Genomic DNA, 235,483 nt, shown 5'->3' with positions numbered 1-235,483 from the left:
GTGCGCCACAACTGCTGAGCCTGTGCTCTGGGGCCTGCGAGCCACGGCTACTGGGCCCACGTGCTGCAACTACTGAAGCCCACATGCCTAGAGCCCGTGCTCCGCAACAGGAGAGGCCACCGCAGTGAGAGGCCCGCGCGCCGCAATTGAGTAGCCCCAGCTCGATGCAACTAGAGAAAGCCAGTGCACAGCAACGAGGACCCGACGCAGCCAAAAATAAATAAATAAATAAATAAAATTTATTTTTAAAAAAAAAGTCTCTGCTCACCCACCTTCCTATTAATAATCTATAAGTGTATTAAGGACCTTAAGCCAAGAGTGAGAAAAGTTCATTTATCCAAAAGTTGCTACACTGGCTCTAATAATTTGGTGAAAATAACTTTATAACCAAGCCCTTGATTTCTCTTCAAAAAGCTAAGGGGAAATGCTAAGTACTAAACAATCCAGCAAAGTGATTGCCTTTTCAGACAGTCTGCTGGCGTCTGAGTACCACTCACCCACCCTACATATTACTCTGTGCCTTGACCTCTTCATATGTAAAATGGAGATAATAATCACAATAGCTACTGTACTCAAAGCTTAATACATACAGGCCCTTGTGATGGTGCCTGGAGCATAACACACACTCAATACAAGTTAGCTATCATTACGCAAATTCAGCATATTTCATAATATTTATGGTAATGATTAACTGTTACTTACTCCTCTCATACTGTGTGCCAGGCACAGGGCTGAGAGTTATAGACATAGCATGATTTAGTCCTCAAGACAATGCCATAAGGTAGGTATTATACCCATTTTATGGGTATGAAAATGGGGAGGGAGTCAGAGAAGTCCACAGCTGGTGGATGGCAGAGGAGGGCTGGAACCCAGGTGCATCTGAACTCAGAATGCTTTGTCATCACAAGGTAAAGATGATTCAACTACAGTCCTGCATACTGGCCTGAGTGTGAGAAGGCTCTGAAGTCAGCATGTCCAACATCAATTATTATAGCATTCCCAAGTCTCCACTATCATCAAAGATTATATTTAACTTCTACCTGTGGTATCACTCATCTGGAAAACTCCTCTTCATCCTTCAAAACCTTACTCAGATGTTTCTGGCTCTATACAGCCTTCCTTGTCCATCCCCACCCTTCAACGAATGTATGTTTTCCATTCCTGAACTATTTCTGCTTCTTTTACCTATTTCTGCTTCTTTTATATATTTCAAAGTGCTGCAACACCAAGTGACTTGCTGTTTGTCTCCCCCATTAGGCTGTGAACTCCTCCATCCAGGCACCTATGATTTATTTTAATTATTTGGGAATTAGAATTTATTTCAGTTCTCTGGGAATTAGCATAATCCACATCAGTGGTTCTCTGCGGGGGCAATTTTGCTCCCCAGGGGACAGCTGGAAATCTGGAGACATTTTTGGTTGTCACGATTGGAGGTGGGAACATGCTACTGTCATCTCATGGGTGGAAGCCAGGGATGCTGCTAAAGTGCATAGGATACAGTGCATAGGATGTACCCTCCACAGCAAAGAATTATCCAGCCCCAAATGTCAATGGTGCCAAGGTCAACACACCCTAGTCTACCTAGTAGTTCTCAATTAAGCATCACTGATGCTCTTGACTAAAGAGTTTACTGTACTCCGTACATCATGGCTCAGGGCCTGCTGCAAACTGTGCTTCAGACCTCAAATATTTGTTTGCACCTCTGTGGGAGGATTATATCTCCATTCCCGATGCCATGCTTTGCCTTTCCGCTTTGGCCAATGGGATGAGAGATGTCTCAGATGTTCTCCCTGCCTCACCCATAACACTTGCCTATCACTCTAATGCACTCCAGCTGACTTCCAACTGCCAGTGTCTGTGTATCTTTGCCTGAGGGCTTTCTCAGAAGCTAAAAGGCTACTCTGCCCCCATACAGGTCAGAAGTGCTGGGGAATTAAATGCCCCTGCCAGGAGCAGCCCTCAACCAGTGACTGGCAGGTTTGAATGTGTAAATACACCTGCTCCCTCATTCCTGGAGAGGATGACAGGACACATGATTCCAAGGATAACAGGACATGTGATTTGTCCTGTCTCCACAGACTTCCCCATGGGTTAAACTGGAGCTGCCCACAGTGGTAGCAGGCCTGATAACCTACCCTCTCTTGGCTGCCCTTCCACTTCCCCCTTTCCTACTGGTATTTCCTGCACCTCCCAAATAAACTACTTGTGCTGGAATCCTTGTCCTGGAATCTGCTCTTAGGTACCCGAACCAACACAGAATAGAAATAACACATGTCTCTTCCCAGGAGAAGCATCAAGAACCTTCACATGATTCTGTCATTGCTCTTATTCCCTCTGCTACAACAATGGCATGACCCAGCTAAGGGTTGCATCTTCAGCCTGGGTCCCACATGGAGGAGACATGGTGGATACTTGCAGTTGGCCTGCAACCAACATGTAAAGACAAAAGAAACAAACTTCCGTGGTTGTAAGACACAGACATTTGGGAGTTGTTGTTACTGAAGCATAACCTGGTGAAATCTGACTAATATGGGGCTTATCACTCCTGGAGGGACCTTCCTAACTGATGCTATTCTAGAAGACCTGGGCTACTTACCTCCCAAATGATGCTCGTCTAAGGGCAAAATCATACAGCAGAGCCTTGAGGTTGGAGATGATTATTTACTTTCTTCCCTTTGTGGAGTTTCCTGTAACTCATGGTTCCTCATGCAGTGCTGGGAACCGGTGAGCACCTAGAGAGGAGGACTGAACCCTGAGCCATCTGGGTTTTACCACGAACCAGTTCAGGCCTGGTGACTATTTTGGGAAAAGAGACTAAGATGAGGCACTTGGCCTAGAAACGGATGAAGGCACTAGTCACACTACGGCTCTCTGCCTGGGTGACCTTGGGGGAAACCCCTTCCTCATCTGGAGCCTCCCATTTGTAACCTGGGGTCTGACCCTAAGAGCTGAGGTCCACCGCCAGCACTCAGCCTCTGTGGTTCGCTGAAGACCAAAACCAACCTTATTTTCTTCATCCCCTGCTTGATCCACCAGCCCTTAGAACAAGCTAAAATCAGACCCAAAATTTCAAGGGAAAGACTGTCGCATACAGTAACAACAGCTCATTTCTTTTCCTTTGTTCCGAGATGGAAAGAGAGCGTGGCAGCCTCCCTTCCCTCTGTCCTTAACATTCATTTAAATATGAACCCTGTGCAACCCATCAGGCTGAAACCTACTCATGATGTATCACAGGATTTCTCATGCTTGAGTCACTCACATCGGCCTTTGCTATTTTTGCCATATCTGAATACCACCTCTACTAGTACTGACTTAATAATATTTAGCACTGATGGATTCTTTGTACTTAAATACATGTATCTTCAGAGGGAATATTACATGACTACTGTCAATGAAAAACCAGTAACACTTGTCATAAACAGAAGGTAGGCGTGAAAACAAATGTGACAACAAACATCTTTATTGAATTCTACCTGGATGTTTGCTGAAGCCTTGGCCTCCTGCTCTCCTGGTTTAAAAGGGAAGTTGAAAGGTTTTAGGACAGTGATAAAGGCCTGGCAGCACCTAACCAAGGTTTTAACTTTGTCCTAATCAGAAAGATTGGAAGATATTTGAAAAGGGAGTAATTTTCTCACCACGGGATGCAATGTTCCTTAATTTGCCACCAGTGAACAATCATCTCGTGTGTCCTCTAAAATCGTCTTTCATTTCATTGAGCATCTGTTTCACGCTTTGAGTAAAGCTGTATCATTGCCTTGGATCCTTACCTCATGTGGTTTCATTATTAACAGCACAGGTTTGAGTCCTGCTCTACCACTTCTTAGCTGTGCAATTTTGGCAAAGTTGCTAAACCTCTCTGGGTTTCTTTTTCCTCATCTGCAAAATGGGGATAATCATAGTCCCTGCTTCGTAATGTGAAGACCTTCGAAAAATGCTTGGCCCACAGTCAGGCTCACTAAATTATGCCTGTCATCATTATCTATTATTGTTCACTCTGTATGGTAGGTATTTTGATGCCCATTCTACAGATGAAGAAAGGAAGGCCCAGTTGAGTAATCTGTCAAGGTCACACAGCCTCACTTTTCCCACTCTTGTAAGCAACTGCCTGAAAGAGCAACCAGGATTTTTATTTTATTTTTCCTAACTCCGCAAGCTTGCTTGGTTGCCTCCCACTAAAATACAGAGGGCATTGATTCCTGGACATAAGCAGTAGGGAGCAGATTCAGGCCCAATTTGTGATGCGCCTGCCTCGCCTTTGGCCCCCAAAGTGCGCCAACGTGTCCTGGGGTTTATCATTTCATGCAGGACAGCACGTGAGGGCAGAGATCTCATCTAAAACCACTGGAGACACATCGTTTGTGTGGAGCCCTGTTACTTCTTGTGATGGGGGTGAGTGTGGACGAGGCTGTCACACCTGTGCCTTTTTGTTTTTAATATTCCATTTCTACATTTCTCACCTGATTTTACTTCGACTCTACTTCAGATCACCACTTGCAGAGAACACTTTAAAATGACAGAGAAGCACAAGTCTGGAAGAGAGAGAGCGTACGACACATGTCACTTGCCTTCCCTCCCCATACCCCTCTCTGGTCTTAAAGCACAAACAGCAAGTCCTGCTCTGGAGTTGACAGTGTGAAGGCAGCAGAAATAACACATCCCGGAGTGGATTTTTCTTCCCCACCGCCTTCCCAGAGACTAGGGGCTCTGAAGACTAAAGTAATACCCAGGGGATGGGTCTTTTGTCATGGAACTCAAGGCATTGGTGGGGGGTGGAGTGAGTCAGACACTCTTTTAACTTAAAAATTATTAGTTATATTTCAGCATCACCTGTGTTGTAGATGCTCCATCCACAGAATCTGTTTACAAGGCTCCAGGTTCCTTATCAGCAGCCTTGCACCTCCCTGCCTCTCCCAAACTGAAGCAAAACAAATGTGCAGAGAATGAATGGAAACCCAGGCTGAAGGCTGGAAATAAAGACACGGGGCCTTGGGGATAAAGGAGGTACATGGTCTGTAGGACTGTGGGAAAGGGTACCCGGGGTGTTCTTGACCCACCACAGGGCCACACCCAGAGTGCACCCCAAAAGTCCCTGGCTGAGGTTGGGAGTCCCAGGACAAGTGGAACAGTCCAGAAAAAGCCACTCTGCATCCCCATTGCCTGCTGGATTCTGTCTGCCTTGGATTTGATCACTTGATTCTGAAGCAAAGGACAGTCTGGACATTCTCAGGAAGCCCCCCAAGGGGCTTGGCCGGCCAGCAGCTGAAGGACACTTAGTGCTGTGGCTATGGACACCCCAGGTTGCCCATGGGCATTCGTGGGAAGCAGGAGGGGGGAAGTTCTGGATGGAAACTTATGTTCTTTCATTTATGAAAATGGCTTTGTGGATATTTGTCAAAGCACTGTCCCTAACTCTAGATCCCTCACACCTACCAGAGCATGATACAGCCATATCTAAGGGCCTGAAAGGGGCTTGGCATTTCCATATCAGGATGTGACACATTTATTCTGAATTTTCCTGGACTGCCTTCTATGCCACCCATTGCAGGATGGTATGGTAGTAACTCAAATACATAACTAATGCTAACAAAAATCCAAATATGATAAGTATCCAGAGCTAGAAAAGTAAGAAACAGTTCATATAAGAATAAAGTAATGAGCTCATCTGGTTGTGGAAATCAAGGATCGCTAGGGGAAATGATGGGGGAGTGGTGACGGTAGAACATTCCACTGTCCCTTCCTACTTCCCTTTGGTGGTGGTCCACCTGTACTCCAGGCAGAGCTAAGCCTCCTCAAGGAAGGAGCCGAGACTGCCCTTAGATAACTGCATGAGTTACCCGGGCTTTCAAGTGAACAAGGATGATGCTGGCGTGGGGGTACCTATGCCCCGCCAGCCACGAGAGAAGCAGCCTGGGGTCTCCACAACCAGCAGCCCGACAGACAGGATTATAAGTTGGAAGAGAAGCGCAAAGAACAGAGGGGCTGTTAGAAGGTACCCCTGTGCTTTAGTGGGGGGCAGCGGGACTCTTCCACATGCAGCGGAGAGTGAAGAGAAGGGCTGGGCAGGGGGACGGGGACCAAGCAGGGGGATGGGGACCAAGCAGGGTGAGGTGAGATCTCTTTCCATTCCATCTGAGCGGCTGTCTCACTTGAGGCAGATGGCAGAGGGGAGAAACTACGGGCAAGAAGAGGCCTCAGTGCTGAGTCTTCCTTCCCGGCATTTTAGTGGCCAGTTAAGAGATTCCATAACCTCCCAGACCAAGAACAGAATGCGCTGTCTCTGTTGAGTAGTGAAGGGGAAGAAGAGATGGCCAGAGTGGATGGAAGATGTGAACCTTTGCCCTCTCTATCTGACAGCCTGTGAGGGCTCAGAGAACCAGAAAGGGGGGGGCAGCCCCTCTCCCATCAGCAGGGTGAGTGTTGAGCTCTTTCCTTACCAGGCGATGGAATGAGTTGACTCACCCGTATTGACTCTCATCCTGCCCCTTTAGGCCTGGTGGCCACCCTGAGCGAGAACGACCTTGCCTCCTCCATCCTGAGCAAGTCCCCTCCACCAGCCCATCAGGGACGCTTCCAGTACGGCTCCCATCCCCTTGCTTCCCATCATTCCATTCACCTCCTGTCTATGGCCTCCCCTTACCACCTGGATATGGCACCAACTCCGCCAGACCCACATTCACTCCCTTCCTGCTGACCTGGAGAAGTATCTACCATGGTTCGGCTGGGCCCTCAGGACCTCATCCCTCAATCACAGTGGATTTTTCTCTTCCCCTCGCCGGCCCTTGCGTATGACTTTGGTGGCCAACGGCTACTGAGTCACAGTCTACATCTGCGGAGCAAAGTAAAGCTGACTGCTCCCTGAAAAGCTGATTTTGAACCTGTGGCCTCATTTTCCTTGGTACCAGCAGATGAGGGAATATGGCAACAATGCCTCGAAACCTTTGCCAAGGCAGACTATGACCTCATTTAACATCTTTAGGAGGAGGCAGTGAGGCTCAAGGCAACACCTTTGTACTTTTAATTCTTTATCGAACAGTCAGAAGTGCCACTGGCTGAATTAATGTGCTGGAGTTCTTGCTTATCAACAGATACTCAAGCAACCATCACCTAGGAGACAGAAATGCAGAGTCTCAGGCCCCGCCCAGCCCTGAGGAATGAGAAACTGCATCTCTAACGGAATCCCCAGGTGATCCTTAAACCCTCTGAGGTTTAAGAAGCATCACTCTACCTGATCTTGAAACTCATTTGACTAGGCTGCGGGTCTAAAATTTGTTTAATTTGAAGAAAACAAAAACGGAACACAATAAGAGCAGCCTGAGAGCCATGAAACCACCAATCTGCATGGGAAGTTTAGGAAGGAGACCTGGGGTCTGGCCCACAATCCGACTCCCCCTTCAGCCCTTGGTGCCTTTGCCACTGTCGGCAGCTCCCCAAGGTGTGGGCACAGTGTAGGCAGGGAGAAGGGCGAGCAAAGAAGCGACTTGGCGAGAAGGCAGGGAGGGAATGGAGAGGGCAAGAGAAGGAAGCGTGCCTGGGAGGAGTAATGATGAGGTTACCCTCCCCCCGCCCCTCCCCCCATCACCCCTCCAGGCAGCCACGCCTTGCTCCCTGCTGGCTTTTCTCTTAGGATTGGATGCTTCTTTCATTCATGTTCAGCTGGACTTAGAATCTCATCATTTCATACAGAGCCTCCAGCAGCAGCTCGTACCACCCAGCTGATGGCTTCGCTCCGTTACTATTCTCTGTGGTTTCATCCTATATGTTAGCCTCATCTCCCCTGCTTCCGTGCTTCTGGAGCCCACATTAAAACCCTCTGAGCTAGATTATCAACTTTTCTACTTCTTGGAGTATCATCTCCCAAGTGCACACTCCATACAACTTGAGATATTTATTCTCAAGTCCTCAAGTACTATTGCAAACTAATTCTCAATAACCAGGAAGGACCTAGCCCAGGACCAGCCACAAATATGAGTAAGATGTTGTACGTGGCCTCGAGAAATTCCCGCTAATAAAAATAATTAGGATCAACACTTTCTGAGCTTCCTTAAAATTTACTTTGTGAGGTAGATACCCTTAGTAGCTCCATTTTACAGATGAGGAAACTGAGGCACAGAGGATTGCAGTAACCTGCCTGAGCTCATTTGGCACGTGGCAGTTGGGATGCAAACCCAGGCAGTCCGGCTGGAGCATCTGGACTCTGCCCACTACGCCTCCCTGCTTTACAGCACGGTCAGAGATTCAGGTCTGTGTACAACCCAGGGGGCAGACTTTCAGAAGCACCGGGATCCACCAAAGCAGGGCCTGAGCCGGATCTCGGGCATGGAGAAGGCCTCCTCTCAGACACGGTGTCTGGAACAGAGCCTGAGGCAACACGAGGGGCCTCCAGTCACTGGATGAGGAAAAGGGCTTCCTGGGACCAGGGAACAAAACGCTGGCTGGCTCCTGCCCCCTGTCCCTTCTACAGCTGTCCTTTTGCACTCCCCTCTCCTTGAATACCTTCTTTCAGACCTCGAGGACCATGGCCAAGTGCTGCTGTTTCCATAACAGGGTGGAGTCCCTTCACGAGTTGGGCAAACCCAGCAGGGGCACCAGTCACAAGGACCTGCCTCAGTCTGTGCCACACGACAGGTCCCAGGGGCTGAGCCTGGGGACAGGAAGCAACTGGTCCAGGGCAGGCATGAGGCCAGCTGTGGGTGAGGGGAAGAAGGCAGAAACAGGGCCAGAGAAGCAGAACCAAACGTCGGAGGTACAGGTGAAACTACATGGAAAAGGAGCAAAGACACTAGAAACTGAGTAGATCAGAAACAGATAGAGGACTGCAGGCTGGGCTGTATCAAGGTGAAGGGCTGTGGGTGAGCCCATCTGCTGGTAGAGGGGAGGTTGCGGGACTAATACAGCATGGCCTGGGGGTACACTGGTCTGGGAACTGGGCAAGGTGTCCGTTGCTCATGGTGCAGAGTGCCAGGTCAATGATTGATAAACCCTAGAAACTGCAACCCAGAATTGTATAAACCATGAGCCAGAGGAAACAGAAGTCAGATCACGGGATTAATAATAGTTAAAGTTTACTGAACTTTAACCCTAAGCCAGGCACATTGATAAGTGCTTTATATAAGTTATCTTATTTAACCCTCAGAGAAAGCCCCTGAGACTCCATGTGGCAAAGAGCGAAGTGAATGAAAACGTGGGCTCCAAGGTGGGGTTTGAATCCTGACTCCTCCACCTCTTAGCTCTGTGATCTTGGGCAAGCTACTTAAACTCTCTGTTTCTCAGTTTCCTCATCTGTAAAATGGGAGCATGTTAGTAGTTATGTCATACAGTTGTGACAGTAGAGGTAACATATAAAGCTGTGCATCACAAGGAATAAAGCCTCAGTCAATTTCACTGTAATAATTGTTGCTATCATTAGCCCCTTTCAGAGACAAAGAAACTGAAGCACAGAGATCTAAGTAATGTTAAAGTGATGGGGCTGGGAATTAAACCCAGCCAATGTTTCCAGGGAAGTGGGGTGTGTAACCATCATGCCTTGCTGCCTCACATCAAGTCAGAGGAACAAGGTGAAGAGATGGGGCCAAGGTGAGAGGCCCAGGAGAATGCAGAACAGAAGAACGGAAAGCAGAGCAGAGAAAGGGGCCCTGGAGAGAGTTCCAAGCAGGTCCCAGGGCTGCTGGCACAGGTTAAGGGTGGGGGACTGCAGGCTGGGCTGTATCAAGGTGAAGGGCTGTGGGTGAGCCCATCTGCTGGTAGGGGAGAGGTTGTGGGACTAATACAGCATGGCCAGGGGGTACACTGGCCTGGGAACTGGGCAAGGTAGGGGATGCGACAAGTACATTCTAAGAGCTGAGCACCGCCAGGAGGCCCTGGAGACCGAACCTCTATATGGTCCTGGCAGCCAAGATTCAATCCTCCCGTTGAAATGGGTTTTCTACATGGGACCTGAGGCCCATGTCCAAAAACCCCAGGGCTTTGCTGCAAAGTCATCACTCTGGCCAGAACCACACCTGAATTTGCAGACCTGAGAAGTGACACCAGGACATCACTAGGCCTGAACTTCCATGGGGTGGGGCTGCAGAGGGCAGCAGTGGTAGCAGCTAAGACATGCTGAGTGACGGCTACGTGCAAGGGACTGTCTGATGCACCTTGTACTTTAACTCAATCTTCACCATAATCCAAAGAAGTCATTTCTATCCCCATTTTGTAGTTGAAGACACTAGGCACAGAGAGGTCAAGTAACATTCATAAGGTCACACAGTAGGTAAGTCATAGAGCCAGGAACAAAACCCAGGGTCTCTGGCTCCAGAGTCCATACTCTTAACCTCTAGGCTCTCGAATACCCCCACCAGGCTAGCCTCAGAAGCAACTAGATTTATTAGGCCTTGAAGCATTCATTTGCAACTGGTTTCTCGGCCTGGGTAGTCAAGTGTATATAGAGCAGCCAACTAAAAAACTAGAAATGGAGAAATTATTAGATAATTCCAACTTGAATGGCATTCTACAAAATAACTGATCAGTCCTCTTCAAAAGTGTCAAAGTCGTAAAAGACAAGGAAACTGTCACAGACGGGAAGAGACAGGGCAGCTAAATGCAACGTGGGATCCTGGATCGGATCCCAGAACGGAGAGAGGACCTTCTTGGAAAAACTGGGGAAATCCAAATGAGTTGTAATAGCATTGGAGCAAGGTTGACTTCTTAGTTTTAATCAATATTCTGTGGTTATGTAAAATGTTACCATTACAGGAAGCTGAGTGAGGGGCATACGGGAACTCTCCATATTATTTTTACAGTTCTTCTTTAAGTCTAAAATTATCTAAAACTTTTCTAGAATTTGGTGTTGAAAAAACAAAAAAATACAAATGACAAAAGGGTCAAAACCACTGACATTCTCGGTTTATAAACTAATGTGTTTATCTTTGTAATTGTAATCAAACTACATTGTTTCCTCCTATGTATGTGAATAAGTACTTATCTTGATTTGACATTAAATCTGTTAAAAATTGTAAACGACAATGAGAAAAAAAGCTGGCAATGATTAGGTTTAGAAACCTGTATCTTCTTCAGAAAAACACATCACTTCAGTTTTAAATGTATAGAAATACTGAATCACAATGTTGTACACCAGGAGCTAACGTAGTGCTGTAGGTCAATTATACTTCAACAAACAAACAAACAATCTCACAGAAAAAGAGATCAGGTTTGCGTTTAGCAGAGGTGGGGATTGGGGGAGGGGGAACTGGATGAAGGCAGTCAAAAGGCACAAATTTCCAGTTATAAGATAAATAAGTGCTAGGGATATGATGTACAACATGATGAATATAATAACGCTGCTCTACATTATATATGAAAGTTGTTAAGAAAGTCAATGCTAAGAGCTCTCATCACCAGGAAAAACTTTTTTTTTTAAAAAAAAACCATGATTATTTATTTATTTATTTATTTATTTATTTACGGCTGTGTTGGGTCTTCGTTTCTGTGCGAGGGCTTTCTCTAGTTACGGCGAGTGGGGGCCACTCTTCATCGCAGTGCGCCGGCCTCTCACTATCGCGGCCTCTCTTGTTGCGGAGCACAGGCTCCAGACGCGCAGGCTCAGTAATTGTGGCTCACGGGCCTAGTTGCTCCGTGTCATGTGGGATCTTCCCAGACCAGGGCTCGAACCCTGTCCCCTGCATTGGCAGGCAGACTCTCAACCACTGCGCCACCAGGGAAGCCCCAGGAAAAACTTTTTTTCTATTTCTTTTATTTTGTATCCATAGGAGATGATGGATGATCACTAAATTTACTCTGATCATCACTTCATGAGGTACGTCATTCAACTCATTACGCTGGACACCTTAAACTTATACAATGTTGCATCTTAATTATAGCTCAATAAAACCGGAAGAGCAAAAAGAACGGATCGCTTACACGTGCTTCAAGATGTGACAGTATCATCTTTCCCTCTCAGATTCCCACTCTCAGTGCTGCTATTCAACAAATCTATTCAATACCCACAGGTAGATGGCCGCTGCCCAGGAAAGGCCTGGATCCCTTGGAGGTTGAAGGACCACTTTGTAGGCACGGGTTTGACACGCACAAGGAGGAATGGGCAAGCCAGAGAGAACCAAGTCTTCATGAGGGTCAAGGTGGCTGGCATCCGGCGGCCAGAGGGGTGAAGGAAAAACAGATGCGCGGCTCCCTGTAACTATGTACAGGGCACTGAGGTAAACGCTCTGCCTGCATTAGCTCATTTAATCCTCTCTACAGCCCTAGGAGGAAGGAACCATTGTTATCATTCCCAATTCACTCAACAGGAAATTGAGGATTAGCGAGGTTAAACAGCTTCTCAAGGTCACACAGCAAGTCAAGAGCAGAGAAGGGATATAGCATGAAAACCATGTTGTCATGAGAGACTGTAGGCTTCCCTTTCTTTGTTGACTTTCTTATTTCAGCCAAAATTGGACTGGCTCTCTCTATCAAATCATCCTCTGGTTTGTCCTCAACTCAGAGAGTGAGATGCAAAGTGAGCCAGATGAATATCACAGAACACACACTATGTACCAGCTGCTCTACATCCATCGTTCCATTTGATCGTCACCAAAGAGGAGTGATTATCAACTCCATATTCAAATGAAGTAACTGGGGCTCAGAAAAGTTACCAGACAGCTGAGTGGCCACACCAGAATTTTTTAAGCCCGGATCTTCCTGATGGCCAAAGCCCATGCTCTCTCCATTCATTCTATTTCCAAGGCAGAGTCACGAGGTGAAAAAAAATAAAGTAGCTAAGAATAAATGAACCTCCTCTCAAGCCCCTGAAAAGTAACCCTAAAAGATAGGCCTGAATAGGCATATTCATGCAGATTTTGCCATTGTCCTTGATTTTGCCTGTCACATTGATCAAATCCAGATTATTCAGACCCTGAACAATTAGAGTAGTTTTTGTTTGTCTGTTTTGCTTTGTTTGTTTGTTTTGCTTGTTATCTTTTGTTTGGGGCCTACATCTCTTATTTTAGACACCTCCATGACTCAAGCTATCTAGAAAATTGCAAATACCCCTCTCCTGCATTCCAATGTGAGTTTTTCTTTAAGAAACTCAGATTCACAACCCATTTCACAAAACAGGCAATTCTAAATGAAAACGCTTGCACATGGCAAATGGGACCAGCCTTACACTTGGAAGTTCCTTTAGCAGTTTCAGCCAGAATAAAGCCACACCGAACCAGACAAGCTCCCCTAAACGCAGGCCCAGCCCTTTGGTTTCAAACTTGGAAACAGGATCAGCAATACCACTGTCTCCTACTTCACAAGTGCATTCGCAGTGTAGGACTCCACGTTTCGAAAGGAAAAGCAGTACATGAATTTAGGAAAGGACAGAATCCCCAGATTCTAAAACACAGGCACAGTGGAAGTGGCCCGATGCCTTTGTACTGTAGGACTCTGGGGACCGATTATTCTGAAACGTTGTCTGGGTGATGAAACACAAGACACTCAGGGGACCCTACCTCCTGGGAAGACAACAGTCTTAGAGCAGCTCGTGGCTACATATTATACATCTTTCCACAAAGGCAGAGGAAGAGCTAGAAAAGAATGTTAACGACTAATCTGAAGCAGTTTAAAATTGTCATAAACCTGAACTGATTTGTCAAAATCTTCATTTCTGAAAACACTCACCCTTTCCGTTCACATCAGCAATTTGTGTCTTTATGAGCAACTCTAAAAGTTCACTGCTCTTCTTATTCAAACTTATAACACGTGGCTCTCTTCAGTTAAACTCTATTAAAAGTCAAATCTGTATGGATACAGTTAAAAGTTGGCAATTACTTGGCCGTCTTGGAAAGGGCGTGTAGGCATCCTGGCTAACTTTAGCTCTGAAAGGAGAAGGAGAAGATGGAGGGATAAACCTGAAACCCCATTGTTTGTGGAGTAAATGCATTAAAATTTGTGACACACAGACCAGTGTCTGGCATAAAGGAAGTGCTTTAGAAATGTTAGCTCTTGTTCCTGCTACGATCGTCATTACTCACATTGTTATTGGGCTGCACAGATTCACAAAACTATCAGAAACCTTCACCACATTTAGGCAATTCAATTTAAATAAGCAATGCAGATTTTTAAAAGAAGGCAGACATGAAATCCTGAATGAGCAAACTCCCACCCACAAAGAGCAAAGCACCCCTGCCTCTGACACATGCCTTGGGAGAGACCACCTAGCGATTCAGGAGCTTAGAAGCCTCTACTCGAGGCTTGAGAAGATGCCAAGGACTTTCCATGAGAATCAGTCCAGAGAGAGACATTTGATCGCATTTCCCAATGAGAAGCATATGTCCGGGGTACATACGCTTCCTCCGCTCACATATGGAGGGAAACAATGCTAAGTACATTCTGTCCCAAGAACTTACTCATGCTTACCCTACAAGGCTGAACTTTTTAATTTAAATCCCAGCATCCTGCCATAAACCAGCCAACTGAAAGGCTGCTCTGAGAACAACTTCTGGGCAATCTATTAATCGCGTGGCAATTCCCAACAGCTAAAACAAAGGTTCAATGTAGTCCAGACATCCGTAGAGTTAGTAAAAAGCTGTGTTTTTTTCTCCTTTCCATGATCATCACTCGTGACGTCTATTAGATTCCATTTAGGCACCAACAACAAAAGACATTACTTGAATGCTTCCACTGGGTTCAGGTTCATTACCTTAAAGAGGATGTCTGATTCTTCCAGGAAATCTATAAAAGGTCAGATCTGTAATGACTCACATATTTTCATAACCCACCTGATTTTATCATTTAATCCCTTGGCCAGGTTTCAAAAAACCCCAGTACTCACTGATTTGATCAGACAAACAACACTAGGCAGCTTCCCAAACCATGTGATGCCAATACTCTTAGCTCCTCAATCCCACAAGATGGGACACCTCCTTGAAACAGGAAAACCTCAATTCCCTGGATGGATCAACTCCACCTAAGAATTTCACAGAAAGGGGATTGGTTTTTGCTTTGCCTTTGGAAAATAACCCAGGTTGTGGCCCAGGTCGTTTGTGAGCACTAACCTTCTCCGAATATGGTCCTCGGGTCTCTTCATGGACACATACGTGAGAGTTATTCTAGGTGACCTCTGGTTAAAGAGTTTTATTTTAAATGCCAGCTAATCTTTGCTGCTCCCTGGACTGGTCTGATCTCTTGACACATCTTAGTTCAGGTCTACAGCGAGCTGCAAAATGACAGCATGAACTAGTTTGGTGTTTCTCTTTCCCTTTCCTCCAGTCAATTCTGTTCCGTCAATAACCCCTTTTTCTTCCTCTGCATAAGCAGCAGTATAGGTGAGCCAAAACTGAAGATAAAGAGTGAAGAATAGAGCTGAGGGAGCCAATGGCTGCCTTTCCAGTGACAGCACTAAGGCATTTAGGGAGGCTGGATGCAGCAGCGCCTGCGCACGCCTCGGCCTCACTGTTTGTTTTGAGCGCCGCTGGGTATTTTTAGAATCTGTAGGGAGAAGTTAAGCCGCGCAAGGTGGCTGTTATGCCACTAATGACACCCTGAGCTTAAAGAAGCAGGATGCACACAGCGACTGCCAAAGTTTCAGGTGAAAGGAAGCCACAGCTGACTTAGAAATCACACATACGTGGAACTAGAGGTGGAAAAGGGAGAAAACATTCTTCGTAAATTAAGTATTGCAGAGCTCAGGTGTATGCCACATAATCATGAGATTTTTTAGGAGTTTGTAGTAGCCAGACATACTCCTTTTTCTTCCTTCCTTCCTTCTTCCCCTTTTCTTTTTTTTTTTTTTTTTTTTTTCCTTTCTTTTTGCTCTTCCACCCCTTTCCATCTGCTCCTAGAAGTGAACCCAGTGATCCAGACCTGGCCAATCAGACAACCTTTCCTGCAATGGTCAGACCAGGAATAGGTGTGACTGATAGTCTAGCTAATGAGACTGTTCCCTGGGTCTTTTCCTGGAAGCATCAGGAAAGAGGCACTTTTTATGGCTGAGATCATCAATGGTGAGGCTGCTATAAGCCCTGAACTGCCGGAAGCCATCAGTGCCTGAAACGAGACAACCCAGGAATGCCCAGCCAAGAGGTGGGAGGGAACAGGAGGACCCTCATGGTGTCTGTACCCTTGGCCCTGCTCTGTCTGCAGCCCACTGACTGCTTAGACATCCCGGTGACCTGAACAATAAAGCTCCCCCTTTTCTCCCTTTGAGTTGGGGTTCTACCAAGAACACCCAAAAGAAGCTTAATGCAGGGTTATCTCTAAATGTAGATTTCTAAAAACACCAGAGGAATGTTGAAGTACAAGCCATAAGCCTATCCACTTATGCCCACCCGGCTTTCTAAGATACAAGCCCTGTCAACAAAGGCCTCCTAACTGCCCTCATTTACCCCAGAAAGCAGATGGGAAATTCCAAGCTGATCCTACTTCGTACTTCCGGGAAAAAAAAGTGTAACGGTCATTTCCCACAGATATCACATGGCATCCTTTCATTTGTTGTCATCCCCAGAAAAGCAAACTTCCCTGATGGTTTTCATGCCCCCAAAACTGTGTGTGAGTGCTGACCTCCGATCACACAGTCCTCTCCACTGAGTGATGCTGCTGATAATGAAGATAATGATGATGAACTTGCAGTAGTCTAGTGCCCTGCACAAAGCAACCAGCCAACAGCCGTTAGACTTTTACTTACATGATCTGGTTAAATCCCCAGGACAACACTTTGAAGCAGATACTATCACACGCCCATTTTACAGATGTAGATACTGAGGCTCAGAAAGATGGAGCAACTTGTGCGAGGTCACACAGCAAGTAAGATGTGGAGTCAGGCTTCCAACTCAACCCCATGTATCTGCAAAGCCTGTGGTCGCCCACTATGTGTTGAACAACCCATTGCTTGATGGACATTTACTTGCTATTTATTTCACACTGTGTTTTCCCTCCTGGCCTGTCACACTATCTACATTTTCACTCCCACAGAGTTCCCGTTAAATTTGTGTGGTGTCTTCCTGATCCTCCTGTGTTTGATTCTCCGTCATTCCACTGTGAGTCTTCAAAAGGGGTGAAGAGGGGCAACCAACCAGTTACATCTTGGTTTAGTTAACCTTTGGTAGAATCATGAATCCAGTTCTCAGGAAGAAAATTCCCTGTATTTCCAAGAGAACAAATCCTAAGTTTTAAATTTTTTTCCTAAAAAGTAAAAGATGATTTAAATCATGCTTCAGACATTTATGATATTACTATTTCTCAGCTCTCCAGGAGTAAAAAGAACTTAAATTGTTCTGTGAAACCTGATGCTGAAGTCTGATTCTGCTTTCCCCACCTAAACACCACAAAAGTTAAAAGCTGACAACCACCTAAGGAAATTATCAAACATACATGAAAAAAATGTATATACAATGATGTGCATGACCATGTGGTTTATGACAGTGAAATGTAAGTTGTAGCCTAAATGTCCAACAATAAGGGATTAGTTAAGTCAACCGTACAGTATAAGTGTGATTTGAAAACACGTACACCAATTGAGTCATTAAAGTTATGTTGAGGAAGAATACAGTGGGGAAAAAACAAACCTATCATAATCCTCAATGAAAAATGCAGACTTTAAAATGTTTATTTTTACAAAAATAACTAACACACAGGTTTAAAGGACATAAATTAAAATGGTTAACAGTAGTGGGATTGTGGGTGATTTTTTTTTTTTTTTGGTTGTTTGGTTTTTTGCCTTGTGCCTTTTTGGTTGAAATTTTTTTGGTTTGTTTTGTTTTGAGCAACATTATTTTTATAATGGTTATTACTTGATAAATGGCTGTTTATAACGGTTATTAAGAAAAAGGCTACAAGGATTAGGGAGATGAAGATGTTAGTGAGGTTATCAGAGAAAAGGAAAGTATAAGCAGAATATGGGTGGGAGCCCAGACTCAAGTCAACTGCTTGAGTTTGGATTCTGGTTCTGTTACTCACTTGCTTTGTAACTGAGCAAGTTACCCACCCTCTCTGCATCTCCATTTCCCCACCTAGAAAACAGGGATGAGAATAATAGTACTGACCACATGGAGTTGTTCTGAAGGTCACATGAGCTAACACACATGAAGCATCTAAAACAATGCCTGGCATAGAGCATGTTCTGTATAAGTTGTTGCCGTCATTATGGTGTAAACCACTCAAGAGCGAGCCCCTTATCTTATCCATCTTTATATTTCCAGCATGTATCACAGGGCCTCATGCACAGTGGGTGTCTGATCAATGTCTGTTGAATGGTGCCCAGTTGGATTCCAGGGGGCAATGCTAGTGTTTTGAGGTGCGGCCACCATGATACCACCTCACTCATGACATGCATTGCGTAAATCTCCCTCCAGATCCTGTCTTTGGGGCTTCTTAGTACTGAAGGGTCAGCAGTTGTTCTAGTGGCCAGTTTGGAGGGCTGACTGTTCAGGGAACAAAAGGGACAGTTGAGAAACAGTATGGCCACAACCTAATAAAGTTTAGCAATGGCCTGCCATCTTCCTCCATTGTCCTGGTCTGGACTTTTTTGGTTGCTTGAAAGAGAAACGCACTCACACAAAACAAAAGAGAAGACTGTGATAGTGTGACGCATGGGTATGTCATGGAATCCAAGAACAAGAAACAAAATAATAATAGAAGCTGCCTTGCCAAATGCAATTTGGACCAGTCATTGGATGATTGGTTAGTTAGAGCTGAGAATGGCTTTTTGAAATATCATAATACTAGAAATATTTTAACTGAAAGTGTATAAAAACATTGCCAAACTCTGGATGACCTCAGATCCCACGTGGAATATAGATGATGACTGTTCTCGTCCATATGGCTTGATCCTAGTGTGCCTGAACTCTGAACTCATCCTTAGAATCCCATGAGTTTTAGAAAAGTACAGATAAATGAAGATGACCTCTTCCCTCTCAAACAAGGAAGACCAGCCCCGAGGCCATCTGCACAGCATATGACCATAATTCAAAATGACAAGCACGTGGAGGATCTAAGAATCCTAAATGAGCCTCAGACAGCTCCAGCCTTAAGCCCTATGGATTAGAGAACATCAATTCATCACTGAAGCTTTCTCACTTGCTGAGTTACCTATCCATACTTGCACTATGGCATATTCATCAGTGTTCCAACTTTCAAATCTTCAGAAGATTCACCAACTTCAGGGAAGAAAAATACCACCTCAGAAGTTGGGCCACTTATCTGCTTCTGCTATTGGACAATTACACAAATAACTGAGAACTTGAACCGTAGAATTTGGAGGATGCAGAAGGATTTTAGAAACCCGATCATCAACCTCATATTTTACATATGAAAAAAAGAATAAAGGTTAGAGAGGTCAAGGTGATTGCCAAGGCCAGGAAGACCACAGTCAGTGCAGTATGGTTTTCCTACCCTTCTGTGTACCCAATAGGTAACCATCTGCCTAAATATGGCATAACTCATAGAGAGGCACTTGGTAAATTTCCCAGAAATTTGTTGTTTATACAAGGATAAACTAAAGAAGTATGATTATAAAAATTTACCCACAGGCTGAATGATTGATAAGATCATACTCTATGTGGTGGGTCTCAGAGTGAACTAATGAGAGCAAAATAGAAATATTCAAAAATAAAAGCTCACTCCTAAATGTAACTTATAAAGACCAGTAAATCTCCCAGGTGAAACCATCCCTGCCCTCCTCTTTACGTATTAGAAAAATGGACAGCTTTTTCAATACACAGAAGAGGAATAACAGATGTTGAAAGCCAATGACATGACAAGCACATCACAGATGGCTTCTCATTTCATCCTCATCACAACCTTACAAGGAAAATATTATCTCCCTTTTTTCAGATGAGCAAACCGAGGCTCCGATAGGTTAGGCAATTTCTCCAAGGTCACAGAGCTAGTCTGTTTGGTTCTAAAGCTTCCAGGTTTTGCAGTGCTACGTCTCCCACTCTTGCCAGGCAGAAAATCCTCAGAGGGGCACGGCTGGCAGTAAAATGGTCTTTTTGGAATTCCTTAAAGATACACTGTTTGGGACCTCTAAGTTATCTCAGAACACCAATTCCACAAGGAACCAGGCCAGCCCATCTGCTTTCCTGACTTGATCTGTCCCCAGGGTGTCCTCCTTCAAAGACACAGAGCTTAGTCTCATTTCTCTCTGGTCCCCTGGATTCTCTTAGCATCTTCTAACTAAACTCATGTAATAATTTTTTTTTTATCTTGACCCTACAGGAATTTTTCTCATCAGAATTAGAATTTAGGCAGAGGAGGCAGAAAGCTACAAGCAAAACCAGCCTTTAGAAACTATTATCTCTGGGCCTTAACCATGTTCCTTGCTATATGTTTCTTCCACACCACCAGGTTTTTCTCTTCAATGGAATACTCAAAATCTTAGGCCCATCTTGCTTTCTCTTGTCTCTCACTCTTTTACTGTGTCAGTAAAGGAACATGTCTTTTAAAATGTATATATTTCCTAGATACTTTCAGACACTGACACCCTCAGACACCATTGCAGTGAAATTCAGAGATGTTAGTATAAATCAAAGCTCAATAGTGAAGAAAAGCCATCAAGATGTTATGACTTGGATGGCAGGTTCAAGCATTTTCTTCTGAAAGAAAGGGAAAGAAAACCAATACTTATTTTTTTTAAATGAAAATAAAATCAGCTTCAAAAGGTTTTATTTTGAACATCCTAACAGATTTCAGGAGATTTGACAATGTTAGAGAAATACTGATGTATGGCCTGGGGATCGACCATTTTAAGAACAACAGCTAGCATACCAAAGGATTACTGTGTGCCAGGAACTTCCCTCTACATTTTCTATGCATTTATCCTCACAACCACCCCTAAAAGATTTGGTTAAACCTGTATTACATGTGTGGAAACTGAGGCTCAGAAAAGTTAAGTAAGTTGCCTTAAAATTACCTTGTCTGGGAAGCTTATCCGTGGCTACCATGCAGTACTTCTTAATTTAAAATAAAAATCAGGACAGCCATTTATATCTCAATAAGTTGCAAACATATACTTTCTGACTTTCTCGTCTTCCAGCGGCCTCCCCCGTTCTCTCATGGTATAAGAATTTGTTCCTGGCCAACCAGTCGCCGTAGATGGCCATCTTAATGTGTGGGAAGGATTTTCTGAGCAGGAACAGGTCAACTGTTTCTGGGAATGAAAGAAAGTGCTAGTTTAAGCATCCTGCTTCTAGAAAAGTGACTCAGAGAGGCACTCAGCCTTTTAAGCAACCTGAAATGCCAGGAAAATAGACTCTTTGGCCACTGAGGAGGATCCCATGCAAATGGCTGGCTCATTTGGGTCTTCCTCCGTGGGTGGGCTGAGAAGGCAAGCCCATGCCCCACTTTCCCAGCACTGCAACCGCCCTCTCGCTATTAGAGCCACATAACCTTCCCCTCAGAATGACTCTCTGGACAGGACTCTTTAATAATTCACTCTGGATAACTGACAGGAGAGGGTTTGGGTGTCATGGCAACAACATAAAGCCCCTTTTTTTTTTTTTTTTAAGTATCTAAAACATGAGGCCATTTCTTCTCGAATGTTGAATTCCTGACGGAAACTGTATATGTGCGAGAGTGAGATGGGAACAGGTGGAGGAAAGATATCTTAAAAATGCAGTCTGTAAGTCATTAAATATCAGGACATTAAAATAAACTAAACAAAAGCATTTCTTGGCTCTACACTGCACCCTTCTGGAAGGAAGAGGAAGTGAAAAAAATATCATTTTCTATACTCAACTTGGCTCTATTATTATGAAAACATATTCATATGGAAAATTCATATATAAAAGTATTTGCCCACACTCAAACTTTTTTATCTTAACATATATTTCCCCACCTAATCTTTACCACAAATTTATGAGGCCAAAATTATGATCCCCATTTTACAGACGAGGAAGCTGAGTCTTAGAGACCACAGCTAAGCCTCACAGCCTAGAAGCCGTGCAGGCAGGATTTGTACCCAAGTCAGCCTGAATCCAAAGTCTGGGTTGTTTCTACACACCAATCCTGTGGGAAAGGAAGAAAACTGAATCCAACTGGGAGTGGGATAAACCCAGAATTTCTTTCAGGACAATGGACCTTAAATAATTTTAACTATACACATTATTTAAAATATCTTTCATCACATAGCTAAAGAGAAGAGGGGAAAATGAGTTTTATCAATTTCCTATTTTCTTCTTTTATGGAATTACGAGCCAGACACAACAACGTGCTCTTCTCCACTACCCTCTGAAAAATATTAGACATATTTTTATAGAAAGATAAAAGCTGAGGTGTGTGAGAGCAGAGCCTGAACCTACTTCACCTTCGTTTTGGGGTGCTCAGAAAAATGTGTGAAACAATCAGTGAAAGAATCAAGAAGAGACGGACATACTTTAAAGCAACATCCCTTTAACTTTTGTTTCATAAATTCCAAAGTTCCGAGCAAAAATGACTCATGACACTTAAATCACCAGGTGAGCTGGCCCAGGCGCCGTCCACGTGCACAGGTAGAGCTCCAGCACGTGAGGCAGGAGCTGTCCCCAAGCTGGGCACACGTAGTGTCTCGTTCTCACCCGAAATCACGGCTCACGTTTGGGATCTTAATTACGCATTTCAGCTCTCCGGGCTTCAGTTTACTATCTGTAAAATGAGGATTCTTTGAAACTAAGTATAGCGATAGTAAAGTGTAAAGTTGAGAACATTGATTTGTATTTTTGAAATGGTCAGCCTAACACTTAGTAACTGGTCTGACTGGTTTTACACCAGTCATGTGGTCAACAGAGAGCTTTGGTGCAGCACAGGCACGGCCTAAGTGAGGAAGAAGCTAAACACCTCAGCCTGAGTTTAAAAACAAAAACAAAAAAACTTGACTTTAGCTTGTAAAAGAGTGAATTTCAAGCATGTTTGACAACAATCCACAGGAAGAAATACATCTGATGTTTCTCATCGTGACAGCACACACATACATGCATCACACACACATGCACACACACGCACACACACGCAAGCATGCACACACGTGCACATATACACACACATGTGCAAGTACGCACACACGTGCGCACACAGGCAAGCATACACAAAACCGCAGGAAACAACCTATACTCGTTCTATATGCAATGCGCTCTGATAGATTCTATTCTCCTCTAGCTCATTTTCTTAATTTGACTTTTTTCTAACAAATGGATTTCTTGACTCACTAAACGGTGGGGACGTGCAGTTTGAGAAGCACTCTCCAAAGCTGTGTTGTCCAATTTCATCCTGGAGCCCTTGAAACATGACTAGTATGAAATGAGAGGGGCCGCAAGTTTAAAATACACTGCAGATGTTTAAAAATATTACCAAACATTAAAGGAAAATACCTCTTTCATATTGATTGCATGTGGAAGCAATAACAGTTTGGATATTTTGAAGCAAATAAAATATTTTACTAAAACTAATTTCATCTGTTTCTCTTTACTTTTTTCCTGTGGCTACGAGAAAATTTGATATTACAGAGAAGACTCACATTAAGCAGGGTTAGCGGCAACTGTCCGTGGTCAGATCCACCCCGCTATTTGTTTTGGTAGATAAACCCTTATTGGAACACATCCTCACTGCTTCATTCACGTATTGTTGAAGAGTTGCGACACAGACTGTGTATGACCTGCAAAGCCTAAAATATTTACCACCTGGCCCTTTGCAGAGAAAGTTTGCTGACCCCTAACAGAGCGCGAGATGCTTATTATCAGCCAGTCAATGTGTGTGTGTATATATATATATATATATATACACATATATGTATATATATATATATATATATATATATATATATGTACATATATGTGTTATTTGACTTGATACTGATGACAATCCTGCAAGAGGAGTTTCATTACCACACTTTATAAATGAAGCTCCAAGCAATTAAGTAACTGGTCCAAGATCACCCAGCTGGGCAGCAAATAACAGAGCTGGGATTTGAACCCGTGCCAGTCTGACAACAAGGCCTGGGCTATCATTTCTACCTTGTATGCACCCTCCGCTCCCTCAAACAATCCCTTCCTAGCTAGATGTAGCACTAAATTCTACCTTTGTGGCTGGAGAACTGGCCCATGGGACTGTCAACCAGTCCAGAGGGAAACGGGGACAGGTTTGGGGAAGAAGGCCTCTCCTCAGGGAATTTAAGGGTGGTAAATACTCGTTCAGTTCTAGGGAAAGTGAGCTGCCTGCTACCCACCTTTCAAATAAATACTGCTCAGATGCTGCTCTAAGAGTGACCAAACTGCCATCATTTTAAGCCTCTCTTCACTTCAATTAGGGCTTTTCATTAAGGTGCCTGGATTTTCATTTTCAACCCTAATACTTTAGGGCTTCACACCTCAGATTTGATGGTCCCAGACAGCTAAACAAAGTCACTTTGAAACAAAAATAGTGTGGGAACGACTGAAAAAGTTCACTGGGGCTATTATTAAGTGAAAAAGCAAATAACAAAATAGTTTGCAGAGTGATATCCTATTTTGGTGAATAAATAAAAATCAGTTGTGGGGCTTCCCTGGTGGCGCAGTGGTTAACAATCTGCCTGCCAATGAGGGGACACGGGTTCGAGCCCTGGTCTGGGAAGATCCCACATGCCGCGGAGCAACTGGGCCCGTGAGCCACGACTACTGAGCCTGCGTGTCTGGAGCTTGTGCTCCGCTACAAGAGAGGCCGCGATAGTGAGAGGCCCGCGCACTGCGATGAAGAGCGGCCCCTGCTCGCCGGAACTGGAGAGGGCCCTCGCACAGAAACGAAGACCCAACACAGCCATAAATTAATTAATTAATTAATTAATAATTTAAAAAAAAAAGACACTGTAAAAATCAGTTGTAACTGTCTTGTGTGTGTGTGTGTGTGTGTGTGTGTGTGTGTGTGTTGAAGACTATTCTCACAGGGTGTGTGGAATTCTTTTTGCTGGTATGTACTTTTAAATATTTCTTACAATGAAAGTGTATTGCTTGCAAATTTTTAAATTTTCCTGGTTGAAGAAGCCATGCACATTTTGTGTGTGTGTGTTTTTAGGGCACTGCCATCCTTCCACTGATTTCCACATAGGAAGACACAGAGAATAATCACGTAAGTACAAAGGACTGGAATCTTCAGGGCTCAGTCAGGAAACCCGGGGAGGGCCACCAGCCGTCTTTGAGGAAAAGTGGGGCTGCAGCGCCCCCCTGCGTCCAGGGGCGGGGACGTCACCAGCAGCCGGCGGACGAAGCCGGCCTCTGCGGCTCCGGGGCAGGGGTCCTGCTGGGCAATTCCATATAGACTATTAGGAATGCCCAGGGCCAAACAGTACTTATGCTTATTGAGTTAAACAAGTGAGAGAGCTGGAGCTCCAAAGCACACCTTTTGCCTGCCGAACTAAAGGCTTCCAGGGTTTCCAGAATCTTCTGGGTGGCGGTGGAGGGGCTTGGGAAAGCCACCTGGAAGGCATGCCCTGAGTCCTGCACAGCATCTGTCCGGGCTCAGCATCATCGGGATCTCCCTTTCTGGCAGATTCGGCAGCAATGAGGTGCACATGTGTGCTCGAAGGGGGAGCATGCATAAATGTAGCATTAGTACACTTTGAACAAAGGTTTTATACATCTTGAAGGCTCAGTTTTAGGTGTTCCAGGAAGATTTAAGCACAACTGTGCTTACATGGCAATATGTTTCAAAACAGCCACCTTTTTTTTCAAGCACCTATTTGTTCCAGTACCAGTCAAATGGCAGATGACCTTCATTACAGTCCTGCAAGGTAGGTGCTATTATCTCCACTTTATAGTAGGGATAGAAGAGGAATCTGAAGCTCCAAGAAGCCAAGTCACTCATCTGGAAAGTAGCTGGTCCTAGATTCAAGCATCTCTAGCTCCTTCTAGGTGCCAAGTGTCCTGTACTAAGGTTCTGGCCAGGCTGTGAGGCCAGCAGATAGCAGAAGACCAAGATGCATTCTCTCCAGGCACCAGGCTGCTGCGTCCCACCAGATGGCTGCATCTGACCCAGGAGGGTCATCCTTAACCCCTAGCAGAGGGCCAGCCACTCCACAAGCATCTGTTAAATCAATGAACGGCACCATGTTTTATTGCAGCTTAAGCTGGGGGTCCAGGTGATATATCAGGAGACTCCCCTGATTTCTAAAGCTGCCACGATGAAGGCAGAGGCCAGGCCAGCCCCTGATCTCACCTCCACCCCCCCCCCAGCTAATACAGGAGTCCCTTCCCTGGTCACTTTAAAGCCAGATGGCTGCAAGTGACCCAGAGCATCTGCAGCCCCCACCCTTCCATTCTTTTTGCTGCCTTTGTCCTGAGCAGAGATGGCAAAAATAATTCTAAAACTGGTATTCACTGCTAAGCCTTCAATCAAATTAATATTTGATAATCAGGAAGAGGCACTCAGACAAAATGGGAAGGATATTTCATGAATTTGAAAAAAGTCATCAGTCACTTTTCCTGCAAGCTTTGAACATTCCCTTTGGTGATTTGTGCCCCCCTCCATATACAAAAAGTAACCAAATGAAAATCATTATAGATGTCAATAGAACATGCATCTTCAAATAGTATGTGGGTATTAAAAAGGCGTTTTAAAAAATTCTTTGCCTAAAATGTTCTGGTTTTTTAAAGATGGGAGAGAATAGAGACTCCCTTTTATCATCATGGACATTTCCTTCACAATTTTCCTCTTCCTCCCCCGAGCTTGTATTCTCATGGGAATGGCTAGAGGAGATCCCAGGCCCTTGAGACCCTTTTATAACTGTGACCCGCATTCTCCGGTCCACATGTAAAGGAAGAAGATGTCTTCGTTTAATGGAGCCCTTCCGCCCTCAGCAATTTGCAAGTTTACTGTCCTTCTGTCACCAACTCCTGCACCAGCCCCTGAACAAATCCCAACCTTAACCACAGGAGGCTGGAAAGGTAAACTCCCCTGCCTTGTACAAGGTCCCCCAGACATGATCCTTCCACCCACCTCCCTCCTGCAGGCAATGGGGGTACCCTGGTTTGCTTATGATGTCACAGTGAAGGTTGAGATCCACGTTCTGTCCCCAAACATGCCCTCAGCCAGGTGTGGAGGGATCAGAGGCACATCCGCTGGGTCTCCAAAGCCTCAGCCTGCTACTCAGGCACCACAGAGAACTGCCACATTGTCCTGGACCTGCCCGCCATTCGTCCCTCAGACACTGGATGCGCAGATTGGGCCATCTGAGCCTGCTGGAGCGAAAGGCCGCTTTTCAACTATACGAAAGTGCAAATAGCTCATTTAACTCTCCTGATTATATATTAAGATTCCTTTAGCTTGAGTCAAAGCAGCATGAACTTTTCAGCCAGTAGAAAATGACCAAGTGACTCATCAGAAAAGGGCAGGACAGGCCAGGTGGGCCGATCCCTTCTTTTCTACCCTGGAGAGTTCACCCCACAGTCACACCTTCAATTCCTGCTCATCTGCTGGAGGGCCACCGTCCCACCAGCCAAGAATGGGATGGAATTCCAGGAAAATTCAACCCTGTAGATTCTGATCTAATTAGTAGAAGTGATCAGGGCCAAGTGGCCCCAGGGCTTGGAGAGACACAGCTCTGAGTCCCATTTCTGCTGCACAGTTAGGCGGCTGGCCGTGACATGGCAGCTGGAAGATGAGGAAAAGACAATGCATTATAAAGCTAACTCTTCTCTCTGTGGTGGATGGAAGACATAGCTGCATGGTACGTTACCTCTGAGAAAAACATTTCTTTCCGTGGTAGGTGTGGAGGGTGCACTGCCCCCTTGGACCACTGCTGTCCTCAGGAGCCCAGACGCTCTGTGTGGTGAGGATGGGCCACGGCCTATAGTCACTCAAAGGCTCCCAGAGACCCAGGAGGAGGTGAGCTCTCACAGGGGTGCTGCCGCTGTGCCATCCACAGTGATTAACTCTGATTTCAGGAACACTCCACAGTGAACAGCTATGAGCTGTCCTGGAGCATCGAGGGTGACAGAGATCCAAGGACAGCACCCACAGCTCCGTGGGCAGGAGTGGTGGTTTTCAAAAGGGAGTGGTGCCCGCCCAACCGGGGAAGGACTGAAAGAGAGGCTCTTTCTCTGCGCTCAGACCTCAAGCCAGAACCAGGAATGACTTCATCTCTCAGGAGGCCCCTCCGTCAAAAGTTGAGGATTTTTTTCTCTTAAGCACTGAGAATAGTCTTTTTTATGGTTATCTTTTTTTTTTTTTTAATCATTATTCCCTCTGATAATTCCCGTATCTTCAATAAAGTCTGTATATTCACAACCCCCTTCCGTGTGAGAGGCTCTGGGGAACTCAGGGGTAGGGGAGCTAAGAAAGTTCGGCTTTCCCACCTCACCCTCCACCGAGACTGCAGACAGAGCTGCACCATCCCAAGGGACAGTAATGGTCCCAGGGACCCCAGAATAGCCAGCAGAGGCCCAAGGTGAAGGGAAGAACACAGGTGAAGCCAGCAACACATCTTCTAAAGCTCACACACTGGGAAGGAAGAAGAAAAGCTCAGAATATGCCTAAGGCACAGTCTTTGACTTCAGCTGAAACCTCATTTCCTTCTTTCTCCCAATCTTTGAAACTCACAGAGGGTATTAGGGGATATAATGGTCCAGAAGCCAGTAGCAGAGTAAGGACTAAAGCCCAGGTCTCTCAACTCACTTTGACTGTGGGCCTCGGGCTAATGAGGGGGCTGGCCCAAACGTTCTGGAACATTCTGAGTCCTTGGTGACAACAACGAGGAACCCCTTATTATCCTTAACGTGACATAGAAGCCGATTCAGCATTCATTTCCAAGGCAATTTCACATGCACTGACCACTCTCCCTTTTGAAGGGGATGGAACAAAAATATGGTCCAAGTTTGGCCAAGGAAACACAGCCCAAACTTGAAGTGCTACCCAGGTGCGTAGCCCAAAGCATATTAAGCCCACAGCAACTCCACACTGAGTTAAGTAAAGCCTGCTCAAATAGATATTTGGGGTCCACTGTTTGCAGAGGAATAAAGAGCAACGCCCCTGCTTCTCCCTCAGGGAGATGAGGTGAGTTACCTCATCTTAAGAGAGCTAAGTAAAGGCAGAGTCTTACCCTAAGCAGAAGCAGCTTAGCCTCCTACTCAGCTCCACGGGGCTGTGAAACACGTGAGATGAGAAGAGAGGCCATTTGGAGTTGCCTGCAGTTGCCCGCCATCTACTCGAGAAGAGACTCCATTTGCATCAGCCTGTAAGTTACTTGCAAAATAAAAATTTTCAGCTGCATCTCTTCCTACCACCCTAGGAGGAGCCATCCCATCCACGTTGACCTTCAGCATGTCTGTACTATTCTCCTCTTCTCTTTCCCCTGCTCCCTGAACTGCCATCCTCCCCATGTGGTCCCCCTTTACCCTTAAGGAAGTCGAGAGCTGGCCTTTAACAGACTCAGCTCCCTACAGACATCTCCTAGGACACGTGGGAAACTGAAGCAAGCACTTTGAATGACTTGGTCCCAACACCTTAACTTTGACCTGCCCAGATAAGAAAGACAAATGGGATGATTCTCCCTGTTTGATCATTAGGTAGATGTCACCTCCTTAGAACTGGGGTACAAAATCCAGATGACCACAACTGGAAGCAGGGAGGTGGCCAGGGTAGGGGCAGGGCTGGGTCTTGAGACAAGAAGTCTAAGAAAGCGAGAAGCAGAGCTTGCACCCGATGCCTGCATATAGAAGATGCCTTTGCCAGTTGTGCACAGCTTGTTCCATCATCTATTCCTATTCAGTGTAGAGGGGATACTTAGTTCTTTCCATCTGCAGCAAAAAGACAGAGCAAAAAGGAAGAAGCCAACCCCACGTAACGTCAGAAGCCACCTTTTCACGGAAATCACTCATCAGAGGAGCGATAACCCCTTAGAGACACAGTGTGAACTCTACACGGTTACAGATAGACATCACTAGAACATTCTGCAATTTGTGTAAAATCTCTGAAACAAAGCATGTGACCATTTCAGTATAGACTGATGTGGGATGTAAAAGAGTATATGTAAAACAGGAAAAACCAACACAGAAAAAAAAAAAGTTTTCTAACCAAGTGCAGGAGAAAGGCATTTCTCAGTCTACACCTGGCTTATGTTTTTGCCAGGAATTAAAGTTAACTACAGAGCCATCCTATAGTAGAATTATAATTAATAATGAATAGACATTGCAGTGAGGTAGATTCAGTAAGACACTGCATTCATTCACTCGAATCTCCTGCCCCTCCCAGTCACTGCACAATTGATATATACGTGTCGAACTGATAAGTATGTGCGCCATTTGACCCAGTGATTCCACTTCTAGCACTCCGCCCCAAGGCATTGATGAGACAGGTTTGCACAGATGTATCTACAGGGATCTTTGTAACAGTGGAAAATTAGAAACAAGCTAAATATCTGACAACAGGAGATTGGTTTTAAAAGTTATGATATCCATAAAATGAAAACTGTACTCATTAAAGTTTACAGACTTACTTATTAACAGATGTTCATAACACATTGCCAAGGCAAAAAATTAGTTCATAGGACAATCTGTAGGTTCTGCTTCTACTTTTATCAAAAATGTATTGACATGTAAATATGCATAAGTCCAAACTGAAATATACCAATATTAAAGGTATTTATCTCTGCTTAGTGAGATAATATATGGGGTTTTTTTTATCTTGTTTGTGTCTAACCAGTATGGATTTCACATATAATAAATAAATTTGTTATAGATAAACTATCCACCCTTACAGAATAGTGTCTTAATATGGCTTATGCCTGCCACAAATGATACAGAACATCCCTGAAAAGTCAGAGTCTCATGAAAGTTTAACAGAGGTAACATTAAAAAGAAAAGGGAAAAAAGAAAAACACAGAAGTCTTTCTATTTGATTTCCCTTGAAAATAATCCTATAGTAATATTTTAGTGCCCAGCTGCATATTATTTTTTATGTTTTATTTGGGAGATACAAGCATTCTTTTCTACAGCACACAGAGGTTCCTTCTACCCCATATACCAGCTCACCTGATAAAAGAGTAACATTCTGTCACATGTTTTTGGTCATCTACAAGGCGATTACCAATCAAACACCCATGAGATGCTTTAAGGTGGTTTAACGTGTTGGAAATCTTGAACCACCAGTTGTTGGAGTTGATGAGGGTAACTTGACAGAGAGGAAATCCCAGACCCTCAGTGTTACAGGAAACAACAGTCATCTAGCCCCCCCCTCTTTCCAAGGCTTGGCTACCCTCCGTGGTGCCCCTGCCTGATGGTCGTCTGACCTAGGCCTGAAGACCCCTTCTGCCCCATCTCCCTGCCCAACACATCCTGAAACAATTCATCTTATCTTTAGACAGTTTCAGAACAAATGAATGAGCAGGGAGTAGGATGCTTCTTGCTTGGGGAGATCTTCCTATTATAGGACTGTGATAAAATAAAAAACTAAATATTTGGTCTTTGTCCCTGGTTTCTGGAAGGCACATAGCTCCCCAAACTGTAGGAGTCTCCAGGGCAATAAGAGCATCTTTTGTGAGGCTAATTTGATGAGTGGTGGCTGGGGGCCCCATCCCTTGGTAGCTTCAGGCTGGGGGCTGTCTCCAAAAAGACTGAGGCATTAGAGGGTTGGAACTTTCAGCCCTCTCACTCTCGACCCCCCGGGGGAGGGGAGAGGAGCTGGAGATTGAGTTCATAACCAATGGCCGATGATTTAATCAATCATTGAACATCATGAAACCCCCATAGAGATTCCTGAAGGATGGCTTCTAGAGCTTCCAGGTTGTAAACACATCAAGGTGTGCCCAGAGAGGTCACCAAACTCCCTCCCCCATACCTTGACCTATGCACCACTTCCATTGGCTGTTCTTGACTTGTATCCTTTATAATAAACTGGGAAACATAAGTAAAGTGTTTCCCTGCGTTCTGTGAGTCTTTCTGGGGCATTATCAAACCTGATGAGGGGGTTGTGGGAACCCCCTGAATTTACAGCCTGTCCATCAGAAGCACAACCTGGGCTTGCGACTGGCATCTACAGTGGGCGGGGGCAGCCTTGTGGGACTGAGCCCTTAACTTGTGGGATCTGACGCTAACTCCAGGTAGACAGTGGCAGAACTGAATTGAATGGTAGGACACCCAGCTGGTATCAGAGTGTGGTGGAAAAGGTACCATGCATTTTGAGTCAGATGTGTTATGAGTAAAAATAGTTCAAGGGTTAAAAGCACAAGAAGAGAAAAATCTTCAAACAAACCTTCACTAGTGCAAATACCACCATAAGATCAAAGAAGTGTAGGACCTACTTTCTAATCTTATCACCTGGGGCTCTCGAGAAAGAATTAGCAAACATAACCGTGGGTATGCACCGAGCGTTAGCAACCTAATTTGCAAAGTTAGGAGACTGAGGGATAACCCCACCTAAATTCAGCAGGCTAAAAGCAATACGGTAAGGCTATTCCAAGATATAGAAAGACAGTCATCATTACAGGGTGTCCTCCGTGTCCCAGGCACTCACATCCTGCCTCAATCCTTTCCAAAACCCTAACAGGTGGGTGATATTGTCCCTATTTAGCAGATAAATAAACTGAGTCTCAGGATTAACTTCCCTAGAGTTATACCGTTAGTAAGCAATGGAACAGGAAATTTGGCTTGGGTCCGAGTATAAAACACATCCTTTCAACCACTGTACAACACTGGCCCCCAGAAGCTGTTTTGTGCAAAATATCTCATTATGCAATAGTCCAGTGCACTGCAAGAGATCAGATATTCTCACAGCTACCATCTTCTTCATGGTCACCGTCACCACTAATGGCAGCATTTCATACTGGCCTGTTTCCGTGTGGCTTCCCTGTAGCCCTGGCCACGGAATTTGCTGAGCCCAGTGCAAAAAGAAAAACCCAAAGCCTCTGTTATTAAGAATTTCAAGATGGCAGCTGCAGAGCATTAAACCAAGGACAGGCCCCTTCTGAGCCCCGTGTGTCTGCCCATCGCATGCCCACGAGGCAAGCCCTGCTTCCCTGTGTTCCTATGTTTATAATCAATAAACTCAAAGAATCCAAGGTTCTCTTGAAGGAGGGCTCAGAAATTCTTGCAGTAAAGAACTCATCCAGTGAGCTTTTCGACTGCTTTCATTTACTTATTCAGGAAATACCCTGCGCTTCTATGATATGAGAAACTCAAAGGTTAATTTTAAATGCCCCCTTGACTAGACACGAAAGTTATAGCTGCACAGGAGCCTGATTTTCCTGGGGCTTGAAAACTCAGGAACATCTCCACCTCGCTGGCTGGCCTGGGCAGCTCAGTCAAAGGTGGAGAGGAGAGTCTTCTTTCAACCAACATATGGACACATGGCTAAGCCCCTTCCTCCTCTACAGCCTCCTCCTAAGAGAGTTGAGCCCAGTAACAAAAACACAGCATTTTCCCGCCTATTTTAATTCCGTTTCTCGCTTCCAATTGGGTTGGAACACAAGCTGGATTTCTGGGGTGGCTGGTTAGTCATTTGGAAAAGAGGAATATCTGTTTTCATGCTTCCATTCTTGAATTGTTTATTCTGGGGCCTTTCCAACCCTTTCCAAATGTACTTTTCAATCCCTCGTCTGCTTCCTCCCTCTTAAAGGCTTTTCTCCTTCCCCGGGGTTGCCCCTTCGTTTTAAAAAGTCTGCCAATAACCCAGACTAAACCCAGGTTGGACATACCCAAGCTCTGGAACCAGCAAATCTCGTTCGAACCCTGCTGATGACTCTCAGGGAGAAGCCAGGAGGACGAGGACAAGGACGTGGACCCAGGACCAGGGTGTAAATGGCGACTGCGGTCAACTCACTCTCAACCTCAGTCCCGTTGACCCAGGTGTAGCCTTGGGCTCAAGAGCTCTGGTCCCCTGGTTGTTTTAACAACTCCAGGTCACTTGGAATGTAAACAGTCAAAGCGGAAGGGCTTCTCTTCTCAAAAACCGAGGCAACAGCTGGCGCTGGCCTGGGGACAGAGGCAGTTGCCCTCTGACTCTTGATTCAGGGCAGCAGGAAAATCAGCCTTGCCCTGCAGCTGGCCACCGCGCGGCTCCACTGCGCCCCTTTCTGGACAAACCGGGTAGGTCTTTCTGATTGTGGAACAATTAATTACATGGGGTTTGTGTGTGGAGATCTGGAGTTTACTTTCCTGGAAACCCACTGAGAGTCTTCGGGGGAGAGAGAAAGCAAAGAAAGTAAACACACGATCCGTGGATACTCCAACTAACAATGACTTCTATGTCAGAGGAGACTAGAAAACACAGCGTCTCTACTTTGATTCTACTTTCAACTCAAAAACAGCAGTTTGAATGCCCTAGCTCTGAATCTAGGAGGAATCTAGCATCTGCCATAAGGATGAGGAGGGGGGTTTCAGCTGAAGACTTTCTCAAAAGGCTCAGGAAGCGGGTTCCATAAACTGGCCCTTCATCCAATCACAGAATTCTCCCTGAGAGTCGAGAAAGAACACGCCGGGCAGAGTTTTTATTTTCTTATCCCACCAGGCCACAACAAATACCCCTCAACATGTCCCGGCCCTAGAAAACTCCAGAAAAGAACTCCACTTCAGGAAATATAGAAATATCGAACATTTTTATTTATGTTGCCAGAAAACACATATACCAAAGGCAAGACATATTATTTTTAGACCCATGGCTCTTTTTTTCCCCCAACCACAATAGGAAACCAGAGAAGAAAACTCTATTGGGAATGATTAAATACATTCAGAATCTCTTTAAAAGTTAAAAAGTGTCAAATTTGACAACAGTGCTGTCAGCTTCCGGTAACTTTTTCTAAATCAGTTTCACAAGCAATTGTACTGTCTGTAGAGCCTTGGATTTATTCACGGATGTAATTTAAACACCATCTTTGACTTAAATCCTTCTTTGCATCTGAATATCAAATGCATGCTAACTTCTCCTTGTTTTCCTTCACAAGGAACAAGGAAAAGGAATAGAAAGACATCCCTCTGAGGGGAAGCAAGCAGTCTTAGGAAAGATGTGGGGGCATGGGGGTCGGGGGAAAAATGCTAAAAAATCTTATCTGATTCCATTTTATTGCATTTTAAAATAACACCAGCTATGTGAGCTTGTAATCTTTCCCAGACAACAGCACTGGAACATGATTGACTATGACAAATACATTTTTGGTTTCACAAGATGAGCCGCTGCCCAACTAATTATTCTTGTAACCTACCTGAACCCTATCAACACTTTGCAGTGAAAAGGCTGGTTACTGACTGCAGGACAGGGAAGTTCAACTGACCACGAGGGAGGACTTGTCCCAACAAGCAAAAGAACATGTTTTTTTTCAACTTTGGTCCTGCTACCCCCTTAAAACCCTCCCCTTCCTTCCCTCTCTATGCCTTTGCATGTCTCTTTCCCAAAGAGATTATAATTCAATTACACCAACATGCATTGTGATAATGATAATAAATCGGGGCACAAAGAAATGAATGGAGAGACTTCCCTGGTGGCGCAGTGGTTAAGAATCCACCTGCCAATGCAGGGGACACGGGTTCGATCCCTGGTCCAGGAAGGTCCCACATGCCGCGGAGCAACTAAGCCCGTGCTCCGCGACAAGAGAAGCCACCACAATGAGAAGCCTGTGCACAGCAATGAAGAGTAGCCCCTGCTGGCCGCAACTAGAGAAAGCCCGCGCGCAGCAAGGAAGACCCAATGCAACCAAAAATAAATAAATGTATTAAAAAAAAAAAAAAAAAGAAATGAATGTAGTCCTGATCCTCAGAGAAATCTCAGGATGGTGATGGTTCAGACAGACAAGAAAACACTTAGCGCACTCTGTTATAATGAAGTGCTGTAATAAGTGTAATGGGGACAAAGTCCCCGGAAAAGGCTCAGCCCAAATGTCACCTCTCCTGAGAAACCTTCCCTAAGTCCCTAGGCTGAGGTGGGTGAATATTCAATCAATAAACGCTTCTTGAGTGCGCGGCGTTAGGATCCTGGGGGATGCCATGATGAACCAGCCCTCAAAGTGCTTACATTCTCGTGAGGGAGGTAGATACAAACAAGAAGATAAATAAATAAAATATTTTAAAATTGTAACTGATGCCATGAAGAAAGGAAAAAAGGAGGAATGATGTAGGACTAAGAAAGGAGACCTATTTTCAGTGGAATGATGAGAGAAGAGCTCTCCGGGAAATGTCGTTCAAGCTAAGAACTAAAGGATGGTCCAGGATAAGAGGGTGCCAGCCAACTGAAGAATGGCGGCAGGTGGAGGGTAGGAAGTGGTCCAGACAAAGGGAATGGGCCCTGAGGTGGGCGAGAGCATGGGGTATTTGAAGAACTCAAAGCTAGGAGGCTGTGAAGCTTCCACTGGAGCGATGACAGTTGTCTGGGCTGATGTGATGGCCATGGCAGTGGAGAGAAAAGGCCAGACTTAGGTACATTTTAGAGACAGAACTGAGAAAGCTTATACGTTGGGGCTGACAGACGAGAAAACAACAGAGGTAACACCTACATTTCTGGCTTTGAATATCTAGAGAAACTACTCAATACTCTGTAATAACCTATATAGGAAAAGAATCAGAAAAAGAATAGATATATGTATATGTATAACTAAATCACTTTGCTGTATGCCTGAAACTAACACAACATTGTAAATCAACTATACTCCAATATAAAATAAAAACTTTTTAAAAATCAAGATTTCCATTGTACCACAGTCATTTCAACATGTCTGTGCATTGCACAAATGAAGATGTCTATTAGGTGGTAGAATATAGGAATCTGGAGCTTGGAGAATAGGTCTGGGATAGAAATATACATTTGAAAGTTATAAGTATACATGTGGTATGCAAAGGCCCAAGAAGTGATCCAAAGAGAATGCAGAGCCAAGAGAATGGGGATCAAGAATGAGTCCAAAGAAGTTTCACGAGCTACACAGGAGCACAAGTGAAGGATTGGGGGAAAAAGAGAAGACATACAACTAGGGAGACTTAGAAAGGCTTATGGAAGGTGGATCTAAATAAATAAATAACAACTACTACCAAAATATATCCAACTCCAGCTAGCTGCCCCCTCCGTCACTCAGGGGATCACCAGGGTTGACTGCGTGGGTCTAGCAGTCTAAGCACATGATCTTTTCCTCTCCCTCTGTTCTGAGTTGTCCTGCTCTGCGCTGTGGGATCAAACAGGAAGACTGCAGGAAGCTTTGGCCAAGTATTCAGAGAGCTGCCCTGTCCTCCCCTGCAGGAACCTCCAGAGCAAGCAATGAATTATCCTCTGGTTCTAATTCTTTCCTTCATCAGCTTCCTTCACAAAGGGTACTCAAGGCCTCACCATCACTAATAAAACCTTTTGAACACACTTACCTCACACCCATCCTGAAACCAAAACAACTAAGCTAAAATGTAATCCTGCTCTCCCATCCTCCCCTTGATTACCACTCTTGAAAAAAAAGATTACATTCATTTTCTCTCCAGCCATTCCCAACCCACGCCAACATGGCAACAGTAGCCATCCCTTTGCTGAGTCTAGCTCTGGTCAGCAATGGCCTTGAAATTGATTAATCCAATGATCCCTTTTCAGTACTTACATTATTTGATGTCTCTGCAGCATGTAGAAGTCAGCCACTCCAAGACCCCCACTGTCTCCTGACTCCCCTCTTACTTCTCAGCATCCTATGTACCCTGAATCACCTCTGTCCATCTAGAGACATGAGAGCTCCCCAGGATTCCTCCCTCCACCCATTTTTCTTCTAGCTTCATGATCTATCTGGGTGAGTTTGTTCACTTCTAGGATCATAAATGTCACTCCATAAAGGCCCCAGGCTCTCATGCACCCAACTTCTCAGCGAGCATCTCCACCTGACGTCCCACAGAAATAGTCTAACCCAGGATGCTGAACCAAATTCATTATCTTCTCCTTCAAACTTCTATCTCTCTCTTGAATTCCTTATTTGCACTCTCCCCACCCTTCACCTCCATTTGCTTAAGCCAGAGACCCAAGAGATGGTTTTACACCGCCCCCCTACTCAAGCACTATATGTGCTTGGTCACTGAGTCCTTCTAAATATCCTTGGACTCTGGTATTGCATATGCATCCCCATATCCTAACATAAGGCAGTATCTCCCACCGAATCACTTGCTGTCATCTTCTAATGGTCTCAGTGGCCCTGCCTCATCCTCCTCTCCAATTCATATTTCACCCAACATTGTTATAATAATTATAATAACAAAGACGTGGAGATAATCTAAATATCTATCCATCGGGGACTGTTTAAGTCAGTTATTATATAACCATACAGTGGACCAGTGAGCTATTACCAAACACATTACCATACATAAGGAGACATATATATCACATACATATGTACCTAGAGCTGTGAAGTGAAAAGCAAGTTGTCTGTATAGGGTAATACAATCTGCATATTAAGAATAGGATGTTTACATCGACACAGAAAAATATCTCAAAGGATAGACCAAAAAACGAGCATTTCTGGAGAACAGGATCGGGGTGAGAGGCAGTCTTTTACTTCTTTACTTTATGCTATTCTGTAATATTTGAAGTTTGGGGGTTTTTTTGTTTTTTTAATAATGCCACATTTTTCGTTATGGGAAGAGAGCCACTAATCCAGAGGACAAGAAGTTTTTTAAAATTTGTTTAAAATAATCTATTTGACAGTGGATAGTGAATTCTTCATACCCCTTTATTGGCTGATATATTCTATGAGCAAAATTTTCTAAATGCAGACTGAATACAATCAGTGTTGCCTTACATTACTGGAAACATACACAGTATCTATCTGCCATTGTAAGTAACAGATGTGTAACTCTTAAAAACAGGTAAGGAAAGGAAGGTTTCAACGTTGGTTGCTTTACCTTCTATTACTCTACAATCAAGTCATTTGAATTGAGTTGTCATGCTAATAAAAACACAAACACATTGATAATCAATGTCCTGGTCTCAAAGCAGACCAGGTCACACCTGCTGTGAGAAAACAAGGGAAACTACCCACAGAGGTACAATCTGCAAGGCCTTGGATTATGTACAAAAGTGTTCTTTCGCCTCTGAACACATCTTAATATTTACCAAGGAAATAGAGCCGAGAAAAGTCAACATTCAAGCACCTTGGGCCCGAGGCTGACAGAATGCATGACTTGAATCAACAGAACAATGCAGTGGATATTCCAGAAAGGGGTGACCCAGTTCACTGCCCCCCTTTTCCCAAGGTAAGGACTCCATGGAAAACCACACTGGTAGGAATATAGAAACAGCTGCTGTGAACACTGGAAATGTCAATCATAGCTAGACTCTGGTTCCCAGGATATTTATCTATTGCTCTTTCTGGCCCCTCCATTCACTGGAGCTGATTTCCCTTTCTTAGGCAGCAGTTTGAGATAACCAGCCTCCCGCTGGACCAGACACCTTTGGAAGGCCTGGAGTGAAGAGAAGGGCTCAGTCATCTGTCTTTGGGGGCTGTGTGGGTCACAGCTAAAACTGAGGCAGGTGATGTCCGCTAATTCTCCCCAGCATTGCCCACCAGAATCCACCTTCCCTCCCTGCCCCACAACTGCACACTCCTTTTAAGGTACAGTATTTTATTACAGATGATAGCTTTGTGGAGGTCTGGATATTCAGATGGAAAGCAATGGAACCCATTATTTTATGCTCTCTCAAACATTTGAATCTGGAGTCGATAGTGGATGGTGTGGTATGCTCCCCTGACCTCCTTCCCCCACTTAAGGACCGAGGGATTTATCCCCCCAGCTGCTGGGAGTGTTGATAAGTGACAACGTTTATCAACTATATCCCCCTCTAAGGCCTTGCTGTGTTTTCACCCAGGGCCAAGCCCACTGCCTGAGCACAGCCCTGAGCCAGGGGCCGGTTGATGTAATCGTAGAAGGCCTCTTTTCTCTCAATTCAGGACCGTTCTGCGCCAGACCTTCCTGAGGGTTGGGCTGAGCGCTTTGTTGTACTGTTTCAACTTCTCCCTCTGCCCACCCTTGCTCCCTGCTCCCTTCCACAGGGATTTATGCTGGGAGCTCCCCCCAGTAAATTTCATGCACACAAGTCTCCATCTCAAAGCGTTTCCCAGGAGCAACCAGCAACAATGCCTCAACCCCAATGTATCAATGTCCTGAAAAGACTCCAAATTTGAATCTTCTCAGACTAAGAGAGAAACGTCTACAAATGATTAGTTCTTCATTGAAATGTTAACAATTAATCATGACGGAAAAATCAATGATCCCTTCAGCGCTTCTATTCTATGATGGTTTTACTAAGGTCTGCTGATTGATGACTTTGAATCCCAGAAAAACACTAGGGGAATAGATTCAGTTTATAATTCCATTACACTCTATTCTCTTCTTAGAAATTAGTCCAATATTTATTTTTGACACTTTTTCTAGACCATATGCTGCATTTCAGTATAAAAAGTAATAGCTGGGGGCTTCCCTGGTGGTGCAGTGGTTGAGAATCTGCCTGCCAATGCAGGGGACACGGGTTCGAGCCCTGGTCCGGGAAGATCCCACATGCTGCGGAGCAACTAGGCCCGTGAGCCACAACTACTGAGCCTGCGCGTCTGGAACCTGTGCTCCGCAACGGGAGAGGCCGCGACGGTGAGAGGCCCGCACACCGCGATGAAGAGTGGCCCCCGCTCGCCGCAACTGGAGAAAGCCCTCGCACAGAAACGAAGACCCAACCCAGCCAAAAATAAATAAATAAATAAAAATTTTTTTTAAAAAGTAATAGCTGAACCCCTCACCCGGACACCTTTCGCGTGTCTGAGATGAGTGCTGTCAGCTGATACTCATCCATTTCACCCCTAGACAAGTTGATCTAATTGTGCTTTGTTCACGTGGACTTCCGTCCACTTCCCTAACAAAGCTGATTATCAGATCACAACTGTCTTTTTAAGTAAAGACTGAGATAAAAACAAAAATACAATTTCGTCTGCAGCAGTTGGCTTTGTCTGATACGTAATAGAGAAGAATGCTTTCCTTCTTTTATCTGTTTTCTTTTACCTTATCTCCCTTCATGCACTGCAACTGTTTCTTCTATTTCAAATTCTCCAAACTAATGTCTACAACCTAGGTCTGACCATCGTTCTCAGTTATTTATACTTAAGTCTCACTTTTTTTTAATGGTCGCATTTTCTTTTGAATGTCACACCTCCATTCAAAGGTAAGTTAACTTCTTTCTGTAACCATTGCTGTCCTTCTTGTGCATTTCCTCTTAAATCCTTTATTATCTCTTTTTGCAGGAACGCTTGGCTATCTTGCTTCCTTTGACCAAAATGATTGGAGATGCCCACTGGGGCAAAACCAAACAAATGAACAAAGGGAGGGCTTGTGAAATTTTAAAGAAATATGAATTAATTACAAAATGTGGATAATATGACACACAGTAGAATTAGATGACCAAAAAAAAAAAAAAAGCCCAGACACCCAATAACAGCATAAAATCAAAATATCATGAAGCTTCAGTTTCTCCATGTGTAAAATGAGCATAATATTCCATAAGAGTTAATGGGTTAATTCCATAATAGTTTATAAGAGTTCATAAGGACTTAATGCAATCGTATACGTATAGTCACACAGACTTGGAATAAGTTCAAACAAATGGTCCTATTTATGTTTGTTTATGGTGATATCTATAAACATTGTTGATATATGACAATCATCTCACAGATACTAAATGATATATCTGGTGGAGACACTTTTGAATCAAAAGAGAATAGGAAAAAAGGTCATGAAGAACCTAGTGGCAAGATGGGAATAAAGACGCAGACCTACTAGAGAATGGACGTGAGGATATGGGGAGGGGGAGGGGTAAGATGTGACAGGGTGAGAGAGTGGCATGGACATATATACACTACCAAATGTAAAATAGATAGCTAGTGGGAAGCAGCCGCATAGCACAGGGAGATCAGCTCAGTGCTTTGTGACCACCTAGAGGGGTGGGATAGGGAGGGTGGGAGGGAGGGAGATGCAAGAGGGAAGAGATATGGGAACATATGTATATGTATAACTGATTCACTTTGTTATAAAGCAGAAACTAACACACCATTGTAAAGCAATTATACTCCAATAAAGATGTTTAAAAAAAAAAAAAAGAGAGAGAGAATGGGATGCTGTAGGAATTGGGATTCCCTAAGGACCAAAGGGAGTCAAACCCCCAGTCTGGACAAAGTACTGACATTTACTGCCACCTACTGGATGATCAGCAAACTGTGCCACTCTTTTAAATTCCTCAATTTAAAAGGCTCCCCAGCCATCACTGTCTGCATAAGTTGCAAACAACAACAACACCAGCCCTCCTCTTAAAGAGGTAGGACTAGCATCTGTTTTAGGAAACTGGGTAAGTTAAGTCACAACCCTAAACAGCCACGCTTGAAAATCACATAAGAATAAATTCCAGGGCCTGCTAAATGCTCCACTACATTTACCTCTAAGAAGTGCATGCCCAAGGCTCAAGATTCCAAAGGCTTGGACCCATGTGGTCATGCCCTGGGCTGTTTCAAAGCACTGCATCTGGATAAGACAATGCTATTGGTGTCCTGACAACCAATAATTACAAAGGAACTCTTCATTAAGAACAAAGTTAAAAGAAATAACAAGAAGGTAGTGTTTAAGGGGTTAACAGGAAAAAGTAGGCACAACCGCTAAGCAGTGGCATACCCTGAGAAGATGGAACCCAAGCTCTTATTCTCTCAATGGCTGCCTTAGAAAGGTAAGGGGTCAAGCAGGTAACATGAGCAACTGGTCTCAGAAAAGACTGTGCCCAACCTGGAAGGCACATGCCCTGTCTCAGGGGACAGCCACTCTTCAGCCCCAGCTGACTCGCCCACCACCTTGCAGGTGTAGACTGTGGTTAGGGCCATGGGTTCCAGAGACAGGCTGCCTGCGTTTAAGGCCTGGCTTTGCCACTCACTAGCTGTGAAACCTCGAGCAAGTTACTTAATCTTTCTGTGTCTCAGTTTTCACACCTATAAAATGGGGATAATAATAGTCCCTGTGCATCACATTTTTGTGGGAATTAAATCAACTAATACATGCAAAGTGCTTTAAAAAGTTGTAGGGCTGTAAGCATTCAATAAGTGGTACCAAGACAAAAGGGCAGGTCCTTTGTCATCAGATTTCCCAATGTTTGAGAGAAGCCAGAATCAGGAATTTTTTTTAGGTGAAATCTTTTTAAATATAAGCAAATAATTCAAATGTTTTCAAAATCCTGTGTGAGGCAAAACATATATGTCTGTGGGCCACATACAGTCTACAGGCATCCAACACCTCGAGTCTGGTGTTGTGGGAAGAGCAGAGCTTGGGAAGCAGACAGGCCTCACCCCACTTCCAACTTGGCCACCAGCTTGGTGATCCTTCGAGCACAGTGGCTGGGAAGTCAGGATGGCAGGAGCACGTGATGGAGAGTTCTGTGCCAGATTACAAAGACCGAGTGACAGATGGCACGCCTGACCAAATGTAACAGAAGAAAGTCCTCTCAGTGGTTTAAATGAAGCCTCTAATTATACAGGGTGTGTAAGTGTAGAGGGAAGTTGTCTCCCCCCCCTTCCCCCCAGGGACTTCGTTCAAGGTCTTTAACACGGACCACCACCTATCTTAGAGAGACCCAGATTGACATATCCAAATGCCAAAATAGAGTTCATTCCATTTTTAAAGGACAGTTCTTGCTCAATGAGTCCATAACCCAAAGCAGCTGCCGAGATTGCCAAGAACACCAGACGGCCATTCAGCAGACAGCCGTGAGAAATTAAATAGATACACGAATGAAAGATAAGCAAATAAACATCAACACTGTTGGAAAACAACCATTTAAATTTAAAAAAAAACACCAAGCACTAAGAAAATGAGGTGTTCTTTTTTAAAGTTTAAAGATCTACCCTTGTCTTTATTCTCCTTTAATATTGCTGGCCCATTGTCTTTCTGCCATCATCTGATGCCAACCAGACAGATTTATAACGAGATGCTAGTCCTTTTCTATTCTACTGACAAATATGCAGCCCATCTGCCTCCAATCAACGATGGAGCACGTGGAGATGGAGCAATGAGATATTTTTAAACACTCCTTTAATTAATTCATTCCAAGGACTTGGCCCTTGGTGAGGGGAGGGGGGAGGGGCGGGCAGAGGGAGGAGACAGCAAGCTCAGGATCTGGTAAATAAAGAGATTTGCCGTAATCTGGATACTAAAACCCTTGCTGTGAAACATTCTGCTGGCCCCCAACAAGCTGTTAAGGGCATGGGAGAGAAGACAGCAAGCAAGGTAGTGTATGGCACTTGTTAGCTTTTTCAGACTTCCAGGACACGTTCTGAAAATGCAAACAAAACTAAAATTTCATCTTGAGAATGACTCTTTTGCCTACTGTTGCTAGAAGATTTTAAATGATGGGTGTCTGATTCGGTGAAAATAAGTATAGCAGGTGACTGAAATGACTAGATGCAGTTTGTTCCAAGAGGCAAGCCAGTCCCAGGGGGGGAAGAATCAGTATGGAAAACAATTTAGTTTGCCTTTGAAAGGGGGAAAACCAGACATCTGGGCATTGTGTGATACAGCCATGGAGGAGGATGGGGAGACGAGATTTTCATTGAAATCAACCTGTGTTGAGCTTCAACCTGTCAGTTTTGCAATCCTGGATCTGTATGATTTATGGCACATTGACCCAGAAATCTCACACTTTGCTGTTAAATATTGCTTGTTTCTGCAGCCAAAGCACCACCATCTCTTAAAGACTTTTCCCTGTCTGACAATTCCCTTAAATCTGAAGCCTAAGGAGACAGCCCCTAATTGTGTTGCATTAAGGAAGAAAAGAAGTGGCCATTGATACTTATGGGCAGAACTGCCTTTTGGGTTTTAACATCTTGGCTCTTCCATGTCACAAGCTTCATTTGGATTTAGCAATTATTTCGTGAGAATTAAGCTTTCAGTCACTCACAAGAGACCATCTTAGTAAACATGAAATGGCTTTCTCATTTGAGTTTCACTCATCTTTATTTTACCCAAGGAGGCTGATTTTTATATTCTTGAAAATGAGAAATGAAAACTGCAGTGAAGCCTGAGGCACGCAACGTGCAACCAACCTCCTCTGGACCCCAAACCCCATGCCCTCCATTCCCTTCCCAATAAGTCTATTCCGTGGGATCTTCCTCCTACTGACCTCAACCTCATTCCCAAGGGGAGGCGGGAGAAAGCAATTGTTACATTTTGCTTTTGTTTGCTTGAAATAATACATCCAGTGGTCTCTCTTGTGGGGTTTTTCTGCTGTCAGCAGTTTTCTGTTTCCCTGGCTTTCGAAGTCAAATTGAAACCCAAGCCCTCACACTTGGCTTTCGCTCTGACCCCTTGGCTCCTGGGAGTTTATCAGAAGATAGATCGCCTTGGACCTGTGACATACATGGTGACCTAGCTGTCTCCCACCCCCAGAACGTAGTTCTAAAATGCCTGCCTCTACAGCATCTGAATGTCCAACATAATTCAGTCTATAATGGACACTAGCCAGTCTGCCACCAACTACTGATAATCTCTTTCCAATTTCCAAAACCATAATTCTAGCCATGTCTGAGGAGTCAGAAAAACAGAATGCTCAACTATCAAACTAGACGTTGCTTTGCAGGAAAATACCTCTCAGGGCCTGGGAACTACCAAAGAGTCCACTGTTGAGTTTTCTAGAAGCTGGATGCTAATAATCCCAATTCCAAATAATCAGAAACCTCAGATAACCAGACCGTGTTTGAGCATGCTTTGCAAAGGCAATGACCAAGTGCACAGGCTGATAATAAGAATATTCCACAAGGCAATTTGCACAGTGTATGCCGAAGTTTTGAGAGAAGGCTGGTAATCTCCTGCTCCAGACATGCCTAGCGCACCCTTCCATGATAATTGACATTTCCAGACGATAACGCCAAAGTTCGACCAAGTCCTGGAATCTTTTGGGAAAGATGACATTACATTCTATATCATTTTATTCTTAAAGTCCATCCTCATTGGACCACCTACTTCACAGTTACTGAAAGAATCAAATGTGATGATGTACACAAATGAGCTTTGAAAGTGGAGTGCTAAACAAACATAAGATGTCACTAGTGCTTCTAATAATTCTTTCAAAATTGGTAATCAGCATATGTCGTTGACTGTAACTACATCACCAAATAAATGGCGACCAGAATGGTCAGTTTGCCATACTCTTCCATTCCCCAAACATTCTGGATCAAACAGAGTTGAACTGAAAATACATACATTGAAAGCATAAGACTCTATTGCTATTTTTGCTTCCTTCTCAGCAATGTATGTCTCAAGGAAACAGTTTCAACGTTGTTAGAAGACACAGGCTATCAAAGGCAACCAGCTTGAGGATTCTTAGTGAACTTCCCTTTGTAAGGCACATTAACCAAAGACATCAGAAGAGGCAAGAGATTCTCACTAAACCATATGAACAATTTACTAATCAAAGTCTTATGTCTTTGTAGCCCCCCCGAGTGCCTAGCATGTGAGGTCTACCCAACAAGTACTGAGTAAATGCACCTGGAAAAAAAGACGGAAGAAAGGAAAGACCAGGGCTTCTGAGAATGTCACCTGCTCATCAGTAACTGCTCTGAAATGATAATGTGTCATGCTCTTTCTGTATTTGTCTCCCAGCCTTTCAAATGTTCTCAAGTCTTTCGTCTCCTAAATGCAAATTCCTTTGACCAATCTTTTCCTGACTATGCAGAGTGTATAATACGACATTAATTAATTGAATGTGAATCACTTCTGCTCTATATTTAAATCAAATATAGAGTCATCATTGGGCAGGTCTCATTTAGGACACAGGTGAGATAAATACACTTAATTTGGGGATTTTTGTTGTTGTCTTAACCTCTCCCTTTACTATCTGGCCATCGAAATAAGGATGCAGGATTTGAAAGACTACCATCATCAATGTCTTTCACAGATGTTTTCCAACCTAGCCTTTACAAGCAGGGACAAATCTAGAAGGGATTTGAAGGCAAACCTGAAGGCAGCCACAAATGCCTTTATATCTTTTCTAATATGAAAGACTATTTAATTAAACAGGCAAACACACTGAGGTTGAGACATATGAGCTCTGAGTATTTAATTCTAGAGATCTGTGTTAGCACAATGTACCACCCTCCTTGTACACAAGCATCTTCCTGGAGCATCTTTTTGGAGAACTAATAATCAAAAAGGTCCACACTGCTGAAATATTAGGACAAAAAGAGGAGAAATCTCATGCAACCACAAGGTGCCAGCCCCTCTTTGGAAGGACTCCAGGGGCCAGAAAAGGGATGAGTTCCTTCTCTTGGACACAGAGAGACAGTTTTAGAAATATTTGCCCTTCGTTGGAGGTTGAAGTCTAGAGATCTAACTTTGGAGCCGCTCTATACTCCTACTTAGAGACCCATTCCCCCAAAACAAGCCTGCAGAGTTGGTAAAATTTATTAGACAGAAGCCCTGGAAAGCTCCAGCACCAAGGACCTTCCACATGTGCTCAGAGGAGCCTCTGATATTTGCTTTCCACTTAATATGGATCCAGTGTTGTCTTGCAAGTATCTAGTGCACTTTTGTGAATTAACCAAAGGGCTGAGCTCCCCAACCAGTCTTTTATTCCTACTCAGACTCTACCGAGCCAGGAAAGTTTCCTGGGAGATACTGGTCCAGGGACGTTGTTCTGGACACTTCCTTTGAGATACGAGTATTCAAGGGATTCTTGCAGCCCCATCTCCCTCTTGCTAAAGACACTGCCTTTATTTATCATTGGGATCATTCTCCATCCAACTGCAGCCTCAGGAGGCAGGAGACAACTCCAAGACAGCGGGTAGAATTGGGTGGGGGGGGAGGTCAACGCTCCCCCCGCTGGAGTTTGGGGACTCCTGTCCCTGCCCAAAGCCACTGATTGTCCTGCCTCTTCCCGGGAAGCACCCAAATCTTTTCCACTTTTCCTTAACACTGGCCAGGGAGATTCCGCCATCCCGGGACAAGAAGAGATCGGAGCAGGCCGGGTATCTACTCCGCGACTCTGCAAATCTGACATTCAAGACGGCGCGCGCTGGTCTTCGCCCCGCCCCGGCCCGGGTCCCAGCTCATTCATTCCCGGCCGGTCCCCACCATACAGCCGGCGCCGCGCTCCAAACGCTGCTTCCCCCAGCAATGTCTGCCGCTCTTACTGTGCCCAATCCCTTATTGTTTTCAAATCTCAAAAGTAACCTCAAGAGGATTTATCGTCACTCTTTTTCACACCTCCACCGAACCTTTTTAATTAAAATAAAGCAATCCTCCGTCTCTCGCATCTTCAAAGGGTTAAGCAGCAAGCTTCGCGAAAGAAAATCAATCTCCCCCCCACCATCCCACCATCCCACCATCCCACCCCCAGCCAGGCCATCGCTCTGCCACCGTCTCCGAGGCCCGGCGCCGGCGTCTCTCTGTTGCCATCCCGGATAGGCGGACACCACACCGCGCGCGCCCCCCGCTTCGCTGCGGGTACAGAGAAAAGCCCCCTCACCCTTCTGTGGATGCCATGGCCTGGGGAACGCCCCCTCCTCTTCGGCACAATCCGGCAGCGGCGGGCGAGAAGTGAGCGGGTGCCGGGGTGAGCGCGCGAGTGTGGCCGAGCGCGGTATTTAAGGGGGAGCCTCTCCCCGCCCTTCCACCCCCCTCCTGGGTGAGCCCTTTAGCGCCTCAACGGGCGCAGGAGGCTCCAGCCGGAGCTAAGCCGCGTCTCCGCTCCGCACCGCGCGCGTGCCGCGCTCCCTCCGCCGGCCTCGCTGGGGCTTGGCTGGGCGCTCGGCGGGGCGTTGGGGGGACCTCGGAGGGTGGCTTCCCCGAGAGAGCGCCGTCCCCCGGGCTGCGGGAGGGCGCGCAGGGACGATGTGCCGCCGCCGCCACCTGTATTTGCTGCGGGGCTCGCCGCGGGGCGAGTGGCGGAGCGCGGGCTCGGAGGACGGTGGCAGGGGAGGGCGGCGAGTGCGTGTGCCGTGGGTGTGCAGGGGAGTGTGTGCGTGCGTGCGCGGGTGTGCGGGTGTGTGTGCGCGCCGGGGGAGGCGGTGGGGGCCGCTGCGCCCTGGCTCCGCGCCGGCCGGGGAGGGATTGCAAGGTTTAGCCCCGCCGGAGCGGGGGATTTGCAGGCGATCCCTCTATTTTCGTCGAGAGCTGACATCACCAGCGCCGCCGCCTCAGGAGACTCCTTTAACTGCCGCCCCCTCGCCCCCCATCTCCAGACGCGGTCCCTCCTCTGCCAACCCTGCCCCCAGCCTCTCGCCATAAATTAGCCAAATAAGAAAAGAAGCCCCGCTGGTCTCCCGGGAAGGCCTGGGCTGTCCGTGGCAGCAGCCCAGGATCTAAGGAGTCTCTATTGTTTCCCCTCAAGCCCGCGTGGCCCGGGGTCACCCCGCGCTGGGCAAAGCACAAGCCACGTCTCGGAGACCTGGGGTGCCCCTCCATCCCCGCCTCCCTGGGGCAGCCCCCAGCACCCCGCCTCACTCCTTGGCACACTCGCTCCGGCTCACCTAACTCCCAAGCTCAACCTCACAGGCGGCACACCCACCGCCCCCCTCCCACGTCCTGGGAGGAACCCAAGCGGCCCCGCGGAATCCAAGCGGCCAAAACACAAGAGTGGCGCGGCCGAAATACAGCCCCGTTGCGCGCCCTCCCCTGCCGCGGCCCGAGTAAATCTCCGGCCATCAATTATGCATCGGGATTAATATTAATGCAACTCCCTGGGGCGGCGGGTGGGTGCTGGGGAGGACGTAGTTTTTTGGTTTTTTTTCTTTAAGCCAAGGGAGGTCGGCCTCCGGGGCGCTGGCGGGGAAGGTGCGGTGAGACGGCGAGGCAAGTGGTGGGGACGCGTTTCCACCCACTCTGCTCCGCTTGCCTTAGGCTTCTGTGCCCCCGGGGGCGGCGCTCAAAGACAGATGGGCTCTGTCAAGGGAGGGTCCGAGCCTCCACGCCGGCTTTGCATAATAAAGACAAAATCCGTGCAGATTTTATTATCTCTAGGAACAGACAGACACCTACAGCTCCACCACCTGCCAACGTTGCGACCGCCCGGGAGGGCAGGCCTCAATTTCCTCTTCTGGAAAATGGGGCCAAAATAACCCCCTTTGCAGGGCCGCGGTGAGAATTAAACAGGCTCTCTTGAGAGAGAGATTTGCAAAGTGTCAACGCGCCTGAGAGATATCTGCGGTGCAAGCCTGCCCCTTGGAATTTGCCAGGCTCCTCCGGGAGGGGGTCTGGGACGCCCGTAGTGTCCTCGGTCGCCGCCTGTCTAGTCTTATTCCCCAGGAGAGGAGCTCCCCAGCCCCGTGGCTGTGCTGACCCCTTTCCGAAGATCGAAGGAAGCGGGCCACGTGGAAACTCGCGGAGTTCATCTTGGGGACCGTGCCAGGGGAGCTGGAGACTCAGCAGGGACGCTTCGTGGTTAAATGCCTGACGCTGGTATCTGAGAGCTTGAGTTCACCTTCCAGTGGAATCATCTGGGAGGAAAGTCCTTAACTGCTCTTCATCCCATCTGCAGAACGGGAGTACCATTCCCAACCTCGCATAGCTAGGAAATCGAAATGAAATGTAAAAGATACGCAAAGCTCTTAACTAGAGTCTGGCACCCAGTAAACCCTCAAAAATTGTTCAGATTAATCTGAGGCTCCTTGGAGGATAGTTTCTTGAGCACAATATGCAAGGGTGAATAGGCAGATTAGAGAAATAACAAGAAGAGGAAAGAACTAAATAGAAGGTTTTAAAACGTTTCTGCTCACCTCCTCCTTTCACCTCCCTTCCCAAAATCTGAATCCAAACATCTTCCTCCATCTCTCCCCTTCCCTCCTGCTCTCTCTCTCTTTCCTGTGTGCCCCATTAGATTAACCAGACCTACATCGTATCTATCCTAGGACCCTTCAGATCACCTCTAATTGTGCATTTTCTTTTTTAAAGTTTAGTTGTGATTTATAGTAATTTGTAGATGAAAAACTACCTTCCTGAACCTTCATGTGATGCTTGGTACTGCCTTCTCTCTAGTCCTGTCAAGAGTGGATGTGTGACTTTGTAGATGAAGTTGTCAAGTGCAGAATATGTACAGCCTCATTTTCTCTTTATAATTTAGGGATTTTGCTGCCCTTTCTGCCGAGGTGGCAGCTGGAAAACAAAGCCATGGGCATCTCTCTAGACGTTAATGATCCCAGCAGCACTACCTCAACCCCCTTTACAATGAGCACAAAGGAAGACCTCCATCAGAATCCCTCAGTATCTGCACACAGGTGGGGAGGGCTGAGCAACACCATTCCTTAGCCCTCACTGCCAAGGGCAACACACCTGATGGTACAGAAACAGAGTAAGTAAAAGACCAGAGAAAAGGGAATGGAGTTGATTTCACTTCTTAAACCATCCAATTGAAAAACAGTCTTAATTATATTTTCAGTGTTCAGGACCTGAGAGAATTCAGTGAACCAACAAGCATGACCAGATTAGACGGGAGAAGTGGCTCCACTTTGCCACCTTTCCTGCAAATGGCTGTATTTGGGAACCTTGACACCTGTCTTATACTTGAGAGACATTTGCATTCAGCTGCCCTTGGAGATGAGGCCTATTAAATCATGTGGAATTTGCCACAGGTAATTCTGGATAATAATCATTAGCTAGAAGGAACTGATTCTTTTTCCTCACTCCAGAGGGCCCTGCCAACATTCCCACTAATTCTTCATTTTTAAGCAAATTGGAGCAGTGCTTTTCAATATGGGCTGCCCATTAAAACGCACTGAGGGAGCTTTCTAGAAACAATAATGCTCAGGCCACCTTCCAGAGATTTGGAGAAGGGCCCTGACTCAGGTTTTTTTTTTTTTAAACTTCCCCAGGTGAAACCTCCCCTACTGTGTAGCCAGCATCGGGAACCACTGGACTAGAGATGATTCAAAAAGATGGAAAGGGGTCCAGAAGCATGGCCCTGGGGAGTACTTGAAGCAGATTGGTGTGTTTAGCCTTTGCAAAGACAATAGGAAGATACCAGGCTGACCCTCCTCTCGCCAAATACAGGGCATTTAAAAATCCATCCAGGCAAACATGTGTGTGCTATTGTGGACAACTAACATGAAAAGCTATAAAACATGGAGTCTTCTTCTCGGTTTGCACACATATGGAACACTGAGGGTAAGCCACACGCCCACACTGCCTCGGTGCCAGATCCAAACTCAGCTCTGGGTCAGGCAGACACGCATCAAATACTGCCCCTGGCGTCAATTAGACTGTATATTCTTAGGCTGGGCACTTGAGGTGCTCAGCTTCCTCATCTCAAAACCAGAGAACACAGTAATACCACCTCGTGGTTGCCGTGAGGTTAAAATGGGATAACTAACATGTAGGAAGTGCTTAGCTCTGAGGCTGGCACATCTTAAGCGCTCAAGAAAGGGTCATCCTGGCCTTGTGGGGGCAGCAGCACACACCCCGTTTAATTTCCCGCTGAGCCCGTGTGAAAATCTAGCCTCCCCTAAAGCCACCTAAAGTGTAACCCCATTAACTCCTTTCTATCTTCACAACAAACTCTGCAAATCTCCCAGCCAACATTAAGTCGATAAAGCCCTGATATGAGAACAGAACGAGATCAACCCTACAAGCCAGTAAGAACACTTTCGAATTTTCTAGCATCTCTCAGTCTCCTCTAGGGATTCCGTGGTTATGGCAAAAGCAGAAGGGGTGGGATGCTCTCACATTTGCATGTTGATTTACCTTTCTTAAGTCTTGCCCACAGGTTTTCAGACTTAGCAGGAATAAAAACTACCCTGCAGGACTGAATACCAAAAAATTGACTGTACTGTCCTCTGATAGGTGACGTAAGGGATGTTCAAAGTTAGTTTTTACTCTGAGGGATTTTTTTCTTTTCTGCCTTATTGATGGTTGACTTAAGGCCTAACCCAAGCTGTGAGAAGTGACTTACCACGGTTGAATTAAGGTAGTGTTTAGGCTGGGACTTCATGGTCCCAGTTGGAGACCATGTTGGAGCATTACTCTAGCATTTGCTGAGTCCTTACTGTGTGTTCAAAGTATCTTAATATATATATTATCTCATTTGATTCTTAAGATGACCTTCTACAGTGTATATTATTATTATTACCCCCATTTTACAGAGGAGAAAACTGAGTCCAAGAGAGGTTACAGAATTTGCCCAGCATTACATAGATGGTGAGTGGTTGTGTCAGTCAAGGTCCCAGCTAGAAAAAGATGGCATATTCAAATTAAGTACGTTGTGCAAAGTTTAACAAAGAGACTATTTAGAAGGGTATGGGAAGGATGTAGGGAAACTCTAAGGGATAGTGCAGAGCCCACAGACTGTAACAGTGGGGCACCATTACCCACCCTAACCTGAACCCAGAGGGAGTGCTCAGTTCCAGCTGACATAAACTGAGACGTTGTTGCCATGGTGACCTGCTGGAAGGGGGCCTGGGAATAAATAACTCGACCCCTACTTCCCTCCTGTTCTCTCCCCTGCGGGGCTGCCTGTTGGCCAAAGCTGGAAGCAGAGGGCAAGAGAGCACATTGGCACAACTCATATGTAGTCCTTGTAGTTCAACCTCCCGAGGAGCAGGATGGAGACTGTTGGAGAAGGAATCTACAGGACCAACAAATGAAGCTGGGGCAAAACTGGTGTTTGAGATCAGGCAGCCTTCCTGCAGAACCTTGCTTTTAACCTCTCTGCTATGCAACCCATAGTAATAATAACGTCATCATTATTGGAACAGGTTGCCCCCATGCAGGGTCCTCTCCACCACGGAGGATCTTCTAGCAGAGAGGACTCAGCCAGACCATTTGCTACAGATTAGAAGACGGTATATTTATACCATGGAAGAAATCACCAGATGGCCTCAAAGGTTCCAGTCCTAAATCCTATAATTCTCAGTGCTCTTCTCCAATCGTTATAGGAGCTTAGTTGGACCAAAGAAGGGATAAAAGCTTTCCCTTCTCTTATTTGCTCTTCTAAGGAATTCATTCCCTGTCTTGGTTTTCCTTCAGATTGCTTGAGATTGGTTATCGCGTCTCTGATTGGGGGGTGGGAGGACTCCTAATATAGAAAAGAGAAAAAAAGCCCTACACTGTTTTCCCATAAAAGGCTGTTAAATAAGCCCATTCCCCTTCCTGATGACAACAGAGGAGAAATGTCTCAATGTCCAAAGTTTATCAGGAGAAAGTGACCCAGAGAAAGAGCAGCATGTCTGGATCTGTCTTTTGAAACTTTGGCTTGATCATTAAGACTACAAAATCAACACCTTAAGGTTTTTAAGAAATAAATAAAACAGAGAGGATGCTGGAGGCCCTTTCATCAAGACAATTAAAATGAGTATGCTAATTTTTCAAAACTGTGAGCTATTTTTAGGATGAATGAAAACCATGAATGAAAATCCTTGTACAGTGTTCTATTTTAGAGGAAAGAATATTCTCTCACAGCACTGGCCCTGAAGCCAAGAGCATCTGAGAGAGACGTTAGAGAAACTAAGTTGAAAATGAAAAGGTTTTAGAAAAAGAAGAGAGTTTAGGGTGATAACTGGTGGGAGGAAAATCTTCACAGCAGCAGCCCCAGATCATTGTATTAAGAATACAAAGGTGTGTGCTCGCTTCGGCAGCACATATACTAAAATTGGAACGATACAGGGAAGATTAGCATGGCCCCTGCGCAAGGATGACACGCAAATTCGTGAAGCGTTCCATATTTTTAGAGCACTCCCTAACACCATACACAAAAATAAACTCAAAATGGATTAAAGACCTAAATGTAAGGCCAGACACTATAAAACTCTTAGAGGAAAACATAGGAAGAACACTCTATGACATAAATCACAGCAAGATCCTTTTTGACCCCTCTCCTAGAGAAATGGAAATAAAAACAAAAATAAACAAATGGGACCTAATGAAACTTAAAAGCTTTTGCACAGCAAAGGAAACCATAAACAAGGCGAAGAGACAACCCTCAGGATGGGAGAAAATATTTGCAAATGAAGCAACTGACAAAGGATTAATCTCCAAAATATACAAGTAGCTCATGTAGCTCAATATCAAAAAAGCAAACAACACAATCCAAAAATGGGCAGAAGACCTAAATAGACATTTCTCCAAAGAAGATATACAGATGGCCAACAAACACATGAAAGAATGCTCAACATCACTAATCATTAGAGAAATGCAAATCAAAACTACAATGAGGTATCACCTCACACCGGTCAGAATGGTCATCATCAAAAAAATCAACAAACAATAAATGCTGGAGAGGGGGTGTGGAGAAAAGGGAACCCTCTTGCACTGTTGGTGGGAATGTAAATTGATACAGCCACTATGGAGAACAGTACGGAGGTTCCTTAAAAAACTAAAAATAGAACTACCATATGACCCAGCAATCCCACTACTGGGCATATACCCTGAGAAAACCATAATTCAAAAAGAGTCATGTACCACAATGTTCATTGCAGCTCTATTTACAATAGCCAGGGCATGGAAGCAACCTAAGTGTCCATCGACAGATGAATGGATAAAGAAGATGTGGCAAATATATACAATGGAATATTACTCAGCCATAAAAAGAAACGAGATTGAGTTATTTGTAGTGAGGTAAATGGACCTAGAGTTTGTCATACAGAGTGAAGTCAGAAAGAGAAAAACAAATACTGTGTGCTAACACATATATTTGGAATCTAAAAAAAAAAAAGGTTCTGAAGAACCTAGGGGCAGGACAGGAATAAATACGCAGACGTAGAGAATGGACTTGAGGACACGGGGAGGGGGAAGGGTAAGCTGGAACAAAGTGAGAGAGTGGCATGGACATATATACACTACCAAATGTAAAATAGATAGCTAGTGGGAAGCAGCCACATAGCACAGGGAGATCAGCTTGGTGTTTTGTGACCACCTAGAGGGGTGGGATAGGGAGGGTGGGAGGGAGACGCAAGAGGGAGGAGATATGGGGATATATGTACACATATAGCTGATTCACTTTGTTATACAGCAGCAACTAACACAACATTGTGAAGCAATTATACTCCAATAAAGATGTTAATTAAAAAGAAAAAGCGAATGCAAAGGTGGTCTCTGTAGAAGTTATAACATGGCCTTCAGAATTAGACTGACCTGGGAACCATTCATCTCAACCACATTTGGAGCAGTGAGTTTCAAAGGGAATCCATCTTTCCCTCTTTTCATTTTGAATGAACGTAAGTCACTTAACCTTCTGGGTATTGATGGGACTAGTAATGACCCCATCCACCGGGCTCAGAGGAGAACTAAAGGAGGTGATGTCACATAAAGCACTAGCACAGTTCCTGGCACGCTGCGATAGCTACTGTCATCTTTATTATGTCAGCCTCCTGGCTGCCATGCTGTCATCACTCAGAAGTGATAATAGTGGTAACACTTCGGATCCAACAACACAGGACAGCTACAGATGAGCCTGCCTGGAGCTCTGTCTGTCCAGCGTGGTCACTGAATAGAAAATAAAGGGAATCATCCCTCGCAGGGCTGTTTGGAGCAGTAAGATACAAGTTGAGTTCATTCACTCTTTTCTTGTTAACACACATAAGCAAAAGAGAAGCAAGGGAGTTCTATTTTTACCTGACTCTCTACGCTGATGAGAAAAGAGATGTCACTTCAGAGAAATCTCAGTTCAGACTGAGAACTTGGTCTAAATGTAATCCATTCTTCAGGCAGAAACCACCTAGTAGATGGTTTCCACCATTAAGTAGAAGGCTCAGGAAGACTAAAACATTTGTTAGCTACACTTATTGCCTGACGAATTCTAATGGAAGGAGTGTGAATTCATTCCATTTACTTCGCAAAGATGAAAGAGGTAAGGACACAATGGAGAAAGGTGAATTCTGAGTTCCTGGTTTATCATTCCCAGATGTCAGCATCTTCTTCTAGGAGATGGCTTGAGGCTAAATGTCAGGGTTGGTGCAAATTCTTTATGCCCAGCATAAAAACCATACAATTTTGTATTAGAGTGACTGTCTCTTTTTTAGTAGCTCGATTCCGTATAAAGTAGAAATACTTTTTGAGAGTAATTGCTGGTATTTTCATTTCTACTCCCAGTTTCTTCTAATCATGGCAAAGAATGCCAGTTATGCATCTTTCCTTTCCCTTTGTTCTGCTGGGACAATATTCAGTAGTGATATCTTTATGATGGTCAAAAGGATGGAGAGATTTTTTTATCTTTGTGGGAGATTTCGTTGCTTGATGCCAGCTTACTGTGGTTAAATGCTAAATGATTTGGCTAAAGGACCAAATCAAGGACCCAAGCTAGGCTCTGGTGACCTCAGAAAATCCAGTGATGTGATTCTGGTTCTAATATCTGTATTCATTTCTTTGATGAAATCACTTAGTACTTCTGAGAGAGGCTTTGTTATCAAATCCCAAAAGTATTTTTCTTATAAAGTTATTTTCCTTATTAAAAGAAAGAGAAAGATAGCTACCAGGTAATTTACTTCTAAGTTGAGATTCTAGATTCAGAGATATTTTTTTTTAAATCAAAGGCTGAATTATGTTTTTGGGTAAAAACGGTAAATTAGAAGGGTCCCAATTCACTTGGAGGTTTCATTTATTAGCACCTGGATACTGTTTTATTTGTAACACCCTGTCCCCTTTCTAAATAAGGATTAATAACGTTCTTTTTTTCTCTTTTGTTTGGAGTTATCTTTTCCTAGAAACCATAAGTTCAGGAATATAACACTGTTTTTTTTTTTCCTCTGAGAATTCAATCTCTAATATTATTCTTCACCCGAGAAAGCTATTCCCTAATTTTATCTGCTGACTTTTTTTCTTCTTTGTTGACAAAGCTCTCCATCGTGTCTGGTCCACAAGCTTCTGGATAAACACTCGGTGAATTGGAAAACAAACGTGAAGTGAGCCCTAAAAACCTCAGCCATTGAGACGTTCTTCTTAAAATGCTGGGCCTCAACAGCACATCCGGGCAGAGCCCTGCCAGGGAAAGCAGGTCCTACTGCCAAGAAAAGCAAAAAGAGACCACAAATTGCTACCAAACCACTCCAAAATGCTCTTGTCTTTCCAACAGCCCTAAAAAGATAAACTTCCCCAAGCCCTAGGGATCCAAAAAGTATTTCACTCAAAATGTTCACAGGATACTAAAGAAGGAGAAAAAATAAGGCAGGAGGGAAGCTATAAGTGTCTCACTTCTTTGCCTCTTGCATTGACTGTCAGCCTTCTTCTTTTAGCTTATCTCATACTCATTTAAGATATTTCTCCGTTACAACAATATGCAGTTGCGTTATTGCCGTGAGACTCAAGATCTTCATTCATGTCCAGGTTAGAAGGACAACAGAAAAATCCAAAGTCAAAGCCAAAGGCTATAGTTGACGAGTTGATGGCCTCATTGATAGTTCCTAGTGCACATTTCTAGGAGTTCATGGGGTTTGACATACATAGTGTGGTCCTAGCAGTGCCTTCTCACCTAATTCTCCCAGCTGCCCAGGTGGCCATACACACCGGAACTCCATCTGCAGCCTCCCATCACAGCGCTCCGCTCCTCACGCTTTCCCACGCTTTTAGAGAGCCTTATTGGTTCTCTAGTTCTGCAAATATGCCAAGAGCCCTCCTGTCAACGTCCTTGCACATGCTCATCTCTGCTTGGAATGCTCTTCCCCACTCCCCAGCCTCCATTCGTTAGTCAACTCCTTCCCAACTCAGCCATCACTTCCTCAGGAAGGCCAACCTTTTATCCCGCCCCATCCAGATTAAATCGGTTACCCTTGTTATACAGCTTTACAAGATGCTGTATGTTCCTTCCTAGTAGTCACCATGATTTCTGATTATTCATGTATTTCTGGGATTATATGACTGAGGGCAAGCACCAAGCCTATGTTGTCCCCCTTTAGTATTTCAATCCTTAACACTCAATCAATTTTCGCTGATGGATAAATGACAGGCAGAAAATCAATGAACTCACAATCCTTAATTGAATTCAGGATGCAAGAGATTTTATCAACTAATATTCTGATGTAGGAGGTAACTGTGGAAGGCCCATTAAGTTCTGAGTAGGTGATGAATTTGAAAGCATGAAAATTCTTAAGTCCCAAAGAACTGTAAATATTCATATTCAAACCTCATACCCATAACTCCAAAGAACAACAGGTTTCATGCTGGGAAGGAGTTGATAAGATGGCTGCAAATTTCCTACTAGTTCAGCTGCACCTGATCCCTTTCTAAAAGTCCAGCCTGGGGCTTCCCTGGTGGCACAGTGGTTGAGAGTCTGCCTGCCAATGCGGGGGACGCGGGTTCGAGCCCTGGTCTGGGAGGATCCCACATGCCGCAGAGCAACTGGGCCCGTGAGCCACAACTACTGAACCTGCACGTCTGGGGCCTGTGCTCCGCAACAAGAGAGGCCGCGATAGTGAGAGGCCCGCGCACCGCGATGAAGAGTGGCCCCCGCTCGCCGCAACTAGAGAAAGCCCTTGCACAGAAACGAAGACCCAACACAGCCATAAATAAATAAATAAATAAATAAATAAATTTATAAAAAAAAAAAGTCCAGCCTGTACACCGTCTCCCCCCAAACTCCCCAGCAAACACGTACACATATATACATGCAGATGGGGAAATGTGTAAAAAATCACTGCAAGCTCTGGCACTTTTTCTTAGAAATTTATCCAGACTACTTCCACTTACATAGTCCCATTGCGTTTTGCTCTCAACTCTCTTGGTTCTTCTAACCTGTGGCGCCCATTTATTTCTGCCCACCCTTCCCTGTTGTCAAGCTCACCCCACAGATTGCCAAACTTATTTCCACATGCGTGTACCGCAACAGCATTCTAAATCCTCTCTTCCTCTCTCCACCCCTCATAATGTCTCTTATAACTGGTTTCTCCAACTCCAGTCTCCCCCTCCTTCAAGAACAGCAATGAAACAACAACCATCATAATAGTGGCCAATATTTATAGAGCGCAGTGGGTCAGATGCTGTTCTACATACTTCACTCACATACACATTAACTCACCGACTCCTCATATCATTTCGCTCCCATTTGCAGATGGAACAACTGTGGGATAGGGATTGAATGTCATGCTCAAGGTCACAGCATGTAAGTGACAGAGCTGGGATTTGAGATCAAGCTGGGTCTTCTAACCACTGTCTCTGTCTAGCACAGCCAGCCTGATGGGCCTTTCTAGAATTCCACTTCTATCCTTTCACTCTCCTGGAGACATCAACATGGGCTTGATGTTTGCAAATAGGCAAAAAGAAGCCAAATTATTGATCCTAGCATTTGAGATCCACCACCAATTGGCCTCACCTTGGCTGGCCTTGCCTTGGCTGGCCAACCTGGCCTGTCATTGTAATAAAGGATTCATGTTGGGAAAGAATTGGCCCTTCTTTAAGCCAGTTCCCCTCCATGTTTAATCTTATGTGCTTTCCAAGCTCTTTCTGTATTTACAATATCCTACTTCCTTCCCATCCACCACTCCAGAGACTCGACTGAAGTTCTAACTACCCTGTGAGTGACAAGTTAACTGAAAACACTGGCCTATTTGGAGTGCCCCTTGCTCTTGATTCCTGTTGGAGTTTATGTAAGAGAAAGCAATATGGGTTGACTACTCAGTAATTCTTGAAAGTCCACTTGATATGTAAACCTGGACACTCCTAAGGAAAGCAAGAATCTGGCTTAAATCATATTGAGTTTACTTAAATTTTATGCATCATATAAATGTTAACGTAGAGTATGGAAATTTAAGTAAAATCTATATGGCTTAGGCAAGATTCTTACTTGTACACCTATATGTATATGTGTGTGTCTATATATTTTTCAATGCCTTACAGCCAAAGACCACCAGAAATACACCTATAGTTGAACAAGCTGGATTTATTACTCCTTGAAATGAAAGAGAGGGCACATCATGGGGAAATGTGGGGTATTTCATCACGGGAGTATTAGAATGAAATTCTTATAGGATTTGGGCTTCTAGTAGGTGATTTGGGGGAGGTTCCAAGGAAGTGGGGTTTTGTTCTGGATTGCATGCTAACAGTTAAGTGGGGACAATTCTATAATTGGCTATCTTTATAAATCTTATCTAGAAGGAAGGAAGAATAGAGGCTAACACTGTAATTGATAAAGAAGTCGCAGTCACTCCTCTTAACCAGGAGAGGGGGATAGTTGGTATTTTTTGGTTTGAATAACAACCTTGCTTTTGTCTCTTCATAGACAAGTTATAAAGCAGTCTTGCTTCTGTCTTGATCCATCAGAGTCACGGAATGATCTTGACTGATACTGGCATCCTGTGAGATGATTGATCTTCAACAGGAGAACACCACAGCTTTGCTGTGAGTGCCAGGCCAGCTCCTAGGCACCAAGGCCTCCCCGATAGAATGTCAGATGTCAGGGGCTTCATGTGTATAAAACAAAACAAAAAAACACTACAAAAGAAATTAGAGCCAAACCATTCTGGATGAATCAGGAGCCTTCTCCAGCTCTCCACAGAGGTGTCCCCAGTTGACAACCACATTAATATTTCACGCATTAATCTTCGATGACTTGTGATGACTTTTGTTCCGTGTCAACTTAGAGGCTGGAACTATGTTTGCAGAGTTGCCTTCCCTGTACGGCTCCAGGTGAGAGCGGGCACAGAGAAACTCACATGAGATTTGAAAAGGAGAGGGAAGCAACAGCTGTCTCCGTGCTCTGGAAATTGGTAAAGAGCATCGGGCACCGTGGCAGCTCATACACAACGTCACTGATCCGCTTGTTCACCTTTTGCTGGCACGGGACATCACCCAGGCCCACAGCTCCTCCCGTATCTGCTGGAAATCCTCTTCCGGCTTCTCCGAGTGTCCTGGACCAGGTGTGTGTGTGTGCAGGTCACTGAAATCATCGAGGTTGGGGACAGCAAGAGACAAACATAGGTTTCCATTTGTCCTCGTGGGTCCCAGTTTGTCCTTGCTCTGCCAATTTCACACCCAGCTTTCCTTCCCAACGGCTGGCCGGTTGAATCCAGATCCAACATCAGATGCAAAGGCAACAACCTGTAAAAGACTTTGCCACGAGTGCCCACAATTGTATGTGGCCATCATAACCCCTTATTCTAGATGACCCTTATAAGTTCTGAATCTCTTAAAAAACCCTCACTGATATACACCCCAGATTTCCAGCTAAGAAGAGATTCCTCATCCTTGGAGTTCTATCCTAAGACCAAAGGGCCATGTGACGAAGGGAGATGGAAGAGATTCCTCCAGTGCCGGGTATGGCCAAGGGACAGGCTCGTGTCTGACTCTCTTGTCCTGACCTGGAGTCTTAGTTTAGTCTGGTTGAGTGCTTGCAGCCTGTGAGAGCAGTGCTGGGGTAGAAAGATCTAGGGCGAGTGGCAAGTGGCCACGAGGCTATTAACTAAGCAGCCCCAGGTGGTGTCACCAGGACTGGGGGCCAGATTCAGCTTCTAAAGGGAACAAAGTCATAGCTGAGATGACATAAACATGAACCAAATCTGAGCGGTGAGGCAAAGATGGAAAATGACACTAAATAGTAAAGAGAGTGTCAAGAAAATAGGGAACGTGATGGTCCAGGTGAGGGGTCAGGACGAGTTAAAGAACGGAAAGTATGAGCATGGACAGCCAGGTGAGAAGTGGCAGATGTGGAGGCTTTAGGGAGCTGTGCCCCGCTGGACAGCCCTGCCCCTGCCAGTTATTATAGGCACCAAACTGTATGCCAGGTACTATGTTCATTGCTTTACACAGTAGCTCATTTAATCATCATAGCTACCACAAAAGACAGAGTTTAGCATGCCAACCTAACAAATGACAAACTGAGGTAGAGAGGTTAGGTGACTTGCCCAAGATCACGTAAAAGAAATTGAAAGACAGGAATTTGAATTTAGATCTTTTTGATCCGACTTCCATTACACCTCTCGAGATCCAAACTTTCTAGGCTTAAAAACAGCAAGAATAAAACCCTTTGAGCAGCCTGATAAATATTGGTCAAATCCAATATTCCAGCTTAACCACTACGTGTTGGACGTTCGTTACTCAGAAGTTGATAAGTAATACGTTGCCCTGAGATTAAGCCATGAGGATGCAGCAGGTGGGTGAAAGGAGGACGTGACCTACGGAAAGCCCCAAGAAAGCCTGACCAAAAGAGAAAGTACCAGAAATTCTCTTCTGGCTCAGGGAATTATGTAAAGACACAGAGATGAGGAGGCAGGTTGGGAGACAGATGGGACCTCCCGCCTTGGGGCTAAAGTCCTTGGGGTCAAAGTTTTCTCTGATAAGTGGAGGAAAGAGTAATGTTTCTGTTGGGGTCTGTAGGAGGCGAATGTACCAGCCCTTGGCTCTCAGGCCTCAGGAGGTGAGGAAAAGACCAAGAAGTTCCCACAAGCCCCCAGGGGAGGAAGAGGAGGTCACTGAAAGTCAGGCTGGGTAGCCACCAGAAAAGGCTGTCACTGTGGCCAGGAGGCTGAGTAACCCAAACCAGTGTCAAGTCGGAGTCCCCCCAGATCTCAGGAGTATCAGTGCCAGCCAGACCTGAGGAGCAGCTAAGTCAGCAGGGAGGACCGCCGGGCCCCAGGGAGACAGAGAACACAGCACAAGTTACAGACACGAGCACCCAGTGGCGGCAAAATGCCCAGGAATGAGAAAGTCCCACCACACACACCCAAGAACCAGCAGGAACTCAGGAGTCCTACTGTGTGTGTCCCGGGGCTTGAAGTCACGTAAGCCTCCACGGCACATCTTGGAAAGGAGGAAACTGGTGAGGGTAGGGGAGAAAGTATAAAAGAGTGAGTCACCCAAAAAAGAGAATGTTCCTGAAAAGATCACTCCAGGGATTGGATTGGATTCAATTCATTTTTTTTTTCCTCCACTATCCAGTGGGAGTCAGGGGTGGGGCTTGAAAGGAAAATCATATAAGTTATAGAGAAGAATGAAGCTGCAGTTTCTTGGCAGATCTCAATCGAGTGTGAGTATATAGGTGATTCCAGTTCAGATGCTATGAAAATAGGTCCTAAAGATTTCTGGAGGTTCAAAGCAGGTTTTTGTGCTTGATCTAGAACATGAGAACAAGAGGGGACACTAGAAATCCTCAAATCCCTGGTATTTTCCTCTGTTTGTACCTTATCTGATGGTGCCCATCCTTCCTCTCCCCCACCTGAAGGCCCAGCAAGCTGCAAGCACTGGTATTGAAAAGATGGCATCGGCTTTGCTATACGCATTATTTGGGAATGATAATCTAGGATCTATTTTAAAGGGCTGCCGCCCAGCCATTGGTCCCAACACATGTAGCTCAAAGAGACTGCATGCAGGAATCAGAGCCATGGCACATTCGTTCCGTGGGTCAGAAGCCAACCCTTGTTTTATTAAAGTGTGTACAGGGGATTGGGAAGGAGAAGGACCACCTCGTGACGTGGCGGTGCGCACGGACACCAACACCGCAGCCAGGCTCCGCTGTCCGGGACTGTCCTGCAGGCGGCTCTTTGGAACTCTATCTGGCTGGAGCCTTGGAGAAGACCTGATGAAGCCAGTCAACCCTCTCTCGACCAGAGCTGACCATGGCATTCGCACCACTGAAGGGCAGGTGGGGAAGGCCACTGGGTCGGTTGAATGGGGAGGATTTCTTTGCTGTTCATGTAGTCTGTTTTGAAGAAACTGAGTTCTTGCAAGCAGCCCTGGTATCTTCCAAATGGTCCCAGCAGTCAGGGAGGCAGCGGCCTACCAGAAAGTTAAGCTCGGCTCGCCCTCCACTGGTTTTGAAATCAGAAGCCCTGGCACAGCCAAATTCATGGGCAGAATCACATTTCAGGTCCACAGTGCCTCGGGCAACACACGTAGGGAAGGAGGCACGGACGTGCTTCTTGACGGGCCTGAGGCTCATTTCATGTTTCTCTCGATCCAGTCTTTAAAAGGCAGCACTTTGGTGAAGGCTGTGTAGAGGCTGTGGCTGCATGTTTTGTCATAGCTCCAGCTGACCAGCCCCACCAGATGCCAGCGGGGCTCAGGGGACGCCCGTCCCGGGAAGAACACAGCGGCGATGCCCCCCGTCTCTGCTGTGCAGATATCAGAGGGGGCAGTGCGGTCCCAGCCGGCACAGAACATGTTGTCTGTGACGCTCACCGGGATGCCGTGCTCCTCGTGCTGCTCCTCGCACAGCAGCGAGTCCGCCACGCTGACCACCCCCGAGCGCAGCGTGTCATTCTTGAAGCCGGGGCTCCTCACGTCGGCCAGGACATTCCAGCCTGCCACGGTGATGCGGGACTCCTGGAAGGAGGTGCTGAGGTCCCGAGGGGCCGCCAGGCAGATGGGCTGGACGCGGGTGCTGATGCGAGCCTTGTCCAGGAGCTTCAGGACGGCGATGTCCGCATCCAGCAGGATGGGGTCGTAGTTGGGATGCAGGATGATTGCAGAAATCTACCAAGGTAAGGAATGGACAGCAATTGTGAGCAGCCAACTTCATAGTGATAGGAACAGGCAAGCCCCGGGGCTGAATTATTGGGAGAAAATGTCTAAGAGACAGCTACAATTATACAGAGATACTTTCCTCAAGGGATCATAGAAAGCAACTGCTCTATTTCCAGGATTGCAAACTGAAATGCCCGCCTGGCTGGCAGGTTGATTTTTTTGTTTTTTTGTTTTTAACATCTTTATTGGAGTATAATTGCTTTACAATGGTGTGTTAGTTTCTGCTTTATAACAAAGTGAATCAGTTATACATATACATATGGCAGGTTGTTTTAAATAAGTTGAGTGGACAGGTGAGGTTTCAGAGAACGGGAGTGCATGCCCCATGCAGAGGGGGCAGCTGCCACTTTGCTCCAGCTGACCACTGCCATGCAGAAGTGCTCATTTTGCCAGAGAATAGACTCCAGATCTCTGGCTGAAACCTCCTGGTTTTGAAATGTTGGCAAATAACTGATTAAAAAAATATATGTTAGCACTATCAAAACACAAACCCCTAGAGGCTACCAGTTTGCAACATCTGGTCCACTGTAAACATTGCATTTACCCTCAAGCCAGTAAGATAGAGCTATACCCAGGGTGGTCCACAAGACTTTTCCACGAAGTCTCCCCTGACTGTCCCCATCCTTGCTGATCATCTTCTTTGACGGGGGCCTCCAGGAGCTTGCATCTGTGATACGCCGCAACATTCTTATGGATGTGTTCTATTCCTTCAACTATATTTGGGCTCATTTACTCAGGGATTCTATTGTGTTGGACTAGTCACGATATACTGGTCTGTCTCTTCCCCTAGCCTGTGGACTCTTCAGGGCAAAAACCATGCCTTATTCAGTTCTGTATGTATTCCCAGCGAATGGCATGCTGTGGGAACTCAACAATGGATGGATGGATGGATGAATGGATGGATGGATGGATGGACAGATGGATGAGCTGGATGGGTGAGTGGGTGGATGGAAGAGGGGGAGGGAGGCAGGCAGGGAAAGAGAAGAATATTACAAATTTATTAGGAGTCTCTATTTTTCCTCAAAGCCTACCTAGCACAGTGTCCTAAGCATAAGAGGTGGTTACCTTTTGATGACCCCAGTGATAGAAGATATTTGTTACTATCTTATTTTTAAAACAATTTTAGGGGGGAAAGACACCATAGTCTTTCTAGATGCCCCTTTCTAGTATCTGTCAATATATATTAGCCACCTACTATGCGCCTAATATTTCCAGGCTCTGGGCTGGATGCTAAAGTGCTAAAGTGACAGGACCGACACAGTCACTGCTCGCCCAGTACTGGGAGTTGCTGAGCCAGAGGCCCGGTTTCCAGGCTGCAGCCCTGTCTCACCCGCAAGCTCTGGATGCTTTTCTCTTCCCGGTCATCATCCCTGTAGAATTTCCCCAGGACGACTTTGAGGTCTGCTGTCTTGATCACGGTGACCCTCCCCAGGTCGGTGACGCAGTGGGCAGACACCACCACGGTGCGCTCATTGACCAGGGCACCGCTGCAGACCAGGAACCACGTGTCCTTGTGCAGGCTGCTCCCGTGCACCCCGCCGGCCCTCCTGTAGATGGCAGCCTGCCACGGCCAGCGCGCCCTCTGGGTCTTCGGAGCAGTGGCGTTCTCAGTTTTCCCACAGACTATGGAGAAAGCACCAGCTCAGTAATGTAAACTCAGACCTTCCCATCCAAAGGGGAATGTGTCAGTCAACCAACAGAGCACAAATCTGGAAAGGTGGGCCCTACGGATGTCAAGACCACAGAGCATCTAACCCGTTTTTCTTTTCCCTTTAAACATTAATCAACCACCTTGACGTGGTTGACTATAAAGTCTAGGATTACGATTGGAGGCTTACCATCCCAGCCACTTACTGGGCAAGTTGCCTAATCTCTTACAGCCTCAGTCTTCCTGCCTGAAAAATGGATACAGTAATCACAACTGTCTCCTAGGGTTCTTGAGGAGAGTGGATGAGATGATGTATATAAACAGTTAGATTCAAAATATCATGACTATTACTATAAAGATGACCACCTCGAACTAAGCCATATTCTTCTTCTTTGACAAAGAGGATGGGGGGAGCTTAGTATGTGCAAGACCCTATTCCAGACACTTCCGTGTATTACCGCAGTAATCATCATTATAACCTTGTGAGTAATTAATATCTCATAATCTAATTAATAACAATAACCTAATTAATACCATTGGGTGATGAGAATGAAAACTGGGTTAGATAGGGTAACCAAGGTGATATCACCAGAAGCCCTCTAGCACCTTTAACCCCTTCCTCACTTGGTGTTTAATTATTGCTCTGTCCCTTTTCTCCAAGTAAATATGAAAGAATTATCCACAAAAAGTATGCCCCCCCTTCCCAAAAACTTCGTCTAAGATTTAACGAGTTCATTTCTCCTGGGTAAAAAGTTTAAGCCAAAGGAAGGAAGCTCTAACTGTGGAATTTCAGACTTCGCCAAACTAGGGAAAGTGTTAGAGGGCCATTCTTTTGGACAAGGAGTTTTTGCCAAAAAAGTCTTCAATAGGGTCAGTGGCTTTTCATAGGCAGCAATGGGAGATCTAAGCTGCTCTAGACCAAGGACAGGCATTGACTCACTAGGGATGCAGGACGGGGCACGCCCACTCCACTTTCCAGTCCTCAGACATGTCCTCCGGCTGCTGCCCAGGCGGCGGTAGAAGGGTGAGATGCACTCATACTGGATCTGGGTGTGCAGATATTGGTACCCAGGGGGCAGGTCTCCAAAGGGAAGGGCTGGCTTCTTGGTAGAGGCGTCCTGCAGCTTCTGCTTGCTGAAGGCTGATGAGTATAGCTGGTGTAATGGTGTCTCCCTACATCGGAGCACCCGGCCCGGAGAGAGAGGAGGGCCAGAGACAGTCATTGTGGCTCCTTTAGTATCCAAGCAAATCCCCACGTAGATATTTGGTTACAGAGGAAGGGAAAGCAGCTATCTATCTCATCCTCTGTGTGTGTCTCTCTCTCCCTTTCTCCCCTCACACCTCTCTCTCTCTCTCTCATACACACACACACACACACACACACACATGAACGCTTCTTCTACCACTGAGCAGGTCTTCTTGCACACTTCAACCTTCAATTTATTCCTCCATTTCCATTTCTGGCATGCCTCCAGCTGCCCTGGATTTTAACCAAAGAGCATAATATCTGACATAATAGCTGCTATCCAAAGGTACGCTACACATGCACACACACAAAAATTAATAGTGAAATTAAATAAGAAAGGAAGTTAATTTCAAGGGGAGAAATCCAGGCGGCTGCTTTTCTCTAACTATTATCATAATGGGGCAGTATTAGGAATTGATTCAAACCGAACTGTGTTGATACAGCAGCTTGATTTAGCAATTAGCAGATGTAATTAGTCCACCTCAGAGAATAAAACCTTCTCTCAGAGCACGTTGATTGGGAGAAATAAGGAGCGTTGTGTGCGAATGTGAAAAGGTCTTTTAAATGAGCCCTGAAGTTGAAGCACCCAGAGACCACTCTGGGATTCTTGGGAGAGAGGTATGCACACTACACAACTTGTGCTCGTTTTATATCAGTGCATAATGACTATTAACTGACAAGTTAGAGTTCCTTTAGGAATCAGTGTTTTCATCCCATTTAATGAATGGAGGAAGGAAGCCCAGAGAGGTAGGTGGGAGTGCTGAAGGGCACACAGGAAGCTAAGACAGTACCCCAGGCAACACAGGCAGTCATGGTTCCCATCCTGGTGTCCCTGCCGTGTCAATCCATCGTAAGAAATCTGTTTCATGTGTCTGTACCGTGCTGTGCTCAGAGCAAACATTCCATCCACGCTGATTTCATCCAACAAATCTTTAGCTCATGTTTAGAACCAGGTCTGCAGTTCAGGGAGCTTCTGGACTTGCAAACAAACACAGCTTTTGGCCATTGAAGGTTTGCGTTGCCTTTGGGGGTTCCTGGGTGAGCCTGGCTGCTGGAGACCATCATATCCCCGCTCCAGCAGCGTATCTTCCAGAAAGATATTTACAACCAAGTTTTAGGCTTACTTTCTCATCTACATGAGACACCTGGCACCTTGTCACCTAACCCCCCATTACAACCGCTTTACAAAATGCAAAGCCCGGTGGTAGTCTTTTTTAACAGCTCTGGGCCTCCTCTCCAAGATGTCTCCTTGGGAAGAATACTTACTGGAGAGTCCAGCCCCAGGTAAATCACAAAGATCAGAAAGGAGGGTGGGTAGAAATACTGGATTCCACTGCCACTGTCCCCAAGGAAATGCCTTGCCCAAAAGGGAAATGGAATGAGAGAGCCAGAGGCAGAGTGAGAGATGAAGGAATATCCTGATCTTTGAATATTTCAGATCACTTGTTTGGGGTCAGTTCCAGTCACTGGGATTCATTGTTACCATTTCTAAAAGCAATAGATACTGCTTACAGGTGTTCATAGGTGCAAGGCGTTTTTAAGGCCTTTATATAAGGCTTAGTTCAAGCTTCATGCATCAGGGAGCAGACCCTGAAGACCCTGGATTTGCATCCTGGGTTTGCTCCTTCCTCTAGCAATGTGACCTTGGGCAAGTTCCTCACCCTCTCAGAGCCTCAGTTTACCCATCTGTAATAAAAAGTAATAAAACCTAAAATGAAATGGTAATAATAATACTTACCTCAGAGGTTGTAGTGAAGATTAAATGAGCTAATATATGTAAAGAACTCAGAAGTGTAACGGGCACAGAGCAAACACCCAGTAAATGCTAGCTATTTGCCTTGCATTTAATCCTTAACAGTCCCCAGAGACAAATGTTATTGTGATTACCCTTACTTTTCAAAAGAGGAACTAAAGGCTCAGCAAGCTTAGGAATTTGCCCAAGAATACCCAGTGCTAAAGAGGGATGACAGCAGGTCTTGAACCAACTGATCCAATCCATTCATTCATTCATTCATTCGCTCATTCATTCAATATTTTGGGGGTGTCCACCACGTGGCAGGCACCGTTCTAGGAACTAGAAGCTCAGCATGAACCAAACAGAAAATGTTCCTGCACTTATAACTTTCACATTTTTTTGGTGGGGTACAGGGAGACAGAAATTGAACAAGTAAATGAACAAAATGTCAGTAGGACAACAGGTGGAGATGGATGCCAATGTGAAAACTGGAGACCTCTGTAAAGGCCAGAGAGCACTGGCTAAAGAAGTCAGCTCAGCGGTCAGGGTGGAGGTGGGGTTGCTATTTTTAAAAGGATGGTCTTGGAAGGTCTCTCTGCCAGGTAAAAACTAAGCAGGGAACTGAAGGAAACCAGGCACTAAGCCTCGTTGAAATCCAGTGGAAGCAGGTTCCTTCTGGAGCCACGGGTGTAAGGTTCCGTAGCTGCCACCAGGGGTCCCCACCTCTATCTTTCCAGGAAAAAAGCTGGGTGGGTGTCCCTGAGGCCTCACATCCTTCATCAGGGACAAGTCATTCATCTCCGGTTCCTGGCCCCACCAGCCTGCCTCATCTGCTTGGTCACTACCAAGAACATCTTCCTAAGCCACAGCTGGCTGCATAATAAATACGTAGTAATTTCAGGAAGACTCGAGTATTAAAATCCAGTTCCTCAAAGACCATCTTAAAGTCTGGCTTCCCACCAGCACTTACTTTCCCACAATCCAATGAAATCTGTGCATCTTCCAACAGTTGCTACCTCTTGGCTAAAGGCAGCTGGCTAATAAGCCTCCATCTAATGAGCCCTATTCTTCCTTGGCCAGTCAGCACTGAGTGTCCCTAAGAAACCTCAGACTGTCTTTGGCCAAACACCAATGGGGAAAGGGGGTGGGAGAGGAACGTTCATTCGCCTTTAAAGCAGAATTCAGGTGTTTCAACCTCACCTTGACTGAACCTGCATTGGAAGAACTCTCCGTCTCACCAGGTCTGAGATCTTTGGTTCTCGACAGGCTAGGGAAAAAAAAAAAAAAAAAAAAAGACAGTGCTGCATAATCCTTTTCCATATTAACTGTTCACACCATTCAGTTCAGATTCGTACCTGACCACCCTTTCTGGAGACCAGTGCACATTCCCCAGGCTTTCAGAGGTAAGACACGTTAGCCAAACTTGGACAGCTCGCTTAGCAAAAGAGCATGCTGAGTTTTATCTAAATTGGCAACCCCCTCTGAAGAACCCCAGTAGAATAAACACCTCTGCAGAGCTGCTCCCCCCAGGTGATATGAAACAATGGTAATTAATAGATTAGGATTATCTGTTCACATAAACAGTATTGGCGAACTTAATCAATACAGAATAAAAGCCAAGGTCAAGGTTCTAAAATAGAGCCCAGCAGAGTGAATCACAAGGTTCTCATTTAAAACCAGACAGCAGTGTCAACCATCAATAAATCTTGAGTAACTGATTCCTCCATGTCTCTGCAACTAAGGCCCCTAATGGTCCTTTGAGGGCAACTCAAAGCCCAGTTTAATTTTTTTGAAGTTTCTCTTTCTTCACAAGTGAAAAGGAATCCTTCCCATCTCACTTTCCCAATCAAGCAGCCAACATTCGTCTAATTAGCAACCTAGGGAACTCTGCTTGTATTAATTTGTAAGAGAAGAGTTGACAAAAATCTCCAAGGACGTATGAAACACCGTTTGCATACTTAATGAAATCAAGAATCAGAGTCTGTGCTGGTGAGGAAGAAGCTTGCTCCTGGCTAAAGTCTAAAGTGATTTCTTCCTTTCACAAATCTTTCTTTCGTTCCTTTTCCCATGATTCAGGTTGTTGACAAACACTCAGAAGGGAAAGTGGAGGATTGAAGCAATTATCTGGATAATCTAGGCCAAGGATATGCTTTTCTTCCCAGGAAACAGCTAGATAACTGTGACCTGCCACCAAAAGGAGAGGGGCTGTCGACCTGGAGCAACTAGTGAATCAACTCAGCAAGAAACTATGCATGCCCACTCCCAAGGGGGGTAAGGTCCAAACTTCCCTATGCAACGTTCCATTTGTTCTGGTCTCCAACTACCTTTTAAAATTTACCTCCCAGATTCCAGGATTGATTCACTCTTTGTTTACCATGATTCTTTCACTTCTGCCTACACCACCTTCCCTTTGTCTTCTAACTGGAATATCATCCCAACTCCTCTTTACCTCTATAAATCCTTCCCTGCTTCCCAGACAGGTTCCAGTGCTCTCTGCTACACGCAATTGTCTCTATTTCACTCCTTCTCGGAATATACACCACTCATTTGTTCTATAACTCTCCTTTGAATGTTCAAGGGTTTACTGTCTTTTTAAGATGCTTTTAAACATCTTAACATCTCAAACCTCCCTCCACATAGGCTGGCAGGGATGATGTGTCTATTGTGTTCTTTTATTTCTTGCACTAATTTAATATTGCATAGAGAGTAGATAAATGTAGCCATATAAATGCATTTTAATTGCTTCAAATCTATGCTTGGGTTTGCATGTATAAAACTCAGCCTTGTCATCTTTCCTAAACTGCTCTGTTAACTACATCACTCTTCTTGATCACATCAAGACATTGTGATTAGGATAAGCAGGTCCTTTGGCGGTTCAAAAAAGAAGCAAATGTTTTATGGATGATTTCCAACCTGAGAGTGATGTATGGTTCCAGTGAGAACCTAAGAGAGAAGGCATTTTTCCAGTGGCTCAAAAACATATATGAGAGCTACCAAAATGTCCAGCAACTCCATCTATTTCTACAGACTTCAAAAATATTCAAAAGTTACCTTTTATGCAGATGGGTTGTTTCCCCGACCACTCTCCATTCTGCTGGCAAGTTCTCATCTCATTGCCGCTAAGAACATAGGAGTTGTTACAAAAGAAGGTCAAGACGGTGCCAATTTTTGCATAGCGCCCATTGATGAGCCCAGGGCCTCCTGTAATTTTCTTGTACCCATTGACTGGGTCCCCAGGGTCTGAGCAGTTTCTTTCTTCAAGGACTGGAAGTGGAAAGAAAAGGAGAGCTATTAATAGTCTGAAGCATTCCATTTTAGCATCAAATATTTTCAAGTCTCATTGAATTAAAAACGCAGTGATACAGAACCTGCTAACAATGGTACTCAAAGGAATTACCAAGAGAAAACTCATAATAGAAAAATGCATGCATTAGACATATCTTCCCCTTGCTTTTACGATTTATTCTTAAATTGAGAAGTGTTTCATCCCATATACAAATAAATTTGACACTACAACGGTCTCTCATATAATCATGTTCATTTGTTTCTCAAACTGTGGGAGATGGCCAGGCCTGGACAAAATACACATTTTGCCTAAGTTTTTATGATCAGTATACAAGGGTTATTGGTTTTCAGTGTTGTAATATCATCTCCTTCGTTCCCTAAAGCTTAGGCAATTAAACCAGACTATTCAGTTTCCTATTTGTGTTGTACCCAGAAAGTAGAACAGATTCAAAACGAGTACATATATAAATTTAGATTTTATATTTCATCTGCTGGAACATTAGTGTGTTAGAAGTTGTAATTAAAAAACACTAGAGGACAATATAAATTCAGAGATACAACAAATTCCCTTGATCTCCAAATATAACGTTCCATCTAAACATTTAACAATATTCATTACAAAGATATCTCTATTCTCTAATTCATGTTGCACAGCTACTTAGAGTAAAATTGGCATCACCAGCTATTCTAAGCACTGAACAGGATATTAGATATATCCTGGAAATATTCTATCAGCTAGATAACATATTTTTCTCAAAAAGATTATGGCAAATTACTGAATATTACTTGCCTAAGGACACAGAGTAAGTCCCCTGAAGAATTCAACCTTTAATTACTGAGTTTGGGTACCAATCACTCTATCAGCCTCCCTAGTCTCTTTTTAATCATTTTTTCTAAGACACAGGTTCATTCCTATAAAACTGTCCCCACACAATACAATTACGCACTGGACATGCTTTACTTCCCATAAATGTCCCAGTTACCTTTCAAACAACTTACTTGCTTGCCTCCAGGCAAGAAATTAATGTCCATTCATATAATACTTCTACAATATTTGAGAACTAAAAATTAATGAATATTCCTCTGTGCAATTTGGCAAGGTTGCTAATATTGTCCAAGTTTCTGGTTTGTCTGCTCTAAGACTGCCTGTAGATCACATGACAGATGATCTCAATGACACTCTGTGTGTTTTGGGCTATGTACTTTGAGCAGTTTCCCTGAGGGTTGACTCCAAAGCCCCATTTTAAGTGTCAAAAAAGGACCTCACTGAGTGAGCTGTTTAAAAAAATACCGAAATGGTATAGTGAGGGCAATGCACATTTCTGAAGCTTCAAGTGGACTCAGAAAGTCCCCCAGTGCTTATATTTCCAGGAATCCCTCTATGATGCGAGAGCAAGCATTCCATATTGCTTCAGTGATGGGGCCACCTTCTTACAGTACAGACTCATTCAGTGCTGAACATGTAGCCCAGAAACAACCAGCAAGAGCCCACAGACTTCAGTCATCTCAAAAACATGTGTTATACCTGCAAGTTTTAGAAAATGGAATTCACTGTCAACATAAAAATCAGGGCATTTCTCATAGAAATCTGTGTTCCTGGCTTCTGACAAAATTCAGTTCCAGAAACCCTGGGTCTGTATTCTCACACGGCAAGAATCAGCTGGTGTGGGGAGGAGCTCCCTGCCTGGACTGGACCACAGCCTTGCCTCGGCCACAGGCCTCCACCGACCAGCTGCCTGGCTCTGGCAGACACTTAAATCTGTGGCCAGTTAGGCTATATCAAAGGGCTGTGATTTGTGTAACTCAAGTGTAGCTCCTCATCCATTTTGAGTTTTGCTTGCTAGAGCTCATGGCCAAGAACGATTGGGTTATACTAAAGACCCGTCCTGGAATACTAAAAGAAAACGAACTAGCCTCTAGCCGCATCAGCTCAGCAGAAGACAAGAAGAGGCTTCTACTGTAAGCCTAATTGTTGCATTTTAGAAGTAAGTAGCTTCCTGGCCCAGTAGGCTCCCACTCCACGATCTCCTACGTGCAGGATTCTCAGGGATCCTATTTCTGTGACATTTCATGTGGGTTTAACTGGCAGGAACAATGGAGAGTTCTCGAGCTCTTGGAGGTAATAAAGCCTCAGGACAATTCAGGTTCTTTGTTCCTCTCCCTGAAGAGGCTTTAAAGGAAGATTTAAAGGGAAACGGACTCAAGATATCCAAACAGGTCTGCCCACGGCTGAGGAATTCTGCCATATTTCTATAATTCTTAAATGCCTATTCCTTTATAACGTGATGTGTCTGAAATCAGGTCATATGCCTACATTTCCTGTAGTATTTCTTTACTCCCAATCCCCAGAACAGCTATAATTAAATCAACGGTGCACCTTAAACTTGCTAAAATCTTAGAATGGAGAACTATTTATTTGGTTTTAAGTTATGCTCATGAAATGTCCCCAGGGTTGAGCTGAATGATGCTTCCAAGTAAGGGTTCAATGGGAGGTGAGACTATACGGCTGAAATTCAAGAGAAATGCAGACATTAGAAACAGATTCATAAAGGATTCAGATAATGTAGTTGTCTGACACTACTGAAAAATAAATAGACTGAATATATTCAAGGAAATAAAAGACAAAATTGAGAACTTTGGTAGAAAACTGAAAACCTTAAAAAATAGCCAAAGGAGAAATCTAGAACTCAAAAAGTAAAGTAAAAATTCAGTGGCTGAGTTTAATAGCAAACTGGATACAGTGTAAGGGGACTAACAAACTGAAAGATAACTTGAAAGAAAAGATTCAGAACAAACCCCAAGAGTCAAAAAGGTGAAAAATATAAGGAAGATGTAAGGATACAGTGAGGAGGTTAATAAATATGTGTAATTGGCATCCCAGAAGAAAAGAGAGAGAATGGAGCAAAACCAATATGTAAAGAGATAATAATTGAAATTTTTCTGATGAAAGATGTCAACCTACAGATTTACAAAGTCCCAAACCAGATAAATATGAAGAAAACCACACATAGACATATCATATAAAACTGTTCAAAACCAAAACCAAAGAAAAACAATTTAAGGAGCCAAAGGGTTAAAAGACTGGAAAAACATCTTTTAAAATATTTACAGTCATTATCTCTGGCTTGTAACGCTGAGAATGCTTTTTGCTTCTTTCTACTTTTTTTTAGAAGTTTTATAATCAGAAAATGCAGCCATAAAAGTTTGTTATTATTTTTGTTGTTGTTTCTATTGTTATTATTTTTTAAAGTATCAGGCAAAACGGTTTGGGTCCTCCCCACTAAGCCTATAAAACTAGCATTAAGTCTTCATGACTTTTTTTGTGTGTGTGTTCCCATACCCTCTCCAACCCATGCAAATCTCTTTACCATCTTGCATAATCACAGACTAATCCAACTTTCCATGAACTCAGATTTAAATGAGTTTAAATGAGTTTTGTCACTAGACTCTGGTGGAAAACCAATGTTTTCCAGGATCCAGATAGCTATAGGCTTAAATAATCATTTGGTCCTCAGTGTCCAGAATAAGCACACAGTAGGTGTTCAACAAATGTCTGTTTGTGGGTGGAAGGGATAAAGGCTAAAATGTATTCATTCTTCCACTTAATAAACCAGGGCCTGGGAAAATTAATTAATTTCTCCAAGACTTGCTTTTCTCATCTATAAAATGAGATAATAACACTTTTCTGGCTGGGTCGGTTTTGAGGAGTAATTTAAACTACACATAGTCTCTAATTCCCTTTTTTGCCTTTATTTACAAAGCACCCTACTGCATTTAAAAATCAATTCCCCAAATTCATACACCTTAAAGAAAAACCCATAAAGGAATCTAAAGGCCCATTATTGGGCCTATTCAAGTATAAAGCAATATTTTTTGGCTTCTTGGTAATGCGATGGGCTTCCAGATCTGGGTCCAGTGTGTTGATTCAGACTTCTGGGTACCAACCATGGTCTCTGTACATTCATCTATTTTAATCCTGTGTAATGAAGCCTTAAAACTATATTCCTATATCAAACATCTACTGGGCATTATTCTCTCTTCCTTCTGTACCCTCTCCTATGATGCTTTTGAAGAGAATTCTAAGACTTCCTCTATCCATCCTTTTCTCTCCCTGTTTAGACTTCTACCTGTTGGGTTCATAGAGCGTCTGCATCTCAAAAGAGCATCTCCCCAGGGTTAGATTTCCAAATTCCCTCTCTTTTACCCCTGTGGGTTCTCTGTTTAGAAACCTTTGTATCTCCCCACTGAACAGACTCATGATTTTTTTTATTTGATTTTTCAAGAACTTTGGATTTCATTTCTCCTCAGTAGAATGGATGTTTTTACACAAAGCCAAATGAGAATTTAAAACATCTGCATCTCTGGTGTGAAGGAGCATCAAGCTCTTGCTTTTTGCTAAGTAAAATATTACATAATTAGTAATAAATAGCACATTGTCCTGTTACTTTTGGGACTCGGCCCAGGGATATGAACACATCAAGTTTAGCATGCCTTTACAGGCTATCTTTCGAACAAAATAGTACTTGGGATGCATTTCTATGGGATACTGTTTCAGATAAACATTTAAAGAAAGACCTTCCCTCATTTTCTTTTTTCTCAGGGCAACAGTATTAGGCAGTTCGCTGTGATACCACTTTACAGAGGAGATGCAATGGCTTTGGGATGGTTCTTGTAGTGATCACTACTGGTGCCCCATCCAGGTCTCCTTGTATCCTTTTACCAACTCAACTTCTACCTGTGTGCTTTGCTGCTGAGAGCTGGCACCTGCCACCTTCACAGGACTGCCCCTTGGGCATGGGCACCATCTTGCCCATATGAAGAGCTAAAAAAATGCCTAGATTTTTGTTCCCTCATGCTCACTCCAGGGTTGGCTGTAGCCAGTGACTGATGGGTGTGGAAATACAAAAGCCCAACTCCTGTTTCTCGAGGTGTAATTTACACTTCCCAGCACCCCACAGGATCAGGCTGAGTCTGGGAGTTCAGCTGAAATCACTCGTGCTTGGTTTTTTCCTCTTTCCTATTTTGCTTCTGCAATTCCCTTACTGGTTGATCCTGAGAGTACTTCCTTTAATAAATCATTTGGACCCAAATGTGGCTCAGGGTCTGGTTTGAGGGAGAAACTAAGCTAAGACAACTCTGCTGTTTTCTTATCCCTGAGTACCAGAGCCCCTCATGCCTCCCTAGGGCGACACTCCTGGGAGGTGATGAGACCCGAGAGAGGTTGTTATCTCAGCCCTGGGCATAGGGCCCTGTTTGCCTTTCAGCACTCCTGGGAGATCTTGGTGAGGATGACTGCAACTAGAAAGGCTGCATCTCATCAGAGGGTCTCCAATCTCATCAGAGGTTCTCCAGCCTCCACAGATATTCTCAGATTCCAGCATCCCACCCCCACCCCCACCAGCAGGGCTGTTTTGACCTGAAGGGATCAGGTGCTCTAAGACAATGGACTTCCCTATGCTAAACAGTGTAGACGCAGAATCCACCATCCAAGGATTCTCCCTGCTGATTTGGTGCTGTCTTTGGAAAGCCAGGGACCTTTTTACAACCCTGGAGTATAGAACATCTCACGGGACTGAATTATGGATCTTTGATTTGAATTTAAGTTGATTTAAAGCAAATAAAGTTTTATCTTTTTCTCCCCCTGATTGGTACACAAAGATTCATACCCAATATAAAGTAGCTAATATGACCAGGTCCAGAAGGTCTATAAGAAGTGGACACAATGATGAAGATGTCAGGGAGTATGTCAGGATAATGTAGAGACATTTTAAGGAAAAGTAGCTTTTTGGTGCACACAAATAATACCACTTTTTTGTGCCCTCTTGTCAGATCAACTATATTGACTATAACAAAAGGAAGTTCACACTCTTCATCCCTAATTTAGGGAGTAGACCCACTTTCCCATTCCCCCAAATAATCACAAAACTCAGGAAGCAGTTCCAGCTGTGGCAAGAAAACAGACCTCTTGCTCCATTATATTGCTCTCTACCAGTATATCCCTGTTCACAAACTATCTTCTTATGAATGAGTCTAGAATTTCACTATGATATACCAGACTTCAAGAATATTTGTCTTTTCCTTTGGTCTTAAGTTCAAATTTGGAGACAACATCTAGAAAAAGCCCCTAAGAACCAAAGAATCCAATCACCGCTTTGCCTTTTGGAAGCCCTGTAAGTCTCTCTGTAGAGAAAGACTGGTGAAGTGCTGTTGGCTGCCCATTTCGTTGATTAATTTTCTTGCACCACCTAGTGTTCTCCGTCGCTTGTTCTTGTCCCACTTCTAAATTGTTTTACTTTAATTATCATTTATACCCTGCTTGCTTTCAGGAATGGTTTGATGTGATTTACAAAACTGCACCTAAAAAAAGCATACTTTTTTCCTCTAATTTTATATTAATGATATATTTAGGGTAGCCAGAGAGCCACCTGAGCAAAAAACTAAGAGGACTACTCTGTCTCTTCAACAGGAGCTGGGTCTCAGAGCCGTAAGATTATCTTGAGAGTTCCAGCAAGGGAAAAAGATCCAAAGTCAACAATATTCATTACCCCATTATCTAGCTGGCAGTGTGAGGTGGGGTGTTAGTCTCAATTCTTAACATACTCATGGTATCCACCCATTCTCACTCGTCAAAAAGTCAAGGGAATAATTTGTGACAGAATTAAGGTTCTGTTTGGGAAAGGCATTAACTTTCTCATTGGGACTTCCTTCATTCTGGAAACCCAACTTAATCTGAGACCAACACCCAGAGACAACCATTGGACAGGCTCGCATCTCTTCCTCACTTCTTCCTATTCAGCTAATATCTGAGTCTGGTGCCTCTGGACCCAATATCTTTTACTTCCACAAAGGTCTTCCCCAACCAGGAATAATGATACCAACTCGTGATATAACCCCCCACTGAAAACCCTTTTTATCCCTGTCCAGCCAATGGAACCCTGCCGCCCTGATGTTTTCCAGCCTTCCAAAGTTGTGAATGAGACTATCCATGTGAAATTATACTTGGACTGCACACACTGCTATTTGTTCATCTGGCAGCAATTTGAAGGCTGAGGCTTACAATTAGCTATTTGATCTTAATCAGTATTGTCCTTGGCTTTGGGTACACTGTGTCTTTTGGATACCACTTTTCTGGTATTTGGATGGCCTATTTCATTAGACAGCTGAAACTCCCTGTGCCTAAGAGATGGGTCAGCTTCAAAAAATCCTCAGAAAGTTCTGGTCTTTTTGTGGGGGTGGGATGAATTGGGAGATTGGGATTGACGTATATACACTACTATGTATAAAATAGATTGCTGATGAGAACCTACTGTATAGCACAGGGAACTCTACTCAATGCTCTGAGGGTGACCTAAATGGGAAGGAAATCCAAAAAGAGGGGATATGTGTATACGTACAGCTGATTCACTTTGCCGTACAGCAAAAAGTAACACAACATTGTAAAGCAACTATACTCCAATAAAAATTAATTGGAAAAAACAAAACAAAAAAATGAACCTCACACATCCTTATTTGGTAGAGCTGATGAGCAACCTACGTAACTATAGAAACTTAGCCATCTTCTACCTAGGCGATGTGCTCGGTAAGTCCTCTTAGGGCTCCCACAAATCTCAGAAGGTTTCTGAGTCACCTCCTGGGGTGGGGACTGGGGGTGGGGTGGGGTAATAACACTAAACTACCAGGGGAAATGTCCCCCATGGCATTCATGGTCAACTTTTCAAATATAAAATACATCCCAATGAAAATGGCCCAAACAAGGCAATACTATTCTGTTTAGCCTTGGGGATGAAGATAATGACCTTGCGGAGGAGTCCTGAGCTTCTGAGAACATGTGAGTCCTAAGAGATCCTGCCAACTTAGTAATTCTCACCACCATCACCATTACCAAAGGCCTTTCTAGAAAAAGTTGTCGCTGGGAAATGTACAGCATGACCACTCTCCTCTGCACCAGAAAAAGGCTAAGATTGGAATTGTTTTACAGTTCTGCCTAATGAAGGGGGAAAATATACCAAAGAGCCCTGCCTTATCTCCTCAGTGCCTGGTACCTAACAGACACTCAAAAATGTCTGGCTGGATGAATCTGCAAAGTGGGGAGGATAATAGTTCCTACCCCAGGGGGATGTTGTGACAATGAAATGAGACAGTGTCACATAAAGCACAGAGCTTGACCTATATTGAGAATCGTGAGAATAACTACTGTTGTAATTCTTAATACTTGGATACCAATAAGGATGTCTTGTGTTTTGCAGAGAGGAAGTTTTCACCTTCTGAAGCAGGGTGAGGGACAGGTAGTGAACAACCCACAAGGCACAAGGCAGGAGGCTTTAAGGAAAAGTGGGAACTCTGTAGCCTTTGTCAAGGGGCTGGAGTCAGTCTCAGGGTCTGTGACAGCAGGGATGTTTGTTTCCATCAGAAGTTAATTCTGCTTTGCTCTCAAGTTCTTCTACTCTTTGCATCTTCCCCCCACTTCCCTGCATGGGCATACAGTCCATCCCAGCTCTAATGGGTTACCTCTTAACCCAAAACCAAAATAAAATCCACCCCCTGCATTAAGTCCTGCCTCAGTGACCTCGTCTGCCAAAGCAAAAGCCAAGGGGGCCCCAACAAGGAGCAGGCAAGTGGAAGCAAATTCTTAGTAAAACAATGGTGGACGTGGCCCATTCCACACTCATGGGCACTCCACCCCAAACTCTTGGAGACAGTCAGGCTGGAGAGTTGTTTAGGAGGCCTGATCTGTCCTCCTATTATTTGGCTGGAATGCCATCCATAACTAAAACAATTACTGACTAGCAAAATGCATCCCTTATATACCAACCCCAATCATCTTACTCTGAATGAGAAGAGGCAATGCCTTGGTTAAGAGGCCACAGGCGCATGGAGCCCAGCAGAGTTAACACTGAAATGTCACTGGGTCTATGTAGACTCAGATTTACCAACAAGGAATGATCCAAATGAAAAGGAAACTTTTCCCCTAAATTATAAAAGCAAACAAACAAATCCCTTGATAACCATACAAGGGCAGCTTCTACTGTGTTCAGTGACCTCTTTGGCTTTCCAGATCTAAATCCAAATGAGACAGCATCCCTCTAAACATGCTAAGAAGGATGGCAGAGATTCATCTCCATGTTAGGGAGGGAGAGGAGATGGGGGGCTCAGGTATAGGGGATGTGTAAGAAGTAAGCAGTCCACTAGCTAATCGTCTTTCCGAGCTCCTCCAGTATCTGAAGGCTCTGGGTTACCAAGTGCTGGTGGGTAACAACTACGGATTCCCTGGGACTGTTTTCCATGGGGTTATCCCTATACCCCTCATACCCTCTCAGGCCAGACTGTGTATTCTCTTCTCTACCCTGTTAGTCTAATAAAATATGTAAGGGATGCTCTAGAGCTTTGGTTTCCTGCATAACCACAGGGGACTGACATACAGCCCACCCCATGTTAAATGAGTGACTATTAAAAAGTCCCATGAGAAAAAAAGGAGGCTGACTAGATAACATGATGCTTGGGGCAACCTGCTCTGGAGTTTCCCAATCCAGTTCCCCCTGACATTATTCCACTTATCACCTCTAACAGCCCCTTCCTGGCTGTTCTGGCTACAAAGACTCCCCATCCATCATGGCAACGTGCATGTCTTCTCCTGGGGTCCAGGGTTCCTTTATGACAATGGCACTGGCAGTATCTACTTGTCCTTTAAAACCCGATCTTTCTTGCCTGGATACTGGTGTAATGGTAGCAATACTTAGCGTCTGGCAATGATTCAGGAGGAAGAGTTCACAGAGAAAACTTAGAAAGTCTTGTGAGAATTTTCTTAAACCCTAGGACTCTAAGAAAGGTTTGTCATGATCATCTAGTTTGTAGAAACTAGTGCTGTTACCCTAACCCCTTGTCTAGAGAATCCCTGCTTTCTGCCAAAGTTTTAAATGGCCACATGGGGCCAAAAGTAGTAATAAGAATAACCGCTTCTATTATTTAATATAATAACATCAATATCAATATATAAGTGCCTTATATGGATCACCTTGTTCCATCCCTGCCATCACCCCTAAGAAGAATTAGATAATATTTTCCTGGAATTTATAAGTGGCAAAACTGAGGCTCATAGGAGATGAATGACTTGCTCGACATTTACTGGGCTGGTAAATTGCAGGCTTAGAACCAAACCAAAGTCTTTCTGACCAGAGTCCAAGCTCTTCACCCAGAGTTGCATCATCTCACTGTGAACAAAGGTGCACCTGTCTTCCACATGTTAAGGATGAAATAGGCCTTTAGAACTGTAAAAAAGCCAGTAAAATAGTTCCATTTTTACCATACCTCCCCTAAGAGATCTTACAAGAATTTGCATTAATTCCACCAAACCTGAGGCACATTATTTATCTGTGATGGGAGAGGCGATTGTGACCCACTAGGGGTCTCAGTACATCCTCACTGCATCAGTGTTAATGTCTCCTTGAAAACCCCAAAGTTCCCAATCACTTATCCTGATGAGAAACACGGGTTGGCCCTTTGAAGCTGAAGTATAAAGTGTGCCTCTCATCCTGGGCTCTTTTCTTCCCAGTCCTTGGGACAGGCTAGTGGGAAACCTTCTGATGCTCCAAAACCCCAGAGACACCATTTTTCTTTAATTGGTGGAAGCCGATTCGTGTTGTTCAAAGGCGCATCAGAGCCCGCAGTATGAGCATTGTGCCCCAAGATTTAGCCCGTTTCATCACCCTTCATTAGGATGCAGGGGGGAGACCCGGCACCGTCAACTGGGCCAGATGAACAAAGGCAACATGGAAACTGGAGCGGGGCAATGAATCCCTCGCTCTCCACTTTTTCAAAACAAGATTCCGACCATTTACTCAAGAACTTATTTTGTCCTCGTGTTCCATACAAAGAAACAGGAAATTTCAGAGGGAAAAAAAGGGGCCCCAGTTTCTTACATGGTGGCCCAGGGAGGTTGGGGTAATGGAGGGTGCTGGCAGGAGGTTAGCTTGGCCCCAAAGCCGAGGAGGGGCCACTCCCCTCTTTTTGTTCTCAGAGGAGGTCACCTGGGAGCAGGGGAAGGTTCTTGCTCCTTGGAAAACAATTTGAGGAGAAGGCTGGGGTAGCCGTCCTTGAAGATTGTCCTCGGGGCTCTTGCACCCTCTCTCTAACTGAACAGGGCAAACCTGTGTTGACAGTATCTTATTCTTCATCTACTACAACACAAAATCTGAACGAGACATCTCCCCTCAGACCCACAGAATTCCTTCGAAAATAAATCCATTTCCAGCTTGACAAGAATAGACCCTGGCTTCTGACCTGCAAGTTCTGATTCTTATTTTGAGGACTGGCATTTAAAATGGTTCATCTTGTAATCTGGTAAAACCTTTTGGTGGCCATTTTGACAACAGCTCTCCAAAGTTTAAATAGATGTACCCTTTGGACTAACAGTTCAACATCTAGGAATGTATCTTACAAAAATACCTCTACATGTGAGCAAAGAAACATATGTTAGGCTCTTCATTGCAGTTTTCTTCATAATAGTAAAAATATTAAACATGATATCAAGTCCATCTTAAGGGGTGGAGTGATTATATGATTGTATAGACACCCATACAATGGAGTCCTCAGCAGTCATTTTTTTTCCCCCATGAGGGAGACCAACAAGGAATGACCTGGAAAAAATATCTATGATATGAGCACGGAAAATAAAAAGTTGAAAAATTGTATGTATACTTTAATCCACTTTTGTTTAAAACAGGGTTTCTCGACCTTGGCACTACTGACCGTTGGGCCAGGTAACTCTTTGTGGGGGAGGCCGTCCTGTGTATCGCAGGATGCAGCACCCCTGGCCTCTACCCACCAAATGTCAGTTGCACTCTCCCCCCTTGCTATGATGACAACCAATAAAGTTTCCAGTTTGCCAAAAGTCCACTAGGGGTGGGAGCAGGGGACAAAATCTCCCCCAGTTGAAAACATATAGACAACCTAGGTTTGCATGTCATAGAAAAAAGTCTGGAAGGATACTCACCTAGTTGTTAACAGTGGTTCCCCTGGGAACCGGGATTGGTCAGGGAAAACAACGTTCTCTTTTTATTTTATACACCTCTGTACTGTTTGATTATTTTTACAAGTATATATTTCTTCTGTAGTTTAGTGGAAAATCTATTTCTATTCCACTCCCACTCATCGACATATACATACACAAAGAAAATAAAGAGAACAGCTCATATCAAGAGACAGTCAATCGGGACTCTCTAGAAAAGAGAGACAGGTGGGCTTTACCTGGGAAGGGAAGCCCTCTGGGAGGACCTGATAATGAGACAGGATGGTAACCACAGCTCATCAGTCCATCATCTGGAGTCTCATCAAGCCAGGTGGTGAGAATGGTGTCAGAAAGATGGTGAACAACGTGGGAAATGAGGAATTCTGGCCTCTGGTTTTGAATTGGACCGAGATCGGTGTCTTGCACCCTGTACTTCAAATCCTTCATTTGCTTAAAGGATCATCTACCTTTCCACAAAACCTTTAGGAGAGCAGTGCATTAAAGCAGCAACTATGAAGTGGTTTCCCCTCATCAGATTTGGTACTACATGAACAAAAGATGGAATTCTCATTAATATTGGCTTTGGTGCTTTTAAAGCCATTTTTTGTAAAACATATGCCTAGTCCAATTTGGACAATTTAGAATTTGAAGAATCCCAGAATGCTTCAGTTTCTTATTAATTTTGAAAGAATTTCCTCCAGGGAGGTTTGTTCGGTTTTTTGATATACTCATGAGAAAAACAATAAAGTAAAGCTTTTTTTTTTTTTCTTTTTTTCTTTTCTAGATGATAGACTGCTCTGGGAAAATGGTTAACATTTGTTCAGAAATTACAAGGTAAACTGCCACAGCCAATTGTGATCATTCCCTCACTGAGTTAGTTGGAATTCATGCTGAATTTCCTAAAAGGAAAAACAGACCTAAATCTTACAGAAAATAATCAAACATTTGATCCCCTACATTGATGCCAGCAAATGGCATATCAGATATCCACCACCAATATCTTCACCCAGTCACAACTATAGGGTACTAAGGGAATCACGGTTTTTGAACAACATTTTGTAAAGTAGCTAGGAAGAATTCTCTTGTCCATCTATGCAGATGTTTTGAGACTGAAAGTGATTTGAGACCAAAAGTGATTTGAGACAGGTTTTGAACCAAGCTATGAATCAGTTCATAATGACATATTTTACATTCTTTTTCGTCATGGTTAATTGTTTTGTTTTGGTTTGGTTTTTTGCTGGATAGAATAACAATGATGAGAAATCCTTTTGTGGCTCAAAAGCTACTCATAAATATTTTACTCACAACTTTTGGACCAATTTCCTTCCCCCCCTCCACCCCCCGCCACCATGATTTGACCCAGCTTCTTAAAGGCATTTTGACTAATTTGGTGATGTTTTACTTCGCTCCAATTTTACCTTTGTTTATCAAAGCTCTAATATCGTACAGTTAGTTCACCAAAAATTTAAGCCTTCCTTTTTTGTTCCCCCTCTGAATCTAAAAGGTAGAGCTCAGGATTTGCCATTGTCAAGACTCCAGAATCACTCTATATACAAATTCTTGAAACAAAGGGAAAGCAACATTTCTCTTCTCCACCTTGCACACAACCCCCAGTGAACTTAAACGAGGCAGGAACCACAAAGCAGAACATCATTTTCTAAGAATCCGGCATAATCACACTCAGGTCAGCTGTGCCACCCCAAAGCAAGGAGTGCGTTGAGTAGAATGAAATGCACACTCAAGGACACACTGCCGAAACTGGCTTCTGTCTACATTGTTTGCAAGGCAAGTTCATGAAATTAATTGAAAAAATGCATGGACTTTATAGAATGCTGTCAGACCAGGCCCCTTATATATAGGATGACCCCAAAGTTACCTGTGCACGCTAGTTAGAAGTGATGGTAGCAAACACTGCTGGCGCTCTGTCCTGGGATGCCCTTTACCTTCTCTCCCCCGCCCAGTCTATACTGTTTTACTTCCAATGGCCTGTACCTACCAACTCTTCCACTGCTCAAGGGTTATTGGAACCACTCTGGCACACGCATAGAAACTTAAGCATGTCCTGCTCGCCCAAGGCAGCCCTTAGCCAATCACCGATTGCAGTTGGGATATGAAAGCCCAGCTGCCTTGCATTAAAGCCAGGACACAGTCTGAGATGTACTTCACATTCCAGATTCCATTGCCTGTTAACACTAAGGCTGGGATTTTGCCTGAAATCATGACTCTGCTTGGCTTCCTTCCCTTCTGGCCCAGCTTCCCCACTCCCTTACCAGCTTCTCCTGGGGGCATGTCCACACACATTGGCATGTCAGGATTTGCTTCAGGGGAACCCTGCCTAGGTCATTAGCTGCCCTCCTTGGCTTTCCCCAAATTTTGATTCCTCTTGTTCTTCCAAACGTCTCATTCCGTGCTGATAGCTGCAGTTTGTGGCACCTGTTTTAAGTCTCAAACTTCTGTTAGGACACACACAGGGTCTTGGTTACCAGAGACCCTTGATAGGTGATTTCTAGTCATAGCCTTTAAGTTCCTCTCTGCCAATGGCACAGTCCTGGGTACTGCACCACTGGGCTGGATGTCACCTGATGCTGCCGTAGGCAGTGGTCAGCATTTGTACCCTTCCCCAGGGCAATGGATTTGCCCTATCAGATACATGTTCTAGTTTCTCTCCTCTGGCAAAAGTTTGAGTCTAATATCAGAGAAGAGCCATGATCTGCCTTTCAAGAACATGAATTAGAAACTTCTACCTGCTTCTCAGTGAGTTATTTCTTTGTGTTTGTTTCTTCTTATTTCTGCTGTTTGGTTGAACCAGGGTTAGTGAGAGCTACTGTAACTGATCAAGACGCTATGGACCCTTCCAGGGTCAGGCCCCTCCCCCGTACCCTCCGCTGTAGCTCCTCTCTGAAGTACCTAGATAATAGTATCCGGTGCACATTTCCTGAGTTGTTTTACAGATGCTAAAACCACCACCAAGTGGAAGAAATTAACTACTTGATGATCATGGGCATGTAGCCCCCAGACCTACTGGCACCTAAGGACTGATAATGTTAATCCCTCTGACACCACTCTGTTACCTCACCATCAACTGATCAGAGAATTGTGCGCGAGCTGATCACATACCCTGTGACCCCCACCTCCTTCACCTGGCCTTTAAAAATGCTTTGCTGAATCCCACTACTGGGCATATACCCAGAGAAAACGGTAATTCAAAACGACACATGCACCCCAATGTTCATTGCAGCACTATTTACAATAGCCAGGTCATGGAAGCAACCTAAATGCCCATCAACAGATGAATGGATAAAGAAGTTGTGGTACATATATACAATGGAATATTACTCAGCCATAAAAAGGAATGAAATTGAGTCATTTGTTGAGACGTGGAAGGATCTAGAGACTGTCATACATAGTGAAGTAAGTCAGAAAGAGAAAAGCAAATATCGTATATTAACGCATGTATGTGGAACCTAGAAAAATGGTACAGATGAATCGGGTTGCAGGGCAGAAGTTGAGACACAGATGTAGAGAACAAACGTATGGACACCAAGGGGGAAAACTGCGGTGGGGTGGGGATGGTGGTGTGCTGAATTGGGCGATTGGGATTGACATGTATACAGTGATGTGTATAAAATTGATGACTGATTTAAAAAAAATGCTTTGCTGAAACCCTTTGGGGAGTTCCTGCTTTTCCTAGCCCTAGCTGTCCTGGACTCCTTGAAGGTTGCCCTACAATAAATGCTGCACTTTCCTTCACCACAACCCGGCGTCAGTAGATTGGCTTCACTGCACGTGGGCGAGCAGACCCAAGTTTGGTTTGGTAATACTATTATGGTTCTGCTTCTGACTTCTGTCTGCAAGAATTGGAGAGTGTGGGTGACTCAGTGGGACAGCCAGGATACAGCTCAGGCAGGAGGTGGGACTTGAGTGGTGACAGCAGAAGGGGAGCCGTCCTAGAGAACAATGTATGGAATTCCATAGCTGGCATGACTCCAAAATTTGGATCATGGGATGGAGAGGGAGTTCACAGACTCTGGGCCCCAGGTGGGTGTGTGATGGTGGCTTTCTACAGCTGACACTTTCTCACCGTGTTTGAGCTCGGAATATTATTCAAGGCCACTGAAGACGTATCTTTTTGAGAGGTATTTGCAGCAGTTGAGAACAAAACTGGGTGGTTCCAGACATCCTGACTCAAAGGTAGCCCAGCCCTCTTGAGATCCACTCAGTGGGAAAGCCCACCTTATCCACCATCTTAGAGGGACCATGGTAGACAGCAGGGAACAACACCCCTGGCAAGCTCCCCAAACCCTCTCCACGCCAGCCCCACGTGACACCTTAACTCCCACTCCGGAGGCAAACTCACGATTTTCACAGTGTTGCCCGGTGTAGCCTGCCAGGCAGGCACACTTGTAAGATCCGGTGTCGTCAAGAAGGCAAGTGCCATCGTGGAAACAAGGCGACGAGGAACATGCTGTAAGAGAAAAGGCAATTTCTCTCAGTGCCCCTGTGCAGTGAGTCAGTTTCTTCACGCCTCCAGTCTTTCACTTGTTTTTTAGTCTTCCTGCAATTTTTTAACTCCTTTTATTGATAACATGTTACCATTGTTTGAGGTTGCCTAAAACAGCTGCTCGTTAATCAAATGTTCCTGATGTTATTTGATGTTTTCCAAGGCCCCAGAAGTATGCTCCAGACAGTTAGAGTCTGAGACAACACACAGGCGCACCACACAATTAAAGCAGAGGCATGCTTCACCCCCTCCTGTAGGGGCTCCGTGGGAGACAGCAGCCTTGGGTACTAGATCATCTTTTTTTTTCAAGGAAGCTCAGTATCCGGGATACTGGGGGAAAGGAACCGGAAGATGATCTTCATGACACTGGTGAAAGTGTACTCAAGAATTTTCAAACACGCATTCTGTAAACAGTAGTCCCTTGAGATACTGAGAGTTATGATCTCAGATATGGTGGGGAAATGCTACTGGTGTTAAATGATAATTAACCAGATTCTCTACTGCAGAACTTCTCCGAACATTCCACATTCTAAGGGGCATTGTGAATTTCTAAGAATGCACATAACGTTCCACCTTTCACAGGCTTCTCTGACCTGAGAGACTGCATTTTACAGAGTGTCCTGGGGACTATTTTTCTACAGAGAACACTTTGGGAAACACCAGTCTGCTTGTTACCCACCAATTCCACATTCTTTTACCCTGGTGTAGAAATATATCACTCGGCCAAGTTCAGCAAACCCAAATTGAGTGCTTGCTCTGTGTAAGGCAGGAGGGATACAAAGATGAACAGGAGGGCCCGCTCACCAGATCAGAGCCTTTCCAAGAAGAGTAAGCAGTGACCATAAACTAAAGCATGATTCAGTTAGTGTCAGAAAAGAGAGAAAGTGCTAGAAGACATTCAAAAAAAGGTAAAGCCACAGCCCATCGGAAGAAGGGAAAAGGCTTAACAGGGGAGGAGAAATCTGATAGGGCCTCGAAGGGTGGGACTTGATGAGCAGGAGTTGGGAGGTGGCTTTAGTCAGAGGGAATAACTTGAGCACAGGCGGGACACTTCGGGTGTTTGAGGAAAGGGAAGAGCTCTGTCTGACTGTTTGACAATGGAGACCAGAGTTTCCAGAGTTCTGCAGGGGAGGTTGAAGAAGAGACCCTCCTAACTCTCCCCTCAGTCGCAGGGTCACACGCTGGCGAGCCACTGCTGCCCCCAACCGCTGACTGCCATAAACACCCCCCGATGTATCTCAGCCTCAGCTGGTAGGGCGTCACTGAGGGGCAAGGATTCGGCCACAGGCCGACCACACCACAGCAGCAAAGCTTCTAGAACTCCCAGGCTCTGAGCAGCTGCAGAGGAGACAGACATCCCGGAAGGAGGCAGTCGCACAGGAGCAACTGCTGAGAGCTCCTGTGGGACCATTCTCCGCGGGAGGAGGCTGGGGAGGGTGGCTTGTCTGCCGGTCTTGCTGAAAGGACAGGGCTGATGCCGCTACTGCCCGCCTCCCTTCCTGAGACTTCTGTATCGCACCTTCCAGAAGGAAGCTATAATGGTCAATCGCAATTTTTAAAATTCAGTATTAAAAAAATAGAACTTCCAGCTCGAGTTTATTTTGTAAAACCTGATGGAATCCAATCTCTGAGGACTGAGCACTTCGTTCATTCTGGCCAAATCCTACTTCCTAATGGGAACAGGACAGGAGGTGAAGTCAGACTCAGAGTTACTCATAAAGTAAGTGGCATTTCCTATGTAGTTTAAGACTTTGAACACCTATTTGAAAGATGACAAAGGGAGGCTCAGGGCATGCCTGGGGCAAGGCGGCTATTGAGGGCTTCCTCTGTACCAGACACTGGGCTAAGCTCTTCATCTGTTCTGTCTTCCAGCACCTCCTTAATGGAGCAGGATCTAGGGTTATGCCCTTATTCACTGATTAGGAACATGAGGCCCAGAGAAGTAGAACTTGTCCAAGCCACACGGCTTAATCTGCTAGGGACCAAAGCTAATGCTCTTAACCATGAGAGCCCCTAATAGAAGCTCTAGAGCCAAACTGTACAGATTCCTGGTTCCATCCCCAGAGCTGTGCAACCACAGACAAATTACCTGGTCTCTCTGTGCTGCAGCATCTAAACAGGGGAGTTAATAATTCTTAGCTCTGGTCCTAGTGAGCGTTTCTGAAATATCCCTTGCCATCTCTCTCTACCTTCTTAATGTGCAGGTTGCTTCGGAGAACCCAGCACGCTGGGTTTTAACAAGGCTGGGCAGGGAGAAGGGGGGTACACAGAAAGGAATGTTTGTGTGGAGCACAGCCATAAAATGCGACATTTGTCTCCCTGGCCTTTACCTGTGATCTCCTCAAAGATGGCATGGAAGCCGTCAAAGTTCTTGGAGCCATCTGAGTGGAAGAGGACGTGGAGCGAGGGGCCTGTGCTTCGGATGGGAGCTGGCCTCTCATTGCCACAGAAACGCCTGATGATCTGACTGTCGCTGCTGTCCCCGTCACGGACCTCAACATAGTCATACTGGCACATGTAGTCAAACTCCAGGCTTAACATGACAACCCTGTGGGTGGAGAGGGTGACAGCAGGAAACAGGTGGGCCCCGGGTAGTCCTTACACCCCTGGGCAAGTTCAAGGCCAGAGGATAAACAGGTCTCTTGAAGACTGATGCCATTGGCCTGATGTGATAGGACAATGGTCCTGGAGGACTTGAGGTCAGATACGTTTCTTTTAACATGTGTAGGTAGGTATTCTGTGTGCAGGTGTGTGTACGCGCGTGCCCAGGTGAGGGGGGTGCCACAGTCCATTCAGAGAATCTCTGCACACGCTGGCTCCTCTTCCAGGAGCACTTCTCCCCCCAGGCTGCGTGGCTGGTTCTTTCCTATCCTCGGGTCTCAGCTTAAATATTCTCTCCTCAAAGAGGCTTCCCTGACATCTCTTTCTAAAGGAGATCCATTGTTTTCTTCATAATGCGTAGATACATTTTAATTTTTCATATTTATCTCCTTGACTTTGTGTGTGTGCATGCCTGTCTCCTCCCCTTGACTGCAAATTCCTCGAGGGTAGAGTGTGACATCTGTCTTATTCCACCACTGTTTGCTTAGTGCCTAATGCAGAGCATGGCATATAGAGACAATAAACAAATATTGCTGAATAGCTGACAGAATGGATACTCTATCATAATTTTACAATTGGAGAGTGGAAAAGAGTATGTTGTCTTGCAAGACCAAGTAAAGGAAAAAACTCTGCACACTCTTCTCTCTGATGGAAGGATCAGAAGATAATTATTCTCTTGGTAACAATTCTTGCCCCAAAGAGTAGAAAAAGTAGCACCATATCAAAATTTCAGAATTGAAAGAGATCTGATGTATCTGTGATTACCTTAAAGGGGTCTTGGGTTTGCAAATACTGGGGTGCAGCAGATCAAAAAAGCAGAAGGTAACCTTAAGCTCCCATTTCCAAGAGATAAGAAAAGAGGCAGTCACATCCCAGGGCAAGAGAGGAAAAGACATTTTGTAGAAGATTCCCAAGGGAATGCCTAAGTATCAAGTTCACAAAATGTACATCTGTATCTTGTCCCTCACATTTTGGAGAAGTTGGGAATAGACAGAAGAGCTCAGAACTTTGACCTGAGAAGTTGGGACCTGTGCTATTTCTACCACCTTGGGTAAAAACTTCAAGTGCCAGAGTTAGAGAACAATCAGGATATTCTAAATGCACTTAAAGGTCTTACTAAAAAAGAAACCCAATCACTGAGTATGCCTAGTGTTTTTCAAAAATTTTTATCACAAAATCTTTTGCTAGGGAGTGTAAGTCTTATTAATCATACTTTGTGAAACATGCTGTAGCATGTAAGGATCTGACTTCTTATCCAGATGCCACCACCAGCTCACTGTGGGCCTTGAGCAATCACTTCCTTCTCTGGGCTTTGGTATCTTACTCTAAAAAGGGTAGGAGGGGGGACAAGGCCACCACCCGACAGAGATCACAGCTTTTTCTGAAACTGAAACATGAGGCATTGCAACTTGTATTTACATTCATTCATTTGTTCACTTATTCAACACATTTGTGGCAGGTCTGCAGTGTGTCAGACGCTGTTCTAGGTGCTGAAAGTACCGCAGTGTCCCAAGTGGACACAGTGCCTGCCCTCATGGAGTTCTGATCTGGGGGACAGACAATAAGCAAGGAAACCAGAAAACAAAGGAATTCCAGAGAATGTTGAGTCCTAAGAAGAAAATAAACCAGGTAAGAGCACAGAGAGTGACTGGGAGGGTAAGCTTTCTACACACATGGTCAAGGAAGACTTCTCTGCAGACGTGACATCTGGGCAAACACTTAAGTGATGAAATGGAGCCAGCCATGTGAAGGTCATGGGGAAGAGCGGTCCAGGCAGGGGAATCTGGAAGCGCAAAGGCCTTAAGGTAGTCATGAGCATATCCGAGGAACTGAAAGAAGTCAGGGATGCTGCAAAGTGGTGTGTACAGGGGAGAGTGGTACGAACTGAGATCAGAGAGGGCAGCAGGAGACATCCTGTATGGTGAGGAGTTCAGATTTTATTCCAAGCCTGTGAGGAAGCCACTGGAAGGTTTCAACAACACGACAATTATTTTACTGAGGATTTTAAAGGATCACTCCAGTCACCCTGAAGAGAGGAAATGGCAGAGCTAGCAAGAGTGGACGCAGGGAAGCCAGTCAGGAGGCCACGAGAGAATCCAGGTGAGACATGGTGGTGGTTTAAAGTAGAATGTTGGGGCTTCCCTGGTGGCGCAGTGGTTGAGAATCTGCCTGCCAATGCAGGGGACACGGGTTCAAGCTCTGGTCTGGGAAGATCCCACATGCCGCGGAGCAACTGGGCCCGTGAGCCACAATTGCTGAGCCTGCGCGTCTGGAGCCTGTGCTCCGCAACAAGAGAGGCCGCGATAGTGAGAGGCCCGTGCACCGCGATGAAGAGTGGCCCCCGCTCGCCGCAACTAGAGAAAGCCCTCGCACATAAACGAAGACCCAACACAGCCAAAATAAATAAATAAATGAATAAACTTATAAAAAAAAAAAGTAGAATGTTGGCAATAGAGACAGTGTGGATGGACCTGAGATTATTTTACAAGTAAGGAAGTAGATTTTGTGATGACCCGGCTGTGGTAGGTGATGGAAAAGGGGGCATCAGGGATGACTGCCAGCTTTTGGGCTGAACACTAGGCTTCAGAGTATTTACGTCCTTATTAGTATCCCTGGCCAGCAGGCCCAGGTTTGACTGGCAGGAAAGAAATCTACATATTTCCAATCCTTCCTAGGGCCCTTTCCCAGGCAGGTGATGTGCTTCTCAATCCTTCCACCATTTTGGATATTTGTTTGGCGGGGTTGGGGGGAGGGGATTTATTTTGTATCCTGTATCTCAGAGAAGCTCTTTAGAGGCCCCTGAGGGGACCCACTGGTCCTGGTCCCTGAGCTGCTGAAAAATTAACATGTGGCATTTAACACCTGCCCTTATCATCCTGCCAGACCCCGCCTGGAGCCCATTCAGCAGAACCCTGTGGCCTCTCACTTGCTCCTTGAATTAACCTTCCTCCAGGAAAGTCCACTTAACAAACCTTACTCCTAACCCCAGGACCCCAGGGAGCAAGAAGACCAGCTACTAAAGGGCAGCTTTGATGAGGAGGATTGAGAAGGGGACCTGATTTGCTGCATCCTTCCAAAGCGGGTATCGTGTTGCCCCTCCTGAAGGACAGAGCACCATCGAGGAGCCAGCTGGCATGTGGTAACCTCCAGGTGCATTGATCCACCCAGAAAATACCTACTGAAAGCCTGTGCCCTAGAAGATTAGAGATTTCCATCACCGCCAACCTCCCACTGGTTAGAAAAGGGAAGAGCTAGGTGGACAATGTCGCTAGATGTCCCAGGGGTGAGTGGGCCACTCTGCTTCCCTAGAGAGGAAGAGCAGAGGTGCTTGCCAGGGGAGAGAAGATACCCTGGCGGCAGGGAGCAGTTCTTCCAACTTTATTTATGCAACAAGAGTCCACCAAGCACCTGTGGTGTGTACCGGGTCCTGTTTCAGGCAACTGGATGCAGCAGTGAGGAGTTCTCACAAAACAGGATGCACTCGTGTTATTTATCTATAGTTACAATAAACCTGGATCTATACTTTGGACTATGGCATCAATTAGTCACATTTGTGAGGACCCCAAAGCTCCATAAGAAGAATCAGCTTATCTTCCATGCATGTGAAACAATCAGTTTATTGGTTGCAGGGGTGGTGGTTGTCTTCTGAGGACAGCAATGAAAGGAGATGTGATGAGCATAAACCCCAACCTAGAGTGCAAATTCCTTAAAGGTTAGACCTGTCCTTATTTCTTCCCTTCCCTCCCATAGCGTCTAGTCCAGTACTGAGTGAACAGGAAGACTTGGTCAAGATCTGGGGGTTGGGGGATAGATTGCTCTCGGTGTTCTGCTGTGCTGGTATTAGCCTTGGGTCACCATCACCTGAGTCTCACTGTCCTCAGGCAGTGAATGACAAACATCTAGTTGACCGTAGCTTTACCCAGGCCTTATCCCACAAAATCACTGAGAGGTAAAGGAAAAGATTGTAATACACATTTTCTGCTTTTAAAAATGAAGTTCTGATAATTAGCCCTTGGTCACTAGGATCCAGGACCTTTGGTCCTGTTACTGTGTTCCCTTATAACCTCAGACTCCCTAATTCTGACCCCAGCCCCTTACCTTAGCTGGATGACAAACCCAGGTTTGGCGTGAATGGTCCATTCGCAGTGAGCATTCAGGGGGTAGGTCTCCAGCAAAATCTGACCCTTCGGGACTCGTAGAACCTGGCCACATCCTAAGAAGAGAAGATTGGGGCATGGAAATTGGAGTCAACAAGAAAGAGATGGTAAAAGGTCTCAAAGCCGCTGAGCTCATCCCACACCCTTGAGAACAGAATGTAGAAGGATATTTCTATTTCTCAAGCACCTGGCAATGTGCTAGGCAATTGGCAGTGAATTGTTAATTCATTTAATCCACCCAGCAGCTTGAGAAGAGAAGTAGTATCATTCCAGTTTTCCAGATGGAAAAATGGATAACCAGAGATTAAATAAATAACTTGTCTAGCTACTAAGTGACAAAGCAGAGATTTAAACCTGTGTCTGAATGTAAAGTCCAAGCCACTCTCTCACCTGCCTCTCCAAGACTGCCACATGCCAGCCTGCTGCTGCCACCTTACCAGGCTCAGAAAGCAGGCCCTCCCCGCAGCTCTACATGGGACACTGTGGCCTTTGTCCGGAGTCTAAATCTGCATAAGACCCTTTGGTCTGTGTTCCCTGCACATTCTCTACCCCACAAATATAACCCCAAAGCAACTCCTTCCTGACACCCCTCCATCCATTTAGAAAATGTATGTATTAATTTGTTCTATGAGCAACTATGTGATCGACACCTCTCTAATGCACGACACCTGCAGGGGGACAACACCTGCAGGAACTCCAACCATTTGGACTGGGTTAGTGGTTTTCAATTTTTTTCAACCTCCCAAGCCCTTTTTTTTTCAGACAAACTCTTATGAAGACCACCAATTTAATTTTTAAAAATGGATCCAAGAGGGGCTCCTGGTTGAAGCAGAAGCTGGGGCCCCAAGCCCTCCCTCTCACTATCACCTTGGTCTCCTGAGTTACCTCCAAGGAATCCCCAAGATTTGAAAACCACGGCACAGAGTCTCCATTAAATTATATCATATCTTCTAGTGTTAAGCAGAGATGTGTAAGATGCACCTTAGTTTTACAAAAGAGCTTGGGGGAAATGTCTTGAATTGGTGTTACAGAAAAAAAAGTTACCTGGGTCATGTAAATAAACTATATTTTCTACCAGAGTTGGCAAACTATGATCCATGGGCCAAATCTGGCTTCCTGCCTGTTTTTTAAATAAAGTTTTATTGGCACAGAGCCACACCCATTTTTAATGCATTGTCTAAGGTCAGTTTCCAGCTATAAGGACAGAGTTGAGTAGTTGCAAAAAGAGACAGTAGAATCCACAGAAATGAAAATATTTACCATCTGCCCCTTTACAGAAAAAGTGTATTTAACTCTGTTCTACACAGAACCCAGTTTGACCTCATAAATTCTGGACATGTGGTTATCTTCAATAACCTCCCCCAAATAAATTCTCATTGCTCAAAAGAAAAATATGAACATCAGTGGAGGGTGCCTCACGGCAGGATGTTAGTAATATTTCTACAGTGTTAGGAATACAGCCCAAACTCTGCTTCTGACAAGCTGTGAGGTCTGAAGCTTGTGACTTTTGCAAAACTGACTGCTAGGCGGCATGAGTCATCTCATCGTTAGGATGTTTATTGCTGCTGCCCGGCTCCACATGGGAAACATCTTCCACCACTTTCCACGTGGGGCTTTTGTCTGGGCCAGGCCTCCCTTCTCTCTCTCTGCAGTTCCAACCTCCTCGCATCCATCCTTGTCTCCCAACTTTCCATTCTCCGCATAGCAGCCAAAGCCACCCTTTAAATAAATAAATTAGATCACATTACTCTCTTGACTCGACCCTCCAAAGGCTGGCCACCGTGCCTCACCCTCCCAAAGCACCCGCGGCCCTGCCTCACGGACCGCCCAGCCCTGCCCTCTGCCTGGCTTCTACCACCACCCATCTGCTCCTCATGCAGCTCCAGCCACACGGCCTCCTTTCTGTCCCAGCTCCAAGCCTTGCACCCACTGCTCCCTTAACCTACAAGGTTCATCTTCTTCCACATCTCCTTCCTTTGGGAATTAAGCTCAACAGCTGCTTCTTCAAAGAGGACTTCCTGGGCCACCCAGCTAAAATGGACCTTCACGTTTCTACAGTCACTGCCTTTTACTCGATTTTGTTTTCTTCATAACACTCATCACTATCTGAAATTATCGAGCTTATTTGCTTACTCCCTTTGGTAGAGCTGGGACTTCTCTAGCTTGTACACCTAGAACGGAAACTGGCATATAACAGGAGCTCAATAAAGAGCTGTTGAATGAATGAATGATGACATTGTGACAGGCCAGGGACTGGCTAAAAGACTTACACAAATTCTCTTGTTTAATCCTCACAAGAAACCTGGGAGAATGATATTCATCTCCCCAGTCCCCAGACAGGAACACTAAGGATGGGAGAAGTTAGGTGACTTCCCCACAGCTGGATGGCCAGGAAGTCGGAAGACTGCAGACGACTGTTCTAACTGCAGAGCAGTGGTTATGACAGGACTTCAGAGTCCCGCTGTCATCGGTTTGAGTCTCAGCCTTAGCGTCACGGGCTGCGTGGCCTTGGGCAAGTTTCTTCATCTCGCAGAACCTCAGCAGACCTGAGCCAAATGGGAGTAAAACTAGCACCTACTACATACATTTTGTGAGACTTGAATCGGATTACTCACATGGAAAGCAGTTAGCAGAAAACTCAGCAAATGTTAGCTGCTGCTAGTTGGTGGCAGAGCAGGGATTTGAACTTGGATCTGTCTCGTACCAAGGCTGGGTCTCTGCTAGTGCATTAAACTGTCGTAGGGTTTCCTGACCCAGCCTTCCCCCACTCCGTTTTGAAGCAGCAGGATTCTTCCACCACCACCCGTCCCCCAAATACATTGAATCTCTGCCCCAGCCCCCAACTTTCGGAAGTGCACGTGCTTTCTTCCTGCATACCTCACACTCCTCATCGCCCCCATCCGCCCATCTGCTGCCCGGCTACGGAAGTGATACATTGGGTGTGAGAGACAAAAAAAGAAACCTTCCTGCACAGTCTCCGCCCCTCTGCGACTGGCAGCCTCCCAACCACAAGGTGTTAAATCCCAGCTCCACAGCAAACCTCCTGCAGGGACCCCAAGTCAGAATCAGCAGCAGATGCCGCCAGCCTGCTTCTGGTTTCTTCCCTGGAATCACACAGCAGTGTCACTGCCCTCCCACCCCTCAGGTCCACGGGGAGCTGGTGCCCCTCCCCAGGCAAGTCTTCTTGGCAAGACCACGCGGTCTTTGGCCAGCCCCAGGGTCTCATGCGGCCTCCGGAGGGCCAGGAGCCCCACCCACCCCGGGGGGCTGGCCCCCGGCCACGTGAGATGCAAGACCACTTGTTCCTGGGGCCCAGGGGCCGTCCTTCAGAAGCAGCCAGGATTCCCAGCTACGTGTGACGCCTCGGTCCTTCATGATGTTTTCCTTCTCACTCCAGAGGGGAGGGCAGAGTCGGTCCCAAGAGCGGGGACAAGTTCCAAGCAGCCAGAGACAAAGAGGCCACTTCTCAGAAATGTGCTCTGGGGGGAGGGTATTGGGCACTGGGAAAAGGAGAAGGAGCTCTGCTCCCTCCTCACACCAAGCGGCTCCCACCTCCATGTGGGCGTCCAAGTCCGAGGGCCCAGGCGCAGGGCAGACTCACTGCACCCTCTGTCTAGGACAGAACACTGAACTCAGGTGAGTGTCCCCGCCAAGCAAGTACGGCTGGCCAACCAAGCAGGTGGTCCTGAGTCTGAAAGACCAGAGAGGCAATGGCCCAGACGAAGTGCTCTGATTCCCCGACCATGTCTTGCTGCAGGGGAAGAGGGTGTGTGTATGTGTGCGTGTGTGTGTGTGCACGTGCATGTGTGTGCAGGGAATTTTGCCAGCCAAGCCAGACTGTCCCCTGGGATCTCGAATCCTGGACTCATCTCCAAGGCCGCCCCCTCCCCCATCTTTCCCCATGGCTACAAACCCAGACAAGAGAGAGAGCTGGATAGACTCTGCCTTACAGAGCTGAAAGGAAACCTTCATGAATTTCTAAACTAGAAAGAGAGCTGGAAGGTTCCCAGCAAAAATGAACACCCCCAGCATTCAGACAAGTCTTGTTATCTCCAGCTGGGGGAGCAAGGAGGGAGGGGCAGGAGAGAGACACAACATACTTCCGAGAAGCAGTGTTTTTTTTTTTTTCTTTAATCTTTCCTCTTGGATGGGGGCGGGGGAAGGAGTAAAGAAAGCATTCTGACCTAAAAAGCCACTTGCACTTTCCTTCCTCCTTCAAATAGCACTCAGGAGACAGGACTCACAGTGGTTAAGGGGCAGCCTGGAAGCCCGACCAGGTCCTAATCTCAGTTCAGATTTTCCTAGCTGTGTGACCCGAGACAAGTTCTCTAGATTTTCCAAGCCAAGGTTCCCTCATGTGGAAATAAGCATAATAGGAGTACCTACTACCATGTTGTTGTTGTTGATAAGTTCTTATTTGTTTGAGGATTAAATGAGATAGATATTGTATGTAAAGCATTTAGCAAAGTGCCTGGTACACAGAAATCCTCAGTAAATGGCAACTAATAACTGTCGCGTCTCGAGTCTTGTCTGGATCTGAGACACAAATTTGGTACAAGAATCACAGGTGACAGCCCAGGTTCTGACCCACCGCTCCAGGGCTCCTAGGAGCCTCTTTACATCATCGGCTGAAGCCCTAAAGTCTGTAGGCCCAGGAGCTCGGACAGTGATGGCAGCACAAAAGCCTGGATGAGGACATGGGAAGGACCAGGAGCCGGAAGGAAGCTCACACCTTCCATGTGATTTGGTTCATCCTACCCTGACCTGCTAGGCCCTCAGACAGGCACTCGGAGTGAGGACCTCACGGGCCTCTCACATCAAGAGGTGGTTTAGTATAGAGGATGAGAGACTGGGCCCTGGGGCCCAACCTCTGAATTGGCATCTTGGCTTTGCCACTTACCAGCTGCATGACAGCAAGCAGGAATGTTACTCAGCCCCTCTGTGCCTCAATGCCTTCACCTATAAAAGGCTGTTGGGCTTCCCTGGTGGCTCAGTGGTTGAGAGTCTGCCTGCCAATGCAGGGGACACGGGTTCGAGCCCTGGTCTGGGAAGATCCCACATGCCACGGAGCAACTAGGCCCGTGAGCCACAACTACTGAGCCTGCGCGTCTGGAGCCTGTGTTCCGCGACAGGAGAGGCCGCGATGGTGAGAGGCCCGCGCACTGCGATGAAGAGTGGCCCCCGCTTGCCGCAACTGGAGAAAGCCCTCGCACAGAAACGAAGACCCAACACAGCCATAAATAAATAAATTTTAAAAAAAATGCATTGAGTTTGGGGGACATATATCTAATATTAAAAAAAAAAAAAAAAGGCTGTGATGAGGATTAATGAGTTTGTACATGAAGGTACTTAGAACAATAGCTGGTTCAAAATAAGTGCTAAGTGATGGCTTTTGTCAGGGGCTCAGGTCTTCATTAGATGTCCAGGAATGACTTCATGGCTCATCCTGTGATTTGGCCTATAATCCCAACCAATCTGATACTTTATAATGGTGGTTTAAATGTTTGTCTCCTCCATGACACAGTTCTGTGAGAGCAGGGACCTTGTCTGTCTTGCTCACACCTTTGTATGCATCGCGTAGGTGCTTAATTAATTGTTAACTGAATGAATGACTATGCTAGATTAAATCGAACATCTCCCTGCCCAATCAAACCATTTTTGAAGCCCCTCCCCCCATACCAATGGTCCTGAGAAGATAACCTCCTCATGGCCAGTGTGTATTCTCTTGTCCCTTGGGAAGTTCTGTTTTATTATTTTTTCCTCTCTGGCCCTACATTGATTTCCTTCGCAACAAAGAAAAAGAAAAAGAGCTCCCTTCAAGGCTCTGGTTTAGTAATAATACCAAGAGCAACTACCATTTATTGAGCACTTACTATATACCAGACTCCATATTAAGGAATTTTATAGACAGCACTTCAGTTAACCCTCACAAAAATCCTCTGAGGGGGCACTATTATTTTCCCCATTTTGTAAATGAGGAAACTGAGATTTACAAAGATTGGGTAACTTTGCCCAAAGTCACGGAGGAAGAAGTCACGGGAGAGATTAAAATCCAGGTCCTAATGGTTCCAAGCCCAGCTGTTAACTACCACATAATGCCATCCCCAATTTGTTCCTAATTGGGCATTGTTCCTTTCCTGGAAGTGTCGCGACACAAAAGCCCAGAGGAAGCTGAGCCCGTCTTCAGTAACTCCACCCAGGTCACTGTATGCTCTCCCAGCAGGATGGCTCCTTCAATCAGTAAATCAGTCACACACAGATTTGTGAGCCTTTTCTCTCCCTCCCCCTCTCCCTCCCGCTCTCCCTCCTTCCTTCTTTTCTTCCCTCCTTTCCTCCCTCCCTCTCTCCCTCTCCTCCCTCCTTCTCTCTTCCCTTCCTGTCTCCCTCTCTCCCTCTCTCTCTCTTTCTCATTTGCTCTTGATCATTCCTGGTTATGGCTCAAGGACCAGCCTGATATTCCAGCCCCACAAACATTTTTGGTCACAGCTGATGGTCAGTTCCTCTGCTCCTCTGCTTCTATCTATAATATAACTAAGAAAAAAAAACAGTGTTAAGGGCCTGTAATCTCTCCCCATAAATCCTCTCTCATCTAGGTTGCTTTCCTAACCTTCTTACCTCCCCTAGATCCTTTGGGGCCCGAAGGGTTGGCATCACTTCAGTGCTACCTAGAAGTGTGGCATCTGGGTGGCTCTCGGGCCCTCTCACGCTCATCTCATTTGGTGGCTTAGGAACTTGGTCTGAAGGCCAAGTTAAATAAACTGCACTCTGGAAGTCAGCAGAGTGGTTCCACTTAAGAACTCAACTTTCCTGTTTAAGAAGCTTTGAAAGGAAGCCTTGATTTTGACTTTGGAGATCAGTGTCTCTCGTGGCCAGCACCAGATCACAGTTCCTAAATACCATTCCCCACAAAAGGAACCAGGATTCGTGGAGAAATGGCTGGTTCCAGGACCTGTATGTAAACAATCAAGGTGAACTTGAAACATTTTGGGAGAGGGTGGGGCGGCACAGTGGCCAAGAAGCAAGGAAGTGCTCAGAGAATGATGTGATGAAGTGGGCTTAAAGGGTCTTCGGTGGCCAATTCTGGGACAATTTGAGCATTAAAAAATGATGGTAGCGCTATGAAACGTGGGGGAAAAAAAGAAAATTCATGAATCCATAGTGCAGAAGAAGAGAGAGCAGGCCAAATGTGGGAAAATGATAATAATGGGTAAATCCAGGTAAAGGATGAATGAAGTATTCTTTCAACTTTCTGTGTATGTAAAACTTTTCAAAATAGAAAGTTGGAGAAAGAAGGAATCAGCTTCTTAGCCTGAATATTCTGAGATTACTAAACCAACATTTCCTAGCCAGGAAGATGTGAAGAAAGTTGTCTCCTGGGCTCAGTGACCTCCAGCCCTTCTCCAATTCTCTTGGTTAATGGAACTTGTCAATGGTTATGAATCAATCAATCACCTAATGGATTTTAAGACTCTAAGTAGTTAGGTTAATACCAACTGTGACAAGCATTGTCAAGGACGGTGAGCAAATAAAGGTGCTACCACGACTGCTCAGTACTGAATGCTCTATAACTCAAATATAAAAGAGGCTGATACTTTCTGGCATTTGCACTCCTCTTTCCTTCTAAGGTTCTATATGGCACTCAGGAAAAAATTCCAGGGCTCTACAATGGTGCTCAGCAGGAAGCCTTCCTCCTCCAGGATTAAAGGGCCTGAAAGGATCGCTTGGGCGCCATCTACTGGGCAAATGCTTGCACTGCCACCTGGCTCCCACACTGTGCCCCAGCTGTGCACAGACCACCCAAGTGCTCAGCTGCCCCTTAACAGAGGCAGGCAGCATGGTGCCCAGCACTGAGCAGGCATTCAACAAATACTGAAATGAATTACTTCCTCTTATGAATTCCCTTCACATTTATTTAGTGCCAGTATGCGCTGTAGGTGATAAGAACCTAATAACATCTTATTGATGTCTTCTTAGGGTCAAGCCCTGTTTCCACGAATGTACGGTAAACTCACGGAGGGTTCATTGTATTCCCTGGTGACCAGCCCAGTGATCCATAAGAAATGCTTCCTTCGTGCATGTGGCTGTGATCAGATAATATCCATAACTGGGTGGAATGAAGACAGGGATCAGGTAACATACACTGTATGGAATGAGGCTTTCAGAATAAACATCACGGAATTGAACAAGCATAACTGAAGCAACACAGAATGAGACAGGAGTATGACCATTACTTTGTTTGTTTCATAGCATTGACCACACTCTTATTTTGTTTTGGTTTTTGTTTTGTTTTGTTTTGTTTTTGGTCTCTCCTCTCTAATTTTCAAGCTCTAAGATGGCAGTGACTACATCTGTCTTGCTCATCGTTGCACCTGGAAGCATTCATTCAAGAAACATTTTTTGAATGGTTATGGGTAGATTTATTCATTAAAGTTTTTTGTAATGAATGGGGGCGTGTGTGCTCCGCTTTGCCTGCCTAGTGGTGATGACCAGTTGCCCTGAGCCAGTTCTGCTGTCCTTGAGAAGGCTTTGATCCTACACATGGACACCATCACTAATCCAACCAATCAGACTCCATACACAGTCAGCTCTTACACTGAGGCTAAACCCAGGACTCAACCAATAGGTACCATTTGGAAAGACACACCTACAGGATTTCTTTGGGCAAATGCAGTCCTTCTGTCTTTGACCTCCTGCATGCAAATATTCTTCCCCTTCTCTGCCTTGTCTGCTAAACAAACCCACTTACTCACACAGAGTGTTTAGAGTATTGTTTAGGAAATATTTGTACCCTTCCCCTTGGGATGGAATATACTCTCATACTTGACTGATTTGAGGATTAGCCATGTGACTTCCTTGGAATATGAGTGAACGTGATGTGAGCAGAGGCCTTAAATGTGGCTGTGTGTTTGGCTTGGCCTCTTGTGCTTCTGTGACCCACTATGAGAAGACCACACCCCAAGTTGCCCCTTTGGTCTGAGCCCTGAACCCTAGAGTTCAACCCAGGCCAACCCAGCTGAAACCAGTTAAACCCCAGCCAACTCACAGACCCAGGATAGAGAAAAATACACAACTGTCCTTTTTGAGGTTGTTTGTTACGCAGCAAAAACTGACTAATCTATATGAACACATTATCACCACCACCCCTGAAAGCTTCAACTTAGAAATTCTGTTCTCTGACCACAATACCTCTTCCATCTACATGTTCCATTGCTTTATTATCACTAAGCCTGCTTTTCCATCTCATCGAGACCTCCAGTCCCTATTCTCTTTACCAGGTTCTTGTTGGTTTCATGTCCTACCCAACCTGGATCCCTGGACAATCATGTCTCAGCCAACTCTTGGATCAACCTAATGACTGCTTTTATTCATCTCTGCTACCATGATGCTAGAGAGCATCAACCACCTGTCCTGGCTGCATCACCTACACAGGAGTTCCAGCTTCAACTGGGTCCTCAGCCTTGCTTGGACATGCTTTAAATTATCGCTAGCTGGTGCATTTCCTCATTCATCACGTGGCTGTCCCAAAACTTTGGTACGCTCAAGCCTCAGCTTCCCTTCTACTCTGCTATCATTAGAGATTTCATATCCTGCTTTGCAGAGAAAACAGAGCTATTAGGAAGAACTCACCACTGGGAGGTAGATGAGTACTGTGGTTGAGAATAAGGGGTCTGAAATCACATAGACTTAGGTATCTTCCTCACCCTTTGCCCTAGACTCTTGCATTTTGCGACAGGTTTGATCAAGCAAAGAACACCAATAGCACTCCATCCTCTATTTCTGCAGACGGGAAATATCGTTCATAAGAGTAAAATTACTGAGACTCTGAGACCATCCTGACTGCTCCTGATTCAAACAGGAAACGTGTAAAATAGGCTTAACGAAATAATGACAGTTTGTACATTGCTCCAGATACTGACTCTCAGTTGCTGCAGAGACGAATCTTAAACTGAGACAGGTTAGATTTCCACTCCATTTTCAAAGGATTATTGACTCAGAGGGGAACCCTAATAAAGATTTTAGTAATTCTTGGAGATCAAGCAGAACCCAGAAAGAATCCCTTTCCTGGGACAAGTGGCATGCTGACAATTTGATGTGGGTTCCAGGAATTTAACTCAGGATTCAAGAAGGCTTCCAATAGAAATTCATATGTTAAATGCACTACAGACTTAGCATTTTTGAAGCCTTAGTCACTGCTTGCTGACCAATGACAACACGCAATTGCTTCTCAGTGGACATGAGGCATGCTCTGTGCAGAATGCATTGGCTTCATTTCGGAGAGAGGGGAAGATTTAAGAGCGGACAGAAACCTCCCGTGGCCAATTCCAAACAGAAGTCCACAATCCACACCCAACAGATGGAAACACATCTTTGCTTTTTACAGTCTTACCTAGAAAGCCCTCCGGCCACCAACTTTCCAGAACTCAGAGTCCAACAAGATAAACCTTAGTCCATGGCAAAGCTGAGACTTTAAAGGAGCACCCGCTAGAGACGGAGCTATGTCAGGGTCTACTCACGCATGCAGTCTCCTCCGTACCAGCCCGCGTGGCACTCTGCACAGTAGATGCCCTTCACGTAGAAGTCGTCCAGAGTACCCCCCCACGAGCCGTTTCGGCACGTCTTGCAGTTTTCAAAGATGGTACAACCTGAAATTTTTCCAAGCAGAAGGGTGTTAGATTAAGCACATGCAGGTTCTGAGAGAGAAACTATGGACCTTCCCAGGACCTTGTCTCAACTAAGGGCATCTGGACCTAGAAAGGTGCCAAAGCCCTTAGGAAAAAGTGCTCATTCCTAGGAAGACGCTAGAGGCACCAGAATTCAGACTGAGGAGTTTAGGAGGGTGGTCTGAACCATCTTCCTAGTTAGTGGCTGATGGCTTTTTTTTTTTTAATTCCATTTCTGGTCATAATTATGAACTTTAAGTTTCAATAAAACACAATGCTATTTAAAATTATTTTGTAATCGCTATGTTTTATAAAGCAAATAACATTGATGAAAATACCTCCAAATTTAAGACTAATTGACAGCAAATGCCTATTACTATATGAAAACCAAATCTAAATTACACTGTTGTTTGTACTGAAGGAAAACCCTCTTGCTGGTTGTAAATTTATCACGTTTTACAAGGGTGCCATATCTCACGTAACATCAGTAACCTGAAAAGTACTATGAGATATCAAAAATATTTAGTAATAAGCTTCCAGACTGATTGCACATTTTGGTTCTAATGCCTTAGTTTTTAAAAAGCCTACGTGGAGATAATTCACATACCATAAAATTCCCTCTTTTAAAGTGTACAATTCAGTGGGTTCTAACATACCCCAGAGTTGCATAACCATCACTATTCTCTAACTTTAGAACATTTCATCACCTTCCCCACAAAAGACCCCATACTCATTAGCAGTCACTCCCCATTCGCCAATCCCCACCCTCGGCCCTAATCCCTGGCAACCAGTAATCTACCAGTCATTTCATATGAATGGAATCATACAATATATGGCCTTTTGTGTCTGGCTTGTTTCATTTGTGGCTGGCGTTTTAATGCAAAATGAAATAACCTGTAGTAAAAGGTAGAATCCATCAATACAGGGTATTTCTTCTCTTTATAAAAATATTACATGTTTATTATGGAATATTTAGAAAATTCAGACAAGCAAAAAGAATTCAATTAAAAACACCAAAAATTCCATCACCCAGAGAAAATGATCAGTAATTCCCTCTCTATACATGAACACATTTTTTTAAAATTAGGCTTATACTATATACTGTACATTCTGTTTTTAATAACTCACCTTTTAATTTAATAATAGATAGTAACCATCTTCCCATTCCATTAAATATTCTTCTATGGCATATACTTCTATAACCAGAGTGTGCCCTCAGAAACAACCTTAATGCCTAATAATGGGCTCACCCTGGAAGATGTCAGGCTCCTCCCGACCAGCAGGCCACACCAGAGAGGGTTGAGCAGACCCTAGTCGAGGGTTATTTTTAAAACATGGTCTCCTGAGGGGTGGGGGACAGTGAGGAAAGGTAGAGATAATCCAATCCCACTTATTAAAATGGAGCACTAAGTTCTGGCGCCTCCACTGTCCAGCTGTGTGTCCTTGAGCAAATTGCTTAAGCTCTCTGTACCTCAGTGTCGTCATCTGTAAACCCAGGGTTAAAAACCGTGCCTACCTCATAAAGTTGTTTTAGAAATTAAATTCACACATGTAAAGGGCCTGGCACATAGCAAGTACCCCCAAAACATGAACTATTATTATTATTCTGCATTCCCATACCTCCTCTTGGCTTATCCCCACCATAGCATATAGCATGCTCAGTTTTAACTGCCTACTGTCTGTTTTCCTGTACAGACTGAAGTCAGGGACTGCACCATGTTCAACATTATATCCACCCCCACTTAATACAGTATCTGGCACATAATGAGAGTTCCAGAAATATTATTATTTGAGATTTGAGCGAATAAATAAATGGATAGATGGATGGTTGAATGGAGGAATAATCCAGGTTTCTGAACTGTCCAAGATAACCAGCATTTCCTTGAGCTAATAGCATACTTTTTTGCTTTTGGCTAAAATTAGGTTTTCATTGGCCTGTAGTGTATACAAGCAGTGTACATATGTGTGATTTCTGTAGGAGAGAGACTTGTAGCTCTCTCTCTGCACACCATCCTGACTTTGCTTCCCTCTCCCAGTGTCTCTTCCGACCAGAAAAGAATTGCTAATATGATTCATCAAATTTCATATGGCCCATAACTGGGTCCCAGGGGTCCTTTAAAAGACCGCTTTAAAAGATGGTCTTTTAAAGGCCATCTTCGCCCATGTGCCACATTCCCGTTCGATTTCCTACCCACTGTGCCACCAAGGAGGCCAATGGACTCAGAGTCCGCCCTCTACGCCCCTGCCAACTCTCAGCACAGTAACATCCGGGTCATTAGGTGCAAGCCACAGAAACCAGCCAGGTGATTAAGATGAACAAGTCTGTGTTAAAAAGACACTAAGTAGCTCACGGTATTGCCAGAAGGGTTAGAGGACCGAGGTCCAAGCTACACAGCCTAGAAACACACTAAAATACACAGCCACCTTGCTCCATTGAGGGCCCCAGTGCCGCTGGCCACTGCTGGACGTCAGCACTGCCATCCCCACCACCACGCCCCTGGGCATCGATCCTCGTGCAATTACTGCCATCACAAGAGAAAGAATCGCTGTCCAGCATAATGATAGAAGTGATAGAAATTCTTAAACCAGGCTGAGATCCCATTTCGCACCTTTGAGACTGACAAAATTCCAAAACAACACATTCTGTCGCAAGACTTCGGGAAAACGGTACTCTCACGTACGGCTGCTGTGAATGCCAAATGCATGGAGGAGAATCTGGCAAAGGCTGGCAAAATGACATATGCACTTCCCTTTGATGCAGCAATTCTTCTTCCAGGAATCTACCCCAAAGATATGCTGCAAAAATACTAGCTGATGAATGCCTGAGGCTATTCACTATAGTAGTATTTATAACAGCAAAAAGCTAGAAATAACCCAAATACTCAAGAACTATGGTAATCCACATGATGCAGTTATATGCAACTGTAAAAAGAAATGGAAAAAAAAACAACCAGCCTTATTACTGTCAGTGAGTGATCTCCTGCATATATTGTTAAGACAAAAAAGCAAGGCAGTTAGCAGTGTTTATGGCATGCTGTCTTTTGTGCAAGAAGGGGAAAGATACAGAAATGCACACACATATTTGCTTGTATTGTCAAATATAGAAAACAGATAGAAACAATAAACCTAACTACACATCAAGTAGATGGTATAACACCACAGACAAAAGAACTACATCAATTGGCTTTAAAACATAGTATTTTGACTCTATATACTTAGTGAGATATATTCTAAGGTGAATAAAAACCACTCTCATCAGTGATCTTCTTACTAATACCAATGGTGCTGTTGTTGTTTTGTACAATTATAAGATAAAGCAAGTAAGTGATTAGGTTAATATTATCAGGAAACAGGATTTTCACCATGAGAGAAAAGACATACAAATATAAAATCAAAGAAGTTAATTAACAACCTTAGAATATTACATTTGAACTTGAGTAGCAGCAAAAATTCATTTTAAAAAATACATGTTTCCCAGCTCCATCCACTTAAAAAAACATACAAACTAAACCTTGTAACAATGACAGTCCAATAGCAAGGAACACCTCAGGTGACCAGATCGTGGTCTCAGACCAAAGTTCCTTTGAGAAGTGGCTGATTCCAGATCTGGGGCAGAAAATATACAAGAAGAGGCTAAAATATCTTGTCATGCGAGAAATCAAGAAGTCTTCAAAAACAGTGTGGTCAGGTCAGAAGAACACAGAAAGACATAAAGGGGTACCCAGTGTTATAAGATGGGACGTGTGCATTAAAATAAATAATGACTGAAATGGATTAAATCACATAAATAAATAAAAATGCCTGCGTTCATAATGACACACACACACAGAGAAACCTCTTTGATCACCAGTAGGGACTGCTAGGACACCAATTCACTATTTTTGAAAATCTTTCTTTTTTTAAAAAGCCTTTCTCTAGCCTTTCCTTTCAGGGCAACCAGATGGTTGATATGGGACAGTTCTTCACTACTCCGTTTGAAAGATCCTTCCTAGCACCATTCGACGTGGTAATATTGGGTGTCTCCTGTATGATGTAATAAGATGTTGGGTGCAGGCATGGCAGATGTTGATGCCCTTCTATATGATGCAGTAGGAAGCACACAGCACTGCCTATGAAGGTCTCTTATTTATTCCACGACCTCATGCCAGCTCATTAAACCAAAGCCCCACCCTCGTAACAACAGTAATCGCTAGGCTTTGGAAAATATTGAAAATTGTTCAAAGACTTCAGCATCCCTGCCAAGGACCCCTAGTCAGGAGACCCTGGCTTAGCTCTCAAAATTTCCTTAGAAGATTTGGAGGCACTACTCAACTATTTCCCTACAAACCATTCTCACCATCAGGGAATTGGAACAGTGGGTTTCTTTTCTGGATCAAATGAGCAAAGGTTAGGGGCTTCCCTGGTGGCGCAGTGGTTGAGAATCTGCCTGCTAATGCAGGGGACACGGGTTCCAGCCCTGGTCTGGGAAGATCCCACATGCCGCGGAGCAACTAGGCCCGCGAGCCACAATTACTGAGCCTGCGCATCTGGAGCCTGTGCTCCGCAACAAGAGAGGCCGCGATAGTGAGAGGCCCGCGTACCACGATGAAGAGTGGCCCCCACTTGCCGCAACTAGAGAAAACCCTCGCACAGAAACGAAGACCCAACACAGCCATAAATAAATAAATACATAATTTTTTTTAAAAATGTGCAAAGGTTATACTGAGGTCACTTCTATTTTAAAGCTCAGCCTTACTCTCTGCCGAGAAGGAAGATGGTTTAGATGTAACACCTGTGTACTTGAGCCCTGTTTTCTCTCCTCTTCTGTAACTTTCCTCAAAAGTAAGTTCCTGGTAATAATGAGCATCATTCTCTGTGTTTGTAAAATAAGGGGAGAGGAAGAAATGAGAGAAGTTCCTAAGGCACATTTTTGACATCCTTTTAGTCTTCAGTCTGAGGAAAGTGTATTTCAAATTCTCTACCTCCTCCTTTTGATCAGGCCTGGAAGAGAAAAGGTCAGATGCCCCTGGAAAAAGTCAGATTTACAAGGCAGCAGATATGAAAGCACCAAGAAAACATTCAGTGAGTCACTAATCATGCTGGAAATACCTTAAGAGTGAAGCTCAGTGTCCACACTGATCTTCACTTCAGTGAAGAAGGACAATCACTGCCCCCTCTATGGTGGGGGCCAGGGAATTGGGGGTTTGGGAGAAGGCAGGTCTAGCCTGATGTAAAGGCAAAGGAATAGGCACCGTGACCTGGGAAGGTCCCATCTCACCCTAGGATGCTCTCGTATTACTGCGACCGCCTCCCAGATGTCCAACTCAGGGCCAGAGCACCATCCTCGACTTCTGCTCTGCCCTTCCCTTCCCCACCCTACCAATCCCAAATTGTCGTCAACTCCGCTCTCTAATCTCTCTCAAATCCCTCCACCTCTCTCCATCCATAGGGCTTCTGTTCATCAAGGTCTCCATTATTCCTCCCCTGCCTCCAATTGTGGCCTTCTCCCAATCCTTTCTCCATACTGCATTTGAAGAGAAAATCAGCTTTTACCTTTGTAATGAAAAGATCTCCAATGTTACCAAATATCTTCAGGATATAGCCTAAACATCATAGTACAGCCTCCAAAGCCCTTGGTCCTGGAGCCCCCCTGTTCTCTCCTTCAGATTGTTCTCTCAGTCTTTGGTCTGTCTATCTCTTTCCATGTTTCTCATCACACACACACACACACACACACACACACACACACACACACCCCTCCAGGCAGACTGAGCTACTTGCAATTCCCTAAACTCCATGCTTTCTCTTGCCACAGGGCCTTATCACATGCTATTCTCTATGGCCTGACCTCTCGACTGGCTCCCCTTCATGCTTTTCAGTTTGCTGCCTCCATCTTCAGCACACATATCACCTCCTCTAATAAGTCATCCTCCCACATCCCCATCCAGGCTCCCATGGTACCCATGCTTCTCTATCACAGCACCTACTATGCTGCATTACAGCCACCTGTTTACTCCTCCATCTCCCCCAGTAAGCTGCAAGCTCTGGAAGTGCCAGGAATGTGTCTTTTTAAAAATCACTGTATTCCCACTACCTGTCATGGTATAAAGGAGCTGCTCAGTCTATTTGTTAACTGAATGACTAAGTAGATAAATCTACAGCTTTATAAGTTTAACACTGAAAAGGGTACTAACTCCTCCAATTCCTTTGCCTGTAGTTAGAGTGGGTCGAATTATGCCACTTTTAATCATCATGGCATCGCAGCCTCCTGATGTCTACCTGTCAGAATTCAAGTGTTCGGCGTGCTCCTATTACTGACCTCAGAAAACATGAAGGCAACCTGGGGTCTCCCATTGCACACTCACCTGGGTGAATCAGGCAGGAGTCACATTCATTCTCCTCGTTCCTGCAGCAAGGGATGGTATAGCCCACCACTTCTTTCTTTCCAGGGCAGGCACATGTAACCTGATCGTACTCACAGCACTCCCGACACATGATGTTCCACTCAGCTCCGGGGCAGTCCTCATTAATGACTGTGTACTCTGAGACAGAAGCCAGAAGGTGAGATGGAGAGCCTGGCAGGAACAGGTAAGACCCACAAGTACCTTACTGCTAAGAAGCAACCTTGCCCTACAAACGTGTCACCCTGCCTGAAGGACGTTCAAAACCATCCACTGGGGCACAGATGACATTTGTTAAAACTGCTATTCATTTTTATTCTTTAATCAAAAAAAGAAACCATGTTTTATCAATATATAATCTAAGTGGATTGACACACATACACATAAAGAACTTATACACAAGCATACATTTCCTGAGTGTCTGTGCTCATTTCTGTTTTTGCTGGGGTACATCAGGCCAAGGCTTACAGCTACACAGCTTGTGCACTGCGCAATTCCAGAAGGAACCATTAAAGTGCACAACTGTACAGTACAGCCCAGGCGCTTGGGCCATCAGAAAAGTTTGGTGACCACTCTCTAGACTAGGTCTATCAAGTGCAAGGCTGAATACCAAGCAGGAACCACATCATTTCCTCCAAACTTGGCGCCTCGATTTTGCAACATGCCATTTTCATGGTATCTTCAAAGCTAAAACCAACAGAAAAGACAAAAGGCATCTTAATTAGTATGTTTGGGAGAATTTCAACGTTCTACAAGAGTGAACTCATTGGCAGAACTTCATTCAGTCCCTAAAAACAACTGAGCATTCTTTCCCATGAGAAAAAAAGTATTCCTTTCTGGGTGGAATTTCTTTCTTTCTGTCTTTTTTAAAATATACCTTAGGTAATGAGAAAGAAAAATCATTTGGCAAAAACTATAAGAGGAATCAGTCGGAGGCTGCCCAGAGGAATCCAGGCTAAGAAACAGACCTAGCTTTGATTTGCTCCTCTTCCTGCCCCAACTCTCTATTCCTAAAAATTCTGCACAAAGATGACGACTGAAGCAGAAATAGGTCAGATATTTGAGGAAGAAAGTGAATCTGGCTTCCCTGTGAAGCCCTCCCTAAAAACCCCAGGGAGGGATAACCAACATGCCTTGTAGGCCCATATAAATCCACCCGAATATCTGTGGTGGCTTTTAACCTCTTGAATTTCATAGTTTAGTTTTCTGTTTTCCTCCCCTAAATTTGGAAGTCTGACAGAGAACCGATCATTCTTAATTTGCCAAGTAGAGCAATTTAAAGAAACTCTCACCATCTTCTCTCAGCCTTCTGTCATAAGAACATTCTAGCATCATAGAAAGGAACCACTTGCATAAAAAGGGACAGTTCCTTAGGTTGAATACATGTAGTTTTATGAAAAAATTCCTCTTTTCTTTTCTACAAACACTGGTGGAGCAGCAGAGATCCTCACACTGGCATTTGGGAACAACCAGCACAGACCACCATGATATTGTCACTACTGAGATTTTGTTTCCCGTTCTATTCTGTGAGCCCCTCCAGGACAGACACCAGGACTTACTTAGCTGAGCTTCTCATGTTTCTAATTTGGTTGGATGAAGTGAATAACTTCTAAAATCTAGAAGAGAGGACTTCCCTGGTGGTGCAGTAGTTAAGAATCCGCCTGCCAATGCAGGGGACACAGGTTTGATCCCTGGTCCAGGAAGATCCCACATGCCGCAGAGCAACTAAGCCCGTGTGCCACATCTACTGAGCCTGTGCTCTAGAGCCCACGAGCCAGAACTACTGAGCCCACACGCCAGAACTACTGAAGCGTGCGCACCTAGAGCCCGTGCTCCGCAACAAGAGAGGCCACCGCAATGAGAAGCCCATGCACCGCAACGAAGAGTAGCCCCCGTTTGCAGCAACTAGAGAAAGCCTGCACTGAGCAACAGACCCAATGCAGCCAAAAACAAATAAATAAATTTATTTTTTAAAAAAATCTAGAAGAGAACTTAATGGTTAAAAGTAAAAGAAAGTAGAAGAAAACATAGGAGTAAATCTCCATGATCTTAGATTTGTTATGATCTTGGATTCTTAGATATGACACCAAGAATGACAAAAGAAAAACAGATAAATTGGATTCATCAAAATTAAAAACTTTTGTGCAACAAAGGAAAGTCAAAGGACAACCTACAAAATGGGGGGAAATTTTGCAAATCATATGTCTGGTAAGGATTTAATATCCAGAATATATAAACGACCCTTACAACTCAACCACAAAAAGACAAACAACCCAATTTTAAAAAGGGCAAATGACATGAACTGACATTTCTCCAAAGAAGATATACAAACGGTCAATAAACACATGAAAAGATGCTCAGCATCACAAGTCATTAGGGAATTGAAAATCAAAGCCACAACAAGATAACACCTTACACACATTAGGATGGCTATAATCCAAAAAAAGAAAGAAAAAAAAAAAAAAAGGAAAATAACAAGCGTTGACAAAGATGTAGAGAAACTGGAGCCCTTGTATATTGCTCATGGGAATGTAAAATGATGCAGCTTCTGTAGAAACCAGTTTGGTTGGCAGTTCCTTCAAAAGCTAAACATTGAATTATTGTATGACCCAGCAATTCTACTCCCAGGCATATACCCCAAAAATCAAAAACAGAAACTCAAACAGATACTTGTATACCAGTGCTCACTGCAGCATTATTCACAGCAGCCAAAAGGTAGAAACAACCCAAATGTCCATCAAGAGATGAGTGAATAAGTAAAACATGGTATAAGCATAAAATATTATTCTGAATGTGGAATATTATTCCACCATGAAAAAGAACGAGATGCTGATACAAATTACAATATGGATGAACCTTGCAAACATGCTAAGTAAAAGAAGTCAAGAAGCCAGACACAGAAGGACAAATATTGTGTCACTGAACTGTATACTTAAAATGGCTAATGTAGAAAATTTTATGTTATTTTTATCATATTTTTTTTTTATTAAAAAACTAGGACAAGGGAAAAAAGTGTTTAAAGGCTTAAGCATTGGAGTCAGACAGACCTGGGTTTGGAATCCCACCTTTGCCACTTACTGGGTATATGACCTTGGCTAAGTTACTTTACTCACTCAGTCTCAGTTTATCATCCAATGAAATGAGTACATTTTATCTAACTCAGAAGCCAGCTGAAAGGACTAGATAAGATTATGTATATAAAGAGCTTAACACAGTGCCCAGTATATAATGAACATTCGATAACTAGTAGCTTAAGAAGAAAAACACTATTGACATCCATATTTCTCAAGGATCTAAGTTTTTGAATGTACCACATATCAACTCCTTACATAAAATGCTCATGTTGGGACTTTCCTGGTGGCGCAGTGGTTAAGACTCCACACTCCCAATGCAGGGGGCCTGGGTTCGATCCCTGGTCAGGGAATTAGATCCCACATGCACACTGCAACTAAGAGTTCACATGCCACAACCAAGGAGCCAGCAAGCTGTAACTAAGGAGCCCGCGAGCCGCAACTAAGGAGCCTGCCTGACAAAACTAAGACCTGGTGCAACCAAATAAATAAAAAATAAATTAATTAATTAAATGCTTAGGTTGTTTCCCCACTGCATTTGGAGCAAACCCTAAGTGCTCTGCTATGGCCCCCAAGGCCTTTGAGAGCTGCTCTCTCCTGAGCCCTGCAACCTTTCCTTGGCCACTATTTCCCACCTTTTATTTCTCAAAACCATCAAGGTCTTGCTCATCCCAGGGTCTTCACATTTGCTTTCCCCACTGCCTCTGTCAAAACATTGGGCCTTAGTGTAAATGACACGTGTTCAGAACGGTCCTCGCTGACTTTCTCATCTGAAGTTTGTGCCTCTGCCCTTCCTTCCATAGTAGTCTCTATCACAGCACCCCAGTTGTTTCCTTTCATGGCCCTTACCACAATTTATAATCCCTTTCTATGTTTCCATTTACTTGCATATCATCTGTCTCCCTTACGTGACCATAAGCTGGTAGGAACAACACCTAACTTGTTCACCGCAGCTAGGGAAGGGCCTGGAATGCAAGAGGTGCTGGATAAATACTTGTTGAATGAAACAGCCTCCACTCTAGAGCTACCCTCCCTTCAACAGTCAAATATTTCCATCCAGTGGTCCAGCTCGGAGCTATGAGCCAGGAGAGCTGGCTCCGCCCCATAATTTGCTGATATCAGAACCGGGGCACTTTCCCTCCCATGGTGAAGGGTCTAGAACAGTTAGTCCAGGTTACCCAACTTGGGTCTCAATTCCTTGGCGCCAGCCCCTGCCTTGTCCAGCTGTATGATTTCTCCACTCTCTGAACATCTAATATGCCTGCGGGGTGTGGCTCATGTCTTACCTCTCCCCCTGCCCAACTGAGGGCAAGCACTCCATCCTTCTAGGTTTTCTAAGAATTTACAAGTACTAATGACTCCTGGGGGACACTGACAGAATAAACGTTGTTTGCAGCTTTTATAAGCCTTGTAATAAAATATGGGAGGCCAAGTAAGGTCTGCTCTACTCCCGTAGAGGGCAAAGCCTGTTTTCCCTAAGCAGCTGGTTAGTCCACGTCTGGCCCAGCCATGGAATACTGCAGGCCTCCCTTTACCTGGGAAATTAATTCCCTAAAATGCCTTCAATGGCATTTCTCTTTACTTCAATGAGCAAGCCCACCTCTGCCCTCCCTAACGCATTACAATAATTTTATAGGTAAGGTCCAGAGTATCGTATCATCTTAGCCAAAGGGAATGATCCCAGGGAAACCCATTTCTATCCTGTCTGCCAAGTCAGCCAACTGGCCCCTTTCCAAGGACTCTGTGTGGTAGCCCCAAAGATGTCCATATCCTAAACTCCAGGATCCATGAAAATGTTACCTTACAGGACAAAAGGAATTTTACAGATGTGACTAATTTAAGGATCTTGAAATGGGTAGAGAATGCTGGCTTGTCCAGGTGGGACCAATGTAATCCCAAGGATCCTTATAAGAGGGAGGCAGGAGGGTCAGAGTCAGAAACAGAGGTGTGAGGACAGAAGCATTGGACAGACAGGAGTGATGTGTTTTCAAGATGGAAGAAGGGACCACAATCCAAAGAATGCAGGCAGCCTCTAGCAGCTGAATGAGGCAAGGAAACAGATTCTCCCTTAGAGCATCCTGAAGGAACACAGGCCTGCCATCACCTAGATTTTGGCTTCCTAAGACTCATTTCAGACCCCTGAGCTCCAGAATGGTACAAAAATACACTTGTGCTGTTTTAAGTCACTAAGTCTGTGGTAATATGTTACAGTATCCACAGGGAATTAACAAACTGTGTCTTCTCAAAAGAAAGGTTAACCCACAGCCAGTCATTTAACCACTTTGGTCCTCAGCTTTCCCATTGAGCACAGTGCTAAGGGTGTGGGTGAACTGATGAATTCATTGTTTCATCCCACAAGTATTTATTGAGTGTCTGCTACATCCCAGGTAGGAGGCTGGGTACTGGGATACAATGGAGAGAACAGGCACCGTTACTGGCCCCATGGAACTCACAGTCTTGTAGAGGAGTAGACATTGGATAAAGGATCCCACAAACACACGATCACTCATTGTGATGAGGACATGTAGGATGCTATGAGAACAAGTGGATGGTCATGCAGGGACATTAGCACCAAATCTACAGGACTCGCAGGGTTAAGGGGGTTTAAGTAAAATCACAAATAAAAATCTATTTGCCAAGATAAGACCACTTCTCAGGAATATGGAAGTGATGGAGGAGGGGACGGTTTTAATGCTTTTGTTGACTCGGCTCCTCTGGTCTGGTAAGTCCATCACCCTTCTTTCTCCCCTCGCTGGAACAGAGACAGGAAAGTGCCCCCAAAACATATATGTAAGAAATAAACAGGTCAGTGAAATATTCTATGAGAAATATTTAAAGTTGATCAGCTGAAGAGATTTGAAAATACACTAAGCAGACAAAAGTGATCTCCTGGACTTTTCCTTCTCCATTTATCAGAATTAAGTGGACAAAGGGCACATTGGTCATTTGGCTTCAGCCGTACAAATTTCAGGGGATTTCAATATGATGCTAAAGGTAGGTTCCAGAAATGAGGATTTAAAGAAATACCAACAGCAGGAGAAGCTACTGAACGTTTTCCTATATGCATGCTACATCACGTTAGCATTTGTTTAGCTAAAGGGCTTTTATATTGTTTATGCAATTTAATTTTCAAGATGACCCAGTGAGGTAGGTAATACATTTTCTTGTAATTTAAAATAAGCTACTCTTACCTCTTCACTTTACCAGTGATGAAAAGAGCTAAGTAGGGAAGAAGCAAAGAGAAATGCCAAAGACGTTTTTTAGGGAATTCTGAGTGGGAAGGGAGGCCCGCAGAATTCCAGGTTTAGGGAGGGGGTGAACAGCCTGCTGCTTCCTTAGCCTGGAAACAGGCCAGGACAACCTCTAGTTTCAGGGGCTGCTGTAGTTGAGCAACTGTTACTTTGCCTTCCATGTTTGAGACAAAGAGTTATTAAGCTGCAAATGAGTTTTATCCTGTCAGTGTTTCCCAGGAAATAAGCGCAAATTAAGCACCAAGAACTCATAGAGCACCACTTTGGGATCAACCAAGGCACCAAAAGGTCAAGCACATGCCCATAATCACATAGCAAAATTGAACTTACAAAGTTCCAGGCACCATATGCATTCATTCATCTCTAACTCTTCCATTGGACAAAATATTTATTTTTTTCTATATAAAACACTCCATATTTTAATGTAAAAGATTCCTTGTGAAAGCTTCAAATAATAAGATCATACATAAAGGAGTAAGAAGTATTCAGAAGTAACCTTAATATTATATCGTCTATCTTTCAATTGTTTTCTTTCAGTGGACATATATATCCACATGTAGAAAATGCTAGATGTGTAAATCATCTTCTTACCTCTCAAAACTGGTAACCTATTATTATTATTATTTTTTTATCAGCTCGGTGCTTTGTGACCACCTAGAGGGGTGGGATAGGGAGGATGGGAGGGAGACGCAAGAGGGAGGGGATATGGGGATATATGTATACGTATAGCTGATTCACTTTGTTATACAGCAGAAACTAACACACCATTGTAAAGCAATTATACTCCAATAAAGATATTAAAAAAAAAAAAAAGAAATTGCACTGCTTCAGGACTTCCCTGGTGGTCCAGCAGTTAAGACTCCGCACTCCCAATTCAGGGAGCCCGGGTTCAACCCCTGCTCAGGGAACTAGATTCCACATGTCCCAACTAAAGATCCCACACGTGGCAACGAAGATGCCACGTGCTGCAATTAAGACCCGGTGCAGCCAAATAAATAAATAAATATTTTTTAAAAGAAAAGAAGCTGCTCTTCTTCTTTACTTTCATCACAAACATTTTCTCTTGACCTTGAGTAACCTTCAGAAGTGATTTTAAACTGCTGCATCATTATCCTATATGTGCAACTGCTTCTCTCCCCTCTTTTGAAAATCAGGGTAAACAAATAAAAAAAGAGATGCAGAGTACTTTGGTATCATAGGCTTTGCCCAAGCCCTTCCTCAGCTGTCACGCTTGGGGCAGCCATCCTGGTATCTCCTATCCAGAGCGAAGAGTCCAGTTATATTGGTCCAGCTCTGGTTTTTCCTGAATTCACGTTGGAAAACATAAGACACTTAACCGCTCAGTCTTGTTTTATCCATGCAAATGCCAAGGCGATGAAAACAACGCTGACCGATTGGCACAAGTTTGGCTTTCACAGATGTGGTGAACAAATGAACAAACGAGTGAGGGAGAGTTGGCTGTCATCATGGCCATCGGCCTTATTTTCACAGCCCCTCATCAGCCAGGCAGCTTGCTTTAAGGCTCTCCAACACTGATGTATTTCTACTGCTGACAAGATGGAGAACACGTAATCCCTCAAACAGCAGGGGCTCAACTCCACAGAATGGCAGAGGGAGCAATTGTGTCTCCTAAGCATTGTCTCCAAGTGGCACGCTTTCAACACTAGGTTTTAAGGAAATATGTTGACATGATAGTTGTTAAGGTAAATCTGAAAAAAGTCAGAGAATTCTTGCTGAAAACATGAGTCAGACTGTTCCATATACGGTGGAAATGTCAGTTGTCAGACCACAGGCCACTCCAGAAGGTGGCAAAGAAAGGCGTTTTCATCATGTGCCCGCTCCGCCTTGATGTTAAAGTCTGCCTTTGCATCCACCAAAAACCCCACAGCCCTCCCCTCTAACCACATTTCATGAAAATTTCTACTGAGTGTTTTACTGTCCTGCATTTTATAAACCATCTAAGACCAGAGGGAGAAAAAAGATGTAGGAATCAGAGAGTCCTGCAGCTAGGCAGCTTGGGCTCCGCTCTCATCCCCACTCATTCCCCCGCCTCCTCTCGTGCTGTCTGAACTCCCTGTATTGATTTCTAACACACAACCTTCCTAACCACCTGAAGGTCTGATCACCCACTCTATGCGGCCAATGACAGATCCAGGCAAACCCCAGACAGAAATGCTGTGAGTCAGGGGTGATGGAACGGTTACTGGGGCCCTTGGTGACTCCATATCTCCTCCTGAGCCTTCGAGAACCATCCCATCACCATGACCCTCAGTCCCAGCCTGGCTGGATTCCCAACTTCAGTGACCTTGGTCTTTCCCTGCTCACAGCTCCTCTTGTTAACAAGGTAATGATAGCTGGAAAGTCAATGCCTCCATCACCCCCTTTTGGGTATCAGCAGTGATAAAACTTACAATGGATTCCCTAGAAATCTAGTTTGTTGACACTAGTACAATGGGGAGGGGTAGGGAAGCAAAAATCCGTTTTTCATTTCCTTCCCCTCTTCATGCTTTATTAAGCACGCTGCTCCGCACTGTCACTCCTCATTCATTCTCCTCTCTCCCTGGGTCCCAGCCCCCACGGAAAGGGAGCTGAACCTTTCAAACATACCAGCTCACTGAATCCTCAGAGCCACCCTTCAAAGTAAGTATCATTGTTTTCATTTAACAGATGAGGAAACTGAGGAACAGAGAGGGTAAATAAATTGTCCCAGGTGGCACAGCTTTCAGGTGAAAGAAGAAAGATTAGAAGCCAGCTCTTTCTGGGGCCAAAGTCTTATTCTTTCCAACACAATATTTTGATTCTAGAGAGTTCACAACTTTGACTTTACAGATTAAGAATGCAGCATTGGTGAAATGAACACACTTGGTAATCAGACCACCCAAATTTTAATACCAAATCTGTCCCTCTTGTATGCTGCTGGACAATCATAGACAAGACACCTTGCTGTGGCATTTCCCCCAAACCTCAAGAGAATGGATGTAGATTGATAGGGTTGTTCATGTCACTGCAGTTAAAGAGGCAATGAGCATAAAGCGCTTTCGAAGAAAACTCGCATGTTTGTTGAGATATTACCATTATTCTCTGTAGAATAAAAAACCATCAATGGATAAAGAAGATGTGGTACATATATACAATGGAATACTACTCAGTCATAAAAAAGAATGAAATAATGCCATTTGCAGCAACATGGATGGACCTAGAGATTATCATACTAAGTGAAGTAAGTCAGACAAAGACAAATATTATACGATATCACTTATATGTGGAATCTAATAAAAATGATACAAATGAACTTTTTTACAAGACAGAAACAGACTCACAGATCTCAAAATCAAACTTATGGTGACCAAAGGGGAAACGTGGGGGGAAGTGATAAATTAGGAGATTGGGATTAACATATACACACTACTATGTATAAAATAGATAACTAACAAGGACCTACTGTATAGCACAGGGAACTCTACTCAATATTCTGTAATAACCGATATGGGAAAAGAATCTGAAAAAGAATGGAGATTATATATATCTGATTCCCTTTGCTATACACCTGAAACTAACACAACATTGTAAATCAACTATACTCCAATAAAAATTTTTTTAAAAACTATCACGTGTAGCTAAAATACAGATGGCTAAGGGAGCAAAGGGGGTGAGTAATAATGCCTCCTCCAGAGGCCCACACATACATGGCATTTTCAAGCAGTCCGTTCTTGCTTATATCATCGCATTCTGGGTTCCTCCCCCTTGCTTCTAGATTTCCTGATTTCTTTTTTCTAATACCTCCTCTTCAGACACCTATTTAACTAGGACATACCTCACCTCCTGCTGCTTGTCTTCCAGAAATAGAAATTCTACATCTATAGGCAAAGGGAACAAAACCCAAACTCTAGCATCTTGGAAGAGCCCCAAGTTGCCACTATTCTCAACAACTGTGCTGGAAATCCTTGAAGGACAGCTGCTTCTGGGTTATTTCAAACACTGGAATATGAGCTGAATAGATCTTATTTCTTTATTAGCATTGGGTACTAAAAATATAATTTAACAATGCATCTAAATGTACTTGGCAATAGAACTCAGCAAATATTATATCAAGCAAAGTATTAGAATGTCTAAGTTAAAAACAATAAAACTTAAGCTATACCCTAAAAATCCAATCTGGATTTCCCCAGACCTAAGAATTCTACAAATGATCCCACCTGCTCCTCAATCCTCAACACTTTTAAAACCTTCTTTCTGAGTCAGAGTGTGTCAGGGCTATAAGGGGGTCTTGGTCAACCACACCCGCCCCTTTGCCAAGAGCTTCCAGAGTAAGTGTTACTGTCTTCACATCCAGGTTCACTGATGCCAGGCAGAAGCCAGATTGTCCTTCTACCAAAGGCAGATGGCCAAGAGCAGATGTCAGTTTGAGCGACGGTGATGCGTTTACAATGGCATGTCCTACGGTTCACTAAGCCCTAAGCTGGCGGCAGCTTCATGCAGGCTAGTCCTCATTAGAATTGCCTTCTCCAGTTCTGCAAGCTAGAACAAGATGAAGGGGAACTTCTTTTTGCCTGAGGATTCCTGGCTGGCTCTACACTTGAATCACAACAGATGGTCATGAGCAACATCTCATGTTTGGGAGACAGCATCATTGACCCAGAATCACCTACTCTGCAAGACACCATCCCCTCAAACCCCTGCAAGAATCTACCACCAGCCATATTTCAAACATGGACAAACTTAGTCACAGCATGTGGAAGGCATTTCACCCTAAGGCTGGAAGGCAGATGCATGATAAAAGCAAGGGGAAAAAGCAAGTCTCAAAGAAATAAACATATGGTGAATCTTTAGGAATATTTTTTCTCTGACACAGAGTAACAGATGAATAGGATAGGACTGTGGACCAAGGTGGAGTGGGCTTCAAGAGGACCACGTAACTTCCACCCTACTATAGATAGAACACCCAATATTTCTCCTTCTTAATTCCTTGTGAAACGTGTGCTAGTGGGAAAAATAGCAGAAAGGAGAGGAGTAGAAGATGACTTTAATTTCCTGAGTGCTCCCTTTTTGCAAAGCATTATACTATTTTAAATAGGTTACTTTTTTTTTTGGCCGTGCCACGCAGCATACAGGATCTTAGTTCCCCGACCAGGGATCGAACCTGTGCCCTTGCAGTGAAAGCGTGGAGTCTTAACCACTGGACCGCCTAGAGATTGTCATACTGAGTGAAGTAAGTCAGACAGAGAAAGACATATCATATGAGATCGCTTATAAGTGGAATCTAAAAAAAAAGGCTACAAATGAACTTACCTACAAAACAGGAAGAGACTTATAGATGTAGAAAATAAACTTATGGTTATTGGGGGTAAAGAGGGGGAGGGATAAATTGGAAGATTGGGATTGACATATACACACTACTATGTATAAAATAGATAACTAATAAGAACCTACTGTATAGCACAGGGAACTCTACTCAATACTCTGTAATGGCCTATTTGGGAAAAGAATCTAAAAAAGAGTTGATATATGTATATATATAACAGATTCACTTTGCTGTACACTTGAAACTAACACAACATTATAAATCAACTATACCCCAATAAAAATTTAAAAATAAATAAATAAATAAGTAAATAAATAAATAGGTTATCTCATTTAACACCTGCAATAAACCTATATAAAGACACTATTATCCTCAGTGTACAGGCTAAGAGGTGGTACAGCCACATTAAAGAGGTTAAGTAACTTGCCAAGAAAACCAGCCATAAATGACAAAGGCAAGATTCAAACCTGGCCCATATTTTAAACCATAATACTCTACACCCTATGTTTATACATATCCATACATATACACACATAAGTATATACATAACCATATCTACACTTTTATTTTTCTGTGTACATGTGTATTCAAACTTGAACACATCCATACTAAGACGTCTATATCAAAAATGAAATCCATAAATATGGCAAGCAAGGGCTGACTCTTTGCTGAGAAGGATATGGTTACTCAAGTCTGCTTAGGCAGGAAGCCCTTAAAAGGAACAGCTGGTTTTATTCCTTATCCATTGCCACTGTTCTGAAGCAAGTCTGGGCAGAGAGAGGAGGCAGGCAATGCTAGGGGCAAGGGAGAAGCCGTGTCGCGTGACAACAAGAACAATATTTAGGAAAGGCAGGAATAAAGCTGTTCCCAGAAACAGCAAACAAGGGGTTGATGAACAGCTCAAACTCACGTTCTGTCTCTATGGGATACAGCCCCAGCGTAAACAGCCCAGACCACTTCCGGGTTGTGCAAATCAGGGTCATGGTAGCTATACTAGAACTGGCAGACAGGGGGGTAAATAAAAAAACACTGGAGACAAACCCGCGTGTGTTAGAGGGGGGAAGGGAGAGGTTAATTGGTAATGAACTGACCTTGGACTCAGTGCCCCCAGGGACTAGAAGGATGCCCAAATAGTCTCCTTATTGGTTTTTTTTTTTAATTTTTTTAAAATTTATTTTATTTTTATTTTTGGCTGCATTGGGTCTTCGTTGCTGCACGCGGGCTTTCTCTAGTTGCAGTGAGCGGGGGCTACTCTTCGTTGCGGTGCACGGGCTCTAGGCACGCAGGCTTCAGTAGTTGCGGCTTGTGTGCTCTAGAGCGCAGGCTCAGTAGTTGTGGCACACGGGCTTAGTTGCTCCGCGGCATGTGGGATCTTCCCAGACCAGGGCTCGAACCCTGTCCCCTGCATTGCCAAGCAGATTCTCAACCACTGCGCCACCAGGGAAGTCCCAGATTCTCCTTATTTTTGAAGAGGAGACAGTGTGACTGTCACCAGGGATACAATGTAATCGGGAAGTCAAGTCACAGCTCTTATCGCTCCCCAGAACTGCCACATCATCATAGGCGGTACGTTAATCAGACCCACACCTCAGTTTGACCAGTGATCCCAGGGCAACCACATTACTATAAACAACTTATAGACAAGAAATGAGTTTTCTTGGTGAACTATGCAGGTCGATGTTGGTGAGGACTTTCCTCACAGCAATGTGGTCGGGATCACCTCCACAGTTCTTTCAACGTCTCAGCAAGTGTGAAGGGACTAGGACATCAGACTTCCCGTCCATCTCTCAGCAGAAGTCTGAAGAAAAGCTCATGTTTTGTAGATTTTCAAATTCCCTTCTTACCCCATCCTCTATAATGGTGAAGATATTCTTCAATGTTTTATTCATTATGGGCAAGAGACCTAAGTTTTCCAAATGGTGAAGCACTAGTTCCACTGGATGGTATAAGGTATTATGTGAATAAAGGTTCTGTGGCCAAACAACTTTGTAAATGCTAATAACAGCTTTCTTTATTGTAGGGCTTTGCCAAGTCTATAATATTCTTTGCACATAGTTAATTCCCACATCCCCCAAACTAATTCCATCATGACGTCCTAGGTTTTGTTTACTTCTGTTGAATATCCTTTAGGATTAATATTCCATGAAACCTACTTTGGAAAATACCAGGCTGGACCATAAGCTCTCTCAACCTTAAAGAAAGTGCCTTACATATATACAATGGAATACTACTTAGCCATAAAAAGAAACGAAATTGAGTTATTTGTAGTGAGGTGGATGGACCTAGAGACTGTCATACAGACTGAAGTAATTCAGAAAGAGAAAAACAAATACCGTATGCTAACACATACATATGGAATCTAAAAAAAACCAAAAAACAAAAAGGTTCTGAAGAACCTAGGGGCAGGGCAGGAATAAGTATGCAGTCATAGAGAATGGACTTGAGGACACGGGGAGGGGGAAGGGTAAGCTGGAACGAAGTGAGAGAGTGGCACGGACATATATATATATATATATATACACTACCAAATGTAATATAGATAGCTAGTGGGAAGCAGCTGCATAGCACAGGGAGATCAGCTCGGTGCTTTGCGTCCACCTACAGGGGTGGGATAGGCAGGGTGGAAGGGAGACGCAAGAGGGAAGAGATATGGGGAATATATGTATATGTATAGCTGATTCACTTTGTTATAAAGCAGAAATTAACACACCATTGTAAAGCAATTTTACTCCAATAAAGATGTTAAAAAAAAAAAAGAAAGAAAGAAAGTGCCTTAAGGAAAAGGCCTTTTATTCATCATCCTGTCTCCAGCATCTAGGATCACACCTGGCACCTGGTAGGTGCTTGATAAAGTCTGCTGAATAAATACATGAATGTGGATACATGAGGCATGTGTGATTTCCAGGGTCAGGTTATTTGTGTCAAAGACTGATGTTAGAAATGGCTCTTGCGATGACCTTTTGGGGTCTCTATTTTACAGTAGAAGGAATCCATTGGGTCCATTACGGCTGAATATTTTTTGCTCTTTGTGTACTGCAGTTTGCATCTCATTTCCATAAAGGCTTGAGCTGCTCACTTGTTCTTTTCTACCATTGATTGGCCAGGGGAGCCAGGCTTGTACAGAAAGGAGGCGGAACATCACTTAGAAGCAGGCAGTCAATCACCCACTGGGAGGCAGAAAGCCAGACCAAGAATAAAGATTCTTTATACCAGGCAAGCCCTCCCTTCTGCTTGCATCCAGGTGAGCCAAGTGGTATATTGAAAAATATAGTAGATGCTACCAGATGGAAGCTAAGCTCAGGCAACTTGTCCTGGGATATCTCAGGTGTTCTCTACCATCACTGTTGACTTCCGAGGTGGGATCCCATGATGCAGGGGATTAACTGATCTTCTTCAAAGGAGTCCTATGAAGTAAGTGGACATGGAACTGGGTTTGAAAAACATTGACACCTTGGTTCCTCAGAGTCCTCAAATGATTTGACTTGAAGCAAACCAGGCCAACATCCCTCCTTCGCCCAGTGGTTTTCCATTAAAAACTGGTTAGAAATTTATTGTAAGCAATCATAAATTCAGCTTATGAGGACAATTGCTGCATCTTCCCATGAGCTGAAGTTGCCTGAATGTGTTCCTCACTCTGTTCTGGCAGCAGCAGCCCTGGGTTTCCAATCACCAAACCAACTGACCAGACTTCTTCTTACACTGACACTGGCTGCCAAAGGACTAACTCAACCCTCTGAGACAGCCAGAGCCTCGGAGAGGGCGGTGATAAAGATGCCTACACTGCAGGAACAAAGGCATTTCCCCAACTCCAGAGGCAGAAGGGTGACAGAAACATGTGTCTTCGTTTGCTGCTCAGCCGAGGGGGGCACTTCTCTTAACCAGCTGACAAAGGACCCAAGACATTAGTGTCTAGTAGACAGCTGATCCTCATTCAAAACCCATCTGAGTATTAATGGCGGGAGTCTACATTTCCATCCCCTGCAATATCCATCAACTGTGTTATGCCGAAAAAAAAGAAGAAAGAAAAAACGCTTCCCCTTACTCATGCCAGGTCTGCTGCTGCTGTTCCATAGCCTAAGAGTTTACACAGTGACGATCATGACAGAATAAATCCATAAAGGAGCAGCGCTACACAGTGTCAGGGCCAGGCTTGAAGCAGATCTCATCCTTAATTCTGTCCCTCCACAAGCAGACACATGATTTTGATTATAAAGGCTGACCATGGGACAAAGAAATTCTCACTTCCCACATCTAATCAGAATGAGATGCATGAGCTTGTGGACAGCTACCCCAGAAATTGGCAGGATTTGCAATCTGCTTAACACTCCTGTTTCCTTTAGAAAATGGCTCCTCTTGGGTTCCACGTGGTCCCACTGGGGCTGCTGAGGTCTCTCCCTCATCTCTCACATCCACTCTGCCCCCCACAGTGGTGAGCACATGACCTCCCTGAGACCATTCTCAGATCCTGGAATATCCAAGGGATAACCAGAATTCTCTACTAACACCATGGTCTTTATGATTCGGCCAGCAGATCTACCATAGTTGGACCCCCTGCTGACTGTGGCAGTGTTGTGTAGTGTTTCATTGCATGCATAATGGGGTCAGGCTGTCTGGGTTCAAATCATGGACGCCCAGCTCTGTGACCTGGGCAAGTACTATACCTCTCAGTTCCCTCCTATGTAAACTAGGGATAATAACACTACTAATTAGCTTCTAGATGTGTTGTGAGGATTAAATAAATACATGTAAAGCATATAGGAGAGTGCCTGGTATTTACCACAAACTCAGTAGATTATTTGGGATCTGGTCCCTTAGGTAAGGAGGCTTCCACCATTGGTGTTTCCACCATCACCGGTGAAGAATCTGATGTGCAGCCCTACCTACTCCACTCTCAGCCCACATGGGCTCTGTGTCTGTATCACAAATAACAACTGAGAACAATGAAAGGAGTCATTGTTGGTGGGCTGGGCAGTGCGGGGGGAGTAGTAGAAAGTCCCACTGGTTAAGAGAGTGGAATACCTCCAGCCAACACTAATTCTCTGCCTTCTGTGAGTGGTTTTGTTTATAGATACGAGGTTTGATTTTTTTTCCCTGCATTTTACTTCTTTCTCTCCATTATAAACCTAATGCTTTGGCCCAGATCTCATGATGACTGACGAACAGAACTCCTTAAACATAGACCAGGCTTGGACTCTGATAGACTTTCTGCCACTGATGTGGTAGCTTTCAAAGCTCCAGCTGCCCTCTGGGTCCTCTGCCATGGAATTCAGGAATTAGAAAATGTAAACATTGCTTTTCCCTCCCCTTTAAAATAGAATAAGAGGAAAGGGATCTGGGCTCCTATGACTTTCAAGTATCCACAAAGTGAGGGTGACAGGTTCTCCCACATGTGGGAGGAGCAGGGCACCACCTTCTCTCACTTATCACTGAAATGGCACTTTTCCCAATTTGCACATACCCCAGATCAATTGCAGCGTCTAGAGCTGGGCTCAGGGGAGGCAGGTAGAGAGGTTTTCTCGTGCATCGGGATTGGCCACCCCTAGTAGGGCAGATGGAAATAATTTTCTGACTTAAGGCCAGTCATTAGGTCCTCCAGACGCCATGAGACGCCATTATCTCAGCCATTGCTGTCTAGCCAGGGTAACCCAGATGCAGATAAGTTTAAGTCAAACACATGGTCCCTGGCAGGAGCATTCCAAAGCCCTCCCTAAGGCTTCTGGATATTTCTGAGGGACTTACATGCTCCAGGTCACATCTGCCTCTGGGTCCAGAGGTGCTTTGTCCCTAGCTTACTGACCCAAACATAACACCCAGCTTCACCCCCAGTTTCCACCAAAAGCTCACTCTCAAGGGCATTCCTGAGAGTAGAACATTTTACCAAAGCGTTGGTGGTCATAGAGGTGAGATTACGTTCCACAAAACACACAAGTTAAAATATATTTACGTTCCTTCTTTTCAAAGTCCTGTCTGCTACGAAATTCTCACTTCTGCTTCCCCCCATTCAGTACACAGCCTTCCACTCTCTCTCTTTTACTCTCCATTTCTGCCCCATCCCTCCCAGGAATGGAGGTCAAAAATGCAAATGCCAGTAGAGACTAGCAGAGAACATACGTGTGAATTGAGAAGGCAGGGTGTCAGGCCAGAGAGGGGACCCAGCCTACCTCAAAGCATTCAGGTTCAAAACATTTTTAAGCATCGTATCCTACTAGCTACTTCTGCAGACCTTTGACCCGAAGGCTGCCAATCCTTCGGTGCTACAGTCTCCCTCTTTGCCAAAGTCACCCCCAAAAGAGCAGCAGTGCCACCCAAGCTGGAGCCAGCAAGAACCCTCCCCCCGCCACATGTGTCCTGAAGCCATGCCATGATCACATGTGCATCAGTATATGATGCTGTTAGATATGTGAGTTTAAGTCAGCCAGGTACCACACGAGCTTGAGCTCAGAAATTCGACAGTCTGGGCTCACGCCAGGCTCCACTAATCTGCTTGTGTTTTCTTTTTTATCATTATTACAGCAAAATGTAAATAACATAAATTTACCATTTTAATCACTTTTAAGTGTACAGTTCAGTGGCTTGTGTAACCATCACCACTATACATCTCCAGAATGTTTCCATCGTCCCTCACTGACACTCTACACCCATTAAACACTAACTCCTCAATCTTTCCTCCCCACAGCCCCTGGTAACCACTGTTCTACTTTCTGCCTCTATGAATTTGACTTCTCTAGGTACTTCATATAAATGGAATCATACAGGATTTGTCCTTTTGTGTCTGGCTTCTTTCACTTAGCATAATGTTTTCAAGGTTCATCCATGTTGTAGGCTGTGTCAGAACTTCACTCCTTTTTAAGTCTGAATAATATTCCATTGTATGTACGTACCACATTTTGTTTATCCATTGATGGACACGTGGGTTTTTCCCACCTTTTGGCTATTGGGAACAATGCTGCAGTGGACACTGGTGTACAAATATCTGCTGGAGTTCCTGCTTTGACTTATTTTGTGTATATACCCAGAAGTGGAATTGCTAGATCAAACGTTTACCTTTTTCAGAACTGTGCCTGTATATCTTTGGACAGGTTACAGACCCTCTGTAAACCTCATCTGGAAACAGCACCTACCCTGCTTTGGCTCAAACACTGGGCACATAATAAATGCTCACAGATGTTTACTCTCCTTGTCCTCTGCATTTGAGGTACTCAAACTAAATGATCTCTACAGTTACTCCCAGCTCCCTAAACCAATGATCCCACCCTCAAATTATTTCCCTGTTGGAGAAGCCAGGAGTTCTCAGAATATATATATCTGGGGAACACCCTCTTCATGGTCCCCACAAAAATCTAGCCCTGCCAAGAAGGCCCAATTTTCATAGCTCTCTCCTTGGAATTTGCTAACACATCCCATTATAAACCAACATCTAATTTTTCTTGCCACTCCTTCCCCCTTGCTTTCTTCCCACATTCCCTTTCTCGGTTGGCTTCTCCTGCCCACTGAATATCTGTGCTTCAAATTATCTTCCCCAGCTGCCTTGATGCTCATTCCCCACCAGCTAATGTCTGTTGGAAGCAACACTTGTGAAGTTATTCATATTAAGGTTTCACTCCCCAGAGTCACATCTTTTAAATGAGTTGTTCCTTTTAGGCAGAATCCTGCTGGCAGAGCTACTGCTATTTGGTGAAGTCAGTGGAGTTGGGTTTCTCCCCTCACATGCTGTTTACATTGGGTTATCACTTGGCCCGATGTTTGGATTTTCATCCTCAGACACGTGTCCCAAGTCGATGAGCAATAACCGTCTGCTGTGCCATCCCCGTGGATGTTTACATTTCATCAGATGCTCTTTTTAGAAAAGTAATTAGAGGAAATATGCTGCTAAGCTTTCTTTGACAGGGCCAGATTCAGAACTCCAGCAGGGAGTGGACTCATTCACTCACGACTTGAAGAAATATTTTCCTTCTCCACTCCATCCCTCCGTGTTCCCTCTAAATGCGAATGCTCAACAATGAAATATCCTTGCGAGACACGTCAAGTTGCTCTCTGGTTCAGTCAGCAGCTCGGCTGCCCAGACGCCGCGTACCCTCCCTGAAGCTTTTCCAGAGCAAAAGGTAAAAGAGATTCTCAGTTCAGGAAAAAATGGGTTTTTCGGATCCCGGGCAAGAAAAAAGGGGCAGCTGAGCTTTGGTTTTTAACTTTTCTGGGTTTCAGCCATCTTACCTGCCACGTTAGAAAAAAAGAAGCAGGGGCGTGCTGATGCAGGGATGAGCAAACTAGACCTCGGAGCCCTGGTGTTCCAGAAGGAACCAGGTTCCTCTGGAGTTGGGCTCGGGCCACCATGCCCTGGAAGTTCGGCTCCAAAAGGCAGAGGTGGAACAGGAATGAGCCTTAAGGAAAATTCACCAACTTACCCCCTGGGGCAAGTGTCTGGGTTTATGGATTATCAGACTCCCCCCTCCTGGGCTCCTTCTTCCTACATTATTGTCTTTGGGCTGTTCCAGATGCCAGTGAGGCAAAATTCAAATGAAACACTCTCTCCAGCTTGAGAGTAAATCACCAAGGAAGATTTCACCTGGGGTTGGCAGGCTACAGGTAGATGGGACGTATTCACCAAAATGGGTTTTTCTTTTTTTATATCTTGGCTTTTTGTTCATCATGATCATGAAGGGATATGCCCCATGGTCCAGCTCCCCTTCTACAGTAGGTGATCGCATTTTACACCCTCACCACTCCCGCTTACTCTGTCTCACTCTCAGGCACTTGCCAGCTATGTGCAGCAATGGATCATCCACCTCTCAAGTAGAGCACAGGTGACAGGTAACCGGCACAGGTGACAGGTAACCCCCGCAGAAGGAGAGTAGCAAAAGCTCACACACTCCCTGCTCCTCTGCAAAGTCGCCCTGTTTTATCATGTGTGTACATTTCAACCGGCCCTTATCTCCTGAGGTCTCGCCCTACCTCCTGACACCTGGCCTCTCCAGCCATGGGACAGATGGTCCTAAGGAGTCCTCCTTCCCTGCTTGCCTGGGAGCAGCCAGAGGACAAGCCTGCCCTCTCCTTGCTTCTGCTGAGTCAAGAGGCTCCCAGGACCTCTGTGTCTCGTTTCAGCCTCACTTGCCCCAGGAGCCCATTTGACATGGGTTTTGTGGCTCAGAAAATGACATGTGAAAAACACAGAAGCCACAGCTCTTTCTAAACAAACACTGTGCTTCCCCAGAAACGACTTGCACTCTTCACCTCGGCTTTTCCTTCTTCTTTCTCATTCTTATCAGAAAGGGAGTGTATATATGCTGAGTGAGTACATCTCCCATGCTGGGAATCTGTTCTGAAGGGCTGTAACTGTAAGATTTCATCAAGCAAGATGCCCCAGAGGAACACCCTCGCTGCCAGCCCTGCTCTCCTCCTCCTCTCTCCTCCCAGCTCACCTCTGAGGGGGCTTTTTCCAGTGGGAAATTTAGCTTTTGCATGTCAGAGGGAGTACCTGACACTGGGTAGATTCCCGGAGGTAATTTTGTGCTTTGAAAAGCTAAAATAAAAAACCAGCAAATAAAACTGAAGCTGGTACCCCTCCTGAGGCAGTTCAGTCCCACAAGTTGGGATGACAGAAAACAGTGTCCCATTCTCAGGGAGAAAGACAGACACTCCAGCATCACCAGCCAAGCCCCCAAGATTATCACTGAGAAGAAGCCCCCCCCCCCAGCCACCACCCACATACACACAAGCACCGTCTCCTGGGAGCCCCCAGTCCTGCCCCCTACCAAACCCCAAGAGGGAAAAGTTCCCTCCTGGGGGTTCTGAATGCTACTCACAGTACCTCTTGGCAAGGAGGAGATGAGAAGGAGCTGCAGGAAAGTGAGCCCCAGCTGCGGCCACCAGCCCAGCTCCATCGTTCCGCGGTGGTGCCCGGAGCGACTGCCGGGGAGGGACCGAGGGAGGCCGGCCGGCGGGCAGGCGGCTCTTACACGGACCTCCCCAAGCCGCGGCGGAGCGGGAGCTCGGGTTTCAGCTCGCCAGGCTCTCCCATCCTCATCCGAGGGGAACCACCTTCAGCCAGAGCGACGTCAGCCCAAACCTCTCCTCTCCGCGGCTGCCTTAACCCTTGCGGGGTCCGGGGAGGTGTGGCCACGCGGAGAGGCCCCAGGCTGCGGCTGGAAGGCAAGCTGGGCTCCCTCAGCGCGGTGAGGCGAGGGGAGGGGAGCAGCCCGCAGTACCCTGAATGGGAGCGCAGGTAGACGGGGCTGGGGGCCGCTCAGGTGAGGCCTGAAGCACCTGCCCCCCGAGCCTGGGATGGGAGGTCCACTGCCTGCCTTCACTGCGCACACCGAGTCTGCTAGATTAAAAGCCTGCCTTCGAGGGGGAGGGGGCGCCCTGGTGATGCGAGGAGAAAAGCAGCCAACCTGCCTCCCCCTCCACCTGTATCCCCAAGTCTCCTTCCTACCTGGAGCATTTGCTCCAGGTGACCACAGTTTGGAAATCTTATCCTTTGCCTCTACAGGCTTCTGGGAAAATTCTTCATCTTCCCATGACGCCCATTATGGTAAGTTCAGCAGCGTAAGAGCCCCTGCACACATGCTAGGCAGGGTATTGGGCTCAGGGATAAAAGAACATACAGGATGTTGCCTCCGTTCCGAGGACGTTCAGTCTAGGTACAGAGATAGCAAATGACATGTTGAAGTGAGGAGGAAGGATGCTTTACAAGATCATAGCTGACATTTTTAATCAATTTCTCTGTGCCAGGCATCTAAGTACCTTACATGTATTAACTCATTTATTCCTCACAATAAACCTATCATCTCTGGAACTTCACTGGCAGTCCAGTGGTTAAGACTCCCCACTTCCACTGCAGGGGGTGCGGGTTTGATCCCTGGTTGGGGAACTAGGATCCCACCTGCCACGAGGCGTAGCCAAAAATAAATTAATTAATTAATTAAAAAATAAAGAAACCTATCATCTCCATCTTACAGATAGGGAAACTGAGTCCTTGAGAGTTCAATAGCTCATCCAAGGTCAGGCAGTAAGTGGCAGAGCCAGGGTTTGAACCCAAGCAGCTTGGGTCCAGAAGCCATAGTCAGTCCTAGCCAACAGGCATACTGCTTCTTAAAATGCTGTGTATACAGCATTTTATTTAGCCATTATAGTCACCATGTACAGTAGATGGCATTGTCCACACAGTATGGATGCAGAAACCAAGACTCAGAGATTACATGACTTGTTCAAGGTCATTTGGCTGGAAGTGGCAAAGTAGGACTCATACCCAGGTCTAACTCAGGGAAGCACTGGGGCTTCAAGCCATGCTTGGTCCCAGTTTGTACCTTCAGATGAAGAACCAAAGTTGAGAGGAGTGATCATTCAGGCCCAGAGCACTGGGAGGCTTCCCTGAGCTGGGGGAGCTTGATCTGGGACCTGAGAGAGAGGTAGGATCTCAGTGCATGGAGGGAGTGAGGAGGTCTTTCTAAGAAAAAGGGCTGAGTTTGTCCAGTGCCACTGGGAAATAAGTGAGTATTTGCATGTTTATAATTTATATTTATCCTTTTCCCCAAAGGATCCATGGCAACGTATACCATTAAAATGAATTTTAAATAGTTTTCATATACAGATAGATCGAGATATAGATATATCTCGATCTATATATCAAAACTGTTTTATATATATATATACATATATATATATATATATATATATATATATATATATATATATATATCTTGATCTATCTATCTCTCTATCTATATCTCTCTATATATATGCCTCAGAACAAAAGCCAACTCAAGAGGATAAACAATCTGTATAGCTTGGATATGGCAGAGAGCAAGAAAAAAAGCATGTGGTCATGGTGTTTGGATTTTATTCTACAGTTAATGGAGGGCTCTGACGGTTTAGGAGCAGGGGTTGTTGGGCCCAAAGCCAAGTCCCAGGAAGAAAAGTCACCCTGGTGTCCAGACTGAGGGATGGAGGAGGCCAAGGCCCGCCTAGAGAGAACAGCTGGGACTATGGAGTAATGCCTGGACTAAGGAGCCAGCCGTGGAAGTTGAAGGGAAAAATTATGGGAGAAACTTGGTGAAGGTAGAATCCCAGGACTCAGGACAGACTAAACGGGCAGGAGCCCTGACACAGGTGCTCCTCTCAGGAAGAAATTCCTAAATCCCAGCCCTGCTTCTGGGGCCCATTGCAGCCAAAAGATTGTGAACAGCAGTCAAATCCTTGATTCACCACTAACTCTCTGAATCTCAATTTTCTCATCTGTCACATGGAAATAATAATCAAATCTACTTTGTAGACTGTTCGGAGAATTTAATGAGATTATATACATAAAGCCCTTAGCACAGGGTCTAGCTCATTCTCAATGCTCCATAAATATAAATCATTGTCTGTATTATCAGTCTGAGACTAATCCCAAGGACATCCCATGGTATGGGCCTTCTCCCTCACCCTCAACTTCTCTATCCAGGTGAAATTTGTTTAAAACAAGCCCCAAAAGTAACCTTAAAAGGGGGGAAAATGCCAAAGGGCAGCACACCTAGGGGGTGGAGGGAAGAAGGTAGAAGAGGAGAGGTTTACCTTGTTGCCAGTCAACCAGCTCTAGTCCTTTGGTGATGGGAGCGGGGAGGTGGTGACTTAGTTTCCAAATAACTGTAGGTATTAGAGCCTCTCAGGAATCTGTTTCTCCCATCAGCTGACAATGCTACTTCCTTCTTCCCTTGTCTCCCCTCACCTACACACACATACACACACAAACACACCCTCCCTGAGTCATACCCAGCAGCCTCTCCCTACAGCAATTTACCCCACTAGGGTGGAGCCCCAAGTGATGAACATGGCTGGCAGCTCCCTAAAGAAGTCCCTGGTGCCAGGTCTTTGCTTCTCCAGGCTAAGGGGGCTGGAAACAGGCCCTCACATCTATCTTTGGAATGCCCACAGGAGTAATTGGGCCCTACTAGTTTGCTGTCACTAATCTGGGTTTGCAAACTTCCTAGGGCTATGGAACCTGGAAAGGAATTCTCAGAAAGGAGCGGGACACATTCTTCTGGGGAACTGAAAGCAGTGATCAGATATTATCTTGTTGAACTTGACAATAAACTTGGGCTGGTAGAGGAAGAGGGAAGCTATGACTACGATACAAAAAAGGTCAGTAATTTGTCTGAGGTCATACAACTCTACACAAATTTCCATTTTCCTACCCAAATTTAGCTTCCTCTCTTCCCATTATGGTCAAATCAGTTTTTCATATTGATAAAGTTTAGTATTATTCTAAGTCAGGATTCTTGACCCAGGTTCCATGGGGTCTATTGGGAGGAGAGTTTCACATGGCTTTGAAGCTCTGGAAATGATATGCAAAATTTTGCATGCAGTTTTTGGAGTAAGAGGGAGCCATGGCCTTCTTCAAAATCTCAAAGGGATCTGCAAAGTCCCAACTTTTTAAGAATCACTGATCATCATAAGTTAACACTGAAAAATTCACCAAGTACCTGTTGGGTTTGGGGAAAGTGGTTTGGGACAGACAATTGTTGAATCTAGGCTATAAGCTGCACAATGGGTATTTGTAGGACCCTCCCTCCCTTTTTTTCTATTTCTGCCTTAAGAGCTCTTGCTCTGGATCATACTGCCTAGTGTTGAATCCAGCTGGACCACTTACTACATATGTACACCTGGGCAGGTTATTTCACCTATGATGGCTGTAGTTTTCTCACCTGTTAAGTAGAGAGAATAATGGTACCTGCCCCCATAGGGTTGGAGTAAAGAGCTCAGAACAGTGCCTAAAATATACTAAGTACTCAGGAAACATTAGCTATTTTTATTATGATTCTCTCCCCCTCCTGCCCTCACTTTCTACACCCACTTCTGGGAGGAATAAATCATTAGAAAGGCTATGGGTGAAAGAGGCAAAGTGCCATGCTGGGAAGTAGGGAACAATACCTAGAATTAAGAATTATCTACTTATAATCAACACTCAGAAATCAACAATTGGCTGTAGTAGACGGAGTAGGGCCAGCCATTTAATTACAAGTCACAATCCCCTCTAATTTTCACATGAAAGGATGAGGCACTCTAAAAAACCTGAACCTTTTTCAATGCCGTGGGAGGCTGATTGCATGTGAATACACAGAAAGAAACCGCAGAGAAGGCTGTCTTGTGAATGCCAACAGCTCCCCAATCTCCAAACTATAACTTTTTCAGATCAGCACCTGAGCAGAAACCACACAGAGGGCAAGCCAGAGGAAAGAGCTGGGGCGGTACAGGTCTGCAAGCCTGAGAGAGGCATCCCAGAGCACTGGTCAGTAGTGTGGTCAGTAAGTGTGGCTTTCATCAGCGTACGAAACACAAAGTTCAAGTCAACCAAGGCCAGAGATGGAGAAGGGTAGGTCTGTGGAAAAGACAAAGGGTCCTTCCACGAGAGCCTGCTCTAACTGGCCGCGCCATGGAAGTCTCCAGCCCTAATGAATCCCGGCTGTTCACCTACACAACAAGCAACAATGTTCCACCTCCAGGGCTGGCTCAGCTCCACTCCCTTTCCATTGGGAACCAGGCAAAGGGGTAGGTGAGTCTGTCGTTCTTTCTTTAACCACATTCTTCTTGCTCTATGTCATTCATCATGGAAATTGCTGAAAGTGGGCACGCTTTCCGCCTTCATAGTCAATGTGCTCCTGAATCACTTGGGCAAACCTATTCTTGACTTTCATATGTGTATTTATAAACTTCAATTTAAAGCAAAATGTCTGCTATGCCACGGAACTGCAAAGCTTTACAAAGAAAACTGGCAAAAATTGTGACCCCAATCCAAGTGGCTAACTCAACAGTTACATGCATTTGAGCCATTTAGGATGAGGAAGGGACCAAAACATAGAATAACTCCAAGGAAAGGCAGCAGAGTACAGTGGCATAAAAAAGGTAACAGGCCCCAGGGTGTTGGGCCCAAGGCTCTACTACCTACAGGCTGTATGAACTTGGGCAAGTTCCTTGGCCCCTCTGAGTCTCAGTTTCCTCATCTATAAAAGGGAGGTAATAGCTACCTTATAATTCTGGTGAGATTAAAATGAGGCTGGCATACATAATGGTAGCTCAATCAAGGTTGACTGTTGTTATAACTATGTATGAACATCTACTCTTAGAGTTTCATTTCAAAATGAAACTAAGTAGGTACCATTTTCCACAGGTCTGGTGATATAAGTTAGGTTATGTTCCTATATTGATTTGAAGCCAATGCATGTGTGAAGAATATATTGTCTTGTATATTTATGCTTCCAGTTGGAAGTCTAGGGGTAGAGTGTGCATTTGTTCAAAGACAAATCGAGAGGCCTGTCCTGAGCGGACCCAGTCCAAGTGCTGAAGAAAAAATTATTCTGATGTTTGTTAAAGACTGTAAGGAAGACTTTATTCAAGGGACTGCAGCAATGGGTGTCTGCAGGAAGCAGGGGAGATTGGGCTCAACTCTGAATAAAACAAAGAAAAGTGAGGATTTATCACCAAGGAGCAGGGTGGGGGGGTCAGTGGATGGAAAACTACTAAGAGGAAACATTAAGAATAAGGGGGGATACTGGCTAATCTGATTTAACAGGATTCTTGCTGAAGGCAGGTCAGGGTGATCAGATATCAATCAGGAGATGGTGGGGGATGAGGAACTGAATCAGATATCAAGGGTGATCAGATATCAGTGATGGGAGATTCTCACTAAACTGACTTAGTAGGATTCTTTCTCTTGAGGACAAGGCATAAGGAGGGGCCTAGTCAAGAAAAGGCTTACACAAGACTGACTACAGCTTGGGTAAGGAGCAAGTCTTTGTCACACAGGACTCACAAAATCCCCTGAAAGGTCCTTGCTTTGAATGTCTGGTTCAATCTTGCCACATTGTTCATTGGGATAAATAGGATTTGCATATAAAGTAACCTGTCTCCTTCCATGGAAGGAAGGAAAGGAGAAAGCACAAATACCAAGTAAAAATCATCCATTCACTTATTCAGTGCAATGTATTGCATGTCTGCTATGTGCCAGACATCATCTCAGGTCCTTGGAGTATAGCCGTGAACAAAACCTGTGTGGTCGCTCACCTTGCAGACTTGCAGACCAGATAGCAATGAGACATTGGGCACACGTGATGAGCAGCATGAGTGAAGATGGAACATTCCAAAAGCGTGTAACCAGGGGATCCAGTCTGGTCTGAAGGTCAGAAAAGTTTCCCTGAGAAGGTGACACTGAACTTCAGACCTAAAGAAACACAGAGGGAAGGGAGAGTAGAGGACAAGAGATGAGGAAGACCAGGTAATAAGGAGGCTAAAGGTGCAGGCAGGCCTTCAAAACCATGAACTTGATTCTGACAGGGTCATTGAAGACAACTTGAGGGCCAGTGACTGGATCAGACTTGTGCCCCAGACTCAGCTCTCCGCACCTACATCCAGTATGCAACAGGATGGGGAGAAGTGGCTTGATCTGAGAGGCACCAAGGAGGTAAAGAGGATGGGATCACTGATTACGGTGTATATTGAGGAGAAAAGTGAGGGAGCAAAGACGACTCCCAGTTGATAACCGTGTAAATGTGGGTGGGTGCATGGTGGTGCACTGTGTAGGACTCTCTCTCTCTCTCAGATCATTCACTCTGGGAGAAGTCAACTATGGAGAGTCTCACACAGAAAGGAACCGAAGCTTCCTGACAACAGTCCCATGAAGGATCTTGGGAGCCAATTCTCCAGCCCTTCCGATGGCTGCAGCCCCAGCCAGCAACTTGCCTGCGACCTCACAAGAATCCCCTTAGCCAGAGCCACCCAGCTAAGCTGCTCCCAGATCCCTGACCCTCAGAAACTAGGCAAGATAATAAATTGTGTTGTTTTGCACTGCTAAATTTGTTACACGGCAATAAATTACTACTACAAAAGATTTCTGAATTGGGCAATCTGGAGCAGAGGAGAAACCAAAACTGTCTACACACTTGGTAAACCTGCAGCCAAATGAAAACTTCTGGGCAGCCACAGCTTAAGGACTCAACAGTGAGAAATGTTAACACAATGAGCCTATCACAGGGAAGAAGCTTTCAGTTGTGCATAACAACAAGCCCAATTCATGTGGCTGAAACAATAAGGAATTGTATTATCATGTATAACAATAAGTCCACAGGTAGGACAGCTCCAGAGTTAATTCTGTGGCTCAACAGTAGTGTTAAATACTTAAATAGGTCCAAATTACCAACAGATATATACAGTGTGCACACATTTATATAAAATCTTGGGACATATAAAAATAGCATGTGTTATACAGATGGCCAACAGCCACATGAAAAGATGCTCAACATCGCTAATTATTAGAGAAATGCAAATCAAAACTACGAAGTATCACCTCATACCTGTCAGAATGGCCATCACAAAAACATCTACAAACTATAAATGCTGGAGAAGGTGTGGAGAAAAGGGAACCCTCTTGCACTGTTGGTGGGAATGTAAATTGGTGCAGCCACTATGGAAAACAGTATGGAGGTTCCTTTAAAAACTAAAAATAGAGCTACCATATGATCCAGCAATCCCATTCCTGGGCATATAACCACAAAAGATGAAAACTCTAATTCGAAAAGATACATGGACCCTAATGTTCATTGCAGCACTATTTACAATAGCCAAGACATGGAAGCAACCTAAGTGTCCTTCAATAGATGAATGGATAAAGAAGATGTGGTACATATATACAATGGAATGTTACTCAGCCATAAAAAAGAATGAAATAATGCCATTTGCAGCAACATGGATGGACCTGGAGATTATCATACTAAGTGAAATAAGTCAGAGAGAGGAAGACAAATATTAAATGATATGACTTACATGTGGAATCTAAAAAATAGTACAAATGAACTTATTTACAAAACAGAAATAGACTCCAGACATAGAAAACAAACTTATGGTTACCAAAGGGGAAGCAGAGGGAGGTATAAATTAGGAGTATGGGATTAACAGATACATATTACCATATATAAAATAGATAAACAACAAGGATTTACTGTATAGCACAGGGAACTATATTTAATACCTTGTAATAACCTATAATGGAAAAAAATTGAAAAAAAGAGTGTATATATATATATATATATATATATATATATATTCAGTTATGTATATACATAACCAAATCACTTTGCTATACACCTGAAACTAACACAATATTGTAAATCAACTATACTTCAGTAAAAAAAAATAGTATATGTTGTTTGTGAATAGAAACACATATCATTAAACTACTAAAACATAGTTAGAAATGACATACACTACCTTCAAGGCAGGAGTTACCACTGAAAAGGAAGGGTGTCACAAAATGTGAGCTATGAAATTTTAGCTAAAAAATAAAACAAATGAAGGAGAAATTGAAGCCAAACATTAACATCTGTCTATCTTTGAGGCTAGTGCATAGGGATCTGTTACTGTCTGGAATTTTTTTGCATGTCTGGATTATTAATAATTATATCTATATTTATAGGTCTATAAAGTAGCTACAAAAAATGTAAGAAGGGGACATATTGGAAAATATTTTAATGGACAGAGAAGACAAGCATTTATTCTTAAGAAAACATTTTGAAAGAATGAAATAATGCCATTTGCAGCAACATGGATGGACCTAGAGATTATCATACTACCTGAAGTAAGTCAGAAAGAGAAAGACATACCACATGATACCACTTATATGTGGAATCTAAAATATGACACAAATGAATTTATCTACAAAACAGAAAGACTCACAGACACAGAGAACAGACCTGTGGTTGCCAAGCAGTGGGGGGAGGGATGGATTGGGATTTGGGGATTAGCAGATGCAAACTCTTATATATAGGATGGATAAACAACAAGGTCCTACTGTATAGTACAGGAAACTATATTCAATATCCTGTGATAAACTATAATGGAAAAGAATATAAAAAAGAATGTATATATGTGTATAACAGAATCACTTTGCTGTACAGCAGAAATTAACACAATACTGCAAATCAACTGTACTTCAAAGAGAAGATCAGATGGAAGAGCTCTGTGCTAGAAATGAAACAGCGAAGTATGCTGGGAGTGATGGAGGAAGGTACTTTAGTTTGCAGAATCCAAGCAGGCCTCTCTGAGAAGCTGCCATTTAAGCTGAATGCATCTGAGGAAAGGGCATCCCAGGCAGAGGGAACAGCTAAGACAAAGGCCCTGAGTTGGGAATGAGCTTAGAGTGCTTGAGGAACACAAAGGAGGCCAGTGTAGCTGGCACACAGCTCTTTAGAAAAGAGGGAACATGAAAGGGGCCAGGAGAACATGCTGGGATGACCAAGTGAATTCACACCACTGTCACGCTACCTTCTGGGCATCAGGGAATTCTTTGAAAATTTAGTGAAAAGCTATGGATTCTAGAAAAATACACACATACTGATTTTTGATTACAATGTCAGGATATGCGTGGACCCTCTGAAGCCTACCCAGAAATGACCTAATTGCAGCATTTGAACTCAAGCCACATTATTCCCAGTTGGTGAGGGTATGGGGGCCTGGCCATTTCTACCCAATGCAGGACTTCTCTATAGGTAATATTTGCACTAGAGTTCCCTACAGCGCTGACCAAGAAATCCTGAATGCTGTACCAGTCTGAGGGTCTCCTACCCCATCCTTCTGTGTTTCCCCTGGCTTTTCACCATGTCAGACCCGCACAGCAGTTTGAAAGCTCTCCCTGCCTACTCTTGCCTCTCTCCCCTTTATTTTTCACAGGCTCTACAACCAAGAATTCTGTCTTGCACTTCTAACTTAGCTTGGTGTCTGCTTCTTAAAGGGACCAACCAACACAACTGATACTGGGAATAATCAAAAACAAGAGGTGATAAGAGGGAGTTTGCGATCTAGATCACTTGCCACACAGCTGGCAAGGAAGGCCCCATCCCAAATGGTACGTGAGGTACAGATAATCCTGGCACAAGGTGGCAACCCAATTGCTAAAAATTTCACAGGTGATTACTTGGAAGGACCTCCTGGTGGAGGGGAATGCCTGGGCTGGTATGAAGATTCAGGTTTTTGTACATTATGGAAGAATAGCACATTTAAGGACAGTAGAAACAGCTGGTTACTAACTGAGTTGATTTGATGCCTACAGAGGGATAATGAGAAACTAAGGGCAATTAACAAATTTAAATACTAAGTGTGAAAGCCAGTGGTCCTCTTTGGTAGTTCCTGCAGTAGGAGAGTGGACTGAGAAGCAGACTCAGGTTCTGATATTTATAGTCACCAGGGTTCAAAGAGAGTGGAATGCTTTGTCACGGCCAGTCTACTATGCAAAGATCAGTGCCCTGCCTGGGAAAACCTGAACTCCTGAACATGAGATTGAGTCATCTGGATGGATGCCCCCAAAGACTGTGGTTCCAGTGACTTCCCTGAATCCTCTGAGCCTTCAGAGATGGCCCATCTGTCCCTATTAAGAGCTAGAACTCCTTCCTGTGGGAAGATACAACATGGGCCTCCCCATTGCAAAAAAACAGGTGTCCTCCTCGGGACTTTCTCCCAGACCTGTCCTGGCTGCCAGGCCAGAAAATAGGGTTAAATTCCAGCATATTCCCAGTTTAGAACATAAGGAAACAGACGAATCCCAATGGAGCTGCAAGAATTAGGTAGCACGTACCAGCATGAGCCAGGGGAGTACCCATGAGATTGGATTTTGAGGGTGCTTGATTAAGGAGTACAGGACATAAGAATGGGCAAGCAAAAGTTCATTTACTTTGGAGTACTCTTCAGGAACATGGATTTAACGCCTTGGCAAGAGCCCTAGGGTATGGGCAAATTTGTAACTCTTAAAAACATGGAGAAAAAAACAGCCCGTTCTGGGACTTCCCTGGCAGTACAGTGGGTAACACTCCAAGCTCCCAATGCAGGGGGCCCGGGTTCGATCCCTGGTTGGGGAACTAGATCCCACATGCATGCCACAACTAAGAGTCCACATGCCACAACTAAGAAGTCCGCATGCTGCAACTAAAAAAATAAAAAGATCCCGCAAGCCGCAATGAAGATCCCACGTGCCACAACTAAGACCCAGCACAGCCAAAATAAAGAAAAAAAAAAAAAAAGAAAAAAAATAGCCCATACTGACCAAGTGGTAATGCCTAAGGTACCATGGAAACTAGTGGGATTAAATGGCTCAGGGAACTAGGCATGCTGAATTGGATATATTACATGAGGACGGAAGATCCATCAGAAATTTTGTTCCATGGAAGGATCTAGAGAACGCACTATTCACAAAGGCCATCAAGAACATGCTGATGGGATGAATATTAGCATCACTAAGACATTAAGTGGTGGCTTTCCTCTACAGGCTAGGATTGACTCTAGGAAATATGTCACAGAACTTGGCTTACTAATAGCAATGGGAATGATAAGGCCTCAAAGCAAAAGAGTCCAGATGATGGTTATTAATCACCAGAAATGAGGGGGCCCCACAATTACCATCACAACCAACAAGATTGGAGGGGCAGCCAAGGGGGCTTGACCCACAAGGAGTTGTGGATATGGTTAGTAGAACATGGGATCCCCTAGGGACAAAAGACACAGGCAGACAAAGAGGGTGCTGCTTAATATATACAATCAAAAAAGACAAGAATGAATGAGCAGGAGGCTGAAGGTGGTCACCTCAACAGAAGTTATGAACTTTGCTCAATTCCTGGACCTGAGCCAGTTTTCATACCCAGACTCTGTTGGCTACAGAGGTGGATGGGTCCCCAAAAGGAAGTACACAGCAACACCATGGCAAGTATATACTAATGATTCCCTTAATATTTCCCTTCAAATGCCTACAACCATTTACTCAGATGACTGGGGAAAGAGAAATACCCATATATTTTGAGGGTTATTGGACACAGAGTCTGAGATGACATCAATATCTGGAGACCTGAAATGTCATAATGGCCAACTGTTTGAGGCATACGGCAGCAAGTTAATATATTGAGTTTTGGCCAAAGGCCAACTTACAGTGGGTCCAGTGGGTCCATGGATCACCCATCCAGTGATGATTTTTCTGGTCTCCAAATATATAATTGGAATTGATATACTCAGCTCTTAAATTCTTACATGAGATCCTTGGTTTATCATAATGGAAAGACTGAGTAAAAACCTCTGAAATTGCCTTCCCCTCTGAAACTTCAGTTCCCCCAAATAGTGAACCAAAAACAATATCACATTCCTGGGGGAAGTTGGAGATTAGTGCCACCCGTAAGGATCTTACTGATGCAGTCATGGTGGTCTTCTTCATATCTCCACATCTCAATTTAATTCACCAGTCAGGTCCCTGCAGAAACCAGATGGATACTCTAGAATGACTGTCAACTATCACATACTCAGCCGAGAAGTAGTTCCAATAGTGGCTGTCTTGCCATTCATGGTACCTTTGCCAGAGCAGATTATTATGGACTTGGGCAAATGGTATGCAGCCAATGAGTTCTTTTCTATCCCAATCAGAGAAGAGAATCGGGAACAATTTACATTCACATGGAATGGACAATAATATGTATTTACGGTATTGTCCTAGGTCTATGTTAATTCTTCTGCTGTCACAATATAGTCAGAAGAAATCTGGACCATCTGCACATCCTTCAGAATAGCACATCGATCCATTCTATCAATGACAGAGCAGGGAGAGTAAGAGCTGCCTAGCACACTGGAGGCCTTGGTGAAACAGCTCACTTCAGATGGTGGGAGATAAACCCTAGGAAGACGGAGGGGCATGGCACATTGGTAAAGTTTTCAGGGGTCCAAAGATCATGCTGAGAAATACTGTCCAAAGTAAAAGACAAATTGCTGCATTTTTTATCCCTTAGAATGAGGTATAATGTCTGTCATTCCCTTTTGGGTTGGGTTCTGGAGGCTGCACATCCCACATCTAGCAATACTACTCCAGTGCATATACCGGGAAGACAACTTTGTGTGGGCCTGGAGCAAGAAAGGAATCTGTAGTCAGTTCAGGCTACGGTACAAGTAGCTCTGCCACTTGGAGGATATGATCTGGCAGACAATCTGGTGTCGGAAGTGTCAGCGGTGGGAAAAGATACAGTAAAGATCTTATAACAAACCCCAGTGGGAGAATTACAACATAGGCTTCTGGGGTCTGGATGAAGGCCATGTCAGTTGCAGCATGTGCTTTTTGAGGAACATATCCTAGAGTATTTCTGGGCTCTGGTGGACATGGGACATTTGACCCTGGAATGTCAAGTAATCATGAGCTGAGTTCTACCAGACCCTCCAAGTCATGAAATCACACAGGCCCATAGCAGGCCATTCTAAGATGGAAATGGTACACCCCAAATGGATCCCAAGCAGGACCAGACAGCACAATAAAGGTTCATGGGCGGGAACCCCAGACTCCCGTGCTACCTGCCATGACTGCCCAGTACTGCCCAGTACCAGTCTCTCAGCTGGTACCTACGGCCAGATGGTTAGGAAGGTTCCCAAAACAACGAGCTGAAGGAGAAAAATCTCATGGTTGGTTTACAGACGGGACACCTTGGAATGTGAGTACAAGCTGAAAATGAATGGCGGGTGTCTTCCAGGCATCATGGAGTGGACTCGAATGACAGAGCTGAGGGAGAATCTTTCCAGTGGCTGGAGCTTTGAGTGGTGCACCTCGTCCTCTGCTCTGTGTGGGAGAAGAAGTGGCCAGAAGTGAGAATATATCAAGTCTCATGGACAGTAGCAAATGGCCTCGCTGGCTGATCAGGAGCCTGAAATGAAAAGGACTGAATGATTGGAAGCATGTGGATGGGCATATGGGAGTGAGCACCAAGGATGACTAGAAAATGTGATCATGGTAGACAAGAAAGCATCTACCATGGGAAAGGCATTGAGTATCCAAGTAGACAAAAATGACGTTAGCCAGTATTTGTCATGACCTGACATGATGGGCACACGAGTGTTCAAAGCAGTAGAGATAGAGGTTACATGATACGACAGCCTGGACTGCTGCTTACCAAAGCCAATCCAACTACTGCCACCTCTGAATATCCAACTTGCAGGCAACCGGGCCCAAGGCTGAGCCCCTGACATGGCACTCTTCTGATCCAGTAGGACCGGGACAGGGACCTGAGATTCTGCATTTCTAACAAGGACCCAAATGATGCCACTGATCCCCACAACGCCAGTGATGCTGGTCTATATGCACTGCAATTAGAGAAGTAAGGCTGTAAAAAAGCAGAAATTACCTCCTCTAAGGTCACAGGCTAGACTATTGATAGAGGAAAAGATCTTCCAACAGGCTCTAAAGGAGAGTCATGAAGGTTTTAGCAGTGACTACTTCCCCTTAAGCAGCAACAGCAGCAGGGAACGGCTGACCCATGAAAGCTGGCACCAAGGACTTAGCTTGACTTGACTGAGAGGGTTTTCAAACCATGTTCCCTGGGAATGAAGGGGTTACTCTCTGCTAAGCAGCTTGGAGATGAGCAGCGTGAATTGTGAATTGCGCTGCATCTGGAGGGATTTAGGACTTGTAACAAAGTCTTCTGTTCCCTCTGCACTGCTGGCTTGACCATGGGCCTTAAACTTTCAATCTTGAGTTTCTATGAACAGCAACAGAGCTGTCATCAGGGAAAGCATGCTATTCTCCAAAGGACTTAGAGGGTGGGAGGGATCTGGCGGGGGCCCCCCATTAATCCAAGTCGGCGCATGCCTCTCTTGGGCTCTGCAAACCTGCTTTACCCCCTTCTCCTTCACAGTGGGGCTCCCAGCCATAAGTCAGGCTGGACCAGAGCTGCACTGACACCGGGATCCTCGTGAATGTCCCTCTGGTGGATTGGGCCCGTTTATCTGTGATTTGGCTCCGGACCCTTTTTTTCCTATCATATGTCATTGGAAAATTGATCTCCTTTAAGATTTGTGTTTCCAATTGTGTTTCTGGGCAGGTGACCAGTGGAATGCAGCCAGGGAAGTGTAGACAGTTAATGAAATCTAACAGGGTGCACACTTTCGGTGACCTGTCATGCCTCCATCAAGCCTGTCTCTCATATTTCCTCCACTGAGCTCTCCCTCCTGGGTACAGCCAGGGTCTGTTCTCCATCACCACAGCAAGAGCCTCAGGGAAACACAGGTGTCTGCAGTCATTAGAAATTCAAATCCACCTGCTGCACCATGTGCAAGAAGAAGGGCAACTCGGGGTCAGGGAGGATGTGATGGGTGAAGGGTGGCTGTCTGGCCATGAGTCCAGAGGGACCCATAAATCATGCCAGTTTCCAGAGTCAAGGAGCTCTAATGGGAGTCAGGTGAGAGGCCCACCTGCGGCCAGACGACTGGATGCTTTTAAACAGTGGCCCCAGAAGGTCTTGAAAGTGGGTGTCTGTCATTCCTTACACCCTGGAAGCAATTTATGGCCCATGTCTGCTCTTTCTCTGTGTGTCTCAGTACATCTCCCCCTCCTCTGCTCTCCGCCTCTCTCTGCTCTCATTCTCTATTCCCTCTTTCTTTTGTTTTCCTCTCTCCTCTCCTCTCCCTCTCTCTTTTCAGTGAAGCAAGGCTCAAGAACCCAAGCATGAGGTCAGGCTAGGACACCACTTAAGTAGGGCAATGGGATTTTCCAGCACATGACTGATGCACAGCGGACCACTTGAAACCTGCTTGGTGGGAGCATGGGAAACGGGCTCAGGGCCCAGTTAAAACGAGAAGTGGCCCATTTTTTGTCATGATCCTTCGTTTCCACCCGTTCCCCATTTTAGCATCTGCTCACCTCTCTTGCATCTCCGTGGACCTCCCCTCCCAGGCCTCACCCAGGCCTGCCATCTCTGCTGTTCCCTTCTCCAACTCCTCCCATGCTTACTCATGGGGTCCAACTCTCCCAATAAAGCATCTTTGCTAAGCACAAGCCTTCAAACCAAAGGAATGACCTTGAAGGAGGGCATTTCTGAGTCCAGGGTGTGCCATCAGGGGAGATATTTTGGGCATGCTGGCGTTCTTCTGTCCCTCCAGCCACACGACATGGAACCACCCAACCTAAGGCCTGCATGTCTCTTAGCATCAATCCACCCCCAAGTCTCAGTGGTCTTAGGGAACTATCAGTGATCTACCTAGTTCCTCCAAACTCCTTTAGGTACCAAGAGACAGCAAGGCTAGAACTCAGATCTCCGGCTTAACTGTCTGCCCTTGGAAAGCTTGCCTTTCTCTCTGGGTTCTGCTTCCTTCTCAGTAAAGTGAAGGGTTGGAGTATATGACCTAAGGTCTCTCTTAGCCTCTAACTTCAGTGGTTTATTCTATACAGATCAGGGTTTCTCAGCCTCTCTGGTGGATGGCTAGATAAAGCTCACTGTTAACAGCCATTCCCACACATCACTGGCTCTTTCTTCCGTTAAGATCTTAGAGCTCATCAGCCCCCATGAGATCTCAGCCTCTTGTGTCCTGGTGTCCCCTGGGGGTGTCTCCCTGGTGATCACAAACCACATCCAGTTGCAGCCACTGGGTTTTTCTCTTCCCCACCTATGCCGCCTGCATCTAGAGCCCCCTGAGAGCTCACCATGTGGCCTCTGAACGCTGCTGACGCTAGTTCAATGCCAATGTCCACACAAAGGTGCTACCTGCCACTACTCCCAAGCTGCTGTGCTTCCAAGTTCAGTCCACTCCGAAGAGAGGCTATGACCCCCCTCCCCACTCAGAGTCACACAGGGTCGCCCAGACCTCCAAAAGGCTCTGCTTGTGCCCTCGAGGGTCACGGAGTCTGTTGTAGAATACAAACAGTTCCTCTTTCTTTCCCTTAGGAGCCTCCTTTCCACAGGAGTAAGACACAGGCCATGTCTGACTTCATCCCCCTTCCTTCCCAGGGAGGGGTGGGAAAGCCTTCCTGCAAATCACCTCCAAGTGGTCCTCCCACCACTTCTACAGACATATTTGAATTCCATTTTAGGCTCAGCTCAGACATCCCTACTTCCCCCGCCAGCACGCGCGTGCACACACACACATGCATATATGATTCTGTAATTTCCATTTACATCATCCTAGCGAATAAATCAAAGGAGTGAGTGTGTGTGTGTGTGTGTGTGAGTTGAGTGAAAAAAAAGCAGGAGACTAAGAGCTCTGCTCCAAGTGGCTCATCCAGTATGCCAAACCACAGTACTCGGGAAAAATAGAGAATTCTTTTCTCCAACTCTTCCCTGCAATGGATTCTAGCAGCAGGGCTTGATCTCCAAAGAAAACCTGTAACAAACAGCGTTGCTGGTAACTTTTAAAACTCTGTACTTCCTGACAAATAGGAATCAAATTGATAAGGGAATAAAATAACATACTTTAATGAAAGTGCTTTCTTGTGGTTAATGTAGGGGGCCTGGAAGCAAAAATATAGGCTAGATGCTTAGTCTGGAAAATCAGCATGATTCTATTTTTAGAACTAATGAAAAGAGCCTTGTATAAGGACAAGGTACAATAATGGTCATTTTTCTCCCCCTAGGAATAGGGATTAAAAAGTGGTTATGAAGAGTATGAACCCAGCATTCTGAGTGAAGAAACCTGGAATCTGGGTCTGACTTTATGATCTGTGCTCCCTGCTGGTGACCCAGAGAGCACAAGTCAGACCATACATTCCTGTAAGTATTAATTAATGATTAATCAATTAATCGGTGACTCAGTTATTAGCAATATAGTGCACGGGACCAGAAGACCAGACCTAGTCTAGGGGATCAGGGACGGCTTCCTGGGGGATGTGTTGTTGGAGCTGAGCTTTAAAGGATGAAGAGGTAGTGATGACACAGAGTAATACATTAACATTCCAGGTGAGGGAACAACACTTGCAAAGGCAGACTGGGATGGAGCATGTTACATGCAAGGAACTGAAAAAAGACCAGTGTGAAATGGAGCCCAGAGAGCAACAAGGAGTGGAGGCTGGTGAGGCAAGCTGGTCCCTGTGGACCATGTTAAGGGCTTTTGTCCTTAAGGCTTATACAGTAGCCAGTCTTAAGTGGTAGCCAGTTTCCAAGACGGTGCCCAATGACCTCCACCTGCTGGCAGGTGCGCCCTTGTGTAGTCCAATGACAATCTCATCCTTCCATGCTTCTGAAATGTATGAAAAAAGTTGGTTTGGTCTAGAAATAAGTGCTACAAAAGGCAAAGCAGAAATGACTTGTTCTTCTGTCATCACTTTGATTACTCCCCACGCCATCCCCATCAGCATCCTCTACAAAATCATCTCAGCCAGATAATTCTGTTAAAATGGCCTTATCCACCTTCGGGGCACAAATTTTGAATTTCCAACCCGCGGACCTAGAAGTCTGGGGGCGAGGGCCATAAATGCTGGTGGGATTTGGTGTTGCTGGTGAGGCCAAACGGCAGCCACACGAGTGCCTTCTACATCATTCATTTCCTGACACAGCCCTGAAAACACAGCCCCTGAAAGTCTCTCCAGACTCAGTGGAATTTGAGGCCTTTGTTCCCATGTATGGAAACACATCAACCTGCCGATTCTGGTAACAGGGTCTACGATGATATTCTTGGCTTTCACCACTGGTTTTAGCACAAGCACCACTGAGGGCTTCTTTATTTTTTAGTTTTTAAATCTCATTTTTCAGAGCAGATAAATCAACTGTAAAAGTATGTTATAAAAACTGATTTGGCAAGCAAGGTCTCCTGGAGAGGGCAGAAGTTGCTTTATTTTCCATTATCTCAGTGTTAAACAAATAGATTTATCCTTTTAAGATGTTCTTGTAAGGTCATCAGGATCACAGTGATTTAAAGCATGGCCCTTGGCCGACTCAAGTCCAGAGCATGATCTAATCAGGCCTGGAATTTCAAAGAAGAAAAGAGAAAAAAAAAAACAAAACTGGCCAAGAAATGAGGGTTTCAAAGTTATCTCAGTACAAGGAAGTTTTCCCTTTCCGCTGAAGCCTCCTGGGACTCCTCGGAAGGCAGCCTGGTTCTCAGCATCTTTTAAAGATTCTTTTGTTCTGTTAACAGCAAGTGAGGTTAAGTCTGGACAGACCTGGCCTGTTTCTTCATCCCTCTGCCGACAGGCTCAGACCTTTCTTGCTGGATAGCTTTGCTCTGGAATGTTAGTAGCTGAGTGACCTTGCACAAAGCATTTAACTCATCTGAGCCCCTGTTTCCTCATCTGTATGGCTGCAATCAGAACCCATACTGAGACATGATTGTTTTTGTGACAAATAAGAGGTAACTGACGTAAAGTGATTAGCACATTGCCAGGCACATCCCATCTGAGTCATGTAATAGAAAAGTAGCATAGTGATTGAGGGTGTTGGTGCCGGAGTTGGAGATGCCACATTTGCTAGCACAGCTTGCTAGCTATGGGCAAATTACTTAATCTCTCCGACCTACAGTTTTCTCATATGCAAAAGGAAATAACAGTGTATATCCACTGAATTGTTATGAGGATGCAATAAGATAATGCTTTGAATAGTCCCTAGAACATAATGCATAGCAAGTAAATGGTAGCTATTACTACTATCACTTTGAAAATAATGACAATGTCAATCAGAGCTACTCTTACTAATATTACCTTATTATTTAGGGTTTTTTGATTATTAAGCAAAGCAAATCATCTCTGGCTAACTTAAAAAAAAAAAAAGAAAATATATTGAGTAGCTCTGAGATAGTTGACAGAATCAAAGGATAAATTGAATGGCCAAGCTTTGGAAGGAACTAGGAAACAAGAGACAGAAGAGCCCCCAGGTAAGTCACAGGAATCATTGGATGGTATCTTCAACGTGTTGCTGTAAGGATGAAACAGCTCCACCATCTTTGAGTCACCTTCCAAAGGAAGGTGTACACTTTGACATCCCAACGAAGACCAAAGCCGATGGGGAAGGGTAATTATCCAAAGGATAATCTAGATATTTCCAAAATCAGGGGGCTGGGATACTGGGCAAGCAGAAATAAATGACACCAACTACAGTTATGACCACTACTACTACTAATATTAATATTTAGAATAATAATAGTTGCAGTAGTTGTTGCTAATACTATTAGTCATTGAAGAAAGGGCAAAACCAATCAAAATGACAGTGTCAGTGAATATCTAGACTTGAATTTCATGGATACTATGATTCCTAGATAATCAGACTAGCAATTAGACTTGCACCATTTTTATTCCTCTTCTGAAAAAATCCAGTTTTTTTTCAAAATGCCTTTATCTTTTGGAAAAATTATAATTTTCCAATGATAAAATGAGAACCATCATTTCTTGCCTGCTTATTTAAATGTCGTGTGCTAAGCACTTGACATATTTTATCTCATTAACTGTTTTGCCAGGTTGGCTCAGTAAAAGCGATTAACCATTATTAAATAAAGTTTTATGAAAATGATAAAAATTAATGCTGACGTCATAATAATTTTATAAGTAAAAATTATTATATGTCAGCATTAATTTTTTATAATTGTTAATAATTCATACCAAGCTATGATAGTTTTAAATTTTGCAATAAAGCTTTTTACACAGTGAATTGGTCATTCAGTTTCCAAGACACACAATTAAATTCATGTAGCTACTCGCCCTGGATCATGCTACATTGAGTTGCCTGTGTGAGAAGCAGTTTCATCACCAGTCAATGCTTGCGATTTGAAAGATCTGCTCCCGTGATGTATTTGTGGTAAAGGAGAAGAAACAAATGCTCATTGGAACAGTAAATGTTTATTGAATTATGAAGTGAGTCAGTGCATAGGACATCCAGGTTCTGTCATGGCATTGAAAAATTCTTTGGGATAATATATTGCTTCTTAAAATAGCTTGACTTTCAGAAATTGAACTGCTGTTGGACTCTTTAGCTTAATCCATTAAGGGCTCAGATTTGAAAGCATTGTTTGTTTTCCATCTTAATGAAGGTCTCTATGGAAAGGCAATATCCTTTGAGTTAGAATTCTATCACAACCACTGTGAAGGCGTGGGCTTCTCCCATCAGCTGTCACTTGGATCTCTGAGCACCTCTTCGGAACTCAGTTTCAGCTGTTCCAGAGCACCTCTCCCAATCTCTGAGTCTCAAATGTCTTGAGAGAGACACATCCCTCTTCTCATTATGAACAGCGTGGTGCAAGCTACTTTTCCTGGAGTGGTGCTGAGTTTGCACTGACCTTTCCCTCTTCCACTGACATTTCTGCTGTGCCCAGCAAAACACATCTGTGACAATGGGAGTAAGGAGACAGAGTTCTTTGCCGAGCTAACTGTGCCTGGGAGGACTCACTCTTGCCCCTGCCATGCTATGTATCATTACCCCCCTTCATCACATAAGATAGAATGGGCGGGGACTCTGAGAGCCCACCCATAGGAAAAGACCACACAGGCTACATCTAGAGACCAATGAAACACATTTGGCAGGAAAGCGATGGAAAGTCTTATTTTATAATGGCGTTGAAACCACTTATTAAAGGAAAATTTTACAGAAGAATCCTCTCTCCATCCTCCTTGGGGATGCATGCTTGGTACTGAGGGACCTCCAGTGGCCTCAAATCCTGTCTAAAAGCCTTAGGGCACAGGGAGTGGAAATGGGGGTGAGGACCTTGGAGGCAAACTTATTCTATTTAATCATTTTGCAAAAATTTTAACCCTGTGCCTTTCTCCCTCATATAGTACATCTTCTCTCACAGTTGAGTCTTAAAAATCTGGTCATCCAACTCACGCTAAAGTAGCTGGGCATGAGAAAAAAAAGTTGTACCAGGCAATGCAAATGCTCGGCTCGGCAGGTTTACAACCATCTTAAGAGATAGGTGCTATTAACCTCCCTGTCCAGAGGAGGGAATAGATGAGGCTCAGAGAGGCTATGCTTTGCCCAAGGTAAGCCCAGCACAAAAAAAAAAAAAAAAAGCCAGAGCCTACAATCCACCTAAGTGTCATCTTATCTCTGAAATGTGATGCTTAGACTGCTGTGGTTCTCCATCTTGCCTACATATTAGAATTAGCCAGGCAGCTTTGAAAGCTACGGATACTTGGATTCTTGCTGTGACAATTAAATCAGAATCTCTGAGGAACCAGGCAATTTTTTTTTAAGTCCAAAGAAGGTGATTCTATTCTGCAGTCTGGGTTGAGAGCCATGAGACAGGGTACCACGTTACTAACAGAAGGGACCAGAATCAGTTTCTCTTTCCATCTTCGAAATCCATAGCAAGAACTTCCGGCAGCCAGAGCTCCTTCACTGCCCCTCGGCACGGTCCCAGGCCAGAGTGAAGCTGCTTCCTCTGCCAGAGCTGGAAACGAGACTAAACTCTCCCACCAAGAAGCCAACAGATTTATCTCTGTGTCTGCCCCGGGGAGGTCAAGAGAAAATCAGAGGAGAGTCAGAAGGGAAACTAAAGGGCATAGGAAGAAATACGCATGATCGGTCTGGAGGCCGTGGGGATGTTGGAAGGAAAGATTAGCTGCTGGGGGAAAGGACTGATTCTTGGAAGGGAAACGGATGGGGAAGGTTTGGAGCACAGCACTGGCCTGGGAGCCCGGAGAACTATGGGCTCTCACTGGCCTCCAAGATCATAGAGATTCCAAAGATTCCAGAGGTGACTACTCTGGGGTGGGAGGAGGAAGGCTTTTCTCCTGAGGAGCACAGTTAGACTTGGATTTTTAGGTTTCCTTAAATAATCCCACATCTGAACAGCCTTCTAACAAATCTCCCCGCGTGCAGTCTCTGCCCCACCCCCGCTGTCTTCTGCATCAGGCAAAAGTGGTCTTTCTCAACTTCAGAGCAGGTTAATCCCTGTTCAAATTCCTTCCAGGCCTCCTGTGGCCCCCAGAATAAAGTCCAAAAGCATGAATGTAGCCAAACAGACAAACCAACACTGTGGGGTCTTTTGTTTCCCAATCTTTCTGTTCCTCAAACAAGCTGGCTTTGACTTGCTCTGGATCTTTGCGCAGACTGTGCCTTCCACCTGGAACTCTCTTCCCATTCTGCTTTTTACTCATCCTTCAGGACTCAGGTTAGATATCACTTCCTCCAGGAAGTCTTCTCTGATTCCCCCCAGTGTTGCAGTGCCTATTTTAGCTCTTATTATGCTGGATTATAAATGCTTATTTATTAGTCTGCCTCTCTTTAGATGTAAACTTCCTCGAAGTAGGAATGGTTACGACAATATTTCCAGCACGTAACACAGTTTGGGGGGGGCAGCGGGGAAGGGGGCAGGGAGTCCCCAGCTTCAGAGGGAAGGATACCTACAGAGTAACTTGAGAATAGCCCATCCAAATACACATCTCCTTCACTGGCAGAAAAATCCCCAGTGCTTTAGAACAACATTCTTTTCCCCCCAGCTTCACCAAGATATAATTGACAAAATTGTAAGATATTTAAAGTATACAACGTGATGATTTGATACACGTATACATTGTCAAAGGATTCCTGCCATAGAGTTAATTAGCACACCCAGCACCTCACGTATTTATCTTTTGTGTGTGTGAGAGAAAACATCTAAGTTCGATTCCCTTAGCACTTTTCAATCATACAATACAGTGTTATCAACTCTAGTCACCACCTTATACATTAGATCCTCAGACCTTATTCATCTTGTCCTCAGACCTTATTCATCTTGTAACTGAAAGTTTGTACCCTTTAACCAACCCCTCCCTATTGCCCCCACCCCCAGCCCCTCTCTACCCTCTATTTCTATGAGTTTGGCAATTTTTTTTTTTTAAGATTCCAAATATCAGTGATACTATGAGTTATTTGTCTTTCCTTGTCTGGCTTATTTCACTTAGCTTAATGCCCTCCAGGTTCATCCATGTTGCTGCAAATGACAGAATTTCCTCCTCTTTAAAGGCTGAATAGTAAATATTCATATATATATATATATATATATGAATACCACATTTATATACACTTTACTTTCTTATTTATATATCTCAAATTTTCTTTATCCATTCAGCCATCAACGGACACTTAGGTTGTTTCCATATCCTGGCTATTGTGAATAATGCTCCTATGAACATGGGAGGGGGGCAGATACCTCTTTGAGATAATGATTTTGTAGAACATTCTAAAATCAGAGGTCCTGATTTGACTCTGGGGCATGGGTGTATCTTCAGGGAGATCATAAACTCAGTCTCCAAAGGACTAGAAAAGTCACAGACGAATAAGGGAGGAGATGAGGGCACCAAAGCTCTGAGAGGTTGACTCGTAAGTGCCCAGCCGGAGGGCAAGCCCAGTCTGGCTTTCTCCAGGGGCCTCATCTTCACCTCACTACCCAACACTGAGCCACTGGCAGGATCTCTTGGCCCTCGGCTGAGCATGTGCTACTCTGTACCTGCAGGTATATCTACTAATCCCTCATGCAGAAGAAGCAGTGTGTGCCCTGAAACCTGAAGCCTATTCCAGGAGCTCATAACAGCCTTCAAGCACTCACATTCCACAGCCCTAAGCTCACCAGACGGTGGTTTCAGTCTGCCTGGAACTTTGTCTCCTCTGGAGTTCTGATGGGGGACCACATCCATCACTCACCAGGGAGGCAGCTACATCAAAGCATGAGGATCATCCCAGCAGTAGTTGTCAAACTTGGCAGGTTCTGCCCAGTGATTCCTGAATCTCTTTTCCTTTCCTACATGGGACCCCACTCGATCACTCTGCTTTATATTTAGCCAGTCTCTGGATTTGAAGCCAAAGAACTCCCATTTGAACATTGGATCTGCGCCTTGAGACCATGTCACCTTGAAATGTCACAACTCTGAACCTCAGTCTCTTCATCTGTCCAGCAGAATTGTATTTGCCCCGTAGGACTGTTGTGGAGAGGAAGATTCAGGGGCATGGCACAGGGGAAACAAGCAGCATGTTCCCAGGGGTACGGCATACAGTTGGGCAGTTTGTGTACTGCACACAGGTGCCCAGGGTAGGGGACAAGCAGAGGCCAGAATCCAGCCCGGCTTCTACTCACCAAGCCATGTGCCCACTGCTGAATCCACCCAGGGAGCATCTTTCAGTAATTTACACAAATGTCCCTTAAACATGGCCCTGGCAGGGCCTGGCACATGTGAGGTCTCAGTAAACACTAATTGAATCTTAAATTCTTTGTTATCTGCACACAGAGAAAATAAAAGCTATTGATGCTGAAATAGTAATAATCTAAGCACACTTCCCCAGGGGTGGTGATACAGCAGGGTGGTTAAAAATAGAAGCTTTGGAGTTAGACCACAGTTTAAGCCTCAATTCTGCCACTAACTACGCTGAATGATAAGCAAGATGCAAAACCTCTCTGAGTTTCAGTTTTATCATCTGTAAAAGGGGAACAATTTGGGAGGATTAATGGTGACTATCGTAATTACTATCTCCTGAATGAATACCTCATGTTTCAAGTGTTCTGGGACCGAGCTTTATGGGGAAGGAGACCCCAAATCACCAGAGGTAATTAAACATTCATTCTTGTAATTGCTATTTATTAAAGTCCTAATGTGTTCTAGGCTCTGGAAGGTTTATACCATCTACTGAGAATTTTCTGCTTGCCAGATTATGTGCTAAGCACTTCACACACATAATCTCATCTATACCAACCACCCTAAGAGGTAGAGACTATGATTATCTACTCGAAGGGAACTTACACACTAAGAAAGCAATGAATTTGTGATTGAAACCATTCAAGTAAACACTAAACAAAGTCAGATTGCATTTCAGAAGAAGACAAGTATGAGGAAATACTTTGAGCATGGGGATGGCTGGGAACTAGAGTTAGTTGTCGGAGGCAACCTAGATATCCATCTCTAGAGAGTTTGGTATAATATATAACGAAATCTTACACAGCAGTCAGAAACCATAATTTACATCTAGGAATAAGGCTGGATCTCAAAAACCATGTTCAGTGCCAACAGTAAGAAACAGGGTGAGATTTAGAACACAACAGAATAGGACAGTAAGAGCCAAATTGTAGGGCAAACACTGTGGGGCTTTACTTATCAAAGAGTAAAAGATCCTTTTAATGTGCTGTTGGATTCTGTTTGCTAGTATTTTGTTGAGGATTTTTGCATCTATGTTCATCAGTGATATTGGCCTGTAGTTTTTCTTTCTTTGTGACATCTTTGTCTGGCCAAAGGAATAAGAGGGCAAGTGATGTATGCCACTTCCAAACCTGGTCTGTAAAACATCCTGTGAAATCCTCTGCTCTCTCCTTCCCCATCTGCCAGCTGAATGGAGAAGACTTCAAGAATCTAGAGGGGAGCAGAGCCACAAAGCAGAAGGATCCTGGAACCGTGAGTCACTTTGAAAAGAGCCGAACAGGAACACCCATGTTGGAGTGTTGCAAGAATGAAAAATAGGGCTTCCCTGGTGGCACAGTGGTTAAGAATCCGCCTGCCAACGCAGGGGACACAGGTTCGAGCCCTGGTCCGGGAAGATCCCCCATGCTGCGGAGCAACTAAGCCCGTGTGCCACAACTACTGAGCCTGCACTCTAGAGCCCGTGAGCCACAACTACTGAGCCCGTGTGCTGCAACTACTGAAGTCCGTGCACCTAGAGCCTGGGCTCCGCAACAAGAGGAGCCACCGCGATAAGAAGCCCGCGCACCGCAACGAAGAGCAGCCCCCACTCACTGCAACTAGAGAAACCCCGTGTGCAGCAACAAAGACCCAACACAGACAAAAATAAATAAATTAAATAAATAAATCTTAAAAAAAAGAATGAAAAATAAACTTTTTATTGAATGAAGCTACAGAAATTTGAGGATAATTTGTTATAGCAAATTTGTTGACTAATATGTAATTCATTACTCTATTTTCTGGAGATACTAACTTAAGTCAACAGAATAATCCTTTGGTCTCAATAATCTATTTATGATTAAAGCATCTTAAGGATAACAGATAGAGAAAAAATATTTGCCACATATTTTATAGTGAAGCAGTTATGACTAAAAACACAGAGTTCTAAACATTAAAAAGTCATCAAAAGATACAAACATGATTCACAGAATTACAAGTGGCTAGTAAATGTATGAAAAGGTGTTCAACCTCATTAGTGATCTGGGAAAAGCAAATTAAAATAGCAAAGAGATAGAATTTGTCACTGATTAGATTAGCTTGACAATATTCAATGTAGGCAAGGGTTTAGGGAAAGACACTTTAGTAAGAGTATAAATTGCTAAAGTTTTTTTGAAGGGTAATCTGGCTCCACCTATTAAACAAAATGTGCTTCCTAACAAAATGTAAAATCTGTGGACCCTTTGGATTAGCAATCACACTTCTAAGAATATTTACATAAGGGCACAAGGATATATGTTAAAGGATTATTCATTGCAGCCTTCCTTGTCGTATCAAAAACCCACCTAAATAACTATCAGTATGAGAATGGTTAAATAAATTATGGTACAGCCACATGTACCATATGAAATGTTATGTAGCTATTAAAGAAATATATAAACAGTCATCCAAATGAAAAAGGCAAGTTGAGGGCTTAGTAAATAATTAAAAAATGAGTAGATGTGTATGTGTAGCAGATTACTAGGTGGGAGTTTTCCCATTGCCTTTGAATTCTGCTAAAGCCCAAAGCTGAACACAACTGGGTGATGAGTACACACACATCCTAAAGAGAAGTTCTAGACACATCCACGCGGGTCTTGCCAGGAGGTACCCAGAGAGGCCCTTCACTCTGGATCCTGCTCACCCACCTCCAGGTCATATAAGAAAAGGTTGAGATCCAGTAGAGAAAATCGTCTGAAGGGAATCCACAGGAGTAGAAAGCACAGTCATGTTTGTCCTCCCTCCCCCTTCAGACTGAGGGAGATGCTCCCCAAGAGAACCACTCACGGAGTCTGAGTTTGTCTGCCAGGAGGATCAGCTACATCCCATCCTTCAGCTTAATGTGTCCTGGGAACAACTCACAAGCTCACCACCAGGTGCTGCCGCCTAAAGTAGAGGGCAAAAGGTTCTGAAAGAACCTGAAAGGTAGCCCTCCGAGTTTGGGGGGTATGGACAGGGAGAGAGAAATGCCTGCCTCTAGCCTGAAGAAGCGGAAAGGTGGGAGGCTGGACGAAGCTCCCTGGGATACTGGAGAGAGGAGAGAGGACAGCAGCGGAACCTGCCTGTACTTCCAAGGTTGAGCACGTCATGGAGGCATGAGTTTCCCTGCGGGCTGAATCATGACCACCCCTAATATTTCCAGGGCCCAGACCAAGAGTACAAAGGAAGGCTCACATACCCTATGTTTAAATATTTTTAAAGCATGAATCAAGCTAAATAAAACATATTCTATCATCCTACCTTGACAGATATATTTCCATAATAACCAGGGAAGCTGGATAGGGTAGGGTGCAAGTTTGGGGAGCTATAAATTCATCAAATGGTATAAAAGAGATTGATTTCCCTGTGCGTAAGGGTCATGGGGGTCTCTGAAGAGCCAGCGTTTGGGCATCTGCATTACAGACTACAACAATGTCAGTCAAATAAGACTGTGCCTTTTTTTTCCTAATTCCCTCTTCCCCACACTGGAGGAGACAAAGGCCACAAAGGACATCATGGTGCAAGAAGTTGGAAAGAATGGATCATATCACAGCCACGCCTCCTTCCCCATCAAGTCAGCACTTAGCTGGAGTCAGGTGTCCTGGTAGGGTGGTGGGGAAAGAAACTTTGAATTAGATGAGCAATTAAAGTTTTAATTTATACTGGGCTGGACTTCTGAATACTTGCTAGTGGTTGGAAAGCTATGAGACCATCTGAGATGCCAAGAAGGGAAATCATTAGAGTATGTTTGAAGCAAGAAATGGAGGGGAGGATTACACTAATTGCTGAATGCACCCTACCGAGTCTCACCCACTTACTAACAAACAACCCAAAAAAACTAAACCAGTTAGTAATACATTTGTATGTATACAGAAATTTTATAACAATTCCTTGCATAGTGGTTACCACAGAAGAGAAAGAATGAGAAGGGGGAGGAGGGATTTTGACTTTTCAATTCATACATTCTGAGCTCCTTTTGTTTAAAAGATTTTCTAGGAAGACATATGAGTTTTGAATGACGTATAACATCCTCCATTTGCCCAATAAGGCACTTAGCAAATTTCTTCAACCCAGGGGGAAAAAAAAATCAAGCCAAACACAAGATCTAACTTGGGGTATTACTTATTTCCCTTCCTAAAGTTGCCACAAGGCCAAACTCTGTGATTTTCCTAGGGGGAAAAAATGTTGTTTATTATTCCAACTGTTGCCATAGCAGTCAGTATTTCCATGTTATTGTCTTTTTCTCCCGAGACATTATTCCACTAATACATGTTCCAGACCTTCAATCCCAGGCATTTCAGCCAGAAGGAAACATACTTGCCCTGCTGTAAAATCAGCTGAGAAGGCCAGCCCTGCCTTGAAGTCTGAGTCCTAGTGTTTTCAATCACTGCATCAGCGAGGGGAGGAGAGTGGAGCCCGTCTCTGGACCAGCAGGACGGATCCTGAAGAATTTTAGCCAGTCCCACAATGGCCCATCCTCTGCCCACAACACCTTTGGTCCCAGCCACCAGAACTGAGATCGTCTCATAAAAGCAATAGGAAAAAGAAGAAAACAGAAGCCTGAAGAATCGTTATTTGAGAGCTTGTCCCTGGTTATACTTACATCAACATAATAAAATGAAGAATCGGGGCAATTCTTCAATTCTTATCAAGACATCTGCTGTCTAGATATCACCAAGTCTTCCAGCCTTTGTGGGATGGTGGCTCTTTCATTTTTCATTCAACTAGCATAATAAATGAACAGGCAATAAGAATATGTACCATTATTCAAATGACGCCAAGGGTTCTTTGGGGCCGTATGTTTCTTCTGGTCACCTCTTTACTGAGTTTGTGCTTCCATGGAATTATTTCTCTGCATTCCCTGACTCACCTCCTTCTCTCCATCCCACTTGCCATACGCTGAACATCCCATCACTTCAGCCCTTCCAAGTACTGTTAAAGTTGTATGCAGCAGACTTTTACTGAAGGTTGTAAGCAACAGAATTACAGCACAGCAAAATACAAGAACTGGCTTAAATTATAATCATTTGCTCGTATGTGCCCAGAACATCCCTGGAAGCATACACTGCAGAAGGACCTGGAATCAGAGGCAGTAGGGAGACTCTCATTTATCCATAACTTTTGACTGAGCACCTAATACATGTCAAGCACTGTTCTAGTGACTTGGGATAGAGCAGAGAACAAAACAGACAGACATCATTGTCTTCATGGACCTTTTCTTTTGTCAAGGGGAGACCAAATAAAAAAAAACTGTCCACGGAAAAAGAAATGCACAACCTAAAAGCTGAAAATTCTGTTTTATCCAGCAGACTTACTGAGAACTTAAGCCTAGGATGCAGCCTCTCAGATAGCTCTGAGGGACTGTTCCAAAGAGTTAAGAAAGGAGCCAGGATATATAGGAGCTTTTGCAAACAAAACAAAACAGGTAGTCAAACATCAAAAGATTACTGCCAATTAAAGAAAAATCAGACATCCAAAGTGGATGAATTTAGTGCTTCCCTATGTGGAGGAAGATACAAGAGTATAGTTTCAGGACGGGCTTCCTGAAATTATTCCTTTGATATGCACCTTAGCTATCTAGGGCCAGTATCCTTTTTTTCTCCATCCTGAATCCCTTCAGGGTACACGGTTGGGGGTGGCTGCAGTGGCTGAGGGCTTGATGGCCACCACACCTTTTGTTTACTGAAATGGCAGTGGACATTCTTTGTCCACACAACAAATTAGAAAGTAAGTAAACAATACAGTATGCTAAATAATGATGTGCTATGAATAAAATAGAGCAGGTAGAAGAGCTCAGAATGCAGAGGATGCAAGAGTTACAGTTTTAAATAGGTAGACAAGAATGCCCCATTGAGAAGGCAGCATTTGAGCAAAGGCTTGCAGAGGTGAGGGAGGGAGTCCCAAGGATACAGGGAAGAAGAGGCTTCCAGGAAGGGAACAGCTGGTGCAAAGGCCATGAGGCAGGAGCGTGCCTGGTGTGTCTGAGGAACAGCAAGGAGACCAGTGTGGCTGGAGCAGAGTGAACAAGTGGGAGACTAAAAGAATGGGGGTCAGAAAGGAGGGCCTGGAAAGCCACAGTCAGGACTTTGGGTTTTTCTCTGAGTCAGATGGGGAGTCACTGGAGGGTGCTGAGCAGAGAAGTAATGTGATCTGACTTGTGCTCTAGCAGGAACCTTCAGCCGCTAGGAAGAGCGTAGATTATAGTGAAACAAGGTCATAGCAGGGAGCCCAGTTAGAAGGTGATTATTGTCATTCAGGAGAGAGAGTAAGATTGTGGCTCTCACCAAGCTGCCAGCAGATTCTGAATTTTTTTTTATAGACTTTATTTTTTCAGAGCAATTTTAGGTTCACGGCAAAATTAGGCAGCAAGCACAGAGAATTCCCATATACTCCCTTCCCTAACATGTATAGCCTCCCCCTCTGTCAATGTCCTGCACCCCAGGGGTACATTTGTTACAACCATGAACTTTCATTGACCCATCATTACCACCCAAAGTCCATAGTTTACATTAGAGTTTACTCTTGGTGTTGTACATTTCATGGGTTTTGACAAATACATAGTGACAAGTATCCACCATTGTAGTATCATACATGATACTTTCACTGCCCTAAAGATCCTCTGTGCTCTGTGCTCTGCCTATTCATCCCTCTCTCCCCCCAACCCCTGGCAAGCAGTGATCTTTCCATTGTCTCCATAGTTTTGCCTTTTCCAGAATGTCATATAGTTGGAATCATATAGTCTATAGCCTTTTCAGACTGGCTTCTCTCACTTAGTAATATTCCTTTATGCTTCTTCCATATCTTTTCATGGTTTAATAGCTCACTTACTTTTAGTGCTGAATAATGTTCCATTGTCTGGATGTACCACAGTTTATTTATCCATTCACCTACTGAAGGAGATCTTGGTTGCTTCCAAGTTTTGGAAATTGTGAATAAAGCTGCTATAAGCATCCCTATGCTGGTTTTTGTGTGGATGTAAGTTTATTTCAGTTCATTTGGGTAAATATCAAGGAGCATTCTGGATTTATTTTGATATCAGAATTTGCTAATGGATTGGTGGGGTGTGAGAAAAATGGAGAAGAAGAACTCGGATAGAGCAGTTTGGAGGAAGAATTTCAAAAGTTAAATATTGCATATGTTAGTAGGGGGAGGTCCATTAAACACCCGAGTGGAGGAATCAAGTAAGCAGTTATTAGATGAGGATGGAGTCCTGGAGAGACTTTTGGTGGAGACATAAAGTAAGGAATCATGGGTACTTTGGTGATCATAAAGCCAGGATATCTGATGAAATCACACAGGGAGTGAGTATAGGTAAGGAAGAGGATCAAGGACTAAGCCCTGGGGTCCTCCAACATTAAGAGGAAGACAAGAAGAGAGGAACCAGCAAGGAACTGAGAAGGAGCAACCAGTGACTAGGAGAAAAACCACGAGAATGGGGTGTGCCAGAAGCCACTGAAGAAAGTGTATCAAGTAAGAGGGAGTGACCAACCATGGCAAATGCTGGTGGGAAGTCTAGTAAGATGAGGACTGAGAATTGACCACAGATTTAGCAACACAGAGGTCAGTGATCTGACCTTGAACAAGAACCGTTGTGTAGTGGAGGCGAAGAAGGGCTGGAGTAGATTTAAGACATGCGTTCTCAGTGAGGGTGATAGCACTCCCAAGGGAGGAGAAATGGATTCTTGGGGGATGAAAAAATCTTGCTCTTTTTATGTATAAAATGTAGATAAATATACAGTACATAAACAACTCTATAGTTCATCTGTGGTATTAAATGTCAAGTGTTGGAGGAGGCAATTTTTTTAGAAAGGCCAAAGAGATTCCTTAGGGCGACCATAATGGAAAAGAAAGTTTGAGAAACACTGGTTCGAGAGACAGTGTGAGGAAAGGCATTAGGGACAGAAGATAAATAATGCTGTAACGAATTTTGCTGCAAAAGGGATAAAAGAAATGGGGCAGTAGCTGGTGGAAAACATGGAGTTAAGAGAAGTGCCTCTAGTGGCGTACAGTGAACTTTTGAAAAGTGGGGAGAGGGATACCTGTATTACCTTCCCACAGTTTGCAGCTCCTGGAAGCCTAAGAACGCTTTTTCTTTGTCTTGTCATGTCTCCACAATTTATTCCTCTTTGTTAAACGTGGTATACAAGCTCTCAGAACTATCTACTTCTCTGAGTCCTCTTTTCTAGGAACCACCTCTCCCCCACCCCTGTGTCATGTAAAAATTAACATCGAATAAAATGTGCGTGCTTTTCTCCTGTAAAAAAAAAAAAAAGAAAACAAGAAAGCAAAGTGCCTCTAAAGTGCTTAATAATAATAATAATAATAATAATAATAATAATATAAATATGGGGCTTATAAAGTACTTATTAAAGGCCAAATACTGTTCCTAACCCCTTGCAGATGTGAACTCAGTTACTTTTCTCAACAACTCTGTGAAGTGGGTACCATCACTGTCCTACTTTTGTAGTTGGGGAAGTGGAAGCACAGAAAGGTTAAGGAACTCACCTGCCCAAGACCATGTTGCTAAGAAGTGTTGGACCCAAATCAACATTTTAGATTTATCCTAGATCCTTTCATATTGTTTGACTTTGTTCTATTTCCTAGATGAAAATACATATTGATACAATCATACATTGTCCAAAGTTAATATTTGGCATTTCTCCCCTAAAATGGATCATTCTCTGCTGTGGGGAATTCCTCTAGGATGGATTCCTGTCTCCTTCATCTTTGGGTCTTTCCCTCTCGGGAGATCTTCTCCACTCTGCTCCAGCTGTCAGCTTCCCAAACCCTAACTCTTATGACTTTATCTCTAGAGCAATTTTCGATTGCCCATCCAAACTCAGCCAGGGACGGGGTGTGTGTGTGTGGCGGCGGGGGGGGCAGGGGGGGCAGTGGTGTATTACCCTTCTCAATCCAAAAGATTCATCAATGCTTATCAAGACGATTTCCTTCACAAAAGACTCACTCACTTCTAAGGTGAAATTAATTATAAATATAGTGAAAATGAAAACAAAGTCAATCAGCTTGTGCCCTGGAATGCAGACATGGAGCCAGCCATTTTATTTGTTAAATTATAATTTTTCCCAGTACACCAGGCTCTCAATCGCCCTTCCCCCACTCCTCCTCCCCCCCAGTAGCACTTCCTCCCACAGACAGTGGCTTTATTAACACAACCTCAAAAGAGTTTGGGGAAAATTCAAGTAAAAAAAAAAAATCCTTTGCTTTAATTAAATGAATTTTTCAGGAAAAACTATAGTTGAAGACAAAATTATTTGTATAATTGTCTTCCTTCTTCACTTAATTGAACAGGTTTATACCAAGTCAGAGGCAAAATGGCTTAATTCTGGTTCATGAGCCCTAACCAGCAGTTAGGATATATCTGTCCATGACAAATTATTTTAATTAGGGCCCAATTTGGGATCCAGGGCAGTTTTTTTCTGATCTGCAAGGGCCAAATGTCATGGATTCAAGAGAAAATGAACAATTTTCTGAAGTGGCCTGTCTCGAAGGCTTTCGGGGCGCAGCCCGTGAGCACACCACCATTCCCAGTCTCGCTTTCTGGTCTTCAGGTCTATCAAGGCACCTCCTGTCAGTCTCTCCCATAAATTTCTCCAACAGCCTTTGGCACAACCCTACCCTCATCCAAAGAAACTGGTCTTGTTCCAGGATACTTGTTCCAGGAGCATCCCTCTGCCAGCAGTCAATATCCCCAAGTTGAGCTCCCTTAGTCCGGGTCGGGACTTGGGGGAGCTCCAGCAAGATCCAACACTGCCCTCCACCACCCTAAAGCCCACAAATTATTCCAGAATGTCTTTGCTATCTTTTGACATTTGTCTACGAATGTAAGTGAGAAACACACCTCATAATTCTCCTTACCATCCAGCTCTTAACTGTTGAAATCAAACACAGCTACTCACATTTCCAAAAACAAACATCAGTTTCAGAGTCAGTACAGTCATCCTATCAGGGGCAGGAGAAATATTTTATTTTTCCCTATAATTCTCTATTTATGAGGTGATCTCTCATAGAAAAGAAGGTACTCCTTTCTGTTATTACGCAGAAGTGTCACTTCCTTTCCCCCACTCCTAACCCTCACTCTTCCACATTCTGTCCCTCAGGTAGCCTCTAAATTACCTCCCGTCGGCTCCAGCCTAAACTTAGAGGAACCACGTGTAAAGAGAACATTCAATTCTTGGCCAACGACCAAGAATTGAAGATGCATCTTCCTGGATCTTCCAGCATCCTGGAAGACGCTGAAGATGCTACATTCATCTGGATGATGGCATTTCTTTCTCTAATTCTACCATTTCCCCCTTGTTCCCACTCAAGAATCATATATGAATAGAAATGCGTGGGAACAATATTACTTTATAGATCATCCTGAATCCACTGTAATGTCTCACTGTAAATCATAATTTACTCAAATTAGCATTTGTTATTGATGGTAGATTACTTGTAATATATCTGGCAACTGATTGCAGGGACATGGCAATTCTTTGGTTGCGATCTACTACTGGAACAGAAACTAGAAAGAGGGGAACTATACAGACAAGATAGACTGGTTCAGTAAGTTAAAGTTATGAATACTGGGCATGAGGCAGGAAGTACCACGGTTAAGAACTTGAGACGTGGACCAAACTGATGAGACCTGAAACTTGTTCTGCCCTCAGTAACTTTAAGACTTTAGGCAAGTTACTTGAAACATTTTGACCCTGGGTGTTCTTTTGTGAAAGGGATAATACTGGTGTACACCTCACAGCACTGTTGTGACAATTACAAGGAATAATACTTGTAAAAGAAGAAGCACAGGTGAATCCATGAAGTGCTGGTTCCATTGAGTGATGTACAATCCACGGTTATAACCCAATGGGAGGGAAAGAGGGGGACAGGGATGAAAGTTTTGCAAAATCATTTCCATATTACTGATAAAGAAAACATTTCAATCCATTTCCACATTACACAGATGTTTTAATTAAAAAAAATATATAGCTGATTTTGCAATAATGTGAAGTTACTACTGAGGCTCCTATTTATATGATGGGAAACCAATGTTTTGAGACAATAAAATAGTCCACAGAGTGTTGGATGTTATCTAGATGAGCCATTTTGAAAGTATACAGCTTTGAAATCTGTCTCAGATCCAGGCTATTTTGACTAAATGTTTTGATGTTAAATAGTGTGAAACTTCTCCAGAAATCTTGGTATTCAGAGAAATAGGTTTCTAAAGAGTTTTAAATTGTTTGGATTAAAAATTCTTTAATTTTTAAATAGTATAAAAATGTTACAAAAATATTTTGCCTAAGTGGTCTGGTTTCAAAAACCAGTTTGAAGCCAAACAGCTTACACTGTCTTTAAAAACCACTTATATGTTATGAAAACCACATGAAATAGATTTCAAATCAAATAATTTTAAGAAAACCATTCCCAAACCAGTATTTTGAAAAACTTTCCAAATTTAACCGTTGATGGCAAAGGCTCTCTAAATTCCAGAGAAACCAGATGTAAATTCCATGTTTTCAAACTTTACAAAATATCATTCTTTTCCACTCCTACTTTATTTTAGCTGTTGGCCCAGGTGACTCAAGCAGTGAATGCAAGTAGAGTTTAGCAACTGAAAACATGCAGAGATGGAGGAAAAAAGGACTTGTTTTTGAGCGAAGCCCAGGTTTGAATTCCTTTTCTACCATATGTTATCTGTGGCATCTTGGCAACATCACTACCCTTTTTGAACTGCAGATTCTATCTTAGATTGGGTTCCCCCAGAAAGCAGAGCCTGGCCAAGGGCTTTTTGCAGGTATTTTTGAGAAATGACCTAAGGAAAGGATTGGGAAGTGACAGAAGTACAACAGGAAAAGAGGAAAAGCCATTCCAAGGGGTATTCTAGAGTTAGCCAGTCCTGTGGGCAGCTGGGCCCAGCGATATAGGGACCTTCTGGGGGCTATGTGGAATGCCCAAGGGACAAAAGAGGAGACAGTTCTCAATGGGATCCATCATCCACGCCCAGATCACGCCTGCATGAGTGCCAGATGGTTTCCTGCAGACTTCCCATGCAGCTGTGTCAGAGAGTTCTGAGACAGTGGAGGGGATCAGAATCTGCCACCCTAAAATAGGCCGCTCTGGCATAAGGATTATTTTGAGTTAAAAGCAATTGAGAATCAACAGATGCAGAAAGAAGGCATCTCAGAGTTTCCCTCATTTGACTAAAAGCAGCAATTTCTGGGAACTGAGGCTGCCATAAATTCCCTCTCAGGGGAGTTTCATGGCCATAAAAAGATGAAAAGACCACCCACACCTGCATAAACAAACATTATCACAAACTTTCCTATCTCCCATTTGTTCTCCTAAAAATTCCTGTGTCTTTCCTAAAGAAGTCTATTTGTTCTTCCCATAGAAGCTGTTTCTCCTCCTGCCCTTTCCCCTAATAATTTAGGTATATAAGCCTCTAACTTTAAACATTTAACAAGCTAGCTACTTCTTTTGTTAGCTTCCACAGGCAAATAAAATTGTTCTCTTATTAATCTGTCTTTGTTGGTTTAATTCGCAGGCCACCCTACGCAGTACCTAAGGGTGCAGAGGAACAGTTTTTCCTCCTCAACAGCAGAAAGCAAGAAAAGTGTGGTGTGGCCTAGATGAGGTATAGTCAGGTAGGTTATACCTTATGCCAAGCTGGTCACTGCAGCAACGGCTGGAAAAAACGGTGGGCCCAGGAGCACAAGAGATGTCCAATGCAGTTTCTTCATCCATATCATGAACGTAAAAATAGCAACATTACAGGGGCTTTATTTACAGAGCCTATGCTTCAGCATATGATGTTCCTTGAACTGAAACCCCCTCTTTCTTATCTGCCTGGTGAACAATTCCTTATCATCAAATTCCTTATCTCTGTACTTTTTCCAGATCTAAAGTAAAGGAGGAGCCCTTCTCCTCTCCTTGCCTTCCTTCCTAAAGCAGAAACTTCTGTCCTTCTCTCCATCCCAGCCCCATCACCACCACCACCAATTCCTGCACTCTTCTCCTAGTGAGAAGGAGTAGTTCATCTGAATGCCAAGATTAGGAAAAACCCTCTCTTTCAGGCTAACCGGACCCTTCCTCCATCCCTGCAATAAACACATCTGGGTAAGGGCCCATGGCTTCCCTTCTTAAGGTCAGTACTGAGGCTGGGCAGGATGAGGCAGGTTTTATCTCCCCTGAAGACAGTGGGAAGGAAGGGAACTTGGGCAGAAAGGAGGAGCAACTGACTCCAGCCACAAGTCCAAACCACAATTTCCCATACCGTTTTACCAGCTAATAAATCGGATATGCTGGTCTCTTTCTGATGCCTCAATCTATTTGATCCCCCTGTTACAATATAAGCTTGATAAGAGCAGGAATCTTTGTTTTGTTCACTTATGTATCTTAAATGCCTGGAGCAGAGCTTGACACATAGAAGGGGCTCAGGATTTATTTGTTTAATGAATTACTGAATCCACAGGGGGAAGAAGCATGATTAGCACTCTAGAAAACCCTTAATCACACCCTCCAGACAGAAATGGGCTCTCTTTTGTGCTCCCTTAGACCTCCCATTATAGCCTCAACACATTATAATTATTTGATATGGAATCTGGCTCCCCTGTTTGACTTGAAGCTTCCCTAGGGCAGAGATTTTACCTTCTATTTATCTGTCTCCCAAAGGCTCAGTAACATGGAGACCAACTCCTAGAAGGTGCTCAAAAATGATAGCTGAATAAAATATTGCATATTTTTACATCAATTGTTATGAACAGATTCCTATGTAAATAAAATTATAAATAGTTATAAAAAAAGATAGCTGAATGAATGAAAAAGATAAGGAATTCGACATTACATTTTAATTGTCTTCTGTTATTTCTAATGCCAGAGATTCTTTTGTTTTTAAGTTAGAACATTTGACTGATGAATCACTCCCAAGCTTATTCCAGAACTCTGAAGAGAAGAAATGGAAAAAAACAAGATACACCAAAAGGAAAAGCCCAAATGTAGACAGTGACTCTTGGCTCTTCAGTATCTGTTTTTGAAATCCAAGGAGCGTGAGTGAGTCAAGGGGAAGGGTGTAAAGTTTTTTGAGGATTTGTTAACATTGTTATCAAAACTACAATGCCAGGAAGGAAAAAAGAGGACTCAAGGAAGTAAGAAAAGAAGCTGTTAAAACTTTAAAGAATTAGAGGATGGCAAATACATGGCACTTGTGGCAAATACTTTCCCCAGTCCCCTCACTCCATGCCACCACCTTGCCATCCTTGGTAAACATCACTATTCTGTGAGACAGAGCACTTATTCCCTTTGAGGGCTCAAAGTCCTTCCCAGACAGCATGGCAGAAGAACCCTACTGGTTATTCCTGGTCTAGTTTAAGAGCTCCCAAATCTGGATGAACTTCAGACTCACCTGGTGTCTTCCTCACCTCAGACTGCCATGACAAAATACCATAGACTAATGGGCTTAAACCAACATATGTTTATTTCCTCACAATCCTGGAGGCTGGGAGGTCCAAAGTCAAGGTGCCAGCAAGGTGGGTTTCATTCTGAGGCTTCTCCTCTTAGCTCATAGGTGGCTACAATCTTGCAAGCTCTCTGGTGTCCCTTCTTGTAAGGGCACTAATCCCATCATGAGGGCCTCACCCTCAGGCCCTCATCTAAACCTAATTCTCACTCAGAGGTTCCATCTCCAAACACCAACACACTGGGGGGCGGATGAAGGCTTCAACATATGGAACTGGGGAGAACATTATTCAGTCCATAGCATCTGGGGAGCTCCTTCAACATTCAGAGGCCTGAGCCACCCCCCAGAAATCCTGATTTAGTGGGCTAGAGGGGGCTGGGAATCTGGGTGCTTAAAAGTCTTCCTGTGAGGAGCGTTTTATCACTAATATCGTTTAGAATTGCAGGCTCATGGTGATAATAAAAAACACACCAACTTTCCATCAGTTTTATTACTGTTTTTAAATTCTCTACAGACAACACACTCCCTCATTGCCTGCACCTGCCCCACCCTTAGCACACACCGCAGAGCACTCAGCTCCTTTGTAATTAACCTTTCATTTGTGTAGACTGGAAGCTGCAGGGGACCCATCTGGTTTTTACTCTCACCATTGTATCCCCAGCATCTAGCAGGGCTTAGCACAAGGTAGGTCCTCAATGATATCTGCTCAATGAAGGAAGGCGTCAACTCAGGTCGGGGCATGGCTGTCCCAGACACCATGGTGCAACTCAACCCACCCCACAGTGTCTAACTGGGAAACAGCGTATGTGAACTGGCATGGTCCTCCAACATGCTCACAACGAAGGCCGAGGAAAACAAGGACAGGTAATTCGTTCCTTTATTCACCTAAATTTCATTTTAAAAATTCAGAGATCATGATCGTGTGTGTGTGTGCGTGTGTGTGTGTGTGATAGTGCCCTTTCTTTTGCTAAATGATAGTACAGAACTGCCCATGTGGCTATTGAGCACTTGAAATGTGGCCTCTGCAAAGTGAGATGTGCTGTGAGTGCAAAATACACACCGATTTCAGACTTAATATTTTAAAAAATTAAAAGACCTCATGAGTATTTTTCTATTGGTTACATGTTGAAATTATAATAGTTTGGATATGTTGGGTTAATCAAAATACATTTTTAAAAATTATATGTTTTCCTGTGGTGCTAATGATCAGCTAAGTCCAGCTACAACTCCCACTGAGTACTAAATAATGACTGAATTCAGGAAAGAACCTCAGGCACCATCTGACAATCTGAATCAAGAAGGCTGAGTTGCCAAAAAGCATTTTATAGACACCATCTACCTCAGTAGTTGAAAATCGGGTTTCTTGACCCACAGGTATGTCACTAGTGCTTTGTTTCTAAAAATAATTACAAATAAGTTTGAACATACAAAAATATATTTGCATATAACCTACACACATCCTCCCACATACTTTAAGACATATCAAGATTACCTATAATACCTAATACAATGTAAAAGCTATGTAAATAGTTGTCAGCATGCAGCAATTTAAGTTTTGTTTTTTGGAAATTTCTGGAATTTTTTCTTAAATATTTTTGATCCGTGGTTAGTTGAATCTGTGGATGCGAAACACGTGGATATGGAGGGCCAATTATACATACAATGGAGTATTATTCAGCCTTAAAAAGGAAGGAAATTCTGACATATACTACAACAGGGATGAACTTTGAGGACATAATACTAAGTGAAATAAATCAGATGTAAAAACACAAATACCATATGAGTACACTTATATAAGATACTTAGACTAGTCAAAATCATAGAGACAGAAAGTAGGATGGTGGTTGCCAGGAGCTGGAGGAGGAAGGAATGGGGAGTTCCTGTTTAATGGGTGTAGTGTTTTAGCTTTACAAGATGAAAAGAGTTCTGGAGATGGATGGTGGTGATGGTTGCCAAACATTTTGAATGTATTTAATTCCACTGAACTGTACACTTAAAAATGGTTAAGATGGTTAATTTTATGTTACACGTATTTTAACCACAATAAAAATTTCAGTTTGAGAATTAGTTTCCTTTTAATAAAATAAAGCATATTCAAGGATACCTCCGTGTTACTGCCAATGTTATTTTCTCATTTACCAATATCCTACCTTTTTTCCTTTTTTTTACATAAACCCTTTTAAATTTTAGATTAGTTTTAGATTTGCAGAAAGTTGCAAAGAGAGTGTAGAGAGTTCCTATATGCCCCACACCCAATTTCTCATTATTGACATCTTACATCAGTATGGTACATTTATTATAGTTAATGACTTAGTATGCATCTGTTATTATTAACTAAAATCCATACTTTATTCAGACTTCCTGAGTTTTTCCCTAATGTCCTTCTTTTGTTCTAGGATCCCATCCAGGGATGTAACTTTTAGTCATCATTTCTCCTTAGGCTCCTCTTGGCTATGAAAGTTTCTCATACTTTCCTTGTTTTTTTTTTTTTTTTTTTTTTTTTTTTTAACATTTTAACTAACTATTTGGCACCTCCATTCTATAGCTACTTTTATTTATTTATTTATTTATTTATTTTTGGCTGTGTTGGGTCTTCGGTTCGTGCGAGGGCTTTCTCCAGTTGCGGCAAGCGGGGGCCACTCTTCATCGCGGTGCGGGGACCGCTCTTCATCGCGGTGCGCGGGCCTTTCACTATCGCGGCCCCTCCCGTTGCGGGGCACAGGCTCCAGACGCGCAGGCTCAGCAGTCGTGGCTCACGGGCCCAGCTGCTCCGCGGCATGTGGGATCTTCCCAGACCAGGGCTCGAACCCGCGTCCCCCGCATTAGCAGGCAGACTCCCAACCACTGCGCCACCAGGGAAGCCCACTTTCCTTGTTTTTGATGACCCTGAGGAAAACTGGTCTGGTAGTCTATAGACCAAAATTGAGATTTTTCTGGCACTTTTATCATGATTATAACTGGGGCTATGAGTTTGGCGGAAGAAACCACAGAAGCCAAGTCAGCACAACATAGGGTTCCTTTCTCAACTTGACTTATCACTGATGATGTTGACCTTGATCACCTGGATGAGGTAGTGTTTGTGAGGTTTCTCCACTGTAAAATTCCCCTTTCCATACTGTAATCTTTGGAAGCAAGTCACTATGCACAGCGCACACTTAAAGGAGTGGGAAGACAAATACTGTGAGTCCCATTCACCAAAAAAAAAGTAGTTGAAAGGTTAAATCACTTTTCTAAGATTTCAAAGTTAGTAGTCTGCAAAGAAAGGATTAAAATACCCAGGCTTGATCAACAGATTTTTCTCATGACCTTTAGAGAAGTCAACAGAAATTCACATATAACAGAACTCACTGTAGGAATTCACCACATTCCTTCGAAATACAGAATCCTATTGTCTTAGAAAAGGGCACAGGCTGAGAAGTCAACAGATGTGGTTCCATGTCTAAGTCCACCCCAAATGGTCATGTGGTCTTGGACACTGAATACCTCCAGCCTTGAGTTTAGTCCTCCGAGAGACAAAACAATACATGTTTAGGAACCAGGACTCTGGTGTTTGAATCCCAGCCAAGCCACTTAGCTTTAATCCTTGGGCGAGTGCCTTACTGTCTTGAAGTTTCAGTTTCCTCATCAGTAAAATGGTGGTAGCAAGGACAAATCTCTGTCCACAAATTCATATAATGAAGAAATATAATTTTACTTTCTATAACCCAGCTTAATTTTTATCTTGAGCTCCGTTTGGATCTGAATGGCAGATATTTATCTCCATCAACTCAACATCTTCTGCCCTTTTCCCTGTGGTTGTGACCTGGTTCTGAAGGGGTTATAAAGTGCTAAGCTCTGGAGGGCTTACCTCACCCCTACCATATAACCATAAATAAATCTACAAAAATGTCCATGCTTTGGTCTTTTTCATAGTCCAGGCTGGTAGCCACAGCAGTCAGCAACTCAGATCCACACCGGATGCAACCTTCCCTCTTGTCTGGGGCTCTCGCCACAACTTGCTTGACACATTTGGGTGCCTGCAGTCATTCTCCTGCTCCCAGGCCCACTGGAGTATGCCATCTAAGGTACCACTTGGTGAGACCCATCACACATAGCCTCTCTCTCCTCCTCTCTGTCGGTGAGTCTGGAGGACTCTCTTAGATGGTACCAGTGAATGGAGCTTGGTCCCTTTGGTGTGTGTAACCACTCTTTCCTATCTCTGGGCTTAGCTCCTATCTAGGGCTCCACCAACATCAACAATCTTTTCACTTCTTCTCAACCCACACCCCCTAATCCCAGGTCAACTATTCCTGGACAAGAAGAATTTCTCCTGGAGGAAAAATGATGCTTTGCACTCATAACATTTTCTCCCAAATCTTTTATCTCTGCCTTGAGATATTGAGGTTCCTCCAAAGGCCCAGGCTTTTAAAATATAAGAGCCGGGGGAAAATTCTGTTATTTAGTTAACATGTAATAGGTTTGTGGTTATTTTTAAATGAATTAATAAAAATTTTAATATATTTTATTATTTAGTTATAGTTTCTAATTTGGTAAATATCAATAGCTATAATCTATATAAACAAAAGCTTTTCAGAGATCTCAATAAATTTTAAGAGTATAAAGAGGTCTTAAGACAAAAAAGTTTGAGAACCATTGATTTAGTCTACAGCCATTTTTTTTAACATCTACTATATGTCAAACAGTGGATACTTTCTACCGACAGCTGGGGTATAAAGGAGAAAAGTCAGAGTCTGTCCTTAAGCAGCTTACATCAAGAGGAGGAAATGTTGAATATTAGATAGTCACTACAGATTTATTTGTCTGAACAATCAAATGAGGGTGCACAAGGATGGCTCCAGGAACACAGGGCAGGTGCATCCCTTAACTCAGATGAAGTGTCACTCTTTCTCCAAGACCACCCCCTGACTCCCTAAGGGGAATATAAAAGGGTAAGAAGGAATCACACAGGAAGACAAGGCAGGAAAAGACAGTCCAGGCTGAGAGAATTACACGTTCACATAACCCAAGGTGAGAAAGAGCTGCGATACTCAAGGAAGAAAAAGTGGGTGTTTAACATGGCTGGTGTGTAGACCACACAAGGATTAGCAAGCAGAGAGGCTGAATGCCTAACAAAACAGAAAATAAAGAGACATTGCAACATCTCTCATGTTTCTCCTATCAGCAGATGATAGTAGTTAACTTCTCCATGTCACGGAGGAAATGGGCCCCTGTGACTCAGCAGGGATGACCCACGGAAAAGAAATTGGTGCTATGAGATCTTAGTCAGGCTCTTCAAACTAAATCCACATGGTGCCTTGCCTTGGAAAATCAACTCTGCTCCTAGTAAGTAGTTCTTATACTTTTATATTCAAACAAACCCATATATTATAGCCTAGTATACACAATTCATATGAACTTTAGCAACAAAGCATAAAACTTAAGGTCATTTTCCGTTTCAAACTGACAGCCTTGGGACTCACGGGTACATTTCTAACCTTCCATTGTTATTAATACTTTGGTGGAGAAGTTTGCCCAGTACTATTTGAATGCCAACCAACCATTCATCCTCTGCAAAAACCAATAAAACCCTACAAAGAATCACACCCTTGGAGGTGTGGTTTCTTCTCCTTCTTCCATGTCATTCTTCCATTATGCCCTCAAGTCAAGTTTATTTTTATTTAGGCTTCAGTTGTGTTTTGTGTGGTAGTCAGCTTCTGAAATGGCTTCCAAAGATCCCTTCCCCTTGGTATTCACACCCTTGTGTAATTTCCTCCCCTTGAGTGTGAGCTGCACCTAATAACTTGCTTCTAATGAATAGGATATGGCAGGAGGTGAAATGTCACTTCCAAGATTAGGTTACAAAAGACTCTGACTCCTTTCTTGCTCGTAGCCTCTCTCGGGCCCAATCACTTGATCACTCTGATGGACTCCAATGTCACCCACTGTGAGCTTCCCCATGGAGAGGCTCACCTGGCAAGGAGCTCAGGACAGGTGTCCTCCAGCCAACAACCACTGAGAAACCGAGACCCTCAGAGCAGCAGCCCACAATGAACTGACTCTTGCCAACAACCACACGGAAGTGGATCCTTCCCCAGTTGAGTTTCAAAATGGTAGCATCGCAGACTGCCTAAAATCGTAATAAGTTCACAGACACCGCAAACACACCACCAGATGTGGTCCTGCCCACCAGAAAGACAAGATCCAGCCTCATCCAACAGAACACAGGCATCAGTCCCCTCCACCAGGAAGCCTACACAACCCACTGAACCAACCTTAGCCACTGGGGGCAGACACCAAAAACAATGGGAACTACGAATCTGCAGCTTGCAAAAAGAAGATTCCCAAACACAATAAGTTAAGCAAAATGAGAAGACAGAGAAATACGCAGCAGATGAAGGAGCAAGGTAAAAACCCACCAGAACAAACAAATGAAGAGGAAATAGGCAGTCTACCTGAAACAGAATTCAGAGTAATGATAGTAAAGATGATCCAAAATCTTGGAAATAGAATGGAGAAAATACAAGAAACATTTAACAAGGACCTAGAAGAACTAAAGAGCAAAGAAACAATGATGAACAACACAATAAATGAAATTTAAAATTCTCTAGAAGGAATCAATAGCAGAATAACTAAGGCAGAAGAACGGATAAGTGACCTAGAAGATAAAATAGTGGAAATAACTACCACAGAGCAGAATAAAGAAAAAAGAATGAAAAGAATTGAGGACAGTCTCAGAGACCTCTGGGACAACATTAAACGCACCAACATTCGAATTATAGGGGTCCCAGAAGAAGAGAAAAAGAAAGGAACTGAGAAAATATTTGAAGAGATTTTAGTTGAAAACTCTCTTAATATGGGAAAGGAAACAGTCAATCAAGTCCAGGAAGCACAGAGAGTCCCATATAGGATAAATCCAAGGAGAAACACGCTAAGACATATTAATCAAACTATCAAAAATTAAGTACAAAGAAAAGAAAAAATATTAAAAGCAGCAAGGGAAAAGCAACAAATAACATACAAGGGAATCCCCAAAAGGTTAAGAGCTGATCTTTCAGCAGAAACTATGCAAGCCAGAAGGGAGTGGCAGGACATATTGAAAGTGATGAAAGGGAAAAACCTACAACAAAGATTACTCTACCTGGCAAGGATCTCATTCAGAATTTTTTTTTTTATCTTTGGAATTTTATTTTATTTACTTTTTTATACAGCAGGTTCTTATTAGTTATCCATTTTATACATATTACTGTATATATGTCAATTCCAATCTCCCAATTCATCACACCACCACCACCACCCTGCTACTTTCACCCCTTGGTATCCATACATTTGTTCTCTACATCTGTGTCTCTATTTCTGCCCTGGAAACCGGTTCATCTGTAACATTTTTCTAGGTTCCACATATATACGTTAACATACGATATTTGTTTTTCTCTTTCTGACTTGCTTCACTATGTATGACAGTCTCTAGATCCAACCACGTCTCTAAAAATGACCTAATTTCGTTCCTTTTTACAGCTGAATAATATTCCATCATATATATGTACCACATCTTCTCTATCCATTCATCTGTTGATGGGCATTTAGGTTACTTCTATGACCCAGCTATTGTAAATAGTGCTGCAATGAACATTGGGGTGCATGTGTCTTTTTTGAATTGTGCTTTTCTCTGGGTATATGCCCAGTAGTGGGATTGCTGGGTCATATGGTAATTCTATTTTTAGATTTTTAAGGAACCTCTATACTGTTCTCCATAGTGGCTGTATCAATTTACATTCCCACCAACAGTGCAAGAGGGTCTCCTTTTCTCCACACCCACTCCAGCATTTGTTGTTTGTAGATTTTCTGATGATGCCCATTCTAACTGGTGTGAGGTGATACCTCATTGTAGCTTTAATTTGCATTTCTCTAATATTTAGTGATGTTGAGCATCCTTTCATGTGTTTCTTGGCAATCTGTATATCTTCTTTGGAGAAATGTCTATTTAGGTCTTCTTCCCATTTGTGGATTGCGTTGTTTGTTTTTTTGATATTGAGCTGCATGAGCTGCTTATATATTTTGGAGATTAATCCTTTGTCCGTTGATTCGTTTGCAAATATTTTCTCCCATTCTGAGGGTTGTCTTGTCATCTTGTTTATGGTTTCCTTTGCTCTGCAAAAGCTTTTAAGTTTCATTAGGTCCCATTTGTTTATTTTTGTTTTTATTTCCATTACTCTAGGAGGTGGATCAAAAAAGACCTCGCTGTGATTTATGTCAAAGAGTGTTCTTCCTATGTTTTCCTCTAAGAGTTTTATACTGTCCAGTCTTACATTTAGGTCTCTAATCCATTTTGAGTTTATTTTTGTGTATGGTGTTAGGGAGTGTTCTAATTTCATTCTTTTACATGTAGCTGTCCAGTTTTCCCAGCACCACTTATTGAAGAACCTGTCTTTCCCCGTTGTATATCCTTGCCTCCTTTGTCATAGATTAGTTGACCATAGGTGCGTGGGTTTATCTCTGGGCTTTCTATCCTGTTCCATTGATCTATATTTCTGTTTTTGTGCCAGTACCATACTGGCTTGATTACCGTAGCTTTGTAGTATAGTCTGAAATCAGGGAGTCTGATTCCTCCAGATCCGTTTATTTCCCTCAAGACTGCTTTGGCTATTTAGGGTCTTTTGTGTCTCCATACGAATTTTAAGACTTTTTGTTCTAGTTCTGTAAAAAATGCCATTGGTAATTTGATAGGGATTGCATTGAATCTGTAGATTGCTTTTGGTAGTATAGTCATTTTCACAATATTGATTCTTCCAATCCAAGAACATGATATATCTCTCCATCTGTTGGTATCATCTTTAATTTCTTTCATCAGTGTCTTATAGTTTTCTGCATACAGGTTTTTTGTCTCCTTAGGTAGGTTTATTCTTAGGTATTTCATTTTTTTTTTGTTGCAATGGTAAATGGGAATGTTTCCTTAATTTCTCTTTCAGATTTTTCATCATTAGTGTACAGGAATGTAAGAAATTTCTGTGCATTAATTTTGTATCCTGCAACTTTACCAGATTCATTGATAAACTCTAGTAGTTTTCTGGTAGCATCTTTAGGATTCTCTATGTACAGTATCCTGTCATCTGCAAACAGTGACAGTTTTACTTCTTCTTTTCCGATTTGGATTCCTTTTATTTCTTTTTCTTCTCTGATTGCCATGGCTAGGACTTCCAAAACTATGTTGAATAATAGTGGTGAGACTGGACATCCTTGTCTTGTTCCTGACCTTAGAGGAAATGCTTTCAGTTTTTCACCATTGAGAATGATGTTTGCTGTGGGTTTGACGTATATGGCCTTTATTATGCTGAGGTAGGTTCCCTCTATGCCCACTTTCTGGAGAGTTTTTGTCATAAATCGGTGTTGAATTTTGTCAAAAGCTTTTTCTGTATCTATTGAGATGATCATATGGTTTTTATTCCTCAATTTGTTAATATGTGTGTCACATTGATTGATTTGCCTATATTGAAGAGTCCTTGCATCCCTGGGATAAATCTCACTTAATCATGGTGTATGATCCTTTTAATGTGTTCTTGGATTCTGTTTGCTAGTATTTTGTTGAGGATTTTTGCATCTATATTCATCAGTGATATTGGTCGGTAATTTTCTTTTTTTGTAGTATCTTTGTCTGGTTTTGGTATCAGGGTGACGGTGGCCTCATAGAATGATTTTGGGAGTGTTCCTTCCTCTGCAATTCGTTGGAAGAGTTTGAGAAGGATGGGTGCTGGGTCTTCTCTAAATGTTTGTTAGAATTCACCTGTGAGGCCATCTGGTCCTGGACTTTTGTTTGTTGGAAGATTTTTAATCACAGTTTCAATTTCATTACTTGTGATAAGTCTGTTCATATTTTCTATTTCTTCCTGGTTCAGTCTTGGAAGTTTATACCTTTCAAAGAATTTGTCCATTTCTTCCAGGTTGTCCATTTTAGTGGCATAGAGTTGCTTGTAGTAGTCTCTTAGGATGCTTTGTATTTCTGCAGTGTCTGTTGTAACTTCTCCTTTTTCATTTCTAATTTTAATGATTTGAGTTTTTCTTGATGAGTCTGGCTAATGGTTTATCAATTTTGTTTATCTTCTCAAAGAACCAGCTTTTAGTTTTATTGATCTTTGCTATTGTTTTCTTTGTTTCTATTTCATTTATTTCTGCTCTGATCTTTATGATTTCTTTCCTTCTGCTAACTTTGGGTTTTGTTTGTTCTTCTTTCTCTAGTCCCTTTAGGTGTAAGGTTAGATTGTTTATTTGAGATCTTTCTTGTGTCTTGAGGTAGGCTTGTATTGCTATAAACTTCCCTCAAAACTGCTTTTGCTACATCCCATAGGTTTTGGATCATCGTGTTTTCGTTGTCATTTGTCTCTAGGTATTTTTTCATTTCCTCTTTGATTTCTTCAGTGATTTCTTGGTTATTTGGTAACGTATTGTTTAGCCTCCATGTGTTTGTGTTTTTTATGTTTTTTTCCCTGTAATTGATTTCTAACCTCATAGCGTTGTGGTCAGAAAAGAGGCTTGATATGATTTCAATTTTCTTAAATTTACTGAGGCTTGGTTTGTGACCCAAGATGTGACCTATCCTGGAGAATGTTCCATGCGCACTTTAGAAGAAAGTGTAATCTACTGTGTTTGGATGGAATGTCCTATAAATACCAATTAAATCTATCTGGTCTATTATGTCATTTAAAGCTTGTATTTCCTTATTAATCTCCTGTTTGGATGATCTGTCCATTGGTGTAAGTGAGGTGTTAAAGTCCCCCACTATTATTGTGTTTCTGTCAATTTCCTCTTTTATAGCTGTTAGCAGTTGCCTTATGTATTGAGGTGCTCCTATGTTGGGTGCATATATATTTATAATCGTTATATCTTCTTGGATTGATCCCTTGATCATATGTAGTGCCCTTCCTTGTCTCTTGTAACATTCTTTATTTTATGTCTATTTTATCTGATAGGAGTATTGTTACTCCAGCTTTCTTTTGATTTCCATTTGCATGGAATATCTTTTTCCATCCCCTCACTTTCAGTCTGTATGTGTCCCTAGTTCTGAAGTGGGTCTCTTGTAGACAGCATATATATGGGTCTTGTTTTTGTATCCATTCAGTGAGCCTGTGTCTTTTGGTTGGAGCATTTAATCCATTCACATTGAAGGTACTTATTGATATGTATGTTCCTATTACCATTTTCTTAATTGTTATGGGTTTATTTTTGTAGGTCCTTTTCTTCTCTTGTGTTTCCTACTTAGAGAAGGTCCTTTAGCATTTGTTGTAGAGCTGGTTTGGTGGTGCTGAATTATCTTAGGTTTTGCTTATCTGTAAAGCTTTTGATTTCTCCATTGAATCTGAATGAGATCCTTGCTGGGTAGAGTAATATTGGTTGTAGGTTCTTCCCTTTCACCACTTTAAATATATCATGCCACTCCCTACTGGCTTGTAGAGTTTGTTCTGAGAAATCAGCTGTTAACATTATGGGAATTCCCTTGTATGTTATTTGTCATATTTCCCTTGTTGCTTTCAATAATTTTTCTTTGCCTTTAATTTTTGTCAATTTGATTACTATGTGTCTCGGCGTGTCTTGTGTCTTGATGACTACGTGTCTCTCTTGGGTTTATCCTGCCTGGGACTCTCTGTGCTTCCTGGACTTGGGGGGTTATTTCCTTTCCCATGTTAGGGAAATTTTCGACTATAATCTCTTCAAATATTTTCTCAGGTCCTTTCTCTCTCTCTTCTCCTGTTGGGGCCCCTATAATGCGAATGTTGTTGCGTTTAATGTTGTTCCAGAGGCCTCTTAGGCTGTCTTCATTTCTTTTCATTCTTTTTTCTTTATTTTGTTCCACGGCAGTAAATTCCACCATTCTGCCTTCCAGGTCACTTATCCGTTCTTCTGCCTCAGTTATTCTGCTATTGATTCCTTCTAGTGTATTTTTCATTTCAGTTATTGTATTGTTTATCTCTCTTTGTTTGTTCTTTAATTCTTCTAGGTGTTTGTTCTTTAATTCTTCTAGGTCTTCGTTGAACATTTTTGCATCTTCTCGATCTTTGTTTCCATTCTTTTTCCGAGGTCCTGGATCATCTTCACTATCATTATTCTGAATCCTTTTTCTGGAAGGTTTCCTATCTCTACTTCATTTAGTTGTTTTTCTTGGGTTTTATCTTGTTTCTTCATCTGGTACATAGGCCTCTGCCTTTTCATCTTGTCTATCTTTCTGTGAATGTGGTTTTTGTTCCACAGCCTGCAGGATTGTAGTTCTTCTTGCTTCTGCTGTCTGCCCTCTAGTGGATGCGGCTATCTAAGAGGCTTGTGCAAGTTTCCTGATTGGAGGGACTGGGGTAGAGTTGGGTGTTGCTCTGGTGGGCAGAGCTCAGTAAAACTTTAATACACTTGTCTGCTGATGGGTGGGGCTGGGTTCCCTCCCTGTTGGTTGTTTGGCCTGAGGTGACTCAACACAAGCTTACCCGGCTCTCTGGTGGGGCCAGTGGCAGACTCTTGGAGGGCTCACACCAAGGAGCACTTCCCAGAACTCTGCTGCCAGTGTCCTTGTCCTCACAGTGAGTCACAGCCATCCCCTGCCTCTGCAGGAGACCCTCCAACACTAGCAGGTAGGTCTGGTTCAGTCTCCTATGGGGTCACTGCTCTTTCCCCTGGTCCCGATGCGCACACTACTTTGTGTGTGTCCTCCAAGAGTGGATTTTCTGTTTCCCCCAGTCCTGTCGAAGTCCTGCAGTCAAATCCCACTAACCTTCAAATTCTGATTCTTTAGGACTTCCTCCTCCCGTTGCCAGATCCCCGGGTTGGGAAGCCTGACATGGGGCTCAGAACCTTCACTCCAGTGGGTGGGCTTCTGTGGTATAAGTGTTCTCCAGTTTGTGAGTCACCCACCCAGCAGTTATGGGATTTGATTTTATTGTGATTGTGCCCCTCCTACCGTCTCCTTCTGGCTTCTCCTTTGTCTTTGGATGTGGGGTATCTTTTTTGGTGAGTTCCACTGTCTTCCTGTTGATGATTGTTCAGCAGTTAGTTGTGATTCTGGTGCTCTCCCAAGAGGGAGTGAGCGCACGTCCTACTACTCCGCCATCTTGAACCAATCTCCCTCATTCAGATTTGATGGAGAAATTAAAACCTTCACAGAAAAGCAAAAGCTAAGAGAATTCAGTACCACCAAACCAGCTTTACAAGAAATGCTAAAGGAACTTCTCCAGGAAGGAAACACAAGAGAAGGAAAAGACCCACAATAACAAAAAGAAAGAAAATGGTAATAGGAACATACATATCGATAAGTACCTTAAATGTAAATGGATTAAATGTTCCCACCAAAAGACAGAGACTGGCTGAATGGATACAAAAACAAGACCTGTATATATGCTGTCTACAAGAGACCCACTTCAGAACTAGGGACACATACAGACTGAAAGTGAGGGGATGGAAAAAGATATTCCATGCAAATGGAAATCAAAAGAAAGCTGGAGTAGCAATTCTCATATCAGATAAAATAGACTTTAAAATAAAGATGATTACAAGAGACAAAGAAGGACACTACATAATGATCAAGGGATCGATCCTAGAAGAAGATATAACAATTGTAAATATTTATGCACCCAACATAGGAGCACCTCAATACATAAGGCAAATGTTAACAGCCATAAAAGGGGAAATCAACAATAACACAATCATAGTAGGGGACTTTAACACCCCACTTTCACCAATGGACAGATCAACCAAAATGAAAATAAATAAGGGAACATAAGCTTTAAATGAATCATTAAACAAGATGGACTTAATTGACATTTATAGGACATTCCATCCAAAAACAACAGAATACACTATCTTCTCAAGTGCTTATGGAACATTCTCCAGGATAGATCATATTTTGGGTCACAAATCAAGCCTTGGTAAATTTAAGAAAATTGAAATCGTATCAAGTATTTTTTCTGACCATGATGCTATGAGACTAGATATCAATTACAGGAAAAAATCTGTAAAAAATACAAACACATGGAGGCTAAACAATATGCTAGTAAATAATCAACAGGTCACTGAGGAAATCAAAAAATACCTAGAAACAAATGCAATGAAAACACGATGGCCCAAAACCTTTGGGATGCAGCAAAAGCAGTTTAAGAGGGAACTTTATGGCAATACAATCCTACTTCAAGAAATAAGAAAAATATCAAATAAACAACCTAACCTTACACCTAAAGCAATTAGAGAAAGAAGAACCAAAAAACCCCAAAGTGAGCAGAAGGAAAGAAATCATAAAAATCAGACCAGAAATGAATGAAAAAGAAATGAAGGAAACGATAGCAAAGATCAATAAAACTAAAAGCTGGTTCTTTGAGAAGATAAAATTGGTACACCATTAGCCAGACTCATCAAGAAAAAAAGGGAGAAGAATCAAATCAACAGAATTAGAAATGAAAAAGGAGAAGTAACAACTGACACTGCAGAAATACAGAGGATCATGAGAGATTACTACAAGCAAGTATATGCCAATAAAATGGACAACGTGAAAGAAATGGACAAATTCTTAGAAGAGCACAAAGTTCTGAGACTGAACCAGGGAAGAAATAGAAAATATAAACAGACCAATCACAAGCACTGAAATTGAAACTGTGATTAAAAATCTTCCAACAAACAAAAGCCCAGGACCAGAAGGATTCACAGGTGAATTCTAACAAACATTTAGATAAGAGCTATCACCTATCCTTCTCAAACTCTTCCAAAATATTGCAGAGGGAGGAACACTCCCAAACTCATTCTACAAGGCCACCATCACCCTGATACCAAAACCAGACAAAGATGTCACAAAAAAGAAAACTAGAGGTCAATATCGTTGATGAACATAGATGCAAAAATCCTCAACAAAATACTAGCAAACAGAATCCAACAGCACATTAAAAGGATCATACACCACGATCAAGTGGAGTTTATCCCAGGAATGCAAGGATTCTTCAACATACACAAATCAATCAATGTGATACACCATATTAACGAATTGAAGGAGAAAAACCATATGATCATCTCAATATATGCAGAAAAATCTTTTGACAAAATTCATCACCCATTTATAATAAAAACTCTCCAGAAAGTAGGCATAGAGGGACCTTACCTCAACATAATAAAGGCCATATATGACAAACCCACAGCCAACATCGTTCTCAATGGTCAAAAACTGAAACCATTTCCACTAAGATCAGGAACAAGACAAGGTTGCCCACTCTCACCACTATTATTCAACATACTTTTGGAAGTTTTAGCCACAGCAATTGGAGACGAAAAAGAAATAAAAGGAATCTAAATCAGAAAAGAAGAAGTAAAACTGTCACTGTTTGCAAATGACATGATACTATACATAGAGAATCCTAAAGATGCTACCAGAAAAATACTAGAGTTAATCAATGAATCTGGTAAAGTTGCAGGATACAAAATTAATGCACAGAAATCTCTTGCATTCCTATACACTAATGATGAAAAATATGAAAGAGAAAGTAAGGAAACACTCCCATTTACCATTGCAACAAAAAGAATAAAATACCTAGGAATAAACCTACCTAAAGAGACAAAAGACCTGTACGCAGAAAACTATAAGACACTGATGAAAGAAATTAAAGATGATACAAACTGATGGAGAGACATATCATGTTCTTGGACTTGAAGAATCAACATTGTCAGAATGACTATACTACCCAAAGCAATCTACAGATTCAATGCAATCCCTATCAAACTACCAATGGCATTGTTCACAGAACTAGAACAAAAAATTTCACAATTTGTATGGAAACACAAAAGATCCCAAATAGTCAAAGCAATCTTGAGAAAGAAAAACAGAGGTCGAGGAATCAAGCTCCCTGACTTAAGACTATACTACAAAGTTACAGTAATCAAGACAGTATGTTACTGGCACAAAAACAGACATATAGATCAATGGAACAGGATAGAAAGCCCAGAGATAAACCCACGCACATATGGTCACGTTATCTTTGATTAAGGAGGCAAGAATATACAATGGAGAAAAGATAACCTCTTCAATAAGTGGTGCTGGGAAAACTGGACAGCTACATGTAAAAGAATGAAATTAGAACACTTCCTGACACTATACACAAAAATAAACTCAAAATGGATTAAAGACCTAAATGTAAGGCCAGACACTATAAACCTCTTAGAGGTAAACATAGGCAGAACACTCTATGACATAAATCACAGCAAGATCGTTTTTGACCCACCTCCTAGAGAAATGGAAATAAAAAAACAAGAATAAACAAATGGGACCTAATGAAACTTCAAAGCTTTTGCACAGCAAAGGAAACCATAAACAAGATGAAAAAACAACCCTCAGAAAATAAACAAGACGAAAACAAGACGAAACCATAAACAAGACGAAAAAACAACCCTCAGAATGGGAGAAAATATTTGCAAATGAAGCAACTGACAAAGGATTAATCTCTGAAATATACAAGCAGCTCATGCAGCTCAATATCAAAAAAACAAACAACCCAATCCAAAAATGGGAAGAAGACCTAAATAAACATTTCTCCAAAGAAGGTATACAGATTGCCAAGAAACACATGAAAGGATGCTCAACATCACTAATCATTAGAGAAATGCAAATCAAAACTAAAATGAGGTATCACCTCACACCAGTCAGAATGGCCATCATTAAAAAATCTACAAACAATAAATGCCGGAGAGGGTGTGGAGAAAAGGGAACCCTATTGCACTGTCCGTGGGAATGTAAATTGATACAGCCACTATGGAGAACAGTATGGAGGTTCCTTAAAAAACTGAAAAAAAAAATTACCATATCACCCAGCAATCCCACTACTGGGCATATACCCTGAGAAAACCATAATTCAAAAAAAGTCATGTACCACAATGTTCAGTGCAGCACTACTTACAATAGACAGGGCATGGAAGCAACCTAAGTGTCCATCGACAGCTGAATGGATAAAGAAGATGTGGCACATATATACAATGGAATATTACTCAGCCCTAAAAAGAAACTAAACTGAGTTATTTGCAGTGAGGTGGATGGACCTAGAGTCTGTCATACAGAGTGAAGTAAGTCAGAAAGAGAAAAACAAATACTGTATGCTAATACATATATATGGAATCTAAAGAAAAAAAAAGGTTCTGAAGAACCTAGGGGCAGGACAGGAATAAAGATGCAGACATAGAGAATGGACTTGAGGACACGAGGAGAGGGAAGGGTAAGTTGGGACGAAGTGAGAGAGTGGCATTGACATATATACACTACCAAATGTAAAATAGATAACTAGTGGGAAGCAGCCACGTAGCACAGGGAGATCAGCTCGGTGCTTTGCGTCCACCTAGAGGGGTGGGATAGGGAGGGTGGGAGGGAGACCCAAGAGGGAGGGGATATGGGGATATATGTACATGTATAGCTGATTCACTTTGTTATATAGCAGAAACTAACACAACAATGTAAAGCAATTATACTCCAATAAAGATGTTAAAAATAAAACGGCAGCATCCCAGATGATACCTTGATTGCAATTTATGACCAACCTTGAGCCAGAGAACCAGCTAAGCTTTGCCATATTCCTGACCCACAGAAACTGGGATATAAAACATATTGTTATATCACTACATTTGGGGATCATTTGTTATGCAGCCATAGATAATGAATACATTTTCTTTTGTTATGTTACAAATTGATAAAACTTTTCTTTACCTTTAGTAAAAGAGAAAAAATTTCAGGGCCTTGCCAGGCTAATAGTGTTCCAGAGGATGCGGCAGGTTGGAACTGGAAAATCCATTCCTCAGGAACAAATGTTCACATCCATTGTCTTTCTCCAAGGCATACTATGAAATTTAGTTTTTAACATGCCCTGTCCAATTTCCTCCCACTTCTGTAATTAAACAAAGTCAACAGATATGTATGTTTAAGTGCCTTCATTCCAAGAGCTGCTACTCTCATTTGAATTGTCCAATCTCTCTTCTTTTGCCTCCAAAAATTCAGTAACCATGCTACTGCTTGTCAAAGTTGACATCGTCCCCCATGGTGAGGAAGGCTCTGAACTCATAAGAGATTTTTATGTCTTTGTTTTCCCTATTAAACTTCCTAGCCGTCTTCTGATATTTACTCTTCTTGTCAGTGCCTGAATCTAGAGTATGGACTAATAAGTAGTGTTTGCCTTATACCTCTGCTTTTCCGTTAGGGTTTCCAGATTTAAGCTGGATCTGGCTCTGGCAGGCAAAATTGGATGGTGGCTCTGTGAGAGAGGGCATTGGATTCAAAATTGGATGGTGCTTGGGGTTAGGCAGCCTCCGCACCACCAGAGGCCCCAGAGCTATTCTCAGAGACTGTGTTAGCCCGAGTCCTTTGAGAATCAGGCTCCAACATGAGATTAAATATGCAAGGATTTGTTGGAGGAAACAGGGTCAAAAAAGGCTGGGAGAGCCATCAATTGCAATGTGAGTCCGTCCCTGAGTGAACGAGAGAAGGAAAGTTGGGTGGGAACATCCTAGACCACCATGCAGTCCAAGGAGGATTCTTCAAAGCTGTCAGGGAGTCTCCAAGCCAAAGTCAGCTGTCAGTGGAGTCCCGGGTCTCCCAGGAACATGTCTGCCCGAGTATCCCTGCCCTGCCAGTCGCTGGCTGGGAATAGGAAGTGTGGCATCAGCACACAACCTCCCTGTAGGAGAAGTCTGCAAGGAGCAGTCTCATGGTCACCACAGGGGCATTTAACAATGAAAATTCTGAGATCAGTAAGGCAGGAAGGTTATTCTGGAATAATAGCACTTCTCTAAGAGGTAACACTCAATTTGTCTTTATTGAAAAAATATGATCTTATACTGTCACCAAAGAAGCAGAACTGTGTATGTTTCATGATTTACATAGCTCATTTTCTGTGTGGTCACATTTCCTCTTCACTCACTCATTCATTCATTTATTCATTCCTTCTTTTATTGACTCAGCAATGCTTTTGAGAGCCTAACTGTTCTGGTCACTTGAGAATCAATGGTAAACAAGTCAGCCATGGAAATATCTTGTTTTAAAGAAGATGGACCATAAAATTGTGAATGAAGATGAAAGTTTCTGATCATGAGCATACCTTGAGGAAAACAAAACGGGATGATGCAATAAAGAAGGATTTTTAAGGGGAGGGAGAAGAGAAGCCATCGTGTTCGATCATGTTTTCTGCTCCTTTCTTTTTTCATCCCTCAGACTCTATTTTGAAACACTGAAGTGGGGCATTGAACCCAACTGCCGTTTGTTTTCTTCCCCGGCATAAACATCGGCTAGTGCTATTCACTCCAGCTTCTGCCTTTCTCTAACAATGTTATTGCTGGCAAGTCATATCCCTGGAATACTGTGAGCTTCCCTGTACATCCCTCTATACACAGGGGGTGGGGTTGGTCCCGCAGTGATGAATACACATTTCTTCTGGGTTAGTAACTCCTCTAATTTGTTTTGGACTATCCTTATCTTTCCCTTTAAAAAAATAAACTCCAAACAAACAAGAATCAAACAAGCCATGTGAGAATAAAGCCTACCAGGTCACACTCAGTTCTGGGAACACTGGCTCTCCCCTAATCAATCATAATGGTTGGAGCGTTAGCCACAGAGCCAGATGAGGAGGAAGCATGAAATGGCAAGAGTTCTGGGCTGAAAGTCAGAAGACCCGATTTTTGCCCCAGCTCTACCACGAACTAAATACACAGCCTTAAATAAATCCTTTCCTCTCTGATTCCTGGCACATAATAAGTGCATAATATATATTGCTGAGTGAATGAAACAGGATCTCAGGCTATCACTTTCTGTATCAGCTAGAGTATAGATTCAGAGGCTTTAACAAAGAGATCCCAAAATACGGCGGCATAAACAACAAAGAGGTGTATGTCTCTCTGACGCAGCAGAATAGCAGTAAGCAGGAAAGATGGAAAACTGTGCTCTATGAGGTTATCCTGGGACCCAGGTTCTTCTACTTTCTTCCTCTGGATCTTCTTAGGGTGATGCTGCCTGGCTGGTTTTGATCCAGCAGTGTCACATCCGAGCACCTGCCGAAGTGAAGGGGCAAAGAGACCAGAAAGCAAGCAATTTCCCTGTAAAGGAGTGATGTGGAAGTTGCACCCCTCTGCTCCCATTTCTGTTAGCAAGAATCTGCTCACATGACCATGAGGAACTTCAAGGGAGGCTGGGAAATGTGGCCTCTAGCTGATTAGCCAAGTTCCCTGAGAGCACCTGTGGAATGGGGTCAAGGGGGAGCCTCTTACTAAAAGGGAAAAGGAGACAGCAGACACACTTGGACATTCAGCAGTCTCTGCCATGCCTATGACAAGATTCCATACTCAAGTCCATGATTACAACTAGGAATGAATTTTATCGTCATGTTGTCTTTTAATTTTCTTTTGCTTTTCTCCCAGAATTTTTCACTGATTCCAGCTTTAAACCCAATATTGGCCTAAACCTAATGACTTTGGACGCATGTCTTTTAATATGGGGTCCGTGGTTCCCACAGACCCCGAAAAGAGTCTTTAAAAATTTTTATGAGGACTTTTTAATTGGGGGCTTTGCTTTTGATCATAGTATTAAAATTTAGTTTTACCATCTTCTGCATCATTCTAACGACTCGACATTATCATTCATGCCATAGGGTCCCATCCGCCTTGTTTGTTCCAGTGGCACATATGTAGACTTAGCACAGAAACTTTGTGCTCACTCCAAATTAAGGCCAAATAAATTAATAGTGTACTGCACAAAGGGAGTTTCCATTGCCATTCAAATAGAGAGAAATGGTGGAAAATTGGGTCATGGCACCTTGTAGGATAATTATATGAAACTTAAAAGAACTAATGAGGCAGCAGTCAATATCATGTTCTCATCTGAGAGGTAATTTGGTTTCAGCAAAACATCATCCTTCCCATTAAATTAATGTTGTTAAATTGAATCACATTGGCTTTTTGGTTTTAGCTTGTATTGAACTGCATTTTACTGAACTGAATTTAACTTGCTTGAATATAACTTGGTTTTTGGTTTTATACATACATATATCAGAGCTGTACCAATAAGTTTGAAAGCACTATAATTGCAGGAAACCCTGGGAGGGAAGCAGAAATTGTTTTCTGCTTTCAAAGTGGCCCATGTATTACTAAAGTTTAAAGAGCAGAGTTATCATGAATAGTTCTAAAGTCTTGTAAGTAATCCTCCCTTCAAGTGATTCTCTCCTAGACAATGATTCTAGCAGATCCTAAAACATTTCTGCCCTGGTAACCCTTACTTTAGATCTTGTCCTAGCTCACCCCTCAATCTCAATGCCTGCCCTACTGTTGCCAACTTTAGAAGAATAAGCAGGGAATTCTCTAATACTGGCAGCACTTCACGAACCAAAGAAATTTTGCCCTAAAGGGCAGGGAGATTACTCTGACTGCTGCTGAGTTCCTGGTGGGTAGTTGATTTCTCCTCCCTGAAAGGACAAGGAAACGAAAAGTTCCTTTCTTTGCCTCCCTTCTAAACCATGACTGCAGTTTCAAAGTAACTATATGACAAAGGCAATAAACATTTCACACCCCCTGAGGCAACGGAGTAGAAAATGACATATATAGGGGCTGGGTAGTGGCACATACATCAGTCTATCTGGTGCTTGTAGATCCTCTGGGATGAGAGGTGTTATATAAGTTACAGAGACGTTTAATCAACTGTTCTCCCACTGACTTGTGTTCTGTCCATGATTTACTGGCACCTTTGTTTACCTACAGGATAAAGGTCTGAACGCCAGGGTCTGAATTCTCATCTCTTTCTTGAGCCTTCGAAACTGATCTTTGCTAACGCACGTGGTGGGGAGCTAGGGACGTTTGCGGGATAGTTCCCATTTCATTCACTGCCAAGTACAAGGGGAGCACGGTATTGCAACTTTGCCCTTTCTGGAGCTTGACAGCACATGCTGTCTCTTAGGAGGCAGCTCTGGGCTCTGAGAATAAGAGGCAGCGGGGAAGAATATAAACTTGGATTCAATGAAAACTATGAGAAAGAACAGTGCAACATGGCGGAAAGCTCAGGGCACCCAGAGCATTGGCTTTTGGTATTTTGACTAAGTTCAGCATTTAAGCCAGTTGTTCTAAACCCTACTGCATATTAGAAACGCTTCACTGGGGAGCCTTAAGAAAATACCAGTGCCCAGGTCTCACCCAGATCAATCAAATAAAAAGCTCTGAGAGAGAAGTCTGGACATCAGCATCTTCCTAAACCACTGGTCAAATGGAAACGGGATTCCTGAGACTTGTGGGTAACTCTCTGGGAGACTTGGAGTATTGATTTCATTAGGGGATCCCTCATCAGCCTAAAGAGAATGTCAGAGAAGAGCAAAACACAAGAGGATTATTCTGGCTCCAACATTACCGCTTCCAATGGGGAAATAAATCACTGAAAGAGGATGGTGCCACATTTTAACTAGTCTGGGTTTTAATAGCCCATCCACTCTGGTTAAATGCTTTTTGATAGCCCTGAGCAGTTGATCTTAAGCAAAGCACTTGGATTCGACCTGGACATTCACCATAATTAAGCAAAGAAGATTTTCCTCATTAAATATTATTTTTGTTTCTTGGACCATGAACTGAATAGTGAATGAGATTCTGTTTCAGGCAATGCACTGGCATAACTCTCAGTTTCTCACAGGTGTTAGCAGCTACAAGCCCTAACGTGTCCTCAACTAAAGGCAGGAGGGAGGCTGGTGTTCCTCACAGGCTCTCTTTGCTACTGACAAGCTACTGAGAAGTGTCACAGAGGCCAGCATCCTTCAAAGGGAGGGTGGGCAGAGTGCCAGAGAGAGGTAGGCAGCCCCACCCCAGTTCTCATGGATGTATTCTTCAACTCCCTGGAATCCTTACCCACTGAGATGGGGGGAGTGGATCATTTTTGGCAATATCTCCCCAGTTCAGGTTGAAACCCTCAACTCCCTCCTCATCCACAGCAGTGAGCCTCTGGCAGTCACTGAGCCATCCCCTCAGTCCTCTACCATGACTGATTGAATCAGAGTTGGGCAACTCACCCAAGCTGAGTTGATCAAAGCTCCCCCAGGAATTAGAAAAAGGAAGTATGACTTCACTTGGATAACTGGACCTGTGTGTTGAACATGTCCCAGCTGCCACATGAATCAAGAAGCAGAGGAAGCAAGTCTCCAGGGAACAAGAAGAATGGAGAAGAGGAGATCAGAGGCAAGGGACTCAGGAAAAGTCTGGCTTGTGTTCTGGTTCCTGATCTTAGACGTTTCCCAAGGTCCCATTTTGTTGCTGTGGTTGGCTTCAAAGACACTCCAAAAAACTCCCCCTTTAGGCAAAGGGTGCTTGAACAGGTTTTTTCTGCTTATAAACATGACCTAAGTAAAGCAGGTGGAGGCACACACCTTCCTCAACATCATTTACCTCCCCTCTCTCTCGATGCGCTGCCCACATCAGCCACTTAAAACTGAAATCCAATGTAATCTCTAACTCTCTGGAAACGTCACCCACTGAGATGGGGTTTTGTCAATATCTTTCTAGTTCATGATGAAAAGCATAACTCCCTTGTGACTGTTAATTTTATGCGTCCACTTGGCAGGGCCACAGTACTGAGATACTTGATTAAACATGATCCTGGGTGTTTCTATGAAGGTGTTTTGGGTCTGGATGTTTCTGTGAAGGTGTTTGGGACTTCCCTGGTGGTCCAGTGAGTAAGACTCCATGCTCCCAAGGCAGGGGTCCTGGGTTCGACTTCTGGTTGGGGAACTAGATCCCTCATGCATGCTGCAACTAAGAAGTCCGCATCCACAACTAAAAGATCCCACATGCCGCAACTAAAGATCCCGCGTGCTGCAACTAAGACCTGGTGCAGCCTAAATAAATAAATTTTTTTTTTTAAAAAAAAGGCATTTAAATCAGTGGACTCTGAGTAAAGCTGATTTCCCTTCACAGTGGGGGTGGGATTCATCCAGTCAACTGAAGGCCTGAATAAAACAGACTGCCCCTTCCCCCAAGCAAGAAGAAATTCGGCCAGCAGACTGCCTTTGAACTCAAACTGCAACTCTTCCTTGGGTCTCCAACCTGCCAGGTTACCCCATCAGATTTCGGATTCCCCAAGGCTCCACGTTCACATGACCCGGCTCTTTAATGTAAATCTCTCTCTCCCCTCCCCCCATATATGTATACATATATGTATATATGTATATGTATGTATACTATATATATATGTATTAAAATGTGTGAAAATATTTTTTACACATTCTTTTACTTCTGTTTCTTCTGGAGAATGCTTATACTAATACATCCCTCCTTATCCGTAGACGTGGACCTCTGGTTATTATTATTGTTACTTCCTTCCTGTGCTTATTTGCAATATCTTAGCATTGATATTAACTGGTGATAGGGAGGTGGTGTCGCAAAACAGAATGAAAACTACACCCAGTTCAACTAGTTAGTGGTGTAGTCCTGGGCAAGTCACTTCGCTTCTCTGGGTTTCCTCCTAGATCACAGTAGAAAATTCCTAACGGTCTTCCTAGTTTCAAAATCCACAAAAGGTGCCATAGCAGCTCAGTGAAGGGTAAGTTACCACCCATTCTGTTGCCCTTCGCCAAGCCTGGAGACATGTAGCTTCGGATGGCAGTCCCCTTTTTTTCTGTATTTCCCCTTGTTGGAAGTCTTGTTTCTTTCCCTATAGTCTTTTCTGCCATTTTGGACCTGGAGAGGAGAGGGCAAGGGCCAAAGAGAAGGAACAAAGGGTGATGTGGAGAAAGTTTCAGTCCGACAGAAGGAGGAGTAGAAAGCACTTCCAGTAGGGGGAGAAGCTAAGAAGAGGGGTGAAGAGAGAAGGATGGGCAAGTGAGACGTGGAGTCCTGACTCCCCACCATACCCAGATCAAAACCGCCAGGCTGGGTTGTGTGTGAGCATGCAGTGGGATATCGAGGCAGGTTTGGAGAAACCTAGAAAGGCCATCGTTGGTGCTCTGCTTCCCCAGGTACCACCTGAGAGAGCCACAAGCCTGTGAGAGAAACCTGGCATTTCCAAAGGGTGCTCGGTGCATCGAGGGGTGAGTATCATCAGGCAGAAGTGAGTGACTATATACACAGGGCCCAAGTCTCTCTTAGCTTCAGCAGAGCACAGAAAAGATCTGGAACATTCTCAGGGGCCAGTGAGAGGGATGGTGAATGTAGCTGAGAGTTAAGAACTAAGAAGCCTGCCCACAGGGGTTCACTGAGACATAAAATGGGGAAATCCTGTAGCAGAGGTCACAGGGAGGTCTGGCCAGGTCTGGGGGCCTGACGGTGGATGTGACCAAGTCTTAGAACCAGCAGAAGCAGTGAAATCCCAGGAGGGTTGGAGACAGCAGCAGGGAGATGGCTGAGCTTGCATTCGATGGGCTGAGAGAAAATACATCAGACTTTGTTCTGAAGCAGTAAGGCTGTGAGGCCAGAGGCTCAGGGAACAGTGGCCCAGAGGACCACATGCAGACAAAGGGCTCCTCCCTTACCCCATGAGGATGGCTACGGCTTCTCTGCCCTCTACCTCAGATGCCACCTTGGAAAAGAGAAGAGAGCAACTTTTTGAAAAGAGAAAAACAGACCTGACAGGAAACAGAACATCAGAATATTTATCCAACAGGGATGGTTTTGAACTGGAAGATATTGAGATCTCTTTCATTGGCACATCTGTTTGTTTTTTTGTGCTTTTCCCCTTACTCTTACGGGGGCTTCAGAGTAGAAAGAGATCAGTTATTAAAATAAAGGAAGTTCCCTTCTGGTTTTGCGCACCTGAGGTCTAGTATGTAAAGTCTGGCCCCACTACAGCCGCGAGAGAGGATCAGGAGGAGAGAAGCCTTTCTTGCCTCCATACCCTGGAAGGAGAGGTGCTCTTCCCCTCCTGTTGGGAGAGAGAAAGTCAAGACAGTTCACAGGACAGCAGTTACTTTCAGCATACAAGTCACTCTCCCCAAGGAGCCATCACTATAATAACAAGGCAGCCAGAAATATGAGGGTTGGTTTTTAGAAAGATGGTTTGAATCTCTCCCTCCTCCTGCTACTACAGCAGGTTGCAGAAAGAAGAGCTGGGAGAGGCACCAGGAATCCAGTTTGTGGGTGAAAGAGCTGAGCCAGGAAGTGGTCTTTCCCAGTAGATGAGAGACCAGCTGAGGGGCTCAAGTGGGAGAATGTGCCCTTGCTCCCATTTTTGTCAGCTTATTTACCTGTTACACTAGAACATTCCAAGAGCTGTTAGAGCTGAGGTTTATAGAATAGGAACCAGCCTTGCCAAGTCAACGAGAAGAACGATTGGAGGGTAGCCAGTGGGAAGCAAAATTGTGCCTCTGCAATGGACATGGCACAGCTCAAAACCAGCCCAGAGAGCTGACTATACACGTGTGCTCAGCTCTGCTCAGTCTGCTGTTGCCTTATTCTACATCAACCTCTTATCCCCTTAGCCTGGTCACACTGGTCCATGCTTTTCAGACCAGACCCATTAATTGAGAGTTCTCTGAAAGTGATGTTAGTTCTAAAGTTGTCTCCTGCTATGTAGTTGGTAAAAATGCGTTCCATAAAACCTGGAATTCTTCAAGCTTTCTTCAAGCACATCTCTACCACCCTAGCTATCTGGGTTCCTGCGAGCTACTGCACAGATCCATGCCAGGGCCTGAATCATGACTCCTTCCATCAATCCTGCAAATTTTGTTCTCAAGTGGCTGTCACTATGGCACAAGTAACAATACAATGCCCTAAGCATAAGAGTATACATTATAAATGCATCTTATTTAATCCTTGCAACAGTCATGTGTATTTGAGTATCATGAGCCTCATTTTATAGAAGAAATGGGGATGGAAGAAGATGAAATCACCTTCCCAAGGTTTCAGACTGAGTGATCTGTAAATCCAGGAGTAGAAAACCCAGGCCCATCTTTAATCAAAGCATGTGTTCATTCCACCACGGTGCACTAATTCTTTACATCTGCTCTAACCAGAAAGCTGCCTGCAGCCACACACCAATGCCTTCTCTCCATCCTGCTGCCACTGCTATAGAACAAGAGCATCTATGCAACGCTCTGATTTTTCACTGCCATTTTTGTAGGAATAGAACGACTTCTGGATGCAGTGATAATTGAAAAAGTCTCACCCACGCCCAGAGACCCTTCATTTCATGTGTCCCATTATAAATTGCATCAACAACAAGAGTGAAAATGTGTCTGTGTATGAATATGTTCAATATATACTCCTGTGGGTTTTCTATGAAGAAGATGAACTAGTGAGAATGGAAATGTTTGAATGTCTATCTGCCAGTTTATATCATACTCCACTGCTGTCTCAAGAGACCTGTCCATATAGCAACTATCCTGCAAAAAAGACTTAACCAGAATGGAAACACAAAACCAGCAAATGCTTTCCAGAATTCTGTCAGTGTTTTTTAAACATCCTAAATGTTGGACATTTTATAGTTAGTCCACAAGGATGGCAAAAGCCTTCCCCATTGTGCCTCTACCACTTATACTGATAGTGTTTGTTTGTACTTTCTCTTTTAGAACAATGGCCTGGTTTTGTCCTTACTGAACTTTCCCCTGCTTGTCATTGGTTATTTCTCTATCTCCTTCAGGTGGTTATTGATAAGTTCTTTTTTTTTTCTAAACAAGATTATTTTTAATTAATTTATTTATTTATTTTATTTTTGGCTGTGCGCGGGCTTTCTCTAGTTGCGCCGAGCAGGCGTTACTCTTTGCTGCAGTGCGTGGGGCTTCTCATTGCATTGGCTTCTCTTGTTGCAGAGCATGGGCTCTAGGTGTGCGGGCTTCAGTAGCTGTGGTACGGGGGCTCAGCAGTTGTGGTTCATGGGCTCTAGAGCGCAGGCTCAGTAGTTGTGGTGCATGGGCTTAGTTGCCCTGTGGCATGTGGGATCTTCCTGGACCAGGGATCGAACCCGCATCCCTTGCATTGGCAGGCGGATTCTTAACCACTGTGCCACCAGGGAAGTCTTGGTTATTGCGAAGTTCTTGAGTTATTAGTTAATCATGCCTTCTTCCCACCCCAAGTTCTAAAGCAATTGAGAAATATACAAAGGAGTCAGACAGATGTCCTAATTATAGTTGTCCTGCTGGCTAGCCAAACTGGTTCCTGGGGACTGACCCTGAGCCTGAGTGAGTTCTCTGCTCCTTCTTCTCCAAATTGCACTTAGCCATGGTCACAGCAGCTGGACAACAGCAGGCCACTCCCCTCAAGGGCAGAGCTTGCCCTGGAATGCTCACTGAACGGAAGAGGCAGAAGCAGAAGGAAGAACACATTCCACCTTCAGGTATCCTAGCCCAAGAAAGGAACAGCAGAGAGTGTAGAAGGCTGAAAAATACAGCTACAAATTCTTCCCATCCCTGCACGCATGCTACTTTGCACTGTGGGGTTGGCCCGGCTCCCATCAAGAAGCGCAATCTATTTCTCTGCTCTCTTTTAAACCTGAACTGCTCCTGTGACTTCTTTTGGCCAATAGAAAGTAACAGAATGACACTACACAATTTCTGAGCCAAGACCTATAGAGAGTTCTGCATTTTCCTTCTTGGAACCCAGCCGCTAAGGAGGGAAACCCACGCTAGCTACTCCAGTGGAAAGGCCATGTGGATGAAAACCATGGCCCAGTTGAAACCTGAGACAAATGCCAGACCTGTGAATGACATCAGCTAGCATCAGCCAGCACCCAGTCAACATGCCAAGTGACCACAAACACAGGAGCGAACCCAACAAATACCACATAGAACGCAGATGAGCAGTCTCAACCGAGTCCTACCCAAACTGCCAGCCCACAAAATCTTGAGCAAATAAACTTAAACTTGATCAGAGCATGCTTGGTAATTGCTATTCAGCCTCACCAACCAGATAAGTCTCTCTGGTATTAAGGTCGTGTGGCTCCCATAGTTTTTCTACAGAAACATGAGAAGTGGGGTAATATCCCCACCATGAGTTATGTATTCTGTTCCTATCATGTATGCTGAAGTCTTCCATAAATGCAACCAGGATGCTCTTTAAACACTGACTATTATTCAAGGAGCTAATGAAAAGTATGTATTTGTTTCCTATTGCTGCTGTAACAAATTAACAAAAACTTGGTGGCCTAAAATGACACCAGTTGATTATCTGACACTTCTAGAGGTCAGAAGTCCAAAATGGGTCTCACTGGGCTAAAAGCAAGGTGTCGGCAGGGCTGCATTCCTTCTGGATTCTATAGGGAAGAATTCTCTTCCTGTGTTTTCCGCCTACTAGAGGCTGTCCACACTCCTTGGCTTATGCTCCCCTTTCACATTGAAAGCCAGCAATGGCCAGTTGAGTCTCCCTCAATGAATGACTTTTGACCTCTTTCTTCCACACTTAATGACCCTTTTGAGTACACTGGGCCCACCTGGATAATCTAGGAGACTCTTCCTGTTTTAAAATCAGCTGATTAGCAACCTTACTTCCATCTGCAACCTTAATTTCCCTTTGCCATGCAATGTAACATATTCACAAATTCCAGGGATTAGGACACAGACATCTTTGTGGGGATGGGGGAGGAGCGGGAGAGGGGGGGATGAGCGGGAGAGGGGGGGATGAGCGGGAGAGGGGGGGAGGAGCGGGAGGGGGGGAGGAGCGGGAGAGGGGGGGAGGAGCGGGAGAGCGGGGGAGGAGTGGGCATTATTCTGTCAACCACAAACAATAATCTCAGAAAGAGCAGCATCACGCTCGTCAGTAAGGATTAACACTCAGCTCTTTGCCTGCACCTCTCCTGACGTTTCAAAGTGCCCTAAAAGGAGGAATAATAAGAAGCCATATTTCTATGACATGTTTTGGAGTTCATCACGTAGGACAGAAAGGAAACCTTGTTGAAAACAAAATACACTTTATCTCCTGCTTCACTTTAATAGTCCTGTGAAGGCCAAGTTGACAAACCACCCCTTTTCCCTCTCAATCACGTTGTCATTAACAGCTCTGAAATAGTGCTCGGGGCCTTCAGGCTGGATGCTGTCAACAAAACAGGCCTCCCTGAGTAAGAGGCCATCTGTCTCGGTCTGTCAGATGCTATAAGATTTCTGATGGCAATGACGGTGAGAGGACTCAACTTCCCCTGTTTCCATCAGTCTGCTAAGTGGTGGGAGAGAAGTATCACAGCAGTCTCCCTTGCCAGAAGCCAGAGAAGGAGATGGATGGTTTAAGAATGCAGAACTGGGCTTCCCTGGTGGCGCAGTGGTTGAGAATCTGCCTGCCAATGCAGGGGACACAGGTTCGAGCCCTGGTCTGGGAAGATCCCACATGCCACAGAGCAACTGGGCCCGTGAGCCACAACTACTGAGCCTGCGCATCTGGAGCCTGTGCTTCGCAACAAGAGAGGCCGCGATAGTGAGAGGCCCGTGCACCGCGATGAAGAGTGGCCCCTGCTTGCCACAACTAGAGGAAGCCCTAGCACAGAAACGAAGATCTAACACAGCCATAAATAAATTAATTAATTTAAAAAAAAAAACAAAAAACTGCAGATTTCATTTTAAAAAAAAAAAAAATGCAGAACTTTTCTGCCTGCTTGGCCATATTCTTCTTGTAATTGAATGCCAAAAGGATGATTAAAAAGAGGACAATTTGTACCAAGTAGGTACATGGACTCATCTCATCTGTTGATGGTACAAGATACAAAGGGTCATCTCTGCAGATGTAATGCGGCATTCATTCTCTCCAGGCCTCATACATAAAGGAAGTGAGAGTGGGAAGTACGACGTAGTACCTTTAAGGGAATATGTGCAAAGGGAGAACATGAGTCAATCATGTTTATACTGTTCTTTTGAGTGCATGTGAGTGTGTGTGTGTGTGTGTGTGTGTGTGTGTTCTTGGAGGACCACTGAGGTCGAGGGCAGACACACAAGAGACCAGCAGCAGACCTGAGACTAGAAGACTCAACACCATGTCAATCAGATAATCTGACAATGGACCATGCAAAAGAAGTCAGTGTCAAGACAGGGCACCAGAGACACTACAATGGTTAAGGTGTGGGCTTTGGAGTTGAAGAGAGAAGAGTTCCCTGCCAGACATGAGTGAGGACCTTGGGCAAGCTATTTAACTTGGTTTCCTCATCTATAAAATAAGGATAATAATAAATGCTTGCTTCAAAGCATTCTGCAGCAAATTGTTACATCGAATGCCCCCAGTGAATTCCTCCTCCCAGTACCCATGCCCATGCATATCCTCCTCTCATATTGACACTAGACTTTGCCATGTGATTTACTTTGACGGATGGAATATCATCAAATGGGATGCCAATGGAACCTCAGTGTTCGTACTACTGGGGCTTGCGCTTGTAGTACTGCTACCACCATCTAAGAAACCTAAGATATCTTGCTGCGAAGGCCACACGGAGGAGAACAGAGATACCCCAGCCAGCAGCCCCAGCTAATGACCATATATGTTGTGACCACCAGATGGTCACCATCTTGGGCCATTCTATCCTGGTTGAGCCACACAGGCTCACAAGTGACCCCAAGTGAAACCAAAGAATAACTGCCCAGTTCAAATGGTAGAATGCCGATTACATTTGTAGAGATGACCTTTTGTATCTTGTACCATCAACAGATAAGATGAGCCCATACACCTACTTAGTACAAATTGTCCTCTTTTAAACCATCCTTTTAGCATTCAGTTATAGGAAGGGAAGGGCCACGCAGGCACAAAAGTTCTGCATTCTTTAATCCATCCATCTCCTTCTCTGGCTTCTGGAAAGGGAGACTGCTGTATTACTGTTTATTGCAAAATAAACAGTTGTTGTGTTAAACCGCTAAGTTTGGGGATGGTTTGTTATGTTAACCATAGTTAACTGATACAGGCTCTTGTCAGGATTAAATCAGGTAATGCAAAGGGCCAGCACAGTTCCTGGCACAGAAAGTGGCTTTATATGTGGCAATGATTACCTTGCCTCAAGTCCAGGCCTACCTACTCCTACTTTTCAACTGTTACCCAGCCCAACTGCAACCACCTAAGGCCTTTCTCCACCACTCACTCCAAAACAGAAACAAAAATAAAACAAACAAACAAAAAACCCCACACCAGTATCAAGTCATGGAAAATTATAGGTTTGAATTTTGGTTTTGGGTTTTTTTTTAGTGTTTAAAAAAATTGATTTTCATGTACTAGAGCAAAATAATTAAAAATCAGACAGTGCTAAAAGTCTTATAATGAAAAACAGGAGTCCCTTGCCGTATCACTTCTATCCCTAATCCAGTCTCTCCTCATTTTAGGAGACCACTGTTATATATTCTTACCAAAACCAGACAAACACATTATAAAATATAAAAACCGTGAACATAGATGGAAAAATCCTTAACAAAACAATAGCAAATTGAATTTAGTGCTATATAAAATATAATATATATGATATAACAGAATAGGATAATAGACTATAATTATAAATATAATATATACTATAATACTAATAAAATATAAATATAATATACTAAATACATCATGACCAAGTGGATTTTATCTCAAGAATGCAAGGTTAGTTCAACACTACAAGATTAGTTAATGTAATTCACCATATCAAAACACCCAAAAAAACTCTCCAGTAAACTTCCTGTATACAAATCTTCACCTCAGAGTCTGCTTCTGGGAAAGTTTGCAGCTTGGGAAAATATGCTGAGTACTATTGTCTTAAGCAAGGTCATGGAGTGCAAGGATTTATGTTTTAGAAAAAGAGCTTTGGCAACACATACCATAATGGGGAAGAAATTAAGGGCAAGAAGATCAGTCAGGAAACTGCTGCAGATAAGGGATGATGAGACATTTTAGCTGAGCAGGTCAGGGAGGATGGAGAGATGGAAATACATGTGAGGTTGAGGGGAAGATACAATTGACAAGACTGGGAGACTAACTGAATGTGGACAGAGGTGGAAGGGAAAGCAGGACCCAGACGACACTAAAGTTCTGAGCCCAGACAACTCTGTGAATGGTGATATTCTTACCAAGATAGAAAACCCAACATAGAAAGCAGGTTTGTGGGGGAAGCTAGGAAACGTAACCTCAACCCTATGAACTGTGTTTTCTAGCTCCACCTGACCTCTCTGAACGTTTGATTGCTCCTCTGACAGTGATTTCCCCCAGGGCACATACCTAGTGCAGAGCCCACGGCCTTCTATCACCTGACCCCAGTCTGATCCTCCAACATCCTCCTCCTTCCCTCTCCCGCCTCCCCTGTACCCATCCACTCTGCCCATCCTTCTGATATCAAACCTGGCCAGATTTGTTCCCATCTCAGGGCCTTTGCCCTTGATGATCCTTCTGCTTGGAAATCTTCCCCCACAAGATCTGTACATGGCTACCTGTGTCTGTTCATTGTCACCCGCCACTGAGGCCTTCTCTGACCTTCCTATCTAAAACGGCCCCGCCCACCAAGCAGTCAACCTACATAACAGTATCTGTTTTATCTTTTTAGACATACCTTATCTTATTTGCTCTTACTTGTATTTTTTTAAAATTTTTATTGGAGTATAGTTGCTTTACAATGTTGCATTAGTTGCTACTGTACAGCAAAGTGAATCAGCTATACGTATACATATATCCTCTCTTTTTTGGATTTCCTTCCCATTTAGGTCACCACAGAGCAATGAGTAGAGTTGCCTGTGCTATACAGTAGGTTCTCATTAGTTATCTACTTTATACATAGTATCAGTAGTGTATATATGTCAACCCCAATCTCCCAATTCATCCCACTCCCCCTTTCCCCCTTGGTATCCATATGTTTGTTCTCTACGTCTGTGTCCCTATTTCTGCTTTGTAAATAAGATCATCTCTACCAATTTTTTCAGATTCCACATATATGCATTAATATACAATATTTGTTTTTTTCTTTCTGACTTACTTCATTCTGTATGACAGTCTCTAGGTCCAATCACATCTCTACAAATGACCGAATTTCATTCTTTTTTATGGCTGAATAATATTCCATTGTATATATGTACCACATCTTCTTTAACTATTCTTCTGTTGATGGACATTTAGGTTGTTTCCATGTCCTGGCTATTGTAAATAGTGCTGCAATGAACATTGGGGTGCACGTGTCTTTCTGAATTATGGTTTTCTCTGGGTATATGCCCAGTGGTGGGATTGCTGGGTCACATGGTAGTTTTATTTTTAGTTTTTTAAGAAACCTCCATACGGTTCTTCATAGGAGCTATATCAGTTTATAGCTGTCCCACCAACAGTGCAAGAGGGTTCCCTTTTCTCCACACCCTCTCCAGCATTTATTGTTTGTAGATTTTGTGATGATGGCCATTCTGACCCGTGTGAGGTGATACCTCATTGCAGTTTTGGTTTGCATTTCTCTAATAATTAGTGATGTTAAACATTTTTTCATGTGTTTGTTGGCCATCCGTATGTCTTCTTTGGAGAAATGTCTATTTACATCTTCGGTTCATTTTTTGATTGGGTTGTTCGTTTTTTTTGATATTTAGCTGCATAAGCTGTTTGTATATTTTGGAGGTTAATCCTTTGTCAGTTCCTTCATTTGCAAATATTTTCTCCCATTATGAGGGTTGTCTTTTCGTCTTGTTTATGGTTTCCTTTGTTGTGCAAAAGCTTTTAAGTTTAATTAGGTCCCATTTGTTTATTTTTGTTTTTATTCTCATTACTCTAGGAAGTGGGTCAAACACGATCTTGCTGCAATTTATGTCAGAGTGTTCTGCCTATGTTTTCCTCTAAGAGTTTTACAGTGTCTGGCCTTACATTTAGGTCTTTAATTCATTTTGAGTTTATTTTTATGTATGGCGTTAGGGAGTGTTCTAATTTCATTCTTTTACATGTAGCTGTCCAGTTTTCCCAACACCACTTATTGAAGAGGCTGTCTTTGCTCCATTGTATATTCTGGCCTCCTTTGTCATAGATTAGATGACCATAGGTGCGTGGGTTTACCTCTGGGCTTTCTATCCTGTTCCATTGATCTATATTTCTGTTTTTGTGCCAGTACCATACTGTCTTGATTACTGTAGCCCTGTAGTATAGTCTGAAGTCAGAGAGCCTGATTCTTCCAGCTCCATTTTGGCATTTTTCACAGAACTAGAACAAAAAATTTTACAATTTGTATGGAAACACGAAAGACCTCGAATACCAAAAGCAATCTTGCTTGTATTATTTTTTTTAATTAATTTATTTATTTTATTTATGGCTGTGTTGGGTCTTCGTTTCTCTGCAAGGGCTTTCTCTAGTTGCGGCAAGTGGGGGCCACTCTTCATCGCGGTGCGCGGGCCTCCCACCATCGCGGCCTCTCTTGTTGCGGAGCACAGGCTCCAGACGCGCAGGCTCAGTAATTGTGGCTCACGGGCCCAGTTGCTCTGTGGCATGTGGGATCTTCCCAGACCAGGGCTCGAACCCCTGTCCCCTGCATTGGCAGGCGGATTCTCAACCACTGTGCCACCAGGGAAGCCCCTTGCTTGTATTATTTACTGGCACTGAAAGGGGGCCCCTTGAGTACAGACTCCACTTTGTTCACCGCTGTTCTCACAGCAGTGGAACACTGCCTGGCACACAGTCGGCCCTCAAGAAGTATACCCTTGCTGACTGACTAGTAGATGGCAGAACTGGCACTCAAACTAGGGCAACCAACCATCCGTGGATGCTGAGGGGTGTCCAGGATGCAGTACTAAAACTGGGAAAGTTCCAGACAAACCGGGAGAGTTGGTCAAACCCAGGTCTACCAATTCTCTGTCCAGTCAATGCTCCTTCCTCTCTCCTACCCTTGGGATTCCAGGACTATCTCACATGAAGTCAAAGACCTCAGGCTTTACATCAGTGCCTGATACAAGAGAGACATACAACACATATGTGTGGAGTGAATGGATGAATAAAACAAGTGGCTGTCTTCAGTAGAAGCTGAACAGAGTATCCTTTTATTAGGTCCTTGGTTTGAACCATGTGGTCTGGTTGCTCAAAAACATCATGCCATGGGTCCAGACAAGGAATCTTGGATCCTAAGTTGTGAGCTGTACTGAAGTCCCCAGGAAGTTGGCTGTTCGTGCCTTATGTTCCCTCCACTGAGGGTTGCTGGGTCTCAGCTGTAAGCCAAAGGCCCACATTGAAAGAGCTCAGATGGGCTCACAAGGCAGGGTGGGGAAAACTCAAACAGAGAATCTAGAAAAGTGGCTCAGATATATTAAAAATTTTTTTTCTCCTTGGGAATTTTGTTCCTTCTCATAAGAATGTGGTGACAAATCCTGCAGTCCTGCACATAGGGTTGGAAACAGGAGGGATGCACAAAGGTAGGTCAGGATGACCTCCTCTCACATCAGCCTCAGAGAGGCACCGAGAGAGCAGAGGAGGGCAATGCACATGCCATGTAAAGGTGGAGCAAGTCTGGGGGGGCTTCAACGGGGAATGAGAGTAGGTGGAAGGTCAAACAGACTGCTCAGGTAATCAGGCTCTGAGCCAAGAGGCAAGGGACAGAACCCTTCTGCTGGGACACAAAAAGACATGTTCAAGGCGTCAGAGTCTCTGCAGCAAGAGAAGGATGGGTGTTAGAGCCCAAATAACCTGTGTTTGAACCCCCAAACTCTGGAGCTAATTAACAAAAATAACTCTTTGTCAATTAGCTCTGCCATTTAACAAAGGTGTGACCTTGGGCAGATTATTTAACCCCTCTAGGCCTCAATTTCCTCATCTGTAGATTGGGATTTCTGTGAGAATTGGAGATTATGGATCTAAAGCACTTGGCATACAATAGGCCTTGCTAAGTGGTAGTTGTCATTATTATCATTACATTACAGGTTTATATCCAAGGGAAGGTTTCTTGGGCTAAGGATGGTAGGTGGTTCTGCCCCTGGATAATGAACGACGATTAATCTAGCCATACTTTATGAGCTGGCTTTGGCAACCACACAGCAAGATGGGAGCAATGAAGCGGGTGGTTTGGGACGCTCTCAGCACAGACTGACTAAAAGCTGCCCCACCCTCCAGTACGAATCCCTGACCTTCACTTAGATTTAATAGACTTGAGTTTAACAAGATAGCTATTATACTTTAAATAAATACTGACTGGCCAGAAATGCAAAGTTCACTGTGAATTAGGAACAAGAGAGGCCACCTCGGCTACATCTCTGGTCTATCTCAAGCACAGCTTTGAATAATTAATTTGCCATTTTGACGATGACCAGCCTATTAAGCCAAGAATCCTGCATTTATTAAATGTGAACTTAGTGGCAGACAAACAAAACCTGAGTCAATAGTTGCCTCCCCAGTTATTAAAAGCTCCTCTCCCTGAGGATTTGTGTGGGAGGCAGACCACATGGTCTGGGCAGAGGAACCGAGGAGGGACAGGCAGTGGGGAAAGTGATGGAATAGACAGGAGGCTATTGAAAGCCAGACCCTGCTCAGGTAGGAGGTATTACTCTGAGAGTCTGAGGTCAGTGCCAAAGAAACCACTTGGGTTCCCCACCAGTGCTGTACCACCCCTGTAGCAGCTAGCCAGAACATTTGCTTTTTGTTTGGGCTTTCTGGAACTTATTTATTACCCAAAGATGGGACTCAGAGGCAGGAAACATCATAGAAAGTGGTGGGTATCCTAACGTGAGGACCTCTCACCCCAAGAATAATGGAGAATTGAAGAACACAGCCCTATGTTATAGGTGGCTATGTAGCGCAGATGTGAACAGTATAGGTTTCGAAGAGGAAACAATTCGGAAGCTATTGACTGCACACAAAAGCAACCCCAACTCCAGATGGTTTAGGTATTAAGGAAATTAATTCTCACCCAGCAGGAAATTCAGAACTATATAGTTTTCTCAGCTGGGATTAGACTCAGTTGTATATAACAGAAAACACAAGTAACAGTGGCTTATATAAAACAGAAGTTTATATTTCTCCCACAGAAAAGCAGCCCAGATATAAACAGTCAAAAGCTGGTATGGCAGCTCCACAGTCAGCAGGGACCCACACTTTCTGTGCTGCCATCTTTAGCACATGGCTTCCATCCTCAAGTTAGCTTCATGATTACATAATGGCTACTACACTCTAGCCCTCATGTCCACATCCCAGGAGGTAGGAAGATAAAGAGGGGCAGGGCAAAGGCCCACTTAACAGTTTATCAGCTACTTGCATTGATAAGGGAGTCTGGAAAATGTGGCTTTATATCTGGGTACATTGCTACATCCATCAATATAGATTTTCTGTGACTAAGGAAGACGAGCAGAATGGACCCTAGGAAGGCAACTAGCAGTATCTGGAGGCGTCTACGATGGGTTATTTAGTGACTCCCCCCACCATCAGGGACCCAGATTCTCTCCATCTTGGCTCTGCCATCTTGAGTACTGGCCTAGTTCTGAGGTGGGTAGCAAGTGGCTCTGCAGCACTTCCGAATGTCTCATCCAGATGTGATAATATCTGGAGGAAGAAGAGGGAAACTATTCCTATAGCTCTCCTCTGGAGGTAAGAAAACTTCTCTCCAAATCCCATCAGCAGAATATCAATGGTCAGAACTAGGTCAAGGGGAAAAAGCAGCCTCTCCCCTGGAGGTGAGGGTGAGGTCATATCCCTGAATCACATGGCTTCATGGGGGAGGAGGGGATAGCTCGCCAAATTAAGCTCTGTAAGGAAGGTAGACGGGGTTGGGGAGCTGGTGGGGCTGGATGCTGGGTCCAAAGACCATCTCTACCATATCCTAGCTCTGGAGCTTGGGCTGTGGACCGAATGCCTCCAGGCTGGGCTTTCCTCTCCTGTCAGACAGTGATAACAATGACTACCTTGTAGGGTATCGTGAGGCTCAAATGGGATCATGTATGTAAAGTACGTGTGCATGTGATTTTATAGTTCTGTCTGTATGAGCAGCTCCAGTCTCGCTCGTGCCACACAAGTAATGCCATAGGTCTTTATTTCTCAGACAGATTGGATCCTGCTTAAGCTCCCATACACCAGATTGGAAGGAATCCCAGCCATCACACTCTTGAGCCTTCCCAGCCCTAAGGTGAGAGAGTCCAAAAAGAAGGTTCACCAAACTGTCACTTTCAAGCAGGAAGAAGTCCTGAATCACTCAGTCTCCTGTTTCCATTTCTGCTACTGCTTCTCACCAGTTTAAACAATTAAAAGTAAAAATACTCATTGTAACAGTGATGGAGCGTGCCCTCCTTGCCATACACTCCAGGCGCTCTACATAAACTTGTCCGGTGCCCCTAGAGCTACTCTGGGTCCACGGCCCTCCACATGCCGCCTGGTAACGCCGCTCCACGCCACCATGGGTGCCATCCGCCAGCTTCCTGCTCATGCCAACATAGCCTTTGGAAGTGGGCATCTCCTCGGCTGACCCACTCCCTTAGAGCCAAGCAAAGCCCAGGAAGCCCCTTGTCTAGCACCCTAGACCCTAAGTTCTCCGTGCCCAGTTTTCTCAGACACCCTCATAATCATTCTCCTCTACAGCCCCTACCCATAGCTCTAGAGGCACTGCTCTTGACTGGACCCAAACATCCACACTCACTGTCCTGCTTCTCAGTGGAAAATGTCCTGCTTCTCAATGTGGAAAACCCACCACCCTCCTCTGGCCATTTTCCTCTTTTAACTCCATCCACCACTCACCACACACTGACAAACACAGGCCATTCCTGCTCCATTATCCCAAACTAGAACTTGATGACCCCCTAACATCGCTTCCATCCCTCCCCCATTGTGCCATGGCCATGGCGGAAAGAGGGGAAGATGGATTGACACCACCACCCTTATAACTGTGATTGACTCAGGTAACTTAAGCCAATCAGCCAATCAGCATTCTCTAGCCTAAGGGACTCAGTAAAGTCCGTGAGACTAGAGAGATTTTTCAAGGAACTTCTAGGGGAAAGCAAGTTTTTTCTATCTCCTGTATAATGTGAGGGTAAAGCCTGGAACTGTTGCATCCATTTTGCCACCAAGAGGAAGCCAGGCTGATGTTGTACAAACAGCAGAACAAAAAGCTTGAAAGACTAGACCAGGTGCTTGATGACACTGGTGAGCCCCCAAATCAAACCACCTCAGAAGACCTCCTAATTACTTGGCTTTAAATTAATCTCCTTTATTGTCTAAGCCATTGGTGGGATGGGGGAAAGGGTCCTCATAGTTAGAACATAAAAGACCTAACTGACCCCATGAGGCATCCAGAAATGGTCCAGATCTTAGAAAGGCCTTAACCCTCCGTAGTTTGGGGAAGAATAGCTGAGGTCAGGGGAAGAGTATGAGAAATCACCACCTAACCTCAGGACCTAAGTAGGCTTTTAAAGAAGTTTGGCCTAAACCTGAAAGCAAAGAGCTTCTATGAGGGAACTCATTCATTTGTCCATCCATCCACCCATCCACCCATGCACTGAGAATTAGGATTCTAGCCCCTTTAGGTCCCTCCATAGCTCAGCACCAATATCTAGGCTCCATCTTCATCCAAACAGTACCACCTTGCAAGCTTTTAGCCAATTCAGGTAACACCCCTGTGTTCTCCAGAGAAACAGAACCAATAAGAGATAGATAGATAGATATAATTATATATATGTAATTTATAAAATTACATATATATATAATATAAAATTACTCTAGGAATATATTATTATTATAGGAATTAGCTCATACAGTTATGCAGGCCAAGAAGTCCCATGATCTGCCATCTGCAAACTGGAGAACCAGGAAATCCAGTGGTATAATTCAGTCTGACTCCAAAGGCCTGAGAATCAGGGGGGCCAATGGTGTAAGTCTTCATCTGAGTCCAAAGGTCCAAGAACCAGGAGCACCAATGTCCAAGGGCAGGAGAAGAAGGATGCCCCAGCTCAAGCAAGCAAGTTCGCCTACCTGCATTGGTGAGGGTGATCTTCTTTACTCAGTCTACCAATTCAAATGCTAATCTCTTCCAGAAACAGCCTCACAGACACACCCAGAAATAATGCTTCACCAACCATCTGGGGCACGCCTTAGTCCAATCAGGTCGACACATAAAATTAACCATCACATCCCGGCTTCTGGCTTCTCAAGTCCCTCTCCCTTCCTTTCCATCTCCACAGCTACCATCTAAGCTCAGACAGTTCCCATCTTAACTCCTGGCCCATTTGGAGCAGCTTCTTAATGGTAACCTACCTAATCTGCCTTTTGATAATCTGATGCCATGAAGCATGAATCCTTCACTCTAAAGCATTCCCTTGATCATTCTAGTCTGTTCAAAAAATATGTGTTGAGTATCATGAATTTAAACACACCAGAAATACATAGAATTATTTTAAAAGAAAAAGAAGAAAGTCCTTTCTCTCCAAATTTCCTTTCCCCAAGGTAACCCGTTGCTAACAGTTAGCTGTGTCCTCCTGGATTCTTCCCTAGTTATACATATATTTTATACTTTTTTTCAAGAAAGCATGCTATAGCTTTATCAAAGTTACTGCCCTACAAGAGACGGAATGCCCTGAAATCACATAAAAATCCATCCCTACATGGTTCCTTAGGGCCACATTCACTCAAAATAATGGAAATTTAAATTCAACTGCCTGCTGGGGGAGTATTCTGAAGCCCACAACTCCCATTTTTGTCGCTGTTGTATTTCTGTTGCTTCATTCTCTACTAGTTTAATTAGTGAATGGTATCGTCTAAAGCAATACCATTTTTATTCCCGTTATGGCCAGAGGCCATTGTGAATTCACAATATTTTTAATTCCAATAAAACTATCAAGCCTAATGGTCCTGTTCCAGGAACTTCAGAGGTTAGAACACCCAGCGTCTGAAGCTGAAGAGAGAAGAAAAGCTTTCCCTGGGCATCTTAGAAAGAGCACTGCTCGCAGGGCTCTCACAGTTGGGTTTGCAGTCCTGGCAGGTCCTGGGGCCTTGGTCTCCCAAACATGCCCAAAAGGGCAAACTCAAAGCCTTGGCTTAAAATTATGTTATTATAGCACTGGCTTTGGGAGTAATATTATATCATAATTCCCAATTTGTTGTAGTTAAGACTGAGACTGCTCAACAGTTCTGTGACTGGTCCTAGAGTAGCCAGTGATGGGTGACAGAGCTGCCAGGTCTTGGGCCCTTCTGAGCTGGCTTTCCAACATGGAGGAGGAGTTAGGACCAGGTGACCTGGAGACACACTAGCCAGGTGTGCATCTGGCTCCACCATCTAAGAGCTGTGCCAGTTGAGCAGCACACTCAAACTCTCTGAACCGTGGTTTCCTCATCTATAAAAACCCACCTGAAAGGGTTGGTGAGGATATGTGAGTTACCGGGCTTATTAGCAAGACTTGGTAAATGGTATGCGTTATCAGTCAATCCCCATTTGTTAGAGATGAGGCTTCTGCCTTCAGATAAGTAGTTTCTGATGATCTCCCCCAGCAACACCCTCAGAAAAGAAAAAAATCACAAGGAAGGGAAGAGTGGCCAGAGAAGACTTATTGACACTGGGAAGGATGCTTATGGGGCTGTCAGGAGGGGAGAGAGCCAAGCCTGCCTCTGTGGGGCTGATGTTGCCAGAAGGCACTACAAGGACACAGAGCATCCCCCCCAGACCCTCCGGGACCGGCCACACACCCTGCTTCTCACTTTTTCCTCAACCTCTTGGGGCCCACAGCTGGGCTCCTCTTTCCTGGGAAACACAGATGGTCAGCATAGAAAATGTAGTCTGGATTTGAGCTTGCCTTATACAGGACTGGCTAAATCATTATGCCCCAGAGCAATGAAATACTACCTCTCTCTCTTTCTTTCTCTCTCTCTCTCTCTCTCTCTCTCACACACACACACACACACACACACACGCACGCACACAAGGAGTAGACCCTGCATACCTTCTGTGTACTTTGTATTCCCTGCCTCCCAAACACCATAAAATAACAGCTAGTGATAAAAAAAAATCAGAAATGCCCTATTACTTTTCTTTACCCTGATAAAGGTCTCAAACTCCCTTCCTAAGCTAGACAGCACTAGACGAATTTATGGAAATTTTGGATCTGCTAACGGTTGGAGTCAAAAAGATAAGTATTGTTTTTGTTGCGTGGGTGTTTGCCATCATAATCAACATTTATTCAGACCCAAAGCCAATGTGTCACTCTTTGATGTATCACTAGGCACATGATGCTGCTTGGTTTTGCTTTGTATTGGCTCCTTATAAAAGATGCATAAAATACATTCTGTTGGGATCTTACAGTATAGCTCTACTTATCTTATGAATTGTTAGAGGTTTCTCAATATTACTTTAAAAGTAACACAAGATTATAATTTTTCAAAAATTAAACAGCACAGACTATTGAGGTAGGTACCTATAGAATTATGGTCCAGCACAGAACTGCTCCCTTATATACTCCCTGCCCTGTCACGTGGCAAAGGCCCAGTGAGCCAATGGTGGAAACAGCTGTCTCCAAACGGACCAATCAGATTTCCTCTCCCTGGAATGTAAACACTCAAATGGGAGGTGACTGGAGCTGAGACATTGTATAGGTGCACCTTTGAGAGAAGGCCCTCCTGCTTACCTACCTGGTGTTTCTGAGTTCTGGTGCTTTCCAATGCCCAATTTTCAGGTCCTCCATTGATGCTGGGAACTACTCCAGCATCCTTCTATCAAATCCCATTTCTGTTTCTTGACTTGGCCAGTCCATTTCTGTTGCTTGCCACAAAAGCCACCTCAACTGGTTCAAGTATAGTGAGCACAGATTTTACAATCACACAAAGACGGGGTACCAAAATCTCACATTCTTTATTACTCTATGTCTGAGCTTAACTTTTAACTTAAGCCTCCACACACACCCATTCATACGTACACAGCATACTTTCCCCAAATGCTCTAGGGAGGATAAAGTAAAAATGTATACGATAAAAAGTAAAAGTGCGTCCCACCCACAGACCTTTTCTTAAGGAGTAATGCTGTTAATCACTTCGTATGTCCTCCCAGACATGTTTCTATGTAGCTGAATGTGTGGTTTTTAATCCTTATTGAGTGTCTACTATATGCCAGAAACTGTACTGGAACTTCTCACCTGCTATACTTACTTAATCCCATACTCTCATTTAATTCTTACAATATTCCTGTGAGGCAAGCACTAATATCCCTTCTTACGAAAGAGAAAATCAAGGCAGGAAGACTTCTGTGTAGTCTAGCTACCCTCTCTGAGCCTAAACAGCAGTGTAGATCTAACATCATCCCCAACTAAATGACCCTCTCAGTGGGGAAAGGCAACAAGGTCAAGCACCCTACTCTGGTCTCTTGGCTTGGTTTTGCCCGGTGTGAGCAAGGGTATCATGCATAGGAGCAGAGGAGCAAGAGAAAACTTTCTGTTTCTCACCATTTCCTCTTTGCCATCTCAGAGTTTTTTTATGATCATTTCCCCCCCGCCCCGCAAATAATCCAATGATCGGTGATTACCCGCCTCGTTCTCTCTCTGACTCCTATTGATTAAATCCTCTGTTTATTAACAGAACCAGGCAAGCAAAGAAAATGATTTCAAAATAATCTCTCTCTTTTTTCCCCAACCCTTCTGGTTTTTCTTTTCTTCCTCCTTTCTGTCATAGCAGCTAATAAAAGAAATAGAAAGCACCATTAAAGGGGAGAGGGGCTTTTAAATTTTCCAACTTTTCGGGAATTGCCCCTGGGTTCCTTTTTCTGCCACCCTGACCGGAGTTTTAACGGTCATTGTAACATACATTCAACGTGGACATGTAACCATGTGGAAAACCGGAGGTAGTGACAGAGTCTGCAGATGTGGATTAAACTCAGCAAACAGGGTATGAATGCCATTGAAGAGCTCTTATGTGGAAGTCAGGTAAAGTGCTTTCAAGTTTCAGGTCTGCCAGGAACTAGCTGTGCATCTTGGGCTCATCACACACCCTCTGAAACTCAGTTTTCTCCTTCATAAAATAGGAACAGTCACTAACACCTGCCCAACTACCCCTCCCTAGCAGGTTGTTGTAAAAATCCGACCAGAGTGGCACGGGAAAGAACTCAGCAAAACTGCAAGGAGCTATAGGAATACATCACCATCATTATTCCTCAGCCCTTCTCCTGCTACTCCTCAGGCCCACATTGTCGCTAAAATGCAGCCATTCTTTAAACTCAAGCAGGCAAGAAATGGCCTCTGAGGGTTTTTCCTTCCTTTTTCATCTGGTGAAGTGAAAAGGAACCAGGGATCACATCTCAGTGCCTGGTGCATAACAAACACGCCCAGTCCCAGAGAGGCAATTCTCTGATTCCCTGTGGCAATCTCTGAGTCGGTTCTCAGGAGAGGTGAAACCAGAGGAGAAATTATAGCAGGTGATGAGTGTTCTTGCACTGTCAACCTTAACTCAGACTTTTCTGGTCCTGAGACAGAGAGAGTGCTGTCCTCAGGACTATCAGGTCAGCCAGCCCAGCCTACTTCTTTTCCAATCCCTCTCATACCCCCACATAAGATATTTACCACGGGGAGCTTTCTGGGCTATGACAGGTCTCCCAGGAGATGGGCTGGGCTCAGTCACACAGCAGAGATGAGGAGAGATGTAAGTACCTGTTTCCAACATGTCTGGTGTAAGACAATCTGCCAGTACAAAGGAAGAGACGAGTCCCTTGTAAGAGGCCCCTTGGTTAACTGGCCAGGGTGCTTCCCAGCCCCAGAGGTCACATGGCACTGTAGTTAACATAACTTCTGTCTTTGGACAGACCAGAGTTGGAATTCCTCTTCTGTTACTTAGCAGAAGTCTCCCAGGCCAATGAGAAGTCTTACTTCTCATGATGCTCTGGTTTTCCCATCAATGAAATGGAGGAGTAATACCTCCGGGGGCGGGGGAGGGAGGTTGGAGGAAGGTCTTCTAGACCAAGTGCGTGAAAAGCTCTCACACACTGCACTGCATGTAGAAAGTACCTCAGAATCATTCAGTGTTGTCCACCAGAATTCTGTTCCCGACTTTATCACAAGAAAAACCTTGACAGTCTGTGGACTGAAGGAAGAAGCTGGGATCCTACAGAGGCCTGAATAGAAGCAGCACTGTGTTACATGAAGGAAGAGGGAAATTTTGCCTGTTTCTCCACAAAAGGGAGAGAGAAAGGTGGGAAAGGAGAGGTAGATGGACGAAGGCCTTGTGCAATTACATGACCCACACACACCCCGGGAGCCCCCCCAGATCTTCAGTAAAGTCACTAAACTCATATCTTTGGCCCAAGTGGATTCTGGGACGGGGTGGGAGGGTGCTGTGGATAAGGCATTAAACTTCACATCCACGCTACTGTGTGTTGAAGTCAAAGCAACAAGTATGGAAGCAGGAGGTGGACACAGAGAGACATGCTTGAGGAACAAAGGCCCAGGGACTCTCAGAAATGGAGGGGAAGTTTCTGGACCCTCCCAGGCCATGGAATTTGGGTCAAGATTAACTGGATCTCAAAAGAGCAGGGAAAGTTCAGCTAACAACGGGGTTATACCATCACCATCATCATCATCACATATTATCGACTGTCTGCCTGTGGGATGCCGAAAACTGATTTTAGGCAATGAAACCCAGAGTCCAGGAAGCTAGCACATTCTTAACGAGGGCTGCATTACTGAAGAACTTCTACCTGGTTTTTCACCCACCTCACTGTTGAAATACGAAGCTACCTCTCCATTCACTATTCCCCACCAGCAAGTGTCCCTAAGTTACCCGTTGTTTCCTCCAGCCCGTCTTCAGTCCAACAGTGGTGACTCTTCCCAGGCCTGGAAGTGCCTCTGTCTCCCATTTAGGCTGCTCCCTATTCTGACAACACCCATCTATGCTGCAGTGAGCCCCCAGTTATAAATTACTTACCTGCTGGCCACCATTTTAATGTAAATGGATTTAAAAAAGCAGCAAAGGAATATATTTTCATTTGGAGTTAAAGCGCCATTTTTTATTCGACTTTGAGCCTGGTCTAGAAGAGATGGCAGAAGAATGGCTCCAAGGCTAACACAGCTAATGATTATGATGGAGATCCTAGGAGCTGCCGATATTTCACTTGCAGGCACCTCTAGTCTGGCTTCACTGCCTGCAATACTTTTTTCTTCACAGCCATTTCCATGAACACCCACCGCCTATGATGGAACCATTATGAAAATATCTCTGCTCTCGGCAGCCTCGATTGGTCTTGACACATTATCACACTAAGAGCTCAGCCGCGTGGCACTAAGTCCTATTTATAATAACCCTTGGCAGGAGCCACCACAATAAAACCTGGTACTTATGGGCCACCTTTCATCTAAGGAAATCAGAAAGCTTTACAAGCTTAATTAAGCTTCAGCATCTATCTGACTGATGAGATGCACAGAGCCTGGGGAAGCTGACGAAGCGCAGCATTACTAATTACACAGCAGGTAAGGCTCTGGGCTGCAATGAACAAAGAAATCAACGAAGCCAGCGAGAGTCACTTTCTTCAGTGGCAAATGTTTGTCGAGTGAATTTCTCCAGGGTGGTTGAAACATGATAGGTGAGTGATAAAGGGGCCGTGGAGAGTCTCCCATCTGGTGTTTCTCAATCTAGGGAGGGGGCCTGAGATTTGTTTCTTTTATCAAAAGAGGATTAAGCTAATCCATCACACTCAAGTGCTTTTAAGGATGAGGAAATTGAGCTCCTGAAAGATGTAGAAATGAGCTCAGGTGCTGCTCTCTCTGCTTGCCCCAATGTTCTTCCTCCCCAAACCCTGACCTGCAAACCCCCAGTTACCCTTCAAGACCAGCTTCACATCTGCCTCCCTGGTGAAGCCTTCCTGATGTTCTCTAGTAGGATTAGTTGCTCCCTCCTCTGGGCTCTTGTGTGGTTTCCATTTCCATAATAGCTAGAGCAAGCGATAATATTTATTGAGCACTTACTAAGTGCTTAATGTGCATTTCATCCACACAATAATATTACGAGGGAGGTGCAGTTATCACCATCCATTTATCGGATGAGTTAACAGGGTAAGTGACTTTCCCAAGACAGCACAGCTGGTAAGTGCAAGACTCGGCCTGCCTGCCGAGCACATGTACCAAAAGATGACAACACACTGCCTTCCCAGCAGCACAGGTGTGATGGAAGAGTTCGGTTTATATGTTTGCCCTCCTTCCGGTTTGCAAGCTCCCATGTGAGAGGTATATCATTTAGGAATCTTTTGGCTGCAAAGAATAAAAACCCCAACTCAGCGTGCGTTAAACCACCAGGGAACTCCAGAGGCAGGGTGGCTCCGGAGCGGATTAATTCAGGAGCTTGGTGACATCACCAAGGACCCAGGTTCCTTCCCTCTTTCGGCTCTGCCACCCTCAATGTGTCCACTTAGCTCTCCTTGCAGTTATATGATGACGGCCCCAGTTCCAGGCCTCAAATCTAGACCTGAGCCATGAAGAAAAGTGCCATATTTTTCTGTGTCTTTTTGTAACAGCGAAGACATCTTTTCCAGAAACCTCCCTGTGGACTTCCCTTCAGGTGTCACCAGCCAGAATGGTGTCATATACCTATGCCTAAACCCAACACTGGCAAGGGAGTTGAAGGTACTGTGACTGATTTAGCCCAATGAGGATTCAGCCTCCCCTCCAGCACCAGGCACAGGGAGAAGGATGGAGACCTGCCAAGAAGAAGGAAGGGAAAGGGAAGGGTGAAGAAAAGACAACCAATGTTTCCTGATGCAGGTGTGAAGGACAAGAGGAAATCTGACGCCATCACTTTCGCCCAATTCTTTGGCCTTTGGCACGTGAACGATAAATGTCAGTTGAACTAAGTTATAGTAGAGAAAGAAATTCATGTCCCCAAATGCCCAGTCCAGAATTTCTACCATCATACCCTGTAACTAGGGTATGATGATATATGACTGAGAGATTGTGTCAGCAACTGCTCTAAAATTTACTAAATTAATTCACCAGTGCTCCAACCTTTAGATTCTGGTCTCCAACACCAGTGGCTACAGGAACCTTTTCCAAAAGCAGGTCAAAAAGAGAGCTACATGGAATAAAGAGAATCATATAACTGTTAGTCTCACCATAAATTAAGGGTGAGACTTTCTTTCCAGAAACACAGTGTGTTCTTAAAACTGGGACCCATTCAGGCAGACAGGTTGATTGCAAAGACTGTATGTTTCCAGACCTCCTTCTAGCTATCCAGCAAGATTTACCTAGAGCCAGGTGTATATATTACCTGCCCCTGACAACCAGGTGTGTAAAGATGAGACAGTTACACAATTCTTGGGAGACCCAGATCGTGGAAAAATAGAGAGATGCCAGGAAAAGGAAAAAGATCCCCAAGCAGAAAAATAATGTACCCTAGGCAAAGACAGAGTAGAGAAGAAGGAAACACAAATAATGAAACTGCAGTCCAGAGAGACTCGAAAGCTACCTGAAGTCACACAGCTAGTAACAGCTAAAGCAGGAGTCATACCCAGTTTCAAGGAATATTGTACTCCTCTCCCTGACATGGTCTTTCCCACTCTTCCCTTTTGTAGAAGCATCTAGAGGGTGAATTTGGGGGCCTCTATCTTCGGGAGGGGCTTGTAACTCAGAAGACCCAGGAAAGGTTAGGATTGAATGAGGCAGAGTAGTGAGAGGAAAGCAGCTGCCCAAGGCTGGCTGGAGGCTCTGGGATTTCAACAAGAGCTGCACTGGGAACCCTGCTACGGTCCAGCTGGGAAGGAAGGGAGCAAAATTTTCAGAGAAGATGCTCATCTGGGGCATAAAGAGGGTGCACTGGTCAGGGTCGCCACCTGTATCATGCCTCTCAAGACCCAAGTGAGGCTTGGGCTTGGTGGAGGAGAGCAACAGGAAAAGAAGGAGACCCCCATCTGGGCAACGAAGCAGAGAAACAGGAAGGAGAGGGAATGATAAAAACTAGGAGTTTGGGATTAACAGATACACGTTACTATGTATAAAATAGATAAACAACCAGGACCTACTGTATAGCACAGGGAACTCTATTCAGTATCTTGTAATAAGCTATAATGGAAAAGAATCTGAAAAAGAAGATATATACATGTATAACTGAATCACTTTGCTATACACTTGAAACTAACAAATTGTAAATTAACTATACTTCAATTTTTTTAAAAAACTATAAAAATAGTGGACTCTTGGATAGTCTTTCAAGAGTTTTAAATACAGGAACTAATTTAATCACCACAATAAGCTGTAAGGTTTTTCACTATTAATTAATTACTGTTAATCATCAGATATTATATTATTGTAATTAGTATCAATAATACCAACAGCACTATTATTACTGTGTTTTATAGATGAGGACACTGAGGCACAGAGAGGTCAAGTAAGTTACTCAGAGTCACACACTTGGTAAGTTTTAAATCTGGACAATCTGGCTTGAGGGGTTCACACTCTTAACCATTTCACTTGATAGCAACCACAGAGAACATTTCAAAGCAAAATTTAATCTGAGTTGAATCTACTTTGATTTAATTCAATAATTTTTATATCTGACATCTTCCTAGTAGTTTACAATTTGCAAAGAGTTTGGCCTCCATCATTTTGGAATCTTAGCCCGGCCATTTACTTGCTGTGTGACTTCAGGCCAGCTACTGGCTAAGTTTCGGTTTTCCCATCTGTACAGTGGGGACAAGACTACTGGTCGGGAGGGCGAAAGGAGAACACATGTGCAGGGCTCAGTCCTGTGGCAAGCCCATAATAAGCACTCAGTAAGCGTTTGCTGCTAATGTTGTGGTTATTATCAACGTCTCACAGGAACTTCACAACAATCCTGTGAGGGAGGTAGGATTTATTATCCTTGTTTCTCAGATGTGGAAACTGGAACTCATAGAAGGGAAATAACTAGCCAGAAAGGAAAACAGCCAGCAGGAGGAAATACCAGACTTAGAAAATCTCCCAACTCCCAGCCTGCTGCCCCGTACCCAACCCTCAACTCCACCTCCTCTCTCTTCCCCAGGAGGCACTGTTCTAGGAAGCAGATCATCCTTCAAACAGGACTGTGGATGAGTGTGAAGCAATTGGAAGCTGAGGCTCAGGGAGAAGTTCTGAGGACTGTGAAGAAAGTTCTCCAGGTGAAAATAGGTTCCTATGTAGGGAAAGATGAATAGCACCTCCCCTCATCCCCAAGCAACTGCCAGAGGGGCCGGCCTGAGGTCACACACTGTGAAGAACTGTGCCCTGTGCCCTCCCAAGGAGCCCCAGGGGGGTGGCAGTAGGTGGGGGGTGTCCTCAGGCCAGGAAATAAAGAAGAATGGGAGTGTCTTCATCTTACGGGTAAACAGAGGAGTGTTTTTAAACACTGCCTAAAAAAATATCTTATATAATGCATTTAAAGTGCATTCTACCTTGGGTTTGTTTTTTGTTTCTCTTTTATTTCTGCGGTTTTCTGTAATTCTGCATTTCAATGCATTTGTTCAAGTTTCTATCAGTGCATCCTGTTCTGGTACCCAGTGCATTCAGTCCTGCGGCTACAGGCTAAGAGCTACAATAGAGTCAGTCCATCTTCTGAGGTGTTAAGATCCTAGCTGACTGCTTTAAGGCTTTAGTTTCTTTGTCAATGCTGGTAATGTGATTGGAAGATTCTGGGATTTGAGGTATCTGAGTTGAAGTCATCCCTCCCCGATTGAAAATCATGTGCTTCCTTCTCTTACATTATGTGGATCCGTCACCAATCTTTTTTTCCTTTTATGTATGAAAGCTCTTATTTTGTATCTTTTAGGGGTAAGCAGTTTTTTAAAAAATACCTTGATACATGCTACTTGCAGAGCTCTATCTTATTAACATTCCAATGATTTATTGAGCAAATTGTTACTGAGCACCCACTAAGCACCAGGCATTGTGCCAGGCAGCTGTAAAACAACAGACAAGGCAGACTCCTCACAAAGTTTACAGTGAACTATACCTTATAGGTACTTACAGTTTTTTTAACAGCTACAAAGACAGAGACACCAACTACTCTGGATTTCCCCATATCCCCCAGGACATGGCATGGGCCATGGCAGCCAAGTAATAGTCTCAGACTTTAACTTAAACAATTAACCGACCTGCTGAAAATGTATACTTCTTTCTAGTTAGATGATATTCTACTTAATGCCCACAAGGTGGAGATCTTGCTTACAGTTTAACCCAAGCTGAAAGCAATGCATTCAAAAAAAAAAAAAAAAAAAATTCTCAGAAGTTAAACCAAAAGACAAAAAACTAAATTCAATTTACTGAGCACCTGTTTAGTGCAATATCCTATATTAGGTGGTAAGACAAATAGAAAGTTGTTAAGATATAGTCCCTGCCTTGTAGGGAAAGATGGGGGTAAGGAGCTTGCACAGAGCAGGAAGATGGTACCTTTTAATGAATTAAGGTAGTATAGTAATAGTAATTTCATCATCAGATAAGATCTATTAAAAGGCATGAGGCAGCCACCATGGGGTGCAGAAGAGATTCAACAAAGACCCCACACTGCAGCCAATATGGAAGCACTTGAGGGTACACTGACTGGGTCAGCTCTGGAAGTCCCCAGATGTGCTCTCCGGATGCCTCTGCTTAGTCACAAACCTTAGGGTTTCTTAAAATGTTCATTCTTTGGAGAAAAAAATATAATCAGTGCCAGGTAATGAGCTGATGAAGTTGAAAACCCCCAGTTGCATTTGATGGGGGCGGGGGGTTAAAGATAAAAGAAACACATGAAAGGAAACAAATTTCAAACTCCTGCTTTCAGAGGTGGATTCCACCCCCCACCCCTCGTCTTGTGTCTCACCTGGGAAATCTTGGTTTAGATCTGGGAGAGGGTCTCACGCAGAGGTAAGAGGGAGAGCCGATTCTTAGCCAAGAGCCTTCCTGGTGGATTGAACCCAAAAGTGGCTGGAAGACAATGTGGTTTGCTGTTTACTTTTTCTTTTTTATTATTTTTATTATTATTATTTTTTTTGCTTCTCCACCCCTCCCCCCAACCACTTCTTCCCTTAAACCATTAAACCAGTAAGTCAAATGCAATATGGGTTTGTTCTTTTTTGTTTTTTTTTGTTTTTCATTCGTTGAATTGAAAATCACATTTGGGGCATAAAATGACAGTGATAAAAAACGAGAATGCTGGCAACTTGATAAAAATAGTGAACTTTCTTGATAGAGGGAAAATCAAGTGGCATGCTGCCCAGAGACCCCAATTTGAATTTTAGTTTCTCCACTTGTTACTTCTGGGATCTTGAGCAAGCCCCATCCCATCTCTGTGCCTCAGTTTCCTCATGGGCAAAATAGTATCGTTTCGTAGAGAAACGGTCTCTAAGGCCCCCTCCTCCGCACTAAGTCGGATCCTGGGTTGTAAGGCTCTCCTGGCAACCTGAACATCTCCCTAGAATGTGCGCTCCGTGAGCACGGGACCTCATCTGTGGATTTTAATGCTCTGTGACCAGAACCGAGGACAGTTTGTTGAATGGAACCTGCCTAAGGGTTCTTGCACAGTGAGGCTGAATTCCCGGTGAGTCCCTCGGGAAAGGCGGGGAGACCAACCTCAAAGCGCACAGCCCTCAGTGACCAGTATGGTGAGCGTGCTCGGGAAAGGAGGTGTCGGTTCAAAGTTGTTTGCTGCAGATGGTTCTTCTAACCCGGCTGGAGTCACCTCCTCAGTGGCTCGGAGAGCTCCCCAGGGGTTTACATAAGGCAGGGTGAATCACACCCACCGTCGGAAACGGAGAAGGCAAAGGGACCTGCCCCAATCCACCCCTGGCGGCGCCGGGAGCGTGCTGGGGATTAGTCTGAACTTTGCTGGAGGCCAGGAGCCGCCCAGGCAAAGGGACTCCACGACCACTCCAACCCCCGCGAGAGCCAGCGGCACGTCTCACCCACCCAGCGCGACTCCAGCTCTGTGCCGCCCGCTCCGACGCCCCCGCGCGGGCGCCGCCTGCCTGGCTTCCTGCTCCCGGCCCCTAAGTCCCCGACTGAGCGTGAAACCGCTTCTCCCGCCTGGAGGGAGCCATCGCCGCTTTAAAGGGAAGAGGAGGGGAAGGGGGCGGGGAGAGGCGGCGGAGGAGGGGGAGGGGGAATCCTCCGTCGCTCCCACGTGGTCCGGGCGCCTGTGAATCGCGCCCGCCGGAGGGTCTCACAGCGAAATACAAAAGCAGCTGGGAAGCGGCAGCGAGGCGAGTTCTCAGTGCCGGGCAGAGCCCCGCAGCGCCCCGCGGCAGCGATGGAGCTGAGGCGCCCGGAGCCCCGGAACCGACGAGCTGCCGAGCCCGCGTCGCCGCCGGGACCCGGGCTCCTGGGCTCGGCTTGAAGCGGCGGCGGCACCGGCGCGGCCGGGGGAGCATGGGCAGGAGGATGCGGGGCGCCTCCGCCACCGCGGGGCTCTGGCTGCTGGCGCTGGGCTCGCTGCTGGCGCTGTGGGGCGGGCTCCTGCCGCCGCGGACCGAGCTGCCCGCCTCCCGGCCGCCGGAAGACCGACTCCCGCGGCGCCCGGCCCGGAGCGGCGGCCGGGAGCCCGCGCCTCGCTTCCCTCTGCCCCCGCCCCTGGCGCGGGACGCCCGCGGCGGCTCCCTGAAAACTTTCCGAGCGCTGCTCACCTTGGCGGCGGGCGCAGATGGCCCGCCTGGGCAGCCCCTGGGTGAGCGCAGGCGACACGTGCCAACCGGACGGCCCTGGCCTGAGGAACGCGCCGCGGTGCACGGGGGCGTCTTCTGGAGCCGCGGCCTGGAGGAGCAGGTGCCCCGGGGCTTCTCGGAGGCCCAGGCGGCGTCTTGGCTGGAGGCGGCGCGCGGCGCCCGGGTGGTGGCCCTGGAGCGCGGGGGCTGCGGGCGCAGCTCCAACCGGCTGGCCCGCTTCGCCGACGGCACCCGCGCCTGCGTGCGCTATGGCATCAACCCCGAGCAGATACAGGGCGAGGCCCTGTCCTACTACCTGGCGCGCTTGCTGGGCCTCCAGCGCCACGTGCCGCCGCTGGCACTGGCCCGGGTGGAGGCTCGGGGCGCGCAGTGGGCTCAGGTGCAGGAGGAGCTTCGTGCCGCTCACTGGACCGAGGGCAGCGTGGTGAGCCTGACTCGCTGGCTGCCCAACCTCACGGACGTGGTGGTGCCCGCTCCCTGGCGCTCTGAGGACGGCCATCTGCGGCCCCTGCGCGCCACCGGGGGCGAGCTGGCCAACCGCAGCCGGGCGGAGCTGGTAGACCTGGTGCAATGGACCGACTTGATCCTCTTCGACTACCTGACGGCCAACTTTGACCGGCTTGTCAGCAACCTCTTCAGCCTGCAGTGGGACCCGCGGGTCATGCAGCGCGCCACGAGCAACCTGCACCGCGGCCCCGGCGGGGCGCTGGTCTTTCTGGACAATGAGGCGGGCTTGGTGCACGGCTACCGGGTGGCGGGCATGTGGGACAAGTATAACGAGCCGCTGCTGCAGTCAGTGTGCGTGTTCCGCGAGAGGACTGCGCGGCGCGTCCTGGAGCTACACCGCGGCCAGGACGCGGCCGCCCGGCTGCTGCGCCTCTACCAGCACCACGAGCCTCGCTTCCCGGAGCTGGCCGCCCTCGCCGACCCCCACGCTCAGCTGCTGCAGCGCCGCCTCGACTTCCTCGCCAAGCACATTTTGCACTGTAAGGCTAAGTACGGCCGCCGACCGGGGACTTAGCATCCCCCGGAGGAGGAGGAGAGAGAGAGACCCCTGGCTGGGGGAATGGATGATGGGGGAAGGGCCGTCGCCTCAGCCACCGCCCGGGACCAGCCGGCCAACGCCCAGCCGGAGACCCGAGCGCGAAGGCGGCTAAAAACTTCAGCTTTACCCACCTGCCCCTTTCTCTCAGTCCCAAGCTGTGTCCTTTCAAAGTTCTGGGAGGACGAACTCACCGAGGCGAGAAGTGTAACATTTCCTCCACCCAGCCTATAAAAGGATTCTTCCCTGTGCCAGCACGGAGTTTGCATCCAAAGAAACTGGCTGCTGCCGGAGTTTGGCCCCCGGGTGGCCGTCTCTGTGGGAGATACATCCTATTTCTTGGCCCCCTCATTCCCCTTCCGAAAAAGGAAAACTTCTATTTGAGCCATTGAGCTAATTCTGCAGTTTCCTACCAAACGCAGCGCTGGTGGCCCCGGAGCAGGGCTATGACATTGGCTGGTGGAGCCCCCTTCCTGTGTTCTCCCTTTGTTCCGGCTCCTTGATGGTGAGATCACTGTTAAGAGCTAGGGAACCGCTCCCGATAGGACAAAGAGAGCAGGACCTGCAGAATGGAGGGAGTCCTGCAGACGCTGGCAATTTGTCTGACTTGTTCCTTACAGCTTGTCATTTCGGCCTGAAGGCTACAAATGCAGGACCGGCTGTATGCATTGATTCAAATAATGAATTTCTTCTTCCTCCCCCTTCCCAACCGTCCATAATTTTGACAATGATGATGTTCACCAGAAGGAAAAAAAAAAAAAAGTTTCATGCACTTTACTTTGTTTTTATTTTAATTTTTTATTAAGAAAAACTTTTTTTATTTGACAAAATTTGCCTTCTCTGTGTATATATGTGCATAAAGTGTGGTGTAAATATACTAAACAAACTTATATTTCAATAAAAGGGAGTTTAAAATTTAGAATTTAATTCCTGTGGTTTTAACTGTTTGAGGTATCTGATGCCCTGCCTGGTTTTAGAATAAGCTCTAGGGTTTCTCCCTTGTGGATGTGCTTTTAAAACAAAGGACGCATGTATATCCCAGCTGTGACCATGGAACTTGCAGAATTGAACAAAGACAAGAGCAGATTCCCTCTCCTGCTCACTCAAATGAACCCTAGTGCTGGAAATTTCAGAGTTCAGCATAGAACATGCGGGATGGTGGAGAGAGACATGGGCAGAAAGTATTCTATTACCTGGCAAATAAAACTGTGATATAAAAGGATTTCACTGTAATTCAGTCCTATATTAATCATTTGTCAAATATGATAGAACCAGATGTATAGACTAAAATATGACAAATGCCCCCCCCCCCTTTAAACTTAACTGCTCTGGTCATGTGTTGCACCTGATTTTCAGCATTGTAAGTACCATGCATCACGATGTGTACAGATGATAAGCTGAGCACATACTGCATACAGGTAGAGAAAGTCATAAATTAATTCTTCTCTTTAATCTCCCAGCATAAATTCCATTGCATCCAGGAGATCATAATCTCCAACATCTGGACTCATCCAGCTCTCTTAAGAGATTGTACTGTTCCCCACCCCACCCCCAAGTACTAATTGCATGGTCCCCTCAGAGCAGCCATTGTGAGACCAGGAATGTGTGTAGTACTTATTATATGGCATTTGGACCCTTACTTCTTGGTGACTTGAAACAGGAAATGTCTTTGTATTTTCTTAAGCTTCTTTTTGACCCATAGGGGAGAGGAGAGGCAGTCAGTGTGTGTCTTTTTTTTTTTTTTTATGACCCATTGGTGTTTTATCTTGGCATTTTGTTTGATATGTGGGTCCAAATGATCTTGCCTGTTATCTTCTTTTTATTTAATGACCTTTAACTCAAAGCAACTTTTGGCTACTTTAATAGATTTTTATTTGACTTGCATTTGTAAACCTAGGGTTTTATAGACTCGTGATGGTATTAAATCTCTGTGTGTTTCCCTTCTCACTGTGCATTACAACACAGCGTGTAATTTAACGATTTAACACCATCCTTATGTTTCAGTGCCTCTGCTAAGCCAGCTCAAAAAAGAGTCCATAAAGTTTGTAGTGTAAGCCAAATATTTTCATGATACAGGGTGGTGATAATGGCAAATACATCTTTTTCAAGACATTGTTAATGTGAAACCTCTGATAGTTACATCTTTCAAAAAGAAACATTTTCCATTTCTGATGATTGATAACTATATGAGATTTCCTGCCCAAATCAGCAGAGGCTGCTCCAAGAAAAGGATAAATATTCAGCAATGTGCATGCTTACCCGACATGTTCATGGAGGAAAACCATGGGCAGAGCTAAGTTAGAAGTTTCACAGATGCACAGGAAATATACCCTGACTCCCATATAACTTCTGCACTGGTAAATTCTGGGCCAGCTGCATTCTCCACATTCCTCCTAAACTTCAGTTTCAGGCCCAGACTTGACCATGGTTAACCCAGAGCAAGAAACAAGGCATAATTTAAATGGCTCTTCTCAGATTCTTTAGTGAACCATATCTGCCTGTTCGAGAAATAAGTTTAATTACACGGTGGAGTTGTTAAGGGAACCAAGACTTAATTACAGAGAAGAGGTTTTAACTGTTGCTATTCCTTGTAGATAATCGGTAGTCTGTGGCATGGAAAGATCAATTAACGTTTTGCCATGGTCAGTGAATGCTGCTAGGACCAAATCATTTTTCAGATGAAGAAAAAGAAAAAGAACTTTCAGGCTGCAGCATGATGTAAAAGAGTAAGAGGTTCTGCAGGCAGACTATATTCTGAATTCTGTCCCTCACCTATTTGCTTTCAGCAAGTCATTTAATTTAGTTCCCTCATCTATGAAATGGAGATTCAATCAGAGTATTGTGGGATTTAAATGTTAACATATAAAACATAAGGACACACATAGGTACTTTAAAAAAACTCACTTCCTATTGCTCTTAAACAAAAAAAAACTCTTGCCTTTCTTACACTTCCGTAAATTTCTACTAATTTTCATTATCAAAGCCAAATCTAAAAATGTCCAAGATGAGGTCCAGTTTTTGAAATTAGTAATAAACTAATTTTTAAGTGCTTGAGAACCCTATTCTAGCATATGATCCTATGCAAAACACTGGATCATATGGCCAGGGGCACAGGCTTGATCTCTATGTGGACTCGAGTGGGTGGTTTCAGGACCCAAGCAGACCCCCTGTACCACAGGCAGCTATACTACAAATATACGAGGGTGATTTTTTTTAAAAGTAGATGGCTCATTGCAAATCCATCACCACTTCTGGAAAGCATCAAAAAGTGATGAATCTTTGCAAGAAGAACAATCCTCCTCCAATTTCCTTCTGCCAAGAGAAAGTAGGCAGTTGACCTTTATTCCCTGGATTTGACTGTTGATTAATTCACTTTGTCAATGACATAGTTCTAAACTCTATTAAGAGTACTTGCCCTCCTGTCTTCGAATCAGGGAGAAAAACAAATTATTTTAACACCTCTCAACATTCTCTACCTTCTGCCTACCACTGCAGCTAGGAGAGTCCTCTTAAGGCGTAGAGGTTGATTATGTGGATTAAATGAGTAACTACTTGTAACGTTCTCAGAACAGTGCCTGGCACAGGGTAAATGCAATACGGAGTGTTTGTTTATTTGTGGGCTAGATCATTTTCTTCTCTTAAGTCAAAACCAGAGGCATTTTGAGTCCCGGGAAGGCTCCTCTTTCATAATCCTGCTGTATCTCTGCAATCATAGAACACCTTCTACATGCTTCTATTTTGGCTCAGGAAAACCAGCCAGAGTGCATGAGTCTGGCAGGAATTACCTAAAGCCCACAGTTGTCAGCTGGTTGTCTCCTTTCTGAGATTGCCCTCTGTGTGAGTTGTCACACGCAGCCCCCTCTTTTTCACAGGGAGGCTGTGATTCTATTTCTCATATGGCCCATCAGCTCCAGGGAGCCGTAAGCTGTGGAATTGTGCACCTTCTGAGCTCCCCAGCTGCCATGGATCATCCAAGCCTGGGCCCTGATTATTTGTCCCTCCACACATCTGCCCCCTCCCACAGAGCCACTGATCCCTGTGGTGTAAGGTTGACAGGCGTATTAAAGAAAGAGCGGGGACTCCGGTTGACCCAGAAGCACAGGAATTGCTCCAGAAGGAAATAGAATGTCAGCTGCCGAGGTGGATGGAAATCACAGGGCAAGAGTTGACACCCACCTCCAAGCATACTTTGATCATTAGAGTCAAGTGGAAAGGATACTGCGAGTCAAGAGATTCAGGCTACTTCTGAGTCATGTGACTTGGGAAAGTCATTTCCCTCTCTGGCTCCAGGTGTCTTACCTGGAACAGGGGGTGTTTGATTAGACTGGTAAGTTTACTATTTTTGTCACCAGAACTCATAGTAAGACACACACTTTACACTGTGACCGAGAATGCGCGCGCACCCACACGCACGGGCGCACACACACACACACACACACACACACACACACTCTACTCAACTGAAACAAGTTCCACAAAACACTCTGTATGACACACTTTTATATTCAATTTTATTCTATTCCTCATCTTCCTCTACTTCCCAATGCTAGTCGTGACCCTCTAAACTGATTTAATAACTCATCAGTGCGGCATAGTGTACGCTACGCAAAATACTGGATTAGGTGATTGGTAAGCTCCTTTCCAGCTCTAAAATTCTAGGGAAATTCCATTTATAACCAGCTCACCACTGCTATAATTTTTTCCCCAAAGGGAATACAAGCAGATTTCAATTTTCTACGCTCTTTAAAAACAAAAGACTGACGTATATTTCAAAACGTAATTGGAAGAACTGCTCAAAATCTCACCTAGGGTCTTTTTATAAACACCTTAGAGATCCCCTAAATGTGGGTGGGACATAACTTTCCGTCTGTTCCTACCATGTGGGAGCAAATAGTATTGTTGCGTGGCTTTGGAAGGAAAAAAAAAATTCTTTGCATCTCTGCCTCAACATGGCCCAAGGACGACTCAAGGGGACAGTTTCTTTTCTGTGTATTCATAAAGATCAGATGTAGGAGTCATAATTTTTTAATGTGACTGTTTTACCAATTTCTCTTTCTGTGTCCTGCTGTGGGAGAAACTGCATTAATAAACTATGTCTCAATGCTGCCTAGCTGGAATTTTTTTCTCTGCAGGACTCCATCAAATATAGCTAAAGGAATGCTCATTTTATTTATCTATTCAACTTTCTTTCCATTCTGGATATGTCTTCTTGACACTTCTGAATTTTTTCTCTTAATGGTACCTTAATTTTTCTTAGGAGAATAGAGAACTGATTGTTCACTGAATAACAACAACAAAAAAAGAGCTCTTTTTTTCCCTTTCTTTGATGCCATATGGTATCGTTTATGGCTTTAACAGTTATATTACACCCTATCCAGAAAAAATTAAATAGCTTATGGAACTGGACTTTTTCCAGTATCAGCCCACAAATTTTACTTTGCTGAGAAATTGTGGGTTAATAATAGAAAAGTGTCACTTTTAATTTGATGGTCCTACATCATGCATTTGTCTCTGCCTGTTTACACCTTCCCCTTAGTAATTTTTTAAATGCTTGTTAAAGTCTTTGTCCCCATCTTACAAATGGCCTGAAGAAGCAAGGAGAGTAGGGAATGACCATAGCCATGATCTTTTTTTCTTTTTCTTTTTAGTTGTGATAAAATATACACATCACAAAATTTGCCATTTTAA

The 235,483-nt window shown here is 44.2% G+C and overlaps 2 protein-coding genes and 1 long non-coding RNA gene across 8 annotated transcripts; 2 read left to right on the top strand and 1 right to left on the bottom strand.

Annotated features, from left to right (window-relative positions):
• Window positions 1–64,139: 64,139 nt before the first annotated feature.
• On the bottom strand, window positions 64,140–228,854 carry PAMR1 (peptidase domain containing associated with muscle regeneration 1). 5 transcript variants are annotated; one of them, XM_082343739.1, is made up of 12 exons: window positions 228,715–228,854; window positions 226,917–227,020; window positions 113,456–113,632; window positions 106,965–107,093; window positions 96,392–96,506; window positions 92,023–92,240; window positions 89,549–89,656; window positions 72,954–73,166; window positions 71,103–71,169; window positions 67,862–68,094; window positions 66,604–66,896; window positions 64,140–65,222 (listed from the first exon to the last, which is right to left on the bottom strand). In XM_082343739.1, exons 3-12 carry the CDS (start codon window positions 113,583–113,585, stop codon window positions 64,686–64,688), a joined length of 2,043 nt encoding a protein of 680 aa, XP_082199865.1. In that variant the 5' UTR covers window positions 113,586–113,632; window positions 226,917–227,020; window positions 228,715–228,854; the 3' UTR covers window positions 64,140–64,685. The 5 variants fall into 5 exon arrangements, with proteins under 5 accessions (XP_082199865.1, XP_082199866.1, XP_082199864.1 ...); XM_082343740.1 differs by lacking the exon at window positions 228,715–228,854 and adding an exon at window positions 227,666–227,775; XM_082343738.1 differs by lacking the exon at window positions 228,715–228,854 and having other exon boundaries at window positions 226,917–227,567.
• Window positions 135,273–147,982, top strand: LOC309606587. 2 transcript variants are annotated; one of them, XR_014231967.1, is made up of 3 exons: window positions 135,273–135,643; window positions 138,081–141,547; window positions 141,686–147,982. It is a non-coding gene; the product is annotated as an uncharacterized lncRNA (long non-coding RNA). The 2 variants fall into 2 exon arrangements; XR_014231968.1 differs by having other exon boundaries at window positions 135,273–138,231; window positions 139,282–141,547.
• FJX1 (four-jointed box kinase 1) lies at window positions 228,321–234,901 on the top strand. Its single transcript, XM_082343809.1, has one exon. It carries the CDS (start codon window positions 228,461–228,463, stop codon window positions 229,772–229,774), a length of 1,314 nt encoding a protein of 437 aa, XP_082199935.1. The 5' UTR covers window positions 228,321–228,460; the 3' UTR covers window positions 229,775–234,901.
• Window positions 234,902–235,483: the final 582 nt, after the last annotated feature.

This window comes from Balaenoptera borealis (assembly GCF_965194805.1).
Source record: "Balaenoptera borealis genome assembly, chromosome: 11".
In the NCBI taxonomy this organism is placed as follows: Eukaryota; Metazoa; Chordata; class Mammalia; order Artiodactyla; family Balaenopteridae; genus Balaenoptera; species Balaenoptera borealis.
Note: the sequence above shows the minus strand (reverse complement) of the source record. Positions and strands in the feature narration are given on the sequence as shown.

What these genes read in the sequence shown, in the direction of transcription:
- PAMR1 (XM_082343737.1), bottom strand. Translation starts at nt 134,993, where the DNA reads ATGGAGCTGGGCTGGTGGCCGCAGCTGGGGCTCACTTTCCTGCAGCTC. An exon ending in CATCTCCTCCTTGCCAAGAG is followed by an intron (nt 113,633 to 134,920) that starts GTACTGTGAGTA and finishes CTTCTGTCTCAG; the next exon opens with AGTACACAGTCATTAATGAG. An exon ending in AAAGCATCCAGAGCTTGCGG is followed by an intron (nt 65,223 to 66,603) that starts GTGAGACAGGGC and finishes TTACCTTGGTAG; the next exon opens with ATTTCTGCAATCATCCTGCA.
- FJX1 (XM_082343809.1), top strand. Translation starts at nt 228,461, where the DNA reads ATGGGCAGGAGGATGCGGGGCGCCTCCGCCACCGCGGGGCTCTGGCTG.